This window comes from Oncorhynchus clarkii, chromosome 18 (assembly GCF_045791955.1).
Source record: "Oncorhynchus clarkii lewisi isolate Uvic-CL-2024 chromosome 18, UVic_Ocla_1.0, whole genome shotgun sequence".
Classification (NCBI taxonomy): domain Eukaryota; kingdom Metazoa; phylum Chordata; class Actinopteri; order Salmoniformes; family Salmonidae; genus Oncorhynchus; species Oncorhynchus clarkii.
Genome location: NC_092164.1, coordinates 6,603,262 through 6,888,843, shown reverse-complemented (window position 1 = coordinate 6,888,843; position 285,582 = coordinate 6,603,262). Strand labels below are relative to the sequence as shown.

The window sequence follows — 285,582 nt, the reverse complement described above, 5'->3', positions numbered from 1 at the left end:
TTGTCTTCAATATCCATGTACTGGAATATCACTTAGAAATCCTATGAGGGCCATTGCTGTGGTGCCTATGAGGAACAGCTGCCTGCTGTGGTGCCTATGAGGGAACAGCTGCCTGCTCTGTGCCTGGCACAGTGGTGAGGGCTGTGTGTTTCCAGCCTGCGGCTACACTAAGGACAGCCCTGGTCTCTGGCCTGCTGGTTACCTAGGCCTCTGGAAGAAAGCTTTCCCCCCCTAATAGCCTTCAGCTGCCTGCTCTGTTTAACTGACTGCGGCAAGTCTCTGTCTCTCAAGGCCCAGCTTCCCATCCACTCACTTCACACAGGATTTATACGCCTGGCATTCAATGAGGATCTGTTTCCTGTGTGTCCGTGTCCTTCCTCTCTCCCTCCTTTTCTCCAGCTCTTTTTCCTGTTTGTCTTATCCTCTTACATAGGTTTCTATACACGGCCTGTGACATCATGGCATGTGACATATGCTCACTGCAATGTCAAGTGTTCATCCTCCACAGTTTGTCTTCTCTCCATCCGACCCATTATTAGGCTGTTCAGTCCCTGAAACCACACTCGTCATTTACTTGCTCTCTCCACTTAATTTAATCCTAGTGTGTGTGTGTGCGCCTTGGTGGAGTTGCTAACCAAGTGTGTGTTTGTGTGTGTGTGTGTCCCTCTAGCTGTGTGGAGTGATAGAGTTGCTGCTCAGTCTGCTCCAGACCAGTGCTGCCAGGGACCAGCTTTTCCTGCTTCTGTTTGAGCCGGGGGCGGCCGACTCCTGCTACGCCCTGCTGCTCAACACCAAACACTCAGACCGCCTCCGAGAGCTCGTCTTCAAGGTGAGGGACCTCCTCACACGTACCAACACACACACACACACACGGGAATGTTTAAGTGTGTTGTGGTTTTGACGACTTCCGAGTTTGTGTTAGACATGGAGAACTTACTGGCCTAGAAATGTTCTGGATTTAAAAAAATATATTTTTAATTACTTTGAAAATGTGGAGAAGGTTTGTATGTGGAGTAGGTCTGTATGTTGTGCAGATGAGTCAATACTTTCACGAGGTAGTATACAAGACCCTTCTCTTTCAGACATTCAATGCTGCTAATGTAACATCATTTAATGGTCTTTGCCGTGTGTGAGAGTCCAGATGTTTGACCGCATGCTGCGCTGCGACCGTGTCTATGAGAAGAACAAGCAGAGGCTGAAGCTGAGGGAGGTGGGATACTCTGGTCTCTCCCTGCTCTTCTCTGACCTCCACGTCACCCCCTCCCTCGTCAAGAGCCTGCTCAACCAGGTGCTCCACACAGGTGGGTGTCGGTGTCCCTCCCACCCCTTCTCTCACCCTGTCAGTGTCCACCACACCATTCAAATATGTTTCTGGGGACTAGATCACTACGGTTGGAAACGGCTCCTTCAACAGCCAATCATCAACATTGTTTTTCAATTCAATAAAAAAATGTTTTTATTTATTTTACCTTTATTTAACCAGGCAAGTCGGTTAAGAACAAATTCTTATTTTCATTGACGGCCTAGGAACAGTGGGTGAACTGCCTGTTCAGGGGCAGAAGGACAGGTTTGTTACTAGTCCAACGCTCTAACCACTAGGCTACCCTGCCACCCCCAAATAGTTATTGTGTCCGAAGGGTAATTCGTGGGAACTTTACAAATACATACTAAACAGCAAACCAATTAGTATTACTAAAGTATAAGGCAATACAAATGTGTTTGGTGATTTAAAAAAAAAAAAAAATCTATATATATTTTTTTTACCCAAGCAATATCTACAGTAACGCAGGTGAAGTGGTTTCATTTCATTGGCCAATAAAAAAGAATGAGAACTGACTCCGCTTCACCCAGCTGTCCCTATAGACCTTTGTAGATGTGGTGTTCAGCCCTTGAATAGTTTTGATTGGCTGGATCTACTCCCATGACTCCATTGGAGTTTGATTTAGTGGCCAATCAATGAAGCGTTGAGGGTTAATTGATTGGCGGGAGTGAGGCTGAAGTTGGACGGAGTGTAGACTGCAGAGAATGGCTTCCTCTCTATAAATAAATGACTGAATGAATGGCTGGAGAGAGTCAGGGCGGTTCTGCAGTGAGGTTTGTATGGGCAAAGGGCAGGAAATCAATGTTTCTCCAGTGTACTTCAGGTTATTGTTTTACCCATTCAGCTATATGGACAGATCAATCAGGGTTATGTTCAGCTGAGAGAAAACGTTTTCAAACAGTGAGGTACTTCCTGAACATGCTTTTCTGCCTTCCGTTGAGATATGTTTTTATACGGTGTGCCCTACTGAACATGACCCAGTATTATGGTGTGGCCCAACAGGTAATATGAGATTCAGTCAATGTGTACTCGACTAAATTATATGGCTATGGCTTATCATGTTGACCTTTGACCCCCCCTTAGATCATGTGGTGAGCTACAAGGACCTTATGGCCCTGGTCCAGCTGACTCACCGGGCCGGGCCCAGCGTACGCCTGCTCGTGTGCAATAGGGTGAGGGAACAGAGCACACACACTAAGTTATTAAAACGACACACATACCCGGTTCTCAGGGTCGAAACAGACATCTTCCTACATACCAGATGTTGATATCCATAATAATTAAATCACTACATCAACCATAAATGGATGATATTACTTTGAAATCTTTGAAATGAAGGCATTTTAAAAGGGATTATAAACTTGTGCTAAAATATCTGGTTTTGATCTTCCTAAAACTCTATCCCCGCTCTCTATCCACCCCCCCCCTCTCTATCCATCCCCCCTCTCTCTATCCATCCCCCTCTCTCTCTATCCATCCCCCTCTCTCTATCCATCCCCTCTCTCTCTATCCATCCCCTCTCTCTCTATCCATCCCCCTCTCTCTATCCATCCCCCTCTCTCTATCCATCCCCCTCTCTATCCACCCCCCTCTCTCTATCCATCCCCCTCTCTCCATTCCCCCCTCTCTCCATTCCCCCCTCTCCATTCCCCCCTCTCTCCATTCCCCCCTCTCTCCATTCCCCTCTATCCATTCCCCTCTCTATTCATTCCCCTCTCTATTCATTCCCCTCTCTATTCATTCCCCTCTCTATTCATTCCCCTCTCTATCCATTCCCCTCTCTATCATTCCCCTCTCTATCCATTCCCCTCTCTATCCATTCCCCTCTCTATCCATTCCCCTCTCTATCCATTCCCCTCTCTATTCATTCCCCTCTCTATCCATTCCCCTCTCTATCCATTCCCCTCTCTATCCATTCCCCTCTCTATCCATTCCCCTCTCTATCCATCCCCCCTCTCTATCATCCCCCCCTCTCTATCCATCCCCCCTCTCTATCATCCCCCCTCTCTATCATCCCCCCCTCTCTATCCATCCTCCCTCTCTATCCATCCTCCCTCTCTATCCATCCTCCCTCTCTATCCATCCTCCCTCTCTATCCATCCCCCCTCTCTATCCATCCCCCCTCTCTATCCATCCCCCCTCTCTATCCATCCCCCCTCTCTATCCACCCCCCTCTCTATCCTTCCCTCCTCCCCTATCTCTCCCTCCTCTCTATCCCGCCTTCCCCCTCTCTATCCTTCCTCCCCCCTCTCTATCCCCCCTCTATCCTTCCCACCTCTCTATCCTCCCTCTACCCTTCCCCCTCTCTATCCTTCCTCCTCCCCCTCTATCCCACCTTCCCCCCTCTCTATCCTTCCTCCCCCTCTCTATCCCCCCTCTATCCTTCCCCCCTCTCTATCCCCCCTCTATCCTTCCCACCTCTCTATCCTCCCTCTACCCTTCCCACCTCTCTATCCTTCCTCCTCCCCCTCTATATCCTTCCTCCCCCACCTCTCTATCCTCCCTCTATCCTTCCCACCTCTCTATCCTTCCTCCCTCTCTCCCCTTCCCCCCTCTCTATCCTTCCTCCCCCTCTCTATCCTTCCTCCCCCTCTCTATCCTTCCTCCCCCTCTCTCCCCTTCCCCCGCCTCTCTATCCTTCCCCCCCTCTCTATCCTTCCTCGCCCTCTCTCCCCTTCCCCCGCCTCTCTATCCTTCCTCTCTCTCTCTCCCTCACTATCATTCCTTCCCTCCCTGCATCCCTTGTTCTTTCTCCATCCCCCAAAAAAGATTCAATCATTGATGACATAAATAAATAACATAAGCATAATACTCATTGAATAATAAATAACAGGTCAGTAATGTTGAATGAACAATAATGAATACTTGGGTAGTAATACTACTGCTCTCTCTCCCTCTAGCTGTACCAGCTCCTCCAGTCCCAGCAGGACGCGGCGCGGGAGATCTCCAGACAGCTGTGCTGGCAGGAGACCCTGATGAGGCTGTTCCTGCGCTCCCCCTGCGAGGGCGGCCCGGGGCGGGGCGACGCTGCCAGCACCTGCAGCCTGGACCTCAGCCGGGGCAGCGGCAGCCGCCTAGAACTGCCCCTGGAGAGGAGGGGCCGAGCAGGCAGCGCCGGGAGACTGGTGGATGAAGACCGCCTCAGCATGAGCTCCAGAAGATCAGTGGATAGTCTTGAAAATGGGGATGTGCTTTCGCTTCTGGACACGCCCGTTAGTCAGATTGGGGAGGGCCTGTTGCTCAAGCCCTGGGCGTCTGGGGGAGGGAAAGCAGGGGGGTTGAGTTTGGACCTGTCCCACATGAGTGCCTACGAGGGCGGGGAGAGCGGCAACCAGACGCCGGGGAGCATGGTCAGCACGCCATCGCCGCTGGAGGCGTCAGCCAAGGCCTTCCCAGATGCCTCGGCGGCGTCCCTCACCGAGGACAGCTTCCTGTTCAGCGACAACATGTCGTTGGGGGAGTCGTTCAGCTGTGCTGAGGTGAGACATCTGTCTATAGTGGTTTCCTCTCGTCTTCATTGTAGCTAGCCAGTCACAGTGGCTGTATATCAATAGATAAAAGTGGTTTCCTCTAGGTGGTTCCCTGAAGGCCCTAGGAAGTCTGACTAGTCACAATGGCTGTATATCAATTGTATAAATTGTCTTCCTTTCCTTCAGCTGCTCAAATTGGATATTTGAAAGCTAATTCCTGGTAGGGATCCAGATTACCCTATTGGGGGCTTGTGTATCCACCCTATTGGGGGCTTGTGTATACACCCTATTGGGGGCTTGTGTATCCACCCTATTGGGGGCTTGTGTATACACCCTATTGGGGGCTTGTGTATCCACCCTATTAGGAGCTTGTGTATCCACCCTATTGGGGGCTTGTGTATCCACCCTATTGGGGGCTTGTGTATCCACCCTATTGGTTTCCACTGTGGTGCCAGAGTGTTCCTATGTCCCTCAGGTCCTCTGATCCCCCACAGACTTATAAAGCTATAAAATGTCACTGCCTCACTAGGGAGCCACCTCTCCCTCTCATCTTATAGATGGGGACAATCTCAATTTGCGTTTCCTTGACTCCTCGCGTCCTCTCTCCTCGTCTCCTTCTCAAAACCCATTGGATGAGAAAGTCAGAGGTCCTTATGTTTTGGATGGGTTTTCAGAATGGGGTGGGGAGAGAGGACATGAGGAGTCAAGGTAATGCAATTGAGATTCTCCCATGGGACTGTCGTCAGTAGGGCCAGACATGGGGGGGTCAAACCACACCATGGAGGCTGGGGGTGGGAGGGAACCCCCTTTGTGTTTGTCTATCTGTACCTGGATGTGACTCTCACTGACTCCCTCCTCTCTGTCTCCCACTAGCGGACGGAGGAGGAGCTGTCTCGCATGCTGCTGGAGATCGTGCTGTGCGTAATGTGGCGAGGCGTGGAGGGCTCGGACGATGCCGCCTGGCTGGAGCGGGGGCAGGTGTTCTCTGCCCTCACCAAGCTGGGCACTACCAACGAGCTGCTGCTGCCTGTGGACCACATCAAGCTCAGGTGGACACACTGGCATTTTTTACGTTTGATTTATTTCATTCTCAGTTGACAAGACTGAAAATATGCAGAATGCACAGTTCCATTTAGACAACAAACACGAGATATTACGTTCAATTAAAAAGTTTCAGTCTCACAAAGATATTAGTTTAAAAAGACCCATTTTGTTACAAAAAATTATTGAGGAGGAGTAGGACCAGACTGCAGGGTGACTTGACGACTGTAGTGAGGAGTAGGAACCAGCCTGTTGGGTGATGTGACGATTGTAGTGAGGAGTGGGAACCAGTCTGTAGGGTGACGTGAGGAGTAGGAACCAGCCTGCAGGGTGACGTGAGGAGTAGGAACCAGCCTGCAGGGTGACGTGAGGAGTAGGAACCAGCCTGCAGGGTGACGTGAGGAGTAGGAACCAGCCTGCAGGGTGACGTGAGGAGTAGGAACCAGCCTGCAGGGTGACGTGAGGAGTAGGAACCAGCCTGCAGGGTGACGTGAGGAGTAGGAACCAGCCTGCAGGGTGACGTGAGGAGTAGGAACCAGCCTGCAGGGTGACGTGAGGAGTAGGAACCAGCCTGCAGGGTGACGTGAGGAGTAGGAACCAGCCTGCAGGGTGACGTGAGGAGTAGGAACCAGCCTGCAGGGTGACGTGAGGAGTAGGAACCAGCCTGCAGGGTGACGTGAGGAGTAGGAACCAGCCTGCAGGGTGACGTGAGGAGTAGGAACCAGCCTGCAGGGTGACGTGAGGAGTAGGAACCAGCCTGCAGGGTGACGTGAGGAGTAGGAACCAGCCTGCAGGGTGACGTGAGGAGTAGGAACCAGCCTGCAGGGTGACTTGAGGAGTAGGAACCAGTCTGCAGGGTGACGTGACGACTGTAGTGAGGAGTAGGAACCAGCCTGCAGGGTGACGTAAGGAGTAGGAACCAGTCTGCAGGGTGATGTGACGACTGTAGTGAGGAGTAGGAACCAGCCTGTAGGGTGACGTGACGACTGTAGTGAGGAGTAGGAACCAGCCTGCAGGGTGACGTGAGGAGTAGGAACCAGCCTGCAGGGTGACGTGAGGAGTAGGAACCAGCCTGCAGGGTGACGTGAGGAGTAGGAACCAGTCTGCAGGGTGACGTGAGGAGTAGGAACCAGTCTGCAGGGTGACGTGAGGAGTAGGAACCAGTCTGCAGGGTGACTTGACGACTGTAGTTGTGGCTGTTCAATGTGTTTTGTGTTCAGTCACATCAGTCTTGAAGTGGGGGTCTGGTTCTCTGGTGTTTATTCACATTTTGTTTGTCTCTCTCTCTTAATTTCCTCCACTCCTCTGTTATCCTTCTTTCCTCTCTTTCTATCCCCATCTCCCACCCCTCCCTCCCTCCCTCTCACCCAGTCTGATGGAGAGGATGCTGGAGTGGGCTGTGACTGACAACCGGGAGGCCACGGCGGCCATGTTGCCCCAGCACACCGAGAACGCTGTGCGGCTGCTCCACGTTGTGCAGGACTTCCTGCAGGCGGAGGGCCTGGTCAACCCCACCCTGTGGACAGAGAAGGTATTGTTATTAGGAGTAGCGACATCTTTGCCAGTATGTGTGAATGTCATACCATTGTAAAGTGATAGTTCAGTGATTTGACATATGAAGACATTTGTTACATTGAAAGCAGTCTATGGCCTAAGAGTGACTGCAATCCACAATTAGGCTTTGTTAAATAATTATAAACCAATTGAGTAACACAAGCCATGTTAGAGGGGATTTGATTCATTGATTGTTTTCTTCTAGGTCCTGGAGGAGACAGTGACTCTGATGGACAGTCTCATGGTGTGGTACTCGTCAGGGGCCCAGTGGCTGCAGCTGTCTCAGGTGGGCCTGAGGCTTCTGCTGGGCTTCATGGCCCAGGAAGACCCCCAGGTGAGAATCTGTCCAGTGTCACATACACACACTCTTACATGTACATTTGAGTAATTTAGCAGATGCTTTTTTCCAGTGGAACTTAGTTAGTGGGTTCAACTGTACACTTCATACCTCTACTTTCAGTCTACCGGTGGTACTCAAACCTTTTCAGCTTAGTCCCCCTTGAGGGCGACCCGCCTCACACGAAGTCTCATAGAAGGCACTATAACCCACTATAACCCCACTACCAGGTGTCACATCTTATTCAGGATGCTTGTCTTTATATGAATGTTTTTATCACCTCCAGATAAGCTGTGTATGTAAGTGATCTCCTCTCCTGCCAGGTGTGTGCCTTGGCCACAGCCAAGCTGAACGGCATCCTGCAGACCAAGAGCGTGGAGACTCAGGACGAGGCGTGTTACCTGCTGGGCAAGGTGGAGGGCATCCTGAGACGCTCTGTAGGGGGGCAGACAGAGGAGACCTATATGTGCCTGGTGCCCCTGCTCCGCACGCTGCTCTCCAAGGTACACACTCACGCGCAGGCACATACACACATCCACGCGCAGGCACATACACACATCCACGCGCAGGCACACACACACATCCACGCGCAGGCACACACACACACTCAAGCTCAGACACGAAAAGACATGCATGATGAACAGTCACAATGAAGTAGAATCCGTATCAAACATTCCAAAGAGACTTGCTGACTGTTTTCTTAAATAACGGCAAAACCTTGGCACATAGACAAAACATTTGTCACACCAAGGGTCGGTGTCTAGGACACAGATTAAACATAGTCCTGGACTAAAGAGAGATTTCAATGGAATCTCTTTTGAATATGCTTTGTAGTCCAGGATTACTAGCCACTAGTCTGTAGTATGTCAATACCTCACACCACTTTGGATTATTTTCTAATCTCTTGTAATATCTTGTTGTGTCTGCAGGTGAACAAGCTGCTGTACATGGAGCTGCACCTCCCCCAGCTGCCTGACACCAACGGCAGCCCCTCCTTCTTCGAGGACTTCCAGCTCTACTGCAACTCCCCCGAGTGGAGGGTCTACCTCGACAAATACGTGAGGAGCTGGTTCAATGCCTTACTAAATCATTGCTAAGTCATTCAACTCTTGAAGAGCAGCAAGAAACGTGTTGAGAAATTTGAAGATCAACCTTAAAGATGAGAAAATACATCAATCTCCGGTGTTGAGAGAGCGAGCCTGAGATGAACAAAAGAAGTAGTTGAATTGGTTCTCTCTCTGTCCTCAGATCATCCCCTACATGAAGCAGTATGAGATTGAGACGTTTAGCCAGGGTCACGAGACCATGGCTCTGTTCTGGAAGGAGTGCTATGAAAGCTTCATGGTCAACCTGCACAAAAGAGAGAGGGAGAGGGGAGAGAGCAAGATACGCTTCCAGGTCACACACACACACACACACAGACACACACCACACACACACACAGACACACAGATCCGAGTAAGGTCCACTTCATATTGAGCTGTCCATAATACTGCTGTATCATGGAAATGAAATGTCAGACCACAGTAACACAGAGCATATTGCCTTGTGTGGTGTTCTCCACACCAGAACACACTGACTCCCCGTTCCTCGTCCCGCCGTCCCTCAGGAGCAGTTTGTGGGGCCCTTCTCTCGGCGCGGCCGGCAGGAGAACCTGCGATACAACAGCATGCTGAAGCAGCTTCACAGCCAGCACAGCGCCGTCCTCAGGCAGTGGAGAGGAGCACGCCGCAGCCTGGTGTGTGAGAGAGGCCCCTGGGCAGACAGGTAACGGCCACACACACACTATTTATTATTATATATACAGTATTATATATGATTATAGGACTTCATTGGTAATTACTTCAGCACCCCGGCAAACACATGATCAGCCAAAGAACTGTTGTCCACCAGTCAGTCAATCAATGCAGTTTATTTTATAACACCTTTTTGTTTTACATCAGCAGGTGTCACAAAGTGCTTTACAGACACCCCTCCTAAAACCCCCAAAGAGACATCAATGCAGTTTATCACAAAGTGCTTTACAGACACCCCTCCTAAAACCCCCAAAGAGACATCAATGCAGTTTATCACAAAGTGCTTTACAGACACCCCTCCTAAAACCCCCAAAGAGCCATCAATGCAGTTTATCACAAAGTGCTTTACAGATACCCCTCCTAAAACCCCAAAGAGCCATCAATACAGAGGCAGAAGCACAGTGGCGAGAGTTTCTGTGTGTCTCTCTTGCGTTCAGTTTGTTCTTCAGTTCATGCAACTTGGTTGACGTTCTCCTGTCTGTTGTTTTCTCAGGCAGCAGAGTGAGATGCACTGGCGAGTGTCCAGCGCGGAGAACTACTCCCGCATGAGACTCAAACTGGTGCCCAACTACAACTATGAGGACCACCGGCAGGCCAGCGCTCTCAGGGACAACCTGGGTAAGAGAGGCAGCTTCACTGGTTCCCTTGACAAGGCATCGCTGGAGTCTGAATAAACCATAATGTTAGCTGTAGACACGGACCCTTCTCCTCTTCCTGTTTCTCTTCCTCTTCATCTTCTTTGTCCTCTGCCTCTTGTTCCTGTTTCTCTTCCTCTTCATCTTCTTTGTCCTCTGCCTCTTGTTCCTGTTTCTCTTCCTCTTCATCTTCTTTGTCCTCTGCCTCTTGTTCATGTTTCTCTTCCTCTTCATCTTCTTTGTCCTCTGCCTCTTGTTCCTGTTTCTCTTCATCTTCTTTGTCCTCTGCCTCTTGTTCCTCCTCTTCCTCTCCCTTGTCCCCCAGGTGTCCAGCAGCAGAAGGTGACATCTGAGTCCTTACTGCTGGAGGCGGTCAAGCAGGTGAAGGTCAGCGACCTGGAGGATGACATTCTGGAGCTGCCTGAAGACGACCCCGCAGCGACCAACAACACGTCAGTACTCTCAACGTTGTCTACTAATGTTGTGTGTTGTGTCTGTCGTGGACTGTTAGGTGGCTTTGACTACAAACGTGAATGGACTTGGTCACCTATCTGTCTGTTTCTATCTCTCTCGCTGTCTCGCTCTCTCTTTCCAGGGGGGACGTGGAGGAGGCAGGCCAGAAGGAGAAGCTGGTTCTGTGGGAGGACTGTGAGCTGGTCACCCAGGTGGATGTCAGCCCTGGACGTCTGGAGCTCACCACCCAGCACATCTACTTCTATGACAGCAGCACAGAGAAGGAGGAGGGTGAGGAGAGAGGGAGGAAGATAGGAGGGTCGTAGGGAGGGTTCTCCTGAAAGAGGAGGGAGGGGAGGAAGAAGGGATGAAATAGTGGGGTTAGAGGAAAAGTTGCTTTTAGGAAGAAGGAGAGAGGAAGGGAGGCTGAAGGAGAGTGAGCGAGTGTAGCAGGAGTTGATAAACCAGAGGTTATGGATGGGTTATGACTAGACATGTACAATACATACATACCACACTGTTAAAGACTCATTGTGTTGTCTTAGACATAGAGGTGTAGCTGTTATGACTAGACATGTACAATAGATACATACCTCACTGTTAAAGACTCATTGTGTTGTCTTAAACATAGAGGTGTAGCTGTCATGACTAGACATGTACAATACATACATACCACACTGTTAAAGACTCATTGTGTTGTCTTAGACATAGAGGTGCAGCTGCTCCCACATGCAATACACATCATATAATGTAATGACGTAGGGTTAATATTCGGGCCTGGAGTTTTGCCATGGTCAAGTCCCTAGTTAGGTCAAACTCCTGGCCTTGTGTATTATACATAACCAACCCCCTGTCTGTCCCCCTGTCTGTCCTTCCAGGTGTTGGTCAGGACTTTAAGTGGCCTCTATCTCAGATCCGGGAGATCCACCTGCGAAGGTACAACCTCCGCCGCTCGGCCCTGGAGATCTTCCTCATAGACCAGACCAACTACTTCCTCAACTTTAAGAAAGAGGTCAGTTCTGGGATCTGCTTTTTATGTGGATTGAGAACGGTGTACCCCTATCCATTTCACTACTTGGTCTATTCCAGAGCTAGCACATCACCTGATTCAACTCATCAAGGGCTAGTCCTGGAATAGATCAAGTAAGTAGATGGGGGGTGTTTGAGGAGGGGTTTGGGAAACACTTATGTAGAAGGAATGACTACATAGGCCTGGAGTACTGGGGTGTGTTGAGTACAGTAAAACGTTAAGAACAAATAGAACCTGTACTACTCCCTATTCTACATGACAGGCCATCATATCTGTTCTACATAATATATTTTGATCTGAGCATTCTGAAAGATTTCACACTTTTGAACAGACCCCCTCATGTTGGAATGTTCTGTGTGGTTTGATTGACAGGTGCGGAACAAGGTGTACAGTAGGATGCTGCTGCTGCGCTCCCTCAGCCTGTACGGCACACGCTCACCACAGGAGCTGCTCAAGGCCTCCGGACTCACACAGGTCAGGGGTCAAACATTGACATGGGAGATCAAGGTCGTGTTCAGTAGGGAGGAAGTGGTTTGAAACGGAGGTGATACTCCCTGAGCTGGTCTTATAAGAACAGATGTATTATTTTTTGCAAAATGTTTTGTTACATTGTGCCCTACTGAGCATGACCCATGTTAAGTAGTCAGTATGGTCTCAGGTATTGTGTTGACAGGTTGTGTTAAACCTCTCTCTCTCGTCTTTGGTAGAAATGGGTGAACCGAGAGATGACCAACTTTGACTACTTGATCCAGCTGAACACCATCGCGGGCCGAACCTACAACGACCTGTCTCAGTACCCAGTGGTACGTTCTGTTAACACGGACCCTATGGGGGAAGATGTGGAATATACCATCTTGGTGCTCTTCTAAAGGGTGTTCATGGTTTAGTTAATTGTGTGTGTGTGTATCCAGTTCCCCTGGATCCTGTCGGACTACACGTCAGAGGAGCTGGACCTGACAGACCCAGGGGTGTTCCGGGACCTGTCCAAGCCCGTGGCCGTACTCAACGAGCGGAACGCCAAGGCTGTACGGGAGAAGTACGTTCTCTCAACCTCTCTCACTGAGCCGCTGCTGCGTCTACATACTGGCATTTACGTGACACGTTCCAGGGTGGCAGTGTATTCATTCATTCTCTTCACTACATAAGTGTCCTCGTCCATAGAATTAGACTTACTGCAATACAACACTTTATTCCCGTTGAGGAAATGTCTCTTTGAGGGCAAATAACTGGATTCTGTTGTAGTAAATGTAGTAAGTAATTATAATGTTAAGTTCACGTCTCCCTGTCTGTAGGTATGAGAGTTTTGAGGACCCCACGGGGACCATCGACCGGTTCCACTACGGTACCCACTACTCCAACGCAGCAGGAGTCATGCACTATCTCATCCGCGTGGAACCCTTCACGTCCCTCCACATCGCGCTACAGAGTGGACGGTAAAAGCAATGGGTTTTGGTGGGGGGGAATCAGACTAGAAAACTCAGGCCAGAAGTTAACAGCATTAAAGTCCATGGAGTTATCAGTGCTCGGGTTGTACCAGTCAAATTGCTGTGGTCTGAGCAGCTTTGTGCGTTCTAGTCATTCTAGTTCTGTGATTACACGTGTGTTCCAACTAACAATCAAATGTATCTATGCTCTTGTCTGGAGAGGTGCTATTGTACTGATGTCAGTAAGGCCAGAAGTCTTTCTCTCACCGAGCTACAGCCTTACTAGATTCACAGTTTGTCTTGGTCAGGTCACATGGTCAGCAAAACCATCCGGTCTCTAGTACTATGGCATACTTTAAGGCCATTGGCTGTTGGTCTTCCTCCCTCGGTCCAGGTTTGACTGTGCGGACCGCCAGTTCCACTCCATCCCAGCTTTGTGGCAGACCCTCACGGACAACCCCAACGACGTCAAGGAGCTCATCCCAGAGTTCTTCTACTTCCCGGAGTTCCTGGAGAATCAGAACGGTGAGATGAGCTCCGTGTCTGTAGAGAATCACAGACACGCTGGCTATGTTGACTGACTGTCCGTACTAACACGCCTCCTGTGGTGGTGTTCACACAGTCAATCAGAGAACATCTGGACTCGACTGGACCGGTTCAGATTGTGGAACACTGGAACTTGTTCAAATCGGACTAAATCTATAACTGACCCAGTTACACCCTGAATTGTAGAAACTGAGGATTTCAGTTGAAAATGTTATTTAGTCTGTTTTCTTTTTATCTGGTCACACTGCCACTCTGATGGAATCCACTTTCACTCCCCCGTCCTTTGTTCATCCTCCTCTCTCGCTCCCTCTAGCCTTTGATCTGGGGCGCCTGCAGATCTCCAAGGAGAGGGTGAATGATGTCATCCTGCCTAAATGGGCCAAGTCTCCAGAGGACTTCATTTATAAGCACAGGAAAGCCCTGGTGAGCCTCCTTTTCTCATGGACGGTCACCATTACCATAATGCTTTGTCCCAAGGGGGGAGAAAAACCTCTAACACAATTGGATCACACACATTCTATTACCATGATGTGCAGGAGAAATGCATTCCACAGAGAGTAGTATTTAGTGATTTATTGCTGAGGGGGTTAAAAATGTGTGTGTCTTGGCCTTTGTGTGTGTGTGTGTTGTGTAACAGGAGTCTGAGTACGTATCGGCCCACCTGCAAGACTGGATCGATCTGATCTTCGGTTACAAACAGCGAGGCCCCGCGGCCGTGGAGGCCCTCAATGTCTTCTACTACTGCACCTACGAAGGTACGGACGCTAACACTAAACCCAAAGACTCCCACTCATACAATAGCCCTGATGCTAAAGAAACGCTGCACCTACGAAGGTACGGACGCTAACACTAAACCCAAAGACTCCCACTCATACAATAGCCCTGATGCTAAAGAAACGCTGCACCTACGAAGGTACGGAGGCTAACACTAAACCCCAAGACTCCCACTCATAAAATAGCCCTGATGCTAAAGAAACGCGGTACCTGTGGAGGTACATTTACATTTTGGTCATTCAGCAGATGCTCTTATCCATAGCATCTTACAGGTGCGGATGCTAACACTAAACCCATAGACTCTCATTGATAATATAGCACTGATGCTAAAGAAACGCTGCACCTACAAAGGTACGGATGCTAACACTAAAACCCATAGACTGATACAATAGCACTGATGCTAAAGAAACGCTGCACCTACAAAGGTACGGATGCTAACACTAAAGCCCATAGACTGATACAATAACACTCATGCTAAAGAAACGCTAGATTGCTATATTATGACACTTTACTGAAGCGTTTGTCTCTGGTTTTGCTGTAGGGGCGGTGGACCTGGATGCAATCACTGATGAGAAGGAGCGTAAAGCCGTAGAGGGGATGATCAGTAACTTTGGACAGACACCCTGCCAGCTGCTCAAGGTACTGGAGAAAACACACAAGGCTTGACCTGACCGGGAGGAACCTCCCAGGCCTTCCTCGTGATATGAGCCCATTGGAACACTGAGGGATGAACCGGTCAATTAGGAATCATTGGGAATGAGACTTTAACAGGTTATTTAGAACCGTGATTCCCATCTCTGGTCTTTGAGGACCTTCAACAGTACTCATTGTTGTAGCATCAGACAAACACCTTATTAAACTCGTCAACAGCTTGGTGATTAGTTTAGCCAGGGCTACAACAGAAATGGGTGCTGGTGGGGTTACTCGGGGATATTTAGCTGAGAATCACTGGTTTAGATCAGGTATTTTAGATGGGCTATAGTGATGTATTGTCTGTGTGTACAGGAGCCACACCCAGTACGTCTTTCTCTGGAGGAGGTGGAGAAGAGGAAAGGTCGACTAGACGCCTCGCCACTCAGCATCTTCGAGCACCTTGCCGAACTCAAGTCCTTCTTTGTCGAGGTTAGTTTTGAAAACACACACACTAAAGCATATGATCATGACCCTCTTTGTTGATTATTGTAAAGTACTTTATGAAAATCGTTTTATTGAAAAACAACTTCATAAATAAATGTTGATTTTTAGGGGATCAATGACAACGTGCCTCTGGTGAAAGCCGTGGTCCCCAAAAACCAGTCCCACTCCTTCATCACCCAGGGCAGCCCAGACACTATGGTGACCCTGAGTCAGAACTGTCTGATGGGAACCCACGGCTGGCTGCCTTATGACAAGAATATCTCCAACTACTTTACCTTCATCAAGGACCCCACCGTGGCCAACCCCAAGTCAGTCCCTCCCCAACACCGCCCCCTTTTCTACTTGAAACTATGGGGCGTTGTAGTCTGACTGGGAGACTGGGAGCCCTGTTTGAGTTCTTACCTCCATTCCTTGAAGTAATCACTCATCTGAGAATGTTTGGTTTGTCACCGCAGTATGATGGAAACTCTGCCATGGTGTATCCAGATCTGTGATTATCTCCAGGATGGGAGATGGGAAGAATGCACTTTAAATGTTTTGGAACAGACCCTTGGAGGGCACTTGATGTCATTACTTGGTCATAAAGTTGTTCTGTGAGGTATGTATCTGAGGTCTCCTCCTCTCTGCTCCTCCCCCCTCTCTCTAGGACCCAGCGGGTCCTGGGTGGGCCCTTCTCTCCGGGCGTGGAGGTGACGGCAGGTCTGTTTGTGGTGTCACATGACGGGAAGCTCCTGTTCAGCGGTGGCCACTGGGACAACAGCCTGAGGGTCACCTCCCTGGTCAAGGGAAAGACTGTGGGACATCACATCAGACACATGGGTATGGATGGATCTCACACACACATACATGCACTCAGACACACACGCACACTGTCTGTACATACAGTATAGTAATTATTTGGTGTCTTCTCTCTCACTGCAGACATAGTCACGTGCCTGTCGACAGACTACTGTGGGATCCACTTGATCTCTGGATCCAGGGACAACACCTGTATGGTGTGGCAGGTGCTGCAGCAGGTGAGATCATGAAGCCTGAGGGTTTATTGGAATACACTACACTGACTAGAAAGCATTTGTACTGCATTGTTACTGTGGAAACGTTTGATGTTAGTACACCAAAAAAAGAAAAAAGGAAGTGAAACTGTTTGACACATATCTGCTTTCGGTTCCAAACTGTTTTACTACTGTATGCCCTACTGAACACTACCCAGGTGTATGAGCGTGTGACTGTGTGTGTCCTACAGGGAGGTTGTCCGGTGGGGCTGTGTCCCAAGCCGGTACAGGTTCTGTATGGACACACTGACGAGGTACTGAGCGTCAGCATCAGCACAGAGCTGGATATGGCCGTCTCTGGATCACGGGTAAGAGGTTGGAGGGATGAAGGGGATGGAGGGGTTGGTGGGATGGAGGGGTTGGTGGGATGAAGGGGTTGGAGTGGTTGGAGGAATGCAGGAGGTTGGAGGAATGCAGGAGGTTGGAGGAATGCAGGAGGACGAAGGGGTTGGAGGGTTGGTTGATAGATGGATCTTGTTGATGTTTTGTTTCTGTGTACCAGGACGGGACGGTGATCATCCACACGGTGCGTCGGGGCCAGTACATGCGGTGTCTGCGGCCGCCCTGTGAGAGCTCCCTGCCGGTCTCCATCCTGCACCTGGCTATCTCTTATGAAGGGTGTGTGGTGGTTCACACCTGTGTAGAGGGCAAGGCCACGCTCAAGGTACACTAACACATGTTCTTAATATGTAGTTGAAAATGTCGTGATCGTCTTCTCTAAAAAATCTTAATGTGTTTTGGTGCAGGAGTCTGACCAGGCAGCTACGGCGCGCGCGTGTGTGTGTGTGTGTGTGTGTGTGTGTTTAGACGGACAGCCCAATGCAGATCTATATTCATGATTATTCATGACCAATTAGATCAGCTCAGAGAAAGATCTGATGTGATTGGTCATTGAACCAATTAGTGGAAAGAATATCAGAATTGGACTGAATGAAGCCATAGTGACTTAGTTGGTGAGCGACTTAGTTGGTGAGCTACAGAGGGTGAGTGAGTTGGGGAGTGAGTTATTTGCTTAGTGAGTGACTGACTGACTTAGTTGGTACAGTACGTCATACATAACTCAACATGATGCTTAGCAAAACGCTAGTTAACCACTAGATGTACACCAGGACCCAATCATAATGTACCGATTGTCTCTCATCCTGTCCCTGTTTAGGATAAGAACGGCCTGCACCTGTACTCTGTCAATGGGAAGCACCTGTGTACGGAGGGCCTGAAGGAGCAGGTGACAGACATGTGTGTGTCCGGGGAGTACCTGGTTATCGGCAGCGAGCAGGGCTTCCTCTCCATACGAGACCTGTACAGGTGACCTTGTTTCCTGTGTGTGTTTGTCTGTCTGTGTGCGTGACTCCACGCATGCATCTACAGGGTTTTTGCTGTATCAAAAAGGTTCTTAGGTGGTAAGGGTGGCAATGGCCGCTGAACAGCTGATTTAACATTTTTTTTTTTTAAGCCCATTTCCTGCATTTTTACAAATGTTTGCATTGAGCTGAGAGAAAATACTGCAGTATTAAAGCTAATTTCCTGCAATTCTATGCATTTTACCATGTCTAATACTGTGTTCCTTTACTCAAATATAACAATATTAATACTTCTAAATTGATTGTTTTTGTCATTTTCAATTCTGTAGTTTTTATTTTGGTGATTTGTTAGTTCTCAAAGATTATCTCCATTTATCTTTTCTACATACTTTATATCTGGTTTTAGTCGTTTACACTGAAAACGTTTTCACCGCCCAAAACAAAATCATATATGCAACAGAGTTTATTATTATTATTATTATTAATATATATATATCAGGGATTTTTCTATCTGTCTAACCCAACCCTTCACTCTGTCTCTCTCCCTCCCCTCCTCTCTCCTCCGGGCAGCCTGTCTCTGTGCGCCACCCCCATGGCAATGCGTGTGCCTGTACGCTGCGTGTCTGTCACCAAGGAGCAGAGCCACGTGCTGGTGGGCCTGCAGGACGGCAAGCTGATCATTGTGGGCGTGGGCAAGCCGGCCGAGGTAAAGAGCTCATTCAGAAACTACATCGCCCAGAGCCTGGAGGGCTCACCCCTCATGGCAATGCCACTGCTCGCCCCGCTGAGGGTGCGCTCGCCCGCCCGCAGGCTGAGCCTCCGGGACAAGTTAATGTTTAACCCCCAGGGCCCTGACCCCTGACCCCCTGAGCAGAACATCCCCCTCAATTCAATAAAAAAACAAATGTATTTACCTCAGAGGGAACTTCATAAACTCACCCTACAAACTACCACGGCATACCATTCTCTCTCTGTTGTAGTGCTAATAATTTGTCCTAAATGACCTGTCCTTCCTTAGCCACATACACCTCGGGTGTGTTCATTAGGCACCAAACGGAAGAAAACGGACAAACAGCGGAGGAGCTACCTTGACTTTTTCCCCCCGTTTTCTGTTGTAAGACTTCAAATAATTTTCTGTTGCGTGCCCTAATGAACATGACCCTGTTTCTGGGGCGAAGCAGGACCCTGGCCCATTCTTGCCCTGCAAGGATTGGTAACCACACACACAGTAACACTTGAGACATTCCATAAACGCCTCTGAATGAATACAACACACCCTCTCCTGGAATATTACTGTGAAATGAAAACATGGGCTTCCGTTTACCTCATTCTAACCGAGGAATGACTTATTTTTGGGCCTTGGGATGGTGTTGTCCAATATTGTTTACCGGAAGTGTCATTATTATTGACTGATTTAATATGTATTTGTGACATGCTGTGAATTGCCTTGGATGAACACCTCTGCAAATTCAAGCCATATAAACTATATTAGTAATAAGCTACGCTATAATAAGATGCACTAGGCTGTAATTTATTCCCACCTGCTCTTCAAGTGAAAATGGTTTAACCCTTATTGTCTTCCTGCTCTTCAAGTGAAAATGGTTTAACCCTTATTGTCTTCCTGCTCTTCAAGTGAAAATGGTTTAACCCTGATTTCTTCCTCCCTACTGGTAGACATGAAAGTAAGGTTAACTCTGGGGCTGTAATGATGGGATAGGGAGGGACACAGGGAATCACCCTCGAATCAATTGATAATTTGATCCCCTCCCAACTTCTCTCACCTTTCTTTTATACAAATGGACCTGCCTCAAAGTGAACCAAGCTTTGGTTTTGAACTGGCACTACGTCATTCCAACATTTCTGAACTAACCGATCACTCATAAATCATATCCTGCTTTTTGTTTGTTTCTTTTGACTTCACACTTTCCTCCTCCTCCTCATCTCTCTCCTCTTCCTCACTTCCTCCTCCTTTCCTCCACTCTTCTCAGATGCGTTCAGGCCAGATCACTCGTAAGCTGTGGGGCTCCAGCAAGCGCCTGACCCAGATCTCCTCTGGAGAGACAGAGTACCAACCAGCCTGCAACCAGAACTGACCCCCACAACCACCCCTTCCACCCCTCCCACTACCACCACACCCCCTCACCCTGCTGCCTGCCTGATTGGCCCGCAAGCCCTGCCAATCATCACAGTCTACCCAATCAGATTTGAACCACCCCTCGTTTTGATTGACTGATGACTGTTTTGGGAGAATCTTACTCCTTTTTTGTTCCTCCCTCTGACTTGGGAAGGACAGACTGACCCACGAGTGGAAGACGGGGGGGTGTGTGTGTGTGTTTTAACGGTGTGTAAAGGTTAGGCGGATGAGTAGGGCAGGTCAGGACGGACCAGCAGGCGCCGGCGTCGAGTTTCTGATCCAACTGTAGGTGCATACATCCCCTCACCCCCCCTCCCCTTCAATGACACACATGGCCATTACTCTTCATCTTCCTCCATCATCACTAGCACGGTCAGGCCAGTGGCTCCCACTACTACAGAGACCCTCTATGCAGACACACACTACAGCAATCTGAGCTGACCTCTGACCCCTCCACCTCTCAGGCCCAAGGAATGAAGGGGATCCCCAACGTAGAAATGTAATTACTCCAATGGGAACACTTAACCTGGTTGACGGTCCACCCATCACATCACACTGACTTCAATGGGAATTATATTTTATATTTCTCTGGTCATCAAGATGACCCACTTCTCCGAACCCTGAACCCGAGACCACTGAGCAGTGTGTGTGTGTATGTACGCTCTTTGTGTTTCTGTGTGTTGTCTCTCGCTGGTTGTTTTCTCCCGTGGGCTTTTGTTGACTTGGTTTTGCCTTCCAGTCTGACTAGGCTGTGACCGATGCCTCAGGGCTCCTATGCAGCAGTAAGGGGCTATGTTCAGTCACAATACAATGTTTTTGGTTTAGTTTTTTTGTTTGATGTTACTGATAATTGTAGTTGTTTTTTACAGATGCGTGCATGTGTATAAGGTCTGTGGTTAGGTTGTGTTTTGCGTGGCATTTCCGGCCCACTCCTCATTTAGTATAGAGGACGGGGCCCTAAGGTATCCAACACTCGTACTAAGCCTGACACACACACACACACTTGTTTGCTAATGTACACTTGCATAGACTCCTCCCTATTGGAGAAGCCTGTGACTGCGTTCCATGTCATCTCTATTGCAATCTCAGTAGATTTCTATATGACATTTAATGTGGTTTCTGAGACGCTGAACACTTCTCCAGGCGTTGTGAAATCTGATAATCGGCAATAAAGACGACCTGGAACGCACCCAAAGTCCGCTAGTTTGACACTACAGAAGAAGAGAGAAGCCTAGTGTTGTAGAATCACTAGCTACCCCATACCGTGCCCAAAGGACTCGCTCCCCTCAAACACTACACTCTTACACACACTGCAAGCTTCTCACACTTGTGTTAGACCGCATGCTTCGGAGGGACGAACCATACTGAACCTGGCTTAGTGTGCAATGTTTAGCTCTAGATCCATCCTAGAATGTTTTTATGTTACTTGAATCAATGTTTATTTATGAATGAAAATGAGCTTTTTTCCCCGTAGGCTATTTAAATTCACACTACATTATTTGTATGTTTTTAAGTGGTGCTTCAGTTGTTCAACAAAGATTTATGCTGCGAAAAACTGAAGACGGTGGATCGATCCACCTTTCACAATGGGAGGGGAGACTTTCTAAGGGCTTTTGAGATGTCAGTGTTACAGCAATACAGTTCCTTCCTCTGCTCCGCTGACTGTGCATTGGTACATTCCAGCCTCTTGTCAAGGCTGAACTAAAAAAAAAAACAATCTCCAGTCTTCCTGGTTTTTCTGACCGGGACGACGCGATTGGGAGATTAAACTTAATTCTGCCAAGGGACATCCCAAACGGCTGTCATCTTCCAACAGTCAGAATCACCTCAGTGTTCCTCCTCCTTCCATAATTGTCTCTTAGTTGGGAGCCATGTCAGCTAGTTAAGGTCCTCTGGAGTTCCATAAATGCAGTAACGTCACTAAACGTGTCTGTGAACCGGGCCTAATGTGGCTTTTTGAGATTTCATGTGTGTTTTTTATGTCAATGTTTGAGATTATGAATGATTTCACCCCCCATTGAATCCTTATGGTTGTTATGCTCTTGTCAAATCAAAATGACAGTTTGGTCGGGGTAGGTCATCTGTTGCATAATGTGAGTGTGTATGTTCATGATGACAGTAGTTTCTTAAAATGCCAAATTCCTTATTTCCTTGTCATATCATTTGCCTTCTTGGTAACAATTCAGTGATTCTGGTTCTTATCTATCATGGACTTAGAATCATTCATTCTGATTCTATGGTGGTTATAGATTAGGGATCAGACTTCTATGTGCAGTGTGGTTGTTTTTGGTCTTCTCTTTTAAGTGTCTCCGCAATCTGTCCGGAGAATACAATCACAGACCAACGTGTGCCCTTTTTTAACCAAGAGGCCGTTTCAATAAGTTTATTTTTAATTGTTTATGCTGATGTGTCTCGATGGCATACTCCTTTAAACAGTTTCCATTCTCATCAGGATGTGTTACTCATTTTTTCCAAAGGACGTATTTAATAAATGTTTCTATTTTTGTCAATCTTAGTTTGTCAGGCAGACAACACCACTACCTTGTTTTAGGACTTTCTTCCGACCCCACCACTGAAACAGTGCCTTTTTATCCACGTCGCATCATACAGACAATTATCCGGTTTGTGTGTAGAATTCTTTGTTTTACCCTTCCCTCCATGATAACCCATGGATAGCAGCATTCCACAAACTTAACATCCAATAGGAACCAAGAATCTAAAAATCTGAAATATATTGGTGTCTTACCTTAGCTGCTTGCTCTGTGACTGTCACCAAAATGGATGTGTGTGTGTGTATATCTGATTTATAAATACTGGTGTATAATGTACAGCATGATTTTTATTTTAGTGGATTTTAATTGTACTTTTTGCACTTTCCAGGTACTAAGTTGTAAGTGATTGTTTTAAATGTTTCCCTGGTCCATTATGTACAGACAAACTGCTTTGTATACACAAGTGGAAAGTAATCATTAAAGTCTTGTCAAAAATGTAATTCATATGTATGGCTGATTTGTACCTGTGAAAATAGGACACTGTGTACAAAACATTAGAAACACCTTCCTAATTTGGAGTGCCCTATTTTGCCCTCAGAACAGCCTCAATTCGGTGGGGCATGGACTCTACAAGGTGCCGAAAGCATTTCACAGGGTTGCTGGCCCATGTTGACTCCAACGCTTCCCACAGTTGTGTCAAGTTGGCTGGATGTCCTTTGGCTGATGAACCATTCTTGATACAAACAGGAAACTGTTGAGCATGAAAAACCCAGCAGCATTGCAGATCTTGACACAAACCGATGCGCCTGGCACCTACTACCAGACCCCGTTCAAAGGCACTTTAATATTTTTTGTCTTGCCCTTTCCCCCTCTGAATGGCACACAATCCATGTGTAAAAAACCTTAACCTGGCTCCTCCAGTTCATATATGGATTGAAGTGGATTTAACAGGTGACATCAATAAGGGATAATATAATTCACCTGGTCAGTCTGTCGTGGAAAGAGCAGGTGTTCCTAATGTTTTGTACAATCAGCGTAAATGCATGTTTTGTATTTTAAACAGTACATAAATATTTCACTAGGGGGCGACCAAGTTGTAAACTGCTGTAAAATGCTTGGAGCGCTTACACTGCTGAACATGGGGTGCGTTCGTAAATTCCCTCAGGCTAAATACTCCGATTTCAGAGCACTCTCGTCTGAGTGTGCCAGAGAATTATGAATTTACGAACGCTCAACACCCGTATATGGCCAGTGTCAGTAAACGTCGGCAAAAATGCGTAATTAAATTGTTGCCAGCAGCACAGTTGCAGTCACCAACGCTCTGGATAACATGAAAACAGCCTAACCATCTCTGCTAGGGTGAGAAATGGTCAGTGATGTGAACTCTCATTTTTGTCTGGAAGTAGCTAGCTAACTTTAGCCAGTTAGCTTGGGTGCTTGACAGCCGTTGTGAGGTCAGAACACTCGGATCGACCAGAGCGTCCAGAGTGCGCTCTAAACGCTCCGAGAGCGAAACTCTGATTTTACGAACGGACAATCTGACAAAGCTCTGGGCACACTGACTGGGTGCTCTCTGGCACTCCAGAGTGAATTTACGAACGCTCCCCGGATAGAACAAGGTCTCGCTTGTTTTTGTTGGACCTATGTTGCCATGACAACAGCGCAAGTTCTATCCCTATTTTGAAATCGTTTTCCAGTGGCACATTTGCTTCCTATTTGCAAACTTTCTCAGAAAATACTAGTCGCCGAGGTGTATCATGACTGATCCAGTGGCAACGACGACCGAAGGGCCACCAACGGATGGAAAATCAGTCAATCTCATTGGGAATGTAAATATAATTGTTACAACAGGCAGGCATATTTACCATAGAAATACGCCTACAGTATTTTTCTCAGTTTAATAGATGCACATTGAATCATCAGTTGTCACGGGCTTAACACTAGAGGGCTGGGTTGCTACCTGGTTCATTTTCACAGCTGTTGAGAAGAGTATCAAGAGCCGAGCCTGTTCCTGATGACGATGAGGAAGAGGAGGAGGAGCTTCCCCCACCACCACCACTAATTCCACGAGGCCCTCTAGTGAATTTGCATTCTCCTATTGTCAATTCCCATTATAATGCTTAGTTAACTGGAATATAGATTTTACACCTGACATGCATATTATTATTACATTAAAGGACTGTAGTGTTTAAAATAGTATATTTTGTTTACAGAAAGGATGTCTAACAGTCCATCTGAAAAACTGCAGGGATTTCAATAAAAACGGTATCCTTCTCAGTGACCCCTAACAGTGAAATCATTAGACCCTATTCACCATGCCAAAGCTTTGTGTGTGTGTCAGTGTGCTAACTGGGGTAGTTAAGTTATGCCATCGTAAGTGGCCCTGGATAAGTGTCTGCTAAATGACTAGTAAAATGAGTGTTTTCATGAGCGTTGTGTTCCCAGCTTCCATAAAGAAAGGCACCCAGGGCTTCCTGAGGGCGAGTATTGGGGAGAAGGTGAAGTGTACTATGGTCCAGCCCTACAAGGACTCCAAGGCTGAGAGCTCCAAGTTCCCCCTCTGCTTCAACGAGTGGAAGTATTTCTCCATACAGGTAAGTAGGTATATTAGTTGATGCTCTAGCCAACTTCTCTCTGTCTGGATTCATGTATTGGTCATGTCAAAAGAGTTGGCTACACTGCAGGTACAGTATGGGGCCAGCTATTGCAATACTGTATCGAGAAAGTTGTACAAATATTATTTTCTGTATCTAACAGGACAGGTTTTTCCTCTATCCAAGACCTTAACACAATCAATCAATGACTAATTTGGATGTTTCAGATTCCTAAGAGCACTGATAACACGCTGGGTGTCTGTGAGTCACACCGTCTGGTGGTGGAGCTCATCTTCTTTGAGCAGGACACGGGCGTTCCCAAGCTCATAGGAAAGACCTTTGTCAAACTGCTGGACATCGTCAGTGTGAGTGACATGGACAGGAGCGATGGGGACGAACCCACTGCCCCTTCATGCTCACCATGCCATGTTTAAATGGGATAATAATAAAATTATGATCATCAGAGTGAGTGTACAAAGCTGTCCAGGGCTCAACACGTGTGGATGTCCTCAACTAAAGAACCAATGGGTTCTTTCTATTTTAGCTTCCAGTCGATGGTACAAGTATTGTCATTCACCTGCTGCTAGAAGGCTGGCCTGCAGGACCAGATATCAACTGTCTTGTCCTCTGTCCTGTTCTCTAATCAGAAATCACAAATGTACCACCTGCTGCTAGAAGGCTGGCCTGCAGGACCAGATATCAACCCTCTTGTCCTCTGTCCTGTTCTCTAATCACAAATCACAAATGTACCACCTGCTGCTAGAAGGCTGGCCTGCAGGACCAGATATCAACCCTCTTGTCCTCTGTCCTGTTCTCTAATCAGAAATCACAAATGAACCACCTGCTGGAGCTGAGGCTCAAGCGCCAGGTACAGAATATGAATCAAACACCATGGTCCACATGTGGGACAGTTATATCATGTTCAATGGGAGTTTTGGACAGTGGATTCCTGCATTGACACACGCAATAAAAGCCGACCTGTTTTCCAGATCATCTGTAAGCTGGAGATGGAGATGGTGATTGCGTATGGATCCTTGGGTTACGGATACTCCCACCAGGTTAGAAGGGAGACACATCAGTGTTTGTGTAGATGTGGAGGAAGAATTGATCTTGCCTATCTATTATTTACTCCCTAGTTGAAGCACCCAAATAGAAACATGGAGAGCCTAGTGGAGCGCTCGCTCTTCCTCCGCTGTCCACCACCGGACGACCGCAAAGACCATCACTAGTGAGACACGGACACACTCAAATACTGTACATGAATTCTTAACCATTGACATTCTGACACTGTGACCCTTTTGTGTGAGTTTTTCCCCCCTAGATTTGACAGACCAATATTCTCCCATGTAACATATCGCTCCCTGTGTCTACAGTAATGTGGTCACTCCTAAGCCAGTACCTTATTCAGACTTTATCGCAGCGCTGATGTACAGAGAGACCACCAACCCAGACAACAGAACGACTTACCCCTCAAACAGCACAATATCCCCCATCATCCTGGAATGTATGGAGAAGAGGGGCAGGTACGGTTTATTATGGAATCTCATTCTGGGTTCAAAGGTCAAAGTGTATACTGTTTTCAGCCCATTTTCTGAAAATGATGCATAGTAGCTACACTAACAAAAACAAATGTCTACTGTCCAAAAACTGCCTTAGTGAATTAATTATATCCAAGGTAAGTGGAACATAATGTTAAATAACCATAATATAAAAGGATCTGATATTGCTAAGTGGTCAATTTAGTGTTAGAAAGAACAGGAAGGATGTAGGTAGCAAACGTCCCAAATGATTCCCTATTCCCTACAGTGACAATAAAAAGTATGTGAACCCTTTGGAGTTACCTGGATTTCTGCATAAATTGGTCATCAAATTTGATCTGATCTTCATCTAAGTCACAACAATAGACAAACATAGTGTGCTTAAACTAATAACACACAAATTATTGTTTTGTTGTTGTCTATACTGAAAACATAATTTTAACATTCACAGTATAGGTTGGGGAAAGTATGTGAACCCCTAGGCTAATGACTTCTCCAAAAGCTAATTGGAGTCAGGAGTCAGCTAACCTGGAGTCCAATCAATGAGATTGGAAATGTGGGTTAGAGCAGCCTTGCCCTATAAAAAACACTCACAAAATTTGAGTTTGCTATTCACAAGAAGCATTGCCTGATGTGAAACATGTCTCAAACAAAAGAGACCTCAGAAGACCTAAGAATTAAGAATTGTTGACTTGCATAAAGATGGAAAGGGTTACAAATGTATCTCTAAAAGCCTTGATGTTCATCAGTCCACGGTAAGACAAATTGTCTATAAATGGAGAAAGTTCAGCACTGTTGCTACTCTCCCTAGGACTGGCTGTCCTGCAAAGATGACTGCAAGAGCACAGCGCAGAATACTCAATGAGGTTAAGAAGAATCCTAGAGTATCAGCTAAAGACTTACAGAAATCTCTGGAACATGCTGACCAGGTCGCTAGGTGTACAGTGTTTCCTCCGACACATTGGTGCGGCTGGCTTCCGGGTTGGATGCGCGCTGTGTTAAGAAGCAGTGCGGCTTGGTTGGGTTGTGTTTCGGAGGACGCATGGCTCTCGACCTTCGTCTCTCCCGAGCCCGTACGGGAGTTGTAGCGATGAGACAAGACAGTAACAATTGGATACCACAAAATTGGGGAGAAAAAGGGGGTAAAAAAAAGAAGAATGGTGTGCATGGGAGGACACTACGAAAGAAGCTGAGGGTCTTTGGGCTGGTTTGCTAACTACCTCTCTCAAAGAGTGCAGTCTATAAAGTCAGGAAATCTGCTGCCTGTCACGAAGGGAGTACCCCAAGGCTCGATCCTAGGCCCCACACTCTTCTCAATTTATTAGGAAGCTCTCATCCATTTATACTCACCTGGCCCCTGCCCGGATTTTGTGTTAAATGCTCTACAACAAAGCTTTCTTAGTGTCTAACAAGCTTTCTCTACCCTTAACCTTGTTTTGAACACCTCCAAAATAAAGGTAATGTGGTTTGGTAAGGTGTGAATACTACCTCTGAGGGCTTTGAGCTTGAGGTAGTCACCTCATAGTCACCTCATAGAAGTACAGTGCCTTGCGAAAGTATTCGGCCCCCTTGAACTTTGCGACCTTTTGCCACATTTCAGGCTTCAAACATAAAGATATAAAACTGTTTTTTTTGTGAAGAATCAACAACAAGTGGGACACAATCATGAAGTGGAACGACATTTATTGGATATTTCAAACTTTTTTAACAAATCAAAAACTGAAAAATTGGGCGTGCAAAATTATTAACAATAACACTGGTTCCCCTGACAAGGCATCGCTGGAGTCTGAATAAACCATAATGTTAGCTGCAGACACGGACCCTTCTCCTCTTCCTGTTTCTCTTCCTCTTCATCTTCTTTGTCCTCTGCCTCTTGTTCCTGTTTCTCTTCCTCTTCATCTTCTTTGTCCTCTGCCTCTTGTTCCTGTTTCTCTTCCTCTTCATCTTCTTTGTCCTCTGCCTCTTGTTCATGTTTCTCTTCCTCTTCATCTTCTTTGTCCTCTGCCTCTTGTTCCTGTTTCTCTTCCTCTTCATCTTCTTTGTCCTCTGCCTCTTGTTCCTGTTTCTCTTCATCTTCTTTGTCCTCTGCCTCTTGTTCCTCCTCTTCCTCTCCCTTGTCCCCCAGGTGTCCAGCAGCAGAAGGTGACATCTGAGTCCTTACTGCTGGAGGCGGTCAAGCAGGTGAAGGTCAGCGACCTGGAGGATGACATTCTGGAGCTGCCTGAAGACGACCCCGCAGCGACCAACAACACGTCAGTACTCTCAACGTTGTCTACTAATGTTGTGTGTTGTGTCTGTCGTGGACTGTTAGGTGGCTTTGACTACAAACGTGAATGGACTTGGTCACCTATCTGTCTGTTTCTATCTCTCTCGCTGTCTCGCTCTCTCTTTCCAGGGGGGACGTGGAGGAGGCAGGCCAGAAGGAGAAGCTGGTTCTGTGGGAGGACTGTGAGCTGGTCACCCAGGTGGATGTCAGCCCTGGACGTCTGGAGCTCACCACCCAGCACATCTACTTCTATGACAGCAGCACAGAGAAGGAGGAGGGTGAGGAGAGAGGGAGGAAGATAGGAGGGTCGTAGGGAGGGTTCTCCTGAAAGAGGAGGGAGGGGAGGAAGAAGGGATGAAATAGTGGGGTTAGAGGAAAAGTTGCTTTTAGGAAGAAGGAGAGAGGAAGGGAGGCTGAAGGAGAGTGAGCGAGTGTAGCAGGAGTTGATAAACCAGAGGTTATGGATGGGTTATGACTAGACATGTACAATACATACATACCACACTGTTAAAGACTCATTGTGTTGTCTTAGACATAGAGGTGTAGCTGTTATGACTAGACATGTACAATAGATACATACCTCACTGTTAAAGACTCATTGTGTTGTCTTAAACATAGAGGTGTAGCTGTCATGACTAGACATGTACAATACATACATACCACACTGTTAAAGACTCATTGTGTTGTCTTAGACATAGAGGTGCAGCTGCTCCCACATGCAATACACATCATATAATGTAATGACGTAGGGTTAATATTCGGGCCTGGAGTTTTGCCATGGTCAAGTCCCTAGTTAGGTCAAACTCCTGGCCTTGTGTATTATACATAACCAACCCCCTGTCTGTCCCCCTGTCTGTCCTTCCAGGTGTTGGTCAGGACTTTAAGTGGCCTCTATCTCAGATCCGGGAGATCCACCTGCGAAGGTACAACCTCCGCCGCTCGGCCCTGGAGATCTTCCTCATAGACCAGACCAACTACTTCCTCAACTTTAAGAAAGAGGTCAGTTCTGGGATCTGCTTTTTATGTGGATTGAGAACGGTGTACCCCTATCCATTTCACTACTTGGTCTATTCCAGAGCTAGCACATCACCTGATTCAACTCATCAAGGGCTAGTCCTGGAATAGATCAAGTAAGTAGATGGGGGGTGTTTGAGGAGGGGTTTGGGAAACACTTATGTAGAAGGAATGACTACATAGGCCTGGAGTACTGGGGTGTGTTGAGTACAGTAAAACGTTAAGAACAAATAGAACCTGTACTACTCCCTATTCTACATGACAGGCCATCATATCTGTTCTACATAATATATTTTGATCTGAGCATTCTGAAAGATTTCACACTTTTGAACAGACCCCCTCATGTTGGAATGTTCTGTGTGGTTTGATTGACAGGTGCGGAACAAGGTGTACAGTAGGATGCTGCTGCTGCGCTCCCTCAGCCTGTACGGCACACGCTCACCACAGGAGCTGCTCAAGGCCTCCGGACTCACACAGGTCAGGGGTCAAACATTGACATGGGAGATCAAGGTCGTGTTCAGTAGGGAGGAAGTGGTTTGAAACGGAGGTGATACTCCCTGAGCTGGTCTTATAAGAACAGATGTATTATTTTTTGCAAAATGTTTTGTTACATTGTGCCCTACTGAGCATGACCCATGTTAAGTAGTCAGTATGGTCTCAGGTATTGTGTTGACAGGTTGTGTTAAACCTCTCTCTCTCGTCTTTGGTAGAAATGGGTGAACCGAGAGATGACCAACTTTGACTACTTGATCCAGCTGAACACCATCGCGGGCCGAACCTACAACGACCTGTCTCAGTACCCAGTGGTACGTTCTGTTAACACGGACCCTATGGGGGAAGATGTGGAATATACCATCTTGGTGCTCTTCTAAAGGGTGTTCATGGTTTAGTTAATTGTGTGTGTGTGTATCCAGTTCCCCTGGATCCTGTCGGACTACACGTCAGAGGAGCTGGACCTGACAGACCCAGGGGTGTTCCGGGACCTGTCCAAGCCCGTGGCCGTACTCAACGAGCGGAACGCCAAGGCTGTACGGGAGAAGTACGTTCTCTCAACCTCTCTCACTGAGCCGCTGCTGCGTCTACATACTGGCATTTACGTGACACGTTCCAGGGTGGCAGTGTATTCATTCATTCTCTTCACTACATAAGTGTCCTCGTCCATAGAATTAGACTTACTGCAATACAACACTTTATTCCCGTTGAGGAAATGTCTCTTTGAGGGCAAATAACTGGATTCTGTTGTAGTAAATGTAGTAAGTAATTATAATGTTAAGTTCACGTCTCCCTGTCTGTAGGTATGAGAGTTTTGAGGACCCCACGGGGACCATCGACCGGTTCCACTACGGTACCCACTACTCCAACGCAGCAGGAGTCATGCACTATCTCATCCGCGTGGAACCCTTCACGTCCCTCCACATCGCGCTACAGAGTGGACGGTAAAAGCAATGGGTTTTGGTGGGGGGGAATCAGACTAGAAAACTCAGGCCAGAAGTTAACAGCATTAAAGTCCATGGAGTTATCAGTGCTCGGGTTGTACCAGTCAAATTGCTGTGGTCTGAGCAGCTTTGTGCGTTCTAGTCATTCTAGATCTGTGATTACACGTGTGTTCCAACTAACAATCAAATGTATCTATGCTCTTGTCTGGAGAGGTGCTATTGTACTGATGTCAGTAAGGCCAGAAGTCTTTCTCTCACCGAGCTACAGCCTTACTAGATCCACAGTTTGTCTTGGTCAGGTCACATGGTCAGCAAAACCATCCGGTCTCTAGTACTATGGCATACTTTAAGGCCATTGGCTGTTGGTCTTCCTCCCTCGGTCCAGGTTTGACTGTGCGGACCGCCAGTTCCACTCCATCCCAGCTTTGTGGCAGACCCTCACGGACAACCCCAACGACGTCAAGGAGCTCATCCCAGAGTTCTTCTACTTCCCGGAGTTCCTGGAGAATCAGAACGGTGAGATGAGCTCCGTGTCTGTAGAGAATCACAGACACGCTGGCTATGTTGACTGACTGTCCGTACTAACACGCCTCCTGTGGTGGTGTTCACACAGTCAATCAGAGAACATCTGGACTCGACTGGACCGGTTCAGATTGTGGAACACTGGAACTTGTTCAAATCGGACTAAATCTATAACTGACCCAGTTACACCCTGAATTGTAGAAACTGAGGATTTCAGTTGAAAATGTTATTTAGTCTGTTTTCTTTTTATCTGGTCACACTGCCACTCTGATGGAATCTACTTTCACTCCCCCGTCCTTTGTTCATCCTCCTCTCTCGCTCCCTCTAGCCTTTGATCTGGGGCGCCTGCAGATCTCCAAGGAGAGGGTGAATGATGTCATCCTGCCTAAATGGGCCAAGTCTCCAGAGGACTTCATTTATAAGCACAGGAAAGCCCTGGTGAGCCTCCTTTTCTCATGGACGGTCACCATTACCATAATGCTTTGTCCCAAGGGGGGAGAAAAACCTCTAACACAATTGGATCACACACATTCTATTACCATGATGTGCAGGAGAAATGCATTCCACAGAGAGTAGTATTTAGTGATTTATTGCTGAGGGGGTTAAAAATGTGTGTGTCTTGGCCTTTGTGTGTGTGTGTGTTGTGTAACAGGAGTCTGAGTACGTATCGGCCCACCTGCAAGACTGGATCGATCTGATCTTCGGTTACAAACAGCGAGGCCCCGCGGCCGTGGAGGCCCTCAATGTCTTCTACTACTGCACCTACGAAGGTACGGACGCTAACACTAAACCCAAAGACTCCCACTCATACAATAGCCCTGATGCTAAAGAAACGCTGCACCTACGAAGGTACGGACGCTAACACTAAACCCAAAGACTCCCACTCATACAATAGCCCTGATGCTAAAGAAACGCTGCACCTACGAAGGTACGGAGGCTAACACTAAACCCCAAGACTCCCACTCATAAAATAGCCCTGATGCTAAAGAAACGCGGTACCTGTGGAGGTACATTTACATTTTGGTCATTCAGCAGATGCTCTTATCCATAGCATCTTACAGGTGCGGATGCTAACACTAAACCCATAGACTCTCATTGATAATATAGCACTGATGCTAAAGAAACGCTGCACCTACAAAGGTACGGATGCTAACACTAAAGCCCATAGACTGATACAATAACACTCATGCTAAAGAAACGCTAGATTGCTATATTATGACACTTTACTGAAGCGTTTGTCTCTGGTTTTGCTGTAGGGGCGGTGGACCTGGATGCAATCACTGATGAGAAGGAGCGTAAAGCCGTAGAGGGGATGATCAGTAACTTTGGACAGACACCCTGCCAGCTGCTCAAGGTACTGGAGAAAACACACAAGGCTTGACCTGACCGGGAGGAACCTCCCAGGCCTTCCTCGTGATATGAGCCCATTGGAACACTGAGGGATGAACCGGTCAATTAGGAATCATTGGGAATGAGACTTTAACAGGTTATTTAGAACCGTGATTCCCATCTCTGGTCTTTGAGGACCTTCAACAGTACTCATTGTTGTAGCATCAGACAAACACCTTATTAAACTCGTCAACAGCTTGGTGATTAGTTTAGCCAGGGCTACAACAGAAATGGGTGCTGGTGGGGTTACTCGGGGATATTTAGCTGAGAATCACTGGTTTAGAACAGGTATTTTAGATGGGCTATAGTGATGTATTGTCTGTGTGTACAGGAGCCACACCCAGTACGTCTTTCTCTGGAGGAGGTGGAGAAGAGGAAAGGTCGACTAGATGCCTCGCCACTCAGCATCTTCGAGCACCTTGCCGAACTCAAGTCCTTCTTTGTCGAGGTTAGTTTTGAAAACACACACACTAAAGCATATGATCATGACCCTCTTTGTTGATTATTGTAAAGTACTTTATGAAAATCGTTTTATTGAAAAACAACTTCATAAATAAATGTTGATTTTTAGGGGATCAATGACAACGTGCCTCTGGTGAAAGCCGTGGTCCCCAAAAACCAGTCCCACTCCTTCATCACCCAGGGCAGCCCAGACACTATGGTGACCCTGAGTCAGAACTGTCTGATGGGAACCCACGGCTGGCTGCCTTATGACAAGAATATCTCCAACTACTTTACCTTCATCAAGGACCCCACCGTGGCCAACCCCAAGTCAGTCCCTCCCCCTTTTCTACTTGAAACTATGGGGCGTTGTAGTCTGACTGGGAGACTGGGAGCCCTGTTTGAGTTCTTACCTCCATTCCTTGAAGTAATCACTCATCTGAGAATGTTTGGTTTGTCACCGCAGTATGATGGAAACTCTGCCATGGTGTATCCAGATCTGTGATTATCTCCAGGATGGGGACGGGAAGAATGCACTTTAAATGTTTTGGAACAGACCCTTGGAGGGCACTTGATGTCATTACTTGGTCATAAAGTTGTTCTGTGAGGTATGTATCTGAGGTCTCCTCCTCTCTGCTCCTCCCCCCTCTCTCTAGGACCCAGCGGGTCCTGGGTGGGCCCTTCTCTCCGGGCGTGGAGGTGACGGCAGGTCTGTTTGTGGTGTCACATGACGGGAAGCTCCTGTTCAGCGGTGGCCACTGGGACAACAGCCTGAGGGTCACCTCCCTGGTCAAGGGAAAGACTGTGGGACATCACATCAGACACATGGGTATGGATGGATCTCACACACACATACATGCACTCAGACACACACGCACACTGTCTGTACATACAGTATAGTAATTATTTGGTGTCTTCTCTCTCACTGCAGACATAGTCACGTGCCTGTCGACAGACTACTGTGGGATCCACTTGATCTCTGGATCCAGGGACAACACCTGTATGGTGTGGCAGGTGCTGCAGCAGGTGAGATCATGAAGCCTGAGGGTTTATGGGAATACACTACACTGACTAGAAAGCATTTGTACTGTATTGTTACCGTGGAAACGTTTGATGTTAGTACACCAAAAAAAGAAAAAAGGAAGTGAAACTGTTTGACACATATCTGCTTTCGGTTGCAAACTGTTTTACTACTGTATGCCCTACTGAACACTACCCAGGTGTATGAGCGTGTGACTGTGTGTGTCCTACAGGGAGGTTGTCCGGTGGGGCTGTGTCCCAAGCCGGTACAGGTTCTGTATGGACACACTGACGAGGTACTGAGCGTCAGCATCAGCACAGAGCTGGATATGGCCGTCTCTGGATCACGGGTAAGAGGTTGGAGGGATGAAGGGGATGGAGGGGTTGGTGGGATGGAGGGGTTGGTGGGATGGAGGGGTTGGTGGGATGAAGGGGTTGGAGTGGTTGGAGGAATGCAGGAGGTTGGAGGAATGCAGGAGGTTGGAGGAATGCAGGAGGACGAAGGGGTTGGAGGGTTGGTTGATAGATGGATCTTGTTGATGTTTTGTTTCTGTGTACCAGGACGGGACGGTGATCATCCACACGGTGCGTCGGGGCCAGTACATGCGGTGTCTGCGGCCGCCCTGTGAGAGCTCCCTGCCGGTCTCCATCCTGCACCTGGCTATCTCTTATGAAGGGTGTGTGGTGGTTCACACCTGTGTAGAGGGCAAGGCCACGCTCAAGGTACACTAACACATGTTCTTAATATGTAGTTGAAAATGTCGTAATCGTCTTCTCTAAAAAATCTTAATGTGTTTTGGTGCAGGAGTCTGACCAGGCAGCTACGGCGCGCGCGTGTGTGTGTGTGTGTGTGTGTGTGTGTGTGTGTGTGTGTGTGTGTGTGTGTGTTTAGACGGACAGCCCAATGCAGATCTATATTCATGATTATTCATGACCAATTAGATCAGCTCAGAGAAAGATCTGATGTGATTGGTCATTGAACCAATTAGTGGAAAGAATATCAGAATTGGACTGAATGAAGCCATAGTGACTTAGTTGGTGAGCGACTTAGTTGGTGAGCTACAGAGGGTGAGTGAGTTGGGGAGTGAGTTATTTGCTTAGTGAGTGACTGACTGACTTAGTTGGTACAGTACGTCATACATAACTCAACATGATGCTTAGCAAAACGCTAGTTAACCACTAGATGTACACCAGGACCCAATCATAATGTACCGATTGTCTCTCATCCTGTCCCTGTTTAGGATAAGAACGGCCTGCACCTGTACTCTGTCAATGGGAAGCACCTGTGTACGGAGGGCCTGAAGGAGCAGGTGACAGACATGTGTGTGTCCGGGGAGTACCTGGTTATCGGCAGCGAGCAGGGCTTCCTCTCCATACGAGACCTGTACAGGTGACCTTGTTTCCTGTGTGTGTTTGTCTGTCTGTGTGCGTGACTCCACGCATGCATCTACAGGGTTTTTGCTGTATCAAAAAGGGTCTTAGGTGGTAAGGGTGGCAATGGCCGCTGAACAGCTGATTTAACTTTTTTTTTTTTTAAGCCCATTTCCTGCATTTTTACAAATGTTTGCATTGAGCTGAGAGAAAATACTGCAGTATTAAAGCTAATTTCCTGCAATTCTATGCATTTTACCATGTCTAATACTGTGTTCCTTTACTCAAATATAACAATATTAATACTTCTAAATTGATTGTTTTTGTCATTTTCAATTCTGTAGTTTTTATTTTGGTGATTTGTTAGTTCTCAAAGATTATCTCCATTTATCTTTTCTACATACTTTATATCTGGTTTTAGTCGTTTACACTGAAAACGTTTTCACCGCCCAAAACAAAATCATATATGCAACAGAGTTTATTATTATTATTATCAATATATATATCAGGGATTTTTCTATCTGTCTAACCCAACCCTTCACTCTGTCTCTGTCCCCTCCCCTCCTCTCTCCTCCGGGCAGCCTGTCCCTGTGCGCCACCCCCATGGCAATGCGTGTGCCTGTACGCTGCGTGTCTGTCACCAAGGAGCAGAGCCACGTGCTGGTGGGCCTGCAGGACGGCAAGCTGATCATTGTGGGCGTGGGCAAGCCGGCCGAGGTAAAGAGCTCATTCAGAAACTACATCGCCCAGAGCCTGGAGGGCTCACCCCTCATGGCAATGCCACTGCTCGCCCCGCTGAGGGTGCGCTCGCCCGCCCGCAGGCTGAGCCTCCGGGACAAGTTAATGTTTAACCCCCAGGGCCCTGACCCCTGACCCCCTGAGCAGAACATCCCCCTCAATTCAATAAAAAAACAAATGTATTTACCTCAGAGGGAACTTCATAAACTCACCCTACAAACTACCACGGCATACCATTCTCTCTCTGTTGTAGTGCTAATAATTTGTCCTAAATGACCTGTCCTTCCTTAGCCACATACACCTCGGGTGTGTTCATTAGGCACCAAACGGAAGAAAACGGACAAACAGCGGAGGAGCTACCTTGACTTTTTCCCCCCGTTTTCTGTTGTAAGACTTCAAATAATTTTCTGTTGCGTGCCCTAATGAACATGACCCTGTTTCTGGGGCGAAGCAGGACCCTGGCCCATTCTTGCCCTGCAAGGATTGGTAACCACACACACAGTAACACTTGAGACATTCCATAAACGCCTCTGAATGAATACAACACACCCTCTCCTGGAATATTACTGTGAAATGAAAACATGGGCTTCCGTTTACCTCATTCTAACCGAGGAATGACTTATTTTTGGGCCTTGGGATGGTGTTGTCCAATATTGTTTACCGGAAGTGTCATTATTATTGACTGATTTAATATGTATTTGTGACATGCTGTGAATTGCCTTGGATGAACACCTCTGCAAATTCAAGCCATATAAACTATATTAGTAATAAGCTACGCTATAATAAGATGCACTAGGCTGTAATTTATTCCCACCTGCTCTTCAAGTGAAAATGGTTTAACCCTTATTGTCTTCCTGCTCTTCAAGTGAAAATGGTTTAACCCTTATTGTCTTCCTGCTCTTCAAGTGAAAATGGTTTAACCCTGATTTCTTCCTCCCTACTGGTAGACATGAAAGTAAGGTTAACTCTGGGGCTGTAATGATGGGATAGGGAGGGACACAGGGAATCACCCTCGAATCAATTGATAATTTGATCCCCTCCCAACTTCTCTCACCTTTCTTTTATACAAATGGACCTGCCTCAAAGTGAACCAAGCTTTGGTTTTGAACTGGCACTACGTCATTCCAAAATTTCTGAACTAACCGATCACTCATAAATCATATCCTGCTTTTTGTTTGTTTCTTTTGACTTCACACTTTCCTCCTCCTCCTCATCTCTCTCCTCTTCCTCACTTCCTCCTCCTTTCCTCCACTCTTCTCAGATGCGTTCAGGCCAGATCACTCGTAAGCTGTGGGGCTCCAGCAAGCGCCTGACCCAGATCTCCTCTGGAGAGACAGAGTACCAACCAGCCTGCAACCAGAACTGACCCCCACAACCACCCCTTCCACCCCTCCCACTACCACCACACCCCCTCACCCTGCTGCCTGCCTGATTGGCCCGCAAGCCCTGCCAATCATCACAGTCTACCCAATCAGATTTGAACCACCCCTCGTTTTGATTGACTGATGACTGTTTTGGGAGAATCTTACTCCTTTTTTGTTCCTCCCTCTGACTTGGGAAGGACAGACTGACCCACGAGTGGAAGACGGGGGGGTGTGTGTGTGTGTTTTAACGGTGTGTAAAGGTTAGGCGGATGAGTAGGGCAGGTCAGGACGGACCAGCAGGCGCCGGCGTCGAGTTTCTGATCCAACTGTAGGTGCATACATCCCCTCACCCCCCCTCCCCTTCAATGACACACATGGCCATTACTCTTCATCTTCCTCCATCATCACTAGCACGGTCAGGCCAGTGGCTCCCACTACTACAGAGACCCTCTATGCAGACACACACTACAGCAATCTGAGCTGACCTCTGACCCCTCCACCTCTCAGGCCCAAGGAATGAAGGGGATCCCCAACGTAGAAATGTAATTACTCCAATGGGAACACTTAACCTGGTTGACGGTCCACCCATCACATCACACTGACTTCAATGGGAATTATATTTTATATTTCTCTGGTCATCAAGATGACCCACTTCTCCGAACCCTGAACCCGAGACCACTGAGCAGTGTGTGTGTGTATGTACGCTCTTTGTGTTTCTGTGTGTTGTCTCTCGCTGGTTGTTTTCTCCCGTGGGCTTTTGTTGACTTGGTTTTGCCTTCCAGTCTGACTAGGCTGTGACCGATGCCTCAGGGCTCCTATGCAGCAGTAAGGGGCTATGTTCAGTCACAATACAATGTTTTTGGTTTAGTTTTTTTGTTTGATGTTACTGATAATTGTAGTTGTTTTTTACAGATGCGTGCATGTGTATAAGGTCTGTGGTTAGGTTGTGTTTTGCGTGGCATTTCCGGCCCACTCCTCATTTAGTATAGAGGACGGGGCCCTAAGGTATCCAACACTCGTACTAAGCCTGACACACACACACACACTTGTTTGCTAATGTACACTTGCATAGACTCCTCCCTATTGGAGAAGCCTGTGACTGCGTTCCATGTCATCTCTATTGCAATCTCAGTAGATTTCTATATGACATTTAATGTGGTTTCTGAGACGCTGAACACTTCTCCAGGCGTTGTGAAATCTGATAATCGGCAATAAAGACGACCTGGAACGCACCCAAAGTCCGCTAGTTTGACACTACAGAAGAAGAGAGAAGCCTAGTGTTGTAGAATCACTAGCTACCCCATACCGTGCCCAAAGGACTCGCTCCCCTCAAACACTACACTCTTACACACACTGCAAGCTTCTCACACTTGTGTTAGACCGCATGCTTCGGAGGGACGAACCATACTGAACCTGGCTTAGTGTGCAATGTTTAGCTCTAGATCCATCCTAGAATGTTTTTATGTTACTTGAATCAATGTTTATTTATGAATGAAAATGAGCTTTTTTCCCCGTAGGCTATTTAAATTCACACTACATTATTTGTATGTTTTTAAGTGGTGCTTCAGTTGTTCAACAAAGATTTATGCTGCGAAAAACTGAAGACGGTGGATCGATCCACCTTTCACAATGGGAGGGGAGACTTTCTAAGGGCTTTTGAGATGTCAGTGTTACAGCAATACAGTTCCTTCCTCTGCTCCGCTGACTGTGCATTGGTACATTCCAGCCTCTTGTCAAGGCTGAACTAAAAAAAAAAACAATCTCCAGTCTTCCTGGTTTTTCTGACCGGGACGACGCGATTGGGAGATTAAACTTAATTCTGCCAAGGGACATCCCAAACGGCTGTCATCTTCCAACAGTCAGAATCACCTCAGTGTTCCTCCTCCTTCCATAATTGTCTCTTAGTTGGGAGCCATGTCAGCTAGTTAAGGTCCTCTGGAGTTCCATAAATGCAGTAACGTCACTAAACGTGTCTGTGAACCGGGCCTAATGTGGCTTTTTGAGATTTCATGTGTGTTTTTTATGTCAATGTTTGAGATTATGAATGATTTCACCCCCCATTGAATCCTTATGGTTGTTATGCTCTTGTCAAATCAAAATGACAGTTTGGTCGGGGTAGGTCATCTGTTGCATAATGTGAGTGTGTATGTTCATGATGACAGTAGTTTCTTAAAATGCCAAATTCCTTATTTCCTTGTCATATCATTTGCCTTCTTGGTAACAATTCAGTGATTCTGGTTCTTATCTATCATGGACTTAGAATCATTCATTCTGATTCTATGGTGGTTATAGATTAGGGATCAGACTTCTATGTGCAGTGTGGTTGTTTTTGGTCTTCTCTTTTAAGTGTCTCCGCAATCTGTCCGGAGAATACAATCACAGACCAACGTGTGCCCTTTTTTAACCAAGAGGCCGTTTCAATAAGTTTATTTTTAATTGTTTATGCTGATGTGTCTCGATGGCATACTCCTTTAAACAGTTTCCATTCTCATCAGGATGTGTTACTCATTTTTTCCAAAGGACGTATTTAATAAATGTTTCTATTTTTGTCAATCTTAGTTTGTCAGGCAGACAACACCACTACCTTGTTTTAGGACTTTCTTCCGACCCCACCACTGAAACAGTGCCTTTTTATCCACGTCGCATCATACAGACAATTATCCGGTTTGTGTGTAGAATTCTTTGTTTTACCCTTCCCTCCATGATAACCCATGGATAGCAGCATTCCACAAACTTAACATCCAATAGGAACCAAGAATCTAAAAATCTGAAATATATTGGTGTCTTACCTTAGCTGCTTGCTCTGTGACTGTCACCAAAATGGATGTGTGTGTGTGTATATCTGATTTATAAATACTGGTGTATAATGTACAGCATGATTTTTATTTTAGTGGATTTTAATTGTACTTTTTGCACTTTCCAGGTACTAAGTTGTAAGTGATTGTTTTAAATGTTTCCCTGGTCCATTATGTACAGACAAACTGCTTTGTATACACAAGTGGAAAGTAATCATTAAAGTCTTGTCAAAAATGTAATTCATATGTATGGCTGATTTGTACCTGTGAAAATAGGACACTGTGTACAAAACATTAGAAACACCTTCCTAATTTGGAGTGCCCTATTTTGCCCTCAGAACAGCCTCAATTCGGTGGGGCATGGACTCTACAAGGTGCCGAAAGCATTTCACAGGGTTGCTGGCCCATGTTGACTCCAACGCTTCCCACAGTTGTGTCAAGTTGGCTGGATGTCCTTTGGCTGATGAACCATTCTTGATACAAACAGGAAACTGTTGAGCATGAAAAACCCAGCAGCATTGCAGATCTTGACACAAACCGATGCGCCTGGCACCTACTACCAGACCCCGTTCAAAGGCACTTTAATATTTTTTGTCTTGCCCTTTCCCCCTCTGAATGGCACACAATCCATGTGTAAAAAACCTTAACCTGGCTCCTCCAGTTCATATATGGATTGAAGTGGATTTAACAGGTGACATCAATAAGGGATAATATAATTCACCTGGTCAGTCTGTCGTGGAAAGAGCAGGTGTTCCTAATGTTTTGTACAATCAGCGTAAATGCATGTTTTGTATTTTAAACAGTACATAAATATTTCACTAGGGGGCGACCAAGTTGTAAACTGCTGTAAAATGCTTGGAGCGCTTACACTGCTGAACATGGGGTGCGTTCGTAAATTCCCTCAGGCTAAATACTCCGATTTCAGAGCACTCTCGTCTGAGTGTGCCAGAGAATTATGAATTTACGAACGCTCAACACCCGTATATGGCCAGTGTCAGTAAACGTCGGCAAAAATGCGTAATTAAATTGTTGCCAGCAGCACAGTTGCAGTCACCAACGCTCTGGATAACATGAAAACAGCCTAACCATCTCTGCTAGGGTGAGAAATGGTCAGTGATGTGAACTCTCATTTTTGTCTGGAAGTAGCTAGCTAACTTTAGCCAGTTAGCTTGGGTGCTTGACAGCCGTTGTGAGGTCAGAACACTCGGATCGACCAGAGCGTCCAGAGTGCGCTCTAAACGCTCCGAGAGCGAAACTCTGATTTTACGAACGGACAATCTGACAAAGCTCTGGGCACACTGACTGGGTGCTCTCTGGCACTCCAGAGTGAATTTACGAACGCTCCCCGGATAGAACAAGGTCTCGCTTGTTTTTGTTGGACCTATGTTGCCATGACAACAGCGCAAGTTCTATCCCTATTTTGAAATCGTTTTCCAGTGGCACATTTGCTTCCTATTTGCAAACTTTCTCAGAAAATACTAGTCGCCGAGGTGTATCATGACTGATCCAGTGGCAACGACGACCGAAGGGCCACCAACGGATGGAAAATCAGTCAATCTCATTGGGAATGTAAATATAATTGTTACAACAGGCAGGCATATTTACCCTAGAAATACGCCTACAGTATTTTTCTCAGTTTAATAGATGCACATTGAATCATCAGTTGTCACGGGCTTAACACTAGAGGGCTGGGTTGCTACCTGGTTCATTTTCACAGCTGTTGAGAAGAGTATCAAGAGCCGAGCCTGTTCCTGATGACGATGAGGAAGAGGAGGAGGAGCTTCCCCCACCACCACCACTAATTCCACGAGGCCCTCTAGTGAATTTGCATTCTCCTATTGTCAATTCCCATTATAATGCTTAGTTAACTGGAATATAGATTTTACACCTGACATGCATATTATTATTACATTAAAGGACTGTAGTGTTTAAAATACTATATTTTGTTTACAGAAAGGATGTCTAACAGTCCATCTGAAAAACTGCAGGGATTTCAATAAAAACGGTATCCTTCTCAGTGACCCCTAACAGTGAAATCATTAGACCCTATTCACCATGCCAAAGCTTTGTGTGTGTGTCAGTGTGCTAACTGGGGTAGTTAAGTTATGCCATCGTAAGTGGCCCTGGATAAGTGTCTGCTAAATGACTAGTAAAATGAGTGTTTTCATGAGCGTTGTGTTCCCAGCTTCCATAAAGAAAGGCACCCAGGGCTTCCTGAGGGCGAGTATTGGGGAGAAGGTGAAGTGTACTATGGTCCAGCCCTACAAGGACTCCAAGGCTGAGCGCTCCAAGTTCCCCCTCTGCTTCAACGAGTGGAAGTATTTCTCCATACAGGTAAGTAGGTATATTAGTTGATGCTCTAGCCAACTTCTCTCTGTCTGGATTCATGTATTGGTCATGTCAAAAGAGTTGGCTACACTGCAGGTACAGTATGGGGCCAGCTATTGCAATACTGTATCGAGAAAGTTGTACAAATATTATTTTCTGTATCTAACAGGACAGGTTTTTCCTCTATCCAAGACCTTAACACAATCAATCAATGACTAATTTGGATGTTTCAGATTCCTAAGAGCACTGATAACACGCTGGGTGTCTGTGAGTCACACCGTCTGGTGGTGGAGCTCATCTTCTTTGAGCAGGACACGGGCGTTCCCAAGCTCATAGGAAAGACCTTTGTCAAACTGCTGGACATCGTCAGTGTGAGTGACATGGACAGGAGCGATGGGGACGAACCCACTGCCCCTTCATGCTCACCATGCCATGTTTAAATGGGATAATAATAAAATTATGATCATCAGAGTGAGTGTACAAAGCTGTCCAGGGCTCAACACGTGTGGATGTCCTCAACTAAAGAACCAATGGGTTCTTTCTATTTTAGCTTCCAGTCGATGGTACAAGTATTGTCATTCACCTGCTGCTAGAAGGCTGGCCTGCAGGACCAGATATCAACTGTCTTGTCCTCTGTCCTGTTCTCTAATCAGAAATCACAAATGTACCACCTGCTGCTAGAAGGCTGGCCTGCAGGACCAGATATCAACCCTCTTGTCCTCTGTCCTGTTCTCTAATCACAAATCACAAATGTACCACCTGCTGCTAGAAGGCTGGCCTGCAGGACCAGATATCAACCCTCTTGTCCTCTGTCCTGTTCTCTAATCAGAAATCACAAATGAACCACCTGCTGGAGCTGAGGCTCAAGCGCCAGGTACAGAATATGAATCAAACACCATGGTCCACATGTGGGACAGTTATATCATGTTCAATGGGAGTTTTGGACAGTGGATTCCTGCATTGACACACGCAATAAAAGCCGACCTGTTTTCCAGATCATCTGTAAGCTGGAGATGGAGATGGTGATTGCGTATGGATCCTTGGGTTACGGATACTCCCACCAGGTTAGAAGGGAGACACATCAGTGTTTGTGTAGATGTGGAGGAAGAATTGATCTTGCCTATCTATTATTTACTCCCTAGTTGAAGCACCCAAATAGAAACATGGAGAGCCTAGTGGAGCGCTCGCTCTTCCTCCGCTGTCCACCACCGGACGACCGCAAAGACCATCACTAGTGAGACACGGACACACTCAAATACTGTACATGAATTCTTAACCATTGACATTCTGACACTGTGACCCTTTTGTGTGAGTTTTTCCCCCCTAGATTTGACAGACCAATATTCTCCCATGTAACATATCGCTCCCTGTGTCTACAGTAATGTGGTCACTCCTAAGCCAGTACCTTATTCAGACTTTATCGCAGCGCTGATGTACAGAGAGACCACCAACCCAGACAACAGAACGACTTACCCCTCAAACAGCACAATATCCCCCATCATCCTGGAATGTATGGAGAAGAGGGGCAGGTACGGTTTATTATGGAATCTCATTCTGGGTTCAAAGGTCAAAGTGTATACTGTTTTCAGCCCATTTTCTGAAAATGATGCATAGTAGCTACACTAACAAAAACAAATGTCTACTGTCCAAAAACTGCCTTAGTGAATTAATTATATCCAAGGTAAGTGGAACATAATGTTAAATAACCATAATATAAAAGGATCTGATATTGCTAAGTGGTCAATTTAGTGTTAGAAAGAACAGGAAGGATGTAGGTAGCAAACGTCCCAAATGATTCCCTATTCCCTACAGTGACAATAAAAAGTATGTGAACCCTTTGGAGTTACCTGGATTTCTGCATAAATTGGTCATCAAATTTGATCTGATCTTCATCTAAGTCACAACAATAGACAAACATAGTGTGCTTAAACTAATAACACACAAATTATTGTTTTGTTGTTGTCTATACTGAAAACATAATTTTAACATTCACAGTATAGGTTGGGGAAAGTATGTGAACCCCTAGGCTAATGACTTCTCCAAAAGCTAATTGGAGTCAGGAGTCAGCTAACCTGGAGTCCAATCAATGAGATTGGAAATGTGGGTTAGAGCAGCCTTGCCCTATAAAAAACACTCACAAAATTTGAGTTTGCTATTCACAAGAAGCATTGCCTGATGTGAAACATGTCTCAAACAAAAGAGACCTCAGAAGACCTAAGAATTAAGAATTGTTGACTTGCATAAAGATGGAAAGGGTTACAAATGTATCTCTAAAAGCCTTGATGTTCATCAGTCCACGGTAAGACAAATTGTCTATAAATGGAGAAAGTTCAGCACTGTTGCTACTCTCCCTAGGACTGGCTGTCCTGCAAAGATGACTGCAAGAGCACAGCGCAGAATACTCAATGAGGTTAAGAAGAATCCTAGAGTATCAGCTAAAGACTTACAGAAATCTCTGGAACATGCTGACCAGGTCGCTAGGTGTACAGTGTTTCCTCCGACACATTGGTGCGGCTGGCTTCCGGGTTGGATGCGCGCTGTGTTAAGAAGCAGTGCGGCTTGGTTGGGTTGTGTTTCGGAGGACGCATGGCTCTCGACCTTCGTCTCTCCCGAGCCCGTACGGGAGTTGTAGCGATGAGACAAGACAGTAACAATTGGATACCACAAAATTGGGGAGAAAAAGGGGGTAAAAAAAAGAAGAATGGTGTGCATGGGAGGACACTACGAAAGAAGCTGAGGGTCTTTGGGCTGGTTTGCTAACTACCTCTCTCAAAGAGTGCAGTCTATAAAGTCAGGAAATCTGCTGCCTGTCACGAAGGGAGTACCCCAAGGCTCGATCCTAGGCCCCACACTCTTCTCAATTTATTAGGAAGCTCTCATCCATTTATACTCACCTGGCCCCTGCCCGGATTTTGTGTTAAATGCTCTACAACAAAGCTTTCTTAGTGTCTAACAAGCTTTCTCTACCCTTAACCTTGTTTTGAACACCTCCAAAATAAAGGTAATGTGGTTTGGTAAGGTGTGAATACTACCTCTGAGGGCTTTGAGCTTGAGGTAGTCACCTCATAGTCACCTCATAGAAGTACAGTGCCTTGCGAAAGTATTCGGCCCCCTTGAACTTTGCGACCTTTTGCCACATTTCAGGCTTCAAACATAAAGATATAAAACTGTTTTTTTTGTGAAGAATCAACAACAAGTGGGACACAATCATGAAGTGGAACGACATTTATTGGATATTTCAAACTTTTTTAACAAATCAAAAACTGAAAAATTGGGCGTGCAAAATTATTAACAATAACACTGGTTCCCCTGACAAGGCATCGCTGGAGTCTGAATAAACCATAATGTTAGCTGCAGACACGGACCCTTCTCCTCTTCCTGTTTCTCTTCCTCTTCATCTTCTTTGTCCTCTGCCTCTTGTTCCTGTTTCTCTTCCTCTTCATCTTCTTTGTCCTCTGCCTCTTGTTCCTGTTTCTCTTCCTCTTCATCTTCTTTGTCCTCTGCCTCTTGTTCATGTTTCTCTTCCTCTTCATCTTCTTTGTCCTCTGCCTCTTGTTCCTGTTTCTCTTCCTCTTCATCTTCTTTGTCCTCTGCCTCTTGTTCCTGTTTCTCTTCATCTTCTTTGTCCTCTGCCTCTTGTTCCTCCTCTTCCTCTCCCTTGTCCCCCAGGTGTCCAGCAGCAGAAGGTGACATCTGAGTCCTTACTGCTGGAGGCGGTCAAGCAGGTGAAGGTCAGCGACCTGGAGGATGACATTCTGGAGCTGCCTGAAGACGACCCCGCAGCGACCAACAACACGTCAGTACTCTCAACGTTGTCTACTAATGTTGTGTGTTGTGTCTGTCGTGGACTGTTAGGTGGCTTTGACTACAAACGTGAATGGACTTGGTCACCTATCTGTCTGTTTCTATCTCTCTCGCTGTCTCGCTCTCTCTTTCCAGGGGGGACGTGGAGGAGGCAGGCCAGAAGGAGAAGCTGGTTCTGTGGGAGGACTGTGAGCTGGTCACCCAGGTGGATGTCAGCCCTGGACGTCTGGAGCTCACCACCCAGCACATCTACTTCTATGACAGCAGCACAGAGAAGGAGGAGGGTGAGGAGAGAGGGAGGAAGATAGGAGGGTCGTAGGGAGGGTTCTCCTGAAAGAGGAGGGAGGGGAGGAAGAAGGGATGAAATAGTGGGGTTAGAGGAAAAGTTGCTTTTAGGAAGAAGGAGAGAGGAAGGGAGGCTGAAGGAGAGTGAGCGAGTGTAGCAGGAGTTGATAAACCAGAGGTTATGGATGGGTTATGACTAGACATGTACAATACATACATACCACACTGTTAAAGACTCATTGTGTTGTCTTAGACATAGAGGTGTAGCTGTTATGACTAGACATGTACAATAGATACATACCTCACTGTTAAAGACTCATTGTGTTGTCTTAAACATAGAGGTGTAGCTGTCATGACTAGACATGTACAATACATACATACCACACTGTTAAAGACTCATTGTGTTGTCTTAGACATAGAGGTGCAGCTGCTCCCACATGCAATACACATCATATAATGTAATGACGTAGGGTTAATATTCGGGCCTGGAGTTTTGCCATGGTCAAGTCCCTAGTTAGGTCAAACTCCTGGCCTTGTGTATTATACATAACCAACCCCCTGTCTGTCCCCCTGTCTGTCCTTCCAGGTGTTGGTCAGGACTTTAAGTGGCCTCTATCTCAGATCCGGGAGATCCACCTGCGAAGGTACAACCTCCGCCGCTCGGCCCTGGAGATCTTCCTCATAGACCAGACCAACTACTTCCTCAACTTTAAGAAAGAGGTCAGTTCTGGGATCTGCTTTTTATGTGGATTGAGAACGGTGTACCCCTATCCATTTCACTACTTGGTCTATTCCAGAGCTAGCACATCACCTGATTCAACTCATCAAGGGCTAGTCCTGGAATAGATCAAGTAAGTAGATGGGGGGTGTTTGAGGAGGGGTTTGGGAAACACTTATGTAGAAGGAATGACTACATAGGCCTGGAGTACTGGGGTGTGTTGAGTACAGTAAAACGTTAAGAACAAATAGAACCTGTACTACTCCCTATTCTACATGACAGGCCATCATATCTGTTCTACATAATATATTTTGATCTGAGCATTCTGAAAGATTTCACACTTTTGAACAGACCCCCTCATGTTGGAATGTTCTGTGTGGTTTGATTGACAGGTGCGGAACAAGGTGTACAGTAGGATGCTGCTGCTGCGCTCCCTCAGCCTGTACGGCACACGCTCACCACAGGAGCTGCTCAAGGCCTCCGGACTCACACAGGTCAGGGGTCAAACATTGACATGGGAGATCAAGGTCGTGTTCAGTAGGGAGGAAGTGGTTTGAAACGGAGGTGATACTCCCTGAGCTGGTCTTATAAGAACAGATGTATTATTTTTTGCAAAATGTTTTGTTACATTGTGCCCTACTGAGCATGACCCATGTTAAGTAGTCAGTATGGTCTCAGGTATTGTGTTGACAGGTTGTGTTAAACCTCTCTCTCTCGTCTTTGGTAGAAATGGGTGAACCGAGAGATGACCAACTTTGACTACTTGATCCAGCTGAACACCATCGCGGGCCGAACCTACAACGACCTGTCTCAGTACCCAGTGGTACGTTCTGTTAACACGGACCCTATGGGGGAAGATGTGGAATATACCATCTTGGTGCTCTTCTAAAGGGTGTTCATGGTTTAGTTAATTGTGTGTGTGTGTATCCAGTTCCCCTGGATCCTGTCGGACTACACGTCAGAGGAGCTGGACCTGACAGACCCAGGGGTGTTCCGGGACCTGTCCAAGCCCGTGGCCGTACTCAACGAGCGGAACGCCAAGGCTGTACGGGAGAAGTACGTTCTCTCAACCTCTCTCACTGAGCCGCTGCTGCGTCTACATACTGGCATTTACGTGACACGTTCCAGGGTGGCAGTGTATTCATTCATTCTCTTCACTACATAAGTGTCCTCGTCCATAGAATTAGACTTACTGCAATACAACACTTTATTCCCGTTGAGGAAATGTCTCTTTGAGGGCAAATAACTGGATTCTGTTGTAGTAAATGTAGTAAGTAATTATAATGTTAAGTTCACGTCTCCCTGTCTGTAGGTATGAGAGTTTTGAGGACCCCACGGGGACCATCGACCGGTTCCACTACGGTACCCACTACTCCAACGCAGCAGGAGTCATGCACTATCTCATCCGCGTGGAACCCTTCACGTCCCTCCACATCGCGCTACAGAGTGGACGGTAAAAGCAATGGGTTTTGGTGGGGGGGAATCAGACTAGAAAACTCAGGCCAGAAGTTAACAGCATTAAAGTCCATGGAGTTATCAGTGCTCGGGTTGTACCAGTCAAATTGCTGTGGTCTGAGCAGCTTTGTGCGTTCTAGTCATTCTAGATCTGTGATTACACGTGTGTTCCAACTAACAATCAAATGTATCTATGCTCTTGTCTGGAGAGGTGCTATTGTACTGATGTCAGTAAGGCCAGAAGTCTTTCTCTCACCGAGCTACAGCCTTACTAGATCCACAGTTTGTCTTGGTCAGGTCACATGGTCAGCAAAACCATCCGGTCTCTAGTACTATGGCATACTTTAAGGCCATTGGCTGTTGGTCTTCCTCCCTCGGTCCAGGTTTGACTGTGCGGACCGCCAGTTCCACTCCATCCCAGCTTTGTGGCAGACCCTCACGGACAACCCCAACGACGTCAAGGAGCTCATCCCAGAGTTCTTCTACTTCCCGGAGTTCCTGGAGAATCAGAACGGTGAGATGAGCTCCGTGTCTGTAGAGAATCACAGACACGCTGGCTATGTTGACTGACTGTCCGTACTAACACGCCTCCTGTGGTGGTGTTCACACAGTCAATCAGAGAACATCTGGACTCGACTGGACCGGTTCAGATTGTGGAACACTGGAACTTGTTCAAATCGGACTAAATCTATAACTGACCCAGTTACACCCTGAATTGTAGAAACTGAGGATTTCAGTTGAAAATGTTATTTAGTCTGTTTTCTTTTTATCTGGTCACACTGCCACTCTGATGGAATCTACTTTCACTCCCCCGTCCTTTGTTCATCCTCCTCTCTCGCTCCCTCTAGCCTTTGATCTGGGGCGCCTGCAGATCTCCAAGGAGAGGGTGAATGATGTCATCCTGCCTAAATGGGCCAAGTCTCCAGAGGACTTCATTTATAAGCACAGGAAAGCCCTGGTGAGCCTCCTTTTCTCATGGACGGTCACCATTACCATAATGCTTTGTCCCAAGGGGGGAGAAAAACCTCTAACACAATTGGATCACACACATTCTATTACCATGATGTGCAGGAGAAATGCATTCCACAGAGAGTAGTATTTAGTGATTTATTGCTGAGGGGGTTAAAAATGTGTGTGTCTTGGCCTTTGTGTGTGTGTGTGTTGTGTAACAGGAGTCTGAGTACGTATCGGCCCACCTGCAAGACTGGATCGATCTGATCTTCGGTTACAAACAGCGAGGCCCCGCGGCCGTGGAGGCCCTCAATGTCTTCTACTACTGCACCTACGAAGGTACGGACGCTAACACTAAACCCAAAGACTCCCACTCATACAATAGCCCTGATGCTAAAGAAACGCTGCACCTACGAAGGTACGGACGCTAACACTAAACCCAAAGACTCCCACTCATACAATAGCCCTGATGCTAAAGAAACGCTGCACCTACGAAGGTACGGAGGCTAACACTAAACCCCAAGACTCCCACTCATAAAATAGCCCTGATGCTAAAGAAACGCGGTACCTGTGGAGGTACATTTACATTTTGGTCATTCAGCAGATGCTCTTATCCATAGCATCTTACAGGTGCGGATGCTAACACTAAACCCATAGACTCTCATTGATGCAATAGCACTGATGCTAAAGAAACGCTGCACCTACAAAGGTACGGATGCTAACACTAAAGCCCATAGACTGATACAATAACACTCATGCTAAAGAAACGCTAGATTGCTATATTATGACACTTTACTGAAGCGTTTGTCTCTGGTTTTGCTGTAGGGGCGGTGGACCTGGATGCAATCACTGATGAGAAGGAGCGTAAAGCCGTAGAGGGGATGATCAGTAACTTTGGACAGACACCCTGCCAGCTGCTCAAGGTACTGGAGAAAACACACAAGGCTTGACCTGACCGGGAGGAACCTCCCAGGCCTTCCTCGTGATATGAGCCCATTGGAACACTGAGGGATGAACCGGTCAATTAGGAATCATTGGGAATGAGACTTTAACAGGTTATTTAGAACCGTGATTCCCATCTCTGGTCTTTGAGGACCTTCAACAGTACTCATTGTTGTAGCATCAGACAAACACCTTATTAAACTCGTCAACAGCTTGGTGATTAGTTTAGCCAGGGCTACAACAGAAATGGGTGCTGGTGGGGTTACTCGGGGATATTTAGCTGAGAATCACTGGTTTAGAACAGGTATTTTAGATGGGCTATAGTGATGTATTGTCTGTGTGTACAGGAGCCACACCCAGTACGTCTTTCTCTGGAGGAGGTGGAGAAGAGGAAAGGTCGACTAGATGCCTCGCCACTCAGCATCTTCGAGCACCTTGCCGAACTCAAGTCCTTCTTTGTCGAGGTTAGTTTTGAAAACACACACACTAAAGCATATGATCATGACCCTCTTTGTTGATTATTGTAAAGTACTTTATGAAAATCGTTTTATTGAAAAACAACTTCATAAATAAATGTTGATTTTTAGGGGATCAATGACAACGTGCCTCTGGTGAAAGCCGTGGTCCCCAAAAACCAGTCCCACTCCTTCATCACCCAGGGCAGCCCAGACACTATGGTGACCCTGAGTCAGAACTGTCTGATGGGAACCCACGGCTGGCTGCCTTATGACAAGAATATCTCCAACTACTTTACCTTCATCAAGGACCCCACCGTGGCCAACCCCAAGTCAGTCCCTCCCCCTTTTCTACTTGAAACTATGGGGCGTTGTAGTCTGACTGGGAGACTGGGAGCCCTGTTTGAGTTCTTACCTCCATTCCTTGAAGTAATCACTCATCTGAGAATGTTTGGTTTGTCACCGCAGTATGATGGAAACTCTGCCATGGTGTATCCAGATCTGTGATTATCTCCAGGATGGGGACGGGAAGAATGCACTTTAAATGTTTTGGAACAGACCCTTGGAGGGCACTTGATGTCATTACTTGGTCATAAAGTTGTTCTGTGAGGTATGTATCTGAGGTCTCCTCCTCTCTGCTCCTCCCCCCTCTCTCTAGGACCCAGCGGGTCCTGGGTGGGCCCTTCTCTCCGGGCGTGGAGGTGACGGCAGGTCTGTTTGTGGTGTCACATGACGGGAAGCTCCTGTTCAGCGGTGGCCACTGGGACAACAGCCTGAGGGTCACCTCCCTGGTCAAGGGAAAGACTGTGGGACATCACATCAGACACATGGGTATGGATGGATCTCACACACACATACATGCACTCAGACACACACGCACACTGTCTGTACATACAGTATAGTAATTATTTGGTGTCTTCTCTCTCACTGCAGACATAGTCACGTGCCTGTCGACAGACTACTGTGGGATCCACTTGATCTCTGGATCCAGGGACAACACCTGTATGGTGTGGCAGGTGCTGCAGCAGGTGAGATCATGAAGCCTGAGGGTTTATGGGAATACACTACACTGACTAGAAAGCATTTGTACTGTATTGTTACCGTGGAAACGTTTGATGTTAGTACACCAAAAAAAGAAAAAAGGAAGTGAAACTGTTTGACACATATCTGCTTTCGGTTGCAAACTGTTTTACTACTGTATGCCCTACTGAACACTACCCAGGTGTATGAGCGTGTGACTGTGTGTGTCCTACAGGGAGGTTGTCCGGTGGGGCTGTGTCCCAAGCCGGTACAGGTTCTGTATGGACACACTGACGAGGTACTGAGCGTCAGCATCAGCACAGAGCTGGATATGGCCGTCTCTGGATCACGGGTAAGAGGTTGGAGGGATGAAGGGGATGGAGGGGTTGGTGGGATGGAGGGGTTGGTGGGATGGAGGGGTTGGTGGGATGAAGGGGTTGGAGTGGTTGGAGGAATGCAGGAGGTTGGAGGAATGCAGGAGGTTGGAGGAATGCAGGAGGACGAAGGGGTTGGAGGGTTGGTTGATAGATGGATCTTGTTGATGTTTTGTTTCTGTGTACCAGGACGGGACGGTGATCATCCACACGGTGCGTCGGGGCCAGTACATGCGGTGTCTGCGGCCGCCCTGTGAGAGCTCCCTGCCGGTCTCCATCCTGCACCTGGCTATCTCTTATGAAGGGTGTGTGGTGGTTCACACCTGTGTAGAGGGCAAGGCCACGCTCAAGGTACACTAACACATGTTCTTAATATGTAGTTGAAAATGTCGTAATCGTCTTCTCTAAAAAATCTTAATGTGTTTTGGTGCAGGAGTCTGACCAGGCAGCTACGGCGCGCGCGTGTGTGTGTGTGTGTGTGTGTGTGTGTGTGTGTGTGTGTGTGTGTGTGTGTTTAGACGGACAGCCCAATGCAGATCTATATTCATGATTATTCATGACCAATTAGATCAGCTCAGAGAAAGATCTGATGTGATTGGTCATTGAACCAATTAGTGGAAAGAATATCAGAATTGGACTGAATGAAGCCATAGTGACTTAGTTGGTGAGCGACTTAGTTGGTGAGCTACAGAGGGTGAGTGAGTTGGGGAGTGAGTTATTTGCTTAGTGAGTGACTGACTGACTTAGTTGGTACAGTACGTCATACATAACTCAACATGATGCTTAGCAAAACGCTAGTTAACCACTAGATGTACACCAGGACCCAATCATAATGTACCGATTGTCTCTCATCCTGTCCCTGTTTAGGATAAGAACGGCCTGCACCTGTACTCTGTCAATGGGAAGCACCTGTGTACGGAGGGCCTGAAGGAGCAGGTGACAGACATGTGTGTGTCCGGGGAGTACCTGGTTATCGGCAGCGAGCAGGGCTTCCTCTCCATACGAGACCTGTACAGGTGACCTTGTTTCCTGTGTGTGTTTGTCTGTCTGTGTGCGTGACTCCACGCATGCATCTACAGGGTTTTTGCTGTATCAAAAAGGGTCTTAGGTGGTAAGGGTGGCAATGGCCGCTGAACAGCTGATTTAACTTTTTTTTTTTTTTAAGCCCATTTCCTGCATTTTTACAAATGTTTGCATTGAGCTGAGAGAAAATACTGCAGTATTAAAGCTAATTTCCTGCAATTCTATGCATTTTACCATGTCTAATACTGTGTTCCTTTACTCAAATATAACAATATTAATACTTCTAAATTGATTGTTTTTGTCATTTTCAATTCTGTAGTTTTTATTTTGGTGATTTGTTAGTTCTCAAAGATTATCTCCATTTATCTTTTCTACATACTTTATATCTGGTTTTAGTCGTTTACACTGAAAACGTTTTCACCGCCCAAAACAAAATCATATATGCAACAGAGTTTATTATTATTATTATCAATATATATATCAGGGATTTTTCTATCTGTCTAACCCAACCCTTCACTCTGTCTCTGTCCCCTCCCCTCCTCTCTCCTCCGGGCAGCCTGTCCCTGTGCGCCACCCCCATGGCAATGCGTGTGCCTGTACGCTGCGTGTCTGTCACCAAGGAGCAGAGCCACGTGCTGGTGGGCCTGCAGGACGGCAAGCTGATCATTGTGGGCGTGGGCAAGCCGGCCGAGGTAAAGAGCTCATTCAGAAACTACATCGCCCAGAGCCTGGAGGGCTCACCCCTCATGGCAATGCCACTGCTCGCCCCGCTGAGGGTGCGCTCGCCCGCCCGCAGGCTGAGCCTCCGGGACAAGTTAATGTTTAACCCCCAGGGCCCTGACCCCTGACCCCCTGAGCAGAACATCCCCCTCAATTCAATAAAAAAACAAATGTATTTACCTCAGAGGGAACTTCATAAACTCACCCTACAAACTACCACGGCATACCATTCTCTCTCTGTTGTAGTGCTAATAATTTGTCCTAAATGACCTGTCCTTCCTTAGCCACATACACCTCGGGTGTGTTCATTAGGCACCAAACGGAAGAAAACGGACAAACAGCGGAGGAGCTACCTTGACTTTTTCCCCCCGTTTTCTGTTGTAAGACTTCAAATAATTTTCTGTTGCGTGCCCTAATGAACATGACCCTGTTTCTGGGGCGAAGCAGGACCCTGGCCCATTCTTGCCCTGCAAGGATTGGTAACCACACACACAGTAACACTTGAGACATTCCATAAACGCCTCTGAATGAATACAACACACCCTCTCCTGGAATATTACTGTGAAATGAAAACATGGGCTTCCGTTTACCTCATTCTAACCGAGGAATGACTTATTTTTGGGCCTTGGGATGGTGTTGTCCAATATTGTTTACCGGAAGTGTCATTATTATTGACTGATTTAATATGTATTTGTGACATGCTGTGAATTGCCTTGGATGAACACCTCTGCAAATTCAAGCCATATAAACTATATTAGTAATAAGCTACGCTATAATAAGATGCACTAGGCTGTAATTTATTCCCACCTGCTCTTCAAGTGAAAATGGTTTAACCCTTATTGTCTTCCTGCTCTTCAAGTGAAAATGGTTTAACCCTTATTGTCTTCCTGCTCTTCAAGTGAAAATGGTTTAACCCTGATTTCTTCCTCCCTACTGGTAGACATGAAAGTAAGGTTAACTCTGGGGCTGTAATGATGGGATAGGGAGGGACACAGGGAATCACCCTCGAATCAATTGATAATTTGATCCCCTCCCAACTTCTCTCACCTTTCTTTTATACAAATGGACCTGCCTCAAAGTGAACCAAGCTTTGGTTTTGAACTGGCACTACGTCATTCCAAAATTTCTGAACTAACCGATCACTCATAAATCATATCCTGCTTTTTGTTTGTTTCTTTTGACTTCACACTTTCCTCCTCCTCCTCATCTCTCTCCTCTTCCTCACTTCCTCCTCCTTTCCTCCACTCTTCTCAGATGCGTTCAGGCCAGATCACTCGTAAGCTGTGGGGCTCCAGCAAGCGCCTGACCCAGATCTCCTCTGGAGAGACAGAGTACCAACCAGCCTGCAACCAGAACTGACCCCCACAACCACCCCTTCCACCCCTCCCACTACCACCACACCCCCTCACCCTGCTGCCTGCCTGATTGGCCCGCAAGCCCTGCCAATCATCACAGTCTACCCAATCAGATTTGAACCACCCCTCGTTTTGATTGACTGATGACTGTTTTGGGAGAATCTTACTCCTTTTTTGTTCCTCCCTCTGACTTGGGAAGGACAGACTGACCCACGAGTGGAAGACGGGGGGGTGTGTGTGTGTGTTTTAACGGTGTGTAAAGGTTAGGCGGATGAGTAGGGCAGGTCAGGACGGACCAGCAGGCGCCGGCGTCGAGTTTCTGATCCAACTGTAGGTGCATACATCCCCTCACCCCCCCTCCCCTTCAATGACACACATGGCCATTACTCTTCATCTTCCTCCATCATCACTAGCACGGTCAGGCCAGTGGCTCCCACTACTACAGAGACCCTCTATGCAGACACACACTACAGCAATCTGAGCTGACCTCTGACCCCTCCACCTCTCAGGCCCAAGGAATGAAGGGGATCCCCAACGTAGAAATGTAATTACTCCAATGGGAACACTTAACCTGGTTGACGGTCCACCCATCACATCACACTGACTTCAATGGGAATTATATTTTATATTTCTCTGGTCATCAAGATGACCCACTTCTCCGAACCCTGAACCCGAGACCACTGAGCAGTGTGTGTGTGTATGTACGCTCTTTGTGTTTCTGTGTGTTGTCTCTCGCTGGTTGTTTTCTCCCGTGGGCTTTTGTTGACTTGGTTTTGCCTTCCAGTCTGACTAGGCTGTGACCGATGCCTCAGGGCTCCTATGCAGCAGTAAGGGGCTATGTTCAGTCACAATACAATGTTTTTGGTTTAGTTTTTTTGTTTGATGTTACTGATAATTGTAGTTGTTTTTTACAGATGCGTGCATGTGTATAAGGTCTGTGGTTAGGTTGTGTTTTGCGTGGCATTTCCGGCCCACTCCTCATTTAGTATAGAGGACGGGGCCCTAAGGTATCCAACACTCGTACTAAGCCTGACACACACACACACACTTGTTTGCTAATGTACACTTGCATAGACTCCTCCCTATTGGAGAAGCCTGTGACTGCGTTCCATGTCATCTCTATTGCAATCTCAGTAGATTTCTATATGACATTTAATGTGGTTTCTGAGACGCTGAACACTTCTCCAGGCGTTGTGAAATCTGATAATCGGCAATAAAGACGACCTGGAACGCACCCAAAGTCCGCTAGTTTGACACTACAGAAGAAGAGAGAAGCCTAGTGTTGTAGAATCACTAGCTACCCCATACCGTGCCCAAAGGACTCGCTCCCCTCAAACACTACACTCTTACACACACTGCAAGCTTCTCACACTTGTGTTAGACCGCATGCTTCGGAGGGACGAACCATACTGAACCTGGCTTAGTGTGCAATGTTTAGCTCTAGATCCATCCTAGAATGTTTTTATGTTACTTGAATCAATGTTTATTTATGAATGAAAATGAGCTTTTTTCCCCGTAGGCTATTTAAATTCACACTACATTATTTGTATGTTTTTAAGTGGTGCTTCAGTTGTTCAACAAAGATTTATGCTGCGAAAAACTGAAGACGGTGGATCGATCCACCTTTCACAATGGGAGGGGAGACTTTCTAAGGGCTTTTGAGATGTCAGTGTTACAGCAATACAGTTCCTTCCTCTGCTCCGCTGACTGTGCATTGGTACATTCCAGCCTCTTGTCAAGGCTGAACTAAAAAAAAAAACAATCTCCAGTCTTCCTGGTTTTTCTGACCGGGACGACGCGATTGGGAGATTAAACTTAATTCTGCCAAGGGACATCCCAAACGGCTGTCATCTTCCAACAGTCAGAATCACCTCAGTGTTCCTCCTCCTTCCATAATTGTCTCTTAGTTGGGAGCCATGTCAGCTAGTTAAGGTCCTCTGGAGTTCCATAAATGCAGTAACGTCACTAAACGTGTCTGTGAACCGGGCCTAATGTGGCTTTTTGAGATTTCATGTGTGTTTTTTATGTCAATGTTTGAGATTATGAATGATTTCACCCCCCATTGAATCCTTATGGTTGTTATGCTCTTGTCAAATCAAAATGACAGTTTGGTCGGGGTAGGTCATCTGTTGCATAATGTGAGTGTGTATGTTCATGATGACAGTAGTTTCTTAAAATGCCAAATTCCTTATTTCCTTGTCATATCATTTGCCTTCTTGGTAACAATTCAGTGATTCTGGTTCTTATCTATCATGGACTTAGAATCATTCATTCTGATTCTATGGTGGTTATAGATTAGGGATCAGACTTCTATGTGCAGTGTGGTTGTTTTTGGTCTTCTCTTTTAAGTGTCTCCGCAATCTGTCCGGAGAATACAATCACAGACCAACGTGTGCCCTTTTTTAACCAAGAGGCCGTTTCAATAAGTTTATTTTTAATTGTTTATGCTGATGTGTCTCGATGGCATACTCCTTTAAACAGTTTCCATTCTCATCAGGATGTGTTACTCATTTTTTCCAAAGGACGTATTTAATAAATGTTTCTATTTTTGTCAATCTTAGTTTGTCAGGCAGACAACACCACTACCTTGTTTTAGGACTTTCTTCCGACCCCACCACTGAAACAGTGCCTTTTTATCCACGTCGCATCATACAGACAATTATCCGGTTTGTGTGTAGAATTCTTTGTTTTACCCTTCCCTCCATGATAACCCATGGATAGCAGCATTCCACAAACTTAACATCCAATAGGAACCAAGAATCTAAAAATCTGAAATATATTGGTGTCTTACCTTAGCTGCTTGCTCTGTGACTGTCACCAAAATGGATGTGTGTGTGTGTATATCTGATTTATAAATACTGGTGTATAATGTACAGCATGATTTTTATTTTAGTGGATTTTAATTGTACTTTTTGCACTTTCCAGGTACTAAGTTGTAAGTGATTGTTTTAAATGTTTCCCTGGTCCATTATGTACAGACAAACTGCTTTGTATACACAAGTGGAAAGTAATCATTAAAGTCTTGTCAAAAATGTAATTCATATGTATGGCTGATTTGTACCTGTGAAAATAGGACACTGTGTACAAAACATTAGAAACACCTTCCTAATTTGGAGTGCCCTATTTTGCCCTCAGAACAGCCTCAATTCGGTGGGGCATGGACTCTACAAGGTGCCGAAAGCATTTCACAGGGTTGCTGGCCCATGTTGACTCCAACGCTTCCCACAGTTGTGTCAAGTTGGCTGGATGTCCTTTGGCTGATGAACCATTCTTGATACAAACAGGAAACTGTTGAGCATGAAAAACCCAGCAGCATTGCAGATCTTGACACAAACCGATGCGCCTGGCACCTACTACCAGACCCCGTTCAAAGGCACTTTAATATTTTTTGTCTTGCCCTTTCCCCCTCTGAATGGCACACAATCCATGTGTAAAAAACCTTAACCTGGCTCCTCCAGTTCATATATGGATTGAAGTGGATTTAACAGGTGACATCAATAAGGGATAATATAATTCACCTGGTCAGTCTGTCGTGGAAAGAGCAGGTGTTCCTAATGTTTTGTACAATCAGCGTAAATGCATGTTTTGTATTTTAAACAGTACATAAATATTTCACTAGGGGGCGACCAAGTTGTAAACTGCTGTAAAATGCTTGGAGCGCTTACACTGCTGAACATGGGGTGCGTTCGTAAATTCCCTCAGGCTAAATACTCCGATTTCAGAGCACTCTCGTCTGAGTGTGCCAGAGAATTATGAATTTACGAACGCTCAACACCCGTATATGGCCAGTGTCAGTAAACGTCGGCAAAAATGCGTAATTAAATTGTTGCCAGCAGCACAGTTGCAGTCACCAACGCTCTGGATAACATGAAAACAGCCTAACCATCTCTGCTAGGGTGAGAAATGGTCAGTGATGTGAACTCTCATTTTTGTCTGGAAGTAGCTAGCTAACTTTAGCCAGTTAGCTTGGGTGCTTGACAGCCGTTGTGAGGTCAGAACACTCGGATCGACCAGAGCGTCCAGAGTGCGCTCTAAACGCTCCGAGAGCGAAACTCTGATTTTACGAACGGACAATCTGACAAAGCTCTGGGCACACTGACTGGGTGCTCTCTGGCACTCCAGAGTGAATTTACGAACGCTCCCCGGATAGAACAAGGTCTCGCTTGTTTTTGTTGGACCTATGTTGCCATGACAACAGCGCAAGTTCTATCCCTATTTTGAAATCGTTTTCCAGTGGCACATTTGCTTCCTATTTGCAAACTTTCTCAGAAAATACTAGTCGCCGAGGTGTATCATGACTGATCCAGTGGCAACGACGACCGAAGGGCCACCAACGGATGGAAAATCAGTCAATCTCATTGGGAATGTAAATATAATTGTTACAACAGGCAGGCATATTTACCCTAGAAATACGCCTACAGTATTTTTCTCAGTTTAATAGATGCACATTGAATCATCAGTTGTCACGGGCTTAACACTAGAGGGCTGGGTTGCTACCTGGTTCATTTTCACAGCTGTTGAGAAGAGTATCAAGAGCCGAGCCTGTTCCTGATGACGATGAGGAAGAGGAGGAGGAGCTTCCCCCACCACCACCACTAATTCCACGAGGCCCTCTAGTGAATTTGCATTCTCCTATTGTCAATTCCCATTATAATGCTTAGTTAACTGGAATATAGATTTTACACCTGACATGCATATTATTATTACATTAAAGGACTGTAGTGTTTAAAATACTATATTTTGTTTACAGAAAGGATGTCTAACAGTCCATCTGAAAAACTGCAGGGATTTCAATAAAAACGGTATCCTTCTCAGTGACCCCTAACAGTGAAATCATTAGACCCTATTCACCATGCCAAAGCTTTGTGTGTGTGTCAGTGTGCTAACTGGGGTAGTTAAGTTATGCCATCGTAAGTGGCCCTGGATAAGTGTCTGCTAAATGACTAGTAAAATGAGTGTTTTCATGAGCGTTGTGTTCCCAGCTTCCATAAAGAAAGGCACCCAGGGCTTCCTGAGGGCGAGTATTGGGGAGAAGGTGAAGTGTACTATGGTCCAGCCCTACAAGGACTCCAAGGCTGAGCGCTCCAAGTTCCCCCTCTGCTTCAACGAGTGGAAGTATTTCTCCATACAGGTAAGTAGGTATATTAGTTGATGCTCTAGCCAACTTCTCTCTGTCTGGATTCATGTATTGGTCATGTCAAAAGAGTTGGCTACACTGCAGGTACAGTATGGGGCCAGCTATTGCAATACTGTATCGAGAAAGTTGTACAAATATTATTTTCTGTATCTAACAGGACAGGTTTTTCCTCTATCCAAGACCTTAACACAATCAATCAATGACTAATTTGGATGTTTCAGATTCCTAAGAGCACTGATAACACGCTGGGTGTCTGTGAGTCACACCGTCTGGTGGTGGAGCTCATCTTCTTTGAGCAGGACACGGGCGTTCCCAAGCTCATAGGAAAGACCTTTGTCAAACTGCTGGACATCGTCAGTGTGAGTGACATGGACAGGAGCGATGGGGACGAACCCACTGCCCCTTCATGCTCACCATGCCATGTTTAAATGGGATAATAATAAAATTATGATCATCAGAGTGAGTGTACAAAGCTGTCCAGGGCTCAACACGTGTGGATGTCCTCAACTAAAGAACCAATGGGTTCTTTCTATTTTAGCTTCCAGTCGATGGTACAAGTATTGTCATTCACCTGCTGCTAGAAGGCTGGCCTGCAGGACCAGATATCAACTGTCTTGTCCTCTGTCCTGTTCTCTAATCAGAAATCACAAATGTACCACCTGCTGCTAGAAGGCTGGCCTGCAGGACCAGATATCAACCCTCTTGTCCTCTGTCCTGTTCTCTAATCACAAATCACAAATGTACCACCTGCTGCTAGAAGGCTGGCCTGCAGGACCAGATATCAACCCTCTTGTCCTCTGTCCTGTTCTCTAATCAGAAATCACAAATGAACCACCTGCTGGAGCTGAGGCTCAAGCGCCAGGTACAGAATATGAATCAAACACCATGGTCCACATGTGGGACAGTTATATCATGTTCAATGGGAGTTTTGGACAGTGGATTCCTGCATTGACACACGCAATAAAAGCCGACCTGTTTTCCAGATCATCTGTAAGCTGGAGATGGAGATGGTGATTGCGTATGGATCCTTGGGTTACGGATACTCCCACCAGGTTAGAAGGGAGACACATCAGTGTTTGTGTAGATGTGGAGGAAGAATTGATCTTGCCTATCTATTATTTACTCCCTAGTTGAAGCACCCAAATAGAAACATGGAGAGCCTAGTGGAGCGCTCGCTCTTCCTCCGCTGTCCACCACCGGACGACCGCAAAGACCATCACTAGTGAGACACGGACACACTCAAATACTGTACATGAATTCTTAACCATTGACATTCTGACACTGTGACCCTTTTGTGTGAGTTTTTCCCCCCTAGATTTGACAGACCAATATTCTCCCATGTAACATATCGCTCCCTGTGTCTACAGTAATGTGGTCACTCCTAAGCCAGTACCTTATTCAGACTTTATCGCAGCGCTGATGTACAGAGAGACCACCAACCCAGACAACAGAACGACTTACCCCTCAAACAGCACAATATCCCCCATCATCCTGGAATGTATGGAGAAGAGGGGCAGGTACGGTTTATTATGGAATCTCATTCTGGGTTCAAAGGTCAAAGTGTATACTGTTTTCAGCCCATTTTCTGAAAATGATGCATAGTAGCTACACTAACAAAAACAAATGTCTACTGTCCAAAAACTGCCTTAGTGAATTAATTATATCCAAGGTAAGTGGAACATAATGTTAAATAACCATAATATAAAAGGATCTGATATTGCTAAGTGGTCAATTTAGTGTTAGAAAGAACAGGAAGGATGTAGGTAGCAAACGTCCCAAATGATTCCCTATTCCCTACAGTGACAATAAAAAGTATGTGAACCCTTTGGAGTTACCTGGATTTCTGCATAAATTGGTCATCAAATTTGATCTGATCTTCATCTAAGTCACAACAATAGACAAACATAGTGTGCTTAAACTAATAACACACAAATTATTGTTTTGTTGTTGTCTATACTGAAAACATAATTTTAACATTCACAGTATAGGTTGGGGAAAGTATGTGAACCCCTAGGCTAATGACTTCTCCAAAAGCTAATTGGAGTCAGGAGTCAGCTAACCTGGAGTCCAATCAATGAGATTGGAAATGTGGGTTAGAGCAGCCTTGCCCTATAAAAAACACTCACAAAATTTGAGTTTGCTATTCACAAGAAGCATTGCCTGATGTGAAACATGTCTCAAACAAAAGAGACCTCAGAAGACCTAAGAATTAAGAATTGTTGACTTGCATAAAGATGGAAAGGGTTACAAATGTATCTCTAAAAGCCTTGATGTTCATCAGTCCACGGTAAGACAAATTGTCTATAAATGGAGAAAGTTCAGCACTGTTGCTACTCTCCCTAGGACTGGCTGTCCTGCAAAGATGACTGCAAGAGCACAGCGCAGAATACTCAATGAGGTTAAGAAGAATCCTAGAGTATCAGCTAAAGACTTACAGAAATCTCTGGAACATGCTGACCAGGTCGCTAGGTGTACAGTGTTTCCTCCGACACATTGGTGCGGCTGGCTTCCGGGTTGGATGCGCGCTGTGTTAAGAAGCAGTGCGGCTTGGTTGGGTTGTGTTTCGGAGGACGCATGGCTCTCGACCTTCGTCTCTCCCGAGCCCGTACGGGAGTTGTAGCGATGAGACAAGACAGTAACAATTGGATACCACGAAATTGGGGAGAAAAAGGGGGTAAAAAAAAGAATGGTGTGCATGGGAGGACACTACGAAAGAAGCTGAGGGTCTTTGGGCTGGTTTGCTAACTACCTCTCTCAAAGAGTGCAGTCTATAAAGTCAGGAAATCTGCTGCCTGTCACGAAGGGAGTACCCCAAGGCTCGATCCTAGGCCCCACACTCTTCTCAATTTATTAGGAAGCTCTCATCCATTTATACTCACCTGGCCCCTGCCCGGATTTTGTGTTAAATGCTCTACAACAAAGCTTTCTTAGTGTCTAACAAGCTTTCTCTACCCTTAACCTTGTTTTGAACACCTCCAAAATAAAGGTAATGTGGTTTGGTAAGGTGTGAATACTACCTCTGAGGGCTTTGAGCTTGAGGTAGTCACCTCATAGTCACCTCATAGAAGTACAGTGCCTTGCGAAAGTATTCGGCCCCCTTGAACTTTGCGACCTTTTGCCACATTTCAGGCTTCAAACATAAAGATATAAAACTGTTTTTTTTGTGAAGAATCAACAACAAGTGGGACACAATCATGAAGTGGAACGACATTTATTGGATATTTCAAACTTTTTTAACAAATCAAAAACTGAAAAATTGGGCGTGCAAAATTATTCAGCCCCCTTAAGTTAATACTTTGTAGCGCCACCTTTTGCTACGATTACAGCTGTAAGTCGCTTGGGGTATGTCTATCAGTTTTGCACATCGAGAGACTGACATTTTTTCCCATTCCTCCTTGCAAAACAGCTCGAGCTCAGTGAAGTTGGATGGAGAGCATTTGTGAACAGCAGTTTTCAGTTCTTTCCACAGATTCTCGATTGGATTCAGGTCTGGACTTTGACTTGGCCATTCTAACACCTGGATATGTTTATTTTTGAACCATTCCATTGTAGATTTTGCTTTATGTTTTGGATCATTGTCTTGTTGGAAGACAAATCTCTGTCCCAGTCTCAGGTCTTTTGCAGACTACATCAGGTTTTCTTCCAGAATGGTCCTGTATTTGGCTCCATCCATCTTCCCATCAATTTTAACCATCTTCCCTGTCCCTGCTGAAGAAAAGCAGGCCCAAACCATGATGCTGCCACCACCATGTTTGACAGTGGGGATGGTGTGTTCAGCTGTGTTGCTTTTACGCCAAACATAACGTTTTGCATTGTTGCCAAAAAGTTCAATTTTGGTTTCATCTGACCAGAGCACCTTCTTCCACATGTTTGGTGTGTCTCCCAGGTGGCTTGTGGCAAACTTTAAACAACACTTTTTATGGATATCTTTAAGAAATGGCTTTCTTCTTGCCACTCTTCCATAAAGGCCAGTTTTGTGCAATATACGACTGATTGTTGTCCTATGGACAGAGTCTCCCACCTCAGCTGTAGATCTCTGCAGTTCATCCAGAGTGATCATGGGCCTCTTGGCTGCATCTCTGATCAGTCTTCTCCTTGTATGAGCTGAAAGTTTAGAGGGACGGCCAGGTCTTGGTAGATTTGCAGTGGTCTGATACTCCTTCCATTTCAATATTATCGCTTGCACAGTGCTCCTTGGGATGTTTAAAGCTTGGGAAATCTTTTTGTATCCAAATCCGGCTTTAAACTTCTTCACAACAGTATCTCGGACCTGCCTGGTGTGTTCCTTGTTCTTCATGATGCTCTCTGCGCTTTTAACGGACCTCTGAGACTATCACAGTGCAGGTGCATTTATACGGAGACTTGATTACACACAGGTGGATTGTATTTATCATCATTAGTCATTTAGGTCAACATTGGATCATTCAGAGATCCTCACTGAACTTCTGGAGAGAGTTTGCTGCACTGAAAGTAAAGGGGCTGAATAATTTTGCACGCCCAATTTTTCAGTTTTTGATTTGTTAAAAAAGTTTGAAATATCCAATAAATGTCGTTCCACTTCATGATTGTGTCCCACTTGTTGTTGATTCTTCACAAAAAAAACAGTTTTATATCTTTATGTTTGAAGCCTGAAATGTGGCAAAAGGTCGCAAAGTTCAAGGGGGCCGAATACTTTCGCAAGGCACTGTACTTGGGAGTATGGCTAGACGGTGCACTGTCCTTCTCTCGGCACATATCAAAGCTGCAGGCTAAAGTTAAATCTAGACTTGGTTTCCTCTATCACCCAAGCTGCCAAACGAAACATGATTCAGATGACCATCCTACCCATGCTAGGCTACCTGGGTTGAACTAGTAACCGAAAGGTTGCAAGATCGAATCGCCGAGCTGACAAGGTAAAAATCTGTCGTTCTGCCCCTGAACAAGGCAGTTAACCCACTGTTCCTAAGCTGTCATTTTAAATAAGAATTTGTTCTTAACTGATTTGCCTACTTAAATAAAGGTTAAAACTAAATAAAAAAAGATTACGGAGACTTCATTTATAGATGGGCAGGTAAGAGTGCTCTTGAGTGGCTAGATGTTCTTTACCATTCAGCCATCAGATTTGCCACCAATGCTCCTTATAGGACACATCACTGCACTCTATACTCCTCTGTGAACTGGTAATCTCTGAATACCCGTCTCAAGACCCACTGGTTGATGCTTATTTATAAAACCCTCTTAGGCCTCACTCCCCCCTATCTGAGATATCTACTGCAGCCCTCATCCTCCACATACAACACCTGTTCTGCCAGTCACGTTCTGTTAAAGGTCCCCAAAGCACACACATCCCTGGGTCGGTCCTCTTTTCAGTTCACTGCAAAAACACTCAAACTGGACAGTTTTATCTCAATCTCTTCATTCAAAGACTCAATCATGGACACTATTACTGATAGTTGTGGCTGCTTTGCATGGTGTTGTCTGTGCCCAATAATGTTTGTACCATGTTTTGTGCTGCTATCTTGTTGTGTTGCTATCTTGTTGTGTTGATACCATGTTGTTGTTATGTTGTGTTGCTACCATGCTGTGTTGTCATGTGTTGCTATGTTGTTATCTTAGGTCTCTCTTTATGTAGTCTCTCTTGTTGTGATATGTGTTTTGTTTTAAACATTTTAATCTCAGGCCCCCGTCCCTGCAGGAGGCCTTTGGTAGGCCGTCATTGTAAATAATAATTTGCTCTTAACTGACTTGCCAAGTTAAATAAAGGTTAAATAAAAATTAATTTAAACAAATTTAAAAAGCCATTGCTGTCCAATAAAAACATTGCTGCACGTCTGAAGTTTGCAAATGTGCACCTGGATATTCCACAGCGCTACTAGCAAAATATTCTGTGGACAGATGAAACTACAGTTGAGTTGTTGAAGGAACACACACCATTATGTGTGGAGAAAAAAAGGCAAAGCACACCAACATCAAAACCTCAACCCAACTGTAAAGTATGGTGGAGGGAGCATCGTGGTTTGGGCTGCTTTGCTGTCTCAGGGCCTGGACAGCTTGCTATCATTGACGGAAAAATGAATTCCCACGTTTATCAACACATTTTTCAGGATAATGTCGGTCCTTCAAATAGAAGCTCAACAGAGGTTGGTGATGCAACAGGACAACGACCCAAAACACAGAAGTAAATCAACAAGACTGGCTTCAACAGAAGAAAATACGCCTTCTGGAGAGGCCCAGTCGGTCCTGACCTCAACCCAATTGAGATTCTGTGGCATGACCTCGAGAGCAGTTCACACCAGACATCCCAAGAATATTGCTGAACTGAAACAGTTTTGTAAAGAGGAATGGTCCAAAGTTTCTCCTGACTGTTGTGCAGGTCTGATCCACAACTACAGAAAACGTTTGGTTGAGGTTATTTCTGCCAGTTATTAAATCCAAGGGTTCACATACTTTTTCCACTGGGATTGTTTGCACAGTGTGTTCAATAAAGACATGAAAACGTATAATTGTTTGTGTGTTATTAGTTTAAGCACACCGGTTTGTCTATTGTTGTGACTTAGATGGAGATCAGAATACATTTTATGACCAATTTATGCAGAAATCCAGGTATTTCCAAAGGGTTCACATACTTTTTCTTACCACTGTATATAGTGCATTCCTTTTGACCAGAGCCCTGTGGGATGTAAAGGAACCAGAGCCCTGTGGGATGTAAAGGAACCAGAGCCATGTGGGATGTAAAGGAAACAGAGCCCTGTGGGATGTAAAGGAACCAGAGCCCTGGGGGATGTAAATGAAACAGAGACCTGTGGGATGTAAAGGAACCAGAGCCCTGTGGGATGTAAAGGAACCAGAGCCCTGTGGGATGTAAAGGAACCAGAGCCCTGTGGGATGTAAATGAAACAGAGACCTGTGGGATGTAAAGGAACCAGAGCCCTGTGGGATGTAAAGGAAACAGAGCCCTGTGGGATGTAAAGGAAACAGAGCCCTGTGGGATGTAAAGGAAACAGAGCCCTGTGGGATGTAAAGGAACCAGAGCCCTGTGGGATGTAAAGGAACCAGAGCCCTGTGGGATGTAAAGGAACCAGAGCCCTGTGGGATGTAAAGGAACCAGAGCCCTGTGGGATGTAAAGGAACCAGAGCCCTGTGGGATGTAAAGGAAACAGAGCCCTGTGGGATGTAAAGGAACCAGAGCCCTGTGGGATGTAAAGGAACCAGAGCCCTGTGGGATGTAAAGGAACCAGAGCCCTGTGGGATGTAAAGAAACCAGAGCCCTGTGGGATGTAAAGGAACCAGAGCCCTGGGGGATGTAAATGAAACAGAGACCTGTGGGATGTAAATGAAACAGAGACCTGTGGGATGTAAATGAAACAGAGACCTGTGGGATGTAAAGGAACCAGAGACCTGTGGGATGTAAAGGAACCAGAGCCCTGTGGGATGTAAAGGAACCAGAGCCCTGTGGGATGTAAAGGAACCAGAGACCTGTGGGATGTAAATGAAACAGAGCCCTGTGGGATGTAAAGGAACCAGAGCCCTGTGGGATGTAAAGGAACCAGAGCCCTGTGGGATGTAAAGGAACCAGAGACCTGTGGGATGTAAATGAAACAGAGCCCTGTGGGATGTAAAGGAACCAGAGACCTGGTCAAAAGTAGTGCGCTATAAAGGGAATAGGGTTCTATTTGGAACGGATCCCTAATGTTAAGTTATTACCCCCATGATGCCCAGGCTACTGCAGATGCATGAGGAGATGGAGGCGTTTGAGTCGTCCGAGGACTCCCTGCAGTACCTGGAGAAAGTGGTGATGAAGAAAGGGATTAGAACCGGTACCCCCTGGAGGATGAACAAGAGGTTCAAGGTCTGTCTGTCTGTCTGTAACTCAACTCTCTCGCTCTCTATCAACTCAGTGCATTCAGGAAGTCCTATACAGATTTCTCATTATTCATTTCCTGAATTGGCCACAATCGTAGTGTGTGTTCTCTGTAAATGCTTTATTTACACTAACCCTGTGTGTATATTCCATTCTATGTCAATGACCCTCTTGGTTGAGCTGTAGGGCAGTGTTGTGTCCTGTAAAACAGTATATCTGAGAGGGTTTTGTCTGGTGTGTGTTTGCAGGTTCTCTCTAAGTGGAGGAAAAAGGCAACGATGGTCTCCAAGCTGCTCAATTTTGGAGGCTGTTCAGAGGCGGCGAAACAACAGAGAGATAACATGTTGCCCACGGGGCCATTGGGTTGGGCAACCTTTCACTCACGGACACACACACTCACGGACACACACACTCACGGACACAAACACACACATACATGGCTAAACTCGGCAACGGCAAAAAGACAGATAGGATGTTGCATATGGATTTCTCTGGTTAATATTAATATCCATGGCAGTGCTGATTTTGATGTCACTGTTTTTATGTTGCAGGTGTGACTCCCCCTGTGCCACTTTTAAAGTGCCTTGCCATACAACAGGTACTGCTGATCTGTGTTTATACACACACACACACACACACACACACACACAGAGAGAGTATCTTTCATGTGTAATTTCTTCTGCTGTTTCCTTACAGGAGAAAATACCCTTAGTCAACGAGAACGAAGTGTCTGAAATGAGCAAGCCTCCATCTCCCAGAAAGACCCTGGCTGCAGCATCTGGCCTGTCCACATGTATGGCCTCCACCCAGGTTGCCCAGTCAGCCCCATTCTCTCCACCTCCATCTGATCAATATACCACACCGCCAACAGTAGCCACCCCACCTACATCAGCCGTGGCCCATAAGACATCTCCCCATAGCAGTGTGGCCTCCAGCTCCATGGACCACCTTGTCCAGTCCAGGGCCACCTCCTCCCCCAGACACATCACCCTGGTCCTGCCTGAGGGTCCTGCCACCCCAGCTTCCACCTCAGCCTCCACCTCCGCTCAGCCCAGTACCAGACACATCCCTAAACCCACCAATGTGGCCGTTCCCATCCACCTGACCTCCCTCTGTGTTCTTACTACCCTGGAGGAAGAAGGAGAGGAGGAGGAGGAAGGAGAGGAGGAGGAGGAAGGAGAGGAGGAGGAAGGAGAGGAGGAGGAAGGAGAGGAGGAAGAAGGAGAGGAGGAAGACGGGGAGGAGGAGGAGGTCGGGAAGAAAAAGGAGGTGCATGCTACAGTATCGTCCTCCCTCCTCAAGACGCTCTCCTCTCTGACGCTGACCCCCGAGGTGGCCCTCCATGCCACCCTGGTGCACTCGTGCCAACAGAGCAGGCGTGGGCAGCTGGAGGAATTTCAGCCAGCTAGCCCCAGCTACCAGCAGGAGGAATGTCAGCCAGCTAACCCCAGCTACCAGCAGGAGGAGTGTCATCCAGCTAACCCCAGCTACCAGCAGGAGGAGTGTCAGCCAGCTAACCCCAGCTACCAGCAGGAGGAGTGTCAGCCAGCTAACCCCAGCTACCAGCCTTACCAGGAGAGCCCGTCCAGGGGGAAGAGTGACCGAGACCAGGGGAGGACTGGTAGTGGTGCCGCTGGAGGAGTGAGGGAGTCGGGGTGGACCCAGACCCAGGGAGAGGCTGCTGGAATGGGCAGCATTGGAAGTCGGTGGAAGCTGAATTTTGCTGGGCTTGGCTCTCTTGGTTCCGGAGGGCAGAGGAGGGAAGAAGATGCCCCATGCAGCAGCACTGCCTTCAGGTCCCCTACACTGATCGACCTGGCCCCACCACGGCTGCTGGGGGCCTGGACCGAGAACATTGCCACTGTGCCGACACCCATAGGAGGGGGTGGGGGAGGCCTGGACTGGAGATCTGGAGGTCTGCCTGCTGCCCAGAGAACCAGCCCGACTCTCTGCTCTCAGTTAATCTCCCCCCTGTCCATCCCACCGGCATCCGACCCTCTGAGCCAAAGCCCTCTGACGCGCTCCCCCCTGCCGCACCTCGGCTCACGGGCCACTGACACACCTTCTCCAGACCTGGAAACCTGGACCCTAGATAGTTCTCCCTTCCTCGGTGGCATGCTGTGTGAGTCCAACCCTCCAGATCTACATGTAGGCCAAACCAGTGGTGGCAGCAACACTGACAGGCACACCCAGAGATCAGGAGGAGCCAGCTCCAGCACAGAACCACTCACCACACTCCACTCCTGGCTCAGCAGTGACAATCTCCCCACCGGAGCTGGCTCAGACTCTGGACAGTGGTCCCTCCTCTCAGAGATCGACATGTCACCACTCCGCAGCGGACTGGTCTTCTCCCCCCTTACCCCCATCTCCACTTCCGACCCCCTCACCCCCAGCTCCTCCCATACCAGAAGCACCAGAGGCAGCAAGCCAGGCAAGGAGAGACCCAGGATCGTGGAGACACCGCATTCCCCATATCACAGGCGCAACAGAGACCACAGAGATTATTATGGGAAGATGTAGCAAAAATATATATTTTTTGGCAGCCTATTTTGTCAAGTTCATTGCCTTTTACTTGGGAAATTATTTGATTCGGTTATCTAAGTATTAATTCAAATGTTTATTTTATCAAAGAATTTAGTTAAGAAGAATTATGTTTTTTTATTGATAAAATAGGACAGGGCCTCTAAAGCGGAACTAATTTAATGAGGGGTTTTGTTTCAGTGAAAGCAGAGGAATGTTTTGACCGCAGGACCGTTCCCAAACTTTGGTATGTGCATTCATTCTCGGGAATTTATTTTTTATAATAAACTGTTCCCAACCTGAATAATTTCATATCATTTACGTAAATTGAATAAGCACAATTAATGAAAATTATGCTAAATACTTTTTGTCGCGTACTGCATGCATAACGTTACTTTGATATTGGCTTGGCTTGTTGAATATTCACTTCCTAAATATTGTCACATGCTAAAGCAAGCTAACATAAACATTGCATAAAGCGAGTTGGCTACGTTTTCTATTTACCATTTGCATTACATTAGTTTGCTCACTAACCTCTGAAATATGCGCTGTAAAATAATGGCATTTGCTAGAAATACCAAGTATTCCCGAAAACAACCTCCTTACATATCCCCAACAACCTCAAGTTGCTGCTAGTGGTCGGCTCATATAGATGGTGTGTGATTATGCGGTTAGGACAGCAGCGTCTAACACGTTTTAACAGATCTGTGTCCAGACTGAGTCTCGTACTTTAACGTGGCTGATTTAGCGACTCACTGACTCCATCCAACCAGTGTCAAGAGTAAGCGAACAGAGACGTTGCCATTATATGACTTGTGCTTCTGTCAAGTGATGACAAGCAGATGATGCCTGTACTATAAGACAGCAATGTGCATGATCCTAGATAACCACAGCCTTTCATGGTTGTAGTTCATTCACAAGACAAGGGAAATATGACAACCTGGTTGTTCCTCAGCCCTCTAGGTGGTTGGCGCTGGCCTGGTGATAGTCTGCCATGGAGAGTAATGTTACATCATCTCTCTAGGTGGTTGGCGCTGGCCTTGTGATAGTCTGCCATGGAGAGAGATGGGAGTAATGTTGCATCATCTCTCTAGGTGGTTGGTGCTGGCCTGGTGATAGTCTGCCATGGAGAGAGATGGGAGTAATGTAAAATCATCTCTCTAGGTGGTTGGTGCTGGCCTGGTGATAGTCTGCCATGGAGAGAGATGCAGTTGGTGGGGTTCTGCTGGACTGTCCCTGGGTACCAGTGTGTATCAGTGGGTCTCAGCTCCTGGCAAAGACCTGGTTTGGGGACACAGCGTACCGCATCCTGCTCACGGACCTGCACTCTGTGTGGGAGGAGGAGATGGACACCAGGGCCATCCAGGACAGAGCTCAGGCAAGGAGGACACACACATATATGTACACACACACACACACACACACATATATGTACATACACACACACAAATTAAAGTACATTTCAACAGCCTTTGAAAAAATGTCCTCTCTGTCATAACAGGAGCTGAACAGGCGATTGCGGGCTCCCGTCCACGCCTTCTTCTCTCACATGTGTGAGGTGGCTCACCCCTGTCTGTCTGGACGGGTGGAGGACGGGGGTGCGCTTCAGTTCTCCCTCAACTACCACGGCGGTGACATCAACCTGAAGTTGAAGAGTGAGCTGGCTGGGGTGCCTTTCTACTGGGAATTCCGCTGCACCCCTGCCCCTGTGGCTTTGGTACGATCTATAGACTTAACTGAACACCAACTCTATACTCAACTTTCACTGAACTTTTGTGTGTGTTTTTATGCAAGCCCCAGTTTGTGTGTGTGTGTCTGCTCCATGACTAATGGTTGTGTAATGTGTATTGGTGTGTTCTATCAGGTGTGCAGTCAGCTTGTGCGCCCCCTGCTGTTGATGAGCAGGTTACTGCAGAGACAGGTGGGCCAACTGGGAGCTCTGCTGGCCAGGAAAGACACTGAGCTCCAAGACTACAGGGACAATGGGGCAGTGCTGAGCAGAGGTAGGCTCTACGTGCAGAGAAACAAAAATACACTCATTAAACACAACATGCACACCTGTTCCTCTCGTTGGTGTGTGTGTTTTGCAGAGCGATTGCAGACAGAGTTGTTTGAGGAACAAAGCTACAGAGAGAACTTCCTGACACAGGTAAGTTACATAGTCATAGTTACTCAGGCATACTGAACATGCATAGTTAGGAGGAATATATTACTGGGAAAGAGAGCCTGGTAAGAGCCGTCTTTGAATACTCAGCTTAGTAAGTAAGCCAATAAACCAGGTTTCTGCTGCAATATTTTGTGTCTCTCTCTCTGGGCGTGGCCTTCCATAAACAAGGTTATTGATGACTTCTAGTTTTCTACTTATTGGATGGTTGTCTGTCCCTGTTGTATCTAGTGATCATTGACAGAGTAGTGTGTCCACACTTTTGTAAATGACCGTTATTTTTATAATGAGGTTCTAATTGAACCTTTATCTAGACCTGAATGACAATCGGGTGTTCAGGCTTTAAAGGAAATGCTTTGAATGAGGTTCTAATTGAACCTTTATCTAGACCTGAAAGACAATCGGGTGTTCAGGCTTTAAAGGAAATGCTTTGTTTGCACAAGGCGCTCATTGTGCTCAGTTGCATGGCACCCTGGGTTGTCCAGTGAGGACTGGGTTCTTGCTCAGCCAACTGGTGAATGTAGTTTGTTCTGTTCTAGGGGCATTATAGCCATGAGGTGGTTGGTGGGAGGTGCTGGGTTTGGCTGGATCATGGCCAAATACACTTCCCGTTGGGTTAAAGCCAGGTAAAGAGGCTTGGAGGACACGATGCGCTCTTGTATCTCCATATTAGCCTCGGTGGCCTCTTCAGGGGAGAAGGGGCTGATAAACCTCTTACTGCTGCCGCCCTCGGTCATCACCTTGGCACGAGGGCGGCATAGTTACCGTATAATCACGTAACTGACGATCATGAAGATAAACTAACTGTCATAACCTATAAAAACATTATGGAAGTAACAGCTGACTGAAGACGGGACGGATGGGCATTCGTTGAGTGTTTCTACGGTTACATGGACTCTTTACAACGTAAGGAGACTTTGTTGCTCCTTGCTGTAGCAAACAAGGCTTTGGTTGCCTAGGCAACGCCCCACTTCCTGCAGCACATGCGGGAGTGGAGGAGAGAAGAAAATGTGCGTCTTTAAAAGAATAATTAAAACATTTTGCTATTCAAACGATTATCACGCTGACCGCGGTCATTATGCAGACCAATAACCTTCATCCAAAATTCCATGACCGTCACAGCTCTACTTTGCACTTATGATGAGTCCGCTCGGGAAAATCAACTTTCTTAGACGATCGTCGTGCACTCCCGTCATCCAGATGATATAGATTTACGCTCCTCTTGTGCGTAGTCTCCTGGGTCGCCTGGTGAGGGCTGGGTCCTTGCTCTTACCCCCCCAAAATGCTCCCCTCCCCTGTTATTGGTCCTTTGAAGAGGTTAGCATGTTTTTGGAGGGTATAATTTTGCCTCTAACGTTCTGTCATTATTCACGATTATGCGCAATCATGGTAGAATCAACATTACTGTTGAAGTGTTTAGAAACATTCTATTCTTATTTCCAATAAATGTGACTCCAAAATGACACAATACATTATTCAACATTCAGTTCCTATTCCCAAACTGCAAAGGCATCGAACAAGTTTGTAAAGTCACAAGAATGATGTGGTCATTGTGTGCTAGGAATATGTGGCCAAATACTAAACGTTTGACTACTTTAATACACTATAGGTGCATTGTTTTCCCAATACTTCTGACACCTTCAAATGGAGGGACCTGATACACAAAGTGCTTTCATTTCTAATCTAAACGGTAACAGGTGTATGGAAATACCACTGAATAAAAGGTGACTGTGTCCTGTCGCCTCATAGGAAACATGCTGGAAGAGAGTAGAAAGTTGTAGCTGTCTAGATGAATACGCCGGAGAGTGTGTGTGCAGTCAGGTCCCAAATGATTGGCCCCCTTGATAAAGAGGAGCAAAAAAAGTCTATAAAATATATAGCTGATTATGCAAACACACATTTAGATCATTTGTTTGTCAAAGTGTTTTATTGTAAGAATATAGCTTGAATACTTCCTATATATGCTCAAAATAAATTGTCTGAATTGCTTTTGTGTTAACAGTAGTAGAGGGATCCATGCAGTTGATGTGTGTGTTTGTTTGGTGCCCTGGTAGTTTGATGAGCCTGTGTTTTAGTTAGTGTGTTTCAGTTTGACTGTGTGGTAGGATGTGGAATTTCTCAGTCCGCTGCTCCATTGACCCCCATCCCTGACCTGTGTGTGTGTTTTGGCATTTCGAAGTGTCCTGGGGAATGTAGAGATGGATTTTTGTCTGAACTCTGCAGTGTGAAACAGGGGGCAGGCAGGGTCCACTCTCCCTCCCTCCTGTCCCGTACGGAGGGTAGTGGGTACTCGTCCTCCTTCCTGACCCCGTCGAGGCCCTCTACCTTGGGCTCGGACCTTACTGTAGTAAACCTCCCTGGAGTTTTGGGGAAATGCTCATCTGGACATGGCCCATAAAGAGAATGGCAATGCATGCAGGGGAACGTGGCCTTTCCTCCTCTCAGATCAAAGTACTCACACCTCACACCCTTCTTCTCCCGGCCACGGCAAATTCCACTGAGCACCGACAGGCCGCCACGGACCAAAGTCCAAACTGAAAATAAGTGTCTGGAAAAATTTCACTGCGAAGTGTCAAGGCAACACACACACTGGAGAGGGAGGTGGCGTCCGTGGCCAGCCATTCCTTTGGGCTCATGGCCTAACCAGTAGACAGATGGGTGGAGGAGGTGGCGCTAGGCGAGGAGCCGTGGCATGTGTGTGTAGTATTTATCTATAGGAGGTGGTGTCTCCGTTTGCATTTCCCCCTCTGGGAAGACTCTCTGTGTACCTTTTGTGTCCGTCTGTCTCTCCTGGTGTCTTGCTGTTCATCTTCCCTCTTAAGTCGGCTCTGTTTTAGCCTCCAGCTCGTAGGGCAATACTGGGATCTGTTTTAGCCTATAGCCTTCAGCTCGTTGGGCAATACTGGGATCTGTTTTAGCTTCCAGCCTTCGGCTCGTAGGGCAATACTGGGATCTGTTTTAGCCTTCAGCTCGTAGGGCAATACTGGGATCTGTTTTAGCCTCCAGCCTTCAGCTCGTAGGGCAATACTGGGATCTGTTTTAGCCTATAGCCTTCAGCTCGTTGGGCAATACTGGGATCTGTTTTAGCCTATAGCCTTCAGCTCGTTGGGCAATACTGGGATCTGTTTTAGCCTATAGCCTTCAGCTCGTAGGGCAATACTGGGATCTGTTTTAGCCTATAGCCTTCAGCTCGTTGGGCAATACTGGGATCTGTTTTAGCCTATAGCCTTCAGCTCGTTGGGCAATACTGGGATCTGTTTTAGCCTATAGCCTTCAGCTCGTTGGGCAATACTGGGATCTGTTTTAGCCTCCAGCCTTCAGCTCATAGGGCAATACTGGGATCTGTTTTAGCCTCCAGCCTTCGGCTCGTAGGGCAATACTGGGATCTGTTTTAGCCTCCAGCCTTCAGCTCGTTGGGCAATACTGGGATCTGTTTTAGCCTCCAGCCTTCGGCTCGTAAGACTATACTGGGATCTGTTTTAGCCTCCAGCCTTCGGCTCGTAAGACTATACTGGGAACCCAGGCCCAGATAATGCCCCCTTCACCTCTGCTCACCGCAGTCAACACGGCGCCTACCTTTTGATGGTGACTCTTACTCAATGGCTACTGAAAGATGCCTTTATCTGTGGGCAAACACATTTAGAATGACATATCTGTCCTTCAAAGTGGTGAGCAGGGGTATTTTTGGAGAATGATTTTCCTGCAAATGAAAGGGAGGAGAGAGGAAGGACTTCTCTGTTTGTCGACAGACCTTGGTTCAAATAGCATTTGAAATCTTTCAGATACTTGCACTCTGCTTGATTGAGCTTGCCTTCCAATGGAATGGTCCCAAAAGTGCAAACGCTGCCATCCGGGCAACTCAGGGAACCGCTCAAAGTAGTTCAAATACTATTTGAACCCAGGTGTGGTTTGTACCTTCCTTCACTCCACCCCTCCTCTCATCCCACCACTGGGGATTTTCTATTGCCATCCTCTTCCACTGTAGAGTAGACCTCCTGGAAAGGAGGATGAGAGAGATGTGCAGATGAAAGGAGGGGAACGAGACAGACGGGGAAGAGAAAGTCAACCCAGGTACCTTTCTAGCTTTCCATTGGAGCCCCCTCATCACCCCACAGTAACACCCCACCCACCACAGGTCAACATTGACATGGAGGTTGGAATTAGACTACCCGTCCACTGTCTCTCACACACACACACACACCGTGTCCTGGGTTCATCTGGAATCTAGATGCCCATTTCTGATGTGAAGGTGGAGGGGCCCAGAGTGACAGTGTTGTGGTGAAAAACCCTTCTGTCCTTCGTTTAGATCACACTAATCTCCATCTGGGCTTTTGTCGTTTCCACCTGTTTTTGACCCGTTTTGGGGCTATTTTGTCACCGCTTGTGGATCTGGCCTGGCAAGGGGCGTGTCTGTTTGTCCACACTGGACCGGGTAATGACGCATGGTTTTGGTTTCAGAGGGGAGGGTGTGTCGTTGAGTGTTCCTTTTTGTGTGTGTGTGTGACCAGTCCGCAGCAGTGACGCATGCCTTGGGGTTTTGGTGCTGAGAGGAGAAAAACATTGTGACTGAGTGAAAGAGGGGGGGGGGGCATGTTCCCTGTGGTCTACCTCACGCTCCATACCCCACACCCCTCCTCCCCCATGCTGGATAGGAACAGGCGGGTCAGATCAGGGGAGTGGAGCGTTTACAGTAGCCCCCTAACACTGTGAGTTAACATGTTAGTCTATCTGTAGTGCTGTGGATTTGGTTCTCCCTGGGGGTCTATGGGTTGGGGGTCGGGGAGAAGTCTGGAAGCAGGGGATGTGGGGAGCTACTGCGGGTTTGTGGTTAGCATCTCCCCCCTGGTTATTCAGGGGCTCCCTCCGCCAGAGGCTGTCATCACCTCTGGACTTCAGATCTGGCTCTGCTGCTCCTATCATCTCCCCCCTGGTTATTCAGGGGCTCCCTCCGCCAGAGGCTGTCATTACCTCTGGACCTCAGACCTGGCTCTGCTGCTCCTGTCATCACCTCTGGACTTCAGATCTGGCTCTGCTGCTCCTGTCATCACCTCTGGACTTCAGATCTGGCTCTGCTGCTCCTGTCATCACCTCTGGACTTCAGATCTGACTCTGCTGCTCCTGTCATCACCTCTGGACTTAAGATCTGGCTCTGCTGCTCCTGTCATCACCTCTGGACTTCAGATCTGGCTCTGCTGCTCCTGTCATCACCTCTGGACTTCAGATCTAGCTCTGCTGCTCCTGTCATCACCTCTGGACTTCAGACCTGGCTCTGCTGCTCCTGTCATCACCTCTGGACTTCAGATCTCTCTCTGCTGCTCCTGTCATCACCTCTGGACTTCAGATCTGGCTCTGCTGCTCCTATCATCACCTCTGGACTTCAGATCTGGCTCTGCTGCTCCTATCATCACCTCTGGACTTCAGATCTGGCTCTGCTGCTCCTGTCATCTCCCTTTATGTAGATGTCATGTATTTTCTGTCTTCATTGAACAGAGAGAGAGTTTGTGTCAAAGGGCAGCAGGCCCTATTTAAACCTATGCAGACAGTGTAGACCTGTGTGTTGGAGGCTGCAGCATTACCGCTAGACCAGCCACCTGTGTGTTGAAGGCTGCAGCATTACCGCTAGACCAGCCACCTGTGTGAACTGTCATACAGCTCCTGTCTAGATCAGTCCAAGCACTGCTAGATGGATAGAGGCTGTTTTGAGATCAGTGGCTGAGCTGATGCCATGGTTCTATGCTCTGGTCATCCTCTCTTGCATTCCTCTCCATGTCTTTCTCTCGTTCACCTCTCTCCTCTTCTCCCACCTCTCTCTTGCTCTCTCTCCCTCCCCCCACGCTCTCTCTCTCCCTCTCCCCTTTTATCCCCCTCTCTTGCTCTCGCCCCTTTCCTCCTCTATCTCTCTCCCTCCCTTTCCCCTTTCTCTCTCTCCCTCCCTTTCCCCTTTCTCTCTCTCCCTCCCTTTCCCCTTTCTCTCTCTCCCTCCCTTTCCCCTTTCTCTCTCTCCCTCCCTTTCCCCTTTCTCTCTCTCCCTCCCTTTCCCCTTTCTCTCTCTCCCTCCCTTTCCCATTTCTCTCTCTCCCTCCCTTTCCCCTTTCTCTCTCTCCCTCCCTTTCCCCTTTCTCTCTCTCCCCCCCTCTCTCTCTCTCTCCCCCCCTCTTCTCCCCTCTCTCTCCCTCTTCCATCTGCTCCCCCCCTCTCTCTCTCTCTCTACCTCTCTCCCCCATCCCCTTTCCTCCTCTACCTCTCTCCCCCTCTCTCTCTCCCCTCTCTCTCTTCCTTTCCCTCTCCCCTCTTCTCCCCCCTCTCTCTCTCCCTCTTCTGTGTGGTAAATCATTGACAGCGGTGTTCTAAACAGGAGTGGGCCTTATCACACACGGCTGAGGAATTCCTGCTCTGTGTGACTGTAGGTAGGACTCCCTATAAACTAACAGCAATACAGTCAGTTGGACCAGCTCCTGTTGCCCTGTTCTACCAGACACAGTCAGTTGGACCAGCTCCTGTTGCCCTGTTCTACCAGACAGTCAGTTGGACCAGCTCCTGTTGCCCTGTTCTACCAGACAGTCAGTTGGACCAGCTCCTGTTGCCCTGTTCTACCAGACACAGTCAGTTGGACCAGCTCCTGTTGCCCTGTTCTACCTGACAGAGTCAGTTGGACCAGCTCCTGTTGCCCTGTTCTACCAGACACCGTCAGTTGGACCAACTCCTGTTGCCCTGTTCTACCAGACACAGTCAGTTGGACCAGCTCCTGTTGCCCTGTTTTACCAGACACAGTCAGTTGGACCAGCTCCTGTTGCCCTGTTCTACCAGACACAGTCAGTTGGACCAGCTCCTGTTGCCCTGTTCTACCAGACACAGTCAGTTGGACCAGCTCCTGTTGCCCTGTTCTACCAGACACAGTCAGTTGGACCAGCTCCTGTTGCCCTGTTCTACCAGACACAGTCAGTTGGACCAGCTCCTGTTGCCCTGTTCTACCAGACACAGTCAGTTGGACCAGCTCCTGTTGCCCTGTTCTACCAGACACAGTCAGTTGGACCAGCTCCTGTTGCCCTGTTCTACCAGACAGTCAGTTGGACCAACTCCTGCCACTTTCCCTCGGGGGAACCCCCGTCAGAACCGGATGCAGTTTGATTGCCATCTTAGATTGATGTCCAGTTCACTAACGTTGCCCCCTCGGCCCTCCATTTAGCTGGAGAGAGTGAGTGAAGAACTTTAATCGCTTTTGGGGTTGATATGACCCACAAATCAATGCAAACTGTAGCCATGTGTCAAATTCTGGTGGCCGCGAAGTGTCAAATTTAATCAACACGGCTCTATTTTCGCCGTGTCAGGCAAACTTACGATGCTAGCTTGGTGAAAAATATATATACTGTGGATGACGTTTATTTTAGCGTTGACAAATTGGCTTAGTCTTGTAGTAAGGAGCCCATAAAACGTAGCTAACTTCATAAACATATTTTTGGGGAATTCTGAAATGTATTGGAATACATGACCATACTATAAAACTAGCTTGCCAGCTATGGGGAACTTTAGCTAGCTACCTGACAGGAGTGCTAGTGAGCTATGTTAGCTTGCTAGGTACAGTATATTAATAGCTTTAGGTTGGTTGTTTTTTAAATCAACTTGAAGATTTCCACCTAGGACGTTGCCTCTCCGAACATCACTCTCCCTCGCTGGGGCAAGGGACATTTTAAGGTTCACTGGGATGTGACGATGTAAAACGTCATTCAAGGACTGAGGGGTTAGGGGCCGAGGGCCGTCTACTTTGAGTTTGGACTGCAGCCAGTGTTTACATCACGTGTCTGAGGGTTGCTGGGATCTGTGTAGCGCTGGGCCGGCAGCCCATCCTGATGTCTTGTGGGACGCCACACTGGGCCGTCCAGAACCAGGCCCGCCAGCTGAAGGGGCAGTGAGAGGGAGCCGGCCAGGCCACAATGGCCCTAATTACAGGCCCGGAGGCAGGGGAGAGCCCTGTGGAAACTGTGTGCAAGTGGAGGGATGGAAGAAGGAGAAAAGGAGACACGAGGAAGGATCTTTCTCAATTCATCTTTCCTCGATCCCTTGCATCCTCTACCCTTGCATCCTCCTCTAAACCATTGGAGAGGCTCTGAGGGGAGGGACCTTGGATAGTCAGTTAGATGTGTTCTTCATTGTTGCCTGTGATCAGAGGTTGTCTTTCCTTATTCACCATGTAGAATCTTGGACAGCTGTCGGTGATGGCTTTCTACATTTACACCCTTCTACCTCACCATGTCTGTTTTTAGGAACAAGGCCTGGGGTTTATGTGTGTTTGTACCTCACCATGTCTGTTTTTAGGGACAAGGCCTGGGGTTTTTGTGGGTAGAGCATTGGACCAGTAATCATAAAGGTTGCTGGATCGAATCCTAGAGCTGACAACGTAAAAAATCTGTCGTTCTGCCCCTGAGCAAGGCAGTTAACCCACTGTTCCCCGGGCGCCGAAGTCGTGGATGTCGATTAAGGCAGCCCCCCGCACCTCTCTGTTTCAGAGGGGTTGGGTTAAATGCGGAAGACACATTTCAGTTGAAGGCATTCAGTTGTATAACTGACTAAGTATCCCCTTTCCCTGTTTCTACTTCTCTACCTCACCATGTGTCTGTTTTTAGGGACAAGGCCTGGTATTGATAAGCGGTGCCTGGTTTCCTCCAGACATTACGCTTGTCATTCAGGCCAAAGGGTTCAATCTTGGTTTCATCAGACCAGTGAATCTTATTTCTCGTGTTCTGAGAGTCCTTTAGGTGCCTTTTGTCAAACTCCAAGTGGGCTGTCATGTGCCTTTTACTGAAGAGTTGCTTCCGTCTGGCCACTCTACCTTAAAGGCCTGATTGGTGGAGTGTTACAGAGATGGTTGTCCTTTTGGAAGGTTCTCCCATCTCCACAGAGGACCTCTGGAGCTCTGTCAGAGTGATCATCGGGTTCTTGGTCCCCTCCCTGACCAAGGCCCTAATCTCTCGATTGCTCAGTTTTTATGTGTGTGTGTATATAGAGTATTTTTGTCTGTAATGTCTTTTTCGTTATGTCAGACCCCCTGGAAGACTAGCTGTCATCATTGGCGTCGGCTATTGGGGATCCTCATAAAATCATAAATCCCCTCCAGAGGTCTGACCCCCACTCCTCCTGTCAGTTGTCCCAGAGAGAGGGAGTGATGTGGGGAAGCCTCTCCTCAGTCTCCTGGCTCCTCTCCTGGCCTGAGTGAAAGAAAGAGGGTGAGAGTAGTTGACTGGGAAGAGAGGGAGAAAGAGGGTAAGAGTAGTTGACTGGGCAGAGGGGAGAAAGAGGGTGAGAGTAGTTGACAGGGAAGAGAGGGAGAAAGAGGGTGAGAGTAGTTGACTGGGAAGAGAGGGAGAAAGAGGGTGAGAGTAGTTGACTGGGAAGAGAGGGAGAAGAGGTTGAGAGGGAGAAAGAGGGTGAGAGTAGTTGACTGAGGAGAGGGAAAAAGAGGTTGAGAGTAGTTGACAGGGCAGAGCGGGAGAAAGAGGTTGAGAGTAGTTGACAGGGCAGAGAGGGAGAAAGAGGGTGAGAGTAGTTGACTAGTTGTCAGTGGTTACTGACTAGGGGTCAGTGGTTACTGACTAGGGTGTCGGGGTTAGGGGTCAGTCGTTACTGACTAGGGTGTCGGGGCTAGGGGTCAGTGGTTACTGACTAGGGTGTCGGGGTTAGGGGTCAGTGGTTACTGACTAGGGGTCAGTGGTTACTGACTAGGGGTCAGTGGTTACTGACTAGGGTGTCGGGGCTAGGGGTCAGTGGTTACTGACTAGGGGTCAGTGGTTACTGGCTAGGGTGTTGGGGCTAGGGGTCAGTGGTTACTGACTAGGGTGTCGGGAATAGGGGTCAGTGGTTACTGACTAGGGTGTATGGGTCAGTGGTTACTGACTAGGGTGTATGGGTCAGTGGTTACTGACTAGGGTGTAGGGGTTAGTGGTTCCTGACTAGGGTGTATGGGTCAGTGGTTCCTGACTAGGGTGTAGGGGTCAGTGGTTCCTGACTAGGGTGTAGGGGTCAGTGGTTCCTGACTAGGGTGTAGGGGTCAGTGGTTCCTGACTAGGGTGTAGGGGTCAGTGGTTCCTGACTAGGGTGTAGGGGTTAGGGGCCAGTTTAGGATCCAGCATCAGTGTTTTTACTATAGATCAGGTGAGGCCTCAGCAGTCTGTACCAGGGTTCCATGAAGGTTGGTCAGCACCAATCCCCAACACCAGCCTAGAGACTGGTCTATCTCATAAAACAACACCGGCCTAGAGACTGGTCTATCTCAGAAAACAACACCGGCCTAGAGACTGGTCTATTTCAGAAAACAACACCGGCCTAGAGACTGGTCTATTTCAGAAAACAACACCGGCCTAGAGACTGTTCTATCTCAGAAAACAACACCGGCCTAGAGACTGGTCTATCTCATAAAACAACACCAGCCTAGAGACTGGTCTATCTCATAAAACAACACCGGCCTAGAGACTGGTCTATTTCAGAAAACAACACCGGCCTAGAGACTGTTCTGTCTCAGAAAACAACACCGGCTAAACTCAGAGCTGTTTACCCACTAGTAATAGAGGGAAATGTCAACATCCCTCACCCTCCTTCTACTCATCCTTCCTTGTTTTTCTTTGGTCAGGCCGCAGGGCAGTGATTGGCTAAGGTGCCAGAATGGATTATGGATGGCCAGCAGTCTAACAACCCTACAGAGGGCAGGGTTCAGATTTGTGAGGGTGCAACTAAAGGAACTTGACTGGCGTGCATCATTGACAGTCCGATGAGGGTAAACTGACCCTAACCTCAATCAAATCCCTAACACAGGTGAGCTCACCAAAGCAGTAGCTCCTCCCCTGTCTCTGTACTGCAGGACTTTGGTCTGTTATGACAGCGGCAGGCCACTCAGTCTGGTGGAGGCCACAGGAAAGTTCCAGATGAATATTATTAACTGTGAGGTAGAGAGGTGGTTGAACCACGGTAGTCTATTTAAACTGACCTTTGACCTTTTGTTTTGTTAACTCTTTATGCCATTCTTTCCCTTTTTATGCGTTTAAGAGTTGTTTATCGTCCAGGAGGGCTGATCTAGGTCCATGCCCTTATTCATTATGCTTTAAAAGGCTAAACTGATCCTAAAACAACACTCCTACTCTGAGACGCAGGCCCAATACATTGGACATACTTTTGAGAATGCTTTACACTTGCCGGTTTAAAGGGACGGTCCCAAGTGGCCTAGTTACAGCGCTGACTTAGATGTCATCCATTGTAAGGGGAAACGGCACCGCTGGCCGCCCCCACCACCATTATTGGTTATGTTGCCGAGGCGACGTCGCGCAGCATGGTAAAGATATTGCTGTGCATATTGTGAGCAATGATGTCTGATAAAAAATAAAATAAAAAGTGTTTGTTCTTGCAGTAACTTGTTTGTTGTTGTTACATCACAAACAGACGAAGCAGTTTCACCATTAAGGATTTCACCTTGTTTTACTGTTACTGTCCATCAATGATCCTCAAACAACTTGACAGAAAAGGAGCAAATTTGCCAGAAGAGGTGTGCATGCCAAGTTTTTTCCAGAAGAGGTGTGCATGCCAAGTGTTTGCCAGAAGAGGTGTGCATGCCAAGTGTTTTCCAGAAGAGGTGTGCATGCCAAGTGTTTTCCAGAAGAGGTGTGCATGCCACGTGTTTGCCAGAAGAGGTGTGCATGCCAAGTGTTTTCCAGAAGAGGTGTGCATGCCACGTGTTTTCCAGAAGAGGTGTGCATGCCACGTGTTTTCCAGAAGAGGTGTGCATGCCAAGTGTTTGACAGAAGAGGTGTGCATGCCAAGTGTTTGCCAGAAGAGGTGTGCATGCCAAGTGTTTGCCAGAAGAGGTGTGCATGCCAAGTGTTTGCCAGAAGAGGTGTGCATGCCAAGTGTTTTCCAGAAGAGGTGTGCATGCCACGTGTTTTCCAGAAGAGGTGTGCATGCCACGTGTTTTCCAGAAGAGGTGTGCATGCCAAGTGTTTTCCAGAAGAGGTGTGCATGCCAAGTGTTTTCCAGAAGAGGTGTGCATGCCAAGTGTTTTCCAGAAGAGGTGTGCATGCCACGTGTTTTCCAGAAGAGGTGTGCATGCCAAGTGTTTTCCAGAAGAGGTGTGCATGCCACGTGTTTTCCAGAAGAGGTGTGCATGCCACGTGTTTTCCAGAAGAGGTGTGCATGCCAAGTGTTTTCCAGAAGAGGTGTGCATGCCAAGTGTTTTCCAGAAGAGGTGTGCATGCCAAGTGTTTTCCAGAAGAGGTGTGCATGCCAAGTGTTTTCCAGAAGAGGTGTGCATGCCAAGTGTTTTCCAGAAGAGGTGTGCATGCCAAGTGTTTTCCAGAAGAGGTGTGCATGCCAAGTGTTTTCCGATGTGTCCTACAGGAGAAGGTTGGGACAAAATGGGAAAACAGGAAGTTTCCACATTTCACAAGGCACTGTTGTCACAGGAATTGAATGCAATAAACACTCATTTAAACTGAAATACAGTGGTTTGTGTGGAACGGAGCACATTGATGAAAGTGTGGGAGAAAAGACCAGGGCCAAATGATAGCATGAATGATAAAATGGATAAAAACCGGAGGTTGAATGATAGCAAAATTGCGTGGAAAGAAAGATGAACGTGAAAACGAAGGTGCGGAACAGAAAATGAGATGATGGAGAGAGAGAGGAGGAGAGCGGAGAAGAGAAGGGTGAGGAGGAGAGCAGAGAAGAGAAGGGTGGCTCTGCTCCTTTTCTATGGAGCCGCTGCTCCTCCACACATTGGTTGCTCTGTGCCCAAAGGGGAACTAAAGCCTGACCAGAGCATACATTTATTTTTACGATATTTAAACAAACAAAAAACTAAAATAAATCAATGCAGACCTCTAAACCTGACCAAGTATGTTTAGGAGCCCCTCTCACTGACAGCAGTGCGAGACCACCAATTTCTCCCCGTCAATATTTGAACAGCTAATTCAGAGTTTGTCCTCTCCGTTTGACTGGAAAAAGCGAGTGAAAGAGTAGAATGAATAGTGTGTATGAGTTTAGTATGTTATCTGTCTTGACTTGTAGTTGGTTGTGGCGTCAACGTGTGTGTGTGTGTGTGTGTGTGCGCACACACACAACAGTGCAGTACGGTGTTGCAGCAGCTTATATAGACCTACCGAAGTTTCCTGTCTTCTGTAGTGTTGTTCCTGTTTCCTGTCTCATGTAGTGTTGTTCCTGTTTCCGGTCTCCTGTAGTGTTGTTCCTGTTTCCTGTCTCCTGTAGTGTTGTTCCTGTTTCCTGTCTCCTATAGTGTTGTTCCTGTTTCCTGTCTCCTATAGTGTTGTTCCTGTTTCCTGTCTCCTATAGTGTTGTTCCTGTTTCCTGTCTCCTGTAGTGTTGTTCCTGTCTCCTGTAGTGTTGTTCCTGTCTCCTGTAGTGTTGTTCCTGTTTCCTGTCTCGTGTAGTGTTGTTCCTGTCTCCTGTAGTGTTGTTCCTGTCTCCTGTCTCGTGTAGTGTTGTTCCTGTCTCCTGTAGTGTTGTTCCTGTCTCCTGTCTCGTGTAGTGTTGTTCCTGTCTCCTGTAGTGTTGTTCCTGTTTGCTAGTCTCTACCTTGTGCCAGAACTGCTAGAAAAAGTGCTTTCATTAGACCCTTATCAGGCCTTCAGCCTTCAGTCACTCCTCCAGACCTCTACCATGTGACTGACTGGGGAAAGTCTTCAGTCACTCCTCCAGACCTCTACCATGTGACTGACTGGGGAAAGACTTCAGTCACTCCTCCAGACCTCTACCATGTGACTGACTGGGGAAAGCAGGCCACCAGGCAGGAGGCTGGCTGATTGACTGACTGACAGACACAGTCACTGCAGGACATAGTCTTTCCATATCATTCATTTATTCTCTCTAAATCATTTAGTGTAATTTTCTCTCTCCACCTCTCACTCGTTCCCTCATACTGTTTCTCTCCCTCTCTGATAGCTTAGTGTTTGCTCAGGTCACAGTTTATTTCTGGTCCTTTCCCTCTGCTTCCTGTACTCTTATTTTTCTTTCATTTAATCCCCTCAAAATATAGTGTGCAGGAAAATATTCATATAAATGTATATTTATGGAAAGATAGCCAACAGTTTTGACATTAGTTGGATTTGTCATAATTTTCTCACTTTCCCATTCTCTCTCTCTCTCTCACTCTCCCTCAGACTGTGCCACAGGTATGTGCGAGGCAGGGCGGTCTGGGGTTTGACTCTGAGCTGCAGGAGCTCTACTCAGCCGTCACGTCCTACGGCAACACCAACGCTCGCAAACGTAAGATCTCTGAGAGACACGCCCCCGAAGAGGACGAAACCACCACAGAGGACCGTGACCCTAACCACGCCGCCAGCGGCACACAGCCCCCAGGTCTGGACCTCTTCTCATTGGTCGTATGATCTTTCTAATCCCATCCCATCTTGCTGTCACCTCTGTGGCCCAAGGCCTCAGATTTAGACCTGTAGGATCGCATGTCCTACCAACACACTCTCTCACACACAGACACATTCTATAAGAGATCACTAGGGGGAGGGATGAAGTACTATATTCTGTCCCAGACATTTCTGTAATCTAGCTGAACAACATCAATCACCCAAACACTTCACTTCTCCTGCTAGTGCTGCTTTTAACAGGACAACTGGCGTGGGAAAGTTGGAGTCTCGAGCAGTTTGATACTTTTGTTGCAACGTTAATAAATGTGTTGCAACGTTGCAGCTCATACCAAGGCTGCCTTGGCCAGGACAGCTCAGCTTGGCTCAATAGTGTGAAAAATGGGTTTTAGTGTCTGATTATGGCCACTATAGGTGTGAATTGGTGGTTGGTTTGTTCCCTACAGGAGAGGAGGTGAACCATGGGCTGGACCAGGGGGATAGAGACAGAACCACAGACTCAGAGACACCTAATGAGGAAAAGGTCTGGTCAACTCCGCAATGATTCTGATTTACCAATAATAATGAATGAATCAATCCGATTTATTGATAAGCCCTTTTACAGCAGCAATGTCACTAAGGCTGCGTTTACACAGGCAGCCCAATTGTGATTTTTTTTTTTCCTTCACTAATTGGTATTTTGAGCAATCTGATCAGCTGTATTGCCAATAATTGGGCAAAAGATCAGAATTGGGCTGTCTGTGTAAACGCTGCCTAAGGGCTGTACGGTAACCCAGCCTAGACCCCTCTCCCTCAGACTGAAGGCTATAATGTAACCATAATATCCTTGTTTCTGACACGTCTGTTGCCCGTCCTCACAGACTACAGTTCCCATGGCTACTGCCGCAGATCGGCCCTCCGCCCGACCCAAGAAGAAGAAAGCTAAGGGGCTTTTTGGATGACCTCGGAACCTGTAGGGCACCAAACACTATGGAGACTGTCTGCGACTACGTCCCAAATGACACGGTCAAAAGTAGTGCACTATGTAGGGGATGGGGTGCCGTTTGGGATGCCGTCTATGAGCACTACCTCCTTACTTCATGTGACATGTTTTTCAAGTACTCATCTACGGAGATGTCCTTTTTTTTAAACTTTTTTTTTGTAATTAAATCATTAGATATGCATGTTTTTCCTTGGCTGTTTCATTGTTTGATGGATGTGTATTTTTTTAATTGTCTAAATAAATAAAGTGTGACAATTTAGGGCGTCTTATCAATATAAGTGTTAGATGTGGATCGATGACTGTGTTCTCTTTAGATCTGCATTTTTGGAACATCATGAATTACTCGTTTCAACTTCTGGGCAGAATGGAGTTGTACATTACTGCCATTACAGGACCACGCTCTAGTACCAGCCTGGGTCTAGTCCAACCACAGGGCTAGTTGATGCATGCTCCAGGCGCCTTATCCTTATTGGATGGTTAGCAGTGTGTTGGCAATTCATTCTTATTTCTTTCGAGAGAGAATGAGATATTGACTCAAGGTGTTGTAGAATGCTTGGAATGCTATTGAAGTCCTGTTCAATCATTGGTCGAGGACTTGGCTTGTTTTCAAAAGTCAACGCCGTTAGAACACTGTCATAGGTCAGTCAGAATGCATATTTATCCCAATTTTAATAAGGTGTCAGTCGCTCTACAGAGGAGACACTAAATGTTTGAAATGCCTGACGTAAGAGCCCACATTGTCTCAAATGGATGTTACACTATATATACAAAAGTATGTGGACACCCCTTCAAATTAGTGGAGTTGGCTATTTCAGCCACAACCGTTTCTGATGGAGGTATGAAATCGAGCACACAGCCATGTAGTCTCCATAGACAAACATTGGCAGTAGAATGGCATTCCTGAAGAGCTCAGTGACTTTCAATGTGGGACCGTCATAGGATGCCACCTTTCCAACAAGTCAGTTTGTCAAATGTCTGCCCTGCTAGAGCTGCCCCGGTCAACTGTAAGTGCTGTTATTGTGAAGTGGAAACGTCTAGGAGTAACAACAGCTCAGCCAGGAAGTGGTAGGCCACACAAGCTCACAGAACAGGACCGCTGAAGCGCGTAGGGTGTAAAAATTGTCTGTCCTCATCTGCAACGTTCACCACCGAGTTCTAAACTGTCTCTGGAAGCAACATCAGAACTGTTCGTTAGGAGCTTCATGAAATGAGTTTCCACGGCCGAGCAACCGCACACAAGCCTAAGATCACCATGCGTAATGCCAAGTCTGCTGGAGGGGTGTAAAGCTCGCCGCCACTGGACTGGGGGACAGTGCTACCTGACCGAATGCATAGCGCTAACTGTAATGTTTGGTGGAGGAGGAATAATGGTCTGGAGCAATTTTTCATGGTTCAGGCTAGGCCCCTTTAGTTCCAGTGAAGGGAATTCTTAACCCTACAGCATACAATGACATTCTAGACCATTATGCGCTTCCAACTTTGTGGCAACAGTTTGGGGAAGGTCCTTTCCTGTTTCAGTATGACAATGCCGAGGTTTGTCGAGGTTGGTGTGGATGAACTTGACTGGCCTGCACAGAGCCCTGACCTCAACCCCATCGAACACCTTTTGGATGAATTGGAACGCTGACTGCGAGCCGGGCCTCACTAATGCTCTTGTGGCTGAATGGAAGCAAATCCCCGCAGCAATGTTCCAGCATATAGTAGAAAGCCTTCCCAGAAGAGTGGAGGCTGTTATAGCAGAAAAGGGGTGACCACAGTGAGGGTACAGGAGTCGTTGACGGGTTTTGGAAGTCCTGACTGTCTCCCTTAATGAAATCGGACATGCATGCGGCAATTACCGCGCTTCTTACTGAGGGCGATTCAATTATGTTCGCATTAACAATATTCTGGAGGGGGAGGGGGAGGGGGGGGCGCAGCGCGCGCGTGTCTTTCACCAGGTTATGAGTCCAAGATAATCACACGGGTCCAAAGGACAGTATCGGTGTGTGTGCGAGTCTAGACGGCTGTAGGCTGTTGTTTGTCTCGCACAGTGGCGTTGAGCAGAAAGAGCCGAGCGTGTGGGCAATAAAGTGAAATGGCTCGGCCGGGCTGACCAGATGGGAGGAGAGGTAGGCTGGGACGGGACAGAGGGCAGGACTGGCAGGGCGCGGTCTCCTCCACGGCATCTGATCTTTCGGAACTCTTCCATTTCCAGTTGAGCTGAGAGTCTTGCACCACAGGCCACGCATTGAGAGCCAAGCCGAGTGGCAGGAAAACCGCTGCGGGGACACCCTTTGACCGCTACCCAAAAAGCCCAGTCAGTCTGCGCACCGGGGCCTGTCTGACTGAGGGACGTTTCTCACAGCTAAGGGAACGGCTTTGAACCTGTCTGCCAAGATAAACGATTTTTCCCTATTTATGCGCGTGTCTCCGCTTGAACTGTGAGACGAGACGTTCACCGTGAGAGGAGCAGCTGAACGCGCCGGTACTTTATTATAGGGGATCTTACCTGGGGTTTTAAAAGACGCCGGCGCTGTACTCCATCTCCAGTAGCGCAGCGTCTTTTTGCGCGCCGGGATATGGCGAGTTTTGGGGACTTGGTGATTAATTTGTAACTGTCCTCCTCCCCCTCTTGTACCCTGTGAAAGGAGATAAGCAGCGACCAGGGGGAGGAGGTGTTTTAAATTGATCAGTGACATTTTTCTGTCACCTCCTTTTGGGGTGTCCGTTGGCGTGGGTGAGTGGAATGCTACTCCCCAGGCTCGTGGTGTGCCTCGCCGGGTGCGCAGTGATTCTCTCGCAGGTCAGCGAGGGCTGCGGGCCAGGAAGGGGATATGGCAAGAGGAGGTCACCGAGGAAGCTTGCGCCACTTGCCTACAAGCAGTTCAGCCCTAACGTAGCGGAGAAGACACTAGGTGCGAGTGGTCGATATGAGGGGAAAATAACACGGAACTCGGAGCGCTTCAAAGAGCTGACCCCGAACTATAACCCTGACATCATATTTAAAGATGAAGAGAACACAGGTGCAGACCGGATGATGACACAGGTAAGACTAGCCTATACCCTGGATAGACTAGATTCGTAAAGCCCTACTGTGATATCATGCTTCATTGGCCATGTCAAACACGTATCTGCACTTGGGACACTTGTATGTGGGATTGGGTAGCTCCCTAAAGCCTACCTCTTGTACTTTGTACAGCCTTTAAACCCGTGGACCTGTCTTATCGATGCGGTGTTATTGACTTTGGTTTCCTGGCCAGGAGCAGTGCACAGCACTGATTACAGAGTGCGTATTTGCACAACGTGCTTGAGTCACGCAATCCAAAGAGCGTATTGTTGGCAACATGATAGATATGGAGGGTGACTCAGAATGGTATTGGGATATGGAGAGGTTTGCCAGTCTGGCCCTCATCAGGTCGCCCGCAGGACATCAGTAAAAGTTGGACTGGCGGCTCCAATAACTGGTCTGATGGTCGGTTCCAACATTTTTCGTGCAGAGCTGAAATAGCATCACATGAGATATTTGGAGTTAATTTAAATTGGGGCTGCCGCATGCGTAAAGCTGGGCAGCTGCAACAAACCTTATAACGCAACCCCTTCTATAAAAGTACGGAATAGTGGAAGCATGTAATTAAAACACTATGTCCTCTGTTTTTACATTTTTGGGGAAAAACACCCAATCGTCCTACTTGGTCAGAGCCCGACTCGGTGCATATGCAAATGTTTACAGTTCGTTTAAGAGTTAACGGTCGCCTTTTGGACTGTCAGACTTTTTACGACACGCTCATTGATGTGGTTCCGAGAGTGGAATTTATTTGACTTCAATTCCCTAGGAATAAAGTATTTATATCTGCCTCTTGTGACCACGGGCTTCCTCTGAAAGGCGAGCATTTATGTCCCCCACGTGGAAACAGAGTGCCAGATCTCACTCGGGTTGTTAGCTGTCACCTCGCTCCAAGCGCACACAAACACACAGGGCTGCGCGTTTAACTTGACCTGCGCACAATTTATGTGCTCGGAGCGCGACCGCCGCCGCCTGCCACAGGAGACAACCTCCTGTTTGTTTTTCACCATTTTGTGTTATTTTTCTGTTTGTTTTTGAAGCACATGTGCAAAAATAGTCCACTTCACATGCATTCAAGACTTAATTATACACATTTTTCGCCTCTTATTTTTAAATCAGCAGCGGTGACTTGCCTGCCCGCGAGTGGCACTGGAGCGCGCATACAGACGTGACTGTTCAGCGGCTGAAGCCATAGGTGTGCACACTGCACAGGCACGTGTTGTCAACTCGACATCGAATGTTTGTGTAGCTCGTGGTCAGTGCGAAACCGCGCCTACAGAAACCCCGTCGATCTGTACCTTGAAAGTAAAACCAACAAAATTAATCGACTGATTTATGGACTCGAGTTCGTGTCTGCGACCGCAGAGAAAAAAAATTGATGTTAAAATCCACACCACTGTGAAAAGGCATCTATTGGGACTCTGCAATGAGCTATTCTTATCCCGGTGAACCTGAGAGGACCGACATGGAAAAATAAGTTAGAACACCATACATAGATTTTGAAATACAACATTGGCCAAACTAATAGCCTAAACCTATCCAAATGCAACACGTAAAAGACGCATAGTGTCAAAATATTATTGTAACCTATAGGGGCCACTACCAATCTAGCCCGAGTTTAGCTGTGCAGTTGGCCGAGAGTGGCAGTGCCTCTGCCTATGTCTCCACTTAATAGAAATCATGCGGTAGAATACATACACTGAGTATACGAAACATTATGAACCCCTGCTGTTTCCTTGACAGACTGACCAGGTGAATCTAGGCCAAAGCTATGATCACTAATGGATGTCACTTGTTAAATCCACTTCAATCAGTGTCGATGAGGGGAGGAGACAATTGAGTCATGGATTGTGTATGTGTGAAATTCAGAGGGTGAATGGGCAAGACAAAAGATTTACACACCTTTTGAATATTGTATGGTAGTAGGTGCCAGGCGCACTGGTTTGAGTGTCAAAAACTGCAAAGCTCAACAGCTTCCAGTGTGTATCAAGAGTGGTCCACCACCCAAAGGACATCCAGCCAACTTGACACAACTGAAGGAAGCATTGGAGTCAACATGGGCCAGCATCCCTGTTTCAGTCCGTTTGACACCTTGTAGAGTCCATGCCTGATAAATTGAGGCTGTTCTGAGGGCAAAAGGGGGGAAACTCAATATTAGGAAGGTGTTTCTAATGTTTCATACACTCAGTGTGGTATGTATGTATGTGTATACCCCGGTGCACAACTGAGCAAGAGGACAAGTACATTAGAGTGTCTAGTTTGAGAAACTAAATCATTAAATAGTACCTGCAAAACACCAGTCTCAACGTCAACCGTGAAGAGGTGACTCCAGGATGCTGGCCTTCTAGGCAGAGTTGCAAAGAAAAAGCCATATCTCAGACTGGCCAATAAAAAGAAAAGATTAAGATGGGCAAAATAACACAGACACTGGACAGAGGAACTCTGCCTAGAAGACCAGCATCCCGGAGTCACCTCTTCACTGTTGACGTTGAGACTGGCACTCTGCCTAGAAGGCCAGTCGGAGTCACCTCTTCACTGTTGACGTGGAGACTGGACAGAGGAACTCTGCCTAGAAGGCCAGCGTCCCGGAGTCACCTCTTCACTGTTGACGTTGAGACTGGACAGAGGAACTCTGCCTAGAAGGCCAGCGTCCCGGAGTCACCTCTTCACTGTTGACGTTGAGACTGGACAGAGGAACTCTGCCTAGAAGGCCAGCGTCCCGGAGTCACCTCTTCACTGTTGACGTTGAGACTGGACAGAGGAACTCTGCCTAGAAGGTCAGCATCCCGGAGTCGCCTCTTCACTGTTGACGTTGAGACTGGACAGAGGAACTCTGCCTAGAAGACCAGCGTCCCGGAGTCACCTCTTCACTGTTGACGTTGAGACTGGACAGAGGAACTCTGCCTAGAAGGCCAGCGTCCCGGAGTCACCTCTTCACTGTTGACGTTGAGACTGGACAGAGGAACTCTGCCTAGAAGGTCAGCATCCCGGAGTCACCTCTTCACTGTTGACGTTGAGACTGGACAGAGGAACTCTGCCTAGAAGGCCAGCGTCCCGGAGTCACCTCTTCACTGTTGACGTTGAGACTGGACAGAGGAACTCTGCCTAGAAGGCCAGCGTCCCGGAGTCACCTCTTCACTGTTGACGTTGAGACTGGACAGAGGAACTCTGCCTAGAAGGCCAGCGTCCCGGAGTCACCTCTTCACTGTTGACGTTGAGACTGGACAGAGGAACTCTGCCTAGAAGGCCAGCGTCCCGGAGTCACCTCTTCACTGTTGACGTTGAGACTGGACAGAGGAACTCTGCCTAGAAGGTCAGCATCCCGGAGTCGCCTCTTCACTGTTGACGTTGAGACTGGACAGAGGAACTCTGCCTAGAAGGCCAGCGTCCCGGAGTCACCTCTTCACTGTTGACGTTGAGACTGGACAGAGGAACTCTGCCTAGAAGGCCAGCGTCCCGGAGTCACCTCTTCACTGTTGACGTTGAGACTGGACAGAGGAACTCTGCCTAGAAGGCCAGCGTCCCGGAGTCACCTCTTCACTGTTGACGTTGAGACTGGACAGAGGAACTCTGCCTAGAAGGCCAGCGTCCCGGAGTCGCCTCTTCACTGTTGACGTTGAGACTGGACAGAGGAACTCTGCCTAGAAGGCCAGCGTCCCGGAGTCGCCTCTTCACTGTTGACGTTGAGACTGGACAGAGGAACTCTGCCTAGAAGGCCAGTGTCCCGGAGTCGCTTCTTCGCTGTTGATGTTGAGACTGGTGTTTTGTGGGTACTATTTAATGAAGCTGCCAGTTGAGGACATGTGAGGCATCTGTTTCTCAAACAAGACACTCTAATGTACTTGTCCTTTTGCTCAGTTGTGCACCGGGGCCTCCCACTCTTTCTATTCTGGTTAGAGCCAGTTTGCAATGTTCTGTGAAGGGAGTAGTACACAGCATTGTACGAGATCTTCAGTTTCTTGACAATTTCTCGCATGGAATAGACTTCATTTCTCAGAACAAGAATAGACTGATGAGTTTTAGAAGAAAGTTTCTTGTTTCTGGCCATTTTGAGCCTGTTATCGAACCTACAAATTCTGATGCTCCAGATACTCAACTAGTTTAAAGAAGGCCAGTTCTTTTGCTTCTTTAATCAGGATTTTCAGCTGTGCTAGCATAATTGCAAAAGGGTTCTCTAATGATCAATTAGCCTTTTAAAATTATAAACTTGGATTAGCTTAAACAAAGTGCCATTGGAACACAGGAGTGATGGTTGCTGATAATGGGCCTCTGTACGCCTATGTAGATATTCCATTAAAAATCAGCCGTTTCCAGCTACAATACTCATTTACAACATTAATAATGTCTACACTGTATTTCTGATCAATTTGATGGACAAAAAAATTGCTTTTCTTTCAAAAACAAGGACATTTCTGTGACCACAAACTTTTGAATGGTAGTGTATACACTACATTCGGAAAGTATTCAGACCCCGTGACTTTTTCCACATATTGTTACATTACAGCCTTATTCTAAAATTGATTAAAATGTTTTTTTCCTCGTTAATCTACACACAATAACCCATAATGTCAAAGCAAAAATAGGTTTTTAGAAATGTTTGCAAATTCATAAAAATAATCTGAAATATCACATTTTCACAAGTATTCATACCCTTTACTCAGTACTTTGTTGAAGCACCTTTGGCAGCGATTACAGCCTTGAGTCTTCTTGGGTATGACGCTAACTTGGCACACCTGTATTTGGGGAGTTTCTCCCATTGTTCTCTGCAGATCTTCTCAAGCTCTGTTCGGTTAGATCGGGAGCGTCGCTGCACAGCCAATTTCAGGGCTCTCCAGAGATGTTAAAACGGGTTCAAGTTAAAACGGGCTCTGGCTGGGCCACTCAAGGACATTCAGAGACTTGTCCCGAAGACACCCTTGCGTTGTCTTGGCTGTGTGGTTAGGGTTGTTGTCCTGTTGGAAGGGGAACCTTCACCCCAGTCTGAGGTCCTGAGCACTCTGGAGCAGGTTTTCATCAAGGATCTCTCTGTACTTTGCTCTGTTCATCTTTCCCTCAATCCTGACTAGTCTCCCAGTCCCTGGCGCTGAAAAACATCCCCACAGCATGATGCTGCCATGAGCATGCTTCACCGTGGGGATGGTGCCAGGTTTCCTCCAGACAATGCGCTTGGGTTCAATCTTGGTTTCATCAGAACAGAGAATCTTGTTTCTCATGGTCTGAGAGTCTTTAGGTGTCTTTTGGCAACTCTAAGCGGGCTCTCATGTTCCTTTTACTGAGGAGTGGCTTCCATCTGGCCACTCTACCTTAAAGGCCTGATTGGTGGAGTGCTACAGAGATGGGAGAACCTTCCATAAGGACAACCATCTCCACAGAGGAACTCTGGGGCTCTGTCAGAGTGACCATCGGGTTCTTGGTCACCTCCCTGACCAAGGCCCTTCTCCCCTGATTTCTCAGTTTGGCTGGGCGGCCAGCTCTAGGAAGAGTCTTGGTGGTTACAAACTTCTTCCATTTAAGAATGATGGAGGGCCACTGTGTTCTTGGGGACACTTCACCAGATCTGTACCTCAACACAATCCTGTCTCGGAGCTCTACAGACAATTCCTTCAACCTCATGGTTTGGTTTTTGCTATGACATGCACTGTCAACTGTGGGACCTTATATAAACAGGTGTGTGCCTTTCCAAATCATGTCCAATCAATTGAATTTACCACAGGTGGACTCCAATCAAGTTGTCGAAACATCTCAAGGATGATCAATGGAAAACGGATACACCCGAGCTCAACTCACAGCAAAGAGAGTGAATACTTATGTCAATAAGGTATTTCGGTTTTATAGGGTACTGTGTGTAGATCAATGAGGGAAAAAAATGTAAAATCCATTTTAGAATAAGGCTGTAACGTAACAAAATGTGGATAAAAAGTCAAGGGGTCTGAATACCTTCCAAATTCACTGTGTACATATAGGTGTACCTAATGTTTTGTACACTCTGTTTATATATGTGTGTGTGTGTATGTATGTATATATATATATATATATATATATATATATATAATACACCTACCAGACACGTACACTGTATGTGTTCTGAACAGAAATGTACACAGGGTGAAACAGTAAGGGCCTGTGTATATCACCGGCTTTGGGAATCCTGTGACCTAACCCACCCTTTCAGTCTGCAGAAGCTATATGTCACACTGTCTACATGTCCCTCGAATTGTAATCTGGACCTCCAAGCCAGTTCTGCTGCTTTTTTCTATTCTTCCCCTCTATTCAGGGAATGATTTAGACCTGGGACACCAGGTGAGTGCAATTCATTATCAGGTAGAAGAGAGAACCAGCAGTAGTCCGGACCTCATATAGGATGAGATTTGAAGACCCTGCTCTGTGTGTTCAGTTATCTTCATAAAGTAGTGTCATGTATCCTATTGTGAATGAGAAAAAAATAATGAGAAATTTAGCTTTAGGTGATCTGAGGGCAAGTGTGTGTGTGCTTGGTGCGTGCGTGTGTGTGTGTGGTGTGCTTGGCGTGTGTGTGTGTGTGTGACTAGGGAACGTCCAACACCCTCAGGGTCCTCAATAGGACCTCTCACCCTCTATTTGCTCACCCTCACCAGACCCAAATTTGGGGAGAGCTGCATTGGCTGGCTGTTCATACCCACCTCTCCCTCTATCCTCCTGTCCATACCCTCTAACTTCACACCACCCCTCTACCCCAATACCCCCCTAACCTCACCCCAACCTACCACTCCATCCTATCCCACCTACCACTCCACCCTATCCCACCTACCACTCCACCCTATCCCACCTACCTCTCCACCCTATCCCACCTACCTATCCACCCTATCCCACCTACCTCTCCACCCTATCCCACCTACCACTACACCCTATCCCACCTACCACTACACCCTATCCCACCTACCACTACACCCTATCCCACCTACCACTCCACCCTATCCCACCTACCACTCCACCCTATCCCGCCTACCTCTCCACCCTATCCCACCTACCACTCTACCCTATCCCACCTACCTCTCCACCCTATCCCACCTACCACTCTACCCTATCCCACCTACCTCTCCACCCTATCCCACCTACCTCTCCACCCTATCCCACCTACCACTCCACCCTATCCCACCTACCACTCTACCCTATCCCACCTACCTCTCCACCCTATCCACCCTATCCCACCTACCACTACACCCTATCCCACCTACCACTACACCCTATCCCACCTACCACTACACCCTATCCCACCTACCACTACACCCTATCCCACCTACCACTCCACCCTATCCCACCTACCACTCCACCCTATCCCACCTACCACTACACCCTATCCCACCTACCACTACACCCTATCCCACCTACCACTCTACCCTATCCCACCTACCTCTCCACCCTATCCCACCTACCACTCCACCCTATCCCACCTACCACTACACCCTATCCCACCTACCACTCCACCCTATCCCACCTACCACTCCACCCTATCTCCGGTCCCTAACTGAGACTCTCAGCCTCCTCTCTCGCCACAGAGAGCAAACACCCAGGCTGATGAGACTGTAGGGGGGCATTGTCTGCTGGCCAGATGCAGAGGGGGAGGTGTTGAGGAGTGGGGCCTTCTGTGGTGGGGTGGCTGGTTTGTTGAACAGCCCCAGGCTTCTACATTGGTTGGATGGGGTGGATGCCTGATGGATAGCTCTTGCACCAGGGTTCTTTCTCAATTGGCTGTCCTCGAATGCTTGTGTCTGGACTTTTTGATCTTCTCCTCCAATGCCTTTTGAGCAGGATGTGAGAAAAGAAGACACGAGGAATCAAGGAAAGACCATTGAGAAAGAGCTATGGACTACATTGTGTAATGATGTGTAATCATTCTTTCAGCCATTTTAAGTCCATGAACTGTTATAAATGCACTTTGGATTACACACTGACACATGTAGATTCACCCCACATCTCTAACACTCCTGTCTCTCTCTCTTCCCTCCCCTCCCTTCCTCCCTCTCCTCCCTCCCATGACCCTTAACCCTTTACCCTCCCGAGCAGCGCTGCAAGGACAAGCTGAACTCTCTGGCCATCTCGGTGATGAACCTGTGGCCGGGGGTGCGCCTCCGGGTCACAGAGGGCTGGGACGAGGACGGCCACCATTCTGAGGAGTCGCTCCACTACGAGGGACGGGCGGTCGACATCACAACCTCTGACCGCGACCGCAACAAGTACGCCATGTTGGCTCGACTGGCAGTTGAGGCCGGCTTCGACTGGGTCTACTACGAGTCCAAGGCCCACGTGCACTGCAGTGTGAAGTCGGGTGAGAGACGGAGAGAGAGGGGCAGGAAGGAGGGGAGGGAAAGAGGGCTGAAGGGGAGAGCGAGAGGGAGATTGAACAAGCATCAGAGAGAGACCGGAGGAAGGAGAAAGGAGGATGTAGCAGTAACACACTGTGCATGGACGTCTGTTTCACCTAACTGCCACTAATGAAAAAAAAACAACCTCTCACTCTCTCGGTACGTGATAATAGTGAAAATATGGATAGTGAATGATTTGATACACAGTGAATGATTTGAGAGGGTTTTTGACTGCCTTCACCTTAACTGGACACACATTGGACACTTAGCAGAGGAGGGACAGCATCACCTCTACATTCCTTACTAAACATAACACTGAACCACTTGAAGACGCCCTTCAACAGTGGCCACCTCGTCACTATGGATCAAATCAAAACGGACGCCTGCTTTTTTTTGGGGGGGGGGTCACAGCTAGAGGGACATACAGCCGCTTTGGGTGACTGACTTCTCAGCTTCTTCCCTAACCCCTTCTAACCCTCTTCACCACAACTGTCTCTTGACCCATCTATGACCTGGCCTGCTTAAAGCTTACATTAGGATCAGTAGAGTGACTCACCATTAAGGGAGAGGTAGCTACTGCAACTTTATGTGGTCACTCACTCACAACCCCCCTTTTGCTAGAAATGATTCCCTTATGTTACTGGCATGCTATGCTGCGGCAATATGTTGGTGTGCAGCATTGCTTCAGTTGACTTTGTGTCTCTTCTGCTTCTTCTTTCTCCCATTGATGTAGCCTCATTGATAAAGCCACAGACGTTAGTAGTGTAGCTAAGCGATGATCCTTGTTCAGGACTGATTTGGTTGTCAGGGGAACGGTATAGAACACAGAATAGAGCAAAACAGAGCAGAGACAGATCAAACTGTCTTCTCTTGTACTACGTGGTGCCTGAAATGATCTTTCCCTCTGTCCTCTCTTTATTTCATTTCCCTCTATCCTCTCTTTATTTATTTTCCCTCTATCCTCTCTCTATTTATTTTCCCTCTATCCTCTATTTATTTTTCCTCTGTTCCTTCTGTCTTTCCTACCCAGATCGGGTTGCGAGTCACCAGTCCTTGACTTGATCGGAAGACGGCACCGGGCGCCATTTTTTATTTTTTTTTCCCAACTGAAACCTCAAACTGTGAAAAAGAAAAACCACTCAAGAAAGACATCTCTTCATAGACCAAGAAGTCTCATCTGCTGCTACAAGTGACATCATAATACCAAGGCTTCCTTGAAACTCCATTCTAACACTTACTGAGGGGCGGGGCGGTAGGTAGCCTAGTGGTTAGAACGTTGGACTAGCAACCAAAAGGTTGCAAGATTGAATCCCTGAGCTGACAAGGTAAAAATCTGTGGTTCAGCCCCTGAACAAGGCTGTTTCTAGGCCGTCATTGAAAATACGAATTTGTTCTTAACTGACTTGCCTAGTTAAATAAAAGGTCAAATATAACTGAGTGGGGGACCCAAAAACTGACACCAATACAAAGAGCCCACGAGGGAGCGCTACCCAACCAGACCCCTACTACATTCAGGACTGGAAAGGTGAATGAAGAAGAAGAATGATTTACCAAGAAGGTGCCCCTAGATGCTGATCTTGGGTCAGTTTTATATTTTCCCCACTAATGGAGCTTATGATTGGGGGAACGGAAGCTGATCCTAGACCTGTGCCTAGAGGAAACTTTACCCCTGAACAACCAAGTACATGGCATGTTACACCATACATTGGAGATTATGTGGAGTTTGAGGTTATGTTGGTGCAGTGGGCGGAGTCTCGGTCCACAGATGATTAACCTCCACTTCCTGATTCTCCGATCATTTGGCTGGACCTGGCCTTGGTCCTACCTTGCACAAATATTTGTGTAGATAGACTTGAGATAGTCCCAACGTACCACATCAAGTTCAGCACCTTAAAACACAAATGAACACAGACTTACACACACACAAACTGAGGGATGGAAACACACACACACATTCAAATAGCAGCTTTAATCTTTCAGACAGCTTTTGTTTTTTTCTGTGGAGTAGACGGAAATAAAGAAGCTAATATTTATTTAAAGGGCGGAATATATTTGCTATGCGTAGACTTACTGTGTACCTACCCACCTCACAGAATGCATTGTTTCACAACCTCTCTCTCTCTGTCTCTCTCTCTCTCTCTCTCTCTCTGTCTCTCTGTCTGTCTGTCTCTCTCTCTCTCTCTCTCTCTCTCTCTCTCAGAGCACTCCGTTGCCGCTAAATCAGGGGGGTGTTTTCCGGGAGGGGCGTGGGTGACCCTAGAGGACGGGGGTCAAAGGTTGATCCAGGACCTGCAGCCGGGTGAGCGAGTCCTCGCCTCTTCAGGGAGTGACGGCAGCGGAGAGCTCGTTTACAGCGAGGTCCTCACCTTCCTGGACCGCGACCCCGCAACCCGGAAGGAATTCTACACCATTGGGACAGAAGGCGGGGTTAGCCTGTCACTCACCGCTGCCCACCTGCTGTTCGTGTCCAAGGGAAACTGCTCTGAAGGGGCGGAGCCAACTCCGGGTAGTATGAGGACGGTATACGCCAGCGACGCGCGGCCGGGACAGTGTGTGCTAACCACAGTGTCTGGGGAGGGGGTTGGAAAGGGGGAGGAGGGGAGAAAAGACGTGGGGCATCTCTCGCGCATCTCCAGGGTGAGTGTGCAGGAGGACAAGGGTGTGTTTGCGCCCCTCACCCGTCATGGGACACTGTCGGTGAACGGCATGGTGGCATCGTGCTACGCGGTGGTGGACGGGCATGACCTCGCCCACTGGGCCTTCGCCCCGCTCCGCCTGCTGCACCGTTGGACTGGCTCCGCTGGCGGACATTTTGGAGACACCGGGGTTCACTGGTACTCCCAGTTACTGTACTGGATAGGTAGTCTGCTGCTGGACTCTGGACACTTCCATCCCTGGGGACTGGCTGACCCAGGGAGGTGAAACTCGAGCTGGGGAAGAGGAAGTAATGTAACTGGCTTGGTTGGTGAGATATACAGACCAGATGACCCACTGGACTGATGCCCCATTGGACCTGACTATAAAAGGGCGGGGTTTACCTTGTTCTCGAGTCTAGCACACTGATGCAGAGGGCGGACTCTCAGGAAAAGGGTGGGGCTTGATGACTGACCACGCCTATTTCATTGGAGAGAGGAGATTGAGCCATGAATGAATCTGGACAGAAAGACAATGTGTTCTCTCACACCATAGTATACAAATTATTGTGACCCCCGAGGAAAAACTACCAATGGGTGTGTCCTCTTCACACAGATGGGACAGGTGGACTGGTGTCTGTGTTGAGACCATAGTTTCTAAAGGGGAGAGAGTTTGTTTTATTTAACATTGAGAGGTGTCTCATTGAAATCAAGCCATTACGAAGAACATCTAAAGCATTTTCTTTTTTGATCTTTTTTGATTGCTTTTAACATGTCCGTAACACGACACAACTATGATGTCGCAACTTGGCAACTGAAGGAAAGTATAGGCTTCATGTATAGAACATATCTAGAGGTATGATATTTTAAGGCAACATTTACTGTATTTTATGAAAGCGATGTCTGAAATATTTATGATTTTAATATTATGTATAATGAGATATTTAAAGATTTATTTTTTGAAATTAAATATTATGGAAATGCTCCTGGTTTTGTTTTCTATTATACATCGCAACATTGTAACTATCTTTGCTGTAGATATGAACCCAAGCAACAACTTTAAAGGCTGAAGCCATAAAAGTTATATGAAGGCTTCATAAAGCATTTAAAATGGTTGTTTTCGTAAGTCTTGGCACAGCTTTCTCTCACTGCCATCTACTGGTAGACCATGATACGGTACGAGGGTGATCGACAATTCCACGTGATAATACGCTTCTATGATCTCAATTTAACTACACTGCATCGGTGAATCCCATTCAAACCAAGATGCAGAATACAAGTATAACGATTACATTTTGTGGCCACGACGACATGTAACAAAATGTAGCCTACAGATGGCCTACTTTCTCTCAGATTATATAACTGTTTTAAATCATAGATGGTAGACTGTTAAAAATACTTCATATGATTCAATGAAATGATAAAGTAGAAGTCTATTCGCAGCAGCAACTCCCACACACCGGTTGCATCCATAACAGTTGGCGAGTCGGCTAATAAATGTTAACTACTGTGCCTTTAAGAGGATGGACGAGCAGAGGGGAAATTTAATCGCTCCTTAACGGACCAAAGGCTCATCAATTGACTGACGAGCAAGAAGGACGATTTTCGGATCTTTGCTGCGTCAATTGCCAAAAAGTAACTTTTTTCTTAGTTTTTACACGTGGGACTATGTTGTTAAACTACCTGAGTTGATTCGATTACGTGTTGCACCTTTCAGAAACAGTCATCGGGATTACAATTACGCGCTACCCACACCGTTATCGAGGGCTTTTACGCAGCACCGAGTCCTGGGGAGTCCCTCGCATCCGCACATACCCTTCCTCCTGTTCGACAAGTTCTGTCCCTTTCTTTCCTCACACCAGTTTACATCGCATAGCTGTTAATTGAGGATTCGGAGCAGTAAAGAACGGTAAAATGGCTGAGGAGCAGGGGAAAACGGGGAAAGGGATCAACACTGGGAAACTGGCCACCAGCATGCAGAAAAGACTTAGCAGAGCGCAAGAAAAGGTAAGCAGGTAGACTGAGACGTGAACTGTTAACCACTTTCACACTACGTTTTTTTCTCTCAATTGAAACCGCACAGAGTGAATTCAACTGGGTACTGTGGCTGACCAGTTCTACACCCAGCTTTCCAAATTGAAACCGCACAGAGTGCATTCAACTGGGTACTGTGGCTGACCAGTTCTACACCCAGCTTTCCAAATTGAAACCGCACAGAGTGCATTCAACTGGGTACTGTGGCTGACCAGTTCTACACCCAGCTTTCCATCTAAATGTCAAGCCCGCTCCGCTATTTCTATTTGCGTTCTCGGCCTCATTTGTGAATCTAACCCGTTAGTTTTGACAGGCAGCAGGGGGTTGGGTTATTGCAGGAAGAGCCGAATGCGCTGACAAATTAAATTGCAGCCACACGCATGCTTATTTTTCTAACCGGTTGTCTTTTCTGTCCAAATAACTACTTTCTTACAATGCATGTGTTACATTTGTACACTTACAGTAGGATGTTACAATGTAGACTAGCCTCTCTCTCAGTGAAGTGGAGGGTATTCCTAAACTTAGTTTTTTTTGACCAGTTTTTTATTTATTTTACTTTTGTGTGTCTAGTCCTGGAAATATCCTCACTGAGTGAAGTTTGAAATTGTGAGCACAATTATTAATTATATAAGTAATTACATGATAGTGTCAGAATAACATTTTAAGGAGACTTTCTGCTTTCTAAAGCCAAACTTCTCCCAAGTGAAGCAGGCAGGAAATGTTGTCTAGTCGGATGACTCTTTGCCTAAACCCTTGGGAATTAACGACCACAACAACACCAGACTCTGGCATACAGGAAGCTCAGTCAACTGCAAGGGGGAAATAAACCATGGAACAGACAGACAGACCTAGCCTCGTCTTCTCTTCAACTCTAGTTTACCACAGTGGGACACCTCGGTTGCCATTGGAGTACAGGCTTGTCTACAAATCCACATGGTCACTTCCTGTCATGTCCTCATTATAGGAATGGTAATCCCACTCCTGTCTATTTGGCTTGGAATGACGATCTATGGATAGATGCTTGGCCCCTAGGATGGGGAGTAGGGATGGAAAAAGACTGGCTGAGTGTGACTTGGCTTTCCTCAGTGTTCGTGTGTGTTTGTCCGTCTGATAATGTGCATACGTGTGTTTGAGAGAGTGCTTGCCAACCCTCCTGGTTTGACCTTTGACCTGGAGTCTTCTAGCATTAACCTTCATCCCCAAGTCAGCACTAGAGCTATTTCAGGAGATTGAATTAATCCCTGAATGAAATCGATAACTTGAAACGTAAACAAAAAAGTAAAATTAGTTTTATTATCGGGAATGAGTTCTCCCGGAATGAGCTCTGAGTTTACGCTTCTCAAGCGGGGAAGCAACGTTTGAATCACTTCCTTGTTACCCTCACCTGAAAAACGTTAATGTTTCTGTCCCCACCCTCATTAACCATCTCATTCCTCAACATCATAGACACTATTCTTGTGTTACCATACTTTCAAGTCTCATCCATCGCTCGGCTATTAGAGTGAGAAAGCCAGAAATGTATTTTCCCCCTCTGTCTTACCCCTTCACCCTGCCACCAGCTGTCTTCTCTGACCAGTAACTCTGTCCCACCCCTTCACCCTGCCACCAGCTGTCTTCTCTGACCAGTAATTCTGTCCCACCCCTTCACCCTGCCACCAGCTGTCTTCTCTGACCAGTAACTCTGTCTGTATGGCTGGTGGTCACATTTAGATTCCACTTTGTAGTTTCTGGCTAGCTATTGGCTAACCCCTCCCTAGTGACTGACCTAAAGTTTCACCTGTGGACGGAGCGGAGGAATCTAGAGGACGCTGTCACTGGGTGCCCATCGTGGTTGTCATAGTGATGTCATGCCAGCCTGCGCCCTCTGAGGGTAGACACAACGAGCAGCCCAATAATGACCCATGCAGTAAAGCATGATAGGAGAATTCCTCCTGGGGAATCCGGATGTGTCTGAATGGTCATGTGGGGGTGGTGGTGGTGGTGAACTTTTTAAACCTGACAGCCACCCCTGTCTCATTCAGAAGTCCGACACCCCCTGCACTTTGAATACCCTGACCTCTGCACCTCTGCCACCCCCGTTATGACCCTATGCTATTCACATAGTGATACAACCTCCCAGATCACAGACCCCACCCTCATGTCCCTGAGGCTCAGCTTGCCCCCCTCCCTCCACCACAGTTCTGCCTGCACACCTGTCCATGCCCTGAAACCCCCCAGTCCAGCAGAGAGGTTATCTATGAATAGCAATAGCTCACAAGGCCTCCATCTTGTGTGTGTGTGTGGTGGTTGGCACTGGCATCCCAGTCAGTCCTGAGGGGGTATTTTGGGGGGCTGAAATTGAACACTGGTCAGCAGCAGCAGGCATGTCTCAGGCCTCTGTCAACGCCTAGTAGAGCAGACGGAGAGGAACACACCTTTACACACACACACACACCTTTACACACACACACACACACCTTTACACACACACACAAGATACACTTCTGCAGCACACACACAGTAAACCTGTTTGGCTCCTGGTAAATCTCACTTAAGACCCAGAGAGGCCTAATGGAGTGTGTCTGTGTGTGTCTGGCACTGGAGCGGAGATTCCTTCTCCATGGATTCCTGTCTACTGGGTAAGGAGAGATATCGTAGAGGGGGGGGGGGGGAGAGGGAGAAACAGAAAGTTGGGGATGGAGAGGTATGAGAGATGGGGAAGGGGAGAGAGGGGGTGGATAAGTGACGGTACACAGAAAAATACACCACACACAGTCCCTCTCTTTCACACACACAGTAAACCCATTTGGCTCCTGGTAAATCTCGTTAAGACCCAGAGAGGCCTAATGGGGTGTGTGAGGGGGAGAGAGAGAGAGACTGTGTATTTTTCTGTGTGTTCTGTTACTTCTGGTAGTTGGTGGTGGAAAGTAGCATGACATCCTCTCTGCACGTCACGTGGGGTCGGGCTGTTACCCTCTGACCTGGGGACTAAAATGTCAACCTTCGGTCAGTGAAGTCAACTGGTTGATTCAGGGCAGCTACAGTAAAACATTCTATCCAGTTTGGCCTGTCAACAACTCCTGTGGTGAATACCACACTGACAGATCTAGAGGCTATAGAGTTCAACCTTACGGAATATGGAACGGCATCCAGACTCTGGACGAGTCTTGCAGTGCTTGGCTGGTGCTTGGCTGGTGCTTGGTTGGTGCTTGGTTGGTGCTTGGTTGAATCAGTCCACAGCAAGGAGAAACAAGTGTGTAACTTTCTTTTTGATCTTCTGTTAGTCAGAACATCACCTCAGGGGGGCTTGGTTGACACGTGGGGAGAGTAGAATGTGCTGGTCAGTACTTGAGGTGTTGTCGGGAGGGAGAATATCACTGGAAATAGTGACACCATTGCTTTAGGACCTTTTAGTTTCAACCTTGCCACAGCAGGTGCTGCAGACAGTCTAGAAGGCATAAGAATAGAACTCGGGACTTCCCCAGCCTCTTAACGTATGGAACTTCTGAACACAGAAGTAGTGACTCGCTCTTCGTGTTGAATGAGACCCCGAACTCACCACAACTACGAGCTAAGAGTCTGTGACGAAATGTACTCCTGAAATGTACTCCCGGGACTCATGATCTGTACAGCTTACAGTAAGGCCCCATGCCTGTTGTTTAATCACTGCCGGAGTTCTTTGAAGTCCTTGGCAGTCTTCTACTGTACAGCCCCTCCCCTTCCTGCTATTTCCTCTTCCTCGCTGCACTCCCCCTGACAGACTGCTGCTCATCTTGTTTAACGGGATTGTTCTCTTCTTCTTAAACTTTTATTTTTATTTTTTAAAGAGTACATTATTTTCAACATACCTAGACACCCTAACTATTTGTAAGTTCTTTAGTATGTTTTTAGCATTTGGAGAATGCAGCAATTCTAGTGGAAATTGTTTATCAGTTAGCGGTTCAGGTCGAAAAGTAAACTATCCCTTTAAGACTCAAGTCCTCCTTATGGTGGGGGTCATGGATATAGTTTCTTCCTGCTGCACCCACCCATTAGACATTCCACCAGAAGGTTGTAACTTCTGATCTGAGGCATGGTGTTAGACAGCATGGCAGTTGGCCAAGGGGGCAACTTTACAGTAGTTTTCATGGGCTAAATATGGGGGATGATGACGCTGTATAAAGGTATCATAGCATCCCTGAGGTCAAACAAACCCTCTGGTAGTTATCTGGTTGTGTTGATGGCATTGGGTCAGGCTAACCTCAGTCACAGAAGATAAGACGTCTGTCTGCACCACTACAGTAAACCAGGCCCCAAGGCTGCTGTTCCACTTCAGTAAACCAGGCCCCAAGGCTGCTGCACCACTACAGTAGACACTACAGTAAACCAGGCCCCAAGGCTGCTGTTCCACTACAGTAGACACTACAGTAAACCAGGCCCCAAGGCTGCTGTTCCACTACAGTAAACCAGGCCCCAAGGCTGCTGTTCCACTACAGTAGACACTACAGTAAACCAGGCCCCAAGGCTGCTGTTCCACTACAGTAGACACTACAGTAAACCAGGCCCCAAGGCTGCTGTTCCACTACAGTAGACACTACAGTAAACCAGGCCCCAAAGCTGCTGTTCCACTACAGTAGACACTACAGTAAACCAGGCCCCAAGGCTGCTGTTCCACTACAGTAGACACTACAGTAAACCAGGCCCCAAGGCTGCTGTACCACTACAGTAGACACTACAGTAAACCAGGCCCCAAGGCTGCTGTTCCACTACAGTAAACCAGGCCCCAAGGCTGCTGTTCCACTACAGTAAACCAGGCCACAGTGCTGCTGTTCCACTACCGTAAACCAGGCCCCAAGGCTGCTGTTCCACTACAGTAAACCAGGCCCCAAGGCTGCTGTTCCACTACAGTAGACACTACCGTAAACCAGGCCCCAAGGCTGCTGTTCCACTACCGTAAACCAGGCCCCAAGGCTGCTGTTCCACTACAGTAAACCAGGCCCCAAGGCTGCTGTTCCACGACAGTAAACCAGGCCCCAAAGCTGCTGTTCTACTACAGTAGACACTACAGTAAACCAGGCCCCAAGGCTGCTGTTCCACTACAGTAGACACTACAGTAAACCAGGCCCCAAGGCTGCTGTTCCACTACAGTAGACACTACAGTAAACCAGGCCCCAAAGCTGCTGTTCCACTACAGTAGACACTACAGTAAACCAGGCCCCAAGGCTGCTGTTCCACTACAGTAAACCAGACCCCAAGGCTGCTGTACCACTACAGTAAACCAGGCCCCAAGGCTGCTGTACCACTACAGTAAACCAGGCCCCAAGGCTGCTGTACCACTACAGTAAACCAGGCCCCAAGGCTGCTGTACCACTACAGTAGACACTACAGTAAACCAGGCCCCCAAGGCTGCTGTACCACTACAGTAAACCAGGCCCCCAAGGCTGCTGTACCACTACAGTAAACACTACAGTAAACCAGGCCCCAAGGCTGCTGTTCCACTACAGTAGACACTACAGTAAACCAGGCCCCAAGGCTGCTGTACCACTACAGTAGACACTACAGTAAACCAAGCCCCAAGGCTGCTGTTCCACTACAGTAAACCAGGCCCCAAGGCTGCTGTTCCACTACAGTAAACCAGGCCCCAAGGCTGCTGTTCCACTACAGTAAACCAGGCCCCAAGGCTGCTGTTCCACTACAGTAAACCAGGCCCCAAGGCTGCTGGACAATTACAGTAAACCAGGCCCCAAGGCTGCTGTTCTACTACAGTAGACACTACAGTAAACCAGGCCCCAAGGCTGCTGGACAATTACAGTAAACCAGGCCCCAAGGCTGCTGTTCTACTACAGTAGACACTACAGTAAACCAGGCCCCAAGGCTGCTGGACAATTACAGTAAACCAGGCCCCAAGGCTGCTGTTCTACTACAGTAGACACTACAGTAAACCAGGCCCCAAGGCTGCTGTTCCACTACAGTAGACACTACAGTAAACCAGGCCCCAAAGCTGCTGTTCCACTACAGTAGACACTACAGTAAACCAGGCCCCAAGTCTGCTGTACCACTACAGTAGACACTACAGTAAACCAGGCCCCAAGGCTGCTGTTCCACTACAGTAAACCAGGCCCCAAGGCTGCTGTACCACTATAGTAAACCAGGCCCCAAGGCTGCTGTACCACTACAGTAAACCAGGCCCCAATGCTGCTGTACCACTACAGTAAACCAGGCCCCAAGGCTGCTGTACCACTACATTAAACTAGGCCCCAAGGCTGCTGTACCACTATAGTAAACCAGGCCCCAAGGCTGCTGTACCACTACAGTAAACCAGGCCCCAAGGCTGCTGTACCACTACAGTAAACCAGGCCCCAAGGCTGCTGTACCACTACATTAAACTAGGCCACAAGGCTGCTGTACCACTACAGTAAACCAGCCCACAAGGCTGCTGTACCACTATAGTAAACCAGCCCACAAGGCTGCTGTACCACTATAGTAAACCAGCCCACAAGGCTGCTGTACCACTACAGTAAACCAGCCCACAAGGCTGCTGTACCACTATAGTAAACCAGCCCACAAGGCTGCTGTACCACTACAGTAAACCAGCCCACAAGGCTGCTGTACCACTACAGTAAACCAGCCCACAAGGCTGCTGTACCACTATAGTAAACCAGCCCACAATGCTGCTGTACCACTACAGTAAACCAGGCCCCAAGGCTGCTGTACCACTATAGTAAACCAGCCCACAAGGCTGCTGCACCACTACAGTAAACCAGGCCCCAAGGCTGCTGTACCACTATAGTAAACCAGCCCACAATGCTGCTGTACCACTACAGTAAACCAGGCCCCAAGGCTGCTGTACCACTATAGTAAACCAGCCCACAAGGCTGCTGCACCACTACAGTAAACCAGGCCCCAAGGCTGCTGTACCACTATAGTAAACCAGCCCACAAGGCTGCTGTTCCACTACAGTAAACCAGCCCACAAGGCTGCTGTTCCACTACAGTAAACCAGGCCACAAGGCTGCTGTTCCACTACAGTAAACCAGGCCCCAAGGCTGCTGTACCACTACATTAAACCAGCCCACAAGGCTGCTGTACCACTATAGTAAACCAGCCCACAATGCTGCTGTACCACTACAGTAAACCAGGCCCCAAGGCTGCTGTACCACTATAGTAAACCAGCCCACAAGGCTGCTGTTCCACTACAGTAAACCAGCCCACAAGGCTGCTGTTCCACTACAGTAAACTAGGCCCCAAGGCTGCTGTACCACTACAGTAAACCAGGCCCCAAGGCTGCTGTACCACTACAGTAAACCAGCCCACAAGGCTGCTGTACCACTACAGTAAACCAGCCCACAAGGCTGTTTCTCACTGTAAGAAGCACCGCTGTCATTCATTCTGTGGTGCAGGAAGTGCCACTGTGTCCTAGACTAGAGGAAAGCCCTGTGCCATCAGGAAGTGCCACTGTTGTCATTGTTTCTGTGGTGCAGGAAGTGCCACTGTGTCCTAGACTAGAGGAAAGCCCTGTGCCATCAGGAAGTGCCACTGTTTCTGTGGTGAAGGAAGTGCCACTGTCTCCTAGACGAGAGGAAAGCCCTGTGCCATCAGGAAGTGCCACTGTTGTCACTGTTTCTGTGGTGCAGGAAGTGCCACTGTGTCCTAGACGAGAGGAAAGCCCTGTGCCATCAGGAAGTGCCACTGTCTCTGGCCTGGGTCCTTTTCATTTTCTGACACCTATGGTGTTGCCCCTGCTCTTCTGGTTTTTCAGATCTGAGAGGATTGGACAGGCTAAATCAAAATGGCGGAGGCTACAACATAGCCTTTGGGAGAACCAGGCAACGGCATTGATACCTACCCAGTCTTTTCAGATCTGTCAATACTGTCCCGGTCTTCTTCAGTGATAAAGCCAAAGTGTCAGGGCAGGGGTAGTGTTCAATAGGGCACACCATAGCAAAAAATGCAACAAGTGTTTCCTATTGGACAAGTTCAGATAGTACCTTGATGTTTCAAAAGTTTTTATATTTTTCCTGTGTTGTGCCTACTGGACACAACCAAGCTCTATGGCAAGAGGCTAGGGAGTGAAATGGAACCTGGTCCATAACTGTGATGTCCAGGAAGTGGTGATCATCCCTGTGGTGTAAGTGAAGGGAAATCCCCTGGTCCCGTGTGGGCCAGGATTAGGCAGCCAGGTGGCCGGGGTTAGTTATGGGAGTGGTGGGAGGAGTCAACTGACCAGATTAGCTGGTGACCTTGGCAACATCTTCTGACACAATGACGAGCCAAAGAGCTCGCTCTGACGCTCTCTCAGGTCCACAACAATTTCACTCCTCTCTCTCTCTCTTTCAAATGCAAAGGGGCTTTATTGCCATGGGAAACATGTTTACATTGCCAAAGCAAGTGAAGTAAACAAAAGTGAGAAGACGCAAAACATCAAACTATTAGAATTGAAAAGTAGATATTGAACTCAAAGGTTTAAAAAAAGAGATTAAGTGTTATATTATCAGCTCTTTCAAAATGCATTAAAATTGCTTTATTGGCATGACAACAATGTACAGTACCTGTCAAATTTGGGGACACCTACTTATTCAAGGGTTTCTTTATTGTAAGATAGTGAAGACAAACTCTCAAATAATGTAGTAACCAAAAAAGTGTTAAACAAATCAAAATATATTTGCTATTTGAGATTCTTCAAAGTAGCCACCCTTTGCCTTGATGACAGCTTTACACACTCTTGGCATTCTCTCAACCAGCTTCATGAGGATGGAATGCATTTCAATTAACAGGTGTGCCTTGTTAAGTTAATTTGTGTAATTTCTTTCCTCCTTAATGAGTTTGAAAAGTTTATTCAAGTGCAGTCGCAAAAAACCATCCAGCTCTATGATGAAACATGAAACTGTCTGTCATGAGGACCACCACAGGAATGGAAGACCCAGAGTTACCTGTCTGTCATGAGGACCACCACAGGAATGGAAGACCCAGAGTTACCTGTCTGTCATGAGGACCACCACAGGAATGGAAGACCCAGAGTTACCTGTCTGTCATGAAGACCACCACAGGAATGGAAGACCCAGAGTTACCTGTCTGTCATGAGGACCACCACAGGAATGGAAGACCCAGAGTTACCTGTCTGTCATGAGGACCACCACAGGAATGGAAGTCCCAGAGTTACCTGTCTGTCATGAGGACCACCACAGGAATGGAAGACCCAGAGTTACCTGTCTGTCATGAGGACCACCACAGGAATGGAAGACCCAGAGTTACCTGTCTGTCATGAGGACCACCACAGGAATGGAAGACCCAGAGTTACCTGTCTGTCATGAGGACCACCACAGGAATGGAAGACCCAGAGTTACCTCTGCTGCAGAGGATAAGTTCATTAGCGTTACCTCTGCTGCAGAGGATACGTTCATTAGAGTTACCTCTGCAGCAGAGGATACGTTCATTAGAGTTACCTCTGCTGCAGAGGATACGTTCATTAGAGTTACCTCTGCTGCAGAGGATACGTTCATTAAAGTTACCTCTGCAGCAGAGGAAAAGTTCATTAGTTACCTCTACTGCAGAGGATAAGTTCATTAGAGTTACCTCTGCTGCAGAGGATACGTTCATTAGAGTTACCTCTGCTGCAGAGGATACGTTCATTAGAGTTACCTCTGCTGCAGAGGATACGTTCATTAGAGTTACCTCTACTGCAGAGGATACGTTCATTAGAGTTACCTCTGCTGCAGAGGATACGTTCATTAGAGTTACCTCTGCTGCAGAGGATACGTTCATTAGAGTTACCTCTGCTGCAGAGGATACGTTCATTAGAGTTACCTCTGCTGCAGAGGATACGTTCATTAGAGTTACCTCTGCAGCAGAGGATACGTTAATTAGAGTTACCTCTGCTGCAGAGGATACGTTAATTAGAGTTACCTCTGCTGCAGAGGATACGTTCATTAGAGTTACCTCTGCTGCAGAGGATACGTTCATTAGAGTTATCAGCCTCAGAAATTGCAGCCCAAATAAATGCTTCACAGATTTCAAGTTACAGACACATCGCAACATCAACTGTTCAGAGGAGGCTGCTTATCATAATGACATGCGTCACCAATGCAGCCATATGTCTACAGTATGATGTCATTACTGACCTAATGGACATGTGCAATCAATGTGCCCCTTGTCATCATACATCTGAAGCAGAGAATAGCGAAACTCACATAATTTGCATATTGATGAACTAGCTATATACAGTGGGGCAAAAAAGTATTTAGTCAGCCACCAATTGTGCAAGTTCTCCCACTTAAAAAGATTAGGCCTGTAATTTTCGTCATAGGTACATTTCAACTATGACAGACAAAATGAGAGAAAAAAAATCCAGAAAATCACATTGTAGGATTTTTAATGAATTTATTTGCAAATTATGGTGGAAAACTTTTGTTATTGAACAAATACTTATTTATCTCAATACTTTGGCAACAAAGGGTATATAACAATGACAGAGGTCAAATGTTTTCTGTAAGTCTTCACAAGGTTTTCACACACTGTTGCTGGTATTTTGGCCCATTCCTCCATGCAGATCTCCTCTAGAGCAGTGATGTTTTGGGGCTGTTGCTGGGCAACACGGACTTTCAACTCCCTCCAAAGATTTTCTATGGGGTTGAGATCTGGAGACTGGCTAGGCCACTCCAGTCCTTGAAATGCTTCTTACGAAGCCACTCCTTCGTTGCCCGGGTGGTGTGTTTGGGATCATTGTCATGCTGAAAGACCCAGACAAGTTTCATCTTCAATGCCCTTGCTGATGGAAGGAGGTTATCACTCAAAATCTCACGATACATGGCCCCATTCATTCTTTCCTTTACACGGATCAGTCGTCCTGGTCCCTTTGCAGAAAAACAGCCACAAAGCATGATGTTTCCACCCCCATGCTTCACAGTAGGTATGGTGTTCTTTGGATGCAACTCAGCATTCTTTGTCCTCCAAACACGACGAGTTGAGTTTTTACCAAAAAGTTATATTTTGGTTTCATCTGACCATATGACATTCTCTCAATCTTCTTCTGGATCATCCAAATGCTCTCTAGAAAACTTCAGACGGGCCTGGACATGTACTGGCTTAAGCAGGGGGACACGTCTGGCACTGCAGGATTTGAGTCCCTGGCGGCGTAGTGTGTTACTGATGGTAGGCTTTGTTACTTTGGTCCCAGCTCTCTGCAGGTCATTCACTAGGTCCCCCCGTGTGGTTCTGGGATTTTTGCTCGCCGTTCTTGTGATCATTTTGACCCCATGGGGTGAGATCTTGCGTGGAGCCCCAGATCGAGGGAGATTATCAGTGGTCTTGTATGTCTTCCATTTCCTAATAATTGCTCCCACAGTTGATTTCTTCAAACCAAGCTGCTTACCTATTGCAGATTCAGTCTTCCCAGCCTGGTGCAGGTCTACAATTTTGTTTCTGGTGTCCTTTGACAGCTCTTTGGTCTTGGCCATAGTGGAGTTTGGAGTGTGACTGTTTGAGGTTGTGGACAGGTGTCTTTTATACTGATAACAAGTTCAAACAGGTGCCATTAATACAGGTAACGAGTGGAGGACAGAGGAGCCTCTTGAAGAAGTTACAGGTCTGTGAGAGCCAGAAATCTTGCTTGTTTGTAGGTGACCAAATACTTATTTTCCACCATAATTAGCAAATAAATTCATAAAAAAATCCTACAATGTGATTTTCTGGATTTTTTCCCCCCTCATTTTGTCTGTCATAGTTGAAGTGTACCTATGATGAAAATGACAGGCCTCTCTCATCTTTTTAAGTGGGAGAACCTGCACAATTGGTGGCTGACTAAATACTTTTTTGCCCCACTGTATGTTCTCAGTTTAAACTGATGCACTAGGTAATGTATAAGATGTTCTACATGATGTTTCTGACATGAAATTGTTTGGTGCAAATCCAACCCTTGGATTCTAGGTACAGTACTGTACATGGAAATAAGGAGCTGGCAATTTGTGGGCGAATTAACAATGTCAAAGGAAAATAATGTGTTGTGCGTTGGGGGGAGCGTTGTAATTCTACCTTGTTTATTTTCTGAGAATGATTTTTAGACTACTGAGACAAAATCAGAAGGTCAATGGCATGGAGGAGGATTGCAGAGATGTTGATAGTGAGATAGATTTGCACAACAATGTTTGCAAGTCAAAGCCACAATGTCCTTTACCCAAAGTACCCATTCATGTCCATGTAGGCCAATGTATTTTACAGGAAGTGAGTTATAATCATTAATGCCATGACACAAGTAGAATTAAAGAGCCATAACCATAATCCAATTGGTAGCATATTACATAGGAAATTCATGCGTAAATGTGCTGCATGGTCATTCTGACGTCTGCATTGGCTGTGCACCATTTATGGCGATAGGGCCTCTGCAGAAGTAATGGCATTTATCCTTCTTGCGCTTCACAGAGCAGTACAGAGCTGTTGTGAAAGAAGTTGTCAAGGAACAAGTCAGTCAGTTTGTGTTTATACAGGACCTCCTGTCCCCACCTACCGTCAACCAATCATGTCAATGCGGAGCTCTCCAGAGCCATCCGCATTGTTACAAAATTTGAGAGGCGGATTTGACCTCTGTGTGCCTCCGGAGGTGTCACACCATCCATACGGCACCTCCGCACCACATTTATGGCTCAAGCATAAATTGGCTCTTAGTTTATAATTTATAATGCGTGTTACTGGTGATTTCTATCCTTTGGTAGGCAAATTTCACAATTGAATTGACTCAACACATTCACAAATGGTGGCTTCGATCACAGTTTTGAGATATAGGTTGCTTGAGGTTCATAGCTAACAGGCAGCACAAACAAACATTGTTGTGCAAATCTCTCTTCACCCACCATCAACACCAAAAATCTATGCAATTGTCCTTCATACCTTATGATTTTGTCTCTGTATTCTAGGAAATCCTATAGAATTGGAAATGCAGACACAGCAACGATCTGTCTTTCCTCCATCTTTTTTTGGTTTGCCAGGAAATAATGACAGGCGAACTATGTTTAATGATGGGAAGACTTTCAAAGCAAACATCTGCTCCAAACCTGACTTTTCAACGACAGCGGTGGCCGCGAGTAATTTGCATAAAGTAGAGCTGAACTTTCTCTATCGCTCTGCTAGCAGGGTTCGCGCCGCTAACCTTCCCACAATCCCCTGCGCATTGCTCAGCGTGCTCCCATTGAAAATGAATGGGGCGGAACTTCGTCGGGCGAATTCGGAAGTAGTGGAAACGGTACATTACTTCTGCCTCATGCACCAAGTCATGTTACTCCTATGACCAGAGAAAGTGAAATATTCCTCTATAAACCTGTTGAACAAAGTGTTGACGGCGCTGAATAACAACTTTAACAAGAACTTACTCATAAAAAACTGCAGCTCTTTGCTGTTTTCGTTGAGTCTCTCGCTAGTCATGGTTTTACAAGTTTAAAATCTCACATGATCAACTTTCATGTGCGTTTGAGGCCTCGTTTTCCAGTCGAGGCGCAAGGAAACTACAGATACAGATACAGATCTGAGCTATCTGATTGGCCCGTGGTAGACCTGTAGATGCACTTGATTTACTCTTTGGTCCTGCCTGCTAGGCAGAATTCTACCTTCAGACATGAAATGTTTCAAAATGGGAACACTCTGCCTTCCCGGCGCTACGGCTGCTGAATCAAGTGCAACTACCCTTAACAGCACGAAGCAAATACAAACAATAGGACACACGGCTTTATTGTTGTGTTTTTCAAAATGGTCCATCGGTAACCATGGTGAAATAGTCATCAGCTCTTCATTGCACTATCGCTCCCCTAGTCATCAGCTCTTCATTGCACTATCGCTCCCCTAGTCATCTCCCCTAGTCATCTCCCCAAGTCATCTCCCCTAGTCATCAGCTCTTCATTGCCCTTCGCTCCCTCCTTTTCACTTCAATGTAATGCTTACTTTTCTGTTCTTCTCCTCTTTCCCCCTCTTCCTTTTAATGATGAAAGCTCTTCTAAAAGCTGACGTCTGCTGTTTTGGTTTTCTATTGTTTGAATGAGTCAGAGGTTATAATGTTAAAGAATACAGAAGTGAAACTTTTTAAGGTTTCAGTTTCTCAGAATCCTGGACTTTCAATGGAAATGTTCCCTTAAATGCTTTTTAGTGAAGGACTATGCTCAGTCTGGGTTTGGGAAACTGACCCTGAACAGAAGACACTTAAGCCTTGTTCACACTGCAGGCCTTAATGCTGAAATCTGTTTTGGAATAGTGACTGTCCAAACAGCAAGTGATCAAATCAGATTTGTGTGTGTTCAGACAGCAGTCATTTGTTGACGTGGCTATGCTAGTTGTTATAATAACGACGGGTGTGTGCCAGTGGTGTCGGCTGATTGGTGGTTGTGCTCGTGCTTCCTATCACTCAGAAGTTATGTAACAAGCTAAGGTGACGACAATGCCTCAGTTGTTTTGAATGTTCAAATTCATAGAGGAAGAACACTTTTAAAACCTCAATGGATAAGATAATCAAACTTTCAAAACAAGTGTTTTTTTGGCTAGCCACAGCAGTCAGCTAGCTAGGCTAGCCACAGCAGTCAGCTAGCCACAGCAGTCAGCTAGCTAAGCTAGCCACAGCAGTCAGCTAGCTAAGCTAGCCACAGCAGTCAGCTAGCTAAGCTAGCCACAGCAGTCAGCTAGCTAAGCTAGCCACAGCAGTCAGCTAGCTAAGCTAGCCACAGCAGTCAGCTAGCTAAGCTAGCCACAGCAGTCAGCTAGCTAGGTAGGTAGCTGTTTATCTTTCTCGCACATTAATTTGTTTGTAAACAGTTAACAAGCTAGTTCGCTACCCTGTCATGTTCTTGTCAAACTGTCAACACAGTAGCTAGCAGGCAACAAGATATGCCAAATAAATCTGATTTGACCGTTGTCGCATGGCCTACGAAGGTGGCTTGAAGTTTCAGATTCCATGTGGCTTTTGGCTGTTCAGACTGGAGGAAAAATAACAGATTCAAATCAGATGTGCAAAAAAAAAAATGGATTTGAGTAACTTCAACCTGCCAATGTGAACAAGGCTACACTATCCCTCTCCACAAATGAATTATTTTCCTGTGAGATGACAACTGACATTGCACAAGCCCTGTTTTGAAACTGACATGTGCTTTATCAGGGTAGTATACAATATTTAGTGTCATTTAGAAAATTCCACCAGAGAGAGTCAGAGTTGAACAGCTTAACGCTTCTAAGTTCTCCATGTTGAACTAGGAGATGGACACTCAGAGCCTTTCGTGTGCTTGTCAGCTGGTCTCTGCCAGAGACGGAGGAGACACATGGCTTTGACAGCCTGCCTAAAAATAGACAAGTGTATTACCAGTTAAATCTTTCCAATTGATTTGGAGGAACAATATATCATTCATTTTTGTAGGTCGGTAGATTATATCATTTGACCTTTATTTAAGCAGGGCTTCGCCATTAAGACTAGGGTCTCTTTAAGTAAAGTATTACTGTGTGTGATTTTTGATTGTGCTCTCCCAGGTCCTGCAGTAGCCCTGTAGTGCTCATGTATTCACCCAGGGTTGTTTGTCTTTCTGTCAGGTCCTGCAGTAGCCCTGTAGTGCTCATGTATTCACCACCCAGGGTTGTTTGTCTTTCTGTCAGGTCCTTCAGAAGCCCTGTAGTGCTCATGTATTCACCCAGGGTTGTTTGTCTTTCTGTCAGGTCCTGCAGTAGCCCTGTAGTGCTCATGTATTCACCCAGGGTTGTTTGTCTTTCTGTCAGGTCCTTCAGAAGCCCTGTAGTGCTCATGTATTCACCCAGGGTTGTTTGTCTTTCTGTCAGGTCCTTCAGAAGCCCTGTAGTACTCATGTATTAACCACCCAGGGTTGTTTTGTCTTTCTGTCAGGTCCTTCAGAAGCTGGGTAAAGCTGATGAGACCAGGGACACAGCGTTCGAGGAGGGTGTGGCTAACTTCAACAAGCAGATGGTGAGACTCTTCCAACTCTTTCTCCTCCCTCTCTCATTGAGATGGTGAACCAACTGTTGTGGCCCAATGTTCCGTTCCCTCCCCTCCCTGCCCACACACACAAACGGATCCATAACTGTCCTGAACCGTATTGGGCTGGTTAAGATGGTATTTTCACAATATCCTTTCCAGTATGGTTCCAGCAACTGTTGTTTGTGTAACCAGGGCAGCACAGTACAGCTTGGCTCAGTTTGGTTCAGTAATGTGAAAATGGCATCATGCTCACAATCCCAGTCCAACCCATTGTTGTATTTTCCAGGCCGAGGGCACCAAACTGCAGAAAGACTTGAGGGCCTATCTGGCAGCAGTTAAAAGTAAGAAGCATGTCTGTCTGTGAGTGTGTTTGTACACTACACGTGTGTGTGTGTGTGCATGTATCCTGTGACTTATTATTAGGTTTTACAGTAATATATGTCAGTTTCTGTCTTGTCTATTTTGGAGTGACACAGTTGTAGTGTTCACACTCATTAATACACTCAGACCTCTTCCTGTCATTCGCCCAGTTTCATTTCAGTTTTTGGTCTGCCTCTCGTCTGCCTGTCGTCTGTCTGTCTGCCTGTCTGTCTGTCTCTGTGATCCTCAGCCATGCATGATGCGTCCAAGCGTCTGCAGGACTGTCTGGCGGATATGTACGAGCCAGAGTGGTTTGGCAAGGAGGAGGTGGATACCATCGCAGAGGTGAGAGAGACTAGCACAGTTGGTGTGTGTGATCTATGGGAATTCAGGATGAATGACTGACTACCTGTTCCTCTGCGAAAGAGGTGTACAAAACTTCAGAGGTTGAATTAAAAGTATAATTGAAAATGTAGAAATGAACATGAGAACTTCAGATCAATTCTATTGGTTGTTTGAGTAAAAAGAGAATCGAAAAGGGAACCAGTGTCTAGTTTCCTCCCTCCATTTCATCACTGTCACATTCACTTCTTCTCAATGCAACACATACTCCTCTCTCTCTCACTGCATGTCTCTTTCCCTCCATCTCTCCATCCTTCCGTCTGTAGGAGATGATAGAGAAGGAGATGGACTATTGCATGGAGGTAAAGGCCAGCTAGCTCAGTAGCTCATTCATGACTGTGTAGACTGGTGATGAATGAGGACTAGTGGGAATAGCTGTGGCCTACACTAGATCTATAGCTAGAAGACATGGCACTAGTTTCAGACTAGCTCTGAACTGCACCGTTAGTGGAGCTGTTATTGGGGTGGGGGTGGGTGTATGCGTGGGTGTTTGCATTTGTGAGTGTGTTGTTTGACTCTGCTGTGTGTATTGTAGGAGACAGACATCCTGTGGTCAGATTACCACGACAAGCTTGCGGACAATTCCATGATCGCCATGGATAACTATCTGGCCCAGTTTCCTGACATTAAGGTATGTGTCACTGCAGTCAGGTGCTCAGTGTGAGGGTGTGTGTTTGGCCATTTTGTGAAAAATGAAACTCCATAATAAATAAATATAAACGTTTTTATAACATTTTGATTGATTTTTCACAACATTAACAAATGGTACCAGTATGTATACTCTGTTCTGAGGGCTCTAACAGAACAGACTACGCATACTGATACCGAGGGCTCTAACAGAACAGACTACACATACTGGTACCGAGGGCTCTAACAGAACAGACTACGCATACTGGTACCGAGGGCTCTAACAGAACAGACTACACATTCTGGTACCGAGGGCTCTAACAGAACAGACTACACATACTGGTACCGAGGGCTCTAACAGAACAGACTACGCATACTGGTACCGAGGGCTCTAACAGAACAGACTACACATACTGGTACCGAGGGCTCTAACAGAACAGACTACACATTTTGGTACCGAGGGCTCTAACAGAACAGACTACACATACCGGTACCGAGGGCTCTAACAGAACAGATTACACATACTGGTACCGAGGGCTCTATACAATCCATATGGTGGAAGTTCACAGAGTTACAGCGTGATTAAAATGTAATGGTAAATGTCTGCTCAATAGGAAATCACCTTTACATTTTCTGGTGTGCAATCTTTAATGTTTCAGCGATCCTGGTTTTAAATGGAGCCCTGAAACAGCTCAGATCCCAGACCAGTTAGAGGATACATCAATACATACATTTGATTGATTGGTTCTCAAGAAGCTGCAGCCTTCTATCTATCAGTGACTCTGTGGGTATGTTTGTCTGGTGTCTCTGACCAGGCACGCATCGCTAAGCGGGACAGGAAGATGACCGACTACGACAGTGCGAGGCATCACTTTGGCTCCCTACAGAAGGGCAAGAAGCAGGACCAGGCCAAGATCGCCAAGGTAAGATGGCCGCCCGCTGCATCGTTTCCTGGGTTCATTACGGTATCACACTGCTGAGCCAATCCAAGTCGAGCCAGTAGTACTGGGATGCATCCGCCATCGTTTAAAATAACAAATAATATATGCCATTTATTAGACGCTTTTATCCAAAGCAACTTAGTCATGGATGCCTACCTGTTACGTACGGTTGGTCCCGGGAATCAAACGCACTATCCTGGCGTTGCAAGCACCATGCTCTACCAACTACAGAGGACCAGCGTTTCTGGAACCTTCTTGGAAGGAACAGAACAATGTAAAGAGAAAATATCCAGGCCAGTTCAGGTCGGCTCTATAATGTGACTCAGTCATGACTCTATAAAGGCCTTAACAAAGCTAATGCAAATACCCACATTATGATGTCTGATGTCAGTAAGCAACATGCTGCATTGCAATTTTGGCGAGGCGTGTTTTGCTATGCTTGGCACATGCTCCCATGGGCTTAGGCTTTACCAGTTGAAATAAGCAACCAATCAACCTACTGGGGGAAAAAAAAGTCTCATTAACCTGTTTTTTATGTGTGTGTGTTTGATTGGGTGTTAATGTACAATATGGAAATACTCTTGCCCTATTTCAAAACTCTCTCAAACCTGCCTGTCTGAATTGCTAACCTGCCTGTCTGAATTGCTAACCTGCCTGTCTGAATTGCTAACCTGCCTGTCTGAATTGCTAACCTGCCTGTCTGAATTGCTAACCTGCCTGTCTGAATTGCTAACCTGCCTGTCAAACTACACTGCTCAAAAAAATAAAGGGAACACTTAAACAACACAATGTAACTCCAAGTCAATCACACTTCTGTGAAATCAAACTGTCCACTTAGGAAGAAACACTGATTGACAATAAATGTCACATGCTGTTGTGCAAATGGAATAGACAACGGGTGGAAATTATCGGCATTTAGCAAGACACCCCCAATAAAGGAGTGGTTGTGCAGGTGGGACCACAGACCACTTCTCAGTTCCTATACTTCCTGGCTGATGTTTTTGTCACTTTTGAATGCTGGCGGTGCTTTCACTCTAGTGGTAGCATGAGTCTACAACCCACACAAGTGGCTCAGGTAGTGCAGCTCATCCAGGATGGCACATCAATGCGAGATGTGGCAAGAAGGTTTGCTGTGTCTGTCAGCGTAGTGTCCAGAGCATGGAGGCGCTACCAGGAGACAGGCCAGTACATCAGGAGATGTGGAGGAGGCCGTAGGAGGGCAACAACCCAGCAGCAGTACCGCTACCTCTGCCTTTGTGCAAGGAGGAGCAGGAGGAGCACTGCCAGAGTCCTGCAAAATGACCTCCAGCAGGCCACAAATGTGCATGTGTCTGCTCAAACGGTCAGAAACAGACTCCATGAGGGTGGTATGAGGGCCCGACATCCACAGGTGGGGGTTGTGCTTACAGCCCAACACCGTGCAGGACGTTTGGCATTTGCCAGAGAACACCAAGATTGGCAAATTCGCCACTAGCGCCCTGTGCTCTTCACAGATGAAAGCAGGTTCACACTGAGCACCTGTGACAGTCTGGAGACGCCGTGGAGAACGTTCTGCTGCCTGCAACATCCTCCAGCATGACCGGTTTGGCGGTGGGTCAGTCATGGTGTGGGGTGGCATTTCTTTGGGGGGCCGCACAGCCCTCCATGTGCTCGCCAGAGGTAGCCTGACTGCCATTAGGTACCGAGATGAGATCCTCAGACCCCTTGTGAGACCATATGCTGGTGTGGTTGGCCCTGGGTTCCTCCTAATGCAAGACAATGCTAGACCTCATGTGGCTGGAGTGTGTCAGCAGTTCCTTCAAGAGAAAGGCATTGATGCTATGGACTGGCCCGCCCGTTCCCCAGACCTGAATCCAATTGAGCACATCTGGGACATCCTGTCTCGCTCCATCCACCAACGCCACGTTGCACCACAGACTGTCCAGGAGTTGGCGGATGCTTTAGTCCAGGTCTGGGAGGAGATCCCTCAGGAGACCATCCGCCACCTCATCAGGAGCATGCCCAGGTGTTGTAGGGAGGTCATACAGGCACGTGGAGGCCACACACACTACTGAGCCTCATTTTGACTTGTTTTAAGGACATTTCATCAAAGTTGGATCAGCCTGTAATGTGGTTTTCCACTTTAATTTTGAGTGTGACTTCAAATCCAGACCTCCATGGGTTGATAAATTTGATTTCCATTGATAATTTTTGTGTGATTTTTGTTGTTAGCACATTCAAATATGTAAAGAAAAAAGTATTTCATAAGAATATTTCATTCATTCAGATCTAGGATGTGTTATTTTAGTGTTCCCTTTATTTTTTTGAGCAGTGTATTTGTCTTGCTTCTCTCTCGCTCTGTCTGTCCGTCCGTCTGCATGGCTAGCCGATGTCTCTTGTTGAGAAGGCTGCCCCAGGTTGGGCCCAGGGGATTCTGTCTGCTCATCAAATAGCCCAAACTAACCTGACCAGAAACCAGGTGACTGATGTCTAACTAACTCACCCTCTCACCCCTGTCACACTTCGCCCTGACCCCCCCGCCATGCCTTCAACACTCACTTGTCATTCACCCATTCTGAGTTCTAATTCTATATTCTATGCCACCATGCCCTAACATTCTGTCTATATTCCATGTCGTTCTTTAGTTTGATTGTAGATAATGTGCTTTCTTTTGAGTAACATATACTAACAAACATGGTACTGTAGAATTGTTCAACCTCTGTGGATGTGTCATGGTGTCTGTACAGGCATATACTAACATTGTTTAACCTCTGTGGATGTGTCATGGTGTCTGTACAGGCAGAGGAGGAGTTAGGGAGAGCTCAGAAAGTATTTGAGGAGATCAACGTAGATCTGCAGGATGAGCTTCCACAGCTGTGGAACAGGTGAGACTTCTCCACCCTCTCACTGATGCTACCAGGCTGACACAATCTCCTTCCCTCTGTCTTTCTGAAGAGCCACCCACTTACAACCACTGTTATCACGTTGTCTCTTCCACATGTCATCACAGACAGTCAGACACACACACACACACACAGTGTTGCCAGCCACCATATTAACACGTTCTCTCTTCCACACATCATCACACACACACACACACACACAGAGTGTTGCCAGCTACCATGTTAACACGTTCTCTCTCTCTCCTCTCTCCTCTCTTCGCTCTAGTCGTGTTGGCTTCTATGTTAACACATTCCAGAGTATGGCTGGATATCAGCAGAGGTTCCACAAAGACATGGGAAAGGTGAGAGGGAGAGCTGGGTGCCCACCGTCAGTACATGGGACTGATTGATAAATACATGTCTAGACTGATTAATTGACTTCCTCCAATCTTTCTGTTTGCAGCTGAACCAGGACCTGAATGATGTCATGACCAAACTGGATGAGCAGAGGCTAGCCAAGTGAGTGAGACTTGACATGATACCAATGTGTTGCGATTACCAGTGGACTATTGTACATATGATAGTGTTCATCTATGGCGTACCTGTCTACTTTGCCCCACTGTTATATGTACCTGTACAATCTACCTCTGTCTGGTGCACCTTTTAGGAACTTTATGGTAATTGTAGAGAAATATAAAATCAAATGTATTTATATAGCCCTTCGTACATCAGCTGATATCTCAAAGTGCTGTACAGAAACCCAGCCTAAAACCCCAAACATCAAGCAATGCAGGTGTAGAAGCACGGTGGCTAGGAAAAACTCCCTAGAAAGGCCAAAACCTAGGAAGAAACCTAGAGAGGAACCAGGCTATGTGGGGTGGCCAGTCCTCTTCTGGCTGTGCCGGGTGGAGATTATAACAGAACATGGCCAATAAGGTCCAATGCAATGCATACACAGGGTTGGGCAGTAACGGATTACATGACGACACAGCGAATGTGTTTGATGGATTGTGGGGAAAGAGCAGGAATAGGTTTTTGTAGGCTACAGTCCAAGCTATGTCTTCCAATGGAGCGACTGCTGTCGGCATCCAAAGATGATCCAACTTGAATAAACGCTTGGAGGTAAGAATGACAGCAGTGGTGTAGTGTAATTTGATACGGATATCACTTATTATTGATCAAAGCATGCCATTCCATGAGCGCAGCATTTATTTTTCAACTCAAATCAATGAGCCCAATCAGTCCTCCATGACAACAGAGTAGGGTTGGCTAATAAGTCCTTAGTTTTGGTGCTCAGATAAAACAATTTGGCTAATCTATACTTCCATATTTTCAAGTCCTATTCTTTCCGATCAAGAGGTATAACATTTATTGGAATGACTGGAATTCTGATAGAATTTGGTTCATGATGTAAGGATATAATTAAATCTTATTATTATCTGTAGTAGAAAGCGATGGGTTAGAAGAAGCCTACATAACCAACCCATAAAGTAAATTGTAACATCCATATATGGCCAGCTATGTAAACTTTTAACATTGATTTACGTCGTTCAATTGGCAACATACATTTTTGTCTTCTTCTAATGCCTCTTAAGGGGAAATTAATCTAAAAGTAACGGAATGTAATCAGATTACGTTACACCCCCCCCCCCCCCCCCCCCCCCCTACAGAAAGGCAGGTAAAGACTGGAAGCCTGGACCCAAGAAGAGGTAATGGACCTGACTGGGAGTGACCAGTATGACAGTTTATATGTGCCTGTGTGTGTCCTTCTGCATGGTGCAGTTAGATACTGACTGGGAATAAAGGACTTGTTGGAAACTACAACTCCCTACTACATCACACAGTTCAGCATGATCTGGTTTATAAAGAGCTTGTTGGAAACTACAACTCCCTACTACATCACAGTTCGGCAGCACTATGTGCTCACAGAAAAAAAGAAAGAAATGGAATTAAAATAATTGAACTGAAGTTGGTGAATTATTTATTTAAAAACCAATAAATAACCGTCATTTTGGTTAATTGCACAGCACTAGTCACTCTGCATGGTGCAGTTCCATACTGAGTGAGAATAAAGGATTGGAGGACTCAAAACAGGATGTATACAGACCTTTAGTTGTCCAAGTGAACCGTCATCTGTCAAGTAGTGCATGGAGTTCTGCTGTGTGCTTGGACATTCATGGGTGTTCCGGTAGTTCTCAGTCTGAGAGTCCGTGTGTTTCAGGTCAGGCACTCCTCTGCATGACCGCAGCATGGCGTTTGAGGAAGCCTTGTGTTGTGAGTTGGTGTCTCATGCCGCAGCAACGTCCCCAAATAGTTTTTGCTCTGAGCTGTGTATTTGTGAAGTACTACGCACAGTCTTGTTATATATTATTAATAAAGAATGGTTTGTTTGGCATATGCTCATTCTCCCTGCTAAAATGGGCCTGTACACACAGATCATTTAATATACTTCTCAGCCCCTTGCTCCCATCTTGTGGTCTTGGTGGATGGTGCAGACTGTTGACTACACAGTAGGGCACACTGTAACAAAAAGTTTTGCGACAAAAATAACGAACGTCTGTGTTCTTATCAGAAAAGTTCAATGGTTGTACCAACGCATTTCACCCCGTTTCAAAATGTTTTCTCTTACGCACACCAGTTGACCCTGTTCTGCTTTCCCATGGTGATACAGGGGGACAGTCTGTGCTAAAAAAACTAATCGGCGCGGCCGCCACCAGATAGTCAGACCTTCACCACTGTGGATGACTGAAACTGATACGCTGCTACATCTTTGCCCGTTGTACTATCATCTTAGTGAATCGCCCGCACGTTGCTCCAACACAACTGAGGTCATTGTCCCCCCTCTCGTTCTCTCTCCTCCTCTTCCCTCTCTCGTTCTCTCTCCTCCTCTGCCCCCCTCTCGTTCTCTCTCCTCCTCTGCCCCCCTCTCGTTCTCTCTCCTCCTCTGCCCCCTCTTGTTCTCTCTCCTCCTGTGCCCCCTCTCGTTCTCTCTACTCTTCCCTCTGTCGTTCTCTCTCCTCCTCTGCCCCCTCTGTCGTTCTCTCTCCTCCTCTGCCCCCTCTCGTTCTCTCTCCTCCTCTGCCCCCCTCTCGTTCTCTCTCCTCCTCTGCCCCCCTCACGTTCTCTCTCCTCCTCTGCCCCCCTCTCGTTCTCTCTCCTCCTCTGCCCCCCTCTCGTTCTCTCTCCTCGTCTGCCCCCTCTCTCGTTCTCTCCTCCTCTACCCTCTTTATTTTCTACTTTCTCCTTCCTAGAAAAATTAATACAGTAAAATGTTCTCTCTCTACTGAACACAACCAGGACATCTTCATCATGGCATGATATGGGAGTCAGTCAGTAATTCTCCCTTTTTCTTTCCCAGTGAGGCAGCCGCCGCCAACCACAGCGTTACCCCAGACGCTGCACCCAAGGTAAGGCTCCCTCATACAGGGGCTGTAAAGTGTCTGACTGTCTCTGTGTTTGTCTTGAGTGACTGGGGTTTGTGTGTTGATGAACGAGTGTCATTTTCAGAAGCGTGGGTCAGAAATGTGAGTGTGTGTGGGGGAAATCTTGAGTTTAAGGTCTGGAGTATTTTTATGGTGTTGAATTCAAGAGGGTGGAAAAAGGAGTGGACGGTACAATTGCGAGCACACACAGTTGCTAACATTCTCTTCAGGAAAACTCCCAAAGCGAGAGATGAAACTAACCCAGAGCATGTTGAATGGAGAGTTTCTCTCCATTGGTTTGATAGACATGTGCTCTTCTAACATAGAAGGAAGCCTCATAGACACCACTTACAGACTAGGGCTGGATCCAATCCATGGCGCGTTGTAGAGCAGCGCATTGCACTTGATTTCTAAAGGTAATTTACGCTTGAGCCAACATGGAGGGTGAGCCAACATGAGCAGCGTTAACAGTAAACACAATCTCCAGGAATGTCAGGGAAATTGCCTTGAAAAGGCACATTGTCGTCTGTCCAGAGCGCTGCTCCATGACACGCCTTGGATTGGATACCAGCCCAGGTAACAGTAACCTACTATTACTAGTGTGCTGGTGTGTTTTACTAACCTGTGTGCTGTGTCTCCCTCACTACTGTTGCATGTGTGTACATACTTCCGTGGATCCTCCAGACGAGGCCGGCGCCCCCTGGACCCGCCCCTGTACGCCCGCCCCCCAGCCCCAGACCCTCGTTGACTCCAGCTCCAGACACGCAACAGGACATAATCTTGTTCGATGGTGAAGCCCTGGTTCCCGACGCTAACACAACCGCACCGTCACAGGCAACCGCACCGTCACAGGCAACCACTCCGTCACAGCCGCAGGTCAGATGATGTCATAATGTCCCCTCAGGCTTCCATCAACATCATACCCTCAGTGTCAACTCAGACGGCTCATAGGTTCTAGCCTAGGGATGGTCTGGTCTCCCACCTCCTCTACCCCCTTGTTTTCCTAGGGATGATCTGGTCTACCACCTCCTCTACCCCCTTGTTTCCCTAGGGATGGTCTGGTCTCCCACCTCCTCTACCTCCATGTTTTCCTAGGGATGATCTGGTCTACCACCTCCTCTACCCCCTTGTTTTCCTAGGGATGGTCTGGTCTCCCACCTCCTCTACCTCCATGTTTTCCTAGGGATGATCTGGTCTACCACCTCTACCCCCTTGTTTTCCTAGGGATGGTCTGGCCTCCCACGTCCTCTACCTCCATGTTTTCAGCTTGCCCTTTCTGATGATCTCACCTCCTTTCATTCTCTGGTCAGTCCCTCACCCTCTTCATCCATCCTCTCCTCACCCTCTTCATCCATCCTCCACCTACTTTTTCACCTGCCTATCCATATCTCTGCAACTATTACAGCTGGTAACACCACACGAGTCATCTCCAGGGCCTTCCCAGTAATCCCAGTGCTTATCTTCCGTGTGTGTGTATGTGTGTGTGTTTGGCCCCAGCAGGGGTTATTAACCTGCTCCATATGGACCTGGATGTACTATTGCAGGCCGCCACTTCTCCGGCACCCAAAGTTGGTGTGTCTCCCCATTGGTCAGGCAGCAAGGTCACCAGGTTCAGGGGTCAGTCAGACACAGGCTTGTGGTCCTGGTGGTTTGAACTCTTCCCCTCGTTCAGTGCACAGTCTTTGCATGCTATGCATGGATTCACTCAATGCATGCAAGGGACGAATTGACAGCTTTCCTCACATGCCAGTAAGACTGACAGACTGGGGACAGACGGACACGGACAAGACAGACACACTGACAGACTGGGGACAGACAGTGTGTCTCTTCAGTCCAACCACCGAGATGGAATACTCTCCATTATTGCAGCATTACCAACAGTCAGGCCACTGAACTTATTCATCAACATTTGTTCCAGTTGACCCAAAGGCAGATTGATGCTCTATTAGATGCTATCATATTATACACAAAACCCTGAGAGGATCATAAGACACATGTACACAGTTCACAAATGGAGAGTGGTTAATATGGCATACAAACAGAGTTCACACTTAAACAGATGAACTTACTGGCTAGTTTCATTTATTTACCCAAGAGCGCATATAGCTAGCTTCATCTATGCCTTTTTATGTTTTTCTGTGCCTATATCATATGTGGTCTATTGGATAACAGCAGAATCATTTGGGCTTTTTTCTGGACTTGGGCTCATTAAATGTGGTCAATGTAGGGCTCATTAAATGTGGTCAATGTAGGGCTCATTAAATGTGGTCAATGTAGGGCTCATTAAATGTGGTTAATGTAGGGCTCATTAAATGTATTTACTATATGTCTCTTTAAATGTGGTTAATGTAGGGCTTCATTAAATGTGGTTAATGTAGGGCTCATTAAATGTATTAATGTCTCATCAGGCTCAGGTAGCATCAGGTCTGAATGTTCATGCTGATCAAAGCTCTAATCAAATCCAGATATTTATATGCTTTGGAATGTCACTTCCGGTTTCCTGGCGGGAAATACCCCAGAGAAAACAACATATTTATTCTCGGTTAATCACAATTACGGCCTACCAAAAGGCCTCCTGCGGGGGCTGGGATTAAAAATATAGGACAAAACTACATAAAGAGAGGCCTAAGTCAACAACATAGCATGTCACAACAACATAGCAAACTAGTGCCATTTGATGAATGTAAATAGACATCTGTTACAAAACACCAAAAAGTTTGCCTAATGAAGTTCATCAATTGCCATTGATTGGGTCTACATTTAATTGATGCGCCTTGCTGACAATGTACCTTTTCTGTAGCCTGAAAAGTCGTAATATGTATGTAGCCTATTGGATAACAGCAAAATCATTTAATATATGTCTCATCAGGCTCAGGGAGCATCAGGTTGGAATTTGGATGCTGATCAAATCCAGATATTTATATTGTTAGGTTCTAAATAAAGAGTAAAAACTCAGTAAAGCTCAAACCGTTTATTCACCCAATGGGTCAGACTGCCGAACAGAGCATGTCTCCTTCTACTCTTTTAAGCGTTGCATCTCTATTGCTAGGCAGGAAGTTAAGTGACGTGGGTAATAAACTGTTCCTTCTCCCTTAATGTGACCTGACCTGGGCCCCCCATTCCTCACTAATCCACAGCTCTCCACCCTTATCAGTGACTGCAACCATGTGATTGCCTTTCATTTACTCAGAAACATTCTAAGTCCCTGGCTCATATCCAACCTTAATTGACTCCACCATATACATTTCTCCTACAGATGCCATTTAGCTTCTGGTGTAGAAACCAGACTGTGGCCCTTCTCATTTCCATAGGATACCTGATGATTAACAATATTTCAAGTTTAGAAGTCAGAACCCATCAGTTCCCCCTTTTTGAACATTACCTTCATACTGTTCAACATTTATATAAACTTGGAAATGACTTAATGAACAAACAATGACATGATTTAACATTCACAGTTGATTATGTTTACAAATCCAAGACTTATGGCCTCTGTTCTATAATCACACTGCACACTCTTATTTACATCTCTCGTCAGACAACAGAATGACATTTTAGCTTCCGGTTCCTAAGAGAGTTATAGCATAAGACTTGAAAAGCAAAAATAAACAAAACATAACACTGTGAGCTATGCATCATTATATATGCAAAGAAAAACCAAAGTTTGATAACATGACAATTCCCACTCTCTCTTCACCTGACTCTATGCCTTCAGGATACTTTTCTGCTGGGTTCCACAAAAATGAAGGCCCTAAAAAAACCTCCTCATGTTTTCACCCAGTCTTCCCCCGTCTGGCCACAGGTTCCAAGAGGCGTTCTCAAGCCATGTCATTTTCACTTTGCTCCCCATCTCCTTCCTCCTCCATGGCCATCATAACATTTGATCTTGATCAGTCGGTGGAACTCTGGGGCCATTAAGTGAACAATTGCTTCAGTTCCATTGTGGCAGCAATGATACCAGAAATTTGATACAAGATCAAATGTTATGTCAATATTATGTTCTCCAAATTGTTAATTAAAAAAAAAAAAATCACAATCTTTGATATTTGGCGGAAAGTTTACAGAGCTCATTTTGGTGTAATCGAATTTGACGTGTGCGAGAATGGCGCCTTTCGAAAGCATTGTGGGTATCGCTTCTCGGCCTTTTGGTCAAGATCAAGAGCAAGATCGAGTGCATTTCGCGCGGGAACCTCAAGGTGGTGCGGCGTCGTCGTCGGCCACGTCACAGTCAGCGGCTGCTGGACTGAAGAATACGCTTTGATTTCAATGGACAGCAAAGGATAATTTGATGGAGAGAGTTCGTTTTGGAAAGGAAGTTCTGTTTGGACCTCTACGCCTGACAGCAGACGATGTGCACTGCCTGCAACAGAACACACCCGAGAAGTTCTACGATGTGTCTTTCTACACCATCACCCGGCTGGAGGAGGTAAGAGGGCTCTTCCGTGCGAACGCGACAGCACCCGCCCTCGTGGATTTTAAAGTTGAGTCCATGTGTAGGCACAATATGAGGGTGCTAACGGTGCCTATGTTCAACCCCTGGGTCACTGAATAAACTTTAGTGTGCTACCTCAGCCGGTACGTGACCATCTTGCCAGGAGTGAGAGACATTAAGGCATCTGGACAGGGAAGAGGCAGTTTCATGTGCTGCTAAAGGAGGACGAGAGCGGCCATGATGGATACCGCCATCCTCCTGCTTCTTTTTCCATCGGTGCAGACAGGGGCTACCTCATGTATGCTGGACAGCCTCGTTTCTGCAGGAAGTGTAGCACGTACGGGCACCTCGCGGATGCCTGCACACAGACAAGGTGCAGAAACTGTGGGATTATTGGACATATAATGAAGGATTGCACCGTGCCAAAGCGCTGCAGTTTGTGCAACTCGGAGGACCACCTGTTCCGTCACTGCCCGAAGGCAGTCCCCTCTTACACCAGAGCGGAGAGCGGGAAAAGACCAGATGAGGGAGAAGGCATGGAACTACGCGCTATTGAGGAGGTTGTGGATGAGCTAGTGATGGAGAGAGAACTGCGAGAGTCAGAGGAGAGCGGGAGTGAGACGCCATCAGCATCTCACGAGGAGAGAGGAGAAACGGACAGCAGTTGGAACAAGCAAGTGGAGGAGGAGAAGGGAGAGCCCACCGCGCCCTCGGCTACCGAGAGCTGGATAACGGTGAGAGAGAGGAGGAAGTGTTCGGTGAAAAGGAAGCAGATGAGCCCTGTTTCCCCACTCATCCGCATGGAGGCGACGGAGTAGTCCGTTTTGGGGGGAAATCGCTTCAGTTGTTTTGAAAGCGGGAAGTCTGAGGAGAAAAGCGAGGGAAACCTGGGCAGCGCAGAGGAGACTCTGCTATCCCTGTCAGGCGCGGCCTCCATCGAGAGCAGCGGTCTGGCACCCAGTGGGGTTCCAGCACCCACACAGATGGAGGGGGAGCATGAGGAGGAGGACAGTGTTTTCCCGACCCCTATCTTGGTGGACAGTCCTCCGACTGGAGACCATCGTTTCCCAGACAGGCCGCCTAATGAGTTAATGTACTTAAAGTGAGTTTGGAAAATAATGTCATAATTAGATAGTTGTCTTTTTCCCTCTATCTCATGTCGTCTATTATTAACCTCGCTAGCATCAATGTTAGAGGGCTTAGGAACCCAGTTAAAAGGGAGACTGTTTTTTCCCATTTGTCCTCCATTCGCTTCTCTGTGTTTTTTACAAGAAGTACATTTAAAAGATCAAAATGACGTGGAGAGGTTTGCGCGGGAATGGGTTCAGGGAGAGTCGAGGTGGAGTGTCGGAGGGGTGCATTCTACAGGGGTTGGTGTTCTATGTGGGAATAGGGATTTAAAAATAGTAGGAAGTTTTTCGGCAGTACACAGGTTTTAATAGTAGATATCGATTGGAAGGGTAAATGTTTTAGATTTATTAATGTATATGCACCATCGACACCCAAGGAAAGGAGGGAAATGCTTAACGACCTAGACGCTATTTTTATGAGACAGACAGACAGGAGTTTATGGGGGGAGATTTTAATGTGTCATATGACCGAGGTAATCTAGGCGGCCATCTTGTAAAAAGTCTTATAGGTAAATATAATTTGGTTGATACTTATAGAATGGCGCATGCGGATGATCCCGGTTTCACTTGGGGAAACAGCAGGGGCTCGAGGAGCCGAATAGATTATCTGTTTGTTCCGCGTGAACTCCGTGTGTCCTCCGCGTGCGTTACACCGGTATTTTATTCGGACCACAGTTGCCTGTCTGTGACAGTAGAATTAAAAACAATTGAATTTGGAAAAGGGTATTGGAAAATTAATAACGGCATTTTACACGACAAAACTTTTGGGACAAGATTCAGGTCTTTTTTCCAGGGCTGTGTAGCTATGAAACCTTTTTATTCTACTGTCATAGAGTGGTGGAAGAGCACAAAATTAAGAATCAAGAGTTTTATTCAGAATTTTTGCAAAGACAAAGTACGTAATAACCACAAAGAATTTCATAAATTACAGAATTAACTAAAAGATCTACACATCCAAGGAAATGTAAATGGTGGTGGATTAGATAAAGACAAATTGTGTATCCTGCTGAAAAAGCAGCACACATTATTTGAAAAGAAAGCTCGAGACTTCATTTTTAAAAGTCAGCAAGATAAATGGGAAAATGATGAGAAGTGTTCGGCATATTTTTTCAAACAAATTAAACCACGGGGAAAGAGGAGGACTATTTCAGCTTTATTGGACCAAGATGGGGAGATGGTTGAGGATGGAGATGGCATGCTTGGTGTCGCTACACACCACTTTTCTCAGCTATTTCAAAAACAAACTATTGATTATGAGAAGGGGACCATTTATTTTATTTTTTTTAATGCGTGGATGTGCAGATACCTTTCGATATTAAGGACCAATTAGAAGGGGAAGTGAAATTAGATGACATTTATGACACTGAAGAGCATGAAAGATAAAAGTACCAGGAGTGGATGGGCTCTCTAAAGAGTTTTACATAGTTTTTTGGGATATAATTGGATGTCATCTGTTGGAAGTGTTTAGAGGTATATTTGGTTTGGAGCATATGGGAGTTTCGATGTGTGAGAGGGGTAATCTCTCTACTGTATAAAAAGGGAGACCAAGACATTAGCAAATTGGAGATCTTTAACAATGTTGTGTGTTGACTATAAATTATTAAGCAAAGCCGTAACTAATCACCTATCTTCTGCCATGGCATATGTTGTTGGTTTAGACCAAACATGTGGTGTGGTGGGGAGAAGATTAACCTGGAACTTGCAATTGCACAGAGACGTTCAAGCCTATTTAGAGGAAAGGCACCTGCCAGCTATTATTGTGAATTTGGACCAGGAAAAAGCTTTTGACATGGTAAACCATGAGTTTTTATTTAGAATTATGGAAAAATTTGGTTTTGGAAATAATTTTATGAAATGGGTAAAAATTCTGTATAGTAATGTGGGTAGCAGGGTAAATATTAATGGGAATATTGGAAATGTTATCAAACAATTACGAGGTGTCAGACAGGGTGACCCTCTATCTGCTCTATTGTATGTTTTATATATTGAACCTTTCGCATGCGCAATTAGGACAAATTATAACATCAAAAGGCATCATTTTACCTGGAGGGGATATGCTAAAAATATCGCAATATGCGGACGACACAGTTTTATATTTACAAGACGACCTGAGCTTGAAAGAGTCTATCAAAGTCATTGATGAATTCTCTGTTGCGTCTGGGTCGAAGATAAACAAGAGTTAAACAGAAATAAAATATTTGGGACAGTGGAAAAGGAGAACGGACCAGTTATGTGGTTTGACTGTGTGCACAGGACCAATGGTAGTGCTCGGCATATTTTTCGGAAATTAAATTAAAGATGACATGTTTAATTGGAAAGAAAAACTATTATCAATTAATAAAATATTGCGACTGTGGAAAGTCAGGCGACTATCCTTTAGTGGGAAGGTGTTAGTGCTGAAGGCGGACATTCTGCCTTCATTACTTCACCTTGCCTATGTGTTTACCATGCCGGTGTCACTTAAGAAAAACTTTCATACGGGTACTGTTTAATTTCTGTTGGGGGAGATATGAGTACATCCGTAGAGATCGGATGTACCAGCCTATAGAAGCTGGTGGAAGGGATTTCCCTCATATTCCTCTCACGCTAGATGCGTTCAATTGGTTCAATTTATAAAACAGGAAGTTTAGAAAAGAATACAATTCGAAATAGATACGTGGGGCATCGTATCAGTTAAACAGAGATGGAAAGGGATTTCCATCATTGTAAATGTTTTTATAGCATATACAGTGCCTTGCGAAAGTATTCGGCCCCCTTGAACTTTGCGACCTTTTGCCACATTTCAGGCTTCAAACATAAAGATATAAAACTGTATTATTTTGTGAAGAATCAACAACAAGTGGGACACAATCATGAAGTGGAACGACATTTATTGGATATTTCAAACTTTTTTAACAAATCAAAAACTGAAAAATTGGGCGTGCAAAATTATTCAGCCCCCTTAAGTTAATACTTTGTAGCGCCACCTTTTGCTGCGATTACAGCTGTAAGTCGCTTGGGGTATGTCTCTATCAGTTTTGCACATCGAGACACTGAAGTTTTTTCCCATTCCTCCTTGCAAAACAGCTCGAGCTCAGTGAGGTTGGATGGAGAGCATTTGTGAACAGCAGTTTTCAGTTCTTTCCACAGATTCTCGATTGGATTCAGGTCTGGACTTTGACTTGGCCATTCTAACACCTGGATATGTTTATTTTTGAACCATTCCATTGTAGATTTTGCTTTATGTTTTGGATCATTGTCTTGTTGGAAGACAAATCTCCGTCCCAGTCTCAGGTCTTTTGCAGACTCCATCAGGTTTTCTTCCAGAATGGTCCTGTATTTGGCTCCATCCATCTTCCCATCAATTTTTACCATCTTCCCTGTCCCTGCTGAAGAAAAGCAGGCCCAAACCATGATGCTGCCACCACCATGTTTGACAGTGGGGATGGTGTGTTCAGCTGTGTTGCTTTTACGCCAAACATAACGTTTTGCATTGTTGCCAAAAAGTTAAATTTTGGTTTCATCTGACCAGAGCACCTTCTTCCACATGTTTGGTGTGTCTCCCAGGTGGCTTGTGGCAAACTTTAAACGACACTTTTTATGGATATCTTTAAGAAATGGCTTTCTTCTTGCCACTCTTCCATAAAGGCCAGATTTGTGCAATATACGACTGATTGTTGTCCTATGGACAGAGTCTCCCACCTCAGCTGTAGATCTCTGCAGTTCATCCAGAGTGATCATGGGCCTCTTGGCTGCATCTCTGATCAGTCTTCTCCTTGTATGAGCTGAAAGTTTAGAGGGACGGCCAGGTCTTGGTAGATTTGCAGTGGTCTGATACTCCTTCCATTTCAATATTATCGCTTGCACAGTGCTCCTTGGGATGTTTAAAGCTTGGGAAATCTTTTTGTATCCAAATCCGGCTTTAAACTTCTTCACAACAGTATCTCGGACCTGCCTGGTGTGTTCCTTGTTCTTCATGATGCTCTCTGCGCTTTTAACGGACCTCTGAGACTATCACAGTGCAGGTGCATTTATACTTAGACTTGATTACACACAGGTGGATTGTATTTATCATCATTAGTCATTTAGGTCAACATTGGATCATTCAGAGATCCTCACTGAACTTCTGGAGAGAGTTTGCTGCACTGAAAGTAAAGGGGCTGAATAATTTTGCACGCCCAATTTTTCAGTTTTTGATTTGTTAAAAAAGTTTGAAATATCCAATAAATGTCGTTCCACTTCATGATTGTGTCCCACTTGTTGTTGATTCTTCACAAAAAAATACAGTTTTATATCTTTGTTTGAAGCCTGAAATGTGACAAAAGGTCGCAAAGTTCAAGGGGGCCGAATACTTTCGCAAGGCACTGTATTTATATATTTATGCGTGTGTGTTATTTGCAGTCACTAAATCATGATCAAAACTGGAAGTACAACTATCCAAAGCTGCAGAATTATGGGTAATTACTCACCTTTTATGCATATATCACCAAACAATTTCAAACTAATTTGATTCCTGGTTAATTCATGATATCACAATCTATTCCATGTATTCAATACATAGGCTGGTTTGCTCATAGTTCTGTAGACTATCCTTTTGTGTACAGAAACACAATCCACAACAGAAATCAGTAAAGCTGAATACAATGAGGTAACACAACTGATATGAATGTATAATCCTCAATCCACACCAAAGCAAAACTCTAATGGAAGGTCACATGTAGGAGATGACATAGGAGTCAGCCAAAGTTACTTAGAAGTAGTCCAACTTCATTCTCTGCATCTCTGAAAGTGATTTATTGAGCATTTGTAAAATAACAGGAAAATATTCCACCCTAGTCTGGTGGTTAAAAGGTGTTTAGCTGAATCCTTTATATAAAGTTTATAAAGTTCTTCCCTAGTGTAGTTCCTAGTTGACAGTTGCCATGGTTACACAGCTTTTTCTAATCTCATCTGGTCTCTCATCTCTTATTGCCTCACGGAAGGCGGCTTCCTGGGACTTATGGGAGGTAAGCACTTCCTGTATTTTCCCTCTCCAGCCCTCCTGATTGCTCTCCATGTTTGGGAAAAGTATACTTAAGGGTGGTACACGCATTACGTGAGGGCTGTGACCTGTTAAGTGGCCAGTTCGAATCCAAGTTGCAACTATACCCAACATAGTAAACTGAGTGACTGAACAAAAAGCTTTAAATATGTGACAAAACAATTCTGGTGCTTCCCTCCCTTGTGACACAGTAGACTAGACACTGGGATATAAACCAGAAGGTCACAGGTTCTAATCTGGGCAATACCCTCCTCCCTAGTGACACAGTAGACTAGACACTGGGATATAAACCAGAAGGTCACAGGTTCTAATCTGGGCAATACCCTCCTCCCTAGTGACACAGTAGACTAGACACTGGGATATAAACCAGAAGGTCACAGGTTCTAATCTGGGCAATACCCTCCTCCCTAGTGACACAGTAGACTAGACACTGGGATATAAACCAGAAGGTCACAGGTTCTAATCTGGGCAATACCCTTTCTCAAAAAAATATTGCCATTTGGCCACTTCTTATAACAAGCATAACTTTGTCTTACAGGATTGTTCCCCGTTTCTGTTTTTAAAATCTACACTAGTAGAATCACTCACCATATTCTACTATAATTTTATTAGTCAAGCAGGTATGTTCCTTGTATGTTGTTTTAGGTGTTCTGAATAACAGCTCCATCAAAATTAGCAGAACACTTATGGTTCTATTCAATCTGAATCGCTGAAGCTTTACAGATCGTGTAACCAACTTCACATAGCCCCCCCAGAAGAAAGGCACACGGACACCCGCACTTCAGGGTGACTTGGTTTTTATCTGCAGTAAAAGATATCAAACAGTGATGACAGGCATTGACAGGACGTCACAGCCACACATTCACTGCTCTCAGAATATCTCTCTCAGACTCAATCCACAAAGTGATCGTATAGTATACATGCGTTGAGTTTAGAAAATATCAAAGACACAGAAAAGCATACCTGCAGTAAAAGATATCAAACGGTGATGATGGGCATTGACAGGACGTCACAGCCACACGTTCACTGGTTAGGTAGGACACAAGATATCTTTTAGATAGGAGCAACAGTAATGGTAATTAATCCATAAATACAGAGTACAACCCTTTTATATAAACATTTTAAAGGTGGTAAGAAAATAAACATTCACTTAATATTTCACTTAATGTCACCTGCTACCAAATCACCTGCTGGCAATAGCTAGCGTGACATTGTAGTGCAGTGACCAACGGTGCTAGTTAGCTAGTCATTAACATGGCTAGCTAAACCAGCAAAAACTTGGTTAACTTGCTGAAATAGGTTTTCAATGAATTAACGGCAAAATAAACATATACATAGCCACATTCGCTATTGACTTTAGGATATATGGACCAGTTTTCCAAAAACACCTGTGTTATACAGTTTTTATATAGACAGGAAAGAGAAAAGCATATTGGTCTGTCTGCTCCTCAGTCAGAGATATTCTGAGAGCAGGTTCGTGTCTCTTTCCTCTCTGTACCGTACTACAATGGCAGCAAATATTTTTATGAATTCAGTAACACACAATGAAAGGTCTACTTTATGTTCTTTGATGTCTACATTGCGCGTGAGGTTGATGGAAAATCTACATTTGTGATTTCCGTTTGAGCCGATATCATCAGCGTTCACCGTGAATGCAGTCTCCGCTAACGCGGGACATTGCCTTTAAATTTCAATCATGCTGTAGCGCTGAATTTCCACTATACAGATTAGAGGTCGACCGATTAAATCGGCATGGCCGATTAATTAGGGCCGATTTCAAGTTTTCATAATCGGTAATCTGCCTTTTTGGATGCCGATTATGACCGATTACATTGCAATCCATGACGAAACTCCGTGGCAGGCTGACCACCTGTTACGCGAGTGCATCGTCAAAAGGACCTAGTGGCTGCAATGAGCCAAGGTAAATTGCTATCTAGCATTAAATTTATCTTATAAAAAACAATCTTCACATAATCACTAGTTAACCTCGTAATATCATCAACCATGTGTAGTTAACTAGCTATTTTTTTGAGGCAAGCTGAAGTTCGAATAGGCAAGAATAAAGGAATCACGTTGGCTCCATTCGTTGCATTTATATCTACAAAGTTCGTATACTGAATGTGGCCATGGGCATTTGGGATAATTGTTTTGAATTTGTACTTTTATTCGGTGTTCTAGGATATTTCCTTTCAAGCATTTTCTTTGAAACATTAGTAGCAATAGGAATGTTCTTGGTTTGTTGGGTACCATATTCTGCAGACACTTGAATGGCGAGCTGATCTCTGGAAGCACTCACAGATCTCTCTCTTATCTTCTCTTGGTCTGTTATCCCTTATCCTACAATTCCTGCTTTTGACCCATGACCCCTTTATGCCCTGTGGCTTTTTGTCATCAAATCGTCGGTCCCATTCCAAATTCTCTGTTGCCCCACCCACGTGCACCTTGGCCACCCCTCTACCTGCCATACTGCCTCGCCCCCTTCCCTCCTCAGCCTGAACCCGAGCATCCCCCTGCAGCGGAGGAGCCCCAGCAGAACGACGACAAAGAGTCCCAGGAGACCAAGGCCGGCTGGGAGGAAGATAAGCTTGCAGCCAACCAGGGTGGCTGGGGCGATGATGAGACTGGGGTCGCCCCGAGCTGGGATACTGAAGGGACACAGGCTTCTCAAGCATGCTGGGACCAGGATGTGACCCAGACTGGGCATTCTCAGGGTGGCTGGGGCGATAACGGGGCCCAGGTAGGGGAAGAGGCTGCAGATGCTGCCTCTGATGGACAGGCAGGCTGGGGTGATGCGGGTGCCCAGGCTGGGTGGGCAGAGGAGCCAGCTGCAGACGGGCAGGTGGGCTGGGCTGAGTCTGGGCAGACTGGCTGGGCTGACTCAGAGCAGAGCGTGAGTAGGCGGGGAACGAGGAAGTACTGTAGGGGAGTGTAGATGTGCTATAGGTAGCGCTGGTAGATGGACAGGAGGTTCATTACAGTAGTGATGGGAGACCAAGGCTTCAGAAGGGTGTTGATCGTTGACTGGGACAAACAAACACCCTGTGATTGCCCCATCTGACAGGAGGTTGATGAAGTTTCAGTCTCCCATCTTTAGGATCCGTAGATAGATGGCATGGCTGTTGTGGCGGTCTGATGGTGACACATGTTGACAGATTGTGCCCGGGGAGAGTCTTTGTGCCTGGGTGTATGTATTCCTGTGAAGTCTTCATACCTGTATGTGTATGCTGATCTTTGTGGGGTGGGAGGGATACATGTCCATTGGGAATTCTCACCTCCCCTTTCTCTCCCTTCCAGACTGACACTGCTGTGGCAGCCGCTGCAGGGGCTGCAACTGTAAGTACTGGAGTAAATGGGCCATTCATATGTAGTACAAACATTGGGTCCCTGGCATATCACTCCCTCTACAGTGTGACGTAACCATTGTAGAATTGATTGACCACTTAATATATTTCTCAGTATCAAATTAAGCATTTTCTCTGCTTATTTCTGAATCCAGACTGCGGTGACCAATGGGTCTTCTGAGGCGCTGCCGGCTGGAGTCATCTACAAGGTGAGCCCTTTGCTTGTCTTGTTTCTAGAGGACCGTAGAGACGGCTACTGAAAAGGGGTTGTTTGAACACCAAGTTTCAGGTTCATGGAGGAAGAAAACTCCAGCACACTAGTATTTTTCAATATTCTGCCAGCAATGGATCTTGGTTGTTGCGGTCAGTATATCTTAAATCAGGTAGCAATATCGCTGTGTGTGATGTCCAAAAAAATAAATTCAGGTCAAAGCCATGCATGACTATGCTGCCACCGATGGAGACGAGCTGGAGATGAAAGCAGGAGATGTTGTGCTGGTCCTGGCCTGGGAGAATCCTGATGAGCAGGTCGGTAGCCAGCCGCATTCTACCCCCACTGAGAACTATAACACGTTTTCACACGTGATTGGGTTACATCCTCTGATAACCCATGCTGTTTGTGTGTGTTGCAGGATGACGGCTGGCTCATGGGCGTGAAGGAATCTCATTGGCTGGAGAACAAAGACCTCTTGGCAAAAGGAGTCTTCCCTGAAAACTTTACCCAGAAGTTGTGAGCCGGACGTCCCATCCAACCTGCACTCCCCCTTCCCCTCTAATCCCTCTTCCGTCCTTTGGGACATCTGCCAGGATAGAAACAAACCAAAACCACATCATCTCAATCCTTGACCCGTGTATCAAATGTGCTGGTATATTTTAGCAGATTCGCACGATTATTGTTTTGATTTGTTACATTTGACTACGTAATGTATGTGTTTTTGCTAATGCTAATGCGGTCAGTAATGTATTTATGCTAAGCTAATGTGGCCAGTAGAAACAGAGTATGCTAGTTTCAATGAAAAAGTAATGGATGTCACACTGCTTGAACACCTTTTGACATATCATGTAAAAAAAAACTAAAAAAAACATTAAGAGTTGCATGATCATTTTACTGTAGTAACAACATCACACCCCTAGACAGAGATTGGGACTGCTCTGGTATCAGTCCTTCAGTTCTGACTGTGATGAGACGAAAAATGTACTGGTACTGGACCAGAACCTTGGGGCACACCAGATTAAAGCAATGTTGACCTGGGTCATGTTCGGAAGGGTACTCGAAGAAAAACGTTTTGCAACGGGAAAACCAAAAAAATCTCTGTTCTTATTGGACAGTTAGGTAGTATACCTCCACATTCACCCTACTGGCTCTGTTGTCGTTAACTCTTAAGTCTATACTTTATGTCTGTATCAAACTTTAAGTCACTATTATTATAGTTTGCCCAATGAAATGCAAAAAGACTCAGTAGCTGTTCTGAAACCATGTGATCTTATATCTGTGACCCGTTTAATGTACCATTTGCCTCTGAGAAGTGGGCTCCCTAGGCTGTCGCTCTGCTAAGATGAATGTTTTATCTATTGTACTGTCCCACTCTCCACCTTTATTTGTACTGTCCCTCTCTCCACCTTTGTATTGTACTGTCCCTCTCTCTACCTTTGTATTGTACTGTCCCTCTCTCCACCTTGTATTGTACTGTCCCTCTCTCCACCTTTATGTATTGTACTGTCCCTCTCTCCACCTTTATGTATTGTACTGTCCCTCTCTCCACCTTGTATTGTACTGTCCCTCTCTCTACCTTTGTATTGTACTGTCCCTCTCTCCACCTTTGTATTGTACTGTCCCTCTCTCCACCTTTGTATTGTACTGTCCCTCTCTCCACCTTTATTTGTACTGTCCCTCTCTCCACCTTTATCTATTGTACTGTCCCTCTCTCCACCTTTGTATTGTACTGTCCCTCTCTCCACCTTTGTATTGTACTGTCCCTCTCTCCACCTTTGTATTGTACTGTCCCTCTCTCCACCTTTGTATTGTACTGTCCCTCTCTCCACCTTTGTATTGTACTGTCCCTCTCTCCACCTTTATTTGTACTGTCCCTCTCTCCACCTTTATCTATTGTACTGTCCCTCTCTCCACCTTTGTATTGTACTGTCCCTCTCTCCACCTTTGTATTGTACTGTCCCTCTCTCCACCTTTATGTATTGTACTGTCCCTCTCTCCACCTTTATTTGTACTGTCCCTCTCTCCACCTTTGTATTGTACTGTCCCTCTCTCCACCTTTGTATTGTACTGTCCCTCTCTCCACCTTTGTATTGTACTGTCCCTCTCTCCACCTTTGTATTGTACTGTCCCTCTCTCCACCTTTGTATTGTACTGTCCCTCTCTCCACCTTTATTTGTACTGTCCCTCTCTCCACCTTTGTATTGTACTGTCCCTCTCTCCACCTTTATCTATTGTACTGTCCCTCTCTCTACCTTTGTATTGTACTGTCCCTCTCTCCACCTTTGTATTGTACTGTCCCTCTCTCCACCTTTGTATTGTACTGTCCCTCTCTCCACCTTTGTATTGTACTGTCCCTCTCTCCACCTTTATCTATTGTACTGTCCCTCTCTCCACCTTTGTATTGTACTGTCCCTCTCTCCACCTTTGTATTGTACTGTCCCTCTCTCCACCTTTATTTGTACTGTCCCTCTCTCCACCTTTGTATTGTACTGTCCCTCTCTCCACCTTTATGTTTGTACTGTCCCTCTCTCCACCTTTGTATTGTACTGTCCCTCTCTCTACCTTTGTATTGTACTGTCCCTCTCTCCACCTTTATGTTTGTACTGTCCCTCTCTCCACCTTTGTATTGTACTGTCCCTCTCTCCACCTTTGTATTGTACTGTCCCTCTCTCCACCTTTGTATTGTACTGTCCCTCTCTCCACCTTTGTATTGTACTGTCCCTCTCTCCACCTTTGTATTGTACTGTCCCTCTCTCCACCTTTGTATTGTACTGTCCCTCTCTCCACCTTTGTATTGTACTGTCCCTCTCTCCACCTTTGTATTGTACTGTCCCTCTCTCCACCTTTGTGTATTGTACTGTCCCTCTCTCCACCTTTGTATTGTACTGTCCCTCTCTCCACCTTTATTTGTACTGTCCCTCTCTCCACCTTTGTATTGTACTGTCCCTCTCTCCACCTTTATGTATTGTACTGTCCCTCTCTCCACCTTTGTATTGTACTGTCCCTCTCTCCACCTTTGTATTGTACTGTCCCTCTCTCCACCTTTGTATTGTACTGTCCCTCTCTCCACCTTTGTATTGTACTGTCCCTCTCTCCACCTTTATGTATTGTACTGTCCCTCTCTCCACCTTTGTATTGTACTGTCCCTCTCTCCACCTTTATTTGTACTGTCCCTCTCTCCACCTTTGTATTGTACTGTCCCTCTCTCCACCTTTGTATTGTACTGTCCCTCTCTCCACCTTTATGTATTGTACTGTCCCACTCTCCACCTTTGTATTGTACTGTCCCTCTCTCCACCTTTGTATTGTACTGTCCCTCTCTCCACCTTTATTTGTACTGTCCCTCTCTCCACCTTTGTATTGTACTGTCCCTCTCTCCACCTTTGTATTGTACTGTCCCTCTCTCCACCTTTATGTATTGTACTGTCCCTCTCTCCACCTTTGTATTGTACTGTCCCTCTCTCCACCTTTGTATTGTACTGTCCCTCTCTCCACCTTTGTATTGTACTGTCCCTCTCTCCACCTTTATCTATTGTACTGTCCCTCTCTCCACCTTTGTATTGTACTGTCCCTCTCTCCACCTTTATCTATTGTACTGTCCCTCTCTCCACCTTTATGTTTGTACTGTCCCTCTCTCCACCTTTGTATTGTACTGTCCCTCTCTCCACCTTTATCTATTGTACTGTCCCTCTCTCCACCTTTATCTATTGTACTGTCCCTCTCTCCACCTTTGTATTGTACTGTCCCTCTCTCCACCTTTGTATTGTACTGTCCCTCTCTCCACCTTTGTATTGTACTGTCCCTCTCTCCACCTTTATTTGTACTGTCCCTCTCTCCACCTTTGTATTGTACTGTCCCTCTCTCTACCTTTGTATTGTACTGTCCCTCTCTCCACCTTTATGTATTGTACTGTCCCTCTCTCCACCTTTATTTGTACTGTCCCTCTCTCCACCTTTGTATTGTACTGTCCCTCTCTCCACCTTTGTATTGTACTGTCCCTCTCTCCACCTTTGTATTGTACTGTCCCTCTCTCCACCTTTATTTATTGTACTGTCCCTCTCTCCACCTTTGTATTGTACTGTCCCTCTCTCCACCTTTATGTATTGTACTGTCCCTCTCTCCACCTTTATTTGTACTGTCCCTCTCTCCACCTTTGTATTGTACTGTCCCTCTCTCCACCTTTGTATTGTACTGTCCCTCTCTCCACCTTTATATTGTACTGTCCCTCTCTCCACCTTTGTATTGTACTGTCCCTCTCTCCACCTTTATGTATTGTACTGTCCCTCTCTCCACCTTTATTTGTACTGTCCCTCTCTCTACCTTTGTATTGTACTGTCCCTCTCTCCACCTTTATGTATTGTACTGTCCCTCTCTCCACCTTTGTATTGTACTGTCCCTCTCTCCACCTTTGTATTGTACTGTCCCTCTCTCCACCTTTGTATTGTACTGTCCCTCTCTCCACCTTTGTATTGTACTGTCCCTCTCTCCACCTTTGTATTGTACTGTCCCTCTCTCCACCTTTATATTGTACTGTCCCTCTCTCCACCTTTATGTACTGTCCCTCTCTCCACCTTTATGTACTGTCCCTCTCTCCACCTTTATGTATTGTACTGTCCCTCTCTCCACCTTTGTATTGTACTGTCCCTCTCTCTACCTTTGTATTGTACTGTCCCTCTCTCCACCTTTGTATTGTACTGTCCCTCTCTCCACCTTTGTATTGTACTGTCCCTCTCTCTACCTTTATGTATTGTACTGTCCCTCTCTCCACCTTTGTATTGTACTGTCCCTCTCTCCACCTTTGTATTGTACTGTCCCTCTCTCCACCTTTATCTATTGTACTGTCCCTCTCTCCACCTTTATATTGTACTGTCCCTCTCTCCTAAGCGGTAGTTGAAGGGAAATAAAGGAAACCCAGCTGTTGCTCTCTCCCTTAGAGAGAAATCTCTCAGAGATTGGGTCAGCAGTCAGGACACACATCAGAATCAGGCTCCCTAGCTCTGTGTATTTTTCTATCAGTCCCTCTCCTGTGAAAGAGATTCCTGGGACATGTGTTAGGGAATGGTGTGCAGAAGCCCTGCAGCGTTGCAACCATATACATGGAATCCATAGAAAGGGCTTTGAAGTTGAAACCTCTAGCCCTGGCAATTTGACTGGTAAACTCACGTGTGCAATGGCTGCCAGTCCACCCACTATGCCACCATTGACTTGAATGAGGAAGTCTGTTCTATGGATTCTATTTCTACGGTTGCGACAACTTTTGTGAAACACTGGATAACTAAAGCAAGAGAATAATAGTCTCTCAACGCTGTGGTATTGGTTTCATTAGAACTCAGGTTATTGCTTGGCTCTGAGTGGAGTGATAATGGCCCAATCATAAAATCTACACCTAACTTGTCTGTATTAGAATATGTTGATAAGGGCTAGAGGGGCGAGGGGTAATGAACAAAACCGCATGTTCAGAAGAGTTTTACAACTGTGGTCAATGTTCTGATCAAAAGTAAGGCAACTATTTATGGGTGTCATACCATTTTAATGTAACAATCCATACAAAGTATTCAAAGAGCCCTGAAACAAATCATCTCAGTGTCCACATTGTGTCCTGCTGAAAACCAAAGTTAAACTCAAGTCAAATTAAGCCTATGGGATGTACTGTGTTCAACTCCTAGATGTAGCTGGAAATCAACACCTGTGTGAACACCCTGTAACTGTATGTTTAAAATGTCTCTCAGTGGAAAGTGAGCGAGCCTGTAACCGACAGTCTTCTTTACAACATTAAAGATTGGTTCAACACCAGACACTGTGGCCTTCATTGTTTCACCTGCTTTACACCTGGGGGTTAGAACACCTCTGCATGCTGCCTGTATGGTGATAGCCTAAACAACATTTTCACACCCTACTGATCACACATCAGAAGACCAACCAGACAGCTGCCCCTCACTCGGGGACAACACCCACATAGTAGTGGTCTGTGCTACTTTATCATAACACCAGATGGCAGTGTGACTTGACAGGCCTTTACGGCAAAGCATTGTAATGGCGGCCAATAGCAGGACTTGCTTAGTCACATTCCTCACATGACATCATTGCTGCTTCTGTGGTGAATATACAGTATACTCTGTTAGCAGGTGCATGGGATGGAGATGCTTCCAGGACTCGGACTGGCTCCCCTTTCAAGCCATGCCTCAAACAATCACTACAGATTCAGTGACATAAATAGATATTTCTTAACTCCCAAATAAGTATAGGAGCATCCCCATGAATTCATTAATTTTATCATATGAAATGGATAAACAAGTCAAATGTTTTAAAACTTGATAATTTTGTAAACAAACTAATTATAAATGATTCCTTGTGCCAATGAAGGAGTCTTGAGTTAAAAGGTCACCTTGGTGTAGCTGTTACCTATGGTGCCTGTTACCATAGGATACAGTCAACGAAGCGTGAAACACAACAGAACCCTGCCAGGCCACAGGGACAAGGGGAGGGAGTGAGGGCGGGGAAGGCAGCGCCTTTGAATAACAAATGGCTCAAACAGCAGGGACTATGGGGGAGGGGATCAACCATCTTAAAGTGACTAATTCCTAAATTCCTTCGTTAATGGACCCATGGTACTGCCACTAACATAGTATGTGTATTTTCTAAGCATTTGTTGTGGTACAGGTTGTTCTTTAATGTCTAGGGATTAAATTAGTCCCCTTAGGAACCTTTTGTCCTACGTAAGGTGGGGCTGGTCGGTCGGATGGTCAGAGTTACACATTATCATCCTGGGTAGATGGGGAGGAGTTATTGATGTGCGGCAGGGCTTGTATGCAGTGTCTCCTCTCGAGCTGAATGATTGGCTTTCCTCTTCCCAGCCCAGAACTCCTATCGACCAAACACATTTAACCCCTTTGTTACCAACAACAAAGCTTGTTACCAAGGTGTTCCCTAATCCTATAAATACAGACGAGCCGCCACCAGGACACACAAGCGAGATTTCTGTCGCAGATCCTTAACGTCGGCCTGAAGAAACTGCAACAATGGTAAGCTTCTGAATATTATGTCTCCTGCTCCCTTCATGCAGCGCTCCCATCCTTTGTTTCTTCAATACGCCTCATGTCTCTTAAAACAGATCTGCTTCTTGTTTCATTGCCTTGATAGATCAAATATATATGGTTAGAAATAGAATTGTATTGGCAATATTGATACTGATAATGTTACTGAGCAAATTAAGAGAGACGTTTAGCTGTAACATTAGAAATGCTATTTAGTTGTTTGACCTAAATCCTCCCAAAAACCGTAACCTGAAGTTGTGACCATGTTAATATGGCTAATGGTTTCAATTCTGTCCTTTCTCTGCAGCGTGAATGTATCTCTGTCCACGTCGGCCAGGCAGGTGTCCAGATGGGCAATGCATGCTGGGAACTGTACTGCCTGGAACATGGGATCCAGCCTGATGGACAGATGCCCAGTGATAAGACAATCGGAGGGGGAGATGACTCCTTCAACACCTTCTTCAGTGAGACTGGGGCTGGTAAACACGTTCCTCGTGCAGTCTTTGTAGACCTGGAGCCAACCGTCATCGGTAAGTTGACAAACAATTTGCCTACTGACATTCCAATCTCCATATTTTTATAGGTTAAAGCTACAGATATTAAAATGTCAATTCCCCATGTCCACAGATGAGGTCCGCACAGGTACCTACCGCCAGCTGTTCCACCCTGAGCAGCTGATCACAGGCAAGGAGGACGCTGCCAACAACTATGCCCGTGGTCACTACACCATTGGCAAGGAGATCATTGACCTGGTACTCGACCGGACGCGCAAACTGGTAAGACCCAACCTAGTCATCTTTCTAGGTGGACGTTCCGTCCATCTATGATACAAATATATTAGGTTTGTAACGCATTCCTCCCTGTTTCTTCCAGGTAAGAATGAACTGGTAAGACTCATAGCATTTTAAAGCAAGGCCTTGTGTTGACACCAAATGTGGAAATGCTAATAAATACTAGTGGGGTTGATCAATATCAATACTTCTATATGATATCCATAACGTTTGATATCGATGTGAGCAAGGCCTATCGTGATATCGGTTTATCCTTAAGCAATAGGGCCCAAGGGGGTGTGGTATATAGCCAATATACCACGACTAAGAGCTGTTCATCTGCACGACGCAACGCAGAGTGCCTGGACACAGTCCTTAGCCGTGGTATATTGGCCATATATTACAAACCCCCGGGTGCCTTATTGCTATTGTAAACTGAGACTTCAACAGACTTCCCATTGTATTCAAACTGGTTGTGTAGGTTAATTAGGCCACCTGGACATTCACACCTGGCCCAATGGGCAACGAGCAAGCAGTTGTCTGAACTTCACAAAGCCGTGGAAATGTATTCCACACAGTTGCAATGTTATTCATTCAAACATTTCGGTTCGAAAAAGTTCAACTGATATTGATTTTACATATCAGTGCCCATCACTAATAAATACATGTATTACATTTATATCTGTTTCTTTCAGGCTGACCAGTGCACTGGTCTCCAGGGCTTCCTGATCTTCCACAGCTTTGGAGGAGGCACCGGCTCTGGGTTCACCTCCCTGCTGATGGAACGTCTCTCTGTCGACTATGGGAAGAAGTCCAAGCTTGAGTTTGCCATCTATCCAGCTCCCCAGGTGTCCACTGCTGTGGTGGAGCCTTATAACTCCATCCTGACCACCCACACCACCCTGGAGCACTCGGACTGTGCCTTCATGGTGGACAATGAGGCCATCTATGATATCTGCCGCAGGAATCTGGACATTGAGCGCCCCACCTACACCAACCTCAACAGGCTGATTGGTCAGATCGTCTCCTCCATCACCGCCTCCCTGCGTTTCGATGGAGCTCTCAATGTGGACCTGACAGAGTTCCAGACCAACTTGGTGCCCTACCCCCGTATCCACTTCCCTCTGGCCACCTATGCTCCAGTCATCTCTGCTGAGAAGGCCTATCACGAGATGCTATCAGTGGCTGAGATCACCAACGCCTGCTTTGAGCCAGCCAATCAGATGGTGAAATGTGACCCACGTCACGGCAAGTACATGGCCTGCTGCCTGCTCTACCGTGGTGACGTTGTGCCCAAAGATGTCAACTCTGCCATCGCCACCATCAAGACCAAGCGCACCATCCAGTTTGTAGACTGGTGTCCCACTGGCTTCAAGGTCGGTATCAACTACCAGCCACCCACAGTGGTCCCTGGAGGAGATCTGGCCAAGGTCCAGAGAGCTGTGTGTATGCTGAGCAACACCACCGCCATCGCTGAGGCCTGGGCCAGGCTTGACCACAAGTTTGACCTGATGTACGCCAAGAGAGCCTTTGTGCACTGGTATGTGGGAGAGGGCATGGAGGAGGGAGAGTTCTCAGAGGCCAGAGAAGACATGGCAGCCCTGGAGAAGGACTATGAAGAGGTGGGTACTGACAGTGTAGGGGACGAGGGGGAGGAGGAGGGAGAGGAATATTAAAAAGTAGTCAACTGGTAAAGAACAACATCTGTGAAGAACAACAGCGAATGAAGAGGAAGATGCGGGGGTGGAAGAGTAGAATGTTAAGATCTATAATCTCAGCTTTACAACATGAATGTTGAAACTACACAAGTCTATGATTGTCAGCCAGATATAGTTTTGACCAAATCGAGAATAGTAACAATCATTTTTAACCATCTATTTCTTTGGATATGAATCCTCTCTGTGAAAAAAATAAAGCATTCATTGTCAACGCCCAAAATATTGGTCTGTGTCATGCTTGCTCAAAACTCATTTTTCAGTAATGTCAATGTATAAACCCTCTACCCTGTCTCATTCCACAGCTTGTGGCAAGAGGTTCTGCCTTGAGGGAAGTCAGTCATACTGTATCACACAATGATCTATTTGAGGAGGTAGTGCACCATCAACCGCCACACACTGGTGTTAATGGTGTCCTCTGTCTTTCCTGAACTTCGGCTAAACTTCTCCATCCCGTCCTGCTTCAGCTGTGGGAGAGTGTTTGGTTAAGGCTATTGAGTACTGTAAACACACCACTTTTGGTGATACGTAGTCAGCTCAAACTGAAGCCATCTAACTTTCAGGTCTCTATTTCTTATGAAACAAAGCGCCAAGCTCAGCAGACACACAGCTGTAAAACACTGACTCCTGAGAAGAAAGAAATGATTGGTAACTAAAAGACAACCAAATGAGAACTACAGTATCTCCTTAGATACTCATTGATGAAAAGTCAACTGTGGCTACAGTACCTGTGGTTATACATTGCCCAACACTTGCTTACATTCAGTGTATTTAACAGCTAACAAAACCTTAGTGGTAGAACCATAATTTTCACCACACTCAAAAGTTAAACAAATACTGCTGCGGTAATGCCTTAGAGCTGTGAATTTGACAGCATGAACTGTAAAACTACACAATATTGATGGCAAGATAAATCATTTAGTTGATATATAATATGCTCTTTTAATAGACAAGCATTTTTATAAATAGTACATATAGTTAGCCAATCCTTTGAAAGGAAAGACTGCTTCCCTGGCAAACAATGAAGACTTCTGACCACACACACACACCAGATAAACTAAGAACAAAAGCACTTGGTTTAAAAAAGAACAACTTGTGTGAAGCCAGCTGTTCACATTCTGTTATAGACAATAGGACTATAGACAGAGCTCTGAACAGACACCTGCTTTACGGAAGACCGACGTTGAGGTTTTCCCTAGGCGCCCGCTCACCTGAGGACATTTGCATTGTAAATTAATCTCTACTACTATGGTGACCATAACGATCTCCTGTAACAACAGCCTATTCAGGTCACCATGGGGAGGTATCCATTTTCTTTCCTCAGGGCAATGGGACAACATGACCTTTACAAAATGGATCCTCTTTAGTTGGAAAGAGTTTGAGCAGTAAATGTGCACAGTGTCCTCTAAGGTAAATGAGTGAAAACCATTGAAACAGGAGCACAAAATATCTTGAAACAGACTTTGTTCAGAGTGCAAAATACATTTTTAAATTGTTATTTTTCTTCATATAACTTAAGTTACATTTTACTTGTCAAATGTAACTACTATATGAGGAGGGCAAGGCAAATAAATGTAATACATATGGGTCTTATTTCACAAATACTGGACAGGTCAAAGTTACTGTTCACCCATCCTAGACTCAAGGTAGCAATTCATATTATTGGTCTTTGTCCCTGTTTCAGTTAAGAATCAAAGATGGTATCAGCTTATCCGAGTTCTCCAGTTACTACAACAATGCACCGTTGTTGCCTAGCAATCCGGCACGGTTAAAAACTTGCTCCATGAGCCTTTACATGACAATATAAAAGATTCCCCGAGTAGGCAACTGCTTCAGGAGAGTCCGAGAGTCTGAAACATGGTGAGAGCGTTTTCTAAAATCTAATGTTTGCTTGCAATTTAAAAACTTAAAATACAAATATTAATTTTGTAAAAGATGATGATTTTAATAATATTTTCATGCTACGTTTGTCATCGTGAGGCAATTAACTAGACTTATCATTAAAAAAAAACTCACCAGGCCATAGCAACCTTTATATGAAATAATTCAATCAAGAAACAGAAACGAGTTTTCCTCAAATTAGTGTAGCAAGAGTTCCGCTGTTTCCACCACAGCTTGTTCTTAAAAAATCATTTTCTTTAATGGCATGTGACTTGAGTGATTCCTTTCTCTCTCTCCAGGGTGAATGTATCTCTGTCCACATTGGCCAAGCTGGGGCTCAAATTGGAAATGCATGCTGGGAGCTCTATTGCCTGGATCATGTGATCCATCTGCATGGACAGATGCCAAGTGGGGGGGAGATGACTCCTTCAACACCTTTTTCAGTGAGACTGGGGCCGGCAAACATGTTCCCCGTGCATTCTTTGTAGACCCGGAGCCAACTGTCATTGGTAAACAGGAGGCTTCCATTAACAGCTGATGGAATTTGACAAAAAGCATACGTCAATAGTAGATTTATAAATGTATTGTTGTCTCCCAATAGATGAGGTCCGCACAGGTACCTACCGCCAGCTGTTCCACCCTGAGCAGCTGATCACAGGCAAGGAGGACGTTGCCAACAACTATGCCCGTGGTCACTACACCATTGGCAAGGAGATCATTGACCTGGTACTCGATAGGACTCGCAAACTGGTAAGACCCAAACTAGTCATCTTTCTAGGTGGATGTACCTTCTATCTTTGATAAAGAAATATATGGTTTGTGACACATTCTTCCGTGGTTCTTTCAGGCTGACCAAGGCACTGGGCTCCAGGGCTTCCTGATCTTCCACAGGAGGCACCGGCTCTGGGTTCACCTCCCTGCTGATGGAACGTCTCTCTGTCGACTATGGGAAGAAGTCCAAGCTTAAATTTGCTGTTTACCCTGCTCCCCAAGTTTCTACTGCTGTGGTGGAGCCTTACAACTCCATTCTGACTACCCACACCACCCTGGAGCACTCGGACTGTGCCTTCATGGTGGACAATGAGGCCATCTATGAAATCTGCTGGGTTTTTCATGCTCAACAGTTTCCCGTGTGTATCAAGAATGGTCCACCACTCAAAGGACATCCAGCCAACTTGGCACAACTGTGGGAAGCGTTGGATTTAACTTGGGCCAGCATCACTGTGGAATGCTTGACACTTTGTAGAGTCCATGCCCCCGACGAATTGAGGCTGTTCTGAAGGCAAAATGGGATGCAACACAATATTAGGAAGGTGTTCCTAATGTTTTGTACAATCAGTGGATGTGATTGAGGTTGGGGCCAAAAACAAATAGCTAATTCCACAGCAGTTCAGGCTTTGTAAAGCTGACCTACAATTGTGTTCTCTACAAAACTAGGTTAACAGGGTACTTAAAAAGGTGCCATCTCCAATATTTACTTTCATTTCAATTAATGATATAGGCCTACACATCGATTCTTAAGAAAGTGTTACCAATATAACGTATAAATAAATGTCCCTTGAGCATGAATGAAAAAATACATTTAGGATTGTGACAAATATTTCTTACTTTAAAAAGATTACTTTTGGTGTAGGCTACTTCTCGGCTCTTTTGTTCCCAGTAGCAGGTATTATATGCAAAGTTGCAAGCCCCTCCCCTGTGCTTTGAGTAGTTTCTTTCCCTTCCAGTAGAGCCAACTTCCATTCCCTGTTCTCTACATTAAATATTATATTAGTGATAGTGATTATGAAAGATATTACCCACGATGTAACATCTGCTTGTCAACCTTTAATTGCCTGAGGAGCATTCCTTTGGGTTATAGAGTGTGGAGTGTGGACTGTGCATTGAAAGCAGAACTACAGCTCTGACTCTGTCCCTGAGAGAGATTAGCAGCTTGCCGAGGGGCCGCCCCTTTTTTTGTGCTAACAGTCGCTCCCGCCAAGAGAAAATAATACAGCTTCCTGCATCGCCCTTCCACCAGACATATAAAACCCCCACCGTGGCCCCCTCCCCCATTACAGCCTTCATTCTCCGAATCCTCAACGTCGGCCGAAGGAAAGAAATCTGTCAAAATGGTGAGTGCTGAGTACTGCAGCTGATTCTGAAAAAAATTAATAACTACATTTTAGACAAACAGTGAGAGAAATAAATATGTCCTTGGATTGAACATTTGTACATTTTCGGTCAAATATATAGGGATATATTTATTTCTAGTTTGTTAGTGTTTGATAAGTATACACTATCATTGGCTAATGTTACAGGTTTTTTTTATCTTATAGATAGCATTAAAAGCCACGCTGCCGTTGTTGGATAGGCTGTGGGTTTGGGTGCAGTGGAGACGGACTCAGCACTGTGACGAAGGGGACTCAGAGCATGTGGGGCTGACGCCAGAGAACTGGCACAGTTTCCTCCACCAGCGGGAGGAAAGCACATTACAGTCAGAAGCACTTGCCTCAATTTGATGTAGAAAGGAATTTTCAAGAACAATTATTCCATTTGTTTGGGTGGAAGGGTATTTACAAAATTGTTTTACTTGACCATTTGTTTTGGCTAAATGCAATTTTTTGTTGTACTTTCATTCTTGAGTAATAACAGGGGAGGGGATATCTGTATCTGGGTTGAGCAGTTATGAAGAGAAAAAAAGTTTGAGTATGTTCTAGAGGACACAGTCAGATATCCTGTCTGTGCGTTACACAAAGCAGCGCGCTTTGGCACTGAGGGTAGAGTGGGGAGTGGCCTGCCGGGCTATGGATTTTTCCTCTCTAGCACTGGGAGTTCATAACTGCACTGCTGGTTTCATTGGAGAACGACTGCCCCCTCTCATTGAAGACAGGGTTAGTTCAAGACCGACCGCAGCACTTCAGGCATTGTTAGCAGAAAGCAGGATCCACCCATTATAATGAATGGAACAAATTGCAATCACGGTGGTCAATCTTCCTGTAAATAAATGTTTTATTGGGAAGACAATCACGGTACCAATAATTGTTCTTCACACAGCTCAGTCTCTGTGGGACTGCAGTAATAACCCGCATATGACTCAGCATTCAGCTGCCCAAAGCTTCACAGCCTGCGGAGGAGCAACCCCACCCTTTAGCCAGCTGTCGTTGGGGTAATATAAGATTTAAAGCTGGAACAGGTGTTAAGACACAGTAAAATGACTACTCTCACTATTGACTCATAATAATTTGTATCCTAACAATAGGACTACCGATTTGCAGTTGGTAAGGATGGTGCTTGTTGCCAAACAGCAATGACATTGAATCCCTGGCCTATGATCGATTCAGATATCTAGACTGGGACAGTGAGAGAGAGTATCATTGGAAACTGTGGGCTTATAGCACGTGACCAGTCTGCAGCCAGGAATCTAAAAGGGAAAACAAAGGAAAGGAAATAGAAGGTCCTACCTTCATCATGAATAGGATTCACAGATGTCAGGGCTGATTTCATTGGATGGATCATTTTCAGATTTTCTTCCACAGCCAGTTCCAGCCAATAACACTTGCTCTCTATTCATCCAACGGAGCTCTTCAGAGTTTGTGGAGGTGTAAGCGGTTTCTTGGCCACAAACAGTTTGGCCTGTACCTAGAGCCATTAATGTATTGTAGTGTCAACATTTTTCCTTTTGTGTTTTGGTTGAATAACAGATAGGATATCCATGAGCATTCATCAGTTTAAGGATGACGTTTTTTTGACGTTGAGCTTCATGAAGGCCATAAGTTGACACCTCTGTTTCTCTGCAGCGTGAGTGTATTTCTATGCATGTCGGCCAGGCCGGAGCCCAGATGGGCAATGCATGCTGGGAATTGTACTGCCTGGAACATGGGATCCAGCCTGATGGACAGATGCCCAGTGACAAGACAATCGGAGGGGGAGATGACTCCTTCAATACCTTCTTCAGTGAGACTGGGGCTGGTAAACACGTTCCTCGTGCAGTCTTTGTAGACCTGGAGCCAACCGTCATCGGTAAGTTGACAAACAATTTGCCTACTGACATTCCAATCTCCATATTTTTATAGGTTAAAGCTACAGATATTAAATGTCAATTCCCCATGTCCACAGATGAGGTCCGCACAGGTACCTACCGCCAGCTGTTCCACCCTGAGCAGCTGATCACAGGCAAGGAGGACGCTGCCAACAACTATGCCCGTGGTCACTACACCATTGGCAAGGAGATCATCGACCTGGTACTCGATAGGACTCGCAAACTGGTAAGATCCATTTCATTGCTAGGCCTTGTACTGAAACCAAAAGGTATACATTTCAATGAAGGGTAATAATGACATTTTCTTCCCTTTGTTTCTTTCAGGCTGACCAGTGCACTGGGCTCCAGGGCTTCCTGATCTTCCACAGCTTTGGAGGAGGCACCGGCTCTGGGTTCACCTCCCTGCTGATGGAACGTCTCTCTGTCGACTATGGGAAGAAGTCCAAGCTTGAATTTGCTGTTTACCCTGCTCCCCAAGTTTCTACTGCTGTGGTGGAACCTTATAACTCCATCCTGACCACCCACACCACCCTGGAGCACTCGGACTGTGCCTTCATGGTGGACAATGAGGCCATCTATGATATCTGCCGCAGGAACCTGGACATTGAGCGCCCCACCTACACCAACCTCAACAGGCTGATTGGTCAGATCGTCTCCTCCATCACCGCCTCCCTGCGCTTTGATGGGGCCCTCAATGTGGACCTGACAGAGTTCCAGACCAACTTGGTGCCTTACCCCCGTATCCACTTCCCTCTGGCCACCTATGCTCCAGTCATCTCTGCTGAGAAGGCCTACCATGAGCAGCTGTCTGTTGCTGACATCACCAACGCCTGCTTTGAGCCAGCCAATCAGATGGTGAAATGTGACCCACGTCACGGCAAGTACATGGCCTGCTGCCTGCTCTACCGTGGTGACGTTGTGCCCAAAGATGTCAACTCTGCCATCGCCACCATCAAGACCAAGCGCACCATCCAGTTTGTAGACTGGTGTCCCACTGGCTTCAAGGTCGGTATCAACTACCAACCACCCACAGTGGTCCCTGGAGGAGATCTGGCCAAGGTCCAGAGAGCTGTGTGTATGCTGAGCAACACCACCGCCATCGCTGAGGCCTGGGCCAGGCTTGACCACAAGTTTGACCTGATGTACGCCAAGAGAGCCTTTGTGCACTGGTATGTGGGAGAGGGCATGGAGGAGGGAGAGTTCTCAGAGGCCAGAGAAGACATGGCAGCCCTGGAGAAGGACTATGAAGAGGTGGGTACTGACAGTGTAGGGGACGAGGATGAAGAAGGAGAGGAGTACTAAAGGGTGTAACTCCTGATCTGCTGATGTTCCATTAATACAGTCTACCAGTCCCGGATAGTGCAAGTAGTAAGAAAACAACAAAAAAGGGTTTAACGGACTAATATTGGAAATCATTCCATAGAGTAAGCACATTCCACCCAGCTACAAGAAGAACCTTCCTGCCTCACATCAGCCATTTTGAATAAAATGTAAAAGAAAAAAAAGCTTATTGTGTTTACTGGTTGAAACCTCTTGGTATGTCAACATGAAGTAGCAGATATATCTGACGCGTTGATCACACCGACAGCGTAATTTCGCAAAATAATATGCAGCGTCATCTGGATGTGTGCAACAAAAGTTCAACATTCCCCTTCTGCTACCATTTCTGTCAAGCCGTCTATGTATACAGTTTGAAGCATATGTTCAATAAATCCAATGTATGCACCACACAGAACGCACTGCAACGCAATGCTGCAAGGAAAACACGGCAGGTCGCCTTGTGGTTAGAGTGGAGGGGCGGCAGGTCGCCTAGTGGTTAGAGTGTTGGGCCAGTAACCCAAAGGTTGCTAGATCAATCCCTGAGCTGACAAGGTACAAATCTGTTGTTCTGCCCCTGAACAAGGCAGTTAACCCACTGTTCCTAGGCTGTCATTGTAAATAAGAATTTGTTCTTAACTGACTTGCCTAGTGAAATACAATTTTAATAAATACATTGAAAATGAATGTACTTCTAGTGTACCAAAAACTGCAATGACACTGTCGGCGTGATGTGCCAAGCTGAGAAAAAGATTCAGCATTCAACTGTAGGACATTTTAAAGTGAGCAGTTTCTAAAGTTGGTGGTAGGCCAAGCTATATGGAGCTGCCAAACTTACAAGTCAGACATTTAGAGAGGTTTACTAAACCAGATTTGATCAAACATTAACCCTCTCGCTCTCCGCAATCTCTCCAGATGTTTTCTGACCATACAACGTTATGCTACTGCATGCCATAGTACAGATCCTGTACAACAAAATGCACTCAAGTTATAATACTGTACGCTTGAAATTTATGGAATTCACTTTCATTGGTAAACAATCTCCACTTTGAAAAACAACCCAATCCTCTTACTGAGCTCGTCACTGCCTTGCTAGCAATGAAGAGATTAAACATGCATTAGGGCCTAAATGTTAACAGCCTTTCCCTTCTATGGTTGATTGAAGTGATGGTGATCCTGCATCCTGTTGTTAAAACCCACTTTGTTAGAGCCTCAAAATATTGCTGTCTACCAAACCCAGTATCAATAAGAGGACTTAAAGTATAGGCATATATCAGAGAAAACAATAACTCGTTGTTTTCACGGATTCTGTGATGATCTACCTTATGACATACACTCTACACATTTTCTAACAGTGCTTTCATGACAACTGGGAACTCTGACATCCGACTTCAGGGCGTTCAAAACAACTGGGAACTAGGGAAAAAACGAGGTCCGACTGGGGAAAATCGAACTTGGGTACTCTTTCTGGAGCGCCGACTTTCCGACCTAAATATAACTGACGTCATGATTTGACCGTGTATTTTTCCAGAGTTCCCAGTTGTTCTGAACGCGGCATTGTGAACTCGGGACAAAAACCGAGTTCAAATCATGACGTCAGTGATCTTCAGGACGGAGTTCTTGAAAGATGCCCGATTTGGAATTACGAGTTGGATGACAGATCAAAACCGTTTTCCGAGCCGGAGCTAGTTTCCCCACCTCTTGCTATCAGATTATAGTCGAACGTAAACTAGACTGGCCAATAAAATAGTGAGTAAAAAAAGTACACATTTTGGCTAATTCTTTCTGTATGAAGGGGATGTGCCTATGCCTGAAGTTAGCTAGCTCTTCTAGCTAACAGCATTGGCGTGGCCTCTGGCGCGCGATATGCCTTCACGGCTGGCCAAAAACTTTGTTATTTTAAATTGAATCAAAAGGACTTCGTGGTTGAAAGTACATTTATATTACTGTAACGTTGAATGTTCATAACACTTGGATTGGATGATTTTGTCAGCATATTGGGATGAAACCTTACCTCACACTAGCTCTCGTTGGCAGTAGGAGACGTCAGTCTGTTTGCGTGGCAAATACGACACGTGCATGTTTGAAAACTAATTTGACCCCTTGAACGATTGTGATTGGTAGGATTTGAAAAAAATATAAACCTGCACAATAAATAAACATTGTAAAAAAACATCTGAGAAAACAGCACTCAGTCTATTAAGCATTTGCAACACACACATCAACGTTTATTAGTTACCACACAAAGTTACAAAATAGGCATTTTTCATATTTTAACATTTTTTGTTTATTTTTTTTCTGGTTTGCTTGAGGTAAACAACAATAATTGAACAAATCATTTACAACAATCTATATGGCACAGGAAGAGAAGAGGGAAGTATGGGTTAGTCATTTTACCTAGAGAGTTAGTAAAACACGAGAACATGGAATGTGAATGAGCAGGGTTTGAGATTTGGGTAAATTGTAAACAAATACGCTCTGAGGAGCAGGGAGAATCGGAGAGTGACAGCTGGCAAGCCTTCTTGACTCACATCCATCCTCATTCACCAACCACAGCCGAAACCTTTGTGATAACACTCTGAAAAGGACATAGTTCTTTGATAGAAATCATAATATTTTAACGTTTTACATCTACCTTTGAGAGAACAATAAGCCCTCTCAGCTCACCCCAATAACCTGGAAACTGTTCACAAGGGAACTCTGTCAAAGGACATGTATAGAAGATGACAGAAGCACCCTCTTCCTCATCACCACCACAGAGAATAGCAAGAAATCAAAGGCATCATTCAAACAGGAGAGAAAGCACAAAGAACAGCTTGGTCATTCTACACCATATTGTAGAGAAAAGGTGAGGTAAGACACAGTTGATGATTGCAGATATAATTCCATGGCGCAAGGGAAGGATCATTGATTGGGGGGGGGGGGTCTGTGGTACAGGCAGGTAGGCAGGTCTGGATCGAGTTCGTTTCACTGGGGCAGGGCTTTCAGGATGGCATTCACCTCCTCCGCCACAGCGGTCAGGGCAAACTCAAACTGCTCCTGTAGGGAAGATGATCATTATGTGATTTAAATTGAACAGTGAATAGATAGGTTATAATCCAATTGTGGATGTGCGTTATGGTCTGATGACGCAATGCATGTCATGTACACTTATCTCCCTCACTAGCTTTAAGCACCAGCTGTCAGAGCAGCTCACAGATTACTGCACCTGTACATAGCCCATCTATAATTTAGCCCAAACAACTATCTCTTCCCCTACTGTATTTATTTATTTATTTTGCTCCTTTGCACCCCATTATTTTTATTTCTACTTTGCACATTCTTCCACTGCAGATCTACCATTCCAGTGTTTTACTTGCTATAGTGTATTTACTTTGCCACCATGGCCTTTTTTTTGCCTTTACCTCCCTTATCTCACCTCATTTGCTCACATCATATATAGACTTGTTTCTACTGTATTATTGACTGTATGTTTGTTTTACTCCATGTGTAACTCTGTGTCGTTGTATGTGTCGAACTGCTATGCTTTATCTTGGTCAGGTCGCAATTGTAAATGAGAACTTGTTCTCAACTTGCCAACATGGTTAAATAAAGGTGAAATAAAAAATAAAAAAATGTTTTGGAATTTATCCACCATAGATGATATACTGTACATACACAAGGTTGTATTTATGACAGTACCTTGGTGCGCACCATCCCTGGTCTCTGGTCACGGACGTGTTCCAGGGTAGCAGCAATGTCAATCTCCTTCACTCCTGAAATAAAACTTCAATTTTAAGCCAAAAATGCCGGCAGAAAACACTCCTATACCAAAATCACACACACATTTACATACACGGAAATGAACAGTCTAATATGCTTACCCTTGGCCATGCGGTTCAGAACCATGTCAATCAGGATGTAGGTGCCAGTCCGGCCTGTACCATCACTGTGTAGGAAAACATGAACATCTTAACATTAATAGACCAAACCACTGACTGAACAATATACATATCAACTTACAACTGTTGTTTGCTGAGGAGGCTGGTGGGCGGAGCTATAGGAGGACGGGCTCATTGTATTGGCTGGAATGGAATCAATGGAACGGAGTTAAACACATTGTTTCCATGTGTTTGGTACCGTTCCATTGATTCCATTCTAGCCATTACAATGAGCAGTCCTCCTATAGCTCCTCCCACCAGCCCCGTCTGGTTGTTTGTTTCCTGCTGTGTTTTGTGTATGTAATGTGCAAGCTGTGCTAAGAATTCTCTTGTTGGACAATAAACGTCAATCTATATAACATGCATTATTTAGTCAAAACACCACCATAGATAATGGAGTGCATTCAGAGAGGAAGAGGCGAAGTGAGAGGGATAACTCGGCCCAAAATCTCTGTTCCCCAGCAGGTTAACAAAAAATGTAATAATTTATTTGTTACGTGAGGTTTATTTGATCGAATATAAGTTTTGTAATTCTTAGGTTGTTGCGTGTGTATTGATATAAGTAGAACACGTGACATCCAGGCAACTTTATATCGAAGTTGTGCCTGTGCTATGCGGGATCTTTAACCGTTTTACAATTCAACGGGATAGGGACGTCTCAAGGATTCCAGCTAGCAAATACCATTGCGGTTGTCGTATCTGCCCTCTCATTGGCTAGAATGACATTTTTACATGTTAGTCATTTAGCAGACACTATTATCCAGAGCGATTTACAGCAGTGAGTGCATACTTTTTTTGTAACTCTGGTGTTGCAAGCGCCACACTCTACCAACTGAGCCACACGGGTCAGAAGGGTCCCACCTGTCTTGCCTCGACTGTCTTCCATTTTTTTAAGACATTTATTTTCATTGTTAGGGCGGCCAATGAAGCATCTGGGTCAATATAGTGGAACATCAGTGCTACATTTACACTCTCTCCGACAACACCTGAACCAAGCAGCATCTGAAAGAGAATCGCGAGGTTCTGCCACCATGTGGACAAAAGTGGTATTGCAAACGTTGGTTTACCTGCAGTGTACAATGATCGGACAAGATCTGCCTCTGTAGCACTTATTCACCTTTCTGTGGAGCAGCAGGGAGAGAGGGAGATCAAATATAAGTGAATACTGAATGAATAGTGAACACTGATGGAGAACATATATATTGATCATGCTTGACAATGGCATGTCACACAAACGTCAGATAAGCTAAAATGAGGACAACAACACAAATCCTAGCTCAATTGCAGCCGTGTCCTAATTAATAAAAATGTTAAAGTCGCATTCCAGGCCGTTTACATTGCAGATGTTGCATTGCATCAACCAATGGTTGCGTGCCACGTCATCTGACTGTGCAGTTGGGCATCAGACTACGTAATCACACGATGTGGCTCACTGATCTTTTTTTAAAGACCTATGCAAGCATTAGGAGATCTGGCAGCAATATAGTCGCACTGGAACGCAGCCTAGCGGTTCTAAACAAGCAGTCAGTGTGTATTCAATATGGAGGAAAACAGCCCTGTTTTGAAGCTCCACTCCAGTTTAACAATCATTATAGGATGAAAATAACTTCTAGATAAAGAGGAGCGTTCGCAGCATAGTGATGAGGAGGAGAGTCAAAAGGGTGAGAGAAATGTAGACAGAGAGAGTATAAAACAGGGAGAGAGACGAGGGAGCAAAGGGGTTAGGCGATGGACCTCCTGCTGCAGCCACACCTGTCCATGATCATTTTTGTGACTATGCAACTGGACCCAGACTACTAGCTGCAAATCACAAAGATGACACGGACAGATATGTAAAATATCATGAGCCCGCTGACCTCCATCGCAAGATAGATGTGTGAGAGCAAAGAAGAGGAGGGACAGAGGGAGAGATGTGAGGAGCGATTGAAAGGGAAAGGCTAATTAAGTAAAGACAACACACAGAGAGAGACAGAGCGAGACAGACAGAGTGTAAAAGGAAAGAGAGCAGGATGGATGAGTGAAATGACATATGTTGTATATGTTTTGGTCATCCCATCATCTAGTAGGGGTCAGATGAGTAAAATGGATTTAGGATTATAAGGAGTTGTGGACAGAGAAAGGTCTGTGAAACTGACACTGTTGACGAGTGACAAAGGAATTTGAGACCAAACGAGATAGGAGCATGGTCTGGCAAAACCATAGGATGTATCATATAATAAAATCCCTTCCAAACCTCAAAATGTCAAACATTCTGTTGTCCTGTAAATCTGGGTTGTGTTCATTATAGCATGCAATGTTTTAAAGTGTTTTTCAAACGGAAAACTAAAATGAGCAGTAGTCACTCCCTGTTTCAGTCCATTCCCCCCCCCCCCCCATTTCGTGCCTAGTAAACACAACCCTGCGTTCAATGTCCATGCGGTACCTGCGGAAGTCCAGTAGGGTGCGTGTGGAGGTGGGGATGCCCTGGGCAGGCCAGCTGAGGAAGTGGAACTGGGTGAGTGTGCGAGTCTCCTGGGTCTGGACGTTCTTCAGGTAGAAACTACGAACCAGGAAGTCATTGCACCAGATGTGCTCCGAAACCAGGTTCACCTGATGGACACACAGACCATTGTTACAGATCAGGACAGACAGACACACACACCGAGTCAGACACACACACCTCATAGATGTGGTAGAGGGAGGATCCCTCGTCAGGCCAGTAGCGATCACACTGTTTCTCTCCGTCCTCAACCAGGGCTGTCATCATCACTATCACCGTGCAGCCATTCTCCCAAACCATCTATAGAGGAACACCATCACACACACTAGAACATGTAAACATAAGAGCTTGGAGACCAATAACATCATAATGTAATCTTCTTTCATCATCACATTGACATGTGTTGTGAGTGTTGATTTATGTGAACAAATGTCTGTACACATTATATGGTTCAAGTTAGGGTTCATTCTTAAAACATTTAGATTAAAGCAGCAGCAGCAACAAATTGGCATGTCCCTAAAGGGACAATAAAGTTTAGCATTTGAATTGTATTCATATGACACACATATAAACACTCATCCGGAGTGACTGACCTGCCAGAAGTCGGCGATGGTGTGAGACAGGGGTCCTTGGGTGGCGATGTACGTTGGCATCCGGGGGTCATGCTCAATCTAGGGGTCACAGAGGGGAAAGGTCATCATGGGTCACCTCCTGGCATCCACAATAGAGGACACTGTGGACACTGGTGGTCGCCGTGGCGACGGCTCCATTCACTGACCAGTGGCATTTACGGGGCGGGTGAGTGGATCCAAATGGCACCCTATTCCCTATATAGTGCACTTCTTTTGTGCAGGGCACATAGCACTCTGGTCATAAGTAGTGCACCGGGTAGGGGACAGAGTACCATTTGGGAAGCATCAGGGGAGAGATTCCACAACTAGTGTTCCAGTTTGATCAATGGAGTGTTGGTGTCAGAGACGGCTACAAGGCCATAGGTGGGACCAGGGCCATAATTCAGAAAGAGTATCAGAGTAGGAGTCCTGATATAGGATCAGTCTTTTAGATCATAATGACAGATCATATGGATTCTAGATCAGCACTTCTACCCCGAGGCCCTTTTCTAATACAGATCAGAGTGATATATAGAGAAGGCTTTAGGTGGGGTTCTATCCCTATGAGTACAAGACGTTGAAAATACATATTTTTGGTTGCAAAGACGTTAAAAAGATGTCTTTCAACCAATTTTGCTCACTGGTATGGATCTGAGTTAACTAGACAGGTACCATGGTGACAGCGGGGATCAAGATTACTTCTTACTATGGTGCTGGCGTTGATGTAGTCCGTCCTGGAGGGGTTGTTCTCCGCTTTCATCTTCACCCTGGAGTGATCATCTGCAGAGCAAAGACACAAAACAAAAACCTAGAATCACGGAGGCCGCCTGGGTGGTTTAACCTAGAATCACGAAGGCCGCCTGGGTGGTTTAACCTAGAATCATGGAGGCCAGGCCGCCTGGGTGGTTTAACCTAGAATCACGGAGGCCAGGCCACCTGGGTGGTTTAACCTAGAATCACGAAGGCCGCCTGGGTGGTTTAACCTAGAATCACGGAGGCCAGGCCACCTGGGTGGTTTAACCTAGAATCACGGAGGCCAGGCCACCTGGGTGGTTTAACCTAGAATCACGGATGCCAGGCCACCTGGGTGGTTTAACCTAGAATCATGGAGGCCAGGCCACCTGGGTGGTTTAACCTAGAATCATGAATGCCAGGACACCTGGGTGGTTTAACCTAGAATCACGGAGGCCAGGCCACCTGGGTGGTTTAACCTAGAAGCACGGAGGCCAGGCCACCTGGGTGGTTTAACCTAGAATCACGGAGGCCAGGCCACCTGGGTGGTTTAACCTAGAATCATGGAGGCCAGGCCACCTGGGTGGTTTAACCTAGAATCATGAATGCCAGGACACCTGGGTGGTTTAACCTAGAATCATGGATGCCAGGCCACCTGGGTGGTTTAACCTAGAATCATGGATGCCAGGCCACCTGGGTGGTTTAATCTAGAATCATGGAGGCCAGGCCACCTGGGTGGTTTAACCTAGAATCATGGAGGCCAGGCCACCTGGGTGGTTTAACCTAGAATCATGGAGGCCAGGCCACCTGGGTGGTCTAGCTGGTGGTGCCGGCGGTCACCCTCAGCATACAGTCTGTGTGGGTTTAATCTGACCCACTGTCATTTTGACTAGATCTCCTCCTAACTTTCCTGTCCGTCCACTCTCCTAGCCTGGTCTCAGATCGGTTGACATGAAATGTTTGGTGAGAGATTGACAAGGAGCAAAACAGCCCAAACAGCCCTGGGACCCAGGCTATCACTTTCTGTTCAACAAAAACCACCCAAGAAAATACAAAAGGGAAAATAAATCAAGGAGGAGATGTGGAAGAAAGGAGAGAAGAAGAAAGAGGAGGATGAGGGGAAGAAGAAGAACTTACAGGGCACAGAGTCAGGGCAGCGGTTCTTCTTCAGGTTGGTGTCACTCTGCGCCACAGACATGGTGCTGGGTTCAGCCTGGTAGGAACACAGGGCCTCCCACTCCTTCAGCAGACGGTCCTTATTCTTTAGGTGGTCCTCCATGTAAGCCTGTGAGTTAGGAGGACAGAGGAGGTTCTCAGTACTAGGGTGACTCTTACTTAGATAATACACTACACTCTTCCTCTGTCAATGCCTTCAACTGGATGAATCTGTCTTCTAGAGTCTGATGGTTAATGTGTATTTAATTGTCAGTACCAGACCTGGATTCAAATAGTATTTGTTTTATTTAAAATATTTTTAGGGTTTGATTGAGCCTGCCTGCAGTGCCAGGTGGGTAAGATTTGCACTTTTGGGACTAGTCCATTGGTTCCACTGCGGAAAGAAGTTAGGCAAGTTCGATCAAGCGCAGCAAAAGTATTTGATGGAAAACAAATACTATTTGAACCCAGGTTTAGTCAGAACAGCGGTAGTGAGATCTGAGGCAGAGTAGGAATAAATAAATAAATTAATGCATAGAGTAAATGTTCAGAGTGACACTGACCAGGATCATATGACCGGTGGAGATGTCCATGTTGGTCTGCGCTGGTTCCTCGCACCAGGAAGAGGTGCTGCTGTGGGAGCTCGGGCTGGGCTGGGGCGCGTCGCTGGGCTGGGGCGCATCACTGAACTGGGACGACACACTGCTCACCCTGGACGTGTCCGTACCTCCTCCACCACCTCCTCCACCACCTCCTCCACCACCACCACCTCCACCACCACCTCCACTAGCACCCCCACCACCCCCCGCAGCTCCTGCCCCCTCCTGACGCTCGAAGAGTCCCCTGGATCCCATGTGCTGACGACACAGGTCCTGACAGAAGGAGAAGGGGATCATGACAGTCAATGGGTTTTCTACGGACACAATGTATTACTAAATCAGGGATCAATGTCCCGTGGATACAGTCACACTGGTAGTCCTGGGAAGTTTGGGTCTGCAGCATGCACAGGTCTCTTTCAATACATCTCATGTCTCAGACTAGTGAATCCTTGTGCAGGTTGAAAACTGAAGAGTGAATGTGTTCATGTTGGACTGTTTGTGAGTTGTCTTTTTAGGGAGTATTACACTGTTGACATTGGTGAAGAGAGGGCGACATAAGAAAACTAAGATATAGCGGCTGGACAAACCCATGTAAGATAAATACTTTATTGATCCCGGAGGGGAAATTGGTTTGTCAATCATATCTCATCGAGAAATGTGCTGTCTGTCTATAGTCTACAGTACTCCCACTTGACTTGGTCCTGCATGGCTGTGAGGTGTCAGTTGACGGCTGGGCCTACTTACGTGTGTGTGTGTGTGTGCCTACCTGGTACTCCTGGTGTGTAACGCTGCCTCCCTCTGGGCCCAGGCCTAGCTTCTCAGACGCCAGGCGGTTGGTGTGGCGACGCAGGCAGACGATGGTCATTGTCGCCACCAGGATCCCGCCAACACAGGCCACGCCCACCAAGGTCATGAACACCCAACGGGAGCCATCTCGGACCCGGGTGGCCTGAGGTAAGCCCCGCCCATCAGTTCTCTGTCGAGAGGGGAGGTGACAGAGACAGAAAGAGAGAGAGGGAAGGAAAACAAAATTGTTAGCTGAATATCTCACTGATGAGCCAATAAAATAGCTTTTGAAAGAGTGTTTATCCTTTAGTGGAAGGATGAGACTGGTTGTTTAGAGCCCCACTAATGTCCTGCAACAGAAGAATTGATCAAAGTTATTATTATTGAGGAAGTGGATGAGAGAAAACCTGGGTGGTGTTCATTAGGGTAAAAATGTTTTGAAACAGAGTGAAAATTCCAAATCAGAACAGAGATATTCACGTTGCAAAACTTTTTTCTACATTGTACCCCACTGAATGCAACACAAGTACTGTTGCAGCCTGACCCCCAATCATATATTCTCTTTCATCTCTCCTTCTCCTCCCTGGTTGCCACGGTTGCCTCTCCTGCCCTCCTGACCTCTCTTTCCTCTTCAGAGGCCCCAGGAATGTGCTGAAGGATTTGGGGGTTGGGGGATAGAGCTATAGTCTGAGACATTGGGGTGGGGAGTGCTATAGTCTGACATGGGGGATTGGGGTGGGGTGAGGGGGTGGAGCTATAGTCAGAAATTGGGGTAGAGGGTGAAGGTATAGTCTGAGACATTGGGGTGAAAGGTGGAGCTATAGTCTGAGATATTTGGGGGGGGGGGGGGGGGGGTGCTTCACCTGATAGTCTAAAGGGGCCCGAAGATGAGAGATGGAGAGAAAAGGGGGGAAGGGGAAGAAAACAGAAAGGGGGAAGAACCGAATGACCGGTTTCTGGAGATGACTATTAAGATCTAGACATGAGGTGAATTTACCTAACTGACATCAGGGGATGCAGGGGTGAGGGGTGGGTGTAGGAGAGGAGACGGAGGAAGGGGGCGATTGGTGTAGGAGGGGAGGGAGGGATTGGTGTAGGAGGGGAGGGAGGGATGGGTGTAGGAGGGGAGGGAGGGATGGGTATAGGAGGGGAGGGAGGGAAGAAGAGAGGGATGGGTATAGGAGGGGAGGGAGGGAAGAAGAGAGGGATGGGTATAGGAGGGGAGGGAGGGAAGAAGAGAGGGATGGGTATAGGAGGGGAGGGAGTGAAGAAGAGAGGGAAGGGTATAGGAGGGGAGGGAGGGAAGGGTATAGGAGGGGAGGGAGGGATGGGTATAGGAGGGGAGGGAGGGATGGGTATAGGAGGGGAGGGAGGGAAGGGTATAGGAAGGGAGGGAAGGGTATAGGAGGGGAGGGAGGGATGGGTATAGGAGGGGAGGGAGGGGAGGGAGGGAAGGGTATAGGAAGGGAGGGAAGGGTATAGGAGGGGAGGGAGGGAGGGAGGAAGAGATTGATTGATTTAAGGCAACAGAGAGACCAAGAGGTTGATTCAATAGAAGAGTAGCGTGATCAGTACAGTAGATAGACTCCAGATCATTCCATTACTGCAGACATTGACTTCTGACACAAGTGTCTTTCCTCAGGTTGTTGTTGCCAAAAGCGATATGCAACTTCATTCATCACTATTGTGAGTGATGCAAACAGTTAGCAAACATAAGGCCTAACAATTTTTTTTCACTAAATAAAAAAATGGAATTGACAACTAGAATTAAAGGGTTTTAAACTTAGATTACACACACTGGTACATGTGTGTGTGTATGCACAATTTCAGACTTCCAAGAGAAATCTAATGGACATTATTGCAGAATTCTTATAATTCAAGAGGAGAGATTGCCAATGTGAAATTATTCAAAATGCAAACAAGATACAGTTACAAAGTGCACCAACACTAATTACTGTAACCAGATATAGGTCCCGTTAAATATTATAATATTGATAGACGTGTCCTCAAACAGATTAAATTCGTTAAGTGTTATTTGCTGTACGTTCTTGAATATGTTGTTAAAATCTTCATTATGATTAAATACCCAGATTAACTAAATCATAATATTTGACAACGAATCATGCGACAATCCCACACACACCACGCGGGCTGGGCATCTCGTAGATGTGCGTGCGCTATGCCGGCAGAATCTGATGAAAAGGTCTAAACTAACAGATAACATTAATGCGTAAGCAATTTACAAATGGCAACTAAATCGTAGACATATTTGAAGTGGAACTACATATAACTATTATAGAATCAAATTAGGCCTATAAGAAATACAATTCGCGACTTGGGCCCATAATAAGAATAACTCTAGACAAATCTACCATTCAAAAGTATGAATAGCCTATTAGTAGGCTAAATATAAGCGACACTCACCCAACATCCACCTTCCGTGAAAGAAAGACGACTTGACTTTGATAGTGCACAAAATGAAATAAGATCTGTCTCTTGCTTTCCATAATGCGTTTATAAAGTGGAAAATAGCGCATCATTTGATTGAATTTTGGCGGCAGTGTGACCTACTAGCTCAGGCCCAGGGACGATGTGAGACGACCAAGAGAGGAGTGGTGCGCGTGACCAATATGAATTAAAGAGACAGTCTTGTGTCTTTCGGGAGCGCGCACGTTTCATTCGACCGCAAAATACGTTTGTCATGTCAAAGGATTTTAGCCATTCTAGGTGTTTCAGGCAGAGGAAAATAGTTTGACTGTGAAAATGCACAGAATGACGCAAAGAATATTGATGATGAATGCCAATAGATTCTAATGCAAAGAGACCCCCGTCTCTCGCGCACACACACACACTAAATGCAGCATAATCTTACCTCACCGACACCTGTCTGCAGGATCTTCAGAGCAGTTTCAGACTCCAGAAAGTTCTTCTCTGCAACTGAGTAAATTATGAAACAAAATAAAATAGTTGCCATCTTGCAAAAAAGTTATATTCTTGCTATTATATATTTTAAAAAACACTAGAGTGGTTCAAAAATCCCTTTTATACCCCTAGCTCAATTTCTGTCCAAGTTGTGTGTGTGTGCGCGTGCGTGCGTGCGTGCGTGCGTGTGTGTGTGTGTGTAGATATTGTCTTGGTGGTTTATATAGAGCAGCGGGACATTGGGTCAATTTGACCCCGTCTGACCCCAGTAACAGGTCCACTTACCGGCTTTCTCTGCCACGTCTTCAGCACTCAGGTTCTGGCTGTTGGGGCGGACACGGAATGTCAGGGCAGGCCCCACCACACTGTAGAGAGACAGACAGGAACATTCCATCAAACTATTGATTCATATAGCTGGGGCTGGGAGAGAGAGGGGTGGTGGGATGGTGGTAGGAGCAGGATGACTGGGGGGTGGGGGAGGCCTTTATTTTAGGTGTCAATAAGCCCCAAATGTACACTGTTATACAAGCTGTACACTCACTACTTTACATTGTAGCAAAGTGTCATTTCTTCAGTGTTGTCACATGAAAAGATATACTCAAATATTTACAAAAATGTGAGGGGTGTACTCACTTTTGTGATATACTGTACATACATATACACCCCCCCCCCCCCCCCCCCCCCCACACACACACACACACACACACACATACATACATACATACATACATACATACATACATACATACATACATACATACATACATACATACATACATGCAGTACAGTTGAAGTCTGAAGTTACATACACTTAGGTTGGAGTCATTCAAACTCGTTTTCAACCACTCCACAAATTTCTTGTTAACAAACTATAGTTTTGGCAAGTCGGTTATGACATCTACTTTGTGCATGACACAAGTAATTTTTCCAACAATTGTTTACAGACAGATTATTTCACTTATAATTCACTGTATCACAATTCCAGTGGGTCAGAAGTTTACATACACTATGTTGACTGTGCCTATAAACAGCTTGGAAAATTCCAGAAAATTGTCATGGCTTTAGAAGCTTCTTATAGGCTAATGAACATAATTTGAGTCAATTGGAGGTGTACCTGTGGATGTATTTCAAGGCCTACCCTCAAACTCAGTGCCTCTTTGCTTGACATCATGGGAAAATAAAAAGAAATCAGCCAAGAGCTCAGAAAAAAAATGTGTAGACCTCCACAAGTCTGGTTCGTTCTTGGGAGCAATTTCCAAACGCCTGAAGGTACCACATTCATCTGTACAAACAATAGTACGTAAGTATAAACACCAAAGGACCACGCAGCCGTCATACCACTCAGGAAGGAGACCTGTTCTGTCTCCTAGAGATGAGCGTACTTTGGTGTGAAAAGTGCAAATCAATCCCAGAACAACAGCAAAGGACCTTGTGAAGATGCTGGAGGAAACAGGTACAAAAGTATCTATATTCACAGTAAAACGAGTGCTATATCAACATAACCTGAAAGGCCGCTCAGCAAGGAAGAAGCCACTGCTCCAAAACCACCATAAAAAAGCCAGACTACGGATTGCAACTGCACATGGGGACAAAGATCGTACATTTTGGAGAAATATCCTTTGGTCTGATGAAACAAAATAGAACTGTTTGGCCATAATGACCATTGTTATGTTTGGAGGACCGTGAAGCATGGGGGTGGCAGCATCATGTTGTGGGGGTGCTTTGCTGCAGGAGGGACTGGTGCACTTCACAAAGTAGATGGCATCATGAGGTAGGAAAATTATGTGGATATATTGAAGCAACATCTCAAGACACACCAGCTCTGTCACACAACTTATTGTGTGAAGCTTGTGGAAGGCTACCCGAAACGTTTGACCCAAGTTAAACAATTCAAAGGCAATGCTACCAAATACTAATTGACTGTATGTAAACTTCTGACCCACCGATGAAAAAAATCTAATCTGAAATCAATCATTCTCTCTACTATTATTCTGACATTTCACATTCTTAAAATAAAGTTGTGATCCTACCTGACCTAAGACAGGGAATGTTTACTAGGAATACATATGAGGAATTGTGAAAAACTGAATTTAAATGTATTTGGCTAAAGGATATGTAAACTTCCGACTTCAACTGTACATACATACATACATACATACATATACACACTTTTGTTTTAGAATATACCTTTATTATTCCCCACAAACCCTACCACCCCTCCTCCAATCGGAGTAAACTAATTAACAATAACACTAAGGCCTTCAGTTTATACATATTATACACATTTTACAATAGTGATATTTTGTCTGTTTTTAGTCCTTCCTCTATTTCTGATTTCCTCAACTCATATGTCCTCTCTCCTCCATTCTGCCTCACCTCCTTTTGAAAAAAGTCAAAGGTGATCGTGGAGAGGCAACGAGGAGGAAAATGAGACTGTCCTTCATACTAATGAGGTTTACAGGGTGGATCCCAAAATAAATGTGTAAAGAGATAAAAAAAAATAAAAAAATAAGTTAGTTGTGCAAAACTGCGCTACAGGGTGTAGGAGAGAGGACGGAGGAGAGAGGGTGTAGGTCTTGGCTGTGCATTGTAGGTCTAGGACTTTTGCCCAAATGAGAAAAGGCCACAGAGGGAGCTCCACCTCGCCACCCGAGTTTGAGCTCAGCGGTCAAGCAGAAGAGGAGCATGTTTTTTGTTTGATTTTTTAACCCCTTTTTTCTCCCCAATTACTCCCCTGTCTTGTCTCATCGCTGCAACTCCCGTACGGGCTCGTGAGAGGCGAAGGTCGAGAGTCATGCGTCCTCCGAAACACAACCACAATGCACATCCAAACCGGAAGCCAGCCAAACCAATGTGTCGGAGGAAACACTGTACACCTGGCGACCTGGTCTGCGTGCACTGCGCCTGGCCCGCCACAGGAGACAAGGATATCCCTGCAGGCCAAACCCTCCCTAACCCGGACAACGCTAGGCCAATTGTGCGCCGCCCCATGGGCCTCCCGGTCGCAGCCTGGGCTCGAACCCAGAATCTCTGGTGGCACAGAGACCACTGTGCCACCAGAGAGGCCCGGGAGAGGGAATGGAGCATGTTGATGTTGATCATAGAAGTACCTGAGCTGAGATGCCCCCTCTACACCGAGACGGCCCCCTCTACACTGAGAAGCCCCTGAGATGGCCCCTCTACACTGAGATGGCCCCTCTACACTGAGATGCCCCTGAGATGGCCCCTCTACATTGAGATGCCCCTGAGATGGCCCCTCTACACTGAGATGGCCCCTCTACACTGAGATCTCCTGATCCTTTAATTTGACATTTATACGTTTATTTGACAATCGGGACGATGCACATTTATTAACATTTCTGTAAATGTGCCAGATTTAACCAGCCAACTAATTATCATCTGCTTATTAGCAATTAGCAGCCAGCTAATTGTCATCTCTCCTCATTGGACCAGTCGGCCAGTGGGCCTCTATGCCTATAGCCTACCTGATGTTGATGAAAGAGCCAGTGGAGAGTGGGATCCTCTCAGCCAGGAGCCCCAGCAGATGCACCCCGTCGTACAGACTGAGGGGGCTGCGGAGAAATACACATGCATTCATACACACGGACACACTCATACACACTCATACACACGGACACACTCATACACACTCATACACACGGACACACTCATACACACTCATACACACGGACACACTCATACACACTCATACACACTCATACACACTCATACACACTCATACACACGGACACACTCATACACACTCATACACACGGACACACTCATACACACGGACACACTCATACACACTCATACACACTCATACACACAGAGCACTGAAGAAAAAAGCAAAATCACAAACACAGATACAGTACAACTGCAAACACACAAACACACACAAACTCTTACATACACACGCTTACATACACACGCCATGTACAGTCAAAGACTCTGAGACAGACACGTAGACAGACAGACAGATATACGCTCCTACACCAACATTCTGTGTTTATGAACATTAGGCTTAGAAGACCTTTGGTTGGTGACGATGTAGCCGTATTCCTCCTTCACATGTGTGGTCCCTCCTGGTGGTTCTTTCTTCCCCTGCGTCTCTGTTTCCACCGGGGCCCCTGGCTCCTTTACACGGGCCCCCTCTGTGGCAGGAGGGGCCCCCATGGTGGGAGGGTGATCTGGGGAGGCTTGGGGCCCAGGGGGCGGGGCAGGAAGGGAGGTGGGGGCACCTAGCACGGGAGATTTGTCCACCTTGTGTGTCATGGCCCCCTCAGTGATCTGATGAGGAATAGGAGGAGGCACCAAACACCTTAACATCCGTTATAGTAGGATTTAATAAATACATGTTTCATTTGAATATTACTCCAGGATATGTCAAATAGACCACTGATTTCCTCAGAATGAGGAAGTTCTGCCACCTACTGTTTGGTAGATGCAACAACAACAACCAGAAAGCCTAATTATTGCCATTCTACATTTACTGTAAATGCTATTAACATTGTATAAAAAACATTTCATATCGTTAAATAAACAACACTTATAAACCCAAGAGCAATAATTGAATTTCTAGAGTTTTACTGTTTTATCTCAACTTACCTTCTTACGTGGGGCAGCACTGTTCCGGTATTTGTCTGAAAAGCAAAGTATAAAGATTCTCATTATCTGACACACAGATAATAATTGTTTCAGTATCTGTAATTGTCACAGTATAATCCCACCGCAAAATGTCACATTTTTCAGTCTCATTATTGGGTCATGCCATTTTGTATAAAGATACTGCAGGTATTCCTGCAGCGTGTTGTGGTTCACAACTTGATTTCCTTAATTATATCACGGTATCTCATTTAATGTGTATCGGAGGACGCATGACTTTCAACCTTCATCTCTCCCGAGCCCGTACGGGAGTTGTAGCGATGAGACAAGATAGTAGCTACTAAAACAATTGGAAACCACGAAATTGGGGAGAAAAAGGGGTAAAATTAAAAATAAAAAAGTTTTAGAACACAAAGGTTTTTCGTTATTTTTTACTATTTTCTACATTGTAGAATAATACTGAAGACATCAAAATTATAAAATAACACATCATCTAGTAACCCAAAAAAGTGTTAAACAAATCAGATTCTTCAAATAGCCGCCTTGATGACAGCTTTGCACACTCTTGGCATTCTCTCAACCAGCTTCATGAGGTAATCGCCTGGAATGCATTTCAATTAACAGGTGGGCCTTCTTAAACGTTAATTTGTGGAATTTCTTTCCTTCTAAATGCACTTGAGACAATCAGTTGTGTTGTGACAAGGTGTGGGAGGGGGAGGTGGGGCATACAGAAGATAGCCCTATTTGGTAAAAGACCAAGTCCATATTATGACAAGAACAGATCAAATAAGCAAAGAGAAACAACAGTCCATCATTACTTTAAGACATGAAGGTCAGTCAATACGGAACATTTCAAGAACTTTCAAAGTTTCAAGTGCAGTCACAAAAACCATCAAGCACTATGATGAAACTGTCTCTCATGAGGACCGCTACAAGAAAGGAAGACCCAGAGTTACCTCTGCTGCAGAGGTTAAGTTCATTAGAGTTACCAGCCTCAGAAATTGCAGCCCAAATAAATTATTCACAGAGTTCAAGTAACAAACACATCTCAACATCAACTGTTCAGGGGAGACCGCATGAATAAGCCCTTCATGGTCAGATTGCTGCAAAGAAACCACTACTAAAGGACACCAATTGGAAAAAGAGACTTGCTTGGGCCAAGAAACATGAGCAATGGACATTAGACCGGTGGAAATCTGTCCTTTGGTCTGGAGTCCAAATTGGAGATTTTTATGAGACGTGGTGGGGGGTGAACGGATGATCTCCACATGTGTATTTCCCACCGTAAAGCACAGAGGAGGAGGTGTGGTGGTGTGGGGGTGCTTTGCTGGTGACACTGTCTGTGATTTATTTAGAATTTCAGGCACACTTAACCAGCATGGCTACCACAGCATTCTGCAGGGATACGCCATTTGATGCGTTGCACAACTTGTCCTCCAGGACACCTACAGCACCCGATGTCACAGGAAGGCCAAAAAGATCATCAAGGACAACAACCACCCGAGCCACTGCCTGTTTACACCGCTACCATCCAGAAGGCGACGTCAGTACAGTTGCATCAAAGCTGGGACCGAGAGACTGAAAAACAGCTTCTATCTCAAGGCCATCAGACTGTTAAACAGCCATCACTAACTCAGAGAGGCTGCTGCCTACATTGAGACCCAATCACTGGCCACTTTAATAAATGGATCACTTGTCACTTTAAACAATGCCACTTTAATAATGCCACTTTAATAATGTTTACATATCTTACATTACTCATTTCATATGTATATCTTTTGCACGTTGCCTATGCCGCTTGGCCATCGCTCAACCATATACTTATATGTACATATTCTCATTCACCCCTTTAGATTTGTGTGTATTAGGTAGTTGTTGGGGAATTGTTAGATTTCTTGTTAGATATTACTGCACTGTCAGAACTAGAAGCACAAGCATTTCGCTACACTCGCATTAACATCTGTTAACCATGTGTATGTGACCAATATAATTTGATTTGATCCCATCTGGTGGGACTATCATTTGTTTTTCAACAGGACAATGACCCGACACACTTTCCATCAGATGACCTGGTCTCCACAATCCCCGACCTCAACCAAATTGAGATGGTTTGGGATGAGTCGGACCTCAGAGTGAAGGAAAAGTAGCCAACAAGTGTTCAATACATGTGGGAACTCCTTCAAGACTGTTGGAAAAGGATTCCAGGTGACGCTGGTTGAGAGAATTCCAAGAGTGTACAAATCTGTCATCAAGGCAAAGGGTGGCTATTTGAAGAATCTCAAATATAAAATATATTTAGTTTTGTTTAACACTTTTTTTTGGTTACTACATGACTCCATATGTGTTATTTCATAATGTTGATGTCTTCACTATTATTCTATAATGTAGAAAATAGTAAAAAATAAAGAAAAACCTTTGAATGGGTAGGTGTTCTAAAACCTTTGACCCGTAGTGTAGTGCTCTGACAGGGTTCAGCTGCATGCCTGCGCTCTGACACACCTGCTGTGTCGGTGCCCAAGTCAGTAGCACTCTCCATCTGCAGCTGTTTCAGTGCTGCAGGCAGGTTGGCCAGCTGTGGAGGGGTTAAGTCCTTCATATCGATGCCATAGTGGTCCAGGAGCAGAGACACTTTCTGCAGGGAGTCATCTGAACAAACAGACAGGGTCATACAGAGTTAGAGGTGAGAGGTCAACAGGCAGGTGATGAAAAAAGTACAGGCAGGCCAGACATTAGGCATTCAGTGTCTCAGCCACAGCAAGCAAGCAAGGGGGGGGGGGGGGGGGCGATTCTAACGGCCTGTGACTGACAGGGGCCCTAAAAAAATATTCCAACATTAGGTAAAAAAACATATATATTAAATGATTAACCTATCATCATTAATATAATATTTTATTTACATTGTACTACTAAACTAACAGTTTAATTTTCTTGTTTTTGGCAAAAAGTAAACATCCAGAGAGCCTCTGTATTGCCCAACCCCCCTCTATTTACATGAAATGGTTTGATCCTGCCCCCAGGACCTTTAGACAGGTCAAAATTCACAAAGCACTACAGAGGGTAGTGCGAACGGCCCATTACATCACTGGGGCCAAGCTTCCTGCCATCCAGGACCTCTATACCGGGCGGTGTCAGAGGAAGGCCCTAAAAATGGTCAAAGACTCCAGCCACCCTAGTCATAGACTGTTCTCTCTGCTACCACACGGCAAGCGTTACCTGAGTACCAAGTCTAGGACCAAGAGGCTTCTAAACAGCTTCTACCTCCAAGCCATAAGACTCTGAACATCTAGTTTAATGGCTACCCAGACTATTCGCATAAAATAATACAATTTGATTTGAAACCAAGCGCGACAGGTACTAGCAGTGAATTGTGAGTGACGAGTGCCGGTGGAGCATCATGTCTCAGTTTCCTAAAGAATAACCTGGCTTCCAAAAACTAAAAGGAGGACAGGAGAGAGAAAAGAAGGACAGGAGAGAGAAAAGGAGGACAGGAGAGAGAAAAGGAGGACAGGAGAGAGAAAAGGAGGACAGGAGAGAGAAAAGAAGGACAAGAGAGAGAAAAGAAGGACAGGAGAGAGAAAAGGAGGACAGGAGAGAGAAAAGGAGGACAGGAGAGAGAAAAGAAGGACAGGAGAGAGAAAAGGAGGACAGGAGAGAGAAAAGGAGGACAGGAGAGAGAAAAGAAGGACAGGAGAGAGAAAAGGAGGACAGGAGAGAGAAAAGGAGGACAGGCGAGAGAAAAGGAGGACAGGAGAGAGAAAAGAAGGACAGGAGAGAGAAAAGAAGGACAGGAGAGAGAAAAGGAGGACAGGAGAGAGAAAAGGAGGACAGGAGAGAGAAAAGGAGGACAGGAGAGAGAAAAGGAGGACAGGAGAGAGAAAAGAAGGACAGGAGAGAGAAAAGAAGGACAGGAGAGAGAAAAGGAGGACAGGAGAGAGAAAAGAAGGACAGGAGAGAGAAAAGGAGGACAGGAGAGAGAAAAGAAGGACAGGAGAGAGAAAATGAGGACAGGAGAGAGAAAAGAAGGACAGGAGAGAGAAAAGGAGGACAGGAGAGAGAAAAGAAGGACAGGAGAGAGAAAAGAAGGACAGGAGAGAGAAAAGAAGGACAGGAGAGAGAAAAGGAGGACAGGAGAGAGAAAAGGAGGACAGGAGAGAGAAAAGGAGGACAGGAGAGAGAAAAGGAGGACAGGAGAGAGAAAAGGAGGACAGTATGTCACCCGATGATTCACAAAGGAAGGTGGGTGTCGTCCGTGACTGGTGGAAATGAACCTGGTAGCGTCGTCCGTAGTGAAATAAGCTACTTTTGCTCCCCTAACATTAGTTACTTCATATTATCTTCACAGAACATTCTGAGTGTTTACATAGGGTTAGGGTTAGGGTCAGGGTTAGGGTTAGGGTCAGGGTTAGGGTCAGGGGTTAGGGTCAGGGTCAGGGGTTAGGGTTAGGGTCAGGGTCAGGGTTAGGGTCAGGGGTTAGGGTCAGGGTCAGGGTTAGGGGTTAGGGGTAGGGTCAGGGTCAGGGTTAGGGTTAGGGGTCAGGGTCAGGGTTAGGGGTTAGGGTCAGGGTTAGGGGTTAGGGTTAGGGTCAGGGTTAGGGTTAGGGTCAGGGTTAGGGTTAGGGGTTAGGGTTAGGGGTCAGGATCAGGGTTAGGGTCAGGGTCAGGGGTTAGGGTCAGGGTCAGGGTTAGGGTCGGGGTCGGGGTTAGGGGTTAGGGGTTAGACCCAACAGTCACAGCTTCAGACTCACCAGCCCTGTCTCTCCATCCCCATACCCCTAAACCAGCCCTGTCTCCCCATCCCCACCCCCCTGAACCAGCCCTGTCTCTCCATCCCCATGAACCAGCCCTGTCTCCCCATCCCCCTGAACCAGCCCTGTCTCTCCATCCCCATACCCCTGAACCAGCCCTGTCTCCCCATCCCCATACCCATGAACCAGCCCTGTCTCCCCATCCCCATACCCCTGAACCAGCCCTGTCTCCCCATCCCCATACCCCTGAACCAGCCCTGTCTCTCCATCCCCATACCCCTGAACCAGCCCTGTCTCACCATCCCCAAAGCCCTGAACCAGCCCTGCCTCCCCATCCCCATACCCCTGAACCAGCCCTGTCTCCCCATCCCCATACCCCTGAACCAGCCCTGTCTCCCCATCCCCATACCCCTGAACCAGCCCTGTCTCCCCATCCCCATACCCCTGAACCAGCCCTGTCTCACCATCCCCATACCCCTGAACCAGCCCTGTCTCCCCATCCCCATACCCCTGAACCAGCCCTGTCTCTCCATCCCCATACCCATGAACCAGCCCTGTCTCCCCATCCCATAGCCCTGAACCAGCCCTGTCTCCCCATCCCCATACCCCTGAACCAGCCCTGTCTCTCTATCCCCATACCCCTAAACCAGCCCTGTCTCCCCATACGCCTGAACCAGCCCTGTCTCCCCATCCCCATACCCCTGAACCAGCCCTGTCTCCCCATCCCCATATCCCTGAACCAGCCCTGTCTCTCCATCCCCATATCCCTGAACCAGCCCTGTCTCTCTATCCCCATACCCCTGAACCAGCCCTGTCTCCCCATCCCCTTACCCCTGAACCAGCCCTGTCTCCCCATCCCCATACCCATGAACCAGCCCTGTCTCCCCATCCCCATACCCCTGAACCAGCCCTGTCTCCCCATCCCCATACCCCTGAACCAGCCCTGTCTCCCCATCCCCATAGCCCTGAACCAGCCCCGTCTCCCCATCCCCATACCCCTGAACCAGCCCTGTCTCCCCATCCCCATACCCCTGAACCAGCCTTGTCTCCCCATCCCCATACCCCTAAACCAGCCCTGTCTCCCCATCCCCATACCCCTGAACCAGCCCTGTCTCACCATCCCCATACCCCTGAACCAGCCCTGTCTCACCATCCCCATACCCCTGAACCAGCCCTGTCTCCCCATCCCCATACCCCTGAACCAGCCCTGTCTCCCCATCCCCATAGCCCTGAACCAGCCCTGTCTCCCCATCCCCATACCCCTGAACCAGCCCTGTCTCCCCATCCCCATACCCATGAACCAGCCCTGTCTCACCATCCCCATACCCCTGTACCAGCCCTGTCTCCCCATCCCCATACCCCTGAACCAGCCCTGTCTCCCCATCCCCATAGCCCTGAACCAGCCCTGTCTCCCCATCCCCATACCCCTGAACCAGCCCTGTCTCCCCATCCCCATACCCCTGAACCAGCCCTGTCTCACCATCCCCATACCCCTGAACCAGCCCTGTCTCCCCATCCCCATACCCCTGAACCAGCCCTGTCTCCCCATCCCCATACCCCTGAACCAGCCCTGTCTCCCCATCCCCATACCCCTGAACCAGCCCTGTCTCTCCATCCCCATACCCCTGAACCAGCCCTGTCTCCCCATCCCCCTGAACCAGCCCTGTCTCCCCATACCCCTGAACCAGCCCTGCCTCCCCATCCCCAAAGCCCTGAACCAGCCCTGTCTCCCCATCACCATCCCCCTGAACCAGCCCTGTCTCCCCATCCCCATACCCCTGAACCAGCCCTGTCTCCCCATCCCCATACCCCTGAACCAGCCCCGTCTCCTCATCCCCATAGCCCTGAACCAGCCCCGTCTCCCCATCCCCATAGCCCTGAACCAGCCCTGTCTCCTCATCCCCATAGCCCTGAACCAGCCCTGTCTCCCCATCCCCATACCCCTGAACCAGCCCTGTCTCACCATCCCCATACCCCTGAACCAGCCCTGTCTCCCATCCCCATACCCCTGAACCAGCCCTACTCCCAACTGAAGGAGGTGAGCAGCATTGTGTTGAATGACATGTCAGTTGGCATAATTGCAGGTACTGAAATGCATTGAGGACAGGAATGTGATTCTCCAGTCAGGAAAAATCTCACTTGACACAGAAGACAGCTAATATCAGAGCCTTAAAGAAAGAGATGCCGGCTCTTAGAGATGGATGAGAGTCTCTCCTGTCTGAGGCAACACTGATTGCTACGCAAATGGATGTTGCACCTCAATTTAGCAAGAAACACAGCCGCCAGAGGAAAAGGAAGAGACTCCATGATGAGACCTCTGAAGAGGAGACAGCTCAGGACAGTGCAGCAACAGTGTTTCAGGACACTGTGTTTTTACGAGGTTCCACACCACTGCAAAACACTTTGAATCATTTTCTGCTGTTCTGAAAGTTAGGCAGATTAGTGAGGGTAAAGTCCCTTGTGTGCCAACCACTGATCACGACGTATTCCAGAGTTCTGACACCTGAGTTTCAACATGAAGTAAGACACCTGATCACTGTATCTGCTGACACTTTCCCCCCTAACATGTCCCCTTGGTCTCCTGACACCTGAACACTGTATATGCTGCTACTTTCCCCCCTAACATGTCCCCTTGGTCTCCTGACACCTGAACACTGTATATGCTTCTACTTTCCCCCCTAACATGTCCCCTTGGTCTCCTGACACCTGAACACTGTATATGCTGCCACTTCCCCTCCTAACATGTCCCCTTGGTCTCCTGACACCTGAACACTGTATATGCTTCTACTTTCCCCCCTAACATGTCCCCTTGGTCTCCTGACACCTGAACACTGCTGCTGCCACTTTCCCCCCTAACATGTCCCCTTGGTCTCCTGACACCTGAACACTGCTGCTGCCACTTTCCCCCTAACATGTCCCCTTGGTCTCCTGACACCTGAACACTGTATATGCTTCTACTTTCCCCCCTAACATGTCCCCTTGGTCTCCTGAACACTGTATATGCTGACACTTTCCCTCCTAATTTGTCCCCTTGGTCTCCTGAACACAATTTGTAAGATGCAGCTTGCAAAGCATTTTTGGAGAAGTGGGCATTGCTTTACGTATATTTCTGGTGGCGAGAGAGCTTTCAGTAAGCTAAAACTGATAAACAACTATGTGAGGTCCACTATGTCCCAGGACAGGCTTTGCAGTCTTGCCAAGCTGTCCATTGAAAGTCAGTTAGCTAGAAAGCTGGACTTCAAAGACTTCAAAGCAAGAAGGCCTGGCGCTGGGCTCTTGGTGAGTAAGGCTGAACAAGGGCCATAACTGTTAAATGACATGGCTATGGATATTGGATCACTACACATATATGACGCCTACAGGCTGAGAACAAGACTGAGAACAGACTGAGACCAAGATATATCTAAATGTAAGGGCTGGATTGCCATAAAATTAGTTGAGTACAATCAAGACCCCAAGTGGAAGAAACCTATTGATTTGGTGACCTCTTGACCTTTCCTCTAGCGCCACCATCAGGCCTTTTAATTTCCATTTCCTCTTGACCTTTCCTCTAGCGCCACCATCAGGCCTTTTCATTCTACTTTTACAGCTGCTTATTTTCTAGTTGGTATGTGTACTTAGTTCAAAAATCTGCTGCTGATTTTATTATTTTATTTGTTATATCATTCTATAGATGTTAATGTTAATATATTTTAATTGAAGAGGTTCATGTATATTTAAGTATTTAAGTTATTCATTAATGTTAAGAGAATTTTCCATTGAAGAATTTTCCAATTCAAATTACATTTAGACTGTAAAAGACGTTTTTATAGAGGGGATCAGTCCTGCATCGAATAGTGAATTCCACTGTATTCAGAATGTTTCATGCATGTCTGCACAGTGTTATATTTTCACAGCTCACTGTCAGTAAATATTGGACTACAAGAGAGTTGCAGGCCTGCAAAGCTAGAGTTATTTAAAGCTTTGAATGGGTCGATTGGGTTCTGGAGGTGTGTGGTTACAGCAATTGCACAGGGTTGGTGTGGCCTGTGGTGGGGAGGCCCAATGTGATATATTATCATGTGACCCACCCACTCACCCACCCAGTGGAGGCTGCTGAGGAGAGAACTGTTCATAATAATGGCTGGAACAGAGTGAATGGAATGGCATCAGACATGGAAACCATGGAAACCATAGAAACCATGCATTTGATGTATCTTTGATACTATTCCATTGATTCCGCTCCAGTCATTGCCACGAGCCCATCCGCCCCAATTAAGGTGCCACCAACCTCCTGTGACACACACACACAACACCCAAAAACACCCCCCCCCCCCCCCCCCCCCACACACACTAACTGCCACACACTGACTGCCTCACACTCACCATCCAATCCAGCCAGCGATCCGTAGTCCTTCTGAGCGTTCCTCTGCGTCTGATCCAGCTGCTGCTGCTGCTGCTTGCGGACCTCCACGTCCTGCTGGGAAACGTAGTCCTCTGCGTAGTCCAGAGGGAAGTCCAGGTCCTGGTACAAGGGAGAGGTAGAGATCGGTGTTGCTGCCCCACGGTGGTGGGAGGCCGGCTGGGCGGGGGAGGAGAGGTACAGGGAGACCAGGTCCTGGAGCACCTGGCGGTCTCGGTCCTGGGGGCGGGACCCTTTACCCCCGGCGTGAGAAGAAGGGCGGGGGAAACCACCACCCTCCAGAGAGTTAAGAGAGCGCTCCTCGTCGTCTTGGTAACCATACTGCTGCTTAATAAACCCATAAACAGACACAGAGATGCCCTCTGGGAAAAGGAATTGATACAATCTCCTGTATTTATTATGGATCCCCATTAACTTCCCGGGGTCCAGCAGAATGAAGGCAGTTTATACAATTTTAAAAACATTACAATACATTGACAGATTTCACAACCCACTGTGTGCCCTCTGGCCCCTACTCTACAACTACCACATATCTACAGTACTAAATCCATGTGAACATGTGTGTATAGTGCTTATGTTATCATATGTGTATGTCTATGTGTGTGTTGCTTCACAGTCCCTGCTGTTCCATAAGGTGTATTTTTACCTGGTTTTAAAATCTAACTTTACTGTTTGCATCAGTTACCTGATGTGGAATAGAGTTCCATGGCTCTATGCATTTTGATTTATTTTTTAATTCAAATGTGACCTTTATTTAACGAGGCAAGTCAGTTAAGAACAAATTCTTATTTACAATGACAGCCTACCGGGGAACAATGGGTTAACTGCCTTGTTCAGGGGCAGAATGACAGATTTTTACCTTGTCAGCTCGGGGATTCAACCCAGAAACCTTTCGGTTACTGGCCCAACTTTCTAATCACCAGGCTACCTGCCGCCCCATGTAGTTCTGTGCACCTCCCATAGTCTGTTCTGGACTTGGGGACTGTGAAGAGACCTCGTGGCATGTCTTGTGGGGTATTATATGGTATTTATCTACAGTGTATTTATATCATACGACTCAGTTATATAGTATCTATGTACTGTATATACATTCTTACACACATGAACTGTATGTGGTAATAGTAGTTGTGTGTATGAATGTATATACAGTAGATAGATACCATATAACCATGAGTCGTATGATATAAATACACTGTAGATGTGTGTGTGTGTGTGTGTGTGTATGTATATATGTGTGTGTGTGTGTGTATATATGTGTGTGTGTGTGTGTGTGTGTGTGTATATATGTGTGTGTGTATGTGTGTGTGTGTGTGTGTGTGTGTGTGTGTGTGTGTGTGTGTGTGTGTGTGTCCATTCCCACCTGGCGGTAGGTGTAAGGGTCCAGAGTTTGCATGTGGAGGGACTGGGAGGCCTTGGGGGGATCCACGGTCATGTAGTCCAGGTAACTCTGCATCAGGTCTGGGTTGGGATCGTCCCCTTGAGCCTTGGTCCTGGAGCTGGGAGGATACTGCATCTTGGAAAGATGGGCATTCTGCACAGGTTCTGAGGACCTGAGAAATACAGTATGAATGGAGAATATCAGAATAAGGCCAACCCATTAGCACTTGCAGACCCTTATAGGGAACATAGCTTCCCTCACTCACAAGAACTCAACTTCCAAGTCATCCTGCACCTGTCTAAAAATGGCTTCCATCTAATGCAGGAGTATTTGACCACAGTCCTCTGATGATGGCTTCCCTCTACTGCAGGAGTATTTGACCACAGTCCTCTGATGATGGCTTCCCTCTACTGCAGGAGTATTTGACTCCAGTCCTCTGAGGATGGCTTCCCTCTACTGCAGGAGTATTTGACTCCAGTCCTCTGAGGATGGCTTCCCTCTACTGCAGGAGTATGTGACTCCAGTCCTCTGAGGATGGCTTCCCTCTACTGCAGGAGTATTTGACCACAGTCTTCTGAGGATGGCTTCCCTCTACTGCAGGAGTATTTGACCACAGTCTTCTGAGGATGGCTTCCCTCTACTGCAGGAGTATTTGACCACAGTCTTCTGAGGATGGCTTCCCTCTACTGCAGGAGTATTTGACCACAGTCCTCTGAGGATGGCTTCCCTCTACTGCAGGAGTATTTGACCACAGTCCTCTGAGGATGGCTTCCCTCTACTGCAGGAGTATGTGACTCTAGTCCTCTGATGATGGCTTCCCTCTACTGCAGGAGTATTTGACCACAGTCCTCTGATGATGGCTTCCCTCTACTGCAGGAGTATGTGACTCCAGTCCTCTGAGGATGGCTTCCCTCTACTGCAGGAGTATTTGACCACAGTCCTCTGAGGATGGCTTCCCTCTACTGCAGGAGTATTTGACCACAGTCCTCTGAGGGCCACTTTCTCTAACAACATTTAAGTGTGACTTAGTCTACTTGTTCTCTATGTCAGATGCTCAGTGACAGTGACTGACTGTCTGCTTAGGTCACTCATCAATGGGACCTCAATGGAAATAAGTATCTGAATGAATTGTGCTATTCCAACCACGTTTAAAGATATATACATGTACTGTGTGTATACGTTTTTAACTGACAAATAAAACCAACCAATCAATCAACTACCAGTGGAAGAGAGAGACGCAGAGGCTGTGGCCTGTTCCTCGTGGACTGGATTTTAAACATCTCTTCTCTAAACTCAAAGATCTGGTTCTGGGGCTTTCTAAAGGTCTCTTCCTAATCTCATAACCTTTCCTGGCTGCTATTACAAAACAATTCCCCCATTGAGTCACAGACCTTCCTGTGGAAATCTGCAGACAAATAGAACAGATGTAATTATAGATCTGCTTTTAATTATAGTCAACAGAGCAGGAGACTCACTGAGACGAGGGGTTGTCATGACGTCCAGACAGGGGGCGGGTCAGTGAAACACGGCTCAGCTCCTTGCGAATGACGTACTGGGTGATGTCATCCTGCCAGGACAATCCTGCACAGCCATAGGCCGATACAGATGTCAATCACAGTAGTCATAGATGTAACCTGGTAACTTGAGGAGTGTGACCTTATAGAGCCCTCAGCCCTGTTGCCGTGGTAGCAGATGAGACCTGATTATCTGTTCATGATCTTTACCATCACTAAGGTAACAGTTCACTTTTACAACCACACTCTGAACCTAACAACCTTTTTGCGAATGGGTTAGTGAGTATGCATGGAGTACGGATATGTCTATATGTGGCTATGTGTGTGTGTGTGTACATGTGTGTGTGACTTTAATTACCTTGCATCATCAGTTCCTTGAGCACCTCCTGTAGTCTGTGCAGCACAGGCACTGACACCTCATACAGAACCATTTCCTGCTGGGGCAGCAGACATTGGCCAAACAGCCCATCTACAGAATATAGAGAAAACAGCAGAACACATCAGAACACATCAGAACCCTCTCCTGCTGGGGCAGCAGAGACTGGCCAAACAGCCAACCTACAGAATATAGAGAACACAGCAGAACCCATCAGAACCCTCTCCTGCTGGGGCAGCAGAGACTGGCCAAACAGCCAACCTACAGAATATAGAGAACACATCAGAACACATCAGAACCCTCTCCTGCTGGGGCAGCAGAGACTGGCCAAACAGCCAACCTACAGAATATAGAGAACACAGCAGAACACATCAGAACCCTCTCCTGCTGGGGCAGCAGAGACTGGCCAAACAGCCAACCTACAGAATATAGAGAACACAGCAGAACCCATCAGAACACATCAGAACCCTCTCCTGCTGGGGCAGCAGACACATATACAAAGCAGAGAACACAGAGAACACACACACGCATGCACATAAACACATATGCACGCGCACACAACTATGGTGGTGTACTATGGTGGTGTACTATGGTGGTGTACTATGGTGGTGTACTATGGTGATGTACTATGGAGATGTACTATGGAGATGTACTATGGTGATGTACTATGGTGGTGTACTATGGAGATGTACTATGGTGATGTACTATGGTGATGTACTATGGTGATGTACTATGGTGATGTACTATGGTGGTGTACTATGGTGATGTACTATGGTGGTGTACTATGGAGATGTACTATGGTGGTGTACTATGGTGATGTACTATGGTGGTGTACTATGGTGGTGTACTATGGTGGTGTACTATGGTGGTGTACTATGGAGATGTACTATGGTGGTGTACTATGGTGATGTACTATGGTGATGTACTATGGTGATGTACTATGGTGGTGTACTATGGTGATGTACTATGGTGATGTACTATGGAGATGTACTATGGAGATGTACTATGGTGATGTACTATGGTGATGTACTATGGTGATGTACTATGGAGATGTACTATGGTGATGTACTATGGAGATGTACTATGGTGATGTACTATGGTGATGTACTATGGTGATGTACTATGGAGATGTACTATGGTGATGTACTATGGTGATGTACTATGGTGATGTACTATGGTGATGTACTATGGTGATGTACTATGGTGATGTACTATGGTGATGTACTATGGTGATGTACTATGGAGATGTACTATGGTGATGTACTATGGTGATGTACTATGGTGATGTACTATGGAGATGTACTATGATGATGTACTATGGAGATGTACTATGGTGATGTACTATGGAGATGTACTATGGTGATGTACTATGGTGATGTACTATGGAGATGTACTATGGTGATGTACTATGGTGATGTACTATGGTGATGTACTATGGTGATGTTTGTGTGTTTGTAGATGTGCGAGTGGGTCTCGATGAGTCATCGCCCAGCTCTATTCTCTCTCTCACCCATTCTCTCTCTCTAACATACACATGGGGGAGAGACACTGCCGTCACCCGGGTGATGTCACTGTTACCATGGAAACGGTGGGAAAGAGACGTGATGGGTTAAGAGCAGGTTGACGGAGAGAGGCCGTGTGTTTACACACTGATGCTCAGAGTGTGCCTCATCGTACATGAAGGCACACACGCTCACACACACTTGCAAACACATTTGCACACATGCAGTTCTGTAGACAAACATCAGGAAACACATGACAACTGCCATTGAGTTAATTGAGTATGAATAATGTAGTAGTAGTGAATGAAGGAGGGATGAGACAAGGGGGGTGAATGAAGGAGGGAAGACATAACGGACGAGGGGGGAAGGAAAGAGATACAGGGTTCAGTGTGTGCTGTAGGTTTTACACTTAGCGGACTGTTTGTTTTAATACAGGGTGTCAAACTCTAGTCCTCCAACGCAGAGAGGAAGAGGCGAAGAGAGAGGGTTTACTCCACCCAAAGTCTGTCCAAGAAAATAAAACCAGGAAGTGAGGAATTTTTGTGTGGAGATCAATGAGTGTCGAATTTGGTCAACAACCTTTTTTATTGCTAATTTGCTACGTGAGGCTTATTCGATCGAATAGAGGTTTCGTAATGGTTAGGTTGTTATGAATGAACTGACATAAGTGGACGCGTGTAGCATTTTGGCAACTTGATATGGAGTTTTGCCTGTTGTTCACAAGCGTATCTGTCCTCTGATTGGCTAGAATAGTGCCACCTTACACAAATGACTGATGATTGGCTGAGAGAAATTGATGATAAAATGATTGTGGGGGCTGTCTTGTTGGACTTCAGTGCAGCTTTTGACATTATTGTGTTATGGCTTTACACCCCCTGCTATAATATGGTTAAAGAGTTACTTGTCTAACATAACACGGAGGGTGTTCTTTAATGGAAGCCTATCAAATATAGTTTATAATCAGGAATTCCCCAGGGTAGCTGTTTAGGCCCCTTGCCATTTTCAATTTTTACTAATGACATGCCACTGACTTTGAGTAAAGCCAGAGTTTCTATGTATGCGGATGACTCAACACTATACACGTCAGCTACTACAGCGACTGAAATGACTGCAACACTCAACAAAGAGCTGCAGTTAGTTTCAGAGTGTGTGGCAAGGAATAAGTTAGCCCTAAATATTTCTAAAACTAAAAGCATTGTATTTGGAACAAAACCCTCACTAAACCCTAAACCTCAACTAAATATTGTAATAAATAATGTGGAAATTGAGCAAGTTAAGATGACTAAACTGCTTGGAGAAACACTAGATTGTAAACTGTCATGGTCAAAACATATTGATGCAGTAGTAGCTAAGATGGGGAGAAGTCTGTCCATAATAAAGCACTGCTCTGCCTTCTTCACAGCACTATCAACAAGGCAGGTCCTACAGGCCCTAGTTTCTACCTTCATAACAACACTATCAACAAGGCAGGTCCTACAGGCGCTAGTTTTGTCGCACCTTGACTACGGTTCAGTAGTGTGGTCAGGAGCCACAAAAAAGGACTTCAGAAAATTGCAATTGGCTCAGAACAGGGCAGCACAGCTGGCCCTTGGATGCACACAGAGAGCTAACATTAATAATATGCATGTCAATCTCTCCTGGCTGAAAGTGGAGGAGAGATTGACTTCATCCCTACTTTTATTTATGAGTGGTATTGACATGTTGAATGCACCGAGCTGTCTGTCTAAACTACTGGCATACAGCTCGGACACCCATGCACACCCCACAAGACATGCCACAAGAGGTCCCGTCACAGTCCCCAAGTCCAGAACAGACTATGGGAGGCACACAGTACTACATAGATCCATGACTACATGGAATTCTATTCCACATCAAGTAACTGACGCCAGAAGTAAAATTACATTTTAAAAACAGATTAAAAAACAACTTATGGAACAGCGGGGACTGTGAAGCAACACAAACATTAGCACGCACGCACGCATACACATGGAATTAGTATTGTAGATATGTGTTAGTGGTGGAGTAGGGACCTGAGGGCACACAGTGTGTTGTGTAATCTGTGAATGTATTGTAACGTTTTAAAACTGTATAAACTGCCTTAATTTTGCTGGACCCCAGGAAGAGTAGCTGGTGCTTTGGCAGCAGCTAATGGGGATCCATAATAAATACAAATAGCTGATCTCGACTCCTCCTGCCTGCCTTCCATCTTTGAGGACATGTATTTCCATTATTAGAGAAGTCACTCGACCATCTTGTCAACATAATAAAAAATCTTTGTCAAGCGTCAAAGTCTCTTCCTGTTTCCGTTTCAATTTATTGATAAATTACTGTTACTGATTGGCTGGAGGCTAAACACCTGATTTCCCAGGTCTAGACCACAGACTGATTGGACATTTGTGTAGCCTCCAGCCAATCAGTAACAGCTGAAATGGAAACAGGAAGAGACTTTGGCGCACGAGGACTAAGAATTTGACACCCCTGTCTTATTAAAGAACTGCCAACACCTCCTGGAGTGTCTGGTGACAGAGAGAGGATTGTATAGTGAGACAACGTGAAGAAGATGGGTTAGATAGAGAGATGGTGTTATGTCATACTGACCATCTGAGCATGGCTGGTCTCTGGGGCAGAGCTTCTTCTCAAACAGACAGCCTGAGAAGCACATGGAGAGGGGGAGGAGAAAGAGAGAGAGAGAGAGGAAAAGAAAGAGAGAAAGATGGAGGGGAAGAACAGAGAGAGATAGAGAGGGAGGAAGAGACAGAGGAGGAAGGGAGAGAGAGATTTTCTATTATTTCAGATTTTCTGGCAATTGACAATATGTCATGACAATAATGTACCCTTGAATTAAACTGGGGGAGGGAAATGAGAGAGCGAGAGAGAGAGAATTTAAGAGCCATAAAATTCTACAACCACCTAAAAATAAGCGATTCCCAAACTTCCATAACAAAGCCATCACCTACAGATGGATGAACCTGGCGGATGGATGGATGAACCCTAAGCAAGCTGAGGACACTAAGCAAGCTGGTCCCGGGGCTCTGTTCACAAACACAAACAAAGCCCCAGGACAGCAGCATAATTAGACCCAACCAAATCATGAGAAAACAAAAAGATAATTACTTGACACATAGGAAAGAATTAACAAAAAAACGAAGCAAACTAGAATGCTATTTGGCCCTAACAGAGAATACACAGTGGCAGAATACCTGACCACTGTGACCGACTATTGAGAAAGGTCGCCGTAGAAGACTATGTGCACACTGCCCCACAAAATGAGGTGGAAACTGCGCTGCACTTCCTAACCTCCTGCTAAATGTATGACCATAGTAGAGACACACACAGGGCATTAGGAAAGTATTGACCCCTTGACTTGTTCCACATTTTGTTAGATTACAGCCTTATTCTAAACTGGATTAAATAAAGCATTTTCCTCACCAATCTACACACAATACTCCATAATGACACAGCAAAAATAGGTTTTTAGACATTTTTGAAAATGTATTAAAGATTTTAAAAAACATAAATACCTTATTTAAATAAGTATTCAGACCCTTTGCTATGTTTCCATTGATCATCCTTGAGATGTTTCTACAACTTGATTGGAATCCACCTGTGCTAAACTTAAATTGATTGGACATGATTTGGAAAGGCACACACCTGTCTATATAGGGTCCAACAGTTGACAGTACATGTCAGAGCAAAAACCAAACCATGAGGTCAAAGGAATTGCCCGTAGAGCTCTGAGACAGGATTGTGTCGAGGCACAGATCTGGGGAAGGATACCAAACTATTTCTGCAGCATTGAAGGTCCCCAAGAACACAGTGGCCTCCATCTTTCTTAAATGGCAGAAGTTTGGAACAACCAAGACTCTTCTTAGAGCTGGCTGCCCGGGCGAAACTGAACAATCGGGGGAGAAGTGCCTTGGTCAGGAAGGTGACTAAGAACCCGATGGTCACTCTGATAGAGCTCCAGAGTTCCTCTGTGGAGATGGGAGAACCTTCCAGAAGGACAACTATCTCTGCAGCACTCCACCAATCAGGCATTTATTCCAAAAGGCACCTAAAGTACTCTCAGACCATGAGAAAACAGATTCTCTGGTCTGGTGAAAGCAAAATTGAACTATTTGGCCTGAATGCCAAGCGTCACGTCTGGAGGAAACCTGGCACCATCCCTATGGTAATGCGTTGTGTTGGCAGCATCATGCTGTGGGGATGTTTTTCAACGGTAGGGACTGGGAGACTAGTCAGGATTGAGGGAAAGACGAACAGAGCAATGTACAGAGAGATCCCTAATGAAAACCTGCACCAGAGTGCTCAGGACCTCAGACTGGGGTGAAGGTTCCCCTTCCAACAGGACAACGACCCTAAGCACACAGCCAAGACAACGCAAGGGTGTCTTCGGGACAAGTCTCTGAATGGACTTGAGTGGCCCAGCCAGAGGCCGGACTTGAAACCTATTGAACACCTCCCAAGAGACCTGAAAATAGCTGTGTAGCGACGCTCCCCATCCAACCTGACAGAGCTTGAGACGATATGCAGAGAAGAATGGGAGAAACTCTCCAAATACAAGCTTGTAGCGTCATATCCAAGACTCAAGGCTGTAATCGCCGTCAAAGGTGCTTTTACAAAGTACTGAGTAAAGGGTCTGAATACTTATGCAAATGTGATATTTCAGTTGTTTATTTTTAATACATTTGCAAAAAATTCTACAAACCTGTTTTTGCTTTGTCATTATGGGGTATTGTGTGTAGATTGATGAGGGGGGGATTTAACATACATATATATATATATATATATATATATATATATATATATACACATACATACATATATATACATACATACATACATACATACATATATATATATATACACATACATACATACATACATACATACATATATATATATATACACATACATACATACATACATACATATATATATATATATATATATATATATATACACATACACATATATACATACACATATATATATATATATATATATATATATATATATATATATATATACACATACACATATATACATATACATATATACATATATACATATACATATATACATATATACATATACATATATACATATACATATACATATACACATATACATATACACATATACATATACATATACATATACATATATACATATACACATATACATATACATATATACACATATACATATACATATACATATATATACACATATACATGTATACATATATATATATACATATACATACATACATATATACATATACACACATATATATATACATATATACATATACATATATACATATACATATATACATATATACATATACATATATACATATACATATATACATATACATATATACATATATACATATACATATATACATATACATATACATATATACACACATATACATATATATATACACATATACATATATATATACACATATACATACATACATACATATATACATATATATATATATACATATATATATACATACATACATACACATATATACATATACATATACACATACATACATATATACATATACATATACATATACATATACATATATATACTAGAATAAGGCTGAACGTCACAACATGTGGAAAAGGTTTGTGGTCTGAAGACTTTCCGAATGCTCTGTATATTCCTCAGATTACACAGACCCACCAAGAATCCACATTCTGATAAACTCCCATATCTACTGGGTGAAATACTACAGTGTGCCATCACATCACAGCAGCAGTGTTTGTGACCTGTTACCACAAGAAAAGGGCAACCAGTGAAGAACAAACACAATTGTAAATACAACCCATATTTATGTTTATTTATTTTCCCTTGTATACTTTAACAATTTGCACATCATTACTAAACTGTATAAAGCCATAAAATGACATTTGAAATGTCTCTATTCCTATGGAACTTTTGTGAGTGTAATGTTTACTGTTAATTTTTTACTTCACTTGCTTTGGCAATGTAAACATATGTTTCCCATGCCAATAAAGCCCATTGAATTGAGAGAGAGCAGGGGGTTGTGTTGGATGGCAGACTGTGTGTCTGTGTGTCTGTGTGTATGTATGTATGTATGTATGTATGTATGTATGTAGCAGACTGTGTGTGTGTGTATATATATATATATAAAGGAGGTAATGGGTGACCTTTACAGAGCTCCAGTCTGCTTGGGGAGGAAACACGGCCAGATGTGACACAACACGGCTGTACACACTGAGTGTGTTGTGTGTGTGTGCGTATGTGAGTGAGTTTGCATTCATGATTATGTGTGTACTGTATTACAAAAACAGAAGCGGGAGACAGACTGGCCTAGAGGGCTGTCTCTCTGTGGGGGAAACAATACGATTCCCCAGACACAAAGACAAGATCACAGACAAGACAAGAAGAAACATAGACGAGAAAACAGAGCATGTCTTTCCGTGCACCAGAAACAGTATTAGTTGTCTTTCAAATACTTTAGCTGCATTTGATTGAGTTTGCCTGGCGCCGAGCAACGGAACCAATGGAATAGTCGCAACGGTCCAAGCCCCGTCCATCTGCCACCTCAGGCAGGCACAATCAAAGTATTTGAAAGAAGTCAGATACTATTTGAATCCATGTCTGGATATATCTGCGATATGATGACTAATACACGCTGTATCCCTCCCTTTCTTCACACTCCTCTCTCTCTTCCTCTGTCCATCCCTCTCTCGTCTGTCTGCAGCAGAAGCAGGGGAGATTGTTCCCAAGCTAGAGTCCATCACAGACTGGACAAATCACTAGTGCACTGCCCCCGAGCCCCAAGAGCATGTCAATCAATCAACCGCATGCAGAAATACAGACTATCAATCCCAGGGGGCTAGGTCATAGTACATCTCTTGTTCTAGTAATGAGTATTGCTGTATCTTACATCTAAGAGAATATACTTTGGCCCTGCATTCTAGGCCTATTCTTAACTGTTGTACAGCACTGTGTTGTATCACGTATTTTGCATTCGATCAGTTGGTGTGACCTTGTGATGTCATCTATGGCATTGTCCATTGTGTTCTACCTCAAGAAACTCAAGATGTGAAATAAGACCAATAAAGTGAAGTGACCTGGGTTGTAAGTATCATAGCAACAGTAATTTCAAACTGCGTGGCGTAATTCTCTGGGCTGTTTTTTTTGTTATTTCAGCTGTTCAGAAATATGAGGGAGAGATGCAACACACACAAATTTATCGGGATTCTAGGTTCTTTCTGAGGAAGAGGCATGTACTGTAAGCTGATTATGTGTATCCCACAACAGTCAATAAAAGCTATTACAGCAGTCAATAATTAGCACAGGACTGTATCATGGCAACATTTGCTGCATTGTGCTGTATACATGCATGAGTCAGAGCTCCATAAACAAAGGAGTTCCAAACAGCATGGACATAATTATCACCTTGGATGTTTCCACCCCACACACACTTTATGAATTCAATCCCATAGTTAAACTCAGTCACATGACTGGGTGTTTCCTGATCTTTCTCCACGATGATCTGAGTTTGTTTTCCTCCATCTCCCTTCCCCTAATCTCCCCCTCAAACTCTTTCTCCCTCTCCCCCTCAAACTCTCAAACTCTCTCTCCCCTTCAAACTCTCTCTCTCTCCCCCTCAAACTCTCAAACTCTCTCTCCCCCTCAAACTCTCTCTGCCTCAAACTCACTCTCTCTCTCTCTCAAACTCTCTCTCCCCCTCAAACTCTCTCTCCACTTCAAACTCTCTCTCTCTCCCCTTCAAGCTCTCTCTCTATCCCCCTCTCAAACTCTCTCTCTATCCCCCTCTCAAACTCTCTCTCTATCCCCCTCTCAAACTCTCTCTCCCCCTCTCAAACGCTCTCTCTCTCTATCCCCCCTCAAACTCTCTCTCAGCCTACAGCCTACTTAATTTGACCCTGCTTCTCATAGCAGGAAAATGAAATTGGAATTATTATGTGGATTATAATTAATGGACATTTTTGTAGGGGTTGATACATTTTCCGTTGGTGCAAATCAGGTGGGTATTACATACTTTAGAAGCCTTTTAAAACCTTGAATACACTAAAATTTGCAGGATACATCTCTGCAACAACAGTGATCAAATTAAGATAGCAGATCTGTACCACTGGGAGTCAGGGCCTGGACAGAGGAAGTGGGGGAGCACTCTACGACACAAGGGCTATTTTTAATATGTTACTGCAACTACAATCATATCCTTTCATATCTGAAATGACAATAAAGTAATGGGCTATAAGTACAGGGATAGAGTGATGACAGACACGACATGTTGAGTTGAATAATGGTGAGTCTGGTGAGGCTTTGTCCATTTGAATTATCTTTTATAGCTTCAGATAAGAGTCTGAATCTCAAATTGTACCCTGTTCCCTACGGGCCTTGGTCAAAAGTAGTGCACTATATAGGGAATAGGGCCCTGGTCTAAAGTAGTGCACTATATAGGGAATAGGGCCCTGGTCTAAAGTAGTGCACTATATAGGGAATAGAGCCCTGGTCTAAAGTAGTGCACTATATAGGGAATAGGGCCTTGGTCTAAAGTAGTGCACTATATAGGGAATAGGGCTCTGGTCTAAAGTAGTGCACTATATAGGGAATAGGGCTCTGGTCTAAAGTAGTGCACTATATAGGGAATAGGGCTCTGGTCTAAAGTAGTGCACTATATAGGGAATAGGGCTCTGGTCTAAAGTAGTGCACTATATAGGGAATAGGGCTCTGGTCTAAAGTAGTGCACTATATAGGGAATAGGGCTCTGGTCTAAAGTAGTGCACTATATAGGGAATAGGGCTCTGGTCTAAAGTAGTGCACTATATAGGGAATAGGGCTCTGGTCTAAAGTAGTGCACTATATAGGGAATAGGGCTCTGGTCTAAAGTAGTGCACTATATAGGGAATAGGGCTCTGGTCTAAAGTAGTGCACTATATAGGGAATAGGGCTCTGGTCTAAAGTAGTGCACTATATAGGGAATAGGGCTCTGGTCTAAAGTAGTGCACTATATAGGGAATAGGGCTCTGGTCTAAAGTAGTGCACTATATAGGGAATAGGGCTCTGGTCTAAAGTAGTGCACTATATAGGGAATAGGGTGCCATTTGGGATGCACCTTAGATTTTACAGATTTAAAGGGGTAATCTTAAACTTAGAAATGCCTCATGAGAATGTTGTACCCCATTAGAATCCAACATGATAAGCTTGATTTACTCCAATGTGAATGTAAACAAACACTGTATAGCCTCAAAAGATGGTTAAAACTATAATTTGTATATAAGTGATGTGCAGAATTTAAGAGTGGTTCCATTTCTCCAGCCACCCCATCCCTCAACTTTTTATCAAAACGGTGGTGGGGAGCCCTCTTTGTTATTGTTTCAACTGCGGATGGCCCTTTTAATCTTCAGAAAACAGACTTGTTTTTGTCCTCCGAGGTGCATATAGACAGATGGCCATGACAGGTGATGCTATGGGCTGAAGTCACACACCACCTGTGTCTCACCTCTCATTGTTTGACAACCTGAGAAATGTAACACCCCACCAGATCTAACAAGTACCATATTGTGATTCATAACCATCAGTACCACTGGATTTAAAGACTGTTATAATCTGATTCATAACCATCAGTACCACTGGATTTAAAGACTATCATTATGTGATTCATAACCATCAGTACCACCAGATTTAAAGACTAGCATTATGTGATTCATAACCATCAGTACCACCAGATTTAAAGACTAGCATTATGTGATTCATAACCATCAGTACCACCAGATTTAAAGACTATCATTATGTGATTCATAACCATCAGTACCACCAGATTTAAAGACTATCATTATGTGATTCATAACCATCAGTACCACCAGATTTAAAGACTATCATTATGTGATTCATAACCATCAGTACCACCAGATTTAAAGACTATCATTATGTGATTCATAACCATCAGTACCACCAGATTTAAAGACTATCATTATGTGATTCATAACCATCAGTACCACCAGATTTAAAGACTATCATTATGTGATTCATAACCATCAGTACCACCAGATTTAAAGACTATCATTATGTGATTCATAACCATCAGTACCACCAGATTTAAAGACTATCATTATGTGATTCATAACCATCAGTACCACCAGATTTAAAGACTATCATTATGTGATTCATAACCATCAGAATAGGTGAGTTATACTTGATACATACACGTGTGTATGCCTCTTCAGCTTTGTTAGTGTTGTGCCTTAAACATGCTCAGTAAATTGGTCTGGCCATCCAACAAAATCTCCAAATACATTAGAATGTATGCAGTTCTCACTCATTCCTGTTTATTCACATGGGGTGAAGCCATATGAATGAAGGATCCTTCAGGTAGTGACTACAGTCGTGGTGGTGAGTCACAGCGATGGGGTACGCTACTATTGGTTTATTAGTTACCTGCACAATGTTAGGCCTACTGTTTCACTTCTGATAACTCCACAAACCGGCATGTCAAAAGGAAGGCAGTCATAGCAAGTTAGACATGGTATAATTCTCCTCAGATTGACACACACGGTAAGTAAGCAATAACCGCATTACAAGATAACCAACCGTGTCGAACAGCTGGAAATCAAGGAGGCAAAGTAATACATTTTCCCCTAGTGTGATGAACTAACAGTAGTCAGGTCTACATCTCACCAGAACTGAGTTAAGGTCAGTGTGTGTGCCTGCCTGTCTGCCTCCACAGCACAGGTTTAGCCTGCCCTACAGCACCGAAATGTCAAGCGGCCATCGACACAGAAAACAAGCGCACTGTTCTGAACCATCAGTGCTGAGTCTGCCGTCTGTCCATGGTTCTAAAATGACTGGCTATAACCAACGCACATGCCATTGACGTAGAGAGTATGTATGCACTGTCCATGGTACTGAAATGAGCGCGCAGGCGCTATTGATGTACAGTTCGAGGTGGTAGGATTGGCTGCAGCCTGCATTGATAAACTGCCAGCAGTAGGATGGCTACATGAGAACAGGATCCAACTTTAGTAATTGAACTACTAACCAGCCTGGAGGGCGTGAGGTCATGTGTGGTAAGCAAGTGGGTGGTTGCAATCGCAGTATTACAGAATGGGCCTTGGTAAACCTATGACAGTGGTTGCCTAGGTTGTCATTCAATTTCCTTGCATTGGGTTGACATTGCATCAATAGCCAAGTGCATGTTGTTTAAACTTAGCGCAGTGCATTTTACCCAAATCAAAATGACATCGTCATCCACAAAAGCAAAAACACCAGACCAGTAGCCGACACAAAAACCAAACCCTAATCTTCTGACTTTTGAATGACGTGAAGAAACGCTCTCCCTCGCTCTCAAACAGTTTTGTTTTTATTGAGCGCGCCGAGCCAAAGCGTGGGGCACAGCAGGCTATTACTGGTCCTTGCTCCACTATTATTGCGGAGAGGAGCTATGATGAATCATGCCTGACGCTGTTTTCGCAAAACCCATCATTCAATCCAAGCAGAAGTCGACAGCCTCAAGTCACTAATCAAACCAAGTGTATTGTGAAGCAATTGTAGATTCAGCCTACATAGTCTCCAATAGCCTAAACAAACATAACTGACATCCAGAAAATATGTTGAATCACATCTGAATCTCTCAATTTCTTAACATTTGTAATGTATAAGTAAATTCACATTGTTTATAACACTATGCTACAATGCACAGAAAAGCAAAACAGTACGGTGAATGATACTAAAATAATTGAGCATATGTGGCTATATTCTTAGTTGCTATTCTGGCAAATCCAGTTTGAAGTAAGTAGCAGAATATGGCTCATGGACCCCGTCAATATATTGAATTGATTTATTCACTATACGCTATTGCCTTGGTTGAGATTTCTAAATGGCTGTGTATGTAGACCTGTTACCTGCCTCTGAGTGACTCAGTTCATTTTTCTCCCTTACCGTATCTGCTTGACATCCCCGTCTGATAGCACACCGCCATCACACATAACACGCTCCATAGTCGCTGAGATCCCATGGTTTTCCCCAAGACAGACAGAGCTGTTCAGCGGTGCGTTTTAAACCCTCATGATCCGTGTCAACTATCGGAGGGACTTTCTAATGTCGCACATCCACTCCGACTCCAAAGGAAGGACGTGGATTTTCGGCAGCAGAAGCGCACCAGCTGTGAGTGAGACGGCAAGTGTTGCGAGAAACGTGTAAATCCCGGGATGCACGCTGCTTCGGATCAGGAACGGGTTAGTCTTTCTGCATGGCTGGTAAATCTTTGGGAGACCCACCATTGCATCATAGCCCACTAGGCGAAATTAATAAAGTCCAAGTCATTTTTACCATGTATTCCTCAGTTCCTCTAAATATACTGAGGAAAAATATAAACGCAACATGTAAAGTGGGGTCCCATGTTTCATGAGCTGAAATAAAAGATCCCAGAAATGTTCCATACTCACAAAAAGCTTATTTCTCTCAAATTGTGCACACACTTGTTTTACATTCCTGTCAGTGATAATTTATCCTTTGCCAAGATAATCCATCCACCTGACAAGAAGCTGATTAAACAGCATGATCATTACACAGGTGCACCCTGTGCTGGGGACAATAAAAGGCCACTCTAAAATGTGCAGTTTTGTCACACAACACAATGCCACGGATGTCTCAAGTTGAGGGAGCGTGTAATTCGCATGCTAACTGCAGGAATGTCCAACAGCGCTGTTGCCAGAGAATTGAATGTTAATTTCTCTACCACAAGCCACTTCCGACCTCGTGTAACCATGCCAGCCCAGGACAGCTGATGAAACTGAGGAGTATTTCTGTCTGAAAAAAAAACCCTTTGGTGGGGAAAAACACATTCTGATTGGCTGGGCCTAGCTCCCAAGTGGGTGGGCGTATGCCCTCCTAGGCCCACCCATGGCTGCACCAGTGCCCAGTATTGTGAAATCCATAGATTAGGGCCTAATGAATTTATGTAAATTGACTGATTTCCTTATATGAACTGTAAACTCAGTAAAACTGTTGTGTTTAGATTTTTGTTCAGAATATTTGTCAACATTGTATGTTGTTTCACCACTGATACTAGACTTGCTAAAGAGTGTGGGCCAAACACTTTATTTCAATTGGAGATCCAGTGCAACATCAGAGGCAGAGGTTAGAGAAGCAGGCCTCAACCAGAGGGTTGCCGGTTCGAATCCCAACTCAAGACGGGAAAATCTAGTGCGGAAATGCATCATCTGCCGTTGTGCCTTTAAGCAAGCGACTTAATTGGTCCAGGGGCACTGCAGTGCCCATTGCGTCCAGCCTTTAGGACTATACGTGTGTGGAATGAGTGAGTGAACAAAAACAAGGGAAGGAGAGAGGATGTGTAGATTAAAAATGTATTATTTTATAAACCATTTCAGTTCATCAGAAACATAATTTGAAGGAAACTTTCCTTGCCTCTGAATGTGTGCAAAACGTTCTTCTGTAGCACTGTGTGTCATGTGAGTATACAGATAACACCGTGTGTAGAGAGACCCAGAGGACATCTGTCTGTCCTTCTGTCCATGCTGTGTCCTTCCCCCAGGCTAGTCCACAGTCACCATGTCTCTCACAGTGGGGAAGAGCTCAAAGAAGCCCTGGTAAGAACAGACGGAAGACACATCATCATACATCAACATAGTGAGACATTATGGTTCACTATGTCTGGTCAGATTACAACACAATTCGACCCATAGAATGTACGGACTGTCTGATACCACTTTCACACTAACATGCTGTTCCCACACTGTGCTGGCTCTGATATTTTCCTTCCACATTGTCCAGCAACTACAGTAGATGTGTACCCAGGCCAGGCAGAACCGCTTGGCTCAGTTTGGCTCATAGAGAAACAGCAGAGTGAAAAGGGTATCAGTGTGATGAGTGGGTCAGGGGTCAGGGGGTCATTCCAAAGCCACATTTTCCTAATTGACAAGCATTCAAGAGAATTGGAAATTTAGTGTACATCCTGAATTGACCCCAACCCTGGAGTGGGTTAGTACAGGGTCCAGTACCTTGAATAGGTTGGTAGACTGGAGCACCCCGGAGGTGCAGCACATCTCCCTGATGGAGTGGGTTAGTACAGGGTCCAGTACCTTGAATAGGTTGGTAGACTGGAGCACCCCGGAGGTGCAGCACATCTCCCTGATGGAGTGGGTTAGTACAGGGTCCAGTACCTTGAATAGGGTGGTAGACTGGAGTACTCCAGAGGTGCAGCACATCTCCCTGATGGAGTGCATGGCCAGCTGGGGGGCACCGATGTCCAGCACGGGGATCCCCAGGCGTGAAGACAGGATGGGGCCGATGGTGGTCCCACAGGGGCTGTCGTTACGCACCATCACATCCTGGGGCCACAGAAACAGGGTCAGGAGGGTAATGAATTAACACATGCTTACTAGGTACAGTTGAAGCATCTGTGGAGAGAATACACACATGTACTGTTACATTCAGATTTATTGATTACATTTCCATGTGCCATGGATGCCCATTAATCACTCAGACATACATTGGATGTCAGCTGTGTGGGGAAACTCAACATGAGTCAGAACTGGAACTGTCGTTCCTGCCTCTCTGCTATTTAAATATGGCTTTACAGCGGTCCATTCCTCTGAGTCCATATGGGGGTGAATGAGTGCACACTTCAGGGAGGGAAATGGACCAGAGCGGAAGTTTCACCAGGCCCTGAGGTGAATAAAGTGCCCTTGTGGGAGCGGAACATCCTTCATCTACTCTTAAGAGGCAGACGTTCTCATTTCAGTCTCCCTCATCTCTTCCATAAACTTGGATTAAAATAACCCCTACCCCACTGCACTAAGGCTCGGTTTAAATCCCCACTACAGAACCGGCTCGGTTTAAATCCCCACTACAGAACCGGCTCGGTTTAAATCCCCACTACAGAACCGGCTCGGTTTAAATCCCCACTACAGAACCGGCTCGGTTTAAATCCCCACTACAGAACCGGCTCGGTTTAAATCCCCACTACAGAACCGGCTCGGTTTAAATCCCCACTACAGAACCGGCTCGGTTTAAATCCCCACTACAGAACCGGCTCGGTTTAAATCCCCACTACAGAACCGGCTCGGTTTAAATCCCCACTACAGAACCGGCTCGGTTTAAATCCCCACTACAGAACCGGCTCGGTTTAAATCCCCCCACTACAGAACCGGCTCGGTTTAAATCCCCACTACAGAACCGGCTCGGTTTAAATCCCCACTACAGAACCGGCTCGGTTTAAATCCCGGTTTAAATCCCCACTACAGAACCGGCTCGGTTTAAATCCCCACTACAGAACCGGCTCGGTTTAAATCCCCACTACAGAACCGGCTCGGTTTAAATCCCCACTACAGAACCGGCTCGGTTTAAATCCCCACTACAGAACCGGCTCGGTTTAAATCCCCACTACAGAACCGGCTCGGTTTAAATCCCCACTACAGAACCGGCTCGGTTTAAATCCCCACTACAGAACCGGCTCGGTTTAAATCCCCACTACAGAACCGGCTCGGTTTAAATCCCCACTACAGAACCGGCTCGGTTTAAATCCCCACTACAGAACCGGCTCGGTTTAAATCCCCACTACAGAACCGGCTCGGTTTAAATCCCCACTACAGAACCGGCTCGGTTTAAATCCCCACTACAGAACCGGCTCGGTTTAAATCCCCACTACAGAACCGGCTCGGTTTAAATCCCCACTACAGAACCGGCTCGGTTTAAATCCCCACTACAGAACCGGCTCGGTTTAAATCCCCACTACAGAACCGGCTCGGTTTAAATCCCCACTACAGAACCGGCTCGGTTTAAATCCCCACTACAGAACCGGCTCGGTTTAAATCCCCACTACAGAACCGGCTCGTTTTAAATCCCCACTACACAACGGCTTGGTTTAAAGAAACGGCTTGGTTTAAATCCCCACTACAGAAACGGCTTGGTTTAAATCCCCACTACAGAAACGGCTTGGTTTAAATCCCCACTACAGAACCGGCTCGTTTTAAATCCCCACTACACAACGGCTCGTTTTAAATCCCCACTACACAACGGCTCGGTTTAAATCCCCACTACACCACGGCTTGGTTTAAATCCCCACTACACCACGGCTTGGTTTAAATCCCCACTACACCACGGCTTGGTTTAAATCCCCACTACACCACGGCTTGGTTTAAATCCCCACTACACCACGGCTTGGTTTAAATCCCCACTACACCACGGCTTGGTTTAAATCCCCACTACACCACGGCTTGGTTTAAATCCCCACTACACCACGGCTTGGTTTAAATCCCCTCTACAGAAACGGCTTGGTTTAAATCCCCACTACACCACTGCACTTTCTTCACCTCAGCACTACTTTGCTAGGAGATGTGCTCCTTGCGGAGCGGATTTAAGAAACAAGATCACAAACCCGATCAGTGCACCAAGCACAAACACAAAAACAAGTATGTATGAACAAATCACACGCGCACACACACACGCCAATTACCTGAAGAGGCACACCAACACGACTGGCGATCTCTCTCAAGATGGAGGCTGTCACAGCCGTAGTGGCATAGCGCTGGTTACTGTTGAATTTAACTACAGGACCCTGAGAGAGAGGACATTCAGACAATCACACTGACTACAACTTCAGATATCTGTATAGAAAACATACATAAATGTATAGCATGTCTGCCACAAATATTACACAGGTGCACCATGACTATTTTACCTAAATCTAAATTGTAGACATTTTTTGTAGAAGATTCCAACAATATGTCCACCAGTTATAATGTGGGTTTTCAGTGCGTATTGCTGAGGGGGTAATTTGAGCTCTGTACCTTGTGGAAGGCTGGTCTGTGGTTTTCATCATGCTTCTCCCTAGGGTGAAAATGAAAGTCGATCAAAACTATAAACACAGCAAACATCTTTCAAACTGTCTTCTGGTCCCAGCTGGCACAAAAACAGTACAACAGCAGTCAATTATATATCCAATATGATATAAATATATCATAAATATATAAATGAGACTATTATTCCCCAGGTATACTGTACACTGACTGGTAGTTGGGATGTTGTTCTTGAACCTGACTGGTAGAGACAGTGTGAATGTTAGTATGTTTTCTATGGGGAGTAACAGCACATTGTCTCTAGTAACATCCCAACTACCAGTCAGGGTCTAGAACATCATCCCAACTACCAGTCACACTTTAGAAAAAGGGTGGAGAATCAGGACACAACCTCTGACTGGTAGTTGGGGTGTTACTAGAGACAGAGGTTGTGTCCTGATTCTCCACCCTTTTTCTAAAGTGTGACTGGTAGTTGGGATGATGTTCTAGACCCTGACTGATAGTTGGGATGATGTTCTAGGCCCTGACTGATAGTTGGGATGATCCATGGCAGGAAGTAGACACTTTGGGAAAATGGTGTAGAATTGGGATGCAACCACAGAGTGATTAACAGTACGGCATTTCTATAGGGAGTAGGAGTAAACTGACTGGTAATTGGAGTGTTACTATAGAGACTGGAGTGATTGACAGGTTACTGTATGGTACTGACTGGTAGTTGGGGTGCAGGGCGTGGGCCATGTCGGCGCTGATCATGAAGGAGCGTGGCACCGCCTGCTGGAAGGCTGTGAGGTTGGTGGGGGAGGAGGACAGTCGACTCAGGATCAGCTCTGTCAGGTTGGACGCTGCCCCCTGGGCGCTCTCTGACCCCACCTACAGGCCATAGGGGGAAGTGTTAAGTGTTAGGTTAGGGTTCGCCAAACCAGTTCCCTCCTGTAGGTTTATACTTCAACCCTGTTCCTGGAGAGCTACCCTCCTGTAGGTTCACACTCCAACCCTAATTTAGAGCACCTGATTCTATTAATTAGCTGGGTGATAGGCTAAATCAGTCATTTTACTACTGGGGTCTAAACCTACACTACAGGATGGTCTCTCTACCAGGAACAGGGTTGGAGTCTAAGCCTACAGGAGGGTATCTCTCCAGGAACAGGGTTGGAGAGCCCTGAGTTAGATATACAGAGGCCATATTGACAAAACATCTCAGAGTAGGAGTGCTGATCTAGGATCAGTTGTACATTTTTTATTATAATTAATCAGAGGGGGAACCTGATCCTATATCAGCACTCCTTATCAGAGATACTTTGTGAATATGTCCCCAGGGGTTTTTCCTAACCACCAGAAAACCCTGGGCCCTAGTTACAGTTCATAGCTATAGGCCAGTGAAGGAGAAGCCCTAGCTCTACACAGAAGGAATTTAGCCAACACAGGACTTGGGGACCGACCTCTTCATTGTCAAACAGAGTCACCATCCTGATGTTGGGGTCTGTGGCCAAAGAGTCTCCAGAGATGCAGGAGTCCATCAGAGCCTAGTGGACAGAGGAAAAGAGGGTAAAGGTTAGGGGAATGAAGGTTAAGGTTAAAGAGGAAGTAGAGGTTAGGAGAATAAATGGTAAGGTTAAAGAGGACGTTCACATTATGGTGGTAGTCATGTTCCGATTCCTCTCGTCCCTCTCAAACACACCGGAGGAAAAGATGTGAGCTTCCTACTCTCAGATCTTTATGTACTTTGAGAAGGAGACCGGTTGTTGAGGTGGCTGGTCCTAGTGTCTGGAGGTGGAGTGTTGAGTTGGAACAGAGGAGACTCACCTGTAGGGCACAGTAGCAGCTGTGGAGGTTGTCCAGACGGGGGGAGTAGATGAACTCTTCAAACACACCACCAATTGCCTATGCAGCAGACACACGTCAGTAATCTGTTATCGATGTCATTAACAACAGAGGGGGTGGAGGTGGAGGAGAGGAGACTCACTCCTGGCTGAGTGTCAGCCAGACACAGACACACGTCAGTAATCTGTTATCGATGTCATTAACAACAGAGGGGGAGGAGGTGTTGAGGAGAGGAGACTCACCCCTGGCTGAGTGTCAGCCAGACACAGCTCAAAGTCCAGCAGGGCCTCAGGCTGAACGTCCAGCTCTGAACACAGCACCTTAACCAGAGCCGGGTGGTGCTTCTCTGCCTGGACGAGTGAGAGAGATGGAGAAATGTACTAAAGGCCTACTGAAGTTGTGTAAGGCAAGTGATTGATTAGTGTGTGTGGTACATTGGACTGTGTATAACTATCTGGTACTGCAGAGTGTACAGTGAGAGATATGGATAGTTAAGAGTCTTACAAAAGTGGTGGCATCGCAGGCATCCCCAGTGGAACAGCAGCCAGTCTCCAACTCCTCCTGTACAGCAGTGGCTAGGATGGGCACTCTGTCACACACACACAGTTACTAAACACTTATTTTCCTGTCCAATTCATGTTTGTTCTCCTGGTCCCTTGAGGGGTGTATCTCAATAGTCTATAGTGGTCTCCTCCCCTTCAACTGCACTGATGTGAAAGAACAGAACAGGTGACAGCAAATTCCAGCCATACTGCCTTCACCTGTCCTGTCGTCAGATCAGTGTAGATGGAGGAGAGGAAGCCAGTTCAGACTTCTGACATGCAACCTGGGACTTACAAGTGGTTCTCCTTGTTGGGGCCGAAGGAGTCGTTGATGTCCCTCTGGAGGTGGATGGCCAGGTGGGGGATCCTCATGATCGGCCGGGGCACGTGAACCAGACGATGGACCAGCTTATCTCCAGTCTGCACCACAATAACACAACAACTCCCATGTAAGGTCCTCTCACAAACACACCTCCATTCTCCAGACACACTTCAACACATAGTTCATGAGAGTTCAGAAACCTAAGAAATGGGCCAACCTTAATGTTTCAGTTGTGAATGAAGGGTTAGATGGGTAGGGTTACATTGCCATACCTTGACCATAACACGACCGGCGATGGTCAGATCCCGGTCGAACCAGGTGTTCCAGATTCCTCCTCCGTAGCACTCCACCCCGACCTGCAGACAGCCCTGTTTGGTCTTCTTGGACCGTGGCTTAATCTGAATCAACCACACAGAGAGAGAAGGGTGTCAAGTTAGCGACCAAATACAAGTATGACCTACTATCCACAGTGGTTGGCGGTGTTAGCCCTGGGTCGTGTTCAGTAGGGTACACCGTAGCAAATCAATTTGCAACAGAAAACTAAAACATTTGTTCTTAAATGGACAAGTTCAGACATTACCTGACTGTTTCAAAACGTTTTGTCCCTAATGAACACGGCCCAGTCATTTCCCAAGTGTAGAATTTCATCCTTACCCTCAGACAGGGGCTGTCTGTGTGTGCTCCAATCATAGTGAAGCCATTGCCTGGCTGGAAATGTCCACCCACAGCAAAAGCGATGATGGAGGAGTAGTTACGGGTCACAAAGTACTGTTGAGAGAAGAGGAGTAGTTAGTTCTCAATCAAGCGCAGTTTGAAAGAAAACAATGTGGAAGGACCACCAGAGGGCAGGCTGGGCTCACGGATAGTAGCCCAACAAGGCATGGGAGACAAGGTAACCAGAGGCAATTAAGCACAGCTGACGGTACTAATTACATATTCTCCTTCCCCTATAAGAGATAGTTTCCCCCTCCCTGCTGGTTCCATACCATCTCTGGAAGATGGCCACCGAGACAGAAGAGCTATCCATGAAGACGGTGACAATCCGGTGACTTTTGTTGTAGTTTAAAGATAATCCTATTGTGTTCCTGTTTCATCTGGAGAAGAAGATGTATGTTTTTCCTTGGGAGATTTTCATTGATTATGTTGGAGTGTTTGTGTTGACCAAATGCCCTCAATAGAGAACTGTGTTAAATCAAGAAACCTACTCCTGACTCGTTTATTCCACCTTCCCGCTTTAGAGTGACGCCCAATTACTTACAACAAATACTATTTGAACCCAGGCCTGATCCCTATATGATGAAGCCCTATAAAGCTGTGTAGACTGGAACCTCCATGTACTGACTGACCTTACTGGCAGGCTTGATGTTCCACTGCTCAGTCTCCTTCAGCTCAGTAAAGCCAGCCCCCAGCAGACGGGACTTACACTCTTCAACCACTGCTCACAAACAGGACAGAGTGAAAAGAGCAGGACATTAACTTCAAGCCACCTCGTTCCTTTTATGAGTTACAGCCTGTGAAACCAGGGGACATATCAATTAATTGACTGATAACAGCAGGGGTGCAATTTTCATTGGGGACGGGCATGTCCCCCCCACATTCTGATATGGCATTTTTGTCCCCCTCAGTTTTATAATTGGAATGTGATACCAAATGAGGCAATGGTATGCTTAAGGACCATGCAGACACCTCCGGGCGGCCGGGTAGGCTGTTTGGAGTGTTTATCAGACTTGATTAAAAAAATAAAAATAAAAAAAGTTGTCCCCCCCCCTCTTCTGAAACCAAAGTTGCACCCCTGGATAATAGTGGCTTTGAGAGATCTCAGGAAGGATCTAGGCCAAGGATAGTGTGAATGGACTGTACATGGATCAGAGTGCAAAGGTAGGCTGCACAATAAAACTGGCATCAGTACAGGCTCAGAAAGAGGACATTTTCCTGCAAGATATCTATCCCATGTCAATGTCCATGGAAGGTAGTCAGTCTCCCAATGTTCCATGTTTTTGATCAAAAATGTATTTAGTGTTGACACTGGATTTACAGTATTTCTCTTTGTCCCTATATTGTGCCGTGACGTGATATGACTTGTTTCTGACCGTGGTATGGAGACACTCCTTTGTTCACGAACTGCAGGAACTCCTTGGCAGCAGTCTGCACAGCTTCCTTTGAACTTTTCATGATCAGTGACTAGAGAAAGCAGGAGGATAACGTTACACGCCATGAACGACACAGCGTTGCATTGGCAAGCGAAACAGAAAGAGAGATTAACGTTTCTGAGCAGCAAGCAAAATACAATTCAGCAAAAGTCAGTGTTATAACATATGTCATAGACTGTATGATTAGTCCAAAAACAGAATAGACGTTAAAGCTGACTGCAGAATAGACAGTAGGCTAATCGTTGCTTGCTAGGTAACGTTAGCTAGCCAGCAAACACAGACATTTATCAAGCAAAACCGAATAGATAGCTAACTTGTGCAGTAGACACGGCAAACAAAGCTTCCAAAAGTCAAACCAGACTGCTCTGAGCTAGCTACAATTAACGTTACTAATATGCCAACAGACAAATCATAATTTATGGTGCTTACCTGCATAAATGTTTAACTGGACTGTTAAACTCTGTACCCGGTGTAAAGCACACGGGAGACCTCTGACAGATTTAGTAAAGACCACCGATGTAGAATCTAACAATGGACAATTTGAAGGGAGGAGAACGTGGTATTGCCCTCTGCTGGCCAGGAGGTAAAACAACATTGTTGGCTGTTTCGTGGCCAGAGATTGTTGAGGAAACAACCACAAATGCTCTGAAATAAGCTAGCCATTCTTGATAAACCTATTTAACTTATTTGACAAGATTACATATATTAGGATGACCACTCCTTGGTTACCCAGCATCTATCTCCCCAGTTGATGCTGCAGTGCAGACTGATCAGTTCTGTCTCTGTGCTAGCTGCCCACCCAAATACCCAGCATCCTTGGTCAAGTTCTGGCTCAGCTGCCTCAGCTGCCTGCTAGTTGCCTGCTGCATCTCCTTGATGAAGGGCAATCACTGCTAACAGGTCAGCTCCACTGTCAACCTACTACACCTCCCAGCCACCAAGCAGATTCAGGCCAGTAAAATAGGAAATGGTCATTTGAATAACAGTCTGGTACGATAAAGACTTCAATAGAAGTCACCCAGGCTTCCGTTCCAGCCCTCTCCAGTCCTCAGAGATGGAGCTGAGTAATGGTGGGTGCACAGATAAGACTAAAGTAACAGAGGTTACTTTATATAATGTTATGATACTGGATATGCCATTTTTCAGCTTTTTCAGTCACCAAAAGCAACGAGCCATTACGAGGATGCACATTTTATGGACTGTGAACCAACAGTCATATACATCATCAACAGTCTTATACATCATCAACAGTCTTATACATCATCGTTCAGCTTCAGACTGTTACATCCTGGAGGGACACAAGACGAATGGCCACCACTAAAGTATGTGGCTGAAATGGGCCAAAAGGAGCACATCAACTCGACACAAGTCTAGGTTAGCTTTCACACCTACCATATTTAGTCTGTTTTTAAGCTCTGAGAAGTGAGATCAAATGGGGGGAGGTGCAGATGACTATGTAACATTATTTTCAGAAGTGAGACCTTTAGTGTGCTGTAGATAGCCTACATGTGATGCTAGTACAAGATGTCCATTTGATCAGCACAATAAACATCAGCACTCAACAGTGCCATAGTATGCATACCGGTGCAAAATCCTCTGGCATTTATAACCTTTGCGTAAATGTTACACTAAATATATGCGTGTGCCATTTCTGAAAAGACTGCGCACCTACAAAAAGAGATTAGTAAACTTGGCGCATGCTATGCGTACACATTTTTCCCCAGTAATAATTGAATTGAATGATTATAATAATATATCAGAAATAGAAACAAAGCACTTGGTAGGTTCATTTCCTGTTATTAACCTGGAGGACCAGTTCTAACCATCAATTACTTGATATACCCCCTCAGTCTTGGGGTGCTGTCAGAATCTATCATTGTTGATAGAGCAGGAAGTGGACCTCTTGACATGTGTATTTAGTATGTGGTGGTTGCACTGGATAGCCCCTAGACACAGCCCACTAGATGTATTGTCATTGTGAAAGTCACACATAGAAGCTAGAATACATTTACACAACACCACTTCCTCCTCTCAGATAGCATCAGATCATGTAACTGGGTCAAACCTGTCAAAAGGACTTTGCTTTGCTTTAGTTTGACTTTTGTTCTGCTGTCAGTCTGAGCAGAAAATATTGGAGTAACATTTGGTTTGGCAGTGGGTCAGTATGTGTGGAAATATATTCAGGCTTTCTCTGCTTTTGCTGCTGCTGGGTCAATGCACAGCTGTTGAAGGTAAGAGGGATATTTGTCTTTTTCTCTGACACACACAGCATTATGCAACATGGAAGAAAGGAAAGAGCGCCAGTCCTCAGATGTTGCATTTGTGACGCATTTCCATTATTCCATTAACAATAGGAGTTTAGTTATGCACAAGGTAAAGTTGTTTATTTCTATATTTATATTTCATTAACATTCTGAAATGTGTATTTATTATTATTTTATTCAAATGCCGTTTCATTGTAAAATGTTTTTTTTACTTCACTACTTAATATTTTCTTATGAAAAAACACTCAAGGTTCATGTCCTTTCCTGTTGGCAGTGACTCAAAACAAAACATTGGAGACCGGAGGAGCAGATGCCACTCTTCTCTGCTCAAACCAAACTCTCACTGACATCAGTACTGTAATATGTCACAAAAATAGAGTTATAAGTGGAGGTCACGAGTGTAGAGTTTCACACGACGTTGAGATAAATCATACCAACAGCACTTGTGACCCCAGAGTCACACTGCAGACAGAGAATGACAGAGTGTGTCTACACATCACCAACATACAACCATCTGATGAAGGGAACTACACCTGTCAGTGTGGATATAATGGGGGACGGGATTATAAAGACATGCATATTTATGTCAATGGTAAGTGTTTGGTCTGATGGGATTGTTTACAATATATAAAAAATGAGCCCCAGCATAATGTCTTATCACCGCATATTTAGTGGAATGTACACTACCGTTCAAACGTTTGGGGTCACTTAGAAATGTCCTTGTTTTCCATGAAAACATACATGAAATGAGTTGCAAAGTGAATAGGAAATATAGTCAAGACGTTGATAAATAATGATTTTTAATTGAAATAATAATTGTGTCCCTCAACCTTTGCTTTCGTCAAAGAATCCTCCATTTGCAGCAATTATAGCCTTGCAGAACTTTGGCATTCTAGTTGTCAATTTGTTGAGGAAATCTGAAGAGATTTCACCCTATGCTTCCTGAAGCACCTCCCACAAGTTGGATTGGCTTGATGGGCACTTCTTACGTACCATATAATCAAGCTGCTCCCACAACAGCTCAATAGGGTTGAGATCCAGTGACTGTGCTGGCCACTCCCTTATAGACATAATACCAGCTGACTGCTTCTTCCCTAAATCGTTCTTGCTTAGTTTGGAGCTGTGCTTTGGGTCATTGTCCTGTTGTAGCAGGAAATTGGCTCCAACTAAGTGCCATCCACAGGGTATGGCATGTTATTGCAAAATGGAGTGATAGCCTTCCTTCTTCAAGATCCCTTTCACCCTGTACAAATCTCCCACTTTACCACCACCAAAGCACCCCCACACCATCACATTGCCTCCACCATGCTTGACAGATGGCGTCAAACACTCCTCCAGCATCTTTTCATTTTTTCTGCATCTAACAAATTTTTCTTTGTGATCTGAACACCTGAAACTTAGATTTGTCTGTCCATTACATTTTTTTCCAATCTTCCTCTGTCAAGTGTCTGTGTTTTTTTTTGCACGCCTACGTAGATGTTCCATAACAAATCTGCCGTTTCCAGCTACAATAGTCATTTACAACATTAACAATGTCTACACTATATTTCTGATCAATTTGATGTTATTTTAATGGACCAAAAAATTGACAAAAACCCCAAACTTTTGAATGGTAGTGTATGTAATGTGCAAAAGTACCTTCAATATGAATATGTAATATGTACAGTTGAAGTCGGAAGCTTACATATACCTAAGCCAAATACATTTAAATTCAGTTTTTCACAATTCCTGACATTTAATCCTAGTAAAAATTCCATGTTTTAGGCCAGTTAGGATCACCACTTTATTTTAAGAATGAAATGTCAGAATAATAGTAGAGAGATTGATTTATTTCAGCTTTTATTTCTTTCATCACATTCCCAGTGGGTCAGAAGTTTATATACACTCAATTAGTATTTGGTAGCATTGCCTTTAAATTGTTTAACTTGGGTCAAACGCTTCAGCTAGCCTTCCACAAGCTTCCCACAATTAAGTTGGGTGAATTTTGGCCCATTCCTCCTGACAGAGCTGGTGTAACTGAGTCAGGCTTGTAGGCCTCCTTGCTCACACACGCTTTTTCAGTTCTGCCCTCAGATTTTCTATGGGATTGAGGTCAGGGCTTTATGATGGCCACTTCAATACCTTGACTTTGTTGTCCTTAACTTCTTTGGGACTGGGGGGCAGTATTGAGATAATAAGGTGCCCAGAGTAAACTGCTTGCTAATCAGGCCCAAAAGCTAGAATATGCTTTGGATTTGGACAGAAAACACTCTGAAGTTTCTAAAACTGTTTGAATGATGTCTGTGAGTATAACAGAACTCATATGGCAGGCAAAAACCTGAGAAAAAAATCCAACCAGGAAGTGGGAAATCTGAGGTTTGTAGTTTTTCAAGTCATCGTCTATCGAATATACAGTGTCTATGGGGTCATATTGCACTTCCTAAAGCTTCCACTAGATGTCAACAGTCTTTAGAACCTTGTTTCAGGCTTATACTGTGAAGGAGGAAAGAATGAGAGCTGTCTTATAACTTTTTTGACATTTCGTCTGAACAAGTGATCACGCATTATGCATTTGGATTACTGGGCTAAACGCGCAAACAAAAAGGAGGTATTTGGACATAAATTATGGACTTTATCGAACAAAACAAACATTCCGATCAAGATCATCAAAGGTAAGTGAAAATTTATAACGCTATTTCTGACACCTCTCCTTCTTTGGAAAATGGCTGGATGTTTTTCTGTGACTAGCGCTGACCTAACATAATCGCAAGGTGTTTTTGAAATCTGACATAGCGGTTGCATTAAGGATAAGTTTATCTATATTTCCATGCATAACACTTTTATCTTTTATCAAAGTTTATTATGAGTATTTCTGTCATTTGATGTGTCTCTCTGCACTTTCACCGGATGTTTGTTTGAGACAATGCATTTCTGATCATAACACACCAATTTCAAATGAGGTTTTGGACATAAAGATTAACGTTATCGAACAAAACACACATTTATTGTGTAACATGAAGTCCTGTGAGTGCCATCTGATGAAGATCATCAAAGGTTAGTGATTCATGTAATCGCTATTTCTGAATTGTGTTAGCCCTCTCCTTGGCTGGAAAATGGCTGCATGGTTTTCTGTGACTAGGTGCTGACCTAACATAATCGTTTGGTGTGCTTTCGCCGTAAAGCCTATTTGAAATCGGACACTGTGGCTGGGTTTACAAGAAGTTTATCTTTAAAATGGTGCAAAATACTTGTATGTTTGAGGAATTTAATTATAGGATTTCTGTTGTTTTGAATTTGGTGCCATGCAATTTCACTGGCTGTTGGCGAGGTGGGAAACTACCATCCCACATATCCCAGAGAGGTGCCATTTTGCCACAACTTTGGAAGTATGCTTGGGGTCATTGTCCATTTAGAAGACCCATTTGCGACCAAGCTTTAACTTCCTGACTGATGTCTTGAGATATTACTTCAATATATCCACATAATTTTCTTCCCTCATGATGCCATCTATTTTGTGAAGTGCACCAGTCCCTCCTGCAGCAAAGCACCCCCAAAAAATGATGCTGCCACCCCCGTGCTTCGCGGTTGGGATGGTGTTCTTTGGCTTGCAAGCCCCCCCTTTTTCCTCCAAACATAACGACGGTCATTATGGCCAAACAGTTCTATTTTTGTTTCATTAGACCAGAGGACATTTCTCCAAAATGTACGATCTTTGTCCCCATGTGCAGTTGCAAACCGTAGTCTGCCTTTTTTATGGCGGTTTTGGAGCGGTTGCTTCTTCCTTGCTGAGCGGCCTTTCAGGTTATGTTGATATAGGACTCGTTTTACTGTGGATATAGATACTTTTGTACCTGTTTCCTCCAGCATCTTCACAAGGTCCTTGTGTTGTTCTGGGATTGATTTTCACTTTTAACACCAAAGTACGTTTATCTCTAGGAGACAGAATGCGTCTCCTTCCTGAGCGGTATGACGGCTGCGTGGTCCCATGGTGTTTATACTTGCGTACCATTGTTTGTACAGATGAACGTGGTACCTTCAGGCGTTTGGAAATTGCTCCCAAGGATGAACCAGACTTGTGGAGGACTACCATTTTTTTTCTCAGGTCTTGGCTGATTTCTTTTGATATTCCCATGATGTCAAGCAAAGAATCACTGAGTTTGAAGCTAGGCCTGGAAATACATTCACAGATACACCTCCAATTGTCTCAAATTATGTCAATTAGCCTATCAGAAGCTTCTAAGGCCATGACATCATTTTCTGGAATTTTCCAAGCTGTTTAAAAGGCACAGTCAACTTAGTGTATGAAAACTTCTGACCGACTGGAATTGTGATAGTGAATTATAAGTGAAATAATCTGTCTGTTAACAATTGTTGGAAAATTACTTGTGTCATGCACAAAGTAGATGTCCTAACCGACTTGCCAAACCTATAGTTTGTTAATAAAACATTTGTGGAGTGGTTGAAAAACGAGTTTCAATGACTCCAACCTAAGTGTATGTAAACTTCTGACTTCAACTGTATTTGGCTTACCTTTATGTGTTGTTGTCTTGTTTTGTTTTGTTTTGTAACATCTGTCATAAAGTTACATCTGACAGAACTGAGAGAATCTCTATAGTCAACAATATTAGATTTTCTCATCAGTGCATGTAATAATGTCTTAAAATGGAGAATGTCAACAACACGATGCCTTAATGTAAATTAACAAGATGGTGGAAGAGAAACAAATAAGATCTTAATATATATTTTCCCCTTTCTCAGGTTCCCAAGTGCAACAGGCCACGGACAACAGTCTCTTCTATTGGGGGATGATAACAGGCGTTGCAGCATGTGTAGCTGTCCTGGTGTTTGGTGGCGTAATCATGAGGAAAATTCATCTCAGGTCAGATAATACTAATAGCTTGGTAAAAGAGTTGCTGTAATGAGTGTTTGTCAGCCTTTTGGTATTTGAATAATTACTTAGTAAGAATGGTGCATTCTCAAGTTGAAGTCAGAAGTTTACATACAGTGGGGCAAAAAAATATTTAGTCAGCCATCAATTGTGCAAGTTCTCCCACTTAAAAAGATGAGAGAGGCCTGTAATTTTCATCATAGGTACACTTCAACTATGACAGACAAAATGAGAGAAAAAAATCCTGAAAATCACATTGTACGATTTTTAATGAATTTATTTGCAAATTATGGTGGAAAATAAGTATTTGGTCACCTACAAACAAGCAAGATTTCTGGCTCTCACAGACCTGTAACTTCTTCTTTAAGAGGCTCCTCTGTCCTCCACTCATTACCTGTATTAATGGCACCTGTTTGAATTTGTTATCAGTATAAAAGACACCTGTCCACAACCTCAAACAGTCACACTCCAAACTCCACTATGGGCAAGACCAAAGAGCTGTCAAAGGACACCAGAAACAAAATTGTAGACCTGCACCAGGCTGGGAAGACTGAATATGCAATAGGTAAGCAGCTTGGTTTGAAGAAATCAACTGTGGGAGCAATTATTAGGAAATGGAAGACATACAAGACCACTGATAATCTCCCTCGATCTGGGGCTCCACGCAATGATCACAAGAACGGTGAGCAAAAATCCCAAAACCACATGGGGGGACCTAGTGAATGACCTGCAGAGAGCTGGGACCAAAGTAACAAAGCCTACCAACAGTAACACACTACGCCGCCAGGGACTCAAATCCTGCAGTGGCAGACGTGTCCCCCTGCTTAAGCCAATACATGTCCAGGCCCGTCTGAAGTTTGCTAGAGAGCATTTGGATGATACAGAAGATTGGGAGAATGTCATATGGTCAGATGAAACCAAAATATAACTTTTTGGTAAAAACTAAACTCGTCGTGTTTGGAGGACAAAGAATGCTGAGTTGCATCCAAAGAACACCTTACCTACTGTGAAGCATGGGGGTGGAAACATCATGCTTTGGGGCTGTTTTTCTGCAAAGGGACCAGGACAACTGATCCGTGTAAAGGAAAGAATGAATGGGGCCGTGTATCGTGAGATTTTGAGTGAAAACCTCCTTCCATCAGCAAGGGCATTGAAGATGAAATGTGGCTGGGTCTTTCAGCATGACAATGATCCCAAACAAACCGCCCGGGCAACGAAGGAGTGGCTTCGTAAGAAGCATTTCAAGGTCCTGGAGTGGCCTAGCCAGTCTCCAGATCTCAACCCCATAGAAAATCTTTGGAGGGAGTTGAAAGTCTGTGTTGCCCAGCAACAGCCCCAAAACATCACTGCTCCAGAGGAAATCTGCATGGAGGAATGGGCCAAAATACCAGCAACAGTGTGTTAAAACCTTGTGATGACTTACAGAAAACGTTTGACCTCGGTCATTGCCAACAAAGGGTATATAACAAAGTATTGAGATAAACTTTTGTTATTGACCAAATAGTTATTTTCCACCATATTTTGCAAATAAATTCATTAAAAATCCTACAATGTAATTTTCTGGATTTTTTTTCTTCCCATTTTGTCTGTTGAAGTGAAACTATGATAAAAATTACAGGCCTCTCTCATCTTTTTAAGTGGGAGAACTTGCACAATTGGTGGCTGACTAAATACTTTTTTGCCCCACCGTACACCTTAGCCAAATACATTTGAACTCAGTTTTTCACAATTCCTGACATTTAATCCAAGTAAAAATTCCCTGTTTTAGGTTAGTTAGGATCACCACTTTATTTTAAGAATGTGAAATGTCAGAATAATAGTAGAGAGAATCATTTATTTCAGATTTGATTTCTTTCATCACATTCCCAGTGGGTCAGAAGTTTACATACGCTCAATTAGTATTTGGTAGCATTGCCTTTAAATTGTTTAACTTGGGTCAAACATTTCGGGTAGCCTTCCACAAGCTTCCCACAATAAGTTGGGTGAATTTTGGCCCATTCCTCCTGACAGAGCTGGTGTAACTGAGTCAGGTTTGTAGGCCTCCTTGCTCACACACACTTTTTCAGTTCTCCCCACAAATTTTCTATAGGATTGAGGTCAGGGCTTTGTGATGGCCACTCCAATACCTTGACTTTGGAAGTATGCTTGGGGTCATTGTCCATTTGGAAGACCCATTTGCGACCAAGCTTTAACTTCCTGACTGATGTCTTAAGATGTTGCGTCAATATATCCACATAATTTTCCATCCTCATGATGCCATCTATTTTGTGAAGCCCACTAGTCCCTCCTGCAGCAAAGCACCCCCACAAAATGATGCTGCCACCCCCGTGCTTCACGGTTGGGATGGTGTTCTGACCCACTGGAATTGTGATACAGTGATAAGTGAAACAATCTGTCTGTAAACAATTGTTGGAAAGATTACTTGTGTCATGCACAAAGTAGATTTCCTCACCTTTTTGCCAAAACTATAGTTTGTTAACAAGAAATTTGTGGAGTGGTTGAAAAACGAGTTTTAATGACTCCAACCTAAGTGTATGTAAACTTCCGACTTCAACTGTACATATCAGATCTACAATGCGGATAGAGTACTGAGTTGGTGTCTCAGAAATACATGCGATGCTATGAGTTCAGGTGGGCCTTCGCTCTTCAGCAAACAAAGGAAAGGTAGGGTGAAAAGCATGATGAAAAGCATGAAAAGGCCTTAACAAGAAAAACATCCAAAAGGACAAATGAGGCAGAAAGGAGTTGGAGCACTCAACAATGTCACAGTATTATTTCAACCTCATAGTGTGGAAATACCATATAGAACACAGGGGAAAAAAATCATGTTTTTGACTGCACTGGCCCTTTAAGTCTAAATTGAGTTTGTATGGGTCACTCGTGTCTAATAACAGCACTGTTGTGGCTTTTCGCTTCTCACTTCCTGTCAAAAGTGAGTGGTGAGAGAGAAAAAAATTCTCCACAAATGTGCTGTGTAAAACATGTTTCATTTGGTGCTATGTTAATTCCGTCTTCTTATGTATTGCTCAACAGAACACAGCTACAAGTGTCTGGAAACGTCAAGGAGGTGCCACAACAACACTATTTATGTTTTTTGTTTACCCCTGTTATTACTAGCTGTTGCATGTTATTCATAAGAAGGCATCTTCAGAGACTACCCAACAAACCAAAATTGGTTCTGTGAACGTTCCTAGAACATTCATTAGATTGCCCCAAAATGTCTAATTAACCCAAAATAGAATTTAAAGGAAAAAAACACTCATTCCTATAATTTACAAAATGAAATAACACTAATATGTGAGAACAATATGTTTCATTTGAGCGTTTCATGTGAAAATCTGTTGACTACAAAATCCACAATGCAATGCTGTCGCTATGAGCTGACTGGCTAGCTAGCTGGCAAACGTCGCTACACACAATAATAGCAAAGACACTATCGGCATAGTAGCCTAAACAAACTGCACTATCAATTTAGGAGTCTACAATCTCGCCATGTTCAACCTGCAGATCGATGTGCCTCACAGAGTGGAGTCTGACATTCGCAACGACACCGTGCAATGCACCCTGGACTGAAGATGCAGCCAAATAGGAGAAATGTGTTAGGCCCTCTGTTAAATTAAAAATTTCTCGAGGTAGGAATATCGCAAAAAGATCATCAATGGCTCATTCGAGAGGAGACTACCTTCCGCTTTATGACATCGGCCAGTATTAGAATCTGACACGTTTGATAGATGTTTTCACGATCTAAAAGTCATTAACTTCCAGTGTAGCGAGAGACACATTAACACAATTCTACATCATACTGGCCGAAGTTCTACCTGCATGAACCGCAATAACTCAGACACACATGGAAACATGAAATGATCTCTGATCACTCAGAGATATACAAAAACAATATAACATTCAAAATGGGTGAATCTTTCCTTTAATGGGAATGTTAGCTAATGTCCTGGGAATTAAATCTGCCAATTTATTAGAATTTTCCACAGCCCCCAGCCTGGTCTCATAGACTAGACGTAACATAGTAAATGTAATCCGGGACACTCAAATTAGTATGCTATGTTTGGTATGGTTACATAAAACAGATGGTTCGTTTTGGCAAAAACAAAAGTAGGCTGGTTGGTTGGTGTGGATGGGTGGTCCTATAACATGTGTATAACGTGAACGTCAGCAACCCAAAGGTTGTGAGTTCAAATCTCCTCACAGACAACTTTAGCATTTTAGCAACTTTTCAGCTACTTTGCAACTATGTAGCATGTTAGCTAACCCGTCCCCTAACTCCAACCCTAACCATTTGAACTAACCCTAACATTAACCATAACTCCTAAATTTAACCCTAAACGCTAGTCTAGCTACCATTAGCCATTTAGCTACAATTTGTAATATATACATTTCAAATTTGTAACATATTTTATGTTTTATACGAAATGCTCTGAGAACAGGCTGCAGTCCCATATGACATTACAGTGTAATGCGGTGACATATGGTTTATGTCTTTGTAGGAGGAGCAACGGGACATCGAACCCTACAGCACATTCACAAGGAAAACCAATGGGCTTTACTCAACTCTCCAGCTGCTTAACCCCTGACCCTGATCCTCTTGCACTGTTGACCAATGATGACATGGTATTAGACACATTTTTTGTAACATACAGCTTATACAGTGGAGTGGTAAATATACATTTACTGTGCATATTTTGATTACTGAAAAGGCCCTTTGAAAGTCTGCCTATTTTTTTCCTGTCTGACTTGCCATACATCATACTCTCCTTTACTGTAGATCTTCTGTGGTGGTTGTAAATATCAACACATACTGTCTGCAGGCTGCACATCTGTTATGGAAATACAATTGTTAAATAAATGTTTCAAAATTATAGCTGTTCTGTTGTTGCTTTCTGATAGAACAAAGCATGTTTCTGTGGAGATCACCTGATCTCAAAGTCATAAACTTTTCCACCAGGTGTCAGTGTACTGTTGTAAAACTGCCTCTATATTCATACTGTAACTTTAGAAAACAGAATATTAATGCAGACATTTCAAATTTGTAACATATTGTATGTTTTATACACATATTATTATATATATTGGTAATAAAACAAACAAAATAACAATATGTGATTTATATTCTGATTTATTAGAACTGCATTTCCCCAAAAAACAAAAATAATGTATGTATTCTATGTACTTCTGTGAATGCAGGGCCAGTCTATTAAATTGCTTAACTGTTTCATGGTGTCCCTGCCTGTTGTTTCCCTGCTGCACACCTCAGTAATATTAATGTGTCCCCTACCTTTTTAATTATGAATCTTTTTAACAGAAGTAAAAATCTGTTACAAAAACAATACAAGTCATATTCTGTCTGTTACTGTAAGTATCCTCTGGTTTGACACATTGAGACAGAGCTACATAAACACTACTTAATTAAAGGTTCTGCATGGTCAATGCCATGTCTGCAGTGGCCGTACAGATTTACTGGGATATTGATCTGATATCTGCAGTGGCCATACAGCATTTACTGCGATGCGGCCTCTGCAGAAGTCAGGGCATTCATACCTCTTGCGCTTTGCGTAGCAGAGCTGTTGTTAAGGAAGTGAGTTTGTGTTTCTACAGGACTTCCCGCCCACACCTACGGTCAACCAATCATGTCAATGAGATACACTGCGCTATACGGAGCTTCCGCATTGTTACACAATTTGGAAGGAGCACAGCGATGTGGTATGGAGCTTGATTTGGCCTCTGAACCTCCAGAGGCTTTGCAATTGCGTCACATCCTCTCTGGACCACATTTTCGTTGAACAGATGGTTGATTCTTAAAGGCTCTGCATGGTCAATCTAACATTTGCATTCCATACAGCATTTACTGCAATGCTGCCTCTGCAGAAGTCAGAATATTCATACTTTGTGCGAATCGGGTCAACAGTTTGGACACACCTACTCATTTAAGAGTCTTTATTTTTACTAGTTTATACATTGTATAATAATAATGAAGACATCAAAAATATGAAATAACACATATGGAATCATGTAGTAACCATAAAAAGTGTTAAATAATTCTAAACATATTTAATATTTTAGATTTTTCAAAGTAGCCACCCTTTGCCTTGATGACAGCTTTGCACACGCTTGGCCTTCTCTCAACCAGCTTACCTGTAATGCTTGTCCAACAGGAGTTCCCACATATGCTGAGCACTTGTTGGCTGCTTTTCCTTCACTCTGCGGTCCAACTCATCCCAAACCATCTCAATTGGGTTGAGGTCGGGTGAATGTGGAGGCCAGGCCATGTGATGCAGCACTCCATCACTCTCCTTGGTCAATTAGCCCTTACACAGCCTGGAGGTGTGTTGGATCATTGTCCTTTTGAAAAACAAATGAGAGTCCCACTAAGTGCAAACCAGATGGGATGGCGTATCCCTGCAGAATGCTGTGGTATCCATACTGGTTAAGTGTGCCTTGAATTCTAAATAAATCACAGTGTCACCAGCAAAGCACCCTCACACCTCCTCCTCCATGCTTCACGGTGGAAACCACACATGCAGAGATCATCTGTTTACCTACTCTCTGTCTCACAAAGACATGGCGGTTGGAAGCAAAAATCTCAAATTTGGACTCATCAGACCAAAGGACAGATTTCCACCGGTCTAATGTCCATTGCTTGTGTTTCTTGTCCCAAGCAAGTCTCTTCTTATTATTGGTGTCCTTTAGTAGTGGTTTCTTTCGACCATGAAGGCCTGATTCACACAGTCTCCTCTGAACAGTTGATGTTGAGATGTGTCTGTTACTTGAACTCTGAAGCATATATTTGGGCTTCAATCTTTTATTTTATTTTTTTATTTCACCTTTATTTAACCAAGTAGGCTAGTTGAGAACAAGTTCTCATTTGCAACTGCGACCTGGCCAAGATAAAGCATAGCAGTGTGAACAGACAACAACACAGAGTTACACATGGAGTAAACAATTAACAAGTCAATAACACAGTAGAAAAAAAGAGAGTCTGTATACATTGTGTGCAAAAGGCATGAGGAGGTAGGCGAATAATTACAATTTTGCAGATTAACACTGGAGTGATAAATGATCAGATGGTCATGTACAGGTAGAGATATTGGTGTGCAAAAGAGCAGAAAAGTAAATAAATATAAACAGTATGGGGAAGGGGTAGGTAAAATTGGGTGGGCTATTTACCGATAGACTATGTACAGCTGCAGCGATCGGTTAGCTGCTCAGATAGCAGATGTTTTAAGTTGGTGAGGGAGATAAAAGTGTCCAACTTCAGCGATTTTTGCAATTCGTTCCAGTCACAGGCAGCAGAGAACTGGAACGAAAGGCGGCCAAATGAGGTGTTGGCTTTAGGGATGATCAGTGAGATACACCTGCTGGAGCGCGTGCTACGGGTGGGTGTTGCCATCGTGACCAGTGAACAGAGATAAGGCGGAGCTTTACCTAGCATGGACTTGTAGATGACCTGGAGCCAGTGGGTCTGGCGACGAATATGTAGCAAGGGCCAGCCGACTAGCGCATACAGGTCGCAGTGGTGGGTGGTATAAGGTGCTTTAGTAACAAAACGGATGGCACTGTGATAAACTGCATCCAGTTTGCTGAGTAGAGTGTTGGAAGCTATTTTGTAGATGACATCGCCGAAGTCGAGGATCGGTAGGATAGTCAGTTTTGCTAGGGTAAGTTTGGCGGCGTGAGTGAAGGAGGCTTTGTTGCGGAATAGAAAGCCGACTCTAGATTTGATTTTAGATCGGAGATGTTTGATATGAGTCTGGAAGGAGAGTTTACAGTCTAGCCAGACACCTAGGTACTTATAGATGTCCACATATTCTAGGTCGATACCATCCAGGGTGGTGATGCTAGTCGGGCGTGCGGGTGCAGGCAGCGAACGGTTGAAAAGCATGCATTTTGTTTTACTAGCATTTAAGAGCAGTTGGAGGCCACGGAAGGAGTGTTGTATGGCATTGAAGCTCGTTTGGAGGTTAGATAGCACAGTGTCCAAGTACGGCCGGAAGTATACAGAATGGTGTCGTCTGCGTAGAGGTGGATCAGGGAATCGCCCGCAGCAAGAGCAACATCATTGATATATACAGAGAAAAGAGTCGGCCCGAGAATTGAACCCTGTGGCACCCCCATAGACACTGCCAGAGGACCGGACAGCATGACCTCCGATTTGACACACTGAACTCTGTCTGCAAAGTACTTGGTGAACCAGGCAAGGCAGCCATCAGAAAAACCGAGGCTACTGAGTCTGCCGATAAGAATATGGTGATTGACAGAGTCGAAAGCCTTGGCAAGGTTGATGAAGACGGCTGCACAGTACTGTCTTTTATCGATGGCGGTTATGATATCGTTTAGTACCTTGAGCGTGGCTGAGGTGCACCCGTGACCGGCTCGGAAACCAGATTGCACACCGGAGAAGGTACGGTGGGATTAGAGATGGTCAGTGACCTGTTTGTTGACTTGGCTTTCGAAGACCTTAGATAGGCAGGGCAGGATGGAATAGGTCTGTAACAGTTTGGGTCCAGGGTGTCTCCCCATTTGAAGAGGGGGATGACTGCGGCAGCTTTCCAATCCTTGGGGATCTCAGACGATATGAAAGAGAGGTTGAACAGGCTGGTAATAGGGGTTGCGACAATGGCGGCGGATAGTTTCAGAAATAGAGGGTCCAGATTGATTTGTACGGGTCCAGGTTTTGCAGCTCTTTCAGAACATCTGCTATCTGGATTTGGGTAAAGGAGAACCTGGAGAGGCTTGGGCGAGTAGCTGCTGGGGGGCGTCTATGAGGGTGCCCTTGTTTACAGATTTAGGGTTGTACCTGGTGGGTTCCTTGATGATTTGTGTGAGATTGAGGGCATCTAGCTTAGATTGTAGGACTGCCGGGGCGTTAAGCATATCCCAGTTTAGGTCACCTAACAGAACAAACTCTGAAGCTAGATGGGGGGCAATCAATTCACAAATGGTGTCCAGGGCACAGCTGGGAGCTGAGGGGGGTCGGTAGCAGGCCGCAACAGTGAGAGACTTATTTCTGGAGAGAGTCATTTTTAAAATTAGTAGTTCAAACTGTTTGGGTATGGACCTGGAAAGTATGACATTACTTTGCAGGCTCTCTCTGCATTAGACTGCAACTCCTCCCCCTTTGGCTGTTCTATCTTGACGGAAAATGTTATAGTTGGGTATGGAAATCTCATAATTTTTGGTGGCATTCCTGAGCCAGGATTCAGACACGGCAAGGACATCAGGGTTAGCAGAGTGTGCTAAAGCAGTGAGTAAAACAAACTTAGGGAGGAGGCTCTGATGTTGACATGCATGAAACCAAGGCTTTTTCGATCACAGAAATGAGGGTGCCTGGGGACATGCAGGGCCTGGGTTTACCTCCACATCACCCGCGGAACAGAGGAGGAGTAGTATGAGGGTGCGGCTAAAGGCTATCAAAACTGGTCGCCTAGAGCGTTGGGGACAAAGAATAAAAGGAGCAGATTTCTGGGCATGGTAGAATATATTCAGGGCATAATGCGCAGACAGGGGTATGGTGGGGTGCGGGTACAGCGGAGGTAAGCCCAGGCACTGGGTGATGATAAGAGAGGTTGTATCTCTGGACATGCTGGTTGTAATGGGTGAGGTCACCGCATGTGTGGGAGGTGGGACAAAGGAGGTATCAGGGGTATGAAGAGTGGAACTAGGGGCTCCATTGTAAACTAAAACAATGATAACTAACCTGAACAACAGTATACAATGCATATTGACATTTGAGAGAGACATACAGCGAGGCAGGTAAAATGGCGTTGACTAGGCAGAGATGGTCGGATTAACTACACACAGAGCCTGAGTGCGGCTGGGGCCGACAGATAAAACATAAACAAACAGAATGGAGTACCGTGATTAATGGACAGTCCAGCAGGCATCAGCTATGTAGCCAAGTGATCACAGTGTCCAGGGGGCAGCGGTGGATGGGACAGGGAAGCTAGACTGGCGAGTATTATCCAGGCTAAAAAAACTGGCTGGCTGTGCTGAAGGTAAAAGCCGCTAGCAGTGGCTAACAATGACTAAATAGCTTGTAGCTAGTTAGCTGGTTGGCTTCTGGAGGTTCTTGAATGTGTTCTAAAAATTAAAAATAATAGCGATTCCGTATCACATTGGGTGAGGCAGGTTACCGGAAGGTATAATCTAATTAAAAATCGAAAAAAGATTGAAAGTAAATATGGGTCCAGTGAGTGGATGGGCTGGCTGGGGATGCGGCGATTCAGACAGTTAGCAGGCCTGTGCTAACAAGCTAACAGTTAGTAGGCCGGGGCTAAACAAGCTAGCAGTTAGCAGGCCGAATTAGCAAGCAAGCAGATAGCAAGGGCTAGAAAGTTAGCCTTTGGGGGACGTTGCGATGGGGGTTAAGTCTGTTTATGCCTCTTCATGCGGTGACATCGATAGACCGGTCGTGGGTCCGGATATTGTAGACCAGGAGTATGCTTCGGTGGTAGCACAGGAGCTCTGGCCGGGCTAGCTTCAAGCTAAGTGGGTGGAAACGCTAGCCAGGAGTAGTCATCCGGAGTTGCGGTTAGCTAGTTAGCTAGTTGTGAAGATCCAGATGAAAAAGTTCAGTTTGCGGTGGGAATCCGGGGATAAAAATAATAGGTCCGTTATGCTCTGGTTAGAGTCGCGTTGTTCGAACTGGCGAGAGCTTTCTGAGCTAAAGGTTAGCTGATGACCGCTAGAAATGGTTTGCTGACTGATAGCTGGTAGTTAGCAGTTAATTCTAATGAACTTATCCTCTGCAGCAGATGTAACTCTGGGTCTTCCTGTCCTGTGGTGGTCCTCATGAGAGCCTGTTTCATCATAGCGCTTGATGTTTTTTTGCGACTGCACGTTCAACATTCTTGAAATGTTCTGTATTGACTGATGGACCGTCCTTTCTCTTTGCTTATTTGAGCTGTTCTTGCCATAATAGGGACATGGTCTTTTACCAAATAGGGCTATAATCTGTATACCACCCTTACCATGTCACAACACAACTGAACGCATTAAGGAAATCAATTCCACAAATCAACTTAACAAGGCATACCTGTTAATTGATATGCAATCCAGGTGACTACCTCATGAAGCTGGTTGACAGAATGCCAAGAGTGTGAAAAGCTGTCATCAAGGCAAAGGGTGGCTACTTAGTAGAATCTCAAATATATTTTGATTTGTTTAACACTTTTTTGGTTACTATATAATTCCATGTGTGTTATTTCATAGTTTTGATGTCTTCACTATTATTCTACAATGTAGAAAATAGTAAAAAAATAAAGAAAAACCCTTGAATGAGTAGGTGTGTCCAGACTTTTGTTGATGATTTACTTACAGGAGAGTGAGACCAAATCATGGACTCTGGACAGAGTGGATTTCAGTTGTAACAAAAAGGCAGTTTATTGAGTCAAAAGATATCTTGCCCTGCAGTTTTAACGTGCACGGACCTGATTCATTTAGCTCAAAATGGAGTTAGCTGAAAAAGGGCTTAGACAAAGGTTACAACAGTTTTTATACATAGAATAATGTAGGTGGAGTCTTGTCGTGGTGGTCTTCTGACTGGTCCCAAAGGGTTGGAGGCGGACCTGCTCCAGCCAGAGCAGGAGCCCCTATGGTGCAGAGCAGAGCCTTCTGCTCTGGGCACCCGACCAGTAGAGGGGGGATGGAGTGTGTGTGTTTATGCAAGAAGGTATTTATGTGTCAGGGGATCGTGAGGTAGGGACTGAAACTGGCAGTTTATGGCTGGGAGTAGGATGCTTCCTGTTCGAACAGGGGTGCGTGCAATGACTTGAGTCAAGCGGATAAGTTTGGCGCTGTATAATATATGAGCTATGTGTATGAATATATGTATATATGACACTTTTGACCGGCACAGTACAAGCAATTGGCTAAACGAAAAGACCTTACCTCTTCTGAGATGTTGGAGTCCGTTTCCTGGTGCTTGACATAGGAGCTCAGCCAAGAAGGTATGAAGTAAAAAGGCTGCACTGTTTTCCACCTGCATCTCCATCCCGAATCTCCCCATTGCCCCCCAGCTAAATTAGGGTACAGTTAGCTATTGTTTGTGTATTTTACACTATGTTGAGGTAAAACTCGTATAATACTTAATACTTATATGAATGTCAACCCTAACACATGTTCCTGTCATCGTCATCAATCAAATGCATTAGTTAGAAACTACTGACTACCACCACCGATTTCTGTATGCTAGCATGATGCGACCAGTTTATACCTATGGGAGTTAGAATTTAGATATATTTTTCTAAACCTACAGCGAAAACAGCCAATTATATCCAAATCTGATTTTGGTAACACATTGTGGGCCTGTTACAATACATCAATCATGACAGATTTAACAAATATCCACTTTGTTAGATTTGTTGAATGTGCGCCAATACAGCTTCCTTCCTTTTACCTCTTTACCACATCTATCCCCATTACCTCCCAGATCTCTTTCCAGGACAAGGTATCATACATATGTTTTTTTATTTGTGCACTTGTTCTGATAGCCTTTCGTCAAAGTTATCCATGTTTGTTGTCAAGGCAGTGCGTTTGTGTTTATACAGGATGTACCGCCCCCACCTAACGTCAACCAATCATGTCAATGCCGAGCTATACGGAGCCCTCCGAATTGTTACAACATTTGAGGCGCACAGCATTGATTGACAGAGCTTGATTTTGCCTCCGCAAGCACCGGGAGGCACTACAATTGCGCCTCACCCTCAGTACAGAGCCTCCGGAACACATGTTCGGATCAATATTAAATTGGCCTTTATAGTCTATAGGTTATGCACTGAGCCAGTCCCAGAAATCCTGCTTAATGTAAGAGGTGAGAACTCTACTGTTCTACTCTCACTCTTATTTCTGGTGTGTTTAATAAGTAAACAGTAGATGGTGCCACATTCTGGAAGTTTGAATTTTAGCCCAACAAGCCCAGCCACAAACTGAGGGATGGAGCTGGAGAATAACCACTCTCAAAATCATCAACACAGCTACAGATGCAAACCAAGGACTGACAATCCATGAGATTGACATGACAGTTTAAAATATTTTCACACAATAGGCTACATTGTTTTTAAATTTTTTTACAATGAATGAATGTTTTATTGGTTCTTTTGGAATCACAGGGAGGTTTGGAGAAGTGCAAAATAAATAATACAAGAAGTGCAGAAACGTTCATGTATCTAAACACTGAAAAACAGACAGGGAGACAACAAAAACATAAAACAAACGGATAAAACAACCTTATAAGAACACTTCTAACAGCAGCTGTGACTAATGTGAATATGGCACAGACAGTAAATAACCCTATTAAGGTATGGCTTAAGTAAAGAAAGTGAGAGAGACAGTTTTGAGTAAAAAAAAATGATCATATTAACCAGATTAGTCAATAGTGATTTGGTGTGTGTGGCAATGTGATGAGAGTCACTCAGTAGTCGTCATCTTCTAGAAGGTTTCTGAGAGAGAAAAAAGAGGAGCAAACAAAATGGCAATATTTCAAATGGATGAATACACAGGTCGTTGTGAGGAAGAGTGTTTCTTCTGTACAAACAGTAGCCTACAGAAATAAGATGAAATGACAAAATGTGAACATGGTCTGACAGCCATTGTGGGACCAAATGTTTAACTGCCAATTATAGTCTTAGCTTAATGTAGGAGATAAGAGATAATAAATAGAAGATATGAAATAAAATTAAGATTGTGACCTCTGGTGCTATCTTTGAATTAGAATGATTTGAGCTCACCTTGTTACACCATCATCTGATTCTTGAATGGAGATACTGTAAAAGGAGAACAGAAATGTGGTTTGTTTTGACAAATGTAACATGATGAGCAACACAACAGAAAGATATTAACATGCAGCTGAGTGCATGGATAAGGAGAACATGACTACTCTATGACCACCTCAACAGTACATCATTTCAGAGCTTCTTCCTCAAGAAGAGAGACTACAGCAGAGTGAGAGAATGAAGGTGTAAACCTACCTCTTTACAGCCTCCTGAGCTTGATGCATCCTGCGCTTGGCTGACGAGCTGAGGGATTTTATCCTGAAACAAAAAGGCAATTTTTTTGTTATGTTTTATTTTTGGGTCATTGTAATTTATACTAAAAGCTTTTGTAACATTCTCAATATCGTCTGTTTCAAGCTTTCTATCGGGATAACCAAATAAAGTTGTAAAAATACTCACATTGATGGACTGGAGTTTGGTGTGTCCCTGAAAGATGTACTGACAAGAACAATTTGTTTTTAACGTCATTGACTGATGTTAACATGACCACTCTATGACCACAGACATGATTCCAAAGTTTGCTCAATGAGAGAGATAAATATAGAAGACAATCAGAGACTATGAGATAATAATTAAGTAAGCCTACTTCTTATTCATCCTACGCTTGGTTGACGAGCTGGTTGATGAGTGTGACCTGAAAAAATAAATATACTTTTTTGTTATCAGTATTATTTATCTTAAAAAGCTATTTCAAATACAAGTGTTTTAATCTATCCAGGTGGTAGGGATACTCACATTTGTGATGGACTGGAGGTTGGTGTGAAACTGAAATAAATCAAAATAAACACTGTACTGACAAGAACCACATCATCGTATTCATTATTCTTTTATTACAATTATTTAATCATGAAGAATGTGTTTTAACCTGTATAGCAAATATTCTCAAAACATGTAATTGTCATGTTTCATGTTTTCTTTCAAATAGGTATCAATCACAATCCCTTAAATGTTCTTTAGGGACTTACTGTTTGGATGGTGATCTGTTCTGTTGTGTCTTTAGAGGAGTCATGCTGGTTTCAGGGTCCGGTATGTTTTTTTCTCTGCACATCAGAGATCAAGTGGCTAAGTCAACTGAAAGCAGCTAAATCACATATTGAATTCATAGTAACTGTTTTAAGTTAATGATTTGTTTTATTTATCTCTACCTGGAGGAGGTTTCTTTTCTATTTTGCCACCATATTACACAGAATACAGAGATGAGACACACTGAACCCATCACTGCACCAATCACTGCACCTGTGAATGAGAGAGATGTCAGAAGAAGACAGACGTCAACTTCCCAGGTACACTACACCAAAGCCTCATACATGTTAATATGGCTCTGCACTACACTGAAAGTTGAATAGGAAAAGAGCCAGTCGATAGGTCGATTATGACCTGTCATTATTAGAATAACAACCACTTACCAATGATCCTGTCATCAGAGACCTGAGATTGAACTAGAACAGAAATACACAGGCAGTACTTCATCATGAACACAGCTAGTACTTCATTGTGAACACAGGCAGTACTTCATCATGAACACAGCTAGTACTTCATTGTGAACACAGGCAGTACTTTATCATGACCACAGGCACTACATCATCATGACATCATCCTTATCATGTCATGTTCAGGGTAGCAGGTAGCCTAGTGGTTAGAGCGTTGGGCTAGTAACCAAAAGGTTGCTAGCTCAAATCCCCGACCTGACAAGGTACAAATCTGTCATTCTGCACCTGAACAAGGCAGGTTCAGGTTCAGGTTTAACTCACTGTTCGTCATTGTAAATAAGAATGTGTTCTTAACTGACTTGCCTAGTTCATATATTGACATTTTAAAAAGATGGTGGTATTAATCCTAACCATTTCTCACCTGCAAATGAAGCTTGATCACTAGCTGGAATCACCTCTGAAACCACCTTGATGGAACCACCAAAGGATAGTGAAGCAACACACCTAACCTTTTTGGCAGTCAGACTGGATACTACCACTGTTGCAGTAGTTGTCACAGTGACAGTTCCATTGGGATGGGTGACATCGACCATGGTGGAATGTTCTATCATGATGTCATCCCAGGTTACTATAGGAACAGGTCGTCCAGTAGCAGAACAGGATAGAGTGGTGTGACTGTTGTTGGTTTGTGTGATGAGGAGTGAGGGTCCATACAGCTCTATGGGACAACAACAAACACAGTTCACAGTGAATGTAAATACTATTATGTATTAATTTACATATTTTACTAAATTATTCCATTTACATGATTTACTAAATTATTCGCCATCACTATCCAGCTACCACCCGGTTACTCAACCACTCCTCATCAGAGGCTGCTGCCCTATATACTGTACATAGACATGGAATCACTGGCCACTTTAATAATGGAACACTAGTCACTTTAATAATGTTTACATACTGCTTTACTTATTTCATGTATATACTGCATTTTAGTCAATGCCACTCCGACATTGCTCATCCTAATATTTATATACTTCTTAATTCCATTCTTTTACTTTTAGACTTGTATATTGTTGTGAATTGTTAGATACTACTGCACTGTTGGAGCTAGGAACACAAGCATTTCACTGCACCCTCAATAGCATCTGCTAAAAATGTGTATGTGACCAATAACATTTGATTTGATTCCATTTTGATAAATGCTTGCAAGACATTGGATGTATGATCTGATAAAATGTCTCCCTGAAATTCTGAAGAAGTTGTTCTGGGTCAGTCATTTACAGTACATTATGTTATCAGATTTTACCATTGACTTTGAGGCAGGTGGTTCCACTGATAGCTCCCTCTGGAAAGGTGTTAAACAGACACTTGTAGCAGGACTCGTCTCCTCTTGACACTCCTCTGATGACGATAGAGCAGTTCTGCAGACCCTCGTCTTCAAACTCCACTTTCCCCTTAAAACGTAGGTTGACATGGGGACCGTGTTTGCTGTAGGAGGCTACATATTCATTCTCCCCAGTTGTCACTTTTTGCCAGGTGACTTGACGCACGTCTTTGGGTTTCATGAGCTCACAGTTTAAGTCTGCATCTTCTCCCAGGGTTGCTGTGACAACCTGCTGTGTTCTCACCAGATGAGAGAGCCCTGCACGAAGACAGTTACACACTACTTAGTACTTACAGTACTGCATTAATGGGATACATACAGTATACAGAGTACAATATTGTGGTGTAGTACTCATAATGGTCAGAAGGAGGAGTACGGAGGTAGGGGAAGTCCAATCTAGGCGGGAGGAAGTTATGAAGTTATGCATGAAGGCACCTGTAAACTGATTGCAGTATGGGTTCATGTGTTGAATTATTAAAGTAACAAAGTATAGAATGTGTGGACATCAGTGAATATAAGGAACTATGGCTATAGATTAATCCTCTTACTTTGTTCACTGATTAAACCATAGTTTATACAGTGACTTTCACTACACTGTACAGTTAATACAGGGAATTTCACTACACTATACATGCATGCATTTCACTTCACTACTATAATTAAATGTATCTGTATAGCTTTTAATGTATCTGAAAAGTTAAAAATAAATTCAATTATGAATCTAGTGTTGTGAAATAACAGATTTGAACAGTAAAGCACATATCCTAAGAAAAACAACAGTATCAGCAATATTTTGTCAATAAAAAGCTGACAAACGCAGTATATCATGCATAAAACTGATTCTCTCACCTTTAGGTAGGATTATCAGTAGAATAAACAGGTAGTTGTAGAGTGCAGGACACATGGTGGAAATGTGAGTTCTCTTATGAAGTCACTTGAGATTTTGAATTTCCCTCTTTACTGTGTCCAACCCACATGGGTTTGAATGAACCTATCACATATGGACCTTTTTTGCAGAAGCCCCTCCCATACAATAAAAGTGAAAGTAAACTCGGCTGGTGCAAGTTTTTCTTCCATAGTGTAAGCCAGTGTCAGAACTATTGTTTAACCTGTTTAAGTTGAGGTGGTTAAAGGAACTCTTCTCAGGACATAACACAGATAGGAGCTGAAATATTACACACACGTCGCCAAGTGAGCCTGGCGCAGAGCTATAACAACCTACCTCTGATTTTAACAGGTGATTTTACTGTAAACAGAGCTATAACAACCCACCCTGATTTTAAAATGGTGATGTTACTGTAAACAGAGCTATAACAACCCACCCTGATTTTAAAAGGGTGATGTTACTGTAAACAGAGCTATAACAACCCACCCTGATTTTAAAATGGTGATGTTACTGTAAACAGAGCTATAACAACCCACCCTGATTTTAACAGGTGATGTTACTGTAAACAGAGCTATAACAACCTAGCCCTTAATGAGCCAGCGATGCTTTCCCCTCCCACAATATTTTCCCAAAATTAACCAATTTACAGTATACTGCATTAAATATATAGCAAAACAGCAATACAGTACTTTTGTTTTTATTTGTATTGAAAACAATTCAATAATTGCTATAGTGAATATTTAATTATATATTACAGCGTAGATATTTGGTGTTTATATCCCTTGCACTTTCTGCTTTAACAAAGACTTCTAAACTGCCAGGGTGAAACAGATCAATAGGACATCAACCGTTAAAGGTTTTGCTGCCACTCTGATCTGTCCCCTATATAAATTACATTTTTGGGAACCATTCCCACATATTAGTTAAATTCGTACAGAATTCTCACTAACGGGTGCAACAAATATATCCTCTTACAAGACACACCACAAAATATGTTAATGAGTCAGAAGCAACAATACCATGCACTCACTAGTGTTCAAAAGGTTTTTGCGGTATAGTACTGTATTCTGAAGTACAGTAAATTACTGGCAGCAATAGGTAGGTTGAGAGTTTCAAGACAAGGTTTGTAGAATTCCTTAAATACAGTATATTACTGTATTTTTTGGGCGTACAGCATTCTCACTCACAGGTGCAACAATTATAGCCTCTTACAAGAGACACCTTAAAATATGTTCATGCACCAGACTCTTTCCCGCCCATAGAGTCTTTTCCACAATGCAACATAATGAATTCTGTAAAATATATTTAAGGTATTTTGCTGTACATTCTACAGTGTTTTACTGTTGAAATTACAGTAACGCCTTACAGTGTGCCTCCTCTACAATCCCCTACAATTAGAGCAGCTATTCTATGCGTACAGAGAAACAATTGCTTCAATATAGCCTATATATTTATAATTTACTTTAAAATGTATTAACTTTTATATGAGGCAGAAACATAACCATTCACAATGCTTTAATCTGATTAGGCTACTTCAAAAGTCTCCTGTAGGCCTGCGCATGTTCATCCAAAATACAATTCCAGCATCCTCAAAATGGCTCGACATTAACCAGGTTTCCATCCAACCTGATTATGTGAGTAAAGTAGCCTACATATCGAGTAAAAAATGTTCACAACATCATGATAAAGCATGCAGTTTATTAGACTACAGATAAGTTATGGTGAACTTCACAGGGTGGTGGAAGTGCACAGTGATGAAGTTGATTCGCCTTTCAATAAAAATGGAAGTTCTTATTGTGGTGACATGATGATCGATGCTTGGCTGCCATTTGACAAATAAAAATAATCTTGCACTTTTGTCCACAATAATCTCATCTCCCCTATATCAAAGTGTTATGGTACTACCCTTATATGCACTATGCTTTTCCATGTGCCAACTTTTACTATTCCGAAGGTCAGCATAGTCTCCCAGTCTTAATGGTATATCCTGCCCTCTATCCACCATTCATAGTGACAATAGCGGTAGGTGGATCGTTTTTCCAGATCTGCAGTAGGCTAACTAGCAATCATACCACATAGAAAAGTATTAAAAGCTGCGTCACTATGGTGTCAAATCCGATTAAAAAGTGGAACATGGCGCCAGCGGACGAGATGAAACACCTTTGCAAGAGCAAACACTGAGTCCAGAGAGAACAAATGTGGCCAGGGTAGAGATGATGGCACCCTTTGACTCAAGAAACCTGCTTCAACATATAAAATGTTGAATTCCACCTTGTAGTGCAACCTTGTTTAGGCCTCAGCTCAGGCATCCCCATCTGGTGTTGTGTAGACTTGAGTTTTTTAGCACCTGCAGTGCTCCTGTGGACGTATTCCACAGCTGCTTTCACTTTGTCCACAGTGGGCTTCATCACCTTCAGAGCATCTCTTACAATCAGGTTGATTGTGTGGGCAAGACATGAATGATGGGTCCATTTAAACATTTTCATGGCTTTCGTTATGTTAGCTGCATTGTCACTAACACAACAGACCACTTTTCCATCTACTTGCAATTCTCTGGCCACTCTCAACAGTCCTCTGCCAAGTTCTCTGAGGTGTGTCTGTCGCTGAACTCAAAGCAGTCCAGAAGACAGCTAGACATCAAAAAATCTTCAATGAAGTGACATGTAACCGACATGTAAGATGTGGTTACCCTTGATGTCCAGCAGTCAGTGGTAAGGCAAACTGCTGTAGCTTTTTGGACACTTTCCCGCACTGAAGCCTGTGTGCTCTCATACAGTTGTGGAATCAGTGATTTTAAAAGGGTTTTCCAGCTTGGAATGGTGTACATTGGATTTAGACTATTGCTAAAATAACAATTATATAACATAATAATTTCTAAAACCTCTGTCCTCCACGTTCGAAAATGGCTGGAAATCGGTGGCAATCATTTTAGTCAATGCAATATCAATTTGGCCTTGTTTTTCTACAGACATAGAGTTTGGCATAAACTGGTCCATAGAAGAATGTGTTGCTGTGGGTTGTGGAGTAGGCCTACTTGACTGAGTGGATACATCTCTACGTGTGGAGGTGCTGGCTCCACCACTATCACTAGCAGGCCCGCTAGATTCTCGAAGCTCCGCTACAGCTAGCTTCACAGTTGGGTGCACAGTTCGCATATGCCGGTGTAGATTGTGAGCAGAACCGGCTTTATATGAGATTTTGTTTTGGCAAATTCTACACTGTGCTCTAACATTGTCTACATTATTAAAATGCATCCAAATGCTACTGTGCTTCCGAATCATTTTCCAGCTGTTGTTTTCACAGCTGTCCTTCCTCTCTCTCCTCGGCTGCTAAGTATGTGACTGAGTGAGTTGGCTCGGCCCTCCCTCACGCATCTTTGGTTCATTGATTGTTAGTCTGAGCAGACAGTCAGAACGAGTGTGTGCTTGAGCATTTATATTATTTCATTTCTTCTTTCGTTCTTTGAATTAGTTAATTCTATTCATTTAAATATTTTGATTATTCATATCTTAATTTTTTTATATTTTATAAATACCGGTAGATTTAGCTCTTCTGATATGCAAGCCGGCTCCCAACATTCACCTACAAAAGCCGGCTCTTAGAGCAGACTCGTTCGCCAACGACCCATCACTACAGTAAACCAAGCAGCTTAATGATAACCAAATTAATTGGGAAATACATTCTAATAGGTATACTATACCTTGAGTAGAATGGAATCTACTTGCTAAAGTTAGCTAGCTTATTACATGTTATAATCTACTTGCTAAAGTTAGCTACCGTATTACTTGTTAGCTAGCAACATTTGTAAAACGAAAAGCAGACTGCCGGAGACAATATTTAGGGTATTAAACCCAAAGTCACTTACACAGCACATGGGGATTTTGAATTATATGAAGACACAAAGGGGAGAATCTGGTACCTGCTACCATTCATCCAGTACATAACCAGTCCCAAATAATAGAATGTAAACTGAGATATGATAAACCAGCTAAATTCTGGTTAACATGTCAGAATCAGCTTTAAAATCGACAAATACATTTGCGTGTATAGGAATTTGACTGTGCCCCAACCCGAATATACAGACCAAAAAAATATATATAGATGCAGAATTTCCACAGATCCACATACAGTATGTATATACTATGAACACTACAATATATATTATGCATCCAAGAGGTGCAGTTCTGGGATGATAGTGCAGGGGGCATAGTCTGTGGATGAATAGCGCAAAGTCCATGCATGAGAGGATCATTGTGGACCAGGTGGTTGGTTTGTGAGGGCCACGGTGCGAGGGAAGAAACTTCACGTTGCAAGAGGTTTTGGTCGTGATTGACCTGAACCATTTGCTAGAGGGGAGTCTTTGGAAGAGGGGGTGACAAGGGTGGAAGGGGTCGGTACAGGACCCCTATAGGCTCTGCCCAAATTTATGTGTTCTCTGTCACCTGGAGCTGTATGGAAGATGGTCTAGGAACAAAATGACAATGACCAAGGACAAGTCAGCCCTTCCCCTCTGAGGGGCCAAAATATATCTCTGTTACAGTTTCCAGAGGACTGACTATTGAATGTGACAGAATAATACTACGGTATCCATCTGAAACTTGTTCACAGAGGAAAACTCTGATACTATCTATATGGATGTATTATCTCTGCGGTAACTTCTATCTGAACCGCAAAGAGGTTCTATTGTCCTCTCTGGAATTCTGGCTTATTTACATAGGTCTCATCCCCCACACAAGCCTTTAAATACTGTGACACCCTGTGGAGATTGGACCTGGGAGTGTTTGGGTTACTGTAACGTGGTATTGTTTGATTGCACAATGGTGGTTGGTTTTGGGTTGAAAGTTTACACCTTTAGATATTATAAATGGAATTTAATGCCTTGGTTCTTTTATCCTGTATTTCCTAGGTTTCTAGGCCTCTGGCCAAGTAAGCGTCTCTTTGTTCATGCTATGTCCTGTAAATTAACCTTAGGATCTACAGTTGAAGTCAGAAGTTTACATACACTTAGGTTGGAGTCATTAAAACTAGTTTTTTAACCATTCCACACATTTCTTGTTAACAAACTATAGTTTTGGAAAGTCGGTTAGGACATCTACTTTGTGCATGACAAGTCATTTTTCCAACAATTATTTCACAATTCCAGTGGGTCAGAAGTTTACATACACTAATTTGACTGTGCATTTAAACAGGAAAATGGAAAATCCCAGAAAATGTCGTCATGGCTTTAGAAGGCTAATTGACATCATTTGAGACAATTGGAGGTGTACCTGTGGATGTATTTCAACGCCTACCTTCAAACTCAATGCCTCTTTGCTTGACATCATGGGAAACTCAAAAGAAATCAGCCAAGACCTCAGGAAAAAAAAAACTCAGTTTCACAATTCCTGACATTTAATCCAAGTAAAAATTATGTCTTAGGTCAGTTAGGATCACCACCTTATTTTAAGAATGTGAACTGTCAGAATAATAGAGATAATGATTTATTTCAGCTTGTATTTCTTTCATCATATTCCCAGTTGGTCAGAAGTTTACATACACTCAGTATTTGGTAGTATTGCCTTTAAATTGTTTAACTTGGGTCAAACATTTTGGGTAGCCTTCCACAGGCTTCCCACAATAAGTTGGGTGAATTTTGACCCATTCCTCCTGACAGAGCTGGTGTAACTGAGTCAGGTTTGTAGGGCTACTTGCTCACACACACTTTTTCAGTTCTGTCAACAAATTTTATATAGGGTTGAGGTCAGGGCTTTGTGATGGCCACTCCAATACTTTGTCCTTAAGCCATTTTGCCACAACTTTGGAAGTATGCTTGGGGTTATTGTCCATTTGGAAGACCCATTTGTTACCAAGCTTTAACTTCCTGATTGATGTCTTGAGATGTTGCTTCAATATATCCACATAATTTTCCTACCTCATGATGCCATCTATTTTGTGAAGTGCATCAGTCCCTCCTGCAGCAAAGCACCCCCACAACATGATGCTGCCACCCCATGCTGCATGGTCCTCCAAACATAACAATGCTCATTATAGACAAACAGTTCTATTTTGTTTCATCAGACCAAAGGATATTTCTCCAAAATGTATGATCTTTGTCCCCATGTGCAGTTGCGAACCGTAGTCTGCCTTTTTTATGGTGGCTTTGGAGCAGTGGCTTCTTCCTTGCTGAGCGGCCTTTCAGGTTATGTCGATATAGGACTGGTTTTTACTGAGGCTATAGATATTTTTGTACCTGTTTCCTCCAGCATCTTCACAGGGTCCTTTGCTGTTGTTCTGGAATTGATTTGCACTTATCGCACCAAAGTACGTTTATCTCCAGGAGACAGAACGCGTCTTCTTTCTGAGCGGTGTCGTGTCTTTGCCGGATTAAGTGATATGACATGCTATTCTATAAAATAATTTATCTGTAATTAATATTACCTGATTAAGCTAACTAGAAAGACGGGGCACCACAAAATAATGTTTATAGAGCTGTTATCTTCCGAATAAACTCTTAAAGACCTAGTAATCTATTACATCAGTAGCAGTCAACATTTAATCCTCAATTTATTCAGTCTCATCTGAATGTTGTAAATTCTTGGTTTTCTTTACGAACCCTGGCTAAGAAGTTGAATCAGCAATACAACATTTTGTTTAATTATTTTACTAATTACCTAAATAGTCACACAGAATTACATCTACACAGAATGGATCATACATTGATTACAAATGATTTCATAAAGGAAAACATCCCTAGCGGACGGAACAGATATGACGGCTGGTTATACAAAGGGGGTTGGGTTCTGAAGAGTGGGAAGACTGAGTAACAAAGGGAGAAGCTGTGCTATCATAAATACAGAATCTTATGCATTCTAAATAACCGCCCATTTGGAAAAAGAAAATGCAAGGAATATTTACTCTGAGCTGCGCTTCAATAGATTGGTCGAAGATGGAAGGCCGGGTTGCCCAGCAGGGATCTCTTGTCCTCTGAAGAATGTCTCTGGTGGTAAACTGTGTATGTTGTATCATTGTGTGTGTTAGAGTGGATACGTTGTCCGTCCTTTCCTAGCCCACGTTTTACAGGAGCTGCTGCTGACTCAACGGCTAGGAGGTATCACTTCTGGAGTGAATAAGAGTTCAAAGTTAATACCAAGTTTCCATAATTTGAAGCTTGTGCTATTTTCTGGCTGGTATAGTCGAAATTCATCCTTTCGGCGTGTCGATCGTCACCTTCACATTGAACACGATGCTAATTTCGTTAGGTTATTATCTGAGCCCTTTCAACGTAGGACCGTCGTCCTCACATCCTCGGAACAGAAAGTTGAACTTTCGTCAACGAGTTTATATAGTGGTGAAAGAAGGGGGTGTTTCATAGTTTACAACCAAAGTTTGTTCACTTGGGTGGGGCCTCTGAGTGAGCAGAGTTTCTCTATGACAAACTGCTCTCATTTAAAAAGCTAAAATTACATTTAATCTTTCCACAAACAGTTTCATATTTAAACATTTAAATAACACAATTCCATGTGAATCTGAACTAGAATGTGTCAACTTTCCAAGATAGTTTGTCATCCTGTCATTAGTAGTAATGTGTCAAACAACTGATCCCAGATCATATTCATTAAGTAAATCATATTTTCAACTGGTTGGATTACCGAAATATGGATCTGTTTCCCATCTTTCGATGTTGCCAGACTCTCTGTATTACAAAAGGCGTTACAAGAGTGAACTCTATAAAGTAGAGGGAAAAAGTAACCAGGGACCACAATGATAAGAAAATTCCAATTCCAACACGGTCAATGTCACCCACCCAATGGAACTGACACTATGACACCTGCTGCAACAGTGTCCAGTCTACCTTACTAAGACACCAAGGTTAAGTGTGTGGTGTCTTCTGGTGGTGCCACTAAGGAGGTTTCTACGGGGATTCCAGTCAGTGATTAAGTGTCATGGCTGGTGAAGGAGGCCATGGTTTGTCAATACATACATGATAATTGGCATGATTATAAACACGTTGGCATGTTTTGTGTTTCTTTTTTTGTGGTCTAGGTGATTCTCAAATATCTGGATCACTGGAAACTCAGTGATTGTAATAGTGCCAAGTCATAGTCAACCTATTTACTTACTGTAATAGTGCCAAGTCATAGTCAACCTATTTACTTACTGTAATAGTGCCAAACCACCCCTTTACTTATGCCCCTTGGAGGGGGGAATGCAACTCAACTCCCCGTGGAGTGAAAGAGGTATGGGATTGTAGGTGCGGGTAAGGATGACAGAGAATTACCATTTACTGGGAATTTATTCCATCACAGTCATTTTGGGAAAAGGGGCTGAACAGAACCAAAGCAAAGAACTTAAAAGCCAAAGCCCCCTCTCTTACCTTACCTGCCCACCCACTACTTACCACCTGGTGCGCTACCCAAAATACATGGGGTGGTCCCCCCAGGTCTTACCTAGTGTGCATAGACAGTAAATACTATGGGTTATGTATGCCTGCAGGCATCTTGCCTAAGGACTCCCTAGGTGCCTTCCCCCCTGGGAACAAAAACAGAACAATACCAACAATTTCAATAATCAAAACGGTCCTTTGGACATAGACTACCTGGACTACCTCCGCAGGAACTGTTACAAAATACTATCTGGGAAACAACCAACACAGGACATACCAACCAGCTCTCGTTGAGAAACAACCAACCATCAGCTCTATCTGGAAAAAAAATAACAATACAGGATATACCAATCAGCTCTCTCTGATTAAAGGAACACTAGCTTTTATACAGCTGGAGAAGGAGTCTGTAATGGGATACAGCTGTATCCTCTGACGAGAGGGCGGGGTCAGCTCCAATTTGCAATAGGGCCGACCAATCAGCTGCTTGGGGGAATCCAGGAAGCCATTTCCTGAAATACATACACATACAAACCCACAACAACACAGAAACTGGGGAACATAACACCTTCTTATGCTTAACCTGGGAATCATTCCATTATTCTGGTCACTTTCAATCTCGTTCATCACAGGTGCAGTGATTGGTTCATTGTGTCTCGGCTGTATGCTGTGGAGTCGTGGCAGTGTTGTGGTGCAAAGGGAGTGTCATTTATAACATGTCATGTTATTTACCCCCAAAAACCCTCAATCTTTAGCTGGGTCACTGTGGGCGAAGATTGTGTATTTATTCAGATATCTGAAAGTACCGTTTTACTTTGACATTGATTGTCAATCTTCCTTGTGTTTTCCCCAAAAACCATTAATGCTGTTATGCTGGAATATGTGCTGTACCTTCCAGTGGAATATGTGCTGTACCTTCCAGTGGAATATGTGCTGTACCTTCCAGTGGAATATGTGCTGTACCTTCCAGTGGAATATGTGCTGTACCTTCCAGTGGAATATGTGCTGTACCTTCCAGTGGAATATGAGATTTGACTTCTTTCAGATTACTTTATCAAATGTTCTCTTTTTTGATGCACAGAGCCTGATAACCCTGAAATCAGGAGGACTCAACTAGATTCATGATTAAATTACTTAAATAATATGTATGTGGACAAAAAAATATTAGAATGATTTTGGCTGTTTGTTTTTGCAATCTATTTGCAGATATTCCTTGTGAAGGTTCGTTGCAAATTCAAACATTTTACTCAAACTACAATATGTTCCACAATGACTGTAAGCCCATTGGCAGCTTTTGCATTAAACCTTTATGGTTCACTGTACAGACACACTATTCCCCACAAAGATCTCTGAATTGACCAAATGATTTGTTGTTTCTCAGAAACTACAGAGCATGGTGTTGGTTGAGCACAATGTCTGCTCTGGTGCTGATCTAACCGTGGCGCTTATATATCAACAAGGGTGCACACTGGCCTTGACTAACATAATAAAAGCTAACTGGTGGGAAAAGACAAGGATGACTGAAACTTTCTCTCACTTCACTTCTTCTCTCGAGATGATCTTCTTCTCTGAGCGGGAGATCTCCCAGCATGCTCTGCTCCATTTCACCTGTGGGCAGAGCTATAGCTCTGATATGAAGAACTAACATTACTGATATGATTAACTACAAATATTTCACAGCCTTTTGTACAGCCGCCCGTGAATTCACTCCTAAGAAATGCTCAAAACTTAACTTGACTGTCTTAATGCTTACTTACATATCTTTCCCAAACATGAGAACAGATGTCTAGGGCTGTCTAGCCACCCCATCAGGCCACCTCATCAACAGAGGTCCTGGCTAGGCATAACCACTAATAACAAATAAACTCTAGTCCCTTACTTAACTGATGTAAAGGTTTCTCTGCTCTAGTGGAGTAGAGGAGCTGCTGTCTGTAGCAGCCAGGCAGGAACACTTAGTCCATCAGGAGCACACTGTGGTGAGAATGTCCTCCTAGGAGAGAGGTGAATGTCACTGATGGAACGCTGCTTTGTTCCAACAGCAGGAAACAGTCCAAACTACTAAGGTGTCAGCTGACAGGAAACTGCTTAGCTAATAGGGCAGCAGGGACACCTGACCCTTTGGGGAGCTAAAGACAGGGACACCTAAAGGCCTGGCAACATGGCCTGACTAATAACTAAGGACAGAACACTGTGGCAGGTAAAGACTGGCAGACAGGTCCTACTATATGGTCCAACAGGTCTCCAGCAACTGACTATTAGAGGCTGTTGGGGCTACCAGCAGGGTATCTGTACTAGGGGCAGAGTTGTCAGAGGAAACAGTCTCTGTGGCTGGCACAGTCTGAGACTCGAAGGAGGGAGCGCTCTGGGCTCCCATTGGCAGGAGCTGGCTTGATCCCTAGAGCAGGGCCAGGTAGGAGCTCTATGGCAGACAGTGTAAAGGGCTCTGGCTCTGGCGGAGACTACCCAACTGTACCAGGCAGGGACCTCCAGACAGTGTAAAGGGCTCCAGCGGAGACTACCCAACTGTACCAGGCAGGGACCTCCAGACAGTGTAAAGGGCTCTGGCTCTGGCAGAGACTACCCAGCTGTACCAGGCAGGGACCTCCAGACAGTGTAAAGGGCTCTGGCTCTGGCAGAGACTACCCAACTGTACCAGGCAGGGACCTCCAGACAGTGTAAAGGGCTCTGGCTCTGGCGGAGACTACCCAACTGTACCAGGCAGGGACCTCCAGACAGTGTAAAGGGCTCTGGCTCTGGCGGAGACTACCCAACTGTACCAGGCAGGGACCTCCAGACAGTGTAAAGGGCTCTGGCTCTGGCGGAGACTACCCAACTGTACCAGGCAGGGACCTCCAGACAGTGTAAAGGGCTCTGGCTCTGGCGGAGACTACCCAACTGTACCAGGCAGGGACCTCCAGACAGTGTAAAGGGCTCTGGCTCTGGCGGAGACTACCCAACTGTACCAGGCAGGGACCTCCAGACAGCGGAAACTGAGTCTTACATGCTGACCAGATTGCTCGCGCGCACGTTGATTTTGTCCACCCACACCAGAAGTGATCAGGACACGCAGGTTGAAATATCAAAACGAACTTTGAACCAACTGTATTAATTTGGGGACAGGTCAAAAAGCAGTAAGCATTTATGACAATTTAGCTAGTTAGCTTGCTGTTGCAAACTAATTTGTCCTGGATTATAAACATTGGGTTGTTATTTTACCTGAAATGCACAAGGTCCTCTCCGACAATGAATCAGATAAAAGGGAAAATCGAGTTTGTTTCTAGTAATCCCTCCTCCTTTAGGCTTCTTCTTCTTCTTTGCACTTCATGTGGCAGTTGACTACCAACTTTAAGGTGCATTACCACAACCAACTGGACTAGAGTGTGGACCTCAGTTCATCTTTCAATCACCCACATGGGGCGGCAGGTAGCCTAGTGGTTAGAGCGTTGGGCCAGTAACCCAACGGTTGCTAGATCGACTCCCCGAGCTAACAAGGTAAAAGTCTGTTGTTCTCCACCTGAATAATGCAGTTAACACACTGCCATCATTGTAAATATTAGGTCTTAAATGTAAGTTATACAGTATTATCAATTTCAGAGTTGCGTTTCATTATGAGATGTAGATAACTACACTAAATGTATAGGTTAATTATACATCAGTTGTAACTGCAAATAGTCCTTAAAAGAATACATTTAATTCAATGAAAAGTATTATATTTTGAACATTATTGAAGCTAACTGGTGAATAGCCGGTCCGGTCACCATCAGTATAGAAACATCAGCATCTTCCTGTTCTATACTGTAAAACATGCAACTTATAAAAAGTCCATGGAGCCTAAATATCCCAGTTTCCTGGACATTTGAATTGGGAGGATTTTTGAGCTGACGTGGAATACTTCACTGAGCCAATGATTTCTGCTCAATTTGAGATGAATAAGAAACATGTAGTTTGGTGAAACTCTCAGCTCAAAATACATGTGTCTTATTAAGATATTTCCCAATGTTCCTCTCTGCCAGATGTATTGTACTTTGTTTTTGTAAATGTACTGGGACCAGTTTACAATTAAAATATAGATTTCAGTATACAGCTATAGTAAAAAAAAGTGGATTTGTTGTCAGGACAGAAAAAAAACACTGTGCAGTCAATTCATTGGATAATAACTGAAACTGGAAAGGAGTCAAGGGGGATTCTATGTACAACATTAACATGCTTGTCTCAAACTGAGACAATACTTAACTGAACTTGAACCCAACTTGTCAAGTTAAATTGGAACAAAGGTCTTGCCAACTTGAACCAGTTAATTTAAAGGTTGCAAAAATTCTAGAAGTTCATCTAATTTCAGTTTATGGGACAAAACCATCAATGCTTAATGTAGAGAATCATTGTACCTTCTTTAAACACTGTGAAATAAATTTTCCATAACACCAAAAAAATTGTACTTTCAGCAGGAAGCATAGAATAGAAATAGAAATAGCTCACATTAAAACAGATCTAACACTTCTTAGACTTGCTGTCAATGAGAATGACAGATAGAAATTAATTTATAGAAATTGTAATGTGAATTTGGTCTGGTTGCCCAAAAAGTGACATATTCCAGCATTAAATTTGATAGGATTTATTTTAGTCCAAGGGCTAGTCTTCCAAGAGTCCTTTGAAATGTACAAACATACAGAATGGGAATTGAAATGATTGATGCAACACTGCATATACCTTTAAATGTATTTATGCAGTTGTCTTATCCCTTCACAGTGTTCACTGCAGGTTGCTAAAATCTAGCGCTGTATTAGATGTGTGTACTAAACAGGCTGTAACTATCTTCATGCAGGGCTCTCTCAGCTGGTGAGAACACAGCAGGTTGTCATAGCAACCCCGGGAGAGGATGCTCACTTCAGCTGCAGGCTCTTGAAACCCAAAGATGTGCTTCAAGTCACCTGGCAGAAAGTGACACCAGGGGCGACTGAAAATGTGGCCACCTACAACAAACGATTTGGACCAGTAGTCAACCCACCTTTTCAGAGGAATGTGGAGTTTGAAGACGAGGGTCTGCAGAACTGCTCTATCGTCATCAGAGGAGTGTCAAGAGGAGACGAGTCCTGCTACAAGTGTCTGTTTAACGCCTATCCAGAGGGAGCTATCAGTGGCAGGACCTGCCTCCAGATTAATGGTAATATATGATAACTAAGGAGGGGTTTAAGGGACATTACACTCTATAATCCAAATTGTATAATGTGAATTCACTTTAACATTAGACTACTTTTGACGTCTTAAAACAATGTTATGTCCCTTTAAAACAGGAACAATGGCCTCCAATGCCTTCAATCCATTGTTCTACCTTGACCTGTGTGTAAATGATTAACCCAGGAACAATTCCCTCAAATCATCATGCATCCATTTGACCTTGATGTACATGAAAACATGATAGTATTTACATTCACAGTGAACTGTCTGTTGTTTTCCTATAGAGCTGTATGGACCCTCACTCCTCATCACACAAACCAACAACAGTCACACCACTCTGTCCTGTTCTGCTACTGGACGACCTGTTCCTACAGTAACCTGGGACCACATAGAAAACATCAGTCTAGACAAATCCACCATGGCTGATGTCACCCATCCCAATGAAACAGTCACTGTCACCATAACTGCCATGGTGGCAACGTCCAGTCTACCTGACTAAGACACCAGGGTTGGGTGTGTATCATCATCCGGCGTTGCCGTCAAGACAGGTCTCCATGGTGATTCCAACTAGGGATCAAGCTTCATTTGCAGGTGATAAATGGTTAGGGTTAATACCACCATAATATATTGACATGATCAGGAACATGATGTATTACTGCCTGTGTTCATGATGAATTACTGCCTGTGTTCATGATGAAATACTGTCTGTGTTCGTGATGATGTACTTCCTGTGTTCATGATAAAGTACTGCCTGTGTATTTCTGTGCTAGGTCAATCTCAGGTCTCTGATGACAGGATCAGTGGTTGTTATTCTAATAATGACAGGTCATAATCAACCTATCGACTGGCTCTTTTCCTATTCAACTTTCAGGTGTGGTGCAGAGCCATATTTACATGTATGAGGCTTTGGTGTAGGGTACCTGGGAAGTTGACCTCTGTCTTCTCTTGACATCTCTCTCATTCACAGGTACAGTGGTTGGTGGAGTGATGGGTGCAGTGTTGTGTTTAACGTGTCTCATGGCTGTATTCTGTGTAATATGGTGGCAAAAGAGGAGAAACGACACCTCTTCCAGGTAGAGAGAAAAACTATTACCTTGAAACTGAACAGTTACTCTGAATTGAATGTGATTTGACTGCCAGTTGTTTAACAGTTGATCTCTTATCTGATGTAGAAAACCCCCAGTTCCTGACCCTGAAATCAGCAGAACTCCCTTAAAGACACCACCAACATCCAAACAGTAAGATGCTCATTCTAGAGAACATTTAAGGGATCATGGTGGATACCTATTTGAAAGAACACATAATTACATTTTGAGAATATTTGCTATACAGGTTAAAACACATTCTTCATGATTAAATAATTATAATAAAAGAAAAATGAATCAGATGATGTGGTTCTTGTCAGTACAGTGTTTATTTTGATTTATTTCAGTGTCACCCTAACCTCCAGTCCATCACACATGTGAGTATCTCTTCAACACTTTTAAAAGCTTTTTAAGATAAATAATAATTATAACAAGAAAATGTTTGATTTTTCTGGTCACAATCAGCTCAACAATCAAGCGTAGGATGACTAAGAAGTAGGTTTACCTACTTTCATAGTCTCTTAATATTTCTGTAATCTCTCTCATTGAGCAAGAAATTTGGGAATGAAACTCGGAAATGTGTTTCTGTGGTGTGTTTCTTGTGGCTACATTGTCTGTTTTGATCCCTTTCAAACCATGTTCCGTCACAAATGTGAGTATTTTTACAACTTTATTTGATTATCCTGATAGAAAGTGTGAAACAGACAATATGGAGAATGTTACAAAATCTTTTAGCGTCAATTAACAAAAATGTAGTGGCTTTTAGGGCTGTGGGGCCCTAAGCAGCCATTTATGTCACCTAAAAACGGCACTGACTGTCACTAATATAGGATACTCCATTCAATCAATATTTAAATGGCCTTCTTTTATACAGAACATCTGAGAGACCAGATGACCTAGAAGGTAGAAGGTGAGCTGAAATAATCATAAATAATGATAAAGATGCAGTCAGAAGAATATATTTTAAAAATAAATATCTATGCCATTCTGTTGTATCTTTCTTAGGAAACTTTTAGAGGGTGACGAGAACTGAGGGACTACCATACTGTCTCACACACATCTGTGTGGTTCGGTTTCTATCCATGGGCATTGTGGGTACTGAATAGTGGACTGAATGGCTGACACAGGCCTGCTGGTTATTGTATATGTAAATACAGTCTGTATGTAAATATATTTTGTAGTTGGTTAATGATGAAACATGATAAATCCACACTAGAATTGTTTGTGGTTTTATACTTCACTTTTTTATAAATCAAGTGTTGTGATATTATAGTCTACCAAATGTCATAATGTAGACTACTTTCATGGTGTGTGTTTTTGTGTGCGTGTTGTTTTATTTCTTCAATTTTTATAAATCAAATGCTGTAAGATACTCAATGTTGTGATGTCCTTTGTTGTGTGTGTTTGTTTTCAACTTTTCCGAATAAAATGTTTAAACAATGCTGTAATGTATGTTGTGACATCGCTTGTTATACAACATCTGCTGCTGGCAATTCTTCAAGAGTGAATTGTCTTTGATTCTTCTGCCACTCAAAGAGACCAACCAAAAATACACACAAGTGCCAGTAGGGGTCGCCTAAATATAATTTTAGAGAGAAGTTGTTATGAAACGGGATTGATCCTGTAGTTTTACAGCGCTCATGCAGGGTTAGCCTATAGACCCTACATTTATAATAATCAATGTATTTTGGGGGGGAATTGTATAGCCTACTTATAGAGAGCAATACTAATGGTGTATTTTTGTAGGCACTAACTCTGCCATTGTTCATTGGGAAAAGACGATGGGAAAATGTATGGACTTTTTGTAAGGTCTTTCGATAAAGGCTGAAAATAAGGTCTGTGGCAACACAGGCTTAGGAGATCTTCTACGTTTTGTACTATGAGATCATCTTCATCAGATGATTTTTGAAGCATTTACGTAATAATAAAAACACAACACATAAAGGCTTCATAATTCATTAAGATCATGTTAATAACTGACTGATCATGAATCAAAAAGCAGTAATTTGTAAATGTAGCACATGGAGAAACTTCCTCCTCAGCATGGTCATTGTGAGGTCACTTCCATTTTAATTCCAGATACCAAATTCCAATTCTAATTCCAAATGTTCCTAATTGAAAGGCATTGAAGATAATTGGTCATGGAATTTCAGTGTACTTCATGTATTGACTGGAATTGACCCCAACCTTGTGCCTCAGCTTTAAGTGTCCCGCTTGCATTGCCTCATTAGCTTTTGTCATGACATGGCCCTCTTTGGGTATAGTGAGCACCATCCCCCCCTTTCTCACCACCTCTCTCCTCCCCCTCACCCAGGCTCTGTTATTGCAGGTCATCAATTCCTAGAAGAGTCTCTCTCCTCATGGCCAGGCAGTGTGGAGAGAGAAGGTTTCACAAGAGAACAAAGGAACCTCTTCTCCATGAAGAGGTTCTCCAAAAGAACTTGAGAACTGAACAATGTCCATGTTTTGGAGAATGTGTACAAGGTCGGGAGAGAATCCAGCCACGACTGGTCCATTTCGTTTAATGTTTGTGAAACTCATGAGACAATACAGTCACATTGCCATAACTCTGTTTATACAAGAGTCTCAGTTGTGAGGTTTGCATCTAATTGTTGTATAAAATGAATGAGTAAAGATGAAACTATTTGTGAAATTAGGTAATGTGATTATAAACTGTTTAATGAAGGAAACTCCAATTCCCTTTGGAGTTTAATTAAGTCATAGGCCTCCCCCATGAGCACAGACATTGACCTGGCCTCATGGGACACCCTTTTCTGCTGTTACGAATATAACCCTCACCTGAAGGATTTCCCAGCAGACCAGTACCTCGATCACAGAGGGAGCTAAGGTTTGAGAAGATTGCTGAATCTTTTAACCATACCACGTGGTTAAACTATGACACTATCGAGCCGACAGAATAAGAGCTACTCTTCAATACTAATTACTAGTCTGCAACTAGAAATGATGTACCCGTGAATGCGAGGACTGACAACTGCCGAAACATCTATTCTATAAGAATGTTTCTGAATGGGACTCTGAAGTATCCATTCTAACCACGGAAGAGAGCGAGAGGGCGGACAAACTTTCCAACAGAGATCACAACAACACACTGAGCCTAAATATATATATTGATTGCAACTATTCCCGAATGAGTGAGCGTTCATGTGTAAAGGATTAGCATTTCAATTAATATAATTATCAAGTGTGTAGTGACTCATTTGCATAATTCCCACCTTTCTCAGTCTACACCCACTTCCCTATTGTCCACCAAGCCGTAATATTGGTTTATCCCACTAGGAAAACTCCCCTATCATTTCCTTGTAACCATATGTACTTCTGTTTGTTTATGCATTACTGTGATTATTTAGTTAGTTAATAAATAAATGATTGAGACAATTGATGTATGGATGATTCAGTGAAGACTGGGTTCGTGCAGATAACCAACAATTTACGACGTTTGGAATGAGACTAACGTAAGGTAAAGAATAATTCATTAATTAGAAGACTAATTGATCAGATATTAAAATATCTGAAAAGTTGTATTAGGAAAATTACAACTTTGTAATCTGAATGTTTTCCTTGGTGCCCCGACTTCCAAGTTAATTACATTTACATGATTATTCTAATCACTTAATAATAATTACAGAGAATTGATTTGATAAAATAAGTCTTCACTTTAATGATGTCAAAGACACACTTTTGATCAGCTATGATGCATGAGGGAGGACGGTCAAGTATGCTAGCAAAGCAGAGGTTGGGCCAAATCGGGGGGAAGCGGTACTCGCTAAATAGGTAGTGTATCGTCCCTTATATAAACAAAATAATAACATTCAGAGTAGATAAAGATGTGACGTGTAAAATATCGTATTGGATGAGATATAGCCTTGTACACTAGCCCCAGGGGAACGACTTCAATCACAGAGCCCATGGTCCCCAGTAGGAGTAGGCACTGGTGAAAATGCATTGTGTGACCCAGACAGAACCAAGATAGAAAAGCGTGATATGGGATAGAAAAGCGTGATATGCGAGTAAGTCTAGCTCAAGACCCAGAAACAGATTGCGCTTAGATGGAGTCAGACAACTATTTTTCTGGTTTCTTATGACGCCTAGAGACTGAATACCAGACAGTAGCACGGATGTGTGTAACTGCTCCTTCAACTGTGCTGCCAACTAGTGCCCGGCTAGTGAGCATTATGAATTTGTAGGCTCTGAGGTGCTTGCTGGGTGCACATACATAGCATTCGGAAAGTATTCAGACCACTTCCCTTTTTCTACACTTTGTTACTTACAGCAGAGGTGGCCAACTCCAGTTCTTGGGGCCTGATTGGTGTCACACTTTTTCTCCATCCCAAACACAGCTGATTAATCAAATTGGATTCTAAACTGAAGATCATGATTAGGTGACTATTGGCGTCAGTTAACGCAGCCTTGTTCTAAAATTGATTAAATACCTTTTTTTCCCCCTCATCAATCTACACACAATACCCCATAATGACATCACAATACCCCATAATGACAAAGCAGAAGAAAAAAAACGTATGTTTTACAATAAAAAAATAGATGCGTATTTACAAAAGTATTCAGACCCTTTGCTATGAGAATCGAAATTGAGCTCAGGTGCATCCTGTTTCCATTGATCATCCTTGAGATGTTTCTACAACTTGATTGGAGTCAACCTTGGGTAAATTCAATTGATTTGACATGCCAGCTTCTGGAGACGGAAGGATATGTCCTCCCTCAAAACGGGCATGAAAAGCATTGAGCTTTTGAGGGGTGCGAATGCCCTTCACTCCTGGGATTACCCGGTTCCAGAAATTGGAAATAGTAATGGAGTTGCCAAGCTAGGAAGTTTAGCATGATAGCCGACGTTAGCCAGGAGGCATTTTAGTCTAAATGAGGCTAATTAACTAAATCGGTGGTTGACCGAGACAGACGCATACACAACACCCAGGCAGACAAGACATTTCCTCCGACCATCAACCCAATCCATCTCTGCATCCCGCAACTCGGACTCAGCCAAGGTATAGACACGAGGGAGAGGAAGTCACTATCGGAAACCACAAGGCCCCTGAAGAATGCTACATGATTGTCAAGAGAACCTGTGTCCATGACTAGGGATACAGTGCCAGCTGCAGGCAAGCCACTTTTACCGACACCATCTCCTAGTTCCGCACACAAACTGATTAGAGTGAGGGCAGCCAGAACATGCACCTAGCCGGGACATACAAGGTTGCAAACCCGAACCTGGCTTGTTAGACTTTTTCGTTTTGGTCGTTTTAGCCATCTTACTCATTACTACAGCAAGGCCAAGCAATCCAAAGAATAACTTAGTGGTTTGTAGTTAGGAAACCAGGAGAACAAATCCAAACTCCAGCACACAACGTCCAGGGGTGAGCACGCTCTACCACAAAGGGACAGTTTAGTTGGTGCAGAAAAGACATTCTGAACTTTGAAGGCCGAGACTAGGCGCTAATGACGCCAAAAGTATGACATTACTTATGTAATAATTACTATTACTTAAATTGATACTCAAGATTTACTCAACCAAACACACACCATAAGTCTACTTTTTCATCACTTTTTACTACCACAAGACCTCATACACCTTACATCAATAAAAGTTCAACACGTGCTGTCATTTTTAAATGGAATGAGGTTAAATAAATTAAGGATAAAATATTGCAGACAAAGAAAATAACTGGACTTATGTCATATTTTGTGAGAGAAGTGAACATTATCTATAATATGTTCCACTCTTCTATTTAGTCTTTCAATAAGTAAACAGCAGGTGGTCTTGATAAAGCCACAATCTGGAGTTTGTGTTTCAGCCCAATGATAGCCACATTAGCTGAGGGATGGGGATGGAGAAAGGTACCATTACAAACATGGATACCGCAATAATACAAAAAAATAGAATACATTTGGTTAGTGTTAGAGTTGATTGAAACTAACCATAACCTGCATCAGTTCTACACTTGATAAAAAGCACTCTTCAGCCTTATGGTGGTGCAGAATCAATTGTTGTTTGTGTCTAAAGAAGGAAGTGGACCTGTTGATGTGTCTGTAGCTGATCATAAGACCTCTCTGTGGTGAGAGCTCTACAAAGACCCCAGTCACAAAGACCAAGATGCACTAGCAGAGGTGTAACACAAATACAAGCTAGACAACAGCAGCACCTCCTATGCTCAGCTCTCAAGGTCCATTATAACTAGTCAACCCAAGTTTTACTTTGTTTATCTGTTGAACAACTAACATTGGATAGACGTCGAGTTATGTACTCGGTCTGAGCAGACAACATTGAGTAATGTTTGGTTCTGCAGTTGGCTAGTATGTTTGTATTCAGGCTGCTACTGGTGCTGTGGGATGCAGTTAGTCAATAAGAAATCAACTTCACTACTAATGCTCAATCTGAAAACCATGAAACAGGACACTCAATCTGTTTCCCTTCATGTTGGCAGTGGCTGAAATAAAGACATCCTTCTGCCCAACCCAAACACTTTGTGAATATATATTTTTTTAAACATATAAGATAATGGGGGAATGACTGTCGAGTGTAATTCCGGACCAACCATAATGCAGAGGTGTAAAGTACGTAGTAGTACTTGAATGTATTTTAATTAAGTAGTTTTTTGGTGGTACCTGTACTTTACTATATTTCTTTTTGACAACTTTTACTTCACTACATTCCCGTTTCCCATTATAAATCAGACCTGTCCTGAAACTGTACCAGTAGGGATACCAACGTATCCCTACTGGTGCACGTACATTCTGGGCTCTATTTTATAAGTATGCAGGGTTTATAAATGAGGCCCCTGAACTTTATTGCTCTGCTGCAGATGTATTACTAAGGCATTGGTATTTAAAGGTAATAATTGAGTGATTATAATAATGTTATATCATAAACAAAGCACTGGGTAGGTTCATTTCCTGCTATTAACCTGGAGGACCAGATCTAACACTCTATTCCACATCAAGTAACTCATGCAAGCAGTAACATTAGATCTGCCAAGGCAGCAGCTAATGGTTATCCATAATGAATACAAATAACCATCACTTACATACACTTTATATAACCCCCCCCCCCCTCGGTCTTGGGGTGCTGTCAGAATCTATCATTGTTTCTAGAGCAGGAAGTGGACCTCTTGACATGTGTATTTATTGTTATGTAGTACGTGGTGGTTGCACTGCATAGCCCCTAGACACAGCCCAAGAGATGTATTGTCATTGTGAAAGTCACACTTAGAAGATATAATACATTTACACAACACCACTTCCTCCTCTCGGCCAGCACCAGATCATGTAACTGGGTCAAACCTGTCAAAGGACCATCACTTTGGATAACTTTAGTTTGACTTTTGTTCTGCTGTCAGTCTGAGCATAAAATATTGGACTAACGTCTGGTTTGGCAGTTGGTCAGTATGTGTGGAAGACGTGCATTCAGGCTTTCTCTGCTTCTGCTGGTGTGGTGTGTGTGCACAGCCTTAGAAGGTAAGATTTTTCCTGTTCTCAAACACACAGCATGCATGTACAGTTTGTACAACACTGAAAAATGAAAGGGGTCCTGTCCTCATGTTTCATTTGTTAAATTTTAACGGCATTATCATTACCTTGTATAAGAATAGGAGTTCTACTCAGCACAATCTGAACTGCATTTATGGAAGCAGAAACTGTCAGAATACTCTATTTTATTTATACAGTCTGAAGTTTACATACACCTTAGCCAAATACATTTAAAACTCAGTTTCACGATTCCTGACATTTAATCGTAGTAAAAATTCCCTGTCTTAGGTCAGTTAAGATCACCACTATATTGATTTTCCCATGTCAAGCAAAAAGGCACTGAGTTTGAAGGTAGGCCTTGAAATACATCCGCAGGTTCACCTCCAATGGACTCAAATGCTGTCAATTAGCCTATCAGAAGCTTCTAAAGCCATGACATCATTTTCTGGAATTTTCCAAGCTGTTTAAAGGCACAGTCAACTTAGTGTATGTAAACTTCTGATCCATTGGAACTGCGATGAAGTGAATTATAAGTGAAATAATCTGTCTGTAAACAATTGCACAAAGTAGATGTCCTAACCGACTTGCCAAAACTATAGTTTGTTAACAAGAAATTTGTTGAGTGGATGAAAAACGAGTTTTAATGACTCCAAGTGTATGTAAACTTCTGACTTCAACTGTGTGTACACATACATACATACAAAAATATACACCTTTCTCTTATGCAACAAACTGTGCATTGCAATTGTAATGCTATTCAATGCAAAACAAACATTTTAGATGAAACAATACACTCACAACCCATTTTCCTTCATGTTTACAGAGATTCAAGTGAAAACATTGGAAACAGGAGCAGATTTGGGCACTCCTGCCTGTCCAAACCAAACCATTCATAAAATGATGTTTGTAATATGTAAGGTATATAGAGTGATAAGTAGTGGGAATGAGTGTAAAGTGGCTCGTCGGTTTGACCAAAATGGTACAGACAACACTTGTGACCCCAGAGTCACACTACAGATAGAGAGTGACAGAGTGTTTCTACACATCACCAACATACAACCATCTGATGAAGGGAACTACACCTGTGAGTGTGTACATAATCGAGGAACACATTTTTTGAATCTCAATATTTCTGTCAATGGTAAGTGTTTGGTTTTGCGTGTCAGTTCAATAGACACAATCTGTAATACACGTTTAGCTTGTACTGTGAATGTTTGGTCTCAATTAGTCATCTCTACCATCTCAGTCCAAGTGAACTGGATTATAACAAAAATAGTCTTCAAATTGAGCATCTGTCAACATGACCAGGGTGGAGGAAGAGAAACAAGCCATATCGGATCACAATGAGTTCTTCCCTTTTCTTTTTCAGGATCCCATGTCACAAACAACCTTTCTTTCTTACGTCCTTTCCATGTCATGATAATAACAGCCTTTGCAGGATTTGTAGCCGTCGTGGTCCTTGTTGGACTAATCAGGAGGAAATGTAATCTCAAGTAAGAGATTCTTATTAGCTTGTTAAAATAAAAGTTGATGGCTATTTGACATATTTGGTAATTTAATTAATCTATTACTTTGTTATGTAGGTACTGTAATACAGTTTACAGTTACCTGTAAATTCAATCTCAAATAGCAATCTGATCTACAAATCATATAGAGAACTATGGGCCTCAGAAATATGCGGTAGGCTATACTGTAGGTCTAATATTTGTTTCTGCTCTCTTGCCAAGGAAATATCAATGGTGTAACTGAGTGACAAAGAGCTGGCAAGAGAGCATGAACAGATCTAACTGAAGTCATATGAAATACATGAGGGTGTGACATAGGCTACTTGACCTACATTCAAGTCTGACTCAATAAGGTTATTGTAAGTCACTAATAACTGAACTGTTGAGGGTTTTCACTTCCTGCCTTGTCAAAAATTAGTGTAGGAAAAAAAACATGCATGCAGCCAAGCACAAACACACATTCAAACATTCACACATGTTCCAGAAAGCATCTGCTGTGTAAAACCATGTAATGCTACGTTCATTCACAGGTCTTCTGTTCTTTTACACAGCAGGAGAACACAGCAGAAAGCGGTGTACACCTTTAAAGAGGTGATGCAACAATACGGTCCTTTCAATCAGGGCTGTTACTGCTCGCTGCTGTTACCTGTAGTCGAAAGACTGTCAGGGCTGATGTTGCAGTCGTAAGGCATCTGCAGACTATGCTCTTTCACATTTTGAATTGAATTTGACAACATTTAAAATATTTCCACAAACCCATATTACATTTACAAGTGTAATATGGTGACATATTGTTAATGTATTTGTAGGAGGAGCAACAGGACATTGATCCCTACAACATGCTCACAAGAAGAGACAATGGGATCTACTCAACTCTCCAGCTGCCCTGACCCCTGACCTCTAGCACCGTTGACCAATGACAACAGGGAATTAGACACCTTTTTCTATCACTAGTAAATAGTATTTCACCAGCCCTGGATATACAACTGTACAGTATATCCATTTACTGTATATCTTGATTACTGTAATGCCCCTATTTTTACAGCTGATACACTGACTTTCTATAGTTTCATTGATTGGTTACTGACACCTGGCTGAATAGGTCCTGTACTGTAGATCGTCTTCTGTTGCTGTAAATATCAGCACTTACTGTATGACTCATGCACATTATGTTACGTAGAACCAATGTTCCTGTGGACAGATGTGATCATGTGCATTTCCACCAGGTGTCAATGTTTTGCATTTGTAAAATATATTCCCTGCAGCAGTATGCACAGTCATCATCACAACATGCTTCATGACAATGCATTTTCCTTGCTTTCAATGTTCCATCTCAATTTATCATGTAGGCCTACATGAGGTAAATGTTCAAGTAACGACAAAACTAAACCGTTCATTAAAACTTAATTTCCAAACAGATCCATGAAGTCTATAGTAATATGTATAATGTATTGGCTGTATGCATCTTTTATTTATTTTTCCTTTAAGTCAGTTAAGAACAAATTCTTATTTTCAATGATGGCCTAGGAACAGTGGGTTGGTTAACTGCCTGTTCAGGGGCAGAACGACAGATTTGTACCTTGTCAGCTCGGGGATTTGAACTTGCAACCTCCCAGTTATGAGTCCAACACTCTAACCACTAGGCTACCCTGCCACCCCATCTAACCCAGCATGTACACTCTAGAGGAAAACTCACTATTATCCACATCAGGCTTATATGATATAAGAACCCTTCAGCCTTGTGGTGGTGCAGTATCTATCATTGTTTATGTCGAAAGAAGGAAGTGGACCTGTTGAGGTGGCTGAAGTTAATATGTTGGCCTGTTTGTGGTGCTATGCAAAGACCAAGATGCACTAGCAGAGGTCCAAGTGTTTCTGTGAAACAGTAAGACAGGTAGAAGCTAGAAAACGTTGACCGCCAAATGCCGCCCAAACAAGGAGAGTAACCAACTTCGGCGGAAGTCGTGACAAAATACTACCTGAAAACGCTCATCATTCAGCTGTGTGTGACGTTCGTCGATGGAAGGATTGGACCAGGGTGCAGCGTGGCAGGCGTACATCTTTATTTTATTGATGACACCGAGAAAAAAAGAATTAAAAGGATCTCTACGGTCAGGGCGTAACACTGACTGGTCCTGGTGGACAAAAATACATTTTAAAAAAGTGTCAAGGGAAGCCAGTGTGGATTTGGCTTCAGACCAATCACATCACAAGCCAAATGTCTTCATTGACAGAAAAAAAAACTTTAATTGTTGCGGTTTTATTTAATTCTCTGTACTGGCAAATGATTATAACAGCGATTCTGATCCAACCACAAATGAATACATTGTACCCCTGGCTTGAGAGGATGGAAGTTCAACATGTAGCTAGATGTAGTATGCTAATGTTAACTAGCTGGCCTGGTGTATCGCTGTCCATGAAAGGAAGTGAGTCTAGTGAGCTGGTATTTTATCCAGGTAGCCTAGGACAACAAAAACTAAAAGTGTGTACTGTGTGACAGAGTTCTAGACCGTTTAGGAAACATGAAAGAGTTGGATAGCATTGGCGTTTCTGTACAAGTAGGGTGAGTCAACATGTTTTCTACTTGCACGCACACACAGAAATCAGTATCATGGACAGCCACATATTTACCTTACCGAAAACTATTTAGTCAAATCAATGTATCTTTTAGTTATCACTTTATTAGACTAAGCATAGGTGATTAGATGTTGAAGTTGAAATTGTGCTGGAATAATGGAGGCAGCTCCTGTTTTCTTTGAGACTCGCTGTATGTCTCCATGGTTCTAAACCAATAGTTGTTAAGTAGTACCTTGTTTGACCATGCTGTAGGTCACATAACTGTTTGTTACATAGCAATATGTTTTGTAGACTTCACCGGACAGATGTTGATCTCCGTTATATAATTAAACAAAAAGGTGTGGTTAAATTTATTCTGCCACTGTATCATCTTATTGTCTCAGCCTTTAGATCTATACATCATGGTGTCCAGGCATATGAACTAACAGGTTACAGAGCAAACAATGCAATTATCCCAACACATAGGTTGTAATATGGCTTTTTTTCTGGATTGGCTTCCCGGTGATTTTACCAACGCATCCCTACTGGTGCACGTACATTCTGGGCTCTATTTTATAAGTATGCAGCGTTTATAAATGAGGCCCTTGGACTTTATTGCCCTGTTGCAGATGTATTAAAAGGGCATTGGTATATAAAGGCAATAATTGAATGATTATAATAATGTTATATCATAAACATAGCAGTTGGTAGGTTCATTTCCTGTTATTAACCTGAAGGACCAGATCTAACCATCACTTACATACACTTGTGTAAAGGGGTGCGTAACTGGTGGCAGTGAAGTCAGATGCAGGAGAGCAGAACTAGGTAACAGCCGGAGCAGTTTAAAGAAATAACCAACTTGGGTACAAAACCCGACGCACACCAGTAACCATGTGTACAAGCACTTACAACAAACAATCCCACACAAAGACATGGGGGGAACAGAGGGTTAAATACACAACACTTATTGAGGGAAATGAGAACCAGGTGTGTAGGTGTGTAGGAAAACAAGACAAAACAAATGGAAAATGAAAAGTGGATCGACGATGGCTAGAAGACCGGTGACGTCGACCGCCGAACTCAGCCCGAACAAGGAGAGGAACCGACTTCAGTGGAAGTCGTGACAGTACCCCCCCTTGACGCGTGGCTCCAGCTGCGCACTGACACCGGCCTTGAGGACGACCCAAGGGCGAGGTGCAGGGCGATCCGGATGGAGACGGTGGAACTCCCGCAACATTGAAGGGTCCAACACGTCCTTCACCGGAACCCAGCATCTCTCCTCCGGACCATACCCCTCCCAGTCCACGAGGAACTGAAGACCCCTCGCCCGACACCTCAAATCCAGTATGGATCGAACGGAGTACACTGGGGACCCCTCGATGTCCAGAGGGGCCAGCAGAGGAACCTCCCACACCTCAGACTCCTGGAGCGGGCCTCCTTCTCCCCACGTGGCATTAGCCCACTCCAGAGCTCTCCCTAAGAGGTATGAGACGAGGGCGGACACCCTCTCTCTTCCTGAGGGAGCCGGGTAAACGGTGCCCAGGTATAGTTCCAGCTGTAGCAGGAACCCCTGGCACCGTGCCGCCGTCCCATCATACCGCAGACGCATCCCACTGGGACCGGGTACAGGAGGGACGAGTAGTCGGAACCCCTGTTGTGCAGGTGGAGGGACTCCCTGTCTCTCCCGTGGTCCATGGTCTGGACAGCGCGGTCCATTGCAACGCAGAGATGCTGTAGCATCGCCGCGTGTTCTCTGACGCACTCCTCGACTCCTATAACCGGGGTACCTGCTCCTGCTGACTCCATGGTGAGATGTGGAATTCTGTAAAGGGGTGCGTAACTGGTGGCAGTGAAGTCAGACGCAGGAGAGCAGAACTAGGTACTAGTCGGAGCAGTTTAATTTCAAAACCAATGGCATAAGGAAATAACAAACTTGGGTACAAAACCCGACGCGCACCAGTCAACATGTGCACAAGCACTTACAACAAACAATTCCACACAAAGACATGGAGGGAACAGAGGGTTAAATACACAACACTTAATGAGGGAAATGATAACCAGGTGTGTAGGAAAACAAGACAAAACAAATGGAAAATGAAAAGTGGATCGACGATGGCTAGAAGACCAGTGACGCTGACCGCCGATTGCCGCCTGAACAAGGAGAGGAACCAACTTCGGTGGAAGTCGTGACAACTTGATATAGACCCCCATCAGTCTTGGGGTGCTGTCAGAATCTATCATTGTTGCTAGAGCAGGGAAGATGAGCTCGACACATAGTTTATTATATGTAGTGGTTGTACTGCATAGCCCCTAGACACACCCCAAGGGATGTGTTGTCATTGTGAAAGTAACACAGAAGCTAGAATACATTTACACAGCTGAGAGGAAGTGGTGCTATCACAAGATTATGTGACTGGATAAAACCTGTCAAAGGACCATCACTTTGGTTTGACTTTTGTTCTGCTGTTGGTCAGAGCAGAAAATATTGGACCAACGTCTGGTTCTGCAGTGGGTCATTATGTGTGGAAGACGTGCATTCAGGCTCTCTCTGCTTCTGCTGGTGTGGGCACAGCCTTTTAACATAAGATTTGTCCTGTTATCAAACACACATAATGTACAACACTGAAAGAGGTCCGGTCCTCTGATATTAGTGAAATGTTAATGCCATCAGCATTACCTTGTAAATGCGCCCAGGCTCTGTCGTAACCGGCCGCGACCGGGAGGTCCGTGGGGCGACGCACAATTGGCCTAGCGTCGCCCGGGTTAGGGAGGGCTTGGTCGGTAGAGGTGTCCTTGTCTCATCGCGCACCAGCGACTCCTGTGGCGGGCTGGGCGCAGTGTGCGCTAACCACAATTTGAAGTACATTCAGGGAAGCAGCAACATTTGATTCAGAATATTCTCATTAATTTATAAATGTGTAATTATTATTGTTTTATACACCTTTCTCTAATGCAACAAATTGTAATGCTAGATAAACATTTTAATTTAAACAATATACTCACAACGGTGTATAATTTTTTTTTATTTAATTATTTTTTTTTTACCCCTTTTTCTCCCCAATTTCGTGGTATCCAATTGTTGTAGTAGCTACTATCTTGTCTCATCGCTACAACTCCCGTACAGGCTCGGGAGAGACGAAGGTTGAAAGTCATGCGTCCTCCGATACACAACCAAGCCGCACTGCTTCTTAACACAGCACGCATCCAACCCGGAAGCCAGCCGCACCAATGCGCCGGAGGAAACACTGTGCACCTGGCCACCTTGGCTAGCGCACACTGCGCCCCAGGGACTCTGATGGCACAGCTGGCGCTGCAGAACAGCGCCCTTAACCACTGCGCCACCCGGGAGGCCCTGTCCCTTCATTTTTACAGAGATTCAAGTAGAAACATTGAAAACAGGAGCAGATTTAGGAACTCTTACCTGCCATTAACAACATTATTTATATAATATGTAAGCTAGAGTGATAAGTAGTGGGAATGACTGTCAAGTGTCATATCTGACCCCAAAAATATTGGTACAGACAACACTTGTGACCCCAGAGTCACACTACAGATAGAGAGTGGTGGAGTGTTTCTACACATCACCAACATACAACCACTACACATTGTAGAATAATAGTGAAGACATCAAAACTATGAAATAACACATGGAATCATAGCATCCAAAAAAGTGTTAAACTAATCTAAATATATTTTAAATTCTTCAAAGTAGCCACCCTTTGCCTTGATGACAGCTTTGCACACTCTTGGCAGTCTCTCAACCAGCTTCATGGAGGTAGTCACTTGGAATGCTTTTTCAACAGTCTTGAAGGAGTTCCCACATATGCTGAGCACTTGTTGGCTGTTTTTCCTTCACTCTGCAGTCCAACTCATCCCAAACCATTTAAATTGGGTTGAGGTTGGGTGATTGTGGAGGCCAGGTCATCTGATGCAGCACTCCATCACTCTCCTTCTTGGTCAAATAGTCCTTATACAGCCTGGAGGTGTGTTGGGTTAGGGTCTTTTACCAAATAGGGCTATCTTTTGTATACCACACCTACCTTGTCACAACACAACTGATTGGCTCAAACGCATTAAGGAAAGAAATTCCACAAATTAACAAGGCACACCTGTTAATTGAAATGCATTCCAGGTGACTACTTCATGAAGCTGGTTGAGAAAATGCCAAGAGTTTGCAAAGCTGTAATCAAGGCAAAGGGTGGCTACTTTAAAGAATCTCAAATAAAAAATATTTTGATTTGTTTAAAAAAAAAAATTGGTAACTACATGATTCCATGTGTTATTTCATAGTTTTGATGTCTTCACTATTATTCTACAACTTAGAAAATAGTACAAATAAAGAAAAACCCTTGAATGAGTAGGGGTGTCCAAACTTTTGACTGGCACTGTATGCATGTGTGTGTGTAGTACCAGAGCGAACCATAGTATTTCTATGGCTCCCTCTGGTTTTAGTGTTGCTGAACAGTAGAGCCAGGCCACGAGTGTCTGTCACCTCCACAGCAACATGCATTATTAAATCAGTCATTTTAATTCCTGTGGGTTTTTTTAAAGAAACAAAAAGGAAAATAAAACTGCAGTTCCACTAGGTGTCGCTGTGCTGCATTTGAAAAAGGACTTAGTCACAGCGGTATGAACGGATAGTGATGCAACATTTCTGAAGTAAAAATTCCAGAAAAGTGTCCTGTCTGATGACATATGTGAATGCTTTATATTTGTGTAAGAGCCTTGCGTCATCTGATGGTACTGAATTATCTCCATACTTTAGATTTACCGTTGAGTTTGTAACATATTTGATATGGTCTATATTCTGTACTGTAGACGACATCAATTGTTAAGAAATATGTGTTTCAGAAATGATCATTTTTGTCTTTTCACTGTGTCTGTTTTTATGTACATTAGATGCATAGGTGTTGAGATGCAGCTGGAATCATCCTCTGGTTGAGTGAGACAGTGTCACATGCATCAATGTCACCACAGTAATTTAAGACCACAACTGCTAACCAGAATATTAAAACAGGTTCTTCCCAAGATCTAATGAAAATGTTTGGTTCAGATATTTGGATTAGAACACACCTTTTTACTCAATTTCCCCTGTCAAGGGTTTTTATCAAAACTACATATGTACACAATTTGCCCCTACAGTGTTGTGACACTGTACACACTGCAGTACAGAAGCCCCGGAGAAGTTTCTCGCATCTGGTTACTGGCCCGCCTCTCTAAACTAGGCTACTTTCAGTTTTACCAGATAACTCTTAGTACACATTCCAATACCCTTTATACAATCACAGGATATCAAAGTGTACAGTGATTTCTGATAATGAGTGTCTACTGTTAGTATCATTATGACTGCTCTCCTTTCCTGGAATTGGATTCAGTTACTACCGAGGCCACCGAGAGTGGCCCCGAGTATTGAAATAAACCTCCGGTAGTGGATCCTCTTTCATTTTATTCCTTCCTACAGTAACCATGACTCAGACCTTCTCTTAGGCCACTCCCCGAGACACCCTCGGAGATCAGCGATCATTGATGGTGACCCTGAAGTGGGCTCAGGGATTCGAACCAGCAACCTTTTGGTTATTGGCCCAACGCTCTTAACCGCAAGGCTACCTGCCACCCTTAAGGCTGCTCCTAGCTAGACTGTAAATGGTCAAATTACAGAGTGATGGGATTATACTTTAATAGGACACGCAGTTTATGATGTAATAAAATGTACCATTACAATTATAACCCAATTATGATAATAAAATGAACTATATTATACTCAGTGGTGGACCCAATTGTCATACTTAACGATACCATAATCAAAAATTAAAGTGAAAGTCAACCAGTAAAATACTACTTGAGTAAAAGTTTTTGAATTTAAGTATAATTAAGTGGGGCGGCAGGTAGCCTAGTGGTTAGAACGTTGGGCCAGTAACCAAAAGGTTGCTGGATCGAATCCCTGAGCTGACAAGGCAAAAATCTGTCGTTCTGCACCTGAACAAGGTAGAACGACACTGTTCCCCGGTAGGCTCTCATTGTAAATAAGAATTTGTTCTTAACTGACTTGCCTAGTTAAACAAAGGTGAAAACAATAATTAAGTATCAAATGTAAATGTAATTGCTAAAATATACTTAAGTAGCTAAAATAAAAGTATAAATAATTTATAATTCCTTATATTAAGCAAACCAGACAACATTTACAAACAAAAGATGTGTGTTTAGTGAGTCCGTCAGATATTCTCGAGAATTTGACCATTTTCCTGTCCTGCTAAACATTCAAAATATAACGAGTACCTTTGGGTGTCAGGGACAATGTATGGGAGTAAAAAGTACCTTATTTTATTTAGGAATGTAGTGGAGTAAAAGTTGTCAAAAAAATAAATAGCAAAGTAAAAGTACAGATACGCCCAAAAACTGCTGAAGTAGCACATGATAGTATTTTTACACCACTGGTTATACTAACGTGATGTTAACATCACCTTAAATTAATGAAGTCACATAAGTATCTAAAGAGCTTTCAGTTTCACTTGTGTAATGCAACTAGTGTTTTCTACCTACTGGGGCAGTGGACTTCCCCCTTTTGCTATGACATTCAGACACAGTCACTCACTACACATCTCCTAGGAAGAGGAAATTCCACAACCCCTAACACCAGACTAACAATGAAGACCAGCAACCACCAGGATGAGAATCTGGGAACTTCCTACTGACACAATTACCAGAACAGCATTTAATGTGAGAAGCATGTTGAAGAAACTCTGTGAACCCCTATGATAGACACACTACTTACTGTCATAGATTTCAAATCTTGAAAATGTCTCACTCATAGAATGCTCACCTTATTACCATAACACGGAGTCATCATTTCCCACATTGTAAAATGTTTTTGTACAGTACCAGTCAAAAGTTTGGAAACCTACTCATATAAGGGTTTTAATTTATTTTTACTATTTTATAAATTGCAGAATAATGGTGAAGAAATCAAAACTATGAAATGACACATATCATGTAGTAACCAAAAACGTGTATAATATATTTTATATTTGAGGTTCTTCAAAGTAGTTCGCTTTGCCTTGACAGCTTTGCACACTCTTGGCATTCTCTCAACCAGCTTCATGAGGTAGTCACCTGGAATGCATTTTAATTAACACGTGTGCCTTGTTAAAAGTTAATTTGTGGAATTTCTTTCCTTCTTAATGCATTTCAGCCAATCAGTTGTTTTGTGACAAGGTAGGTGTGGTTTACAGATGATAGCCCTACTTGATAAAATGCCAAGTCCATATTATGTCAAGAAGAGCCCAAAAAAGCTCAGAGAAACGACAGTCCATCATTACTTTAAGACATGGAGGTCAATCTATCCAGAACATTTCGAGAACTTTTAAAGTTTCTTCAAGTGCAATCACAAAAACCCTCAATCACTATGATGAAACTGGCTCTAATGAGGGCCGCCACAGGAAAGGAAGACCCATAGATAAAGTCATTAGAGTTACCAGCCACAGAAATTGCAGCCCAAATAAATGCTTCACAGAGTTCAAGTAACACACACCTCAACATCAACTGTTCAGATGAGACTGCATGAGTTACGCCTTCATGGTCAGATTGCTGCAAAGAAATCACTACTAAAGGACACCAATAATATGAAGAGACTTGCTTGGGCCAAGAAACACTAGCATTGGACATTAGACCGGTGGAAATCTGTCCTTTGGTCTGATGAGTCCAAATGTTATATTTTTGGTTCCAACCACCGTATCTTTGTGAGACGCAGAGTAGGTGAACGGATGATCTCCACATGTGTGGTTCCCACCGTGAAGCGTGGAGGTGTGATGGTGCTTTGCTGGTGACACTGTCTGTCATTTATTTAGAATTCAAGGCACACTTAACCAGCATGGCTACCACAGCATTCTGCAGTGATACGCCATCCCATCTGGTTTGCGCTTAGTGGGACTATCATTTGTTTTTCAACAGGACAATGACCCAACACACCTCCAGGCTGTGTAAGGGCTATTTGACCAATAAGTAGTGTGATGGAGTGCTGCATCAGATGGCCTCCACAATCACCCAACCTCTACCCAATTGAGATGGTTTGGGATGAATTGGACCGCAGGAAAAGCAGCCAACAAGTGCTCAGCATATGTGGGAACTCCTTCAAGATAGTTGGAAAAGCATTCCAGGTGAAGCTAGTTGAGAGAATGCCAAGAGTGTGCAAAGCGGTCAAAGGCAAAAGGGTGGCTACTTTGAAAAATCTAAAATATATTTTGATTTGTTTAACACTTATGGTTACTACATGATTCCATATGTGTTACTTCATAGTTTTGATGTCTTCACTACTATTCTAAAACGTAGAAACTAAAAATAAAGAAAAACCCTTGAATGATTAGGTGTGTCCAGACTTTTGACTGGTACTGTAGATTGACTGAAATCTATGTTCATCAAGTGTAGGCATGTTAAGTTTCTGGGGTGGAGAATTAGCAGACAATTGGTTGGGAACTTGCTGTGGTTACAGCAATCTTTCGATACCCTTGATGTGGTGACCTCTACATTGTAGTTTAGTTTGGCACAGAGCATGTGAACCAAAAAAATGTTACGTCAAAATAAATACATTTCCGCGTTTATTTTGTTGCAATGACGTCATTCAGCTTCAGCCTAATGTGCGCCACACAAAAAAGAATACTAACAGTTCCTTCTTCCTTGTCATGTATTTTACAGTAGATAGTCACGTTGTAATTGGCTACTGCCGGGAACCACTGGGGAACTAGGCTACTCTATACCCCCTCAACAATTTAAGGGCTTTCCAAAACAATCTGACTCACTTCACGTGCAACTAACGAAGCAATATATTATGGTCCAACGTGAGAAACAAAACCAACAGTTTAAGTCAACATTCACCAGCTGAGAATGAATACTTTTCTCGTTCTCTTATGCCTGCTCTCTGAAGGTAAATAGTTTTCCATGGCTTCTGACTAGGGGTTGATTCTGCTCATATAAGATGAGATGGGTTAGGTAAACAACATTTCCCACGTTTGACAGGTTATTGATTATTTTGTATGTAGGCTAAACTTGTTTTTATTTATTTACCTGTTAACTTGCCTTCTTCCTTTTGTAGCGGTCTCTGTCAACGTCGTAGCTAGAGGAGACACCAGTGTTGACTTCAATGCCGAGGCATCATATACCTGCACCCATGCGGACCCGACAGGTGTGCTGCAAGTCACCTGGCAGAGGCTGTTCAAAGACGACTCGGTGGAGAATCTGGCCACCTACAGCAAGCGGTTTGGAGCTCAAATCATAGACCCGCACCGAGGCAAGGTGGTTTTCACGGAAGCATCTCTCAACTCGACGTCTATTACCGTGAAGAACGTAACATGGGCAGACGAAGCCTGCTATATTTGTTCCTTCAATGTTTACCCGAGTGGATCAAGACGCAAGCAGTCGTGTCTTACCGTTCAAGGTATTTAATGCACTGAATAATAACAGTTTTAGGGCGTACCTCTATTGTTCTCTATTCAGTTGAAGTTACAACATTTTAATGTAAGTGATATTGTAACTCAAAATAATAATCGTAGGTCAGCACAGGTACAAGCACACCTGTTCAACTAATTATTCAGCCCTTGATTAGACCTAGTTGAATCAGGTGTGCTGGTATAGAAGTGGAAGTCACTGGGGGTATCCTTGGAGATTATATTTTTTGGGAAACACTCTTATCGAGCATTCATAAAGACTTCATAAGCAATACATAAAGTTAATTCGGAAAGTATTCAGACCCCTTGACTTTTTTCACATTTTGTTACATTACAGCCTCAAATGTAGTAAAAGTTTTTTTTTTTTAATGATTTGCAAAAATGTCTAAACATGTTTTTGCTTTGTCATTATGGGGTATTGTGTGTAGATTGATGAGGAATTTGTATTTATTGCATACATTTTAGAATAAGCCTGTAAGGTAACTAAATGTGGAAAAATGGAAGAGGTTTGAATACTTTACGAATGTACTGTAGATGCTAAACTAATACATTTATAAGCAAAACCCCCAATACATGTAATATAAAGGTCCTTACATCTGGTGCTTCGCTAAATATAGAATAATCCTTTAGTCAGCCTTTACAGCAGGACATTTGCGAAGGAATGATATCTGAATAATACAGTATGGGCAGTTTATTAGGGGTTTTATTAGGGGAATAGAAACACTATAGTTTAGAACACAGCTAACTTCAACTATAAAATCAACATATTGGCATTGTTACATCACTGGCAGGATTTCCCAAAAATGTCTGAATCCCAAAACTGTCTGAACGACCATGAACTCTGCTGCATTAATAAGGGACATTTGCTGGTGTCAAAACATATATGAAAACATGATACATATTTTGAAAGCTATTCTTAATTGATCTGTCTGGTAAAATAAGTCATATAAATAAAATCAATATGATCTAATATTCCCTGTTTCATCTATTCAAAGGTGTATCTGAAGTGAGAGCCACAATGCACAAAGTCCCCAGCACTGAACCTAAAGCAGACATGGAAGTTGTGGTCAGCTGCTCTGCCACGGGTAAACCAGCACCTTGGATCCAATGGAACTTATCTGCTGCAGCACTCATAAAGACACCTAACAACTGGACTGTCATTAACAAAGACCAAACTGTCACAGCCAATAGCAACATCACCCTCCAACTGTTGCCAGGCTCCGGGGGATACGTGGACTGTATCATAAACAATGGGATGAGGACACAGAGACACGAGCGGGTCCTGCTTCCTATTCTCCCTGGAGAGAGGGAGGTTGAAGAAGGTACGTAATGTTGACGTGTCATATACTTTTAGACCATACACTTTTAGCGTGTCAGAATGGTCCAACTTGAAAACAACATTGAGAAAACATCCTCCCTAGATCTATAAATGACATGCCAAATTTATGATGTTAATAATAAACATTTACATTTGGATACATGAATTTGGCATTCTATTTAACAGGCTACATCATCCCCAGGGGCATGTCGTGATAGCCTTGTGACCAGCATCATCGTGCAATAGTGCAACATTCTGTTTCCTGAAAACAGAACGCAGCGATTTCAGGCTGGTTCCAAGAGGCTAATGTTGTGATGCTATTAGTGCTGTTAGTAATCTTATCTCACCAGTTGGGTTTAATATTGACCACCATGGCAAGGCATCACGAGTCACTCCCTTTTTAAAATCCCACTGTAGTCAAGTGTTGTGTTGAATTCTGGGTAGTTTCCAGATCCTCAGGGATGCTACGTGATGGATGATATGATTGGATAGATGGAACAGAACATGATGTCAACATGTTATTCAAACTAAATGCATTAAAAAGGAAGGGTGTAAAATTCCTTGTTTTTCTCTTCGGAGTAAATGCTGTCTCTCCAAACACATGCTCACTGGAATTTCATGTTTCACCTTCCAGATGACAAGAGGACATCCCCGTGGGCGGTTGGCATTCCAGTGTTCCTAATCATTTCCCTTTTAGTCATCTTGGGTTGTGTCGAGCTTCAAAAGAAAAAAGGTGAGTCCACACAAGATTATCTGTAATATCTAATATCTTTATTTTAATCGTCTTAGTAAGACAAGTGGAATGAATTGAGTCATCAACTCTATATATGGTTCTGTCTTTTATCAAATAAACTGAGCAACGCATGCCTTGGAGCTCAGGAATGTTTATGGATAACGTCCTTTTAGATTCACTGTAGTACAGTATAGTAACCTTCACATTCTCTCTGGCAGGTTGCAGGCAAGCAGCGTTGGCAACCACAGCAGACGAGCAGGACCGTCTTAGGAGCATTGTGTAAACATCTGTCTGTTGTTGCTGCCCGTGCTTATATGCACTGTAGCTGACCGCTGTTTTTGTTGAGGACTGGAGCACCTGTTGTTACTGAGCCTGGATGTTGAACCTTGTTGAATCATTCTTACACAGTCATAAATAAGCTAATTAACACATTTATTTTACAAGCCATGATATGGTTAATGCTGTTTAGAGGTACTGAAATGGCACTTTTAGGTTTGAGAGATTGATGACCTCTTGTAGGTGAGTGTTGTGATATGAGGTAGGTTTACTTGTTGCCTGGCTACCCAAACTCCTTGCTCCAGCCAAATGTTACGCCAAAGGACAGTTTCTTCTTCGCAATGAGTCTGAATTTGAGTACATCCCTAGCTTTTCACCGAATGCCAATACATCCGGGGCCATCTGATTTGCCCAGTAACGATGGGTTGAGTCAGAGCTAGAACACACGTGGGTTAAACAGGGGTTTGAAAATTCATTGGGCTGTTACTGTGATTGGTTAGAGACAATCCAATCGCTGAAGACATTGTTTTGTGTCATGCCCCTCGTCACCACAAACAACTTCAATAATAACCCTACCCATATTCAGACTAAAGTATGTGGTGAAGGACAAAGCAGTGGGATAATTTAGTTTGAGTCGTCAGGCTAGGTTACCTCATCTATTAGGACAGCACCACCTACTGTTTGACTGTACTTTATTATAACATACACCAAGTAGAATATATTTATCTATTTATTTTATGTTCTAAATAACCTAGTAATTTATTTTATTTCAACCCACTTCAATATGATTGACCTGGTTGCACTTTTGTTCAAGTTAAGTTTACAGTGTATTGTTATTATAAATCTATGGCACTACAAATAGTTTTGTTGTTCTTCCTGTTATACCAGTGTAATGTGTGAATGTATTTGAGACCTTAGAATGTAAATTATGATAATGCACATTTTTGCTCTTTGATATATCGTCTTGTTTGAGTTTCTATTGTTATTTATTTTGATAATGTATGTTGCTTGTTGTGTTCGATTCCATTTCCACCTGATTTGACACTGTTTATAAAATCAGGCTATTATTCTTGCTTGATCTGTAAAATGTTTTAGATTGTTTAATCATTAAAAACATTATTTATATGGATTGTGTTACCACCTGTAATATAAAACTATATGCTGTATTTAAAAAAGAAAAAAAAATGCCCATTGTCACCTTGTTTACAGTAACATCACCATTTAAAATCAGGGGTAGATTTTATAGCTCTGTTTACAGTAACATCAACATTTAAAATCAGGGGAAGGTTCTTATAGTTCTGTTTACAGTAACATCACCATTTAAAATCAGGGGTAGGTTGTTATAGCTCCTTGTTTACAGTAATATCACCATTTACAATCAGGGGTAGGTTGTTATAGCTCCTTGTTTACAGTAATAACCATTTAAAATCAGAGGTAGGTTGTTATAGCTCTGTTTACAGTAATAACCATTTAAAATCGGGTAGGTTGTTATAGCTCCTTGTTTACAGTAATAACCATTTAAAATCAGGGGTAGGTTGTTATAGCTCCTTGTTTACAGTAATAACCATTTAAAATCAGGGGTAGGTTGTTATAGCTCTGCGCCAGGCTCACTTGGCTATGTGTGTGTAATATTTTAGCTCCTTTCTGTTTCATGTCCTGAGAAGAGTTCCTTTAACCTTCTCAACTAAAACAATGGTTCTGACATTGGCTTACACTGTTTAAAAATAAAAATTAAGTCTCACCAGCTGAGTTTACTTTTAGCCTGGTGTATGGGGAGGGGCCATATGTGGACACAGAGGAAAATTCAAATTCCCTCTCGTGACTAATATAACTCAGTTTCACCATGTCTCCTGCACACTACAGCTACCTGTATAGTCTCGTCATTTCTAAAGGTGATCTAATTAGTTTTATGCATGACATACTGCATTTGTCAGCATTGTTTTCTGAATGTACACAATATTGCTGATACTATAGCTTTTCTTGTCACGATCGTCATATGAAGGAGACCAAGGCGCAGCGTGGTATGCCTACATTCTCTTTATTAAAATAATTCACACCGAACAAACTAACAAACGAAACGTGAAGCTATACAATATAGTGCTGACAGGTTAAGCAAAGCTACTACTAGTTATTTCAAGTGTCTTTTTTATGAATTTCTACATCAAGCCTGTGTATTTTATGAATATATTCTGTATTTAAAATCAGGGATAGGTTGTTATAGCTCTGCGCCAGGCTCACTTGGCTATGTGTGTGTAATATACACATCGTCAAGATCCCACACCAGAAAGTGGGGAAAAGGGCTACCTAAATATGATCCCCAATCAGAGACAACGATAAACAGCTGTCTCTGATTGGGAACATATCAGGCCAACATAGATATACAAAACCCCTAGACCTACAAAAACCCTAGACATACAAAAACTAGAGTACCCACCCTAGTCACACCCTGACCTAACCAAAATATATAGAAAAACAGAGATATCTAAGGTCAGGGCGTGATATTTTTACAGCAGTTCAAACCTGTATTTCACTACATTCGTGATTTTATTTAAATAGGTATAGGCTATATATAGCTATAGTCCACGTGTCAAACTCATTCCACCGAGGGCCGAGTGTCTGCCGGACTTCGCTCCACCCTCGCACTTGATTTATGAATGAAGGTCACTAATTAGTAAGGAACTCGCCTCACTTGGTTGTCTAGGCCATAATTAAAACAAAAAACCTGCGGACACTCTATCCCTCCATGCAACCGAAAGGTTGCTAGATCGAATCCCGAGCTGACAATGTAAAAATCTTTCGTTCTGCCCCTGAATAAGGCCGTCATTGTAAATAAGAATTTGTTCTTAACTGACTTGCCTAGTTAAATAAATAAAAATATGCTCCTGAAAAACAATGAGGAGATGGGAGAGGCTGGCCTTGCAGTGAGTCAAGCTGTGTGTAAATTGACTGCAAACACTTCGGAATTTAACGGATTAATGTTTCTTATAAAACATTGAATGTTAGCTAGAGACTGGTACTCAGGCTAGTCCATTTCCCCTTGACACATGAATATCTTACATGTCTTTCCCACACACACTTGGTTGTGCATGCTGGCTGCACATGTACCCTATACGTACAAATCAAATCTGCTTGCTGTGTGGAGCCTAGTTCAGACGCCACCCTTATCTTTTCACACTCAATTTGCTGGGCCAATCAAACGGCTGTAGGGAGAGACTTACTTCACAGCTACATCTTTGAGCAAGCAATGGTACTGACACACACACGATAAAACCTTCATATAGGTTAAGTTAATCTCACCATTAGATTCACTTAGCTTGATGATACATAATGTTATTACCTCCAACCTTGCAACGGTGTTTTCCTGATACTGTGTTCTCCGGTGTTTTCCTGATACTGTTCTGTGTTTACTTTCACTTTCACTTTCAATGGAGGAGGAGCTGTGGAGAGACTAGCAACTGTCATTTTCTCTGTGGGAGGAGCTCACAACACAAAATTGGCCAACAAGGTTTCTTGTTAGTTTTTAAACTAAAACAGCGCGTGTTAGTATTTAAACTATCCAACGGACCACGTTACCATGCCTCCCACAATGCCTCATTTGAAAACGGTTTCTAGTATGAAATACTACTTTGCCACACATTATCCAGAGGTCCATTTACATCACCTTGCCTCACCTGGCCACACATTGCTGCCATGGCTTGTGTTAAAAGTTACCTTACTCTTCTGCTGCTATTCCTTCCTGAGGGTGAGTTACATCCGTGTTCATATGAAATACATGATAGGTCTGTAGGTCTTAAATGTAAGTTATACAGTATTATCAATTTCAGAGTTGCGGTTCATTATGAGATGTAGATAACTACACTACACTTATAGGTGCATTATACATAAGTTGTAACTGTAGCAGATAGTCCTTAAAGGAATACATTGAATTCAATGAAAAGTATTATATTTTGAACATTATTGAAGCTAACTGGTGAATAGCCAGTCCAGTCACCATTAGTATACAAACATCAGCATCTTCCTGTTCTATACTGTAAAACATGCAACTTATAAAAAGTCAATGGAGCCTAAATATCCCAGTTTCCTGGACATTTGAATTGGGAGGATTCTTTAGCTGACGTGGAATACTTCACTGAGCCAATGATTTTTACTCAATTTGAGATGAATCAAAAAACCTGAGTTTGCTGAAACTCTCAGCTTAAAATACTGTCTTGGCTCAAAATACATGTGTCTTATTAACAAAAATTCTAGTAGTTTGCCTAATTTCAGTTTATGTGACAAAACCATCCATGCTTAGTGTAGAGAATCATTGTACCATCTAAAACACTGTGAAATATATTTCCAAAACCAAAAAAATATTGTACTTTCAGCTGCAACAAAACTGGAAGCATAGAAATAGCTCACATTAAAACAGATCTACCACTTCTTAGACTTGCTGTCAATGAGAATGACAGATATATAATTTCTATAAATTCATTTCTTTGTGAATTTGGTCTGGTCGCCCAAAAGTGACATATTCCAGCATTAAATTTGATAGGATTTATTTTAGTCCAAGGGCTAGTCTTCCAAGAGTCCTTTGAAATGTACAAACATACAGAATGGGAATTGAAATGATTGATGCAACACTGCATATACCTTTAAATGTATTTATGCAGTTGTCTTATCCCTTCACAGTGTTCACTGCAGGTTGCTAAAATCTAGCGCTGTATTAGATGTGTGTACTAAACAGGCTGTAACTATCTTCATGCAGGGCTCTCTCAGCTGGTGAGAACACAGCAGGTTGTCATAGCAACCCTGGGAGAGGATGCTCACTTCAGCTGCAGGCTCATGAAACCCAAAGATGTGCTTCAAGTCACCTGGCAGAAAGTGACACCAGGGGCGACTGAAAATGTGGCCACCTACAACAAACGATTTGGACCAGTAGTCAACCCACCTTTTCAGAGGAACGTGGAGTTTGAAGACGAGGGTCTGCAGAACTGCTCTATCGTCATCAGAGGAGTGTCAAGAGGAGACGAGTCCTGCTACAAGTGTCTGTTTAACGCCTATCCAGAGGGAGCTATCAGTGGCAGGACCTGCCTCCAGATTAATGGTAATATATGATAACTAAGGAGGGGTTTAAGGGACATTACACTCTATAATCCAAATTGTATAATGTCAATTCACTTTAACATTAGACTACTTTTGGCGTCTTAAAACAATGTTATGTCCCTTTAAAACAGGAACAATGGCCTCCAATGCCTCCAATCCATTGTTTTACCTTGACCTGTGTGTAAATGATTAACCCAGGAACAATTCCCTCAAATTATCATGCATCCATTTGACCTTGATGTACATGAAAACATGATAGTATTTACATTCACTGTGAACTGTGTCTGTTGTTGTTCTATAGAGCTGTATGGACCCTCACTCCTCATCACACAAACCAACAACAGTCACACCACTCTGTCCTGTTCTGCTACTGGACGACCTGTTCCTATAGTAACCTGGGACCACATAGAAAACATCAGTCTAGACAAATCCACCATGGCTGATGTCACCCATCCCAATGAAACAGTCACTGTCACCATAACTGCCATGGTGGCAGCGTCCAGTCTACCTGACAAAGACACCAGGGTTGGGTGTGTAGCATCATCCGGTGTTGCCGTCAAGAAGGTCTCCATGGTGATTCCAACTAGGGATCAAGCTTCATTTGCAGGTGAGAAATGGTTAGGGTTAATACCACCATAATATATATTGACATGATCAGGAACATGATGTCATGGTGATTTAGGGCCTGTGTTCATGATGATGTACTTCCTGTGTTCACGATGAACTACTGCCTGTGTATTTCTGTGCTAGGTCAATCTCAGGTCTCTGATGATGACAGGATCAGTGGTTGTTACTCTAATAATGACAGGTCATAATCAACCTATTGACTAACTGTTTTACTATTCAACTTTCAGGTGTAGTGCAGAGTCATATTTAGAGTCGTGGCCAAAAGTTTTGAGAATGACACAAATATTAATTTTCACAAAGTCTGCTGCCTCTGTGTTATGGCAATTTGCATATACTCCAGAATGTTATGAAGAGTGATCAGATGAATTTTAATTAATTGCATAGTCGCTATTTGCCATTTCCACTGCATTTCAGCCCTGCCACAAAAGGACCAGCTGACATCATGTCAGTGATTCTCTCGTTAACACAGGTGTGAGTGTTGACGTGGGCAAGGCTGGAGATCACTCTGTCATGCTGATTGAGTTTGAATAACAGGCTGGAAGCTTCAAAAGGAGGGTGGTGCTTGGAATCATTCGTTCTTCCTCTGTCTACCATGGTTACCTGCAAGGAAACACGTGCCGTCATCATTGCTTTGCACAAAAAGGGCTTCACAGGCAAGGATATTGCTGCCAGTAAGATTGCACCTAAATCAACCATTTATTGGATCATCAAGAACTTCAAGGAGAGCGGTTCAATTGTTGTGAAGAAGGCTTCAGGGCGCCCAAGAAAGTCCAGCAAGCGACAGGACTGTCTCCTAAAGTTGATTCAGCTGCGGGATCGGGGCACAGGAATGGCAGCAGGCAGGTGTGAGTGCATCTGCACTCACAGTGAGGCGAAGACTTTTGGAGGATGGCCTGGTGTCAAGAAGGGCAGCAAAGAAGCCATTTATCTCCAGGAAAAACATCAGGGACAGACTGATATTCTGCAAAAGGTACAGGGATTGGATTGCTGAGGACTGGGGTAAAGTCATTTTCTCTGATGAATCCCCTTTCCGATTGTTTGGGGCATCCGGAAAAAAACTTTCCCGGAGAAGACAAGTTGAGTACTACCATCAGTCCTGTGTCATGCCAACAGTAAAGCATTCTGAGACCATTCATGTATGGGGTTGCTTCTCAGCCAAAGGAGTGGGCTCACTCACAATTTTGCCTAAGAACACAGCCATGAATAAAGAATGGTACCAACACGTCCTCCGAGAGCAACTTCTCCCAACCATCCAGGAACAGTTTGGTGACGAACAATGCCTTTTCTATCATGATGGAGCACCTTGCCATAAGGCAAACGTGATAACTAAGTGGCACGGGGAACAAAACATCGATATTTTGGGTCCATGACCAGGAAACTCCCCAGGCCTTAATCCCATTGAGAACTTGTCGTCAATCTTCAAGAGGCAGGTGGACAAACAAAAACCCACAAATTCTGACAAACTCCAAGCATTGATTATGCAAGAATGGGCTGCCATCAGTCAGGATGTGGCCCCAGAAGTTAATTGACAGCATGCCAGGGTGGATTGCAGAGGTCTTGAAAAAGTAGGGTCAACACTTCAAATGTTGACATCAACTTCATGTAATTGTCAATAAAAGCCTTTGACACTTATGAAATGCTTGTAATTATACTTCAGTATTCCATAGTAACATCTGACAAAAATATCTAAAGACACTGAGGCAGCACATTTGTGAAAAATTGAATTTGTGTCATTCTCAACCTTTGCATGAGGCTTTGGTGTAGTGTACCTGGGAAGTTGACCTCTGTCTTCTCTTGTCATCTCTCTCATTCACAGGTACAGTGGTTGGTGCAGTGATGGGTTCAATGTGTCTCATTGCTGGAATCTGTGTAATACTTTGGTTTCTTAAGAGGAGCAAAGATACCTCATCCAGGTAGAGATACGAATATTACCTTGAAACAAAAAAACAGTTACTATGAATTTAATATGTGATTTGACTGCCAGTTGTTTACCAGTTGATCTCTAATTTGATGTACAGAAAAGCCCCAGTGTCTGACCCAGAATTCATCAGGACTCCAACAAAGACGACAACTGAATGGTGAGACTCATTCTAAAGAACCTGTAAGGGGTCAATAGGTCCATCAAATCTATTTGTAAGAAAACCTAAAACATGCTAATATAATTGTTAAAAAATCTCTGCCATACAGGTAAAAAAAAAACCTGTGTGCTCTTGTCAGTACATTGACATGTTTTATTCATTTCAGGGAAACGCCAACCTCCAGTCCACCAACCAAGGACACACAAACCTTCACTCCATCACGAATGTGAATAGTTTTACAACTTTATTTCATTATCTTTATAGAGTGCTTGAAACAGGGAAGAATGGAACGATACAAAAGAATGATGTACTTCTGTGGTGGTCATAGAGTAGTCATGGTGACAGCATCATGCACTCTGCTGCATGTTGATATCTGTTCTGCTTTGTGACTCATCATGTCACTAATGCACTAGATATTCTCTCAACTTGGGAAAGATGTGTATTTCTTTAATCAAAGAGTGGTCATGTTTATTATGTCAGTGTTTACATCACTGTCTGCAGGGTCGTTTCTAGCTTTTTGCCCTTCCTCTTGGCAGCTTTAAAGTTATTGTCCTGCAATTCAACAGTATGTTGAGTGACTGACTTCCTAAAACATATGATATTTACTGTATATAAAAACATTGTTTTGGTTGGGGGCCCCCTAGTGGCTGTGGGCCCTAAGCAACCGCTCACGTCACTTAAGCCTAGAAACGGCACTGACTGGCTGTTTCCATAGATAATATGGTTCTTATCAATACATTGACCATGTTCATTTCTTTCAGGACCACACCAATCTCCAGTCCATTCAAAATGTGAGTATTTGTACAACTTTATTTGATCGTCCTGGTAGAATGCTTGAAACAGATGATTGTGAATGTTAAAATGGGTTACAATAACCCCAAAATTCAAACATTACTCGAAAATGTACTTTTTGTGTTTCAGTTTAGACTCCCTCAGCTCCTCAGCCAAGC

At 44.7% G+C, this 285,582-nt stretch overlaps 13 protein-coding genes, 1 long non-coding RNA gene and 2 pseudogenes across 22 annotated transcripts in view; 12 read left to right on the top strand and 4 right to left on the bottom strand.

Moving 5' to 3' along the window:
- LOC139373942 (neurobeachin-like protein 1) overlaps nt 1–41,220 on the top strand; it is a 104,809-nt gene extending 63,589 nt beyond the window's left edge. Inside the window, exons 42-99 of the mRNA XM_071115025.1 lie at nt 671–829; nt 1,142–1,301; nt 2,405–2,493; nt 4,222–4,800; nt 5,665–5,840; nt 7,204–7,363; nt 7,592–7,720; nt 8,047–8,226; nt 8,653–8,781; nt 8,972–9,121; nt 9,333–9,490; nt 10,013–10,137; nt 10,480–10,606; nt 10,750–10,898; nt 11,486–11,619; nt 12,010–12,111; nt 12,345–12,440; nt 12,549–12,673; nt 12,930–13,070; nt 13,456–13,586; nt 13,921–14,030; nt 14,245–14,362; nt 14,923–15,020; nt 15,387–15,503; nt 15,627–15,826; nt 16,165–16,337; nt 16,440–16,534; nt 16,762–16,878; nt 17,073–17,234; nt 17,727–17,875; nt 18,442–18,577; nt 19,860–19,962; nt 24,943–25,091; nt 25,319–25,456; nt 25,915–25,959; nt 26,081–26,149; nt 26,228–26,319; nt 26,465–26,595; nt 28,755–28,881; nt 29,025–29,173; nt 29,761–29,894; nt 30,285–30,386; nt 30,620–30,715; nt 30,824–30,948; nt 31,205–31,345; nt 31,731–31,861; nt 32,196–32,305; nt 32,520–32,637; nt 33,124–33,221; nt 33,588–33,704; nt 33,828–34,027; nt 34,354–34,526; nt 34,629–34,723; nt 34,951–35,067; nt 35,279–35,440; nt 35,959–36,107; nt 36,670–36,805; nt 38,088–41,220. Of these exons, the coding sequence (XP_070971126.1) occupies nt 671–829; nt 1,142–1,301; nt 2,405–2,493; nt 4,222–4,800; nt 5,665–5,840; nt 7,204–7,363; nt 7,592–7,720; nt 8,047–8,226; nt 8,653–8,781; nt 8,972–9,121; nt 9,333–9,490; nt 10,013–10,137; nt 10,480–10,606; nt 10,750–10,898; nt 11,486–11,619; nt 12,010–12,111; nt 12,345–12,440; nt 12,549–12,673; nt 12,930–13,070; nt 13,456–13,586; nt 13,921–14,030; nt 14,245–14,362; nt 14,923–15,020; nt 15,387–15,503; nt 15,627–15,826; nt 16,165–16,337; nt 16,440–16,534; nt 16,762–16,878; nt 17,073–17,234; nt 17,727–17,875; nt 18,442–18,577; nt 19,860–19,962; nt 24,943–25,091; nt 25,319–25,456; nt 25,915–25,959; nt 26,081–26,149; nt 26,228–26,319; nt 26,465–26,595; nt 28,755–28,881; nt 29,025–29,173; nt 29,761–29,894; nt 30,285–30,386; nt 30,620–30,715; nt 30,824–30,948; nt 31,205–31,345; nt 31,731–31,861; nt 32,196–32,305; nt 32,520–32,637; nt 33,124–33,221; nt 33,588–33,704; nt 33,828–34,027; nt 34,354–34,526; nt 34,629–34,723; nt 34,951–35,067; nt 35,279–35,440; nt 35,959–36,107; nt 36,670–36,805; nt 38,088–38,192 (7,986 nt within the window). The 3' untranslated portion in view covers nt 38,193–41,220. The remainder of the gene's footprint in view (nt 1–670; nt 830–1,141; nt 1,302–2,404; nt 2,494–4,221; nt 4,801–5,664; nt 5,841–7,203; nt 7,364–7,591; nt 7,721–8,046; nt 8,227–8,652; nt 8,782–8,971; nt 9,122–9,332; nt 9,491–10,012; nt 10,138–10,479; nt 10,607–10,749; nt 10,899–11,485; nt 11,620–12,009; nt 12,112–12,344; nt 12,441–12,548; nt 12,674–12,929; nt 13,071–13,455; nt 13,587–13,920; nt 14,031–14,244; nt 14,363–14,922; nt 15,021–15,386; nt 15,504–15,626; nt 15,827–16,164; nt 16,338–16,439; nt 16,535–16,761; nt 16,879–17,072; nt 17,235–17,726; nt 17,876–18,441; nt 18,578–19,859; nt 19,963–24,942; nt 25,092–25,318; nt 25,457–25,914; nt 25,960–26,080; nt 26,150–26,227; nt 26,320–26,464; nt 26,596–28,754; nt 28,882–29,024; nt 29,174–29,760; nt 29,895–30,284; nt 30,387–30,619; nt 30,716–30,823; nt 30,949–31,204; nt 31,346–31,730; nt 31,862–32,195; nt 32,306–32,519; nt 32,638–33,123; nt 33,222–33,587; nt 33,705–33,827; nt 34,028–34,353; nt 34,527–34,628; nt 34,724–34,950; nt 35,068–35,278; nt 35,441–35,958; nt 36,108–36,669; nt 36,806–38,087) is intronic.
- A 1,919-nt stretch (nt 41,221–43,139) lies between these two features.
- Nucleotides 43,140–59,183, top strand: LOC139373941 (neurobeachin-like protein 1). Its single transcript, XM_071115022.1, has 26 exons — nt 43,140–43,319; nt 43,547–43,684; nt 44,143–44,187; nt 44,309–44,377; nt 44,456–44,547; nt 44,693–44,823; nt 46,983–47,109; nt 47,253–47,401; nt 47,989–48,122; nt 48,513–48,614; nt 48,848–48,943; nt 49,052–49,176; nt 49,433–49,573; nt 49,959–50,089; nt 50,424–50,533; nt 50,748–50,865; nt 51,352–51,449; nt 51,816–51,932; nt 52,056–52,255; nt 52,582–52,754; nt 52,857–52,951; nt 53,179–53,295; nt 53,507–53,668; nt 54,185–54,333; nt 54,897–55,032; nt 56,315–59,183. Exons 1-26 carry the CDS (start codon nt 43,140–43,142, stop codon nt 56,417–56,419), a joined length of 3,240 nt encoding a protein of 1,079 aa, XP_070971123.1. The 3' UTR covers nt 56,420–59,183.
- Nucleotides 59,184–72,120: 12,937 nt separating this feature from the next.
- LOC139372937 (non-homologous end-joining factor 1-like) lies at nt 72,121–89,688 on the top strand. Its single transcript, XM_071112816.1, has 8 exons — nt 72,121–72,159; nt 73,077–73,290; nt 73,414–73,629; nt 73,777–73,915; nt 74,003–74,061; nt 88,230–88,428; nt 88,895–88,971; nt 89,309–89,688. The coding sequence occupies exons 2-8, from the start codon at nt 73,108–73,110 to the stop codon at nt 89,387–89,389; spliced, it is 954 nt and encodes a 317-aa protein (XP_070968917.1). The 5' UTR covers nt 72,121–72,159; nt 73,077–73,107; the 3' UTR covers nt 89,390–89,688.
- A 2,323-nt stretch (nt 89,689–92,011) lies between these two features.
- On the top strand, nt 92,012–103,867 carry LOC139372936 (indian hedgehog B protein-like). The gene is made up of 3 exons (XM_071112814.1): nt 92,012–92,455; nt 100,517–100,778; nt 103,016–103,867. Exons 1-3 carry the CDS (start codon nt 92,156–92,158, stop codon nt 103,735–103,737), a joined length of 1,284 nt encoding a protein of 427 aa, XP_070968915.1. The 5' UTR covers nt 92,012–92,155; the 3' UTR covers nt 103,738–103,867.
- Nucleotides 103,868–104,954: 1,087 nt separating this feature from the next.
- On the top strand, nt 104,955–145,515 carry LOC139372934 (myc box-dependent-interacting protein 1-like). 2 transcript variants are annotated; one of them, XM_071112812.1, is made up of 16 exons: nt 105,005–105,455; nt 121,296–121,376; nt 121,675–121,729; nt 121,999–122,093; nt 122,417–122,452; nt 122,686–122,781; nt 123,593–123,700; nt 126,497–126,582; nt 126,866–126,941; nt 127,043–127,098; nt 128,250–128,288; nt 129,938–129,986; nt 143,878–143,916; nt 144,080–144,133; nt 144,351–144,452; nt 144,557–145,515. In XM_071112812.1, exons 1-16 carry the CDS (start codon nt 105,363–105,365, stop codon nt 144,656–144,658), a joined length of 1,167 nt encoding a protein of 388 aa, XP_070968913.1. In that variant the 5' UTR covers nt 105,005–105,362; the 3' UTR covers nt 144,659–145,515. The 2 variants fall into 2 exon arrangements, with proteins under 2 accessions (XP_070968914.1, XP_070968913.1); XM_071112813.1 differs by lacking the exon at nt 122,417–122,452 and having other exon boundaries at nt 104,955–105,455.
- A 546-nt stretch (nt 145,516–146,061) lies between these two features.
- Nucleotides 146,062–147,413, bottom strand: LOC139372935 (uncharacterized). Of its 3 annotated transcripts, none has more exons than XR_011627508.1 (3): nt 147,378–147,413; nt 146,954–147,011; nt 146,062–146,138 (listed from the first exon to the last, which is right to left on the bottom strand). It is a non-coding gene; the product is annotated as an uncharacterized lncRNA (long non-coding RNA). The 3 variants fall into 3 exon arrangements; XR_011627507.1 differs by lacking the exon at nt 147,378–147,413 and adding an exon at nt 147,095–147,152 and having other exon boundaries at nt 146,954–147,039; XR_011627506.1 differs by lacking the exon at nt 147,378–147,413 and adding an exon at nt 147,095–147,152.
- A 3,507-nt stretch (nt 147,414–150,920) lies between these two features.
- Nucleotides 150,921–153,879, top strand: LOC139372933 (tubulin alpha-1A chain-like). The gene is made up of 4 exons (XM_071112811.1): nt 150,921–151,159; nt 151,479–151,701; nt 151,799–151,947; nt 152,637–153,879. Exons 1-4 carry the CDS (start codon nt 151,157–151,159, stop codon nt 153,615–153,617), a joined length of 1,356 nt encoding a protein of 451 aa, XP_070968912.1. The 5' UTR covers nt 150,921–151,156; the 3' UTR covers nt 153,618–153,879.
- On the top strand, nt 153,733–156,817 carry LOC139373940 (tubulin alpha chain-like; annotated as a pseudogene).
- Nucleotides 156,818–157,532: 715 nt separating this feature from the next.
- Nucleotides 157,533–161,063, top strand: LOC139372932 (tubulin alpha chain-like). Of its 4 annotated transcripts, none has more exons than XM_071112810.1 (5): nt 157,544–157,651; nt 157,856–158,088; nt 159,317–159,539; nt 159,636–159,784; nt 159,883–161,063. In XM_071112810.1, the coding sequence occupies exons 3-5, from the start codon at nt 159,332–159,334 to the stop codon at nt 160,858–160,860; spliced, it is 1,335 nt and encodes a 444-aa protein (XP_070968911.1). In that variant the 5' UTR covers nt 157,544–157,651; nt 157,856–158,088; nt 159,317–159,331; the 3' UTR covers nt 160,861–161,063. The 4 variants fall into 4 exon arrangements, with proteins under 4 accessions (XP_070968907.1, XP_070968911.1, XP_070968908.1 ...); XM_071112807.1 differs by lacking the exons at nt 157,544–157,651; nt 157,856–158,088 and adding exons at nt 158,273–158,410; nt 158,574–158,685; XM_071112806.1 differs by lacking the exon at nt 157,856–158,088 and having other exon boundaries at nt 157,533–157,651.
- A 2,018-nt stretch (nt 161,064–163,081) lies between these two features.
- LOC139372931 (receptor-type tyrosine-protein phosphatase-like N) lies at nt 163,082–204,742 on the bottom strand. Of its 2 annotated transcripts, none has more exons than XM_071112805.1 (23): nt 204,566–204,742; nt 195,200–195,250; nt 191,082–191,192; nt 190,685–190,790; nt 189,192–189,381; nt 187,795–188,152; nt 181,184–181,330; nt 178,688–178,722; nt 178,113–178,369; nt 177,565–177,651; nt 174,365–174,444; nt 174,030–174,094; nt 171,138–171,347; nt 170,336–170,644; nt 169,755–169,902; nt 168,592–168,665; nt 167,868–167,945; nt 167,455–167,574; nt 167,218–167,384; nt 165,863–165,916; nt 164,739–164,803; nt 164,557–164,630; nt 163,082–163,914 (listed from the first exon to the last, which is right to left on the bottom strand). In XM_071112805.1, the coding sequence occupies exons 1-23, from the start codon at nt 204,639–204,641 to the stop codon at nt 163,843–163,845; spliced, it is 2,934 nt and encodes a 977-aa protein (XP_070968906.1). In that variant the 5' UTR covers nt 204,642–204,742; the 3' UTR covers nt 163,082–163,842. The 2 variants fall into 2 exon arrangements, with proteins under 2 accessions (XP_070968906.1, XP_070968905.1); XM_071112804.1 differs by having other exon boundaries at nt 163,843–163,914; nt 187,795–188,155; nt 204,566–204,738.
- Nucleotides 204,743–205,978: 1,236 nt separating this feature from the next.
- Nucleotides 205,979–214,822, bottom strand: LOC139372421 (aspartyl aminopeptidase-like). The gene is made up of 15 exons (XM_071112132.1): nt 214,710–214,822; nt 214,221–214,311; nt 213,477–213,565; nt 212,785–212,898; nt 212,403–212,528; nt 212,104–212,228; nt 211,771–211,855; nt 211,509–211,616; nt 211,249–211,326; nt 210,885–210,968; nt 210,155–210,315; nt 209,437–209,476; nt 209,103–209,204; nt 206,809–206,976; nt 205,979–206,232 (listed from the first exon to the last, which is right to left on the bottom strand). Exons 1-15 carry the CDS (start codon nt 214,713–214,715, stop codon nt 206,182–206,184), a joined length of 1,428 nt encoding a protein of 475 aa, XP_070968233.1. The 5' UTR covers nt 214,716–214,822; the 3' UTR covers nt 205,979–206,181.
- A 1,514-nt stretch (nt 214,823–216,336) lies between these two features.
- Nucleotides 216,337–226,601, top strand: LOC139372420 (uncharacterized). Of its 2 annotated transcripts, XM_071112131.1 has the most exons (5): nt 216,337–216,511; nt 216,819–217,136; nt 221,282–221,402; nt 224,445–224,478; nt 225,914–226,601. In XM_071112131.1, the coding sequence occupies exons 1-5, from the start codon at nt 216,445–216,447 to the stop codon at nt 225,998–226,000; spliced, it is 627 nt and encodes a 208-aa protein (XP_070968232.1). In that variant the 5' UTR covers nt 216,337–216,444; the 3' UTR covers nt 226,001–226,601. The 2 variants fall into 2 exon arrangements, 1 of the variants encoding a protein (XP_070968232.1); XR_011627455.1 differs by lacking the exon at nt 224,445–224,478.
- A 7,910-nt stretch (nt 226,602–234,511) lies between these two features.
- On the bottom strand, nt 234,512–238,917 carry LOC139372419 (OX-2 membrane glycoprotein-like). The gene is made up of 11 exons (XM_071112129.1): nt 238,862–238,917; nt 237,935–238,270; nt 237,047–237,343; nt 236,602–236,634; nt 236,341–236,431; nt 236,161–236,235; nt 235,782–235,960; nt 235,595–235,633; nt 235,391–235,453; nt 235,151–235,186; nt 234,512–234,862 (listed from the first exon to the last, which is right to left on the bottom strand). Exons 1-7 carry the CDS (start codon nt 238,914–238,916, stop codon nt 235,927–235,929), a joined length of 921 nt encoding a protein of 306 aa, XP_070968230.1. The 5' UTR covers nt 238,917; the 3' UTR covers nt 234,512–234,862; nt 235,151–235,186; nt 235,391–235,453; nt 235,595–235,633; nt 235,782–235,926.
- Nucleotides 238,918–249,678: 10,761 nt separating this feature from the next.
- LOC139373939 (OX-2 membrane glycoprotein-like) lies at nt 249,679–253,674 on the top strand (annotated as a pseudogene).
- Nucleotides 253,675–273,824: 20,150 nt separating this feature from the next.
- On the top strand, nt 273,825–278,075 carry LOC139372417 (OX-2 membrane glycoprotein-like). Its single transcript, XM_071112127.1, has 5 exons — nt 273,825–273,995; nt 274,164–274,505; nt 275,511–275,837; nt 276,468–276,566; nt 276,785–278,075. The coding sequence occupies exons 1-5, from the start codon at nt 273,956–273,958 to the stop codon at nt 276,847–276,849; spliced, it is 873 nt and encodes a 290-aa protein (XP_070968228.1). The 5' UTR covers nt 273,825–273,955; the 3' UTR covers nt 276,850–278,075.
- Nucleotides 278,076–280,440: 2,365 nt separating this feature from the next.
- LOC139372418 (nectin 1a-like) overlaps nt 280,441–285,582 on the top strand; it is a 5,859-nt gene continuing 717 nt past the window's right edge. Inside the window, exons 1-8 of the mRNA XM_071112128.1 lie at nt 280,441–280,584; nt 281,590–281,928; nt 282,229–282,534; nt 284,371–284,467; nt 284,573–284,632; nt 284,799–284,858; nt 285,394–285,423; nt 285,554–285,582. The exon at nt 285,554–285,582 is cut by the window's right edge and continues 34 nt beyond it. Coding sequence (XP_070968229.1) covers nt 280,533–280,584; nt 281,590–281,928; nt 282,229–282,534; nt 284,371–284,467; nt 284,573–284,632; nt 284,799–284,858; nt 285,394–285,423; nt 285,554–285,582 — 973 coding nt within the window. The 5' untranslated portion in view covers nt 280,441–280,532. The remainder of the gene's footprint in view (nt 280,585–281,589; nt 281,929–282,228; nt 282,535–284,370; nt 284,468–284,572; nt 284,633–284,798; nt 284,859–285,393; nt 285,424–285,553) is intronic.

What these genes read in the sequence shown, in the direction of transcription:
- LOC139372937 (XM_071112816.1), top strand. Translation starts at nt 73,108, where the DNA reads ATGGAGAGAGATGCAGTTGGTGGGGTTCTGCTGGACTGTCCCTGGGTA. An exon ending in CCCCTGCCCCTGTGGCTTTG is followed by an intron (nt 73,630 to 73,776) that starts GTACGATCTATA and finishes GTGTTCTATCAG; the next exon opens with GTGTGCAGTCAGCTTGTGCG. An exon ending in GAGAGAACTTCCTGACACAG is followed by an intron (nt 74,062 to 88,229) that starts GTAAGTTACATA and finishes ACTCTCCCTCAG; the next exon opens with ACTGTGCCACAGGTATGTGC.
- LOC139372421 (XM_071112132.1), bottom strand. An exon ending in ACATCAAGCCTGCCAGTAAG is followed by an intron (nt 212,899 to 213,476) that starts GTCAGTCAGTAC and finishes TTCTCTCAACAG; the next exon opens with TACTTTGTGACCCGTAACTA. An exon ending in AGTCTACCACCCTATTCAAG is followed by an intron (nt 206,233 to 206,808) that starts GTACTGGACCCT and finishes TGTTCTTACCAG; the next exon opens with GGCTTCTTTGAGCTCTTCCC.
- LOC139372932 (XM_071112806.1), top strand. An exon ending in CCTGGAGCCAACCGTCATCG is followed by an intron (nt 159,540 to 159,635) that starts GTAAGTTGACAA and finishes CCATGTCCACAG; the next exon opens with ATGAGGTCCGCACAGGTACC. An exon ending in TCGATAGGACTCGCAAACTG is followed by an intron (nt 159,785 to 159,882) that starts GTAAGATCCATT and finishes TGTTTCTTTCAG; the next exon opens with GCTGACCAGTGCACTGGGCT.
- LOC139372417 (XM_071112127.1), top strand. Translation starts at nt 273,956, where the DNA reads ATGAATACTTTTCTCGTTCTCTTATGCCTGCTCTCTGAAG. An exon ending in GTCGTGTCTTACCGTTCAAG is followed by an intron (nt 274,506 to 275,510) that starts GTATTTAATGCA and finishes ATCTATTCAAAG; the next exon opens with GTGTATCTGAAGTGAGAGCC. An exon ending in CGAGCTTCAAAAGAAAAAAG is followed by an intron (nt 276,567 to 276,784) that starts GTGAGTCCACAC and finishes TCTCTCTGGCAG; the next exon opens with GTTGCAGGCAAGCAGCGTTG.
- LOC139373941 (XM_071115022.1), top strand. Translation starts at nt 43,140, where the DNA reads ATGAGTGTTTTCATGAGCGTTGTGTTCCCAGCTTCCATAAAGAAAGGC. An exon ending in GTTACGGATACTCCCACCAG is followed by an intron (nt 44,378 to 44,455) that starts GTTAGAAGGGAG and finishes TTTACTCCCTAG; the next exon opens with TTGAAGCACCCAAATAGAAA. An exon ending in TCCTCAACTTTAAGAAAGAG is followed by an intron (nt 48,123 to 48,512) that starts GTCAGTTCTGGG and finishes TTTGATTGACAG; the next exon opens with GTGCGGAACAAGGTGTACAG.
- LOC139372934 (XM_071112812.1), top strand. Translation starts at nt 105,363, where the DNA reads ATGGCTGAGGAGCAGGGGAAAACGGGGAAAGGGATCAACACTGGGAAA. An exon ending in AAGCCTGGACCCAAGAAGAG is followed by an intron (nt 128,289 to 129,937) that starts GTAATGGACCTG and finishes TTTCTTTCCCAG; the next exon opens with TGAGGCAGCCGCCGCCAACC. An exon ending in CGGCTGGAGTCATCTACAAG is followed by an intron (nt 144,134 to 144,350) that starts GTGAGCCCTTTG and finishes AAATAAATTCAG; the next exon opens with GTCAAAGCCATGCATGACTA.
- LOC139372420 (XM_071112131.1), top strand. Translation starts at nt 216,445, where the DNA reads ATGTGTGGAAATATATTCAGGCTTTCTCTGCTTTTGCTGCTGCTGGGT. An exon ending in TCAATGCACAGCTGTTGAAG is followed by an intron (nt 216,512 to 216,818) that starts GTAAGAGGGATA and finishes TCCTGTTGGCAG; the next exon opens with TGACTCAAAACAAAACATTG. An exon ending in ATGAGGAAAATTCATCTCAG is followed by an intron (nt 221,403 to 224,444) that starts GTCAGATAATAC and finishes ATTGCTCAACAG; the next exon opens with AACACAGCTACAAGTGTCTG.
- LOC139372419 (XM_071112129.1), bottom strand. Translation starts at nt 238,916, where the DNA reads ATGTGTCCTGCACTCTACAACTACCTGTTTATTCTACTGATAATCCTA. An exon ending in CACCTGCCTCAAAGTCAATG is followed by an intron (nt 237,344 to 237,934) that starts GTAAAATCTGAT and finishes GTTGTCCCATAG; the next exon opens with AGCTGTATGGACCCTCACTC. An exon ending in AGAAAAGAAACCTCCTCCAG is followed by an intron (nt 236,236 to 236,340) that starts GTAGAGATAAAT and finishes TCTGATGTGCAG; the next exon opens with AGAAAAAAACATACCGGACC.
- LOC139372936 (XM_071112814.1), top strand. Translation starts at nt 92,156, where the DNA reads ATGCTACTCCCCAGGCTCGTGGTGTGCCTCGCCGGGTGCGCAGTGATT. An exon ending in CAGACCGGATGATGACACAG is followed by an intron (nt 92,456 to 100,516) that starts GTAAGACTAGCC and finishes CCTCCCGAGCAG; the next exon opens with CGCTGCAAGGACAAGCTGAA. An exon ending in GCACTGCAGTGTGAAGTCGG is followed by an intron (nt 100,779 to 103,015) that starts GTGAGAGACGGA and finishes TCTCTCTCTCAG; the next exon opens with AGCACTCCGTTGCCGCTAAA.
- LOC139372933 (XM_071112811.1), top strand. An exon ending in CCTGGAGCCAACCGTCATCG is followed by an intron (nt 151,702 to 151,798) that starts GTAAGTTGACAA and finishes CCATGTCCACAG; the next exon opens with ATGAGGTCCGCACAGGTACC. An exon ending in TCGACCGGACGCGCAAACTG is followed by an intron (nt 151,948 to 152,636) that starts GTAAGACCCAAC and finishes TGTTTCTTTCAG; the next exon opens with GCTGACCAGTGCACTGGTCT.
- LOC139372931 (XM_071112804.1), bottom strand. Translation starts at nt 204,641, where the DNA reads ATGGGATCTCAGCGACTATGGAGCGTGTTATGTGTGATGGCGGTGTGC. An exon ending in CATGACAACCCCTCGTCTCA is followed by an intron (nt 189,382 to 190,684) that starts GTGAGTCTCCTG and finishes TGTATTTCTCAG; the next exon opens with GTCCTCAGAACCTGTGCAGA. An exon ending in GGCTCTTTCATCAACATCAG is followed by an intron (nt 174,445 to 177,564) that starts GTAGGCTATAGG and finishes GTCTCTCTACAG; the next exon opens with TGTGGTGGGGCCTGCCCTGA.